The 288,358-nt window shown below is 42.7% G+C and overlaps 3 protein-coding genes across 3 annotated transcripts; all 3 read right to left on the bottom strand.

Annotated features, from left to right (window-relative positions):
- Positions 1-29,184: 29,184 nt before the first annotated feature.
- OVCH1 (ovochymase 1) lies at positions 29,185-119,994 on the bottom strand. Its single transcript, XM_063446207.1, has 32 exons — positions 119,928-119,994; positions 106,365-106,462; positions 106,120-106,292; positions 105,733-105,828; positions 104,318-104,469; positions 103,349-103,541; positions 99,023-99,113; positions 98,574-98,704; positions 97,893-98,033; positions 97,683-97,813; positions 95,969-96,062; positions 80,112-80,240; positions 77,925-77,999; positions 77,333-77,510; positions 75,136-75,208; positions 74,824-75,019; positions 68,313-68,458; positions 67,820-67,976; positions 67,648-67,734; positions 66,954-67,178; positions 64,747-64,887; positions 63,423-63,564; positions 62,330-62,469; positions 61,671-61,805; positions 61,234-61,269; positions 60,777-61,001; positions 58,766-58,939; positions 55,056-55,299; positions 48,640-48,803; positions 34,033-34,125; positions 30,717-30,850; positions 29,185-29,343 (listed from the first exon to the last, which is right to left on the bottom strand). The coding sequence occupies exons 1-32, from the start codon at positions 119,976-119,978 to the stop codon at positions 29,185-29,187; spliced, it is 4,404 nt and encodes a 1,467-aa protein (XP_063302277.1). The 5' UTR covers positions 119,979-119,994.
- A 12,749-nt stretch (positions 119,995-132,743) lies between these two features.
- Positions 132,744-220,135, bottom strand: TMTC1 (transmembrane O-mannosyltransferase targeting cadherins 1). The gene is made up of 20 exons (XM_063447751.1): positions 219,589-220,135; positions 217,941-219,554; positions 212,789-212,966; positions 210,133-210,206; positions 205,368-205,544; positions 204,179-204,260; positions 202,591-202,694; positions 199,390-199,579; positions 169,279-169,400; positions 165,082-165,249; positions 164,884-164,997; positions 161,275-161,418; positions 156,828-156,936; positions 155,911-156,013; positions 155,033-155,168; positions 149,250-149,394; positions 140,607-140,744; positions 140,214-140,336; positions 134,500-134,577; positions 132,744-133,800 (listed from the first exon to the last, which is right to left on the bottom strand). Exons 2-20 carry the CDS (start codon positions 218,837-218,839, stop codon positions 133,570-133,572), a joined length of 3,315 nt encoding a protein of 1,104 aa, XP_063303821.1. The 5' UTR covers positions 218,840-219,554; positions 219,589-220,135; the 3' UTR covers positions 132,744-133,569.
- Positions 220,136-253,735: 33,600 nt separating this feature from the next.
- LOC134602649 (poly(3-hydroxybutyrate) depolymerase-like) lies at positions 253,736-265,376 on the bottom strand. Its single transcript, XM_063447753.1, has 11 exons — positions 265,269-265,376; positions 263,847-263,966; positions 262,449-262,646; positions 261,878-261,969; positions 261,211-261,321; positions 261,085-261,117; positions 260,341-260,449; positions 259,759-259,801; positions 256,802-256,927; positions 255,338-255,363; positions 253,736-253,928 (listed from the first exon to the last, which is right to left on the bottom strand). The coding sequence occupies exons 1-11, from the start codon at positions 265,327-265,329 to the stop codon at positions 253,861-253,863; spliced, it is 987 nt and encodes a 328-aa protein (XP_063303823.1). The 5' UTR covers positions 265,330-265,376; the 3' UTR covers positions 253,736-253,860.
- Positions 265,377-288,358: the final 22,982 nt, after the last annotated feature.

Raw genomic sequence — 288,358 nt, forward strand, 5'->3', positions numbered from 1 at the left:
ATAATTTACCTCACATTAAAGGGACACTATAGCTTAATGAAGTGGTTCTGGTGTCTATAGCTGGTCCCTGCAGGCTTTTTAATGTAAACACACACTGTGTGCAGCACTGGCGTTAGTTCATATGGCAGATCATATGGGTGGGGCATTGTAATGTCACATGGGTGGGCGGCAAATTTATATTTTGTCTAGGGCGGCAAAAATCCTTGCACCGGCTCTGATCCTGGGCAGGTGCACCAGTCTACTGGTGACCCACAGGAGGGGAATGCACTGATTGCACTGCACTCTCCTCCTGCCCAGACCCGTCTTGACCGCAGTGCAAGTGCCCTCTGCCCCTAATTTACAGTGGCTCACACTCACAACAAGCAGTGCCTGGAGCCCTGTGCAGAGACGGAAACAAAGAGGTTCTGCGGCAGCTGGCCGTCCTGCAAGCATTACATTAAACAGCTGTTCCCCATGCAGCCACAGGTGGCGTTGTGCTGGGAGACTGTGATTACTCTTCACTTCCTCCCAGCCTACAGAGCAGCGCATGGGGGAGAGAGAGGAGGAGGCATGATTTAATCTTACAATAAATCCTCTAAGCAAACTTTTATAAATTTGGGGGGATCAGCTCTGTTTCCACAGTTTATTGGTGTTTACTCTGATGTCTGTATTAATATTGAGGGATGTCTAAGTAGTAACGTCAGTGTGTGTCAGCAGGGCCAGCCGTTGGGGTGGGCAAGCTGTGCGGTCACGCAGGGTGCCATGACAACAGAGGCACCCGGCGGCCAACACAGCTCACAAGTTGGGTACACCAGCATATTTAATTGAAACGATTCGCTGGTGGTCCACTGGTGCGCACCAGCAGTAGGTGCAGTCAGATCATATCCTCTCCCTCGTGGTTCCGGCGCTCAGTTAGTGAGTCAGAGCACAGGCTCAGAGATTCTCAGCCTGTGCTCTGACAACATTGAAAGTCAGAGCCGTGAAGGAGCGGGTATGACAAAGAGCTACTGATTAGCATAACATCAATATCCGTTATAAAACCAGGAAAAGGTGGGCATGGATGGTGAACTGATTTGGTGGCGCAATGAGCCACTTGACTGGTTTTGCCCCCCAGGCCTAAGGCTGCCAGACATCCCCTGGTGACAGAGAAGGTTAAATAATTTAAAATTACTTTCGATATTGTATAACGTCCCATTGTAAGTTTAGGGGTCATATTTAGTTATAACTGTCATATTAGAAATTATAGCAGAATTGCCAGACACATAGTCTGAAGAAAGCCCAAAGAAACTCTTTGAACTGACAGAAAACTTAAATTATAAGTAACCATAAAGATAAGCTAAATGACGTCAAAATAGCCAACAGGAAAAGTTAACTCTTTCCTGGATATGAATGTTTAGCGGGATGAGACTGCCCTCTATAGACCAAATACTTAAATTGCTATCTGGAAGATAACCACACCTCCAGTTTTCTATTGGTCTATCACCTAGTGAATTTTCCCTTTAAAAAAGTTAAGACAAAGGGAAGAGAGGGAATGCAAAAGAAGCAAAGAAGCAAAGAGGTGAGCAGTCGGGGGGCAATGTAGAGAAATCCATGACAGATATCCACTCCAGGGCACTCAGAGTTCTTACACACCATCACACATCCATTCAGTTCCTGAGACTACCTACTGTTATCTGATGAAAATATCTACTCAACTGGTAATTATACTGGTTTCATTTAATTAATCTAAATTAATTAAAATGTTCTAATAGCATGATATATGACTGGATAAATCACGATCAGATTTCGATATTTAGAAATCTTAGTTACTAAAGAATATATAGTTATAATATTCTATTCTGCAGATAGAAAGGAATAATTATATATATATTAATGTGACATATCACATGTTAGCATATCGTGATATTTATCCAGGTGTATTGATTTGCTCTAAAATAAGATAAATTATCTGTTTAGGCAAGTTAAAATTCTGCTTATAGAACATGGTAGATTACTCTTATTGGATGGTTCCAGGAAATGACTAATGAGCTGGTTTAAATGCTATTTTATTTAAAATTACATGAGAATAGATCTTAATTACCTAGGAGGTCTAGCCAGCATTGAAAGGGTTATTCTAACTGTAAGCTAAAGTTTTATGGCCTTAAGCTGCAAGCTCTGTGTCTGTGTGTAAGTTTCACTTTCGTTTCTCTGTGAAACACCATCATAAATCATTGTTTGACAATTAAGACTGTATTAGCCATTGGAATATGTATTGCCATTTGTATTGCATACTCATGTTATACTGAATATTCATTGATTATTATCACGCATGTTACATATTATTATTATTTAATTTGTCACAATAAATTGTATCTATTTTTATAACAAATTGTGATTTTATTTATATGGAATACATTTCACTTACACGATAACGATCTTTGCGATCTGAGAATTGAAATAGTGGGCAATTCTCAACTGTTTACTATTATTATCACATAAATATCCCCACAGTACACCCCCTGCACCAACACACTTTGTACTACCTTAGATGCACACAGTAAACCCCCTTCACCACATTACATACACATAATACACCCCCTGCATCTACACACTCTGTACCCTTTTACATACACACAGTACAGCCTGTGCACCTACACACTCTCTACCCCTTTACATACACACAGTACACACCTACACTCTGTACCCCCTTACATACAAACATTACACCCACTGCACCTACACACTCTGTACTCCCTTACATACACACAGTACACCCCTTGCACCTACACAATCTGCACCTGCTTTCATACACATAGTGTACCCCCTTACATACACACAGTTCACCCCCGGTTTCCGCACGCTCTATAACCCCTTTACATACACATAGGATGCCCCCTGCACCTACATGCTCTATAATCCCCTTACATACACACCTACATGCTCTATACCCACTTATATACACACAGTACACAAAATCTATACACTCTAAACAAAAACTACAATCCTTGCACTCACACTCTCTATACCCCCTATAAACACACACACTACACCTCCTGCACTGACCTACACACTATACCCCTTGCACACACCACACCCCCTATGCATTCTCACACACTACTCTATGAACACACATTCTATACCCCTATGCACACTCTACATACACACACACTAAACCACCTATGCACACACTAAACCCCTATACACCCACTATACCCCCATGCACACACTGCCACACTTATACACACACATGTGCACTACAACCTCTATACGCATACGCACACTAAAGCTCCTAGATACACACAATGCAGCCATCTGCATCCCATAGAAACATGCAGTACAGCCCTCATGCACACCCCCTAGGCCCACACACTCTACAGGCCCTATAAACACACACACACTACAGCCCATAGCCACATATAGTATGCCAAAGACAGACCACTTTATACACAAACTACAAATAGTCTCCTATACACACATGCAATCGCACAAGCAACCTCCAAACACATACACCACAGGGAACACAACAAACTTTACCAGTCCTGTTCCACTTTTGTTCTCTCTGGTATCCCACTATTGAGGACACCAGAGATAAATCACTGTAAAATGCAGTGCATGTTTACATTACAAAAAAAACAGGACATTTACATCCAGAGCACTGGATGCTATGAAGGGGCATCACACTAAGAAACACACCAACTTTCTGGCTCCGCCCCTCAGATTGGGCTGCTCTGCCTTTAATTGCCCGGGCTGAATTTTTGTACCAGTCCAGCTCTGGACTTAACAGCTTCTCCCATGCAGGCAGAGCTTGCAAGAGAGAAACTCTTGCCTCCCCTACCATGCACACTAAGAGCAGCCCTAACCATGCCCTCCTCTATATTTTTAATTTCGCTCCCTCCTGCATTTGCGTAAAATGACGTAATCAGAGGATTCTTTATGACAAGACTTTGATTAGACCTTGGCTCAAATCCCAAGACTTCCGATTGGGGTGTGGCAGGACATTTGCCTGGCGCTGGCCAATGGTAAGTAAAAACTTGTTTTAGAAGTTTTTGGAAGTGACCTATAGAATAATGTCAATAGGACAGTATTCAATTCAGAACAAAAAACGGTTGGAGTAACCCCTTTTAAGAAACCCTCCAAGCACCCTAACAACTAGAATCAAGAGAGTGAGTAAGCGCTAAAAAACAATAAGGCTGCAACCCTTAAAGGGAATCCCTCAAAAACCCTTCCAATACAACAAAGATAAAAACAAATATAAAGGTTGCGCCAAAATAGACCAATAAAATATAATATAAAATATAATAGGATGGGATTTAAATATAAAAGTCTTAGCAGGACAGATCTTCTTTAGATCAGATAGTCTTTAAAGTGCTTGTATGGGAATAAAAAAAATGTATTACTCCCTGGAGAGGAGGTGATATAAAAAACATTCTTGGGAGAACTGAAATGGAATGGGTGTATAAGCTTCAGACCCTCATACCCCATGGTTTAAATGCTGACTTTGATTTATTAATTTTTTTGTAATTCAACTGTACTCTTCTTTATGTGCTTTATATGGTGTTACAAATCGCTATTTGTAACTGGCCCTTTAAATGAGAAATTGCCCTGCTTCCCGGGATTGTGGAGAAGCATGTTTGCCAGCCTCCTGCCTCATGACTATGGCCCCTGGAAGATTGTGCCCCTGAAAACTTATTGTGGCGAAACCAGCTTCGCCACTGTGAACTGGAGAGGCCTGGTTGCTAGCCTCCTGCCCGCTGACTATGGCCCCTGGACATGTTGCACTTTAAAAACTATATTTGGGCATGTAATAATTTATATTGCTGCTACTGGCCCTTTGAAATCAGCAATGGACATTTTGGGACTACTGTCCCTTTAAGACTGTGAAGCATATTCTATTGTACTGCCTGTATATTGTATATGTATTCATGTGTTAAGTTTAACCTGGGTGATATGTATGCAGCATTCATCTGATTGTTCGGTAGAATCACTCCATTCATTATATTGAGTGAAACTACCGAACAACCAGACCACCCAGGAATAAGTGTGCCTCCAATTACCGTTTGCAACAATGTTGCAAACAGGTAATTGGCAATCCATGTAATGTATTCTTTGTCCTCTGGGTGGCCGCCATTCGGGAAACAAACACGTGGCGGCGGCCATCTTAAACTACCGAACAGCGGTGTTTTGCCGTCGAGTGTCTGGAACTGAAATCGGACACTTGACTAGGCAAACACCGCTGAGACCTCCATACTCCCAGAAATTCGTATAGAAACTACCGAATGACCCGCCGTTCGGTAGAAAGAAACATACGAACTAGGGGATTCATGCGAATCCCCCTTAGTCTCTATAACCCAAGTAATTCGTCTGTTTCATTCACTTGTTTGTGACCGACCGCAGGGCCAAAATGCATGGAACTGTTTTCGGATACTTTACCCATGCGGTCGGTCAAATCTTTGGAACCTCATATCTCCCGAACCATTCATCCGAATGACCTGATTCTTGAATATGTTGTCCCCCTGAATAAGGGCTATCAGGGGATACCTGTTTTGGAGGTGTAGCATATGTATTTGGGGTACATCCAGGAATTGGGGAAAAAGGTGTACGGTATAATTATGTTAAGTGCTAATCTAAGGGGAGGAAATGTGTGGGAGGTACATCCATGTGATTGGTTAAATTCATCCTCCCCCTGGGAGTGTCCTGTATGTACTTGGTTGTAATAAAAGCCAGACTGGGTGTCCCAGTCCAGAGTTCTTGCTTAACCCTCAAAGCGATGTGTCGTCTCGGTCTTTGGGGGAATGGGATTGTATGCTGACTGCCAAGAGTGTAAGCCGATGTCGGCTTTTCTTGTTCAGCTGTTCCAGTGTTCGTGTGGTTCCAGTCGGGAGAATGGTGTTTGCAGTAGCTGCCTGTGCATCTGGAAAGGGGATTATCGCCTAAACTGGGTTTTATCCTCTTGTAAGTGAAACGGTCCGTTACAATTGGTGGCAAGCGGCGGGATCGTTCCTACAACCAGAGGGACAGCTACAGACAACACCATTTCTGGATTACAAATTGAGGGCAACGCTAGTATCCGTACAGCGACCCTATCTACAAAGGAAATCAGGAAAATGGAAGGAGACAGAGTCGCAGCTGCTGCAGCACCTCCGAGGGAGGAGGAGGAATCCGAGTTTGCCAGGGAATATAGGAGCAGGATGGCTCTATTCTCACCAGGCCGAGCGGAGCGGATGGCAGACCGGGTCTACAACGATGTACAGGCGTACCTCATGCTGCGAACGACGCAGAGGAACCAACAAGCTGCGGGATTGTTCCCACAGCCAGAAGGACAGCTACAGAACACCAATTCCTTGGAGTTACAAATTGAGGGCAACGTTAGCACTCGTGCAGCGCCCCTGGCAGCAGAGGTATCCAGCGACTTGGAGCAGACAAGTATGGAAGGCTCTGACGCTGAAGATGATTTTATGGCCAAGGTGAGGCAGCAAGTGGCCCAGTATGGGGGTTATATATCCATGGACACATTCCAGGGGATCTGGAACCAGGTCATGGCTGAGCAAAACTCAAAGATGGACGAAGAGTATGATGAGCAGGAAGAGTGGTACAGCAGCAGAGTAGAGGCTGCATCCGAGGAGGTTAGCCGCCCCCCCCTGAGGCGGCAAGAAGAACCCGAAGTAGGGGTCCTCATAGATTGGTCCTGTGAGGAACCACAACAGGCAGGTGGAGATGGGACCGAGGTCTCTCTACCAGCCCTACAGGGATGCTGGGCAGTCGGCCCAGATCCCCAGCGGCAGTGTGTAACCCAGGGAGCTGATGGTGTCGTCCATCCTCCCCAGCGGCAGAGTAAGTCCCAGGGAGCTAAAGGTGTCGTCCTTCCTCCCCAGCGGCAGATTGTATCACAGGGAGCTGAAGGTGTCGTCCTTCCTCCCCAGCGGCAGATTGTATCTCAGGGAGCTGAAGGTGCCGTCCTTCCTCCCCAGCGGCAGTGTGTGTCCCAGGGAGATGAAGGTGTCGTCCTTCCTCCCCAGCGGCAGGCTGAGTTACAGGGGGCAGAGGTTGTTGTTCCTGCCCCCCAGCAGAAAAGTGATATGCCAGGAAGGCAGTGTGAAGTAAAGGGAGAGGAGAGCAGTGTCCTCCCTCCCCAGCGGCAGGGTGTGGCTCAGGGAGCTGATGGTGTCGTCCTTCCTCCCCAGCGGCAGTGTGTACCCCAGGGAGCAGAAGGTGCCATCCTTTCTCCCCAGCGGCAGTTTGCCATCCAGAGAGAGGAACTTGTTACACCCTCTCTCCCACGGCAACCTAACCCACCAAGGGGAGATGTTAAGCCCCACAACTGTGCAGATGGGACCGTAGTCTCTGCACTTACAGCACAAGGGATAGGGACGGTCGGTCCTGTTCCCCAGCCTCAGTGTGATGGATCCAAAGGGGAGACAGTCGGTCTCCCCCTCCGGCAGTCGAGCTGTGCACCTAAAGGGGAGACAGCCAGTCTCCAGCAACCAGGCGCCCACCAGACTACTCCCGTGGTAGTGCTGGCAACCGGACAGAGTACCGCTGGTCTCTGCCCCCTCAGCAACCCACCAAGGCAGCCTACCCGTCTCCCACCCAGGAGTGGTGAAACACCAGAACTTGGACAAAATTCTTCCTCACCCAGATGTAGTAACCGGTTAGTGTGGGTGGGCTGCTCTGTTATTTCTGTTTTGTGGGTGGGTTGCTGGACTAACCAGGGCACTGACCGGCAGAAAGTCAGGTACCCTGTTAGTCTAATTGGCAAAGGGGAGAAATGTGGCGAAACCAGCTTCGCCACTGTGAACTGGAGAGGCCTGGTTGCTAGCCTCCTGCCCGCTGACTATGACCCCTGGACATGTTGCACTTTAAAAACTATATTTGGGCATGTAATAATTTATATTGCTGCTACTGGCCCTTTGAAATCAGCAATGGACATTTTGGGACTACTGTCCCTTTAAGACTGTGAAGCATATTCTATTGTACTGCCTGTATATTGTATATGTATTCATGTGTTAAGTTTAACCTGGGTGATATGTATGCAGCATTCATCTGATTGTTCGGTAGAATCACTCCATTCATTATATTGAGTGAAACTACCGAACAACCAGACCACCCAGGAATAAGTGTGCCTCCAATTACCGTTTGCAACAATGTTGCAAACAGGTAATTGGCAATCCATGTAATGTATTCTTTGTCCTCTGGGTGGCCGCCATTCGGGAAACAAACACGTGGCGGCGGCCATCTTAAACTACCGAACAGCGGTGTTTTGCCGTCGAGTGTCTGGAACTGAAATCGGACACTTGACTAGGCAAACACCGCTGAGACCTCCATACTCCCAGAAATTCGTATAGAAACTACCGAATGACCCGCCGTTCGGTAGAAAGAAACATACGAACTAGGGGATTCATGCGAATCCCCCTTAGTCTCTATAACCCAAGTAATTCGTCTGTTTCATTCACTTGTTTGTGACCGACCGCAGGGCCAAAATGCATGGAACTGTTTTCGGATACTTTACCCATGCGGTCGGTCAAATCTTTGGAACCTCATATCTCCCGAACCATTCATCCGAATGACCTGATTCTTGAATATGTTGTCCCCCTGAATAAGGGCTATCAGGGGATACCTGTTTTGGAGGTGTAGCATATGTATTTGGGGTACATCCAGGAATTGGGGAAAAAGGTGTACGGTATAATTATGTTAAGTGCTAATCTAAGGGGAGGAAATGTGTGGGAGGTACATCCATGTGATTGGTTAAATTCATCCTCCCCCTGGGAGTGTCCTGTATGTACTTGGTTGTAATAAAAGCCAGACTGGGTGTCCCAGTCCAGAGTTCTTGCTTAACCCTCAAAGCGATGTGTCGTCTCGGTCTTTGGGGGAATGGGATTGTATGCTGACTGCCAAGAGTGTAAGCCGATGTCGGCTTTTCTTGTTCAGCTGTTCCAGTGTTCGTGTGGTTCCAGTCGGGAGAATGGTGTTTGCAGTAGCTGCCTGTGCATCTGGAAAGGGGATTATCGCCTAAACTGGGTTTTATCCTCTTGTAAGTGAAACGGTCCGTTACACTTATTAACATTTATTGGGTGTGTATGGCCCTTTAAGAACCGTCTGGGGACATATTGTGACTTTGCTGAACAATGTCCCTTTAAGACTATGTCCCCAGACCTGTAAAATAACTTGCCCCTGGCTTTCTCCCACTTGGTTCAGTAAATAGGGCTTACTGAACCAAGTACCACACAGGCGGACCACCCAGAAGTTAAAGTATGCAGGCAATTTACCTCCCAGGCTGTGAGGTTACTGCAGGTTAATTGCCGAGCGCTGGGTGGCCGCCATTCGGCAGCCGAACACGTGGCGGCGGCCATTTTAGTCATTCGAATGCGGTCAGCGGTGTATGCTAAAGATTCTGTGGAACTAAAATCGGCTACACATTCTGCCGAACACCGCTGACCCTTACCTTCTTCCATACTGAACTTGCAGCTCCAGAGACTAAGTCCCGTTCGAAATGGGACTTAGTCGTTTTTTCGCATGAAATTGACCGACCGCACAGCCCAAATCTATGGAACTGTTTTGGGCAGGAAATTGTGCTTGCGGTCGGTCATAAAGGGACTTCCAGCTAACTTTTGATCCACTGGAGGGATTTGGCTGATTTTTGGAAGTGTTTATGTTTGATGTATGCTGAGTCTGAATATGTAACTTATATTGAAATTGAATGTATGGTTTTAAAGTTACAGTGTGTATGTGAAAACTGTATTTTTATTTTATGTAATAATTGGTTTAACTGTTTATCTGAGGGGAGGGAACCTGTGGGCTGTACTATGCTGTTATTGGTTAATTTCATCCTCCCCCTGGGAGTGTCCTGTGTGTACCTTATCCTAATAAAAAGCAGGCTGGGTGTTCCAGTCCTCAGACCTCTTCTGACCCTCAATACGTAGCCTTGTCTCGTTATTGGAGGGAACTGCTATATCACACTGGGGATTGCTATGCGCTGCATATTCCCCTGAGCTCTTAATCACTTAGCTCTTGTAAGAGCTTGTTCCGGATACGCTCTCCTGGAGGAGAGGTCTTCCCCACACGGTCCTGGAGGACAGAAGCCGATCCAGGGTGGAAGGAAGACGGCGCGGCTCCAGTTAAGCTACGGCGGTTGTGGAGCCTGCAGTGGTTGTGGTGTCGTCTGCAGTGCTTGGAGTCCTCTGAGAGCGCTAGGAGCATCCATCAACGGAGGGTACTCGGTCGGAGTACACGGAGCTCCATTACATTGGTGGCAGCGGTGGGATGGCGTCCTAGTGCGAGGAGAAGCAGCTCAGAGACACTGGTAACGTTTGGAGTTACAATTGAGGGCAACGCTAGCCATTGGCCAGCGCCCCTGGCTACAACAGGATGGAATCAGCTGGTTTGCGGACAGCGTTCCATGATGAGGAGGAGAAGGAGGCCGCAGATTACAGGGATGCAGCCAGAAGGGAACTCTGGTACGATGCCCTGAAAGATGCCCAGTGGCGGCGAGGTGAGAGGCTCCCCAGTGATGAGCAGCGGCTACAGAAGCGTGTGGCAATGCGAATGGGTCTATTGGGAGAGCAACCCCTAGATGAGTGGGTGGCAAGACTGGAGACCCTGGTATGGCGAGAGATCGGGCTAGACAACACATACCAGGCCCTCTGGTGGCATACCATCCGACTTACCCCCTGGACAGCCGAGCACGACTTACCGGAGGGGGATGATTACGATGGTCCTGGCCTACTTCAGGATGCCATGGCGGAGGAGCTTGATTTCGGCAGCACAGAGGAGTTTAGGTTTTGGGACATCTACGATTACCGGATGGGCATGTATGTCTGGGCTGACGAACGCGAGGTGAGAGAAGACATGACCCACCTGGTAACAAGGGAGTGGGAGCTGGAGCAAGACTACCTACACCTGCTCAGCTCCGTGCAGCCCCAACCTACCCGACAAGCAGAACCAGGTCTAGAGCCCTTCAGCTGGAAGGATATCGTAGAGGTTTACTGGGAAGATCCCCAACCCCAGAGTGAGTGTCAGGGAGCCGAAGGTGCCGTCCTTCCCCCCCAGCAGCAGTGTGTCCTACAGAGAGCAGAGACAGTTGGTCCCTCTCTACAGCAACAGGACAATGGTAAGGGAGTGGAGACAGGCGGTCTCCCTCTCCAGCGGCAGTGTGTACCCCAGGGGGCCAAAGGTGCCGTCCTTCCCCCCCAGCAGCAGTGTGTCCTACAGAGAGCAGAGACAGTTGGTCCCTCTCTACAGCAACAGGACAATGGTAAGGGAGTGGAGACAGGCGGTCTCCCTCTCCAGCGGCAGTGTGTACCCCAGGGGGCCGAAGGTGCCGACCTTCCCCCCCAGCAGCAGTGTGTCCTACAGAGAGCAGAGACAGTTGGTCCCTCTCTACAGCAACAGGACAATGTTACGGGAGTGGAGACAGGCGGTCTCCCTCTCCAGCGGCAGCCTGTGTTTCCGGGAAAGGAGCACAGCACCCCCTCTCCCCAGCGGCAGCTTACCCTAACAAGGGGAGACACCAATCCCCCAGACGGCGCAGATGGGACCGTGGTCTCTGTGCCTGACCTCCAGGGATGCTGGACAACCTGTCCAGATCCCCAACTGCTCTCACCTGGACAACAGGAGGAGGGGGTAAGTACAAATTCCCCTCCCCAGCTAACTCCTAGCGTGGCACCAGGGTTAACAGAGGCGATGTTAACCCCTACTGACGTCCATGTTCCCTTGGCTACTGAGCCGGACTATGGTCTCAGTACCCCAGCAGACGAGCTGGCAGCTGGGCAGAGTGCAGTCGGCCTCTGCCCTACCTTTGTCCCTGGTCCAGAGCCTGATGTCCCGCAGGCTACCCCAGCAGAAGAGCTGGCAGCTGGGCAGAGTGCAGTCGGCCTCTGCCCTACCTTTGTCCCTGGTCCAGAGCCTGATGTCCTGCAGGCTACCCCAGCAGAAGAGCTGGCAGCTGGGCAGAGTGCAGTCGGCCTCTGCCCTACCTTTGTCCCTGGTCCAGAGCCTGATGTCCTGCAGGCTATCCCAGCAGAAGAGCTGGCAGCAGGGCAGAGTACAGTCGGCCTCTGCCCTCCCGCAAGTCCCCACAGCATGTTACCACATCACCACAGCAAAATACCCAGGTGCAGTAATTGTGTCTTGTGGGTGGGTCACCCTTGTACCTGTTTGTTGTGGGTGGGCTACTCTGGCATTTGGTTATTGTGGGTTGGTGGATCGACTAACGGAGGCACTGACCGACAGAAGGTCAGGTGCCTGGTTAGTCTTCCCCCCAAAGGGGAGATGTGTTACAAATCGCTATTTGTAACTGGCCCTTTAAATGAGAAATTGCCCTGCTTCCCGGGATTGTGGAGAAGCATGTTTGCCAGCCTCCTGCCTCATGACTATGGCCCCTGGAAGATTGTGCCCCTGAAAACTTATTAACATTTATTGGGTGTGTATGGCCCTTTAAGAACCGTCTGGGGACATATTGTGACTTTGCTGAACAATGTCCCTTTAAGACTATGTCCCCAGACCTGTAAAATAACTTGCCCCTGGCTTTCTCCCACTTGGTTCAGTAAATAGGGCTTACTGAACCAAGTACCACACAGGCGGACCACCCAGAAGTTAAAGTATGCAGGCAATTTACCTCCCAGGCTGTGAGGTTACTGCAGGTTAATTGCCGAGCGCTGGGTGGCCGCCATTCGGCAGCCGAACACGTGGCGGCAGCCATTTTAGTCATTCGAATGCGGTCAGCGGTGTATGCTAAAGATTCTGTGGAACTAAAATCGGCTACACATTCTGCCGAACACCGCTGACCCTTACCTTCTTCCATACTGAACTTGCAGCTCCAGAGACTAAGTCCCGTTCGAAATGGGACTTAGTCGTTTTTTCGCATGAAATTGACCGACCGCACAGCCCAAATCTATGGAACTGTTTTGGGCAGGAAATTGTGCTTGCGGTCGGTCATAAAGGGACTTCCAGCTAACTTTTGATCCACTGGAGGGATTTGGCTGATTTTTGGAAGTGTTTATGTTTGATGTATGCTGAGTCTGAATATGTAACTTTTATTGAAATTGAATGTATGGTTTTAAAGTTACAGTGTGTATGTGAAAACTGTATTTTTATTGTATGTAATAATTGGTTTAACTGTTTATCTGAGGGGAGGGAACCTGTGGGCTGTACTATGCTGTTATTGGTTAATTTCATCCTCCCCCTGGGAGTGTCCTGTGTGTACTTTATCCTAATAAAAAGCAGGCTGGGTGTTCCAGTCCTCAGACCTCTTCTGACCCTCAATACGTAGCCTTGTCTCGTTATTGGAGGGAACTGCTATATCACACTGGGGATTGCTATGCGCTGCATATTCCCCTGAGCTCTTAATCACTTAGCTCTTGTAAGAGCTTGTTCCGGATACGCTCTCCTGGAGGAGAGGTCTTCCCCACATGTTCCTGAATGCTGGAAGGAAGACGGCGCGGCTCCAGTTAAGCTACGGCGGTTGTGGAGCCTGCGGTGGTTGTGGTGTCGTCTGCAGTGCTTGGAGTCCTCTGAGAGCGCTAGGAGCATCCATCAACGGAGGGTACTCGGTCGGAGTACACGGAGCTCCGTTACATATGGTATCTATGTTTTATTATCTATGTTTTATATAAAGTTATGACTTTAATAAGTCATTGTAAGTTCAACTTTTAAATACCACCATTATTAATTTTCCACTATTTATCTCTCCTTCCCCCTTAATATATGTGCCTCTTTCTATTAGGCATGTGCCTCACTATACAAGTGTCCAAACGTCGGCACCCTAATCTGTACCTCCGCTAATTTTATTCCCCTGCCGTCAGCCACGGCTCACTCACCGCCCCTTACCCGCCCATCCATTCATTCACTGGCCGCATCTACTTGTTAGGCACGCCCCCTTTCATACGTCGGGCGCAGTACCGTGCGTGCCGACGCACACAACCTTCCGTGGAGGGACGCACGCGTCACATATATCTACATTTCCCATATCCCAATGCGGTGTCACGAAAGTCACGTGACCGCATAAAACTACCAAAATCTAACAAAAAAAATGCTTGTTTTTAAAATCTAATCTCAGCATTAAGTTATATTCAATGTATATTTATCAGATTCAATATATAAAATGTTTTCTTTTCTTTTATCTATTACTGTATTTCCATTGGCTGCCCTTAGTTTTCGCAGCAATTTTAAACAACTGTACCTTTATTATAACTTACCTTGCCAGGTATCATGTCTTATTCCATATTGAAGAAGCCTTGTTGGCAGAACACATTTGAGGATATTTATACTGTGTATTTTATTTCATTAAAGATTTTTTGGTCACCTTTTATTGTGCCAATTATCTTTTAATACACTTTAGATATTTTTATCATTTTTACTTGCCATTTTATCATTCTGGACTCCAAGTAATACTGAGGTGGGGATCATACCACCAACGCTGTTGTCAAGGAGCAGTTTGTCTGCTCCACTCTTGTGAGTACCATTTTATGTATTTTATTTACACTGTTTTACCCAGTGAGCACTATTGGTCGTCTCTCTCTGTTTTCTTTGAGTGTTGAACATACCTTTGCAAGAAGAAGCCTGCACCATATCCCATAAGCGGGGATTATACCGCAGTACACTTTTCATACTGGAGCTAGCTATAGCTCTAATACATGTGAGTGCATTACCATCTTTTTTATTATCTGTTGTACCATATCGGACATACTACACTATTTGGCTTTTTATCTGTTTTATCTTTTCATAATACCGGATCCCCTTGGGGAAGGACAGCGAGGACATTGTTCCTGAACAAGCACTTTAAAGACTATCTGATCTAAAGAAGATCTGTCTAGCTAAGATTTTTATATTTAAATCCCATCCTATTATATTTTATATTATATTTTATTGGTCTATTTTGGCGCAACCTTTCTTTGTTTTTAAGCTTAACAACTAGAGCCGCTGTAGTGGTTATGAGGCCAGGAGTGCCATGGTGCTCTCACAGAGAAATCTGTCAAACATTAGTATCGGTTGACACTTATCTGTGTCCCCCTACGAGTCCACACCTCATTGGTCTCCTCTTAGCAAGAGAAGACAGATGTCTGTTTGGGCAATAGATCCACCCACTCTTACATCCACACAGATAATGTGGAAGTTCACTTCTATGTGATCAAATGCAATTCTGTCCATCCTGCATGACAATGATAGGGTGGGAGAGCTGTGATAACCCAGAGGAATTTCCAAGGACTGGCCTAATATTGTTTGTGAGCTTTAGGCTCCACTAATACTTTGACAAAGCCTGTATCTAATTTTTGTTAATTCACAAATGTAATTACAAATGTCTTGTATTGTTTAAACCCAATGTCATATTATATGCCATACTGGAATTCTTTGCATTTGTTTTAACATGCATTAATAAAATTAAATGGGTTAAAAAAAAATATTTGGTTTTAAAACAAACAAGCCTAAATTCAATATTTATTGCTCCCATTCACACCTATAGAGTAAAGGGAGAGTAATATATACATTTGGACTAATGTATTTCCAAAACCTTCGACGCAAGCTGCTATAAAAAGAAACCAAAGGTTATCCAGTCTCCCTGTAAAATGGGTGTATCACCCTATGTGGTAAGCACATCAAGGTGAAAGAAAGCTCACCAGTACTGCCCACACAGAGAGAACTGTTGAAGGTTTTTCATAGAGCACAATTGCCTGGATCAGCATAGTGCAGCCTCAAGAGACATTTTCTTGGTGTCCCTAGAGGTGGATCTTCACTGAGGAAGAAACATTGGATGGCAGGAAACTGGCCCAAAATTTGGACTAACTTGTAAAATTTGGCACAGTTGACAGGTTAAACTTTCACCCTTAAACCTATGTCTAGCTCGCTCTCGTCTTATTGTTGGGTTCTGTAATACAGTCATGCAGTTCACACATTACTTTAAATATCTATTATTGTAAAGCTCTGATACACAGACAGTACTTTGCTGTGTATTATTAAATTCAGAGCCATTTGGTGCAGAGTATTTAAATAAACTGCGCACAATATATTAAATCCCAAAAAAGTTGGGAGCTTTTGATTTAGGTATTTGCATATCTCTACTTTTATACATAACGGGGAACATTTTCTTAGAGAACTGAAACGTCGACCACTTTATATTGTGACAGAGTGTTGGGGATGGTGGTCAGGGGTATATGTCTGGCACCCAGACTTTTGCGCAGCCACTATCCTGACATGTGGTTAAAGGACCACTATAGTGCCAGGAAAACATACTAGTTTTCCTGGCACTATAGTGCCCTGAGGATGCCCCCACCCTCAGGGACTCCCTCCCGCCGGGCTGGATGGTGAGGAAGGGGTTAAAACGTACCTTTACTCCAGCGCCGGGCGGGGAGCTCTCCTCTTCCTCTCCGCCTCCGATCCTCCCTTTCGGCTGAATGCGCATGCGCGGCAAGAGCTGCGCGCACATTCAGCCGGTCTCATAGGAAAGCATTTACAATGCTTTCCTATGGACGCTTGCGTGCTCTCACTGTGATTTTCACAGTGAGAATCACGCAAGCGCCTCTAGCGGCTGTCAGTGAGACAGCCACTAGAGGATTTGAGGGCTGGATTAACCCATTTATAAACATAGCAGTTTCGCTGAAACTGCTATGTTTATAAAAAAAAAAAAGGGTTAATCCTAGAGGGACCTGGCACCCAGACCACTTCATTAAGCTGAAGTGGTCTGGGTGCCTAGAGTGGTCCTTTAAGCACATGCAGCCCCAGTGAAAGTCAAGTTTAACCCCTTAAGGACCGGACTGTTTTTGCGATGTTGTACATTTGCGACCAGGCAACTTTTTACACTTTTGTGGTGTTTGTGTTTAGCTGTAATTTTCCGCTCTCTCATTTACTGTTCCCATACAAATTATATATTGTTTTTTTCAGGACAAAAGGGGCTTTCTTTACATACCATTATTTATATAATCTCATGTAATTTAATTTAAAAATGAAAAAATATGATGAAAAATTGAAAAAAATACATGTTTTTTGACTTTTATGTGAAAAATCTTTTACTCATCTACAAAAGCGAATGAAAAAAACGGCTAAATAGATTCAAAATTTTGTCCTGAGTTTAAAAATACCCAGTGTTTACATGCTTTTTGCTATTTTTTTGCATGTTATAGGGCAGTGATGGCGAACCTATGGCACGCGTGCCACAGGTGGCACGCCGGGCCCTCTCTGTGGGCACGCGGCCACAGGTCCGCCATCACTGCAGAGTAGGCACCTGCCTGCCCGAAACGGCAGGCGCCTACTCTGCTTCCGGTTCGGGAGGCAGGGGGAGGGATCTGTGATGCTGATCCCCTGTCCTCCCGCGCGATGCTGTGTGGAGCGTTGCCGAGCGTTACCATGGCAACGCTCCACACAGCATCGCGCGGGAGGACAGGGGATCAGCATCAGAGATCCCTCCCCTGCCTCCCGAACCGGAAGCACTGCCTGCCACCACCGGACCACCAGGGATGACGGTACCACCACCGGACCACCAGGGATGGCTGTGTCCCCCCCCCCCCCACTTCATTAAAGGTAAGAAGTAGGGAGGGGGGGATACTGACACACAGCACCCCTACCCCCCCAGAAGTACCCTTACACCCCAGCACCACCCCTAGCCCCCACAGCACCCCCCCCCAGAAGTACCCTTACCCCCCACAGCACCCCCCCAGAAGTACCCTTACCCCCCACAGCACCACCCCTACCCCCCCAGCAATACCCCTACCCCCCCTCAGCAGTACCCCTACCCCCCCTCAGCAGTACCCCTACCCCCCCTCAGCAGTACCCCTACCCCCTCTCAGCAGTACCCCTACCCCCCTCAGCAGTACCCCTACCCCCATCAGCAGTACCCCTACCCCCATCAGCAGTACCCCTACCACCCCCAGCACCACCTCTACCCCCCACAGCACCCCCCCAGCAGCACCCTACCCCCCCAGAAGTACCCTTACCCCCCACAGCACCACCCCTATCTCCCCAGCACCACCCCTACCCCCCACAGCACCACCCCCCCCCAGCAGCACCCTACCCCCCACAGCACCACCCCTACCCCCCAGCAGCACCCCCCCCCAGCAGCACCCTACCCCCCACAGCACCACCCCCCAGCAGCACCCTACCCCCCACAGCACCACCCCTATCTCCCCAGCACCACCCCTACCCCCCACAGCACCACCCCACCCCCCCCAGCAGCACCCTACCCCCCAGAAGTACCCTTACCCCCCACAGCACCCCCCCAGCAGCACCCTACCCCCCAGAAGTACCCTTACCCCCCACAGCACCACCCCTATCTCCCCAGCACCACCCCTACCCCCCACAGCACCACCCCACCCCCCAGCAGTACCCCTACCACCCCAGCAGTACCCCTACACCCCCCCACACAGTACCCCTACCCACACACAGTACCCCTATACCCCCCAGCAGTACCCCTACCCCCCCACGCAGTACCCCTACCCCTCAGCAGTACCCCTACCCCCCACGCAGAACCCCTACCCCCCACGCAGAACCCCTACCCCCCACGCAGTATCCCTACCCCCCACAGCACCCCTACCCCCCACACACAGTATCCCTACCCCCCACACACAGTATCCCTACCCCCCACAGCAGTACCCCTACCCCCCAGCAGTACCCCTCTCACACACACATACAGCACCCCTACCCCACGCACAGCACCCGTCTCACACACACATACAGCACCCCTCTCACACACACACAGCACCCCCCTCACACACACACACAGCACCCCCCAAACACACACACAGCACCCCCCCAAACACACACACAGCACCCCCCCAAACACACACACAGCAACCCCCCAAACACACACACAGCAACCCCCCAAACACACACACAGCAACCTACCCCCCAGAAGTACCCTTACCCCCCACAGCACCACCCCTACCCCCCACAGCACCCCCCCAGCAGCACCCTACCCCCCAGAAGTACCCTTACCCCCCACAGCACCACCCCTATCTCCCCAGCACCACCCCTACCCCCCACAGCACTACCCCACCCCCCCAGCAGTACCCCTACCACCCCAGCAGTACCCCTACCCACACACAGTACCCCTATACCCCCCCAGCAGTACCCCTACCCCCCACGCAGTACCCCTACCCCTCAGCAGTACCCCTACCCCCCCACGCAGTACCCCTACCCCCCACGCAGTACCCCTACTTCCCAGCAGTACCACTACCCCCCACACACAGTACCCCTACCCCCCCACAGTACCCCTACCCCCCACAGTATCCCTACCTCCCACAGCAGTACCCATACCCCGCCAGCAGTATCCCTACCCCCCACACAGTACCCCTACCCCCCACACAGCACAGCACCCCCCTCACACACACATACAGCACCCCTACCCCACGCACAGCACCCGTCTCACACACACACACAGCACCCCCCTCACACACACACACACAGCACCCCCCTCACACACACACACACAGCACCACCCCAAACACACACACACAGCACCCCCCCAAACACACACACAGCACCCCCCCAAACACACACAGCACCCCCCAAACACACACACAGCACCCCCCAAACACACACACAGCACCCCCCCAAACACACACACAGCAACCCCCCAAACACACACACAGCACCCCCCCAAACACACACACAGCACCCCCCCAAACACACACACAGCAACCCCCCAAACACACACACAGCACCCCCCCAAACACACACACAGCAACCCCCCAAACACACACACAACAACCCCCCAAACACACACACAACAACCCCCCAAACACACACACACAACAACCCCCCAAACACACACACAGCACCCCCCCACTTACACAGCACCCCCACACACTTACACAGCACCCCTCATACACTTACACAGCACCCCTCATACACTTACACAGCACCCCTCATACACTTACACAGCACCCCTCATACACACACACAGCACCCCTCATACACACACACAGCACCCCTCATACACACACACAGCACCCCTCATACACACACACAGCACCCCTCATACACACACACAGCACCCCTCATACACACACACAGCACCCCTCATACACTTACACAGCACCCCTCATACACACACAGCACCCCTCATACACACACAGCACCCCTCATACACACACAACACACACAGCACCCCTCACATACAACACACACACACGCACCCCCACACACACACACACACACACACACGCACCCCCCCCCCACACACACACGCACCCCCCCCCCACACGCACCCCCCCCCCACACACACACGCACCCCCCCCCCCCACACACACGCACCCCCCCCCCCACACACACACACACGCACCCCCCCTCCACACACACGCAATTGCCGTGTTGGCACTTTAAGGAAAAAAAAGTTGGCATGTATTGCGGTTTGGGCACTCGGGCTCAAAAAGGTTCGCCATCACTGTTATAGGGCTATAAGTACAAGTAGGATATTGCGGTTTCAAAACATACATTTTTAAAATGTATCAATAGTGACATTGTAACACTATTATCTGTCATAAATCGCTGAATAACACCCCACATGTACATATTTTTTTTTAAAGTAGACAACCCAGGGTATTCAATATGGGGTATTTCTAGACTTTTTTAGTAGCCAGTTAGTCGCAAACACTGGCCAAAGTTAGCGTTCATATTTGTTTGTGTGTGAAAAAAGTAAAAAACTAAATTGAACGCTAATTTTGGCCAGTGTTTGTGACTAAGTGGTTACTAAAAAAGACTGGACATACCCCATTTGCAATACCTTGGGTTGTATTCTTTTGCAAATGGTATGCCATCATGGGGGTAATTCTCATTCCTGGGCTACCATACGCTCTCAAAGACAACCTAACCAACCTGGCCATTTTCAATGTAAAAATATTTGACCCATATATTTGACCCTGTAACTTTCAAAAACGCTATAAAACCTGTACATGGGAGGGTACTGTTATACTCAGGAGACTTTGCTGAATACAAATTACGGAAAATTTTATCATGCTTACCGTAATTTTCTTTTCCTGGCTATTATTCATGGCAGCATCACTTATGGGTAGCTCCGCCCCAATCAGGAACAGGACAGGATAAAATCAATTAATCAGACCAGGCTGGGTATAAAAGGTCCCTCCTCCTTCCATCCCACAGTCTAGTCCTAAAGCAAAAAACAAAAACAAGGGGGGGTTCGTTGATGCTGCCATGAATAATAGCCAGGAAAAGAAAATTACGGTAAGCATGATAAAATTTTCCGTATTCCTGGCTAATCATGGCAGCATCACTTATGGGTAATACCCAAGCTTCACCATAGGGTGGGAAAAAACAAGACAAACACATTCACCAGATGATGCTGAAATTTTTTTTTAATCTATATAGATTCAACAGAGGACAGAACACCTCTACCAAAGGCCGTAGAGGAAGAAGCCAAATCCAGTTTATAGTGTTTGATGAAAGTGAGAGGAGAAGACCACGTAGCTGCCTTACAGATGTCTTCAGATGGAACCTCTGCCCAGTTAGCCCATGATGTTGCTAAGGCCCTCGTAGAGTGTGATTTGATCCTACTAGGAGGAACCAGGTCTTTTAACTGGTAAGCCTTGACTATGGTATTGGAAATCCAACGTCTCAAGGTGGAAGTAGAGGCTGCCTCCCCTCTCCTGGATCCAATCGGTAGAACAAAAAGCTGTTGAGACCTCCGAAACTGACTAGAAGCTTCTATGTATTTAAGCAGGCACTGCCTGACATCCAATTCATGAAGTTTCACTTCCTCTGGCGTAGAAGGAGAAGGATAAAAGGAAGGAATAACAATTTCCTGTAGGATGTGGAAATTCGAGACGACTTTAGGTAGAAACTCTTGTCTAGGTCTCAAGATCACCCTGTCGTGAAACACTTGAAAGTGATTTTCATCGCAGGAAAATGCATGAATTTCAGACATGCGCTTTGCCGTAGTGACAGCTACCAGAAACAATGTCTTATATGTTAATAAGACCAGACCCAGCTCATCTAATGGAGAAAAGGGTTTTTCAGCCAATGCCTCCAGAACCATAGGTAAATTCCACGGAGGAGAGTAGTTCCTATTTGGAGGCCTTATGCGGATGGTAGCTTTAAAGAATCTGGCAATTAGAGGATCAGATGCCCAGGACTTGTAGCAGAGAGCAGATAAAGCCGAAGCTTGGACTTTAAGAGTGCTAAGACTCAGTCCTTTATCCAGACCTGTATGGAGAAAGTTTAGAATATCAATGTTAGACGGCTGAAGAAAATCCACACTATTTAGTTGAGACCAGGAACGGAATACTTCCCATATCCTATGGTAGCAGGAAGAGGTTGATACCTTTCTGGATTTTAGGAGCGTAGATGCCACAGCTTCAGAGATCCCTTGAGCTAGAAGTCTCTCCTTTTCAAGAGCCATGCCCCCAATTTCAGCTGGCTGGGGTTGGGATGAACTGCTGGTCCCTGAGTCAGGATGTTTGGGCTGAGAGGGAGAGGCCAAGGAGGTTCCAGGCTCATCTTGTTTAGAAGGGGAAACCAAGGTCTGCGAGGCCAGATAGGGATAATGGCAATGACCTTGAGGCCTTCCTTCAATACTTTCCTCAGTAGCCGGTAAATCATAGGTAGTGGAGGGAACGCGTACCCCAGATCGAATTCCCATGGAAGAGACAGGGCATCCTGTCCTACAGCTCGGTGATCTGCATGAAGGGAGTAATACCTCCTCACCTGAGTATTACGGTATGAAGCCATCAGGTCGATCTGGGGTACACCCCACCTTAGGGTGATTAAGTGAAACAAATCCGGGTGCAGTTTCCATTCTCCTTGGAGAATCCTCGTTCTGCTGAGGTAATCCGCCAAAAGATTCTCTGGTCCTGGAAGATATACCGCTTTTAGGCCTTGTAACCGTAGTTGGGCAAACTTCATTATCGGGGATAATTCCATCAGAAGAGAATAGCTTCGAGTGCCTCCCTGATGATTTATGTAGGATGCCACAGCTCTGTTGTCTGTATGTATCCTTACCCAGGCATGCCTTATAAGAGGACGGAACCCTATTAATGCCTTGAGAACAGCTCTCATTTCTCTTAAGTTTGAGTGAAGTTTTGACTCCTTCCATGACCAAGCTCCTTGAATCCAAGAGTCGTTCAAGTGTGCTCCCCATCCCAGGAGGCTGGCGTCTGTAGTTATGGTCATCCAGACCGGCTCTTCCAGGGGAAACCCATGGAGAAGGTGTTCTTCTCTTGTCCACCAGTGTAGTTCTTTTGAAATCCTCGGGAGAGAATGAATCTTCTGATCCCAATTCTCGGAGCTTTTCTTGAACTGTAGGAGGAAGTGTCTTTGAATGGGTCGCATCCTCCATTGGGCCCATTTTACTAGACCAATCGTGGACGTAAGGGACCCTAAGAGGCTCATGAATTCCCTTGCTGTGACAAAGGACTTGTGGCGCATGCTTCTGATCTTTTTTATTATACGATCTTTCCTGTCTGAAGACAGAGATACCAGGCCATTCACTGAGTCTATATTTGCTCCCAGGAATATCATCTTCTGAGAAGGCACCAACGAGCTCTTCTTGGGGTTTATCAGCCAGCCATGATCTTGAAGGCATTTGATGGTCATTTCCGTATGGACCTCTACTATCTGGCTGGAAGGACCTACGATTAAGAAATCGTCTAGATAATGAAAAATCTCGATGTTCTTCGTTCTTATAAAGGCCACCAGAGAGACTAGAATTTTTGTGAACGTTCTGGGAGCCAGGCTTAATCCGAAAGGAAGACCCTTGAACTGGAAATGATTGCCCGATATCCAAAACCTCAGAAACCGGCGATGACTGATGTGAATCGGAATCTGATAGTAGGCGTCCTTGAGATCGATGGAAGTCATCCAGGTCCCTATCTTGATGTTGGGCAGGATCGTGGAAATGGACTCCATCTTGAACGTTCTTGGAACTAAATAAGTGTTCAGAACTTTTAGGTCCAAGATCAGCCGCCACTTCCCTTGAGGTTTTGGGGCCAAGAATATAGTAGAGTAGAGGCCTCTGTAAAGTTCTTCGTAAGGTACTTCCTCTATGACCTGATTCCGCAGTAGTTGTAAGATGATGTCGTTCAGAGCAACTTCTTTTCTTCCTTTTGCCACTCTTGAACGGACAAAGGAGGTTAGAGATGGGAATTCTTTGAATTCTATCTTGTATCCTTCTTTGAGGATAGAAAGAACCCAAGAATCTTGAATACTTCTGGCCCAAACCGGATAAAAGAAGCGAAGTCTGCCTCCTATAACATCTGGCTGGGCCAGCAAACGTTCAGAAGCTTTTATTAGCTGGTCTAGATCCTCTTCCTCTGACCGGTTTAGATGAAGTTGACTGATAGTTTCTCCAATTAGAGTTCCTGGAGTATTCTCTTCCGGGCCTGTATGCTCTGACGTCTCGAAAGGATCGGTCTCTGAATTTTTTATCCTTCCCGTAGGAAGCCCCATATCTTCTTTTCCCTTGAGGTAGAAAAGCTTTTCGTCCATCTGCTGCTTTATGGATAGCATCTTCCAGTACTTTGCCAAAAAGAAGGTCGCCTTGAAAAGGGAGCGCACATAGAGAGGCCTTAGAGGCGTAATCTGCCCCCCAAGAGTGAAGCCATAATGCTCTCCTGGAGGCTACAGTCCGCGCCATACTTTTAGCTACCATTTTGGTGAGATCCAGGGAAGCTTCCGAACAGAATTCTGTGGCCAGTTTAAAATCATTAAGACCTTCCAATAGGCGTTCTCTACGCACTCCCCCAGAGATGTCTTCTTCTAGATTATTCACCCATATCTTAAGAGCTCTGGACAAGGTGGTAAGGGCAATTGCTGGGTGTACAGCTGATCCCAATGCCAGGTATGCCTTATTCAGGTCGGCGTCTAATCGCTTTTCCATTGGCTCCCTTAAATATGCCATTGAGTCTATAGGAAGAGTCGTTCTTTTTGCCATGTGAATGACCGCTGCGTCAATTTTCGGAATCGACATCCATGGCTTGCAATCCTCAGGAGCATACGGGTATAGTCTAGGAATTTTGTTCTTTAGAGTTACCTTCCTCTCGGGTCTATTCCATTCTTCAGCAATGACTTCCTTGATGGCCGAATGCACTGGAAAAGAGGGTCTGTTAGGCTTCAGATCTTCAAAGTATCTGTCGGACTCCTTCTTCTCCTTGCTCTCTTCAGGGATTCTTAACGTGTCTCTGATAAGACAAACCAGTTTATCTACCGACCTTGAATCCAGTGATTTTGAGTCATATTCATCCTCCTCTTCCTCAGAATAGTCTTCCATCATATCAGACTCTTCTTCAGATTCCACATAATTCTCTACTCTGGGACGTTTAGAGATAGACATCTTATTAGAGGCTTTAAACCCTTCAGCAATAGCTTCCGATATCCATTTCTTTAAGTCCGTCTGAGGGGAACTGTCTTTCGCTGCTTCCGTCAGGCAAGATCTGCACAAATTATTCCCTGGAGGAGCCACTTGGTTGCAGTTTGTACATCGGTTAGATTTTTCTCGATATTTTCTGGGAGATAATTCTTGAGATTTTTCTGGGCTGAAATAGAGGCCAATATGAAACATATTATAGGCCTGTAGTGGCACTCTTTTCCCCCCTATTATAGAAGAATATATGTGGCTCACCTATGTCTTCTAGAGCGAGATCTTGAGGCAGAGGGAGAAGCCATCTAGAAAATAAAACACTTATTGCAGAACCAAATTAAAATAAACTGAAAAATGTAAAGATTAAACAAAAAATTTAAAGTAGGATTTTACCTTAAAAACCGGATTCTGGAGGAAAAGGGCAGCTTTCCTTGTTACCAGATGCTCAGGGAAGATACAAGGATCAATTTTGAGCGATTTCAGAATTTTCGTTTTTTTGGCGCGATATACCTTTAAGCGCACAACTATCCCGCGCATGCGCAGTACCGTCGGCGGCCGCTTTGCGCATGCGCCGGCAATCCAAACACAGAAGAGCAGGATCGGAGGATACACAGACCCTGCCAGTCAGTCAGAATGAAGGTAAGGATCAACTGACCGAGGAAACAGATAGGTGATCCGATTTTAGAGCAAGAGATATCTTGTTCTCTCCATAAGAATACAAGAAAGAATATACAGGTAAAAGAAAAGAAAACTTACCCTGGCTTCTCCAAAACACTGACCTCAGATCGGGGGGGGGGGGGGGGGGGGGGTGGATGTCATAAGGGGAAATTTTTAAGGCAACAGCCGACCCCACATCATAATCTCCTAATATAGATCTCTCCCATATAGTACAGATACTAATCTGTACTAAACTCAGTTAGTCCTGCCCGTGCAGGCTGTTTACTGAGTTCTTCAGATGAAGAGAGGCTGAACTTCATCTGGAGGCCCATGGTACACATGGGAAGGTGGCCCAAAATAAAATATCCTGTGTGTCCTGAAAGGACAGGAAAAAAGACTGTGGGATGGAAGGAGGAGGGACCTTTTATACCCAGCCTGGTCTGATTAATTGATTTTATCCTGTCCTGTTCCTGATTGGGGCGGAGCTACCCATAAGTGATGCTGCCATGATTAGCCAGGAAATTAGTGTTTCAAAACTGGGAAATGTATCACAACAATTATATCATCAGTAAAAGTGCTGTGTGTGTGTGAAAAATGCAAAAAAAGTCACTTTAACTGACAATATCATCGCTGTGATATGTTTTACTGTTTTGAATCACTAATATTTGTGTTCAGCGAAGTCTCCCGAGTAAAACAGTACCCTCCATGTACAGGTTTTAGGGTGTCGTAGAACGTTACAGGGTAAAATACAGTGATGGCAAATTAAATTCTCTGGACTTTCGGCCTGGGTTGGCAGGCAGGTCGCTTGAATTGCAATCAATAAAATAACTTAATTATGTAAAAAATATTACATAAATACGCACGTGGAATTTAAATATATATGCATATTTAGATATTTGAAGTCTACGTGTATATTTATATAATTATTTATGTAATTTTGTATATGACATATGAATAGTTCGTATTCTTTTTATTTATTTATATATACATAGATATATATACAATTTCATTCTAAGTGTATTTTGATATAAATATATATATATTAATATCAAAATACAGTTAGAATAAAATTTCGTATAGATATATAATTTTTTTTTAAATTTTTATTATTATTTTTACATGTTTAATTTAATTTAAATTACTTATTTGTATTTTATAATAATATATATATATACAATATATATAGTTATTATATATATTATATATATATACGTGTGTAATTTAATTATAAGTGTATTTTTATATTAATATATGTACATATTAATATAAAAATACACTTAGCATGACATTATATATATATATGATATATAGACATATATTATATAGGTATAATATATGTCTATATATCATATATACACATATATAATAATATATTTTTTTTATTAACTAGAACTTTAATTTTTTTTTTTTATTTTACACTAGCAGGGAGACTGCCTGTCAGCACAGGCAGTCCCCCTGCAGGCAGACATATGGACACCTATTGTGACCATGTGGTCGCCCTGTTGGGCGATCACATGGCCACAGGGGTCCTAATTCGCCATGGGGAGACTGTCTGGGCTGCAGGCAGTCTCCCCACAACGGGAGCACCGCCGATCGCCGCCGGGGGAACGACGACGATCGGGTAAGTACATTTTAAATTTAGGACGGTTCAGGACCGTCGTCGGTCGGCAATGGAAAAATGCCGATGACGGTCCTGAACCGTCCTACGTCCTTAAGGGGTTAAATGTAGTTTTTTTTGTTTTTTTTCTATGTTGTTATTTGGGACCCTGGGGTGGAGTATTCGGAAGAGCAGGGTGGGCCAATTCTCCACCCCACTGTCAGAGTGGCTGTGCATGAAAAAGCCCAGGTTTTCTGTGGAGTTCTGGCTGCCTAACAAGGTCATTAGCCTCACCTGTAGGGGCTGTGAGCAGCTTTATAACTGCTGTTAAAGCAGGGTGGAGTGGGAGACGTGTTTTGTGAAGAAAGAAGGTGGTCTGCCATTTGTAAGCATTGCTGCTTTGTATATCCTGTTGTACCTGGCTACTTTTTAACAACAGAAAATAAACAGGCCAGAGGCCTTTGAAACTGGACTTTGTCTTGACCTGGCTTCCTTACCCTAGAGGGCTGTGCAGTTGCTAAAAGATCCTGGACAAACACACACAGGGAAGTAAGTTTGTCACAATGTGTAAATACTTTTGGAGTTCAATAAAGAAGATATCAAAGAAAACCTTGGAGTGGTGGCTTGTATTACAACTGTATTGGAAGTGTGGCTGAGCACCGGTAAATTAATCACGAAAGATTGTAGTGCAAGGTTAATATACATATATATATATACACACACACACACACACACACACTTTTTTTTATTTTATAAAGATCTAATTTTAATGAAAATTCTAAAGTAATAGTGCAACTTTCTGCAAATAATATTTGTAGGAATTCTGGAAAATAAGTTTGGAGTTGAAGATCCCACACATCCTATCCATATTGAATTATGACTCCTATTTTCTTCAAATGTATGTATATTACTGTACATTCAAATTCAAAATGTATTGTTTTAACGATTGTGGATTAGCCAGGTCTAAGCAGGGGGATTAGTTTTGTGAGGGATCCAGACAGACCTTTTTAGGAGTCAACAGAGCAATGTGTGCGGCTTGTTATGTATTCCCTCAGCAGTTTGGAATGGTGCTTACACACAGCAGGAGTCCCAAAAGTTTCAGAAGCCAATAAGGTAAAGTAGTATTACAAAATTCTTCAAGATTGTTTTTCCCCAAAATATAAACAGGTGACGCGAGAGTAATAGACTTGACTTTTCATCCACTAGAGAGCTATAGTCCCTTCAGATCCAGGATATTTATAAATATATGAAATACTTCACTGATTTTACATGGCATCTATAACATTTATTTGAAATTGTATATAAAAATAATATATAGTTTAAATGGTATATAAAAAATATTTCATATAATGTGTTGGTGATGACAGATATTATCAATTGATATTTTAGAATATTTCTAATTTTGAGAAATATTCTGTCTCTTTACTGATCCAATTTTAGTACGGGAGATCCCAGCATCCATTCAGTTTGAGCTTGCTAGTTTAGTGTAAAATACTGTGATCTTGTTTAGCCGTGTACAAGATGTTATAACACATTAAAGTTATATTGTTCAATCTCTACATATTTAAAAAGAAAAAAAATTGTTAGTATAATATGTGTGCTAACACATCTTTACTATAAGGCAATCAATTTGTAGTTTTCGGATGACCATACAACATTAGGAAAGGTTCAATATATTTTATTAACATCCAATATATTGACATATCCATTCTCTATAGGCAAATACATTGTTGTATACAGTCGGTGCATTAAAGTCACATTCATCGCTGCCCCAGCTCACCACACCAACAAGCATGTATTGGTTTTCCACCTTACAAATCAATGGTCCCCCAGAATCTCCCTGCAAAGAACAAGAAAGTGATGGATTGATTATCTAGTCACATAGAATTGGTTTTAAAACAAACAAGCCTAAATTATGGCCCAATTATGGGTCCAAACATCAAAGGTTCGAAGACACACAGAATAGTATTTCACAAATTTGATGATGGGATACATAAATTGGTAGTACACAACATAACTGTTATTAGCATTTCAATATACCAATAAACAATCTATTTATGAAATGTTTTTCTGTCCAGGGGCTCCACATTAGTTGTCTAACTTGGTGGTACTAATTGTAGCCACACTTGGGATGAAAACATGAGATCTACTAACAATCAAGGCTACACATTTGAGGTTTGAATTATCTGAGGCGTGTTCTGAGAACATTTACGGTCTTTGGTATTTCTAAGCTTACAAACTACAATGTACTGTGTGCTGAACTTCAAACAGAGGTCACTGTGGGCAGATATGGAAACATCTACTTACACAGTGAGAGAAGCTTTATTATCTATACCTATATTTTAACATGTAGATTTTCTGATAATCTGTCAACTTTATGTAGAGATTTAAATGTGCAAACTTACCTGAAGCATGTCTTGCCATGCACATGTTTTGTGTATGACAGGAGTTTAAATGTTTATTTACATTTAGACTAAAATACCCAAAATAGAAGTTACTCAATAGCAAATAATCAGCAATACACACTCTGCCCCAATCGAATGCTTTTTATAAAAAAAGCATGAAATTCTGTGCTTCTATATGGGTAGTCCACAATTCAGCTTTGAGCAAGCACTTAAAGCGAGTGAGTAAAAGAACACTCAAAGCTGGCTGAAAGAGTGGACATACAGCACTTCAGCAAACTTTGGGCTTTGGGGTGTTTCTTTAATAAAGAGGTAGGGATGTTAAGGACTGAGAAAGGATGAAGGATTTTGTTCTATAATAGGATTAGGTCTGGAGCCATGCAACCATGAGTTTTTTCATATGTATACTTTGAAGATCCATAATCCATTATATATCCTTTACTATCTTCTCCTGCAACCAATGGACAATCATATCATGCTAACTTTCAAGACCCTTCCCAGTCCCTTTCCTCCACCCCCAATAGATGGGGTGGAGAAACAGGGCTAAGCTGAGCACACAGCCCTTTGGTTAAAAGGACATGCTATGCACCATAACCACAACATCACAATGTAGTGCACATGGTGCAAATAGTCTGTGGAAGTTCTCTAGTTTTCTTTCAAACTATTTTAAAGAGATTTGAAGGGGGAAAAAATAAATCAGGATTCTCTCCAAAACAGGCCAGCAGAAAAAAAACTGAACTGATACACAGAGTACCAATGGTAGCTTTCCCCCAAAATTGTGATAGCACCAGTGATGTGTGGGAGTCAATACCATGCAAGATGTAGCTCCCATTCCTCCTGTACACACATTGCCATCGGTTACATCCGAACCCCAGTAACCAAGACACGATTCTATAGATAACAGGGATAGCTTGGCTTGCTGTAGCATCTTTGGGAAATGGTAATCTAGGAAGAGCAGAGAGGTGAGGGGTTAGAGGAAAGAAGTTAAGCATGCTAAAATCACTGAAAAAACTTGAAGCAATGCACACTGGGACTCGTGTTAGAAACTCCACAGCACTTCCTCCAGCCCCAGCACTACTAAGGAAGATATTTTCCTTCGGCATAGGTGATAAGCTGAGTGTCCGCTGATACCAAGGACAGAGCAGACATGCTCTGGGAGGACAATTTAGGGGTTTAAATATTTGAAACTGGTTTAATCCCCTAAGGTAATATGACAACCATGACATCCTGACCCCATAATTACTTCAATGAGTTGACAATGAGTGTCACTTTAATGTCTTGGTGCCTAGATGCTGTCCCTGCACCATTACAAATGTAAATATAGATTTTTTTTTTTTTTTATTTCAAACGGCAATGCTAACATTTCTCAGTCAGTGTCTCCCTAGTTGTTAAACAGGAGAGAGAACCCAGGCACGCCAAGGAGTCTCCCACAAAAGCAGTCTTATTGGTGTACAAGGTACAGCAAAGTTTAGGCTCATATATTGAGTCTTTATCAAGCCTAAAAACACAGTGTTTCACTTATACATTTATAGTGCATTAAATTCGCAAAAAAGTATCAGGTAAAAGGTGCTTCTTGCAGAAGGGAGGCCCAGGTTTGCAACAGTTTGTTTGAACAAAAGTGACGTCGAACGGCACCAAACCACGTCATGTGTCTTGGCACCACCATCAGGGGAGGAAAAAAAAGTTCTTATTTAACTCCTTAAAGACCTGCCCTCCCTTTCTGGATCACCCTTGGGCAAATACTCACAACCCTGAATGTGTAAACATAAAACTGGTTTTCATTGTCTTTAGTGGTTGTTAGACATCTACTAGAAGCATTTTCTAGTGAAGACTGTAAAAAATTTACAGTCTTTACGTTCAGCGCCATGACAACACAGATCTCACACGAGGAGCCAGTTGTGGGAAGATTAGGATGGCGCTGGTTGAGAGGGGAGTTTATTTTAATTTGTAAACTTGTCATTTTTAGCTATATATACACAGTGTAGACATATTGTTACATAGGCTGAAAAGAGAGATGTATCCATCAAGTTCAGCATCACATCTTTTTTTTTTTTATCCAAAATAAGGCAAAAACAAGTTTGAAGCCCTTACAATTTTGAAACAAACAAGGAAAAAAAATCCTTCTTGACCCCAGAATGGCAGTTATTTGTATCCTTGGATCAAGATGATGTTACCCCACAATTTAAAAATGATATCCTTGTATATTGTATTTTTGGAAGTATGCATACAGTTGCTGTTTCAACACCTGTACAGACTCTGATAAAACCACTTCTTTAGGCAGAGAATTTCAAATCCTTATTATTCTTACTGTTAAAAAAAAAATGATTTCCTTGCCTTAGACTAAATCTCCTTTCTTCCAGTCTAAACATGTAGCCTCGTGTCCTATGTATAGTCCTGTTTGGGAATAGATTTCCAGACAATGGTTTCTATGGGCCCCAGATATATTTGTACAATGCTACCATATCCCCTCTGTGGGGTCGTTTTTCTAAACTAAAGAGGTTTAGTTTAGAAATACATAGGTAAGAAACGTATTTACAGTGAGGGGAATAAGTATTTGATCCCCTGCTGATTTTGAATGTTTGCCCACTGACAAAAATGATCAGTCTATAATTTTAGTGATAGGTGTATTTTAACAGTGAGAGACAGAATAACAAAAAAAAAAATCAAAAAAACGCTGGTCAAAAAAATTATAAATTGATTTACAAGCAATAGTGTAGTCGTTACTAAGCAATGATATACAACAAAAAGTTTGTGATTCACTAGTGCTATTACATGGCAGCGGAGTGCTAGGAATATAGAAACAAGATATGTAAGGAAATCTAGGGCAGATGATTAGATAGATAAACCACTGGTATTACTAGGTATATAAATAAAGGAGCCAATAGAGTGAAAACACGTATATGAACAGTTAGATGTGTTGGAAAAAATAAAACATGATAAACGTGATAACAAAAACTGTAAGGAAAATTTGAAAAAAATATATACGTCATAGACCTACTACATCAGACTTCTAACAAAATAAAGCACTGCATGTGTGTATTATGCGTGCATGTAGTTAACAGAGTTGATACACACATGCAGTGCTTTATTTTGTATGGGGTCTGATGTAGTATGTCTATCACGTTTGTTTATCACATTTTTTTTTTCAACACACCTAATGTTCATATACTTGTTTTCACTCTATTGGCTCCTTTATTTATATACCTAGTAATACCAGTGGTTTATCTATCTAATCCTCTGCCCTAGTTTTTCTTACATCTCTTGTTTCTATATTCCTAGCACTCCACTGCTATGTAATAACACTGGTGAATAACAAACTTTTTGTTATATATCGTTGCTTTGCAACGACGATGCTATTGCTTGCGTCATCACGTTTGATCACGTGTCCCGCCTGTGCACATCCTGGCTCGGTCGGGTGACTGATCTCTCCACACTTCACTGGTAAGTGATTCTTTTCCTAAAAATGCGAACACTTTGCAATATACCGTTGATCTTAAAAAAGACCCGGGTCAAAACGTTGATCGGGACAATGTATATGTAATCTTCAATAAACACTTTTAAAAAAAAAAGAAAAAAAGACCTGTGAGTGCACCTACTATTTTGTGAATATATTTATACGCTGAGGTTGCACCAAGACAAGATTTCTAACAAGCATCAGTAAAGAGGTGAGTGCCAAGGATATATATATATATATATATATAGATATATATATATAGATATATATATATATATATATATATATATATATATATATATGTATATATTTGTGCTCGGAGTTTCAATAGGTTATGGATTGTAGAAGAAGCAAAGTTGGTTGAGGTGGGCCGAAACCAACATACGAGTAGGCCTGTAATAAAAAGAGGGCCCTCCAAGGTGAAATGTAATATGTAGATGGGTGTAGGTGGGTAGGGTCAATCAGCTTGAACAGCAAAGGTGAGTAGGGGCTAGGGGTTTAAGTAGGGCCTTAACTCCTCCCACAAATTCAGGCCTAATAACATTTTAACTTTTGCTCAGTGTTTCAATATGTTATGGATTGTAGAAGAAGCAAAGTTGGTTGAGGTGTGCCGAAACACACACACACTTTCATAACTTTTGCAGGAACAATTGCTTGTTTGTGTCATACTTACTCAGAATATTGGCAACTCCCCATCCTGCTGTCATACAGCTTGCATATAAAGGGACAGCTTTCTCTGGCAAGGATACACAGGCAACATCATTTTCTGAAACACATTAAGTCATTATATTCCTACCCAAGAAAGAAAGAAAAGAAAAAAAACACGAACATTTTGTTTTCACACAGATTACTTGCTTAGACTTATTACAATAAATAATACACATGTTCAGTAACAACATTAAAAATTGATAATATTGTTACAATGGCATCCATCAAGGGGTGGGATACATTGGGCAGCAAGTGAACAGTCAGTTCTTGATTTTCATGTGTTGAATGCAGGAAAAATGGGCAAGCAAAAGATCTGAGTGACTTTGACAAGGGCCAAATAGTGATGGCTAGATGACTGGGTCAGAGCATCTCCAAAACGGCAAGTCTTGTGGGGTGTTCCTGGTTTGCAGTGGTTAGCCCCTACCAAATGTGATGCAAGGATGACTGATGACCATTAGCAAGAGACGTATTGTAGTCCACTCAGATAATGCAGCATAGAAGCAAGGAGGAGAGTGATCTGAAGAAGCAGATTTCAGGCAAAACGCGTCATCACCTATGATGTCACAGACAAAGCTCTGCCTCCAGTAAGTGCTCTGCAAAGCTTATAGCCAGAGATTACACTACAGCTAGCGGCGAACAGGAAGGACTTTATCGGAGCAAATGGAAAGGAGTCTCAGTCAGGAGGTGATGGGTTACCAGTGATTTTATGGAAGTGTTTTCAATAAAGAAGTTTAATCTACTTGCTGCTACAATCCCTTTATTCGCTGCTGCTCTCTATTGGTTTGGATTGGAAAATATCCTAATGTACTGACAGAGTAGACTTCTCTGCTGTTCACTTGTGAGTGGGACTTCATTACCAGCCAATGAGTGTATATCATTTATACTGTATTACATAATATATTCTCTCCTGTTATTGAGAGTCTGGGAAGATATATATCCTTATTTTAAGCTGAGTAAGTGAATTACACAGTGTAAGTGTTTTTTCCCCCTGATATTTACTACAAGCACTTAAGGTTTTCATTGCACTTTAAATTGCACTGATTTGCTGTTTTTTGCGCATATTTTTTTTTAACACTGAAAAATAACATAGCACAGTGCACTTATTCAACTTTGGCACTTTAAGGTTGCTAGACTGCCATCACTATAGGATATAAACTAATTTCTAATGTTGTCTACACAGCACGCCTTTTTGATTGTTTATTGTAAGTGTTTGTGAGCTATAGCACTATAGCAAAAAAAGCTGCTTTTAACAAATTTTTGCACAAATTGAAATCAGTTTAGACATTGGTCTAGCGCTTTTCTACTTGTTTTGTTTTTGAAGAATTATATTGTATTATATGTATATGGTGCACAGACTGTACCTTTAATGCCTTAATGACATTGGGATGTTCCGTGCTGCTCGTCCTGAAACTAATGGGGATTAACGCCTTTAGGACGGTATTGAACATCCTTGGCATTTGGTACAATCATGGTTAAGTCTTAGTTCAATTGATACCTCAGTAAGCTATATTTAGTGGCCCCAGACTGAGAAATGAGCTGTATTTAGTGTCAAATTTAGCTCTACATACGGACGTTTAAATCCATCCAAATCACCACAATTGAACATCTGCGCCAAGGGTGGGCTGTACCAGCGGTTCAGTACAGATAAATGTGTGATTGGTAGGGACACCATGCAGGAATTTAAGCATGAAAGGGAGATCAGGCTGAGATGTATTTAGCAGCACTAACACCCACTGAGGCGTCCCCAGTCATGGGGGGGGGGGGTGCAAGAGCTGACCAGCTAATAGAGACCCTCCCTCTGGCGGGCGGCTTACCACCCGAGGTGGCAAGGGAGCTGTGAGCGCTCTACTCCCTCGCGTGCCTTTTACTGATGCTGTGGGAGCCGGAATATGACGTTATTCTGGCTCCCTGCATCAATAGACCGCCTGCGCGGCGCAAGAGAGCAGAGCAGAGAGATCACAGCTCCCTCGCCGCATCGGATAGTAAGCCGCCTGCCTCACAGCAGCCCCACTGGACCCTGGGGACGGATCCACGCCAGGTAGGTTGTGAGTGTGTGTGTGTGTGTGCGTGTATGTTTGTGAGTGTGTGTCTGAGTGTATATCTGTGTGTATGTAATAGAAAACACAACTGCTGACTGTAATAGAAAAACAGAAAAGAGGGAGTCAGCCTGTTAGACAAAAGCTCTGAAACTGGAAAGGTATAGGTATTCACCAAAAAACCTAGGAGAGAATATAGACAAATAATGGCTACTATACAAGATAGTAACCGTTTATCCAGGAGCTTACTTAGTCGTGGGAGTGAAATAAAATAAATAAAAAATAAATATAAAATTAGTCAAATTGAACTGAAGAGTGAGAAAAGTAGGTTACGTGACTTCCTTTGATATACTTAATGTGGATTAATCGTCTGATATAGTTATATAATTAGACCCAGTTATGTGGGACCCAGATGGGTAGGGAAGGTATACAAAGAAAATAAGATAAAATGTAACTTCAATACTTAGTTATAGAGAAAAATAAGAATAGGTATCTATTTAGAGGACACAGTAACCAAATGGTTAAAATGTGTCACTAAGTATCCAATATCTTCTATTTCAACAAATGATTTCTTAGAGTGAATAGGCTTAGTATAATAAAACTATTCTGTATTAGGCAATATAGATATATATCGCTAAAGACAACTGTAGGTATAAAAGTATTATTTATTAAAAATATAAAAAAATCCAAATATTCAAAAATAAAGTTAATAGCACATCCACAATATTATTGCCAGTCTATTATGGGTAAAAAATGCAAGACCACCTTGTTAGAAAGTATGGATGGATCCGGATGCTGTATGTGATCCTCTTGCCCAGATCCTAGTTGCCGGTGAGGACGGCGTGCGTTCCACAGAGCGTTCCACCTCGAGCCTCACTTTGGGGGAACAGCACTGCTCTCGCGGCGGTGTCAGTAATGTGCCTGGGATCCGGGACAGGTGAGTTATTCTGCAGAAATACCTTGGCTGGATAGAACTTGTGTGGATGTTCCTTCTTGCTGTTCTAGCTGTCTAACGCGTTTCGTGGAGAATAGCTCTACTTCATCAGAGACGGATAAAACACCCTCTACATGGGGGTGTTTAAATACCTTACAGTTGCTGTAAGGTATATTACTATATTTTTTTTTTAAATAGTTGGTGCATTATATGATGTCTCCCAATCAACTAATTTTAAACTCATTACATAACTATGATTATCGTTCTCTGTATTAACAATTGTGTCTCGTTCCAGGCTACCAGACCTCGTCTAAATGTTCACACTGTGTATATATAATGTAGACGAATGATAGGTTTCCTGTCCACGTTACCAGAAATATCTAATGGAAATATTTAATGTAATTATTTAATGAAAAGGTCCTTTGATTTCTAATGTATATCTCGTTGACCCAAAATCACCCTTTTGTTTATAAGATTATCACACTGATTTATGTATAAACACCTAAACAGATACTTATGTATCTATTTCCGAAAATAAGATTATTTGATAACGAACCGAACTTATACATAAGTTGATTCATGCAATACATTTAATTCTATTTATACGACAACTTTGGAATTATGGAAGATTTCCTTTGTCTATTGTATTTTCATCTTAAGTGGTATTCCGTTTTTAAACTTTTATCTACATTCATTTTTAGTTCAATCTATTACTTTTGCCTTGTATAATGATTCTCTTAAATTTATTTATGTTTATTTTAATTTATTATGTATAAAAAAACATGACACAAGAAGTGAAAGAATGTTATTAATGTATGCCTTTTATTCTGGTTTTTCTTGTAATGCCAACCATATTCATGCCAATTATATATAAGAAATAAGACACAACAAACGAAAGAATGTTTCACATCATTTGTTTTATTTTATTTTATTAAATAAATTTACAATGAATAATCTTGTCTCTGGACATCTATGTATTATACTGAACAAGTATTGTAAGAAAAAGTATCTTGATCTTTCAATTTTTCAATTATTAAATCAGCAACTGTAAGGTATTTAAACACCCCCATGTAGAGGGTGTTTTATCCGTCTGATGAAGTAGAGCTATTCTCTACGAAACGCGTTAGACAGCTAGAACAGCAAGAAGGAACATCCACACAAGTTCTATCCAGCCAGGGTATTTCTGCAGAATAACTCACCTGTCCCGGATCCCAGGCACATTACTGACACCGCCGCGAGAGCAGTGCTGTTCCCCCAAAGTGAGGCTCGAGGTGGAACGCTCTGTGGAACGCACGCCGTCCTCACCGGCAACTAGGATCTGGGCAAGAGGATCACATACAGCATCCGGATCCATCCATACTTTCTAACAAGGTGGTCTTGCATTTTTTACCCATAATAGACTGGCAATAATATTGTGGATGTGCTATTAACTTTATTTTTGAATATTTGGATTTTTTTTATATTTTTAATAAATAATACTTTTATACCTACAGTTGTCTTTAGCGATATATATATATATTGCCTAATACAGAATAGTTTTATTATACTAAGCCTATTCACTCTAAGAAATCATTTGTTGAAATAGAAGATATTGGATACTGAGTGACACATTTTAACCATTTGGTTACTGTATCGTCTAAATAGATACCTATTCTTATTTTTCTCTATAACTAAGTATTGAAGTTACATTTTATCTTATTTTCTTTGTATACCTTCCCTACCCATCTGGGTCCCACATAACTGGGTCTAATTATATAACTATATCAGACGATTAAGGGTTAATCCACATTAAGTATATCAAAGGAAGTCACGTAACCTACTTTTCTCACTCTTCAGTTCAATTTGACTAATTTTATATTTATTTTTTATTTATTTTATTTCACTCCCACGACTAAGTAAGCTCCTGGATAAACGGTTACTATCTTGTATAGTAGCCATTATTTGTCTGTGTGTATGTGTCTGAGTGTCTGTTAGTGCATGCGTGTGAAATCAGTGAGAGTCTCTGATTGTGTGACTATCAGTGTATCGGACAATGAGTGTCAGTGTGTGTCTGTCAGTGTGCGTCTGTCAGTGAATGTGTGTGTGTCAAATCAGTGAGTCTGTGTTTGTATGACAAAGTGTGCATCTGCCAATCTGTGTCTGTCAATAAATGTGTCATATCAGTGTGTCTGACTGTCAGTGACTTCTGTGTGTCTGTCATTGTGTGTGTATCTGCCAGTGTGTGCGTGTTTCAGAGTGTGTGCTTAAAGGGACACTATAGGAGCCCAGACCACTCCCAATCTCTTTAACCCTGCAAGTGTAATTATTGCAGTTTCACAGAAACTGCAATAATTACCTTGAGGGGTTTACTCCACCTCTAGTGACTGTCTACCAGACAGCAACTAGAGGGACTTCAGGGTGGCTAGGCAACCAAAAGTCGCCTAACTGATGCTGGACATCCTCACACTGTGCATGAGAAAATCAGGCGTCTGCTAAATCCCCATATGAACAAATGATAAAATGCTTTCCTATGGGGAAACCTATTGCAAGCGTAGAGGAGGAGCTTGAACCAGCGCCAAGGGACATCGGCGCTGTATTCAGGTAAGTGACCGAAGGGTTTTAACCGTTTCATTGCCGAGGGGGGCACTATAGAGAACTATAGTGCCAGAAAAACTGTTTTGCTTCCCTGGCACTATAGTTTCCCTTTAAAATTAATAGGAAAAGGTGTAGTTTAAAGAGGAAGAGGCGTGGCCTTGACAGGAAGGGGTGGGGCAAATTTAGATTAGGGAAGCACAAAACTAAAATACACCACTGCACTCAGGACAGAGTGCTCTGTACTGTGCAAGCTGGGAAATCCCTCTGACATCAGTATTGATGTCAGCAGAGGGAATCCTTCTCAAGGTTGATGCAGGGGTAGGGTTAGGGTAGGGTCAGCAGAGGGAATCCTTCTCAAGGTTGATGCAGGGGTAGGGTTAGGGTAGGTGTAGGTTAAGGATTAATGCTTAATTATAGTTAGGAATAGTGTAGGATTAAGGTTTGGGGTAAGTAAGATTAGGGTAGTTGTACTGTTAGGGTTAGTGTAAGCATCATGGTAGGGTTTGTATAGGATTAGGGCTAACTACCAAAAATTTTTTAGATCCTAGACATATGAGGCATTTAATAATTAGGAATCATACGCGAGTATATTTTAAGTTATTCTTCTTTAGTTGCACTTGATGTGTGAAAACTATTAAATGAAAAACTATGAAAAAAGGGTTCCAATTTTTGTTCTATTAGGTAAACATATAGGATATATGTATCCCAAGTATTTTCTGTCCTTTAAAAACATTATACAATATGTTTGGGTGCCCTTAAATTGAACACCTTAAATTATGGTGGAACAAACACAGAACAAAAATTATAGGCTACGTTTTGGTACAGAAGGTGGACAAATGCTTCTATATTTAAGAGAAACTGCCACTTTTCTGAATATTACACCAGTGAATAAAAGCAAGCATCACATATAATTTGTATTCATATTCGTATTCTCGTATTCTTTAGTTTCCTTTAAATATTACAAATGTGCAATGAGCAAAGCAAACAGTTTATCTTTTTCCAATAACTATGCTGACCAGTAGAAAAGGGCAATATTTACATGAATAATTAACAGGTAGCCAAGATGGAGGTGTCCAGGTTTGCCAAGTACAGGATATTAATAAACACAGGGAAACTATAAGCAACATAATCACTGTATCTTAATGTACTGTATTTGATGCAAATATGCTCTTCTTCTACAAATAATAAAAATATACCATACCACAGTACAATATAAAAATATATACAAAATCTAAATGCAAACATAAAGTACTCAGGATATCAAAATAATAGTCTATAGAAGATACTTTAGTTGTGTATAGCAGCAAATAGTCCAAAATGTCAATGCATAAGTCCAAACATAGAATTGGATAAATAGTGCACAGTAGTGTATCATAAAAATAGCATTATCAGCTGAGGTAATTATGAATTAATATACTTTCATGACAAAGGAAAGACAAAAAAATAATAATAAATAAATAAAAATAAATGTATTTATTTATAATTTTTTGTCTTTCCTTTGTCATGAAAGTATATTAATTGCATGATTTTGCTATTACATGACGAAAAGTCATGATTTTATTAAAGACACGGAGGCGAGTATTGCATAACCCTTTCTTTACTGTCCACCAATAGCAGCAAAGAATACAAATATAATGAAAAAATGAAGAACATACATTAACTTAGGCCCCTCCCCGCTCAGGTCCCGGTATATTAGGCAGCACTTCCCTTCCATATCCCTCTTTCTGAAGATGCGACCTAGTAACAATGTCCGAACAAGAACAAAAAACAGAGTCCAATAGTCCAAATAAGAGATTCTCGCAACAGGGAAGCACGACCAGATGAGCTGTAGTACCAGAGATTATCAGCGGGAGGAGTCCATTCAACTTGGATAACAGCATGCCATCTTATTGGATGAGGCTGTGAAAACATAAAGGAACAGGAGCCGAGAGGTTAAGATCAATAATCAAACTATTGTCAGGTACCAACTGAGGAGAAAAAATTCCAAACAAATACAAAACCCACATCCTAGGGTGATTAGTAAGCCTATCATAACATAAACCTATCCTTGAGACATGGCCCCACTTACCGTACCCAAATATTCCATGTGACTCATTGCAACCTATGAAATAAGGGGTGGGAGACATGAATAATAAACGTGGGTGGGACAATACTCGCCTCCGTGTCTTTAATAAAATCATGACTTTTCGTCATGTAATAGCAAAATCATGCAATTTTATAACAAGACACGGAGGCTCATATTGCAAGTTTAAAGCTGATTAACTACGGCCGTAAAAGAATGTGGGGCCGGGCGAAAGTAAAATTCACGGAAGGTAGATTCCCTAGACCAGTCGGCTGTCCTCATAATATCTTCCAGACGAGCCCCTGCAGTCATCATCGAGGATGCTGAGGCCCCCCGGACCGAATGGGCGCCGAAGATCGTGGTATCGATGCCTGCCTGATCCAATAACCATCGCACCCATCGGGACAATGTGGTGCTAGAGACCGGTCGGAAAGGTGGCCGAAAGGATAGGAACAGCTGTGGGGATACCTGTGAACGATGACATCTGGTACGATCTTCGTATTCGCGAAGGCAAGTCACAGGACATAATGCTGGAGAGGTAGGAAAGGCGGGGTAGGACACCTACTTGATAGAGGTTTTTGTCCGGCGACTGATGTTGAACGTGACCCCGTCCGGGGTGTATGACTTGGCATCGAAGTCCAGGGCTCTAACGTCCGAAACTCTCTTGCAGGATACGAGGCAGAGCAGGCCGACCAATTTGGCAGAAAGTTGTTTCAGGGAGAGCGCTGAGTTAGCGGGCCACGACGAGATAAAGGATAGTACAATGGACACATCCCATGACGTGGAGTAGCGAGGTCTGGGTGGTCGGGAGAATCGTGAGCCCCGGAGGAGCCGGCACACCAAGTGATGTTGACCCGCCGGGCACCCATCGAAACCTTGATGAATTGCCGAGATGGCTGACCTGTAAAGGTTGATAGTCCTGTAAGCCTTCCCCGCCTCGAAGAGGGAAGTCAAAAATTGCAGAACCATGGTTACAGGGGCCGAAACGGGATCCACGTCCCTAGCCATGCACCAGCCAGTCCAAGCTCGCCAAGCTGACCCATAGGCTCGTCTAGTTCCTGGGGCCCATGCTTCCGCCAACAGGCGTCTAGTTGTGTCCGAAAGTCCTTGGATTTCCCAGGGTCCCCGGAGATCCGCCATGCCAGGAGCGGGAGGGAGCCGTCCAACCGGAGCGGATGACACCGTCCCATCGGGTCTAGCAGCAGATTGTGGCGTGGCGGTAGCAACCGTGGGTAGTCCATCGTCATCTCGAGAATCTGGGGGAACCAAGACTGGGTTTCCCAGAATGGGGTTATCATGACTAATTCCGCCCGGTGTCTGCGGGTCTGAAGGAGGGAGCGTGGAATCATGGAAAACGGTGGAAAGGCATATAGGAGGTCCCCGCTCCAGTCTTGCAGGAAGGCGTCTACTGCCTCCGCCATCGGGTCTGGCCTCCAGCTGAAGAATCGAGATAGCTGGGTGTTGAGTCGGGAAGCGAAGAGGTCGATAGAAAAGGGACCCCAGAGAAATGATAAACTGGAGAACACCTCCGTGTCCAATTTCCAGTCGCTGGAGTCTGAGAGATAACGTGACCCCCAGTCTGCTTGGACGTTGTGCAGACCAGGTAGATACTCCGCGTGAACCATCAGGTTCTGTTCCAGGCAGAATTCCCAAAAGTCCTTCGCCAGGGTGGCTAACACTGCTGATTGTGTACCCCCCAGATGGTTGACATATCTCACCGCCGAGACGTTGTCCATTCGTAGGCGGATGCATGTTAGGGCACTGTCCCTCGCGAAGCTGCGGATGGCGAAGGAGCCTGCCAAAAGTTCCAGTGCGTTGATGTGTAGCCGTGACTCGGCTGCCGACCAACGACCCCCTGTAGATATCCCGTCGCAATGGGCCCCCCCATACGTGGAGGCTTGCATCGGAATCGATTGTGAATTCCGGTTGTGGGCCGAAGATCGCCTTGCCGTTCCATGCAGAGAGGTTGAGAATCCACCAACGCAGTTCGTCTTTCGTTTCGGTGTCCTGTGATACTTGGTCTGCGTAAGACGCACCGGTTCTCAGGTGTGCGATCTTCAGGCGCTGCAGTGCCCGGTAGTGGAGTGGGCCCGGGAACACCGCCTGTATAGATGAGGCCAGTAGGCCAATGAGCCGTGCCAGTTGTCGCAGGGTGAGTTGGGGCCGAACTAGGGCTCTGCGTAACTCCTTGCGTATGGTGAGAATCTTGGACCTTGGCAGGCTCAGAGTCGCCTCCTTTGAGTCCACGAGGAATCCTAGGAATTCCATTCGCGTGGCGGGGGTTAGGCATGACTTTTCCCAATTGATAACGAAGCCCAAGCGGGAAAGGAGGTCTATGGCCAGCCGTAGGTGGGCAAGGAGAGTGGAGCGATCTTGAGCCATAAGGAGTATGTCGTCTAAGTAGACGATTAGACGAACTCCCCGGCTGCGTAGCCATGCCATGACAGGACGTAGTAGCTTTGTGAAGCACCACGGTGCTGAGGCCGAAGGTCAGGCATGTAAACCGCCAAGTCTCGCATTGCCATTGGAAGCGTAGGATGTCTCGGGAGTCCGAGGCAATTGGCACTGTCAAGTATGCATCCTTGAGGTCTAGCTTTGCTAGCCAGTCCCCGTGAAGGAGAAGGTCCTGTAATAGGTGAATACCTTCCATTTTGAAATGGCGGTATCGGACCATGGCATTGAGGGGGCGTAGATTTATGACAGGCCTCATTTGTCCGCCTTTCTTTTCCACTAGGAAAATATTGCTTATGACCCCTGTGGGTTCGGGAGGTGCTCTTTCTATAGCCCCTTTGGTAAGAAGGGTGGAAAGCTCCATGTCGATCCGTCTGCGATCCTGGAGTGAAAAGCAGATCGGTCGAGGAGGGAGAATGTGTACGATGTTGTCTATCAGTTCTATGTGAAACCCTCGAATGGTAGTCAGTACCCAGGGGTCTGAGGTAATTTGTGACCAAGCTGGCAAAAAATGTCGGAGTCTGCCCCCTACACAAACAAGAGAAAAAACATGAGGCTTGAGGTAACTCACCGTAGGGTCGTCTCGAACCAGGTTGTCCTCGGAAGCCTCTAGATCACCACGGGCGTCCTCGAGATGGGAAGAAGGAGGGGCGGGTGTTAGCCTCCTGGTATTGGGAACGTTGGTGAAAGGAGCCTCGTCCCGTGCCACGGGATTGGAAATAGTTCCGGCCGGACAGACGGCTCCTGGATCTGCCGACCCTGGTAGAGACCCGTCCCTGGAAAACTCGCCTCATAGAGGATTGAGCCTTATCCAGTGCAGTAAATGCCCCAACCAAACGCCCCAGGTCTTTTATAAAGGAATCGCCGAAGAGGAGGCCTTGGGCGTCCTTACCGGCTTCTGTTAGGGCGAGGTTAGCCAATTTGGGCTCTATCTTAAATAAGATAGCCTTACGTATCTCAATAGATAATGAGGTGTTAACATTCCCTGCAATACAGATTGCTCTCTGGACCCAACCACGTAGGTCTTCAGGGTCAACCATGCGGTTTTCCGCTCTGGCGTCTTCCGCCAAATCAAAAAGTTTAGCCAATGGGCCAAATATGTCCAGGTGCTTATCCTGGCAGGATTTTAAGGCGGATTCGAGCCCTTTACGGGGGTTCCAGCCTAGCTTGGTAAGGAATTGGGTCATCTTGGGGTCTACCTCTGGAGTGTCGCAAACTTTGTTAGGCACAACAGGCCTTGGACACTCTGCCCTCAATTTGTTGCGTGCCGCTTTAGTAAGTGGGTGTCGCACCCACTTCTCTAAATATGTGGCAACATGGTCGGCCGGGAGCCACTCTGCCAATCTCGGATGGTGTAAATCATCCGGGTCGAAGAGTGGAACGCCCGACGGGTCCACAAGGGCGGACTCCGCGGTCACGGAGTGTCTAGTCCCTGGTTCGCCTCAGGACGTCTCTGCCTGGGCAGACGGAAGGAGGTCAAAACCTGAATGAGCGGCATCCGCTTCGGAGTCGCTGTCAGACTCAATCCTAGCCTCCTCACTTGACCCAATTTCTGAGTCGGAGTCGCTCTCTACCTGTGCTCTGGCACATTTCCATAGCCGCGCCCGTTCTGCCTGGCGCGGAAAGGCTCTCTTGCGTGGTTGTGACACGCTTTCAGGGGCGACCGAAGGTACGCCAGTCATGGTGTTTCTGGAGGCAGAGGGACCTTTAGATTTGTGGGTAGCCTTCCTGGGTAAATCTCCCGGTGGGTCCACAGGAGGACGCGGCTGATGCGTCGTGGAGCCCGAGTAGCGCTCGTCCAAAGGACGTGGCTGGAGGGCCTGGGAAATGGTGTGGGAGAGAGTAGAGGACATGGACCCCATGGCTGCCATAATGGCGTCTGTCACTGAGCGCTGTAGCGCTAAGAACTGAGTCCCATCTGAGTGGGTAGTTCTGTCGGAGCGAGCAGGTGAATTACCTGAGGTGACAGGGCCTTCTCCCCTGCTGAGTGGGGTATAAGACTCCCCAGAGGGAGGTGAACCAGAATTTAGTCTGGGTTTAGGCATTTTAAATAGAGTGGGTATAATAGTGAATCAATAAATCTAAGGAAAAAACTGACAAGGAACAGTTTTTGGGTTAGTCACCCAAAGTACTAACAAGCAAAACAAAAGCGATCTCACCAGGGCCCAGACCAGTGCACACTCTGACAGGGAATAGGGAAGAAGACAGGAGGTTAGAAAATGGCCGCCGAGAATCTCGCGAGATTCGCGGTAAAATGAAGTAAGGTGAATAAAAGAAAACCAAACATTCGGTAAAAAGAGGTGAATTAAGTGAATACAATGGTGAGTATAGGACAAAATGCAAAACTGCCGAATGGGCCGTTTGCAAGAAACAGGCGAACGCGGCAAAACAGCCGAATGGCCTTAACTGCCGAACGGTGATAGCGATGTGAGTGCACTATGAAAAGACAGCTAGAGAAAAAATGTGCGCAAGATGGCGCCGATGTGGGAAAAACAATGAAGAAAGCGAAAAACGGGGAGTAAGAGAAGATAGAGGGGTCTGGACCCTGGGCACAAAAAGCAACTACCAAGTATAGTAGAGAGGAAATACCATAAAAGCAAGAATCAATAAGGTAATCAGGATAGCAAAAATGATAATACAAAATTAATAAAATATATAAAATACCAATAAAAAAGAATAATAACAATAATAACAATAACGATAGCTAACGGTTATACAGAAAAAACAACTAATACTGATAATATAAATATCAATAAATGTAGAACAGTATTGAAAGAAGTGACATGTACTTATCTTTGATCGGAGCAGCAAAGAAAGAGGGATATGGAAGGGAAGTGCTGCCTAATATACCGGGACCTGAGCGGGGAGGGGCCTATGTTAATGTATGTTCTTCATTTTTTCATTATATTTGTATTCTTTGCTGCTATTGGTGGACAGTAAAGAAAGGGTTATGCAATATGAGCCTCCGTGTCTTGTTATAAAATTCATAATTACCTCAGTTGATTCTGCTATTTTTATGATACATATTTAAAAAGACTACTGTGCACTATTTATCCAATTCTATGTTTGGACTTATGCATTGACATTTTGGACTATTTGCTGCTATACACAACTAAAGTATCTTATATAGACTATTATTTTGATATCCTGAGTACTTTATGTTTGCATTATTTCAGATAAGGCTACAAGTTTTGTGATTCATACAATTTAGATTTTGTATATATTTTTATATTGTACTGTGGTATGGTATATTTTTATCTACATTCTGCAAGCTCCTGGATATTTGTATTTTCCTACTTGTGATAACCCTTGGGATTTGGTGAAACCCCATTTTTTCCAGTTTTTGAGCTTTCACTTATTTCTGTATCTTGTTCCCTCTTATCTATTTTCTGATAGCCATTTTCTTTGACTATTAGGATTTATTTATTTTATTTTCAATGATTTAATGTTTGACATTGTCAAATGGACTCATTGCTTCTCTATGAGAAACATTCAAATGGCAGAAAGCAGTGCATATACTGGTGGGCCCAATCCATCAGAATGATTTCGGAAAAGGAGGAGTGGCTGCCATGGCGAGACCAGGTCAAAGCTGGATAAAAGTGATTTTATTTTAAATTTTTAAAAAAAAAACTTTAAATAGGGGGCCCAATATTCTAAAAATGCAAAGGAACATGCTAATGTTCTAAATAAATACAATATATAATGCAGGTATATATTTTGCAACTGCAATTAATGTACTGTTTACCTGATTGACTCAAGATTGTTATTACATTAAAATGCTAGTGTGAGAATTAGATTTTCTTGGAAATTGTAGCTCCAAAAAAGTATGATTTCCTTTTTTATAAATTTGAAAGTAGCAAACTGATCATAGAACACAGCTAAAGTGAAAAGTCTGGGGTCAAGATTAAAGGGATGAAAAATGTGTTCTTTTTTTACCTGTATTAATTTTAACTATATATTGTGCAAAGGTAATGGCTAACAAATGTATCAAAATTATTTTGTGTAACTCCAATAAGAAATATTGAGTCATTGATAGTTGACAAAGCAATTACAAAGATGGTTATCAGATAAGAATGCAGACAGGTGCTTAATAGGGTATCTGCCATGAAACGACATGTACACCATACAGTGAGGCATGCTATGTGTGTAATTTAGCAGCCACTTCATTTAAAACAACAATCTCCGAAGAGACAAATTATTTCCAGGCATATATAGATTTTGTCTATACAATTTCACTAGCACACTTTATGATGATGCAAATAACTACTTGAAGCCAACCTTGTCATCCATATATCTCTTAGATGACAGAGTCCCTTTAAAATGGGAGCAGTCAAAATAATGAAGGTACCAGGTGCCTGCAGGGAAATATGTGACTAATACAGATAGGCAACAGTTAGATTATTAGATTGTTTTTACAAAACAAACCACTTCAATTACATTTCCTTCATTCATTTTATAGTGCTGGTATATATGTAATGTCAAATCTGATTTCGTTATTTTTGCACTATTTCTTACCCAACAAAAGTGGCGGGTACACTTCGAGTAGAGTAATATCATTGTTTGGCGGCAAGACATCTGGGTCATAAGAAGGGTGCACATAGGAATTAATCACAAATGCTTCAACACCATTTCCTAGTGACAGGTCTGTTTGCCCTACAAATAACCTGTCTGTCCCAACTCTAAGTAGGGATTGAGGAAAAAAACAAAAAGCACACTGATTAGTTTTTGTAACCATACAATACAAGTAATTATTGGATAAAATTGTATAATGTGCTGTTCACGGATTAAGGAATGTGCCAACGTAATAAATATTGTTTATAACAAATGTATTAGTTTGTTTCAAGTTCAGAATAAGATGTAATGCTCAGGTGCTCCATCTATTATATATTCTGTCAATCTTGAAAATGCAGCCATATTTTAGATGAAAAGAAAAAAATATATATATTTTGTTTAATCTATGTGCATTTAGTGAAATTGAAAAATAATTCAATAGACCCTGAGGAGGCAGACCAAAGGGCTAGTTGGGAACAGGGACATGTGTGAGTAAGGGAGAGTGTGATAAGTTCAAAGAAAGGAGGTCCTGTAGGTAAGGGGGGAGGCCTAAGTTAAGGGGAGTGGATATAGATATATATATATATATATATATACACATATACATATACATATATATAGACATTTTCTGTTACCCTCAGCCATCTTAATTATCCGGCTTGTGAACAGCTTCCATTGGTGTTCCCTAGCTACATTCGGCCAGGGCCTATGGATGTGTAAGATATTTTGGCGGCCCTCAGGGCTGAGGCCTTGTAGGATGGTGTTCACTGATTAAGGAACTGGCGCTGCTGCAGGCTGCTTCTGGGTCGGCCAACCCGCGCCTGGATGGCCTGCGTCGGCGGGCGCGTCCACAGGCCCGTTTCAGCCCCTCCACTGGAGACCGGGCTTCTCCGTGGCGCAGGAGCACCAGCCCTGCCTTACGGCCCATGCAATCTGCGACCGTGAGGAATAGGAGCTCCCCCTGCTTCCCAAGTGCTGCCTGCATTACTGGCCCGTGCCCACCGGACGGCTGAGCATACTAGGAGCCGCAGTCCCACCTTGCGGGCGTCCTGGTCCTGGCCAAGTCACATGGGACCCAGTGTTAGACGGGTGGGCGGGGCTTTCAACGCGGGCCACGAGACCCGGTCAAAGCTGGATAAAAGTGATTTTATTTTTAATTTTTAAAAAAAAACTTTAAATAGGGGGCCTCCAGTGCCTCAGAGAGTCCCCTTCCATCACCCCCGGTCTCCCCTTAGCCAGCTGGGTACTCTCTGCCCCTGCTCCCCCATTGGAGTGGGCCTGTGGATGCTGGGCTGGGTGGGAGGGATGTTCTCTCACCTGTATGGTCTTTGCAGACCGTTATGGACCGGGCCTCAGTTCAGGAGTCCATGGCTCCTGCTCTTGGAAACGGCAACCTGGATGCTGCCGTTTCGGCCCAGCTGGCTTCTCCTAGTTTGGCTCCGCTTCTCCAGTCCATGTAGGCGCCATCTGGTGAGTGCTTCAACTCTTCTGGGTTGGGGGGGCGCTAGCGAAGCTGGGCAGCGGGATTGGCATAGGTTAGTTAGTAGTATGCGCAGGTTTTTGTTGCAGTGGGAGCGCAGCGCGGGGATGGCAATGGTGCAATCCGTGTCCATTGATATGCAGACATAGGCCGGTTGGGATCCTTCCCCTATAGGAAGTTCTGTTCAAGGGGAGGATGAGTCGCCACAGGTTAGTGGGTCGCCCCGGTACCGGGGACAATGGTCGCGGCAGCCTATATGTGCTTGTCCTGTCCATTGGGCCTTTATTTGAGGCAAGAAGTTAAGGAGAAAATCTGGATAGGGGACTTTGTGGATCTGCCCCCTCCCAAAAAAAAGCGTCTAAGGACTCTGACAAGAACCGGGAGAAGTTCTGGTTCCGGAAGATCCTGAAAACATTCGGGAATTGTATCTTAGCTTTTTTGATCTTAGTTAGCGTGATTGGGGAAAAAGGACAGAAAAATGTTCTGGCCTTTTCTGTTACGAGGACTTAGTGTGGAAGGCTTGCCGCGTGTAGGGGGCCTTAGATAGTGGTGCTATAATGAGCAATTCCATTAGTGCCTGGCAGTTTGCATGGTGACGGGCTGGGACCAGATGGACATTGGGCTCTGGTTGGTTATCATGACCCGGCCGGCGTCTCACCAGGACAGACTGTCATCCTTTCTTGGGGTGGGCCTCTGATGCTGTTGGCTATATAATGACAGCCAGTGAAAATGGGGGACAAGCTGTAAATTCAAGCACAAGTGTTCGGTGTGCGGAGGCAGTCACTCCACGGCCAGGTGCTTCAAGTGCGGAAAATCGAGGGACAAGGGTGAAGATGCCAGTGGACATCGCCGCGATGGCCCCTTGGCTAAGCCACTATAAGAACCAGAAAGCGGCGGAGGTGCTCCTGGGGGGTTTTGCAGAATGGGCTTTGGATCCCTCATCGGGAGTGGGGAGCGACAAGGGTGTGTCAGAATTTGCGTTCCGTACGGGAGCATTCGGAGATAGTGAGGGACAAGTTGGACAAGGAGGTGACCTTGGGGCGCGTGGCGGGCCCCTTTGTTTCCCCGCCGTACCCGCACCTGAGGGTTTTGTCCCTGGTGCCCAAGAAGGAGCCGTGTAATTACCGACTTATTCACCATTTGTGAATGGGGATATAGATGAGGAACTTTGCTGGGTCTCTTATGCCTCATTTGACGCTGCAGTGTCTATGGTTCACGTGGTGGGGCCCTCATGGCCAATGCCGACGTGGATTCAGTGTACCGTTTGCTCCTGGTGCATCTGGGGGGGTCATCACCTCCGGGGGTGCGTCTTCGAAAGAAAAGTATTATGTGGACTTGTGCCTCCCTATGGGGTGTTCAATATCATGCTTTTATTTTGAATGTTTTAGCACTTTCTTTGAGTGGGTTGTGCGGATGGAGTCGGGTTTGCCCTCGATCCTACACTACTTGGATGACTTTCTGTGTGTGGGACTGGTGGTCTTGCTAGTCTACTCACGGCTGCTGAGATCCCTGGAGTCAGTGTTGCAGTACTTTGGGGTTCTGCTGGCGCTGGATAAGACGGTGGGTCCGGCTACCTGTCTCAGCTTTATAGGGATCAAGATCGATTCCATGGCCAGGGAACACCGCCTGCCTATGGACAAGGTGGTGAAGTTGCATAGGTTGGTGGCGACTGCGAGGGAGCAGCGGAAGCGGTCATTGCAACTGCTCCAATCGCTCTTGGGGAAATTGCAGCTTGCTTGTCGCATAATGCCGATGGGGTGTTCAATAGGAGGTTGGTGGCTACGGCTGGGGTGTCGAAGCCACACCATTTCATGCGACTTACGCGTCCACTGCGGGAGAACCGAGCAGTGTGGGATATATTTTTGAAGGGTTCCAACGGGAGGGCCTACTGGAAGGTCACATGGGTTCGGTATGGTAAGGCATGGCAGGAATGGTTAGCGTTTGAGGAAACCTACAGGGGTTTCATTTGGTCCAGGCGCGGCTCCAGGGTCTGCTGCATCTGCTATGGTCGTGGGAAGTGTCGGGGTGCTCGCCTTCGGCTGTTTCGGCCAAGCTTTCGGGCCTTAGCTTCTTGTTTCAGCTGGCTAAGGTCCCGGACGTTACAAAGGATTTCCTGGTAGTACAGGTGATGAAGGGTTGGCTTAAGGGCCCTAGGGTCCCAGATTCTCGTAAGCCCGTCTCTGGGAATTTGCTGTTGGGTATCTTTGAAGTCTTACCTCAGGTGTGTTCTTCGGAGTTTGAGTCTTGTTTAGGTTCGAGTTTGCATTCACGTTTTTTGGGGCACTGAGGGTGAGGGAACTAGCTAGCCCCAGCAAACTGATCCCTGGGGGTATCCTGGCAGGGGATGTCGTGTGGGGTGGTACAAATTCTTGTCCAAGACAGAGGTGTGCCAGCCGGTTTCCTGTGGTAGAGTGTCTTGCGTCCGCCTGGGGAGGGCCTCTTGTTGGTTCATCGTGATGGGGGACACCTGTCCCGATTTCAATTCAAGTTTTTTGCAAGTCGGTGGAGGCTTTGGGCATCGCGAGCAGTGAGTTTGGGTGCCACCATTTTTTTAATCCGGGCGGCGACTGAGGGGGCCAGATTGGGATTCTTGGAAGTGGCTATTTGGAGGATCGGTAGGTGGGAATGGGGAAGATTCCGGTCCTACATTCGCCCCTCTGGGCTGATTTTCTTCCCTGCTCTGTTTTTTCCGAAGGTCCGGTTGCGCACTCCTACGTATACTGAGCCAGGCAGCGAGCCTGTATTCATTCCCGGGGGCTTCTTCTCGGACAGTCACCTATGGCAGTGGAAGTTCGATGGTTTACGTCCAGTGGATGCGCTGGGTACATCTGCTCCCGGAGCTGGTTCATTTATCCCGTTTACTGGGAGTGTCGGATGTCTTGGTGAATTATCTTGGGGGTAATGACTTGGGAGCAGTCCCAGTTGGGGGTTTGAGGATATGATGCCCAGGGACCTGGCGCAACTTATGATTTTGCTCCCGGACGTTTACTTGATATGGTCAGAGGTTGTTTCACCGAACTACTGTAGGTGCACGAGGGACCAGTGGGCAATGGAGTGCAGTTAAATAAAAGGGTATCAAAGTTTGTGCGTGGTATTGGGGATTGTACAGTGCGGCACCGCATTTTCGAACAAAATGCGGCCATGAATTTTCACAGTGATGAGGTACACCTCACGGATGTGGGGTTGAATCTTTTCAATCTGGTGCTGCAAGACACTTTGCAGGAGGCCATGGTGGTGTTGGTGGGACGGCCCCGGTGCGTTTAGGGGTAAAACAGCGGGGGCTTGTGGTGGATGAAGGTCCTTGCCAATCAGGGTTGGACCAGCGGTTCAGTGGAAATGGTTCAGGGCTGATCCATCCCCTAGCCTCGGGATAAAGTTATGATGAAGGACGTGCCCACTGAGCCAAAGCCAGTGGTTAGCATGGATGGTATTTGAAGGCCGATTGTGGTGTATGGACGAGGGGGGAGGCAAGCGCCCAGGTTATATTAAATAGTTGGCAAGGATCTGGTAATGGAAGTTGCAGTTATTGAATGCCATGTTAATGTGCTATGTTAATAATGGCATTGTTTTAAATAAAGCTGTGGCCTGCTTGTCGCCATTTATGTCTTGCGTCAAGTTATTCTGGGTAAATTGTTATAAGTAAAAGGGGTTTCTTCCTACACTATCCCAACTACCTTCACACCTGAGGGGTTCCAAAGATAATATAATTAAAAGAACAAATGGATAGTGTTAAATGAGACATGTACCCACCATCAAAATTACAAATATTAAACCTGACACTGGTTAATTAAAACATAAAAACAATAGTAACCTAACAAAAAAAAAAAAGTGTTTTTTTTCCCTGTGTATTGTGAGATATCTGAAATTTCTAGTTATTACAGTTATGTAGGTTTAATATGGACAGGTTTCCTTTTTCTTGTATGCACTAATTATTAGTAGTGGTGAGCACTGGTTTTCATGTGGGTTGCAACATTTACATATCAGTATGAAACAAAATGTCAAGTTTAGCATATTTTATTTCTTGTCTGCCCTATTTTGGATCTACTTGGCAGTTGTGTGAAACAGTTCCTAACAAAGACCAAGAACTTACATCTAGCATATTTGTGAATGCAGGTGATTGAAATATGTCTGCAGCGTAGCACTATTGTGTTTTAACCCTAGCAAGCACAAATGTATATTGTGATATCTATCTGTACTTATATCAAGTGGTGTGATTACCACGGCCACAGGGATCGCAGCTGCAACCAGGCAGGTCATTCCAGGGGACACAAAGGGGCTGGGGGAGGAAATGAGACACATGGAGGGGCTGAGGGGAGGGAATGAAACACATGGAGGGGCTGAGGGGAGGGAATGAAACACATGGAGGGGCTGAGGGGAAGGAATGAGACACATGGAGGGGTTGGGGGTGAGGGCTAGGGCAATTTTTGTACCAGGGCACGGTGGTTTCTAGTTATGCCTCGCTTATATATAAATATATAGTAGAGTGTGTCCATTCCAATAAGCTGTAGAAACTCATTAATTTAGTGTAAAGAACTACTTGCCTAAACAAGATAGCTGTAATTCAATATAACGGGTAGCTCCCAGGACTTTAATGATCAGTTACAGCTGGTTCATCTCAAGAGGGCTGTTTTGACTATAGAATTAAACATCAAGTATAATAAAGTTCATTCTGTTTATCAGAATGACGCTACGGTTGAGTATTGTTTCAGTGAATTTGAAGTTATTGAACCAAAACGGAGTGAGGCTAAATTTAGAAAGTCAAGTGCAGATTTGGCATTTAGTCACCGTATGATACATCCAGATAATGGCAAAAACCAGGCTGAAAATTTTAATGAAATTGAAATGATTGGAAATATATGGAAATATTCTCTGATTAGGTTTAATCTGCTTACAGTTTTACCTGAACTCGCAATGAGCTGCAGTCAGGATCCACTTCTCACCGAGCACTGTCCCTCCACAGTAATGTTGCCTAGATCTAGTCTGAAGGCTAGCAATCCAAGGCCAAGACTTTGAGGGTGCAGTTTGTCCTCCAACCACTCGGAATTTCACTTTTTCATTCATGGTAACTTTGTGTTGGAGGTTCACATTGTTGGAGTTTGCCACCACGTTGGATGTTTTAATTAAGAAGGGATCTACAAGGTATGCTAAAGTAAAAATAAAGTTATGCAATTATAAATTCCCCCAGATATTATTTATGTTTCTTTCTGAAGTATGCGTTTAAGATATTGTGGTATTAAATTTTAACAAAAATCTAACAAAAAAACTCTTGTAATGCAATTTAAGATGCTAGTTAAGGAGTGCATTAATCTAGTCATATCTTATTAAGCTGTTTAATTGCAAAATGATCACACAAGCATGTCTAGTTTGGGATAGCACTGAAAAAGTTAGGTTTAGGTTTTGCACATAAAGAACATAATTCTGTATGCTAGGAAGCCGGAATCAAAGGAAATCACAAAAATGGGAGAGTGATTGCATTGTATATGTTATTGATGTGTGTGGGGTCGTCACTGGCCTGCATATCTGGTTTTGCCCTGTAAATGTATTTTATTGGTAGAGGATTCACTGTGCGTTTGTTGGGATCATGAAAATTGACCTCCCCTTTCAGTCTCTACCTATGCTTTTACACCACACTTTTATCCCACTGTAAATTTACCAAACATCTCTTACAAAGCATTTATTAACACATGTAAATTCCTTAATTCCGGCCATGTAGAGGCAATTATCTGCTACCCCTCTCCAGCATTGAATGGCAGGGGTAGAGGAACTATATGTGATGGAAGGCTTTCCTTGCTACACTAGAATGAACTTCTGATAAATGTGCCCAGAAATGCACACCATGGCTTAATATATTTTCACGGGCATGCAAATTGTCACAATACCCGTTTTCTGTAGTTGACAACTTGGCACCACATCATCTTCTCCTCCTCTGCTAGCATTTCCAATGATAGACGCTGCATCACAGACTATTCATGATGCCGCGTCCTATCCCTTGAGTCAATCATCCACAAGGTGCCATACCTTGAGGGATTTTAAATATATGAGAGATTTTGCATACCTCTCTTGAAATTGCTTTTGTGTTTAATAAAGGTTATATTCCGAAGCTGCTGCTGTAGAGCGGTGTCTATTGAAGGAGCACTGGCAGTAATCACTTTTGAAAACCTGTAGCCTCAGCATCCATGGGGGGGGCGCAAAAGGGCAATTGCCCCCCTCTCCCCCCAAGAGCCGATGCTCTCCCCTGCAAGGCCAGTGCTATCCAAGCGCCGGCCCCGTTATGTGCCTTCACGGAACGGAGGGGAGATCAGAGACCTCCCCCACCAGTCCGCAGGCACTTTGCTGGGAGCCAGCAGGGGAGGGAGAGAGGATCCGGGAGCTCAGCCTGCAGCCCCTCCGGATCCCCCTCTCGCAAGCTCGGAGCATTGCCGCGCTTACCATGGCAATGCTCAAGATCTCGCAAGAGTGATCTCTAGACCAGAAGCTGCAGGCTAGAGTTCACGCTCACCACTAGGACCTCCAAGGATTCTCCACCAGACCACCAGGGCTTGAGAAAGATCCCCCTCCCTGAGCAAAGGTAAGAAGGGAGTGGGGGATCTAAAGATTATTTTAATAATATATATATATATATATATTTTTTTTTTTTTTTTAATTGCCCCCCTACACCTACACAAAATAACTTTCACATTCAAACACTATCCCTCCCCACACACACTGTACCCCTACCACAATGTGCACTCCTCACACACATACTGTACCCCGTCACATACACACAATGCACCCCTCACACATACTGTATCTCTCACACACATTGCACCCCTCCATGCATCCCCCACACCCTGCATTCATCACACACACACACCACTGCCCCTAGTATACCCTACTAGAGCCCCTATCCCTCCAGACTCCAGGTAAGTTGTCAAACTGTTCTAAAACGGTTTGACTACTTATTCTGGGAGGGCACCACGGCACTCCTGACATCAAAACCACTAAATAGTGGTTATTGTATCTTGATTGTTCCTTTAAATAATCTATCAGTGCCCCTCCCGAGATTAGGTTCCGGATCTGTCATTGAGCCTGAGCAACCTTTACCTGCTTTCAGTTTGTGAGTGAATTTAATTTTTAATTATATAAGAATCATTGTATCAGCAGTACTACACTATGTTTTGTCTTTTTTTCCCCCTTTTTTGCATCCATTAAATAGGAGTTGCCCTGCATTTTTTCCTGCATTGTAAGTGTTATTGAGCACGTTACACAGAATATGCACTTATTGTTGGAAGGAACTTTTATGTAACCTATTCAGAATATTAGGTTTACATTGTTTTAATGCACTTTATTGAAGTATTTAGTATTTATGAAATAACTGTGAAAAACATATTTTGGAACTATTTGGTATTGCACTTTTACATATTTAGTCTTATTAAGTTCACTTTTGTACCATTGCACTTTAGATGGTGGAATTACATTAGTTGTTACAAACACTTGAAGTGTAGATCTAAAGACACAGCCCACCTTATATTTATTTTTAAATTTGGGGAAGGGCAGACAAAGCTGGAGGGGTAACTCCAACCACAACCACTTTTTCATAACATTAATTTTGTGTTCATTCAAATACACGCATCTTCTGTTGGATAGTGGAATATACGCATAACCTAGCCCAGCTTAAAATAAGAGAATTTAAATGGTTAATCTTCACTTAGTGGTACCTATTTCAAATCTCTTATGTTTGTGAATCAAAGGAAGGTTTATAACAATCATACCAGTAGAGAGTAACCCCGTCTGACATCTTGAGTTACTGATTCCGAATATTGAATAAATGCTTTGAAACCTTTTATACTACAGGCCTTGGAAGCTGCCAGGACCATGTCTTTGTTGGTTTTTAAGAATCACTCTCAGACATTTTCGGACATCCTATTGTTAATCTTCTATGCATCAAAACACAGTGAATATTCTACATGTTTAACGATTTTGTTTTGAACAGTTGAATTACGTAACTGTTTATACTGTGACCATTACAGTGAATCTTCGGCCATTCTTAGTTTAATTCTGGTAAAACAGATTACAGGATATTTATGTTAAACTCTACTGGACATTTGTGCTAAAATTATCTTAACTTCCGAGCCTTTGAGGCTCATATGTTTCTTCCAACTTTGCCAATCAGTTAAGTTCTGCATTGATTAACAAGAGGGGAACCAGTATACAAAAGGAAGTGACATCCACTCTGTTTAACAATGTCAAGAGTAACAAAAGGGATTGATTTAGGGATTTATTCCCAAATCAACAGGTGACGTTTATGTTTGAGAAAAACTCAATGTGAGCTGAAATGTCTCCTTTTTGGTGCAGCAATAAATCCCCAGAAGCATCGCCTCTGTACCTGTTTTCTTTCCTTCTACTCCTTTTGTCAGTCTTCTTCTTCAGGCCTTAATTAGACTTCAAAGCCCACCCTTAAATTTTTTTTACATATTTGATCGTTTAGGAATGATAAAATTCACCAGGTGTTAGGATTCTCATTGATCTCAGTTATTTGATCTCAGTTATCTCATAAGGCCACGTTCCCTAGTCAGACCCACTAAAAGTCTTCAAGAGAAATAATCCATTACAATGTCTTACCAAACATACCATTATTGCAAGTGTTTTCCAGTATCCTAGATGTCAGAATTGAAGGTTCGGATATTTCCCAATAATTAATTCTGAATCCTCTGTAGCCTAATGACTTATCAGTGTAGAAGTGTAGCAATAAATAGCTTCCAGTAGATTCCACGTTGAGGTCAGTCTTAAGACCACATAGACTAACTGGGAAAGAAGGAATGTGTTAAGCGATAAGGTATCTCCAAACATAAGGCAAATACAATGACAGTGAATCAAACCAGACTGATGATTAACTCTGCCTAATCTCCTGTAACAGTGATTCCGAACCTTTTTCCACTTGAGTTCCCCATGGGAGTCTATTTCTATAAATTGTACCCCTCATATTGGCAAAATGTTTGTTATTAATATAGTTGCTGTTTTTTCAAATGTATGTTTTTCACTGCTCCATCTTGGACATGGGTGTATAGGTTAAGTCCAAAATGAGGGACCAAATTGGAGCTTCTCATCCAGTGTGCGCAGACAGACACCACCACCAGGCGACACTTTCCCTTTATGTATTTTCTTTGCACTCTTAATGCATTATGTCTATAATATGGGGTAATTTTTCATTAACTACACAATCCCTAATAATACACAATATGGGGGAGGGGGGGTGGAAAGCAGTTACAGTAACAAATCTATAGTATATAAATAAGATGGTACACTACTCCAGTAACACTTTGGAGGATTGGGCGCACCCCACAAACATGGATCCACATGTGGCAGACAAGATCCAAGGTGGTTCCCCAATGAAAATAAGTTATGGTATCCTATGCTATTCCATAGACCTATATACGTGGACAACTGGACCTTTTTTATGGCCAAACCTATCAAGAGTTCTGCTCTCACCAACAAAACCTTATATTCGCAGCATGTAGGGCCTTGGCAGCTGCCTGGCTCCAAGACAACAATTCCCCCCAGCTATAGTCATAGCATATATTAAGGATAAGTTAATGGATGAATTAAATGCCATGGTCCACCCACTATTTCTTCATTTCATACAGTGTGGGATATCTGGTCTGGTTATATCAGAGCTCATGATTTGGGTTTACATCAGAAATCTCAAGCTTGCGCAATGGATCCTTTGTATTTTCATTGTTTTACTTTATTTTGACTTTCTTGAGCTGTTTTTAGCTGATTTTCTCACAGTAAAATTTATAAAATCTTACTCATGACTGGAAACATTCTGTTACAAATGTACACTAATAAGTACACTAAATCTTAGTCACTGAAACTTCTTTGTATGCCTTCACTGAGCATTTAGTCATGAAGAAAAAAATTAAATATGAACATCATTTTTACAACCATTAGACTTAAAATTCATGTAAATGCAGCTAAACAGAATGCAAAATGAAAATAGAAGAGTCTATGAAAGTAGTATGAATCAATCCCATCCTGTGACTACTTCCTCTGGACTGCAAGAGCCACATTAAGGTAGTTCATGGCACGACCCAAAAACTGTAAAATCTGATCTGCTTCTGATGCATTGAGGAAGCTTTATGTAATCTATAGCTCATTACAACAAATCATCTAGATAAGATTAATTTGAATCCAGTATTCTGGGTCTGAAAAATACTAGTCAAAGATTGTTGCAGTAAAGGTGTAACAAGGCAAGTCACCAGAAAAGCCCAGATTCAGACAGATAGATAGGAACCGGTCACCAACATCTTGAACATATCCATTTATGTCATTTACGAATTGTACTGTTTAAAGCCTCACTGCTGTGTAATTGACATCAGCATATAACCATGGATATTCGAGTATTCAAAATAAGCCACGTAGAAATTAAGGTTCAGGCAGTTTGCAGTGGCCAGTTAAGAGTCCAAAAGAAGAGGGGAGCTTTTTACTTTACTTTTATTAGTGATATGAAAAGTTATCATACATATCCTAGTCTAGATGGTTACGATCAAATAAAGAACATATGAATTATAAGAATCTTCTGATTACATTTACTGTAGAGTATATGGAGGTAACTATTCTATATTCTGCTGTATGAACATACCGATCAATTGTGAGACATTATTGGAGCCATCAAAAACCTTTAGGTAGTCCCAGGTGCAGTTTGCAGACTCCTCTAAGTACAAGTCAATGATCAAAAGCCGTAATCGCAACCCTGAAGTGGAATAAATAAGCCACTGGCAGTCTACTCCATTTGGATATATGTCTGGATAATGAGGAGACATTATCTCCGCTGATCCAGCTGGGAGGAGGTCCAGAATTTGACAAGCTAAACACAAAACAACAGATAAATGCAATATCATGCAAAATGAATGCTTTAAAACATGTTCAGCCATCATACAGTAATTTAAAAAGTGTGTAGTGCATGCAGTTTCCTGGCATTTGTGGGATGCACTGACTACATTCACTCATTGTGTATATTGTAGACATCAATGACACTTTTCTAATTGAGATTTACTTTCATTCATGTTAGTGGTTGGTTTACTATAGGTTATGGATACCTGTAACTGCAGCTTTCCTTTGTGCATCCAAGGAACCTAAAAAATAATAAAAAATTAAAAAAGGTTTCAAGTCCTGCAAGGTATTTAACTTTCTAGATTTTCAGTGTTCTTGTTAAAGTGTTGATAACTCCTCTTCAGCAAGCTGTTATCACTGAAACTTTATAACTTACAGTAATTTATAGGACACATTTTCAGCAATCCAGTAATGGCAAAGTGATGTTGAAAAGTACTGTAATGATGAAATTGGGATTTTTTTTTTTTTTTTGCATCAGTCAATAAATATTTAATATGAGATTGCCAATTCTCTAAATGCTTAAAATAGGATGTGATTTTGTCACTGAAATTTAAAATATGTTACCACCAGATTTTTATGTGTTTTTCAAGAATTTATCAAGATATATACTTTTAATTATACCCCGTTTTTAAGTTGGTGATACCTGGCTGTAGCTCCCAGAAGGAATATTTTAGGGTGAATCCACTCATAGTCACTATGGAATTAGTAGTGAAGACTAAAGTTAGCTCTGGTCCATCCGACTTTAAAGAAAAAAGCTGCATCTGTCCACAGTAGGAACCTGCCAAGACAATTCTCAAATCAATAAAAGACTAATAAGTGTACAAAACCTGCTACCTTGTGGGTAGGTGGGTTCCTAATCCAGCTCGTGGTAACTCACAAAAATGCTAGCACTGTACTTGGGATAGATGAGTTTCAGCCATTAATTTAAGCAGCCCTAGCCACACCTTCCCTGCCTGTGACTCATACAGCCTATCTGAAAATAAATCAATAAAATAATCAAAAACGATCTACAGTGAAATTGATATCTCCTGCTCTAATGGAACTTTAAATTACACCCAGGGGTTGGGATGGAGAGGGGGTGGCAGGGGGGAGAATTCTACATGCTCTAGCAGGCTAAAGTAAGCACAATGTGTGATAAAGGAATATAATTTTTTTTTTACATGGTTGCCAAGAACTGAAGAGGAAAAGAGGTACTCCGTGTACATGCGAGATACCATACAGATAGGGTAACCTAGTACAAAGCAAAATGGTCTCCGTATGTAACTCTGTTTTAATTGCTGTTTAAAAACCTTGAATACTCACCCAATAAAGTTTTATTCTTTCCAGTTCCTTCATATATTAGAAGTTGATCCAGACAACCAGAATCATTCTTCTCAGTCTTTAATTTCAGTAAATCCAGCCTAATAATGTTTCGTAGTGGAGCGACTATTCTCCAGTGGCAGCTAACAGGACAGAAAATATAAACACATTTTTTTAAAGAATAATTTAGAAATATTGCTGCAGAGAATGAGAAATATTCTTCAAAAACTAAAAGTCATAATCATCTGGAAGTATTAATATTTAATGACTTCTCTGAATTTCTAACATACAAAAATAAGCTCTGCGCACCAACTCCCACTACTCCTGTGCGGCAGCAATAACTATAGTACACATAAGCCTCAATATATACACGATAAAACTAGAAAGAAAAAAAAAGTTACCTGCGCACTATCCCAAATCCCTATGCACATCTAAATAACTGGAGTTTTTTTTAGTATTACTTCAATGGCAATTAAAGTGTAAGCTCACCTGCCAAGTCAAGGCAAAACCTCTTAGGTGAGTCCTACACTAACAATTCACCTTGCGGTCTTCACTACAAATCTCTAATCAGACAGAGTGGCATTTTTCTTAACCCCCTACACACTTATTAATCCTTAATAGGGAACACACCTATAATTACATCAGTGACAATAATTTGACCAATGCCGCCATAGTGAAGATAAATTATAGAAATTAAATGTTGTTGCTATCCACAGTACCACAATTTATATACTGTTTCTTCTGAAGTATACACTATTTTGCCTGATTTGTTTGCTAGTTCTTCTACTAATTATCAGTTGATAAGGAAATAAAACATGTTTTGGGGTGGGAGTGCCACATTATTATTATTATATTTTTTTGTTAATTTAATAAACAGGACTATGGTTCTCTTTGTGCCAGAAGAAAATGGAGGGCCAACAGGACACGTGTGCCCTCTAAAAAACAGTCTTCAATCTTGTTAGTTACCATAGTGTTGAATGTAACAATGACTAAATAATCTTAAAACATCAGATCACAAAACTGAATTTAAAGCTAGAGAAAATATTTTTATGATTTAAATAAAATACAGGATTACTTTTTATTTACGGATGCTTACCCAAGATCATTGGGGTAGTCATATGGATACCCAGGAGAAGATATTGCTCCATTATTTGATGTGAGGATCTCATCACTACAAATTTTCATGGGATTAGAGTTGGCACGGTTTAATTTTCCACGATATTGCTTTAACACCGAAACTGCAAAGGATGGGAAACCTTTCAACAGTCTTGCAATACATATGAATGGCTTCTAATTTGTTGGCAAGCTAAACATTTTACCATAATAAATAGATTTCTTTAAAAGGCCATAAATTGACTGTTAAACTTTTATAATCTTGATTTTAAATGCTTTTATTTCAGTGTCTCAATAATATTACAAGAGCATGTCTTTTGCAAGTAACATATACTCCACATATTTAAAAATTGTGCAAGAATCATTAACCATTCACTTGCATCAATGGGTCATACAAGTACCCACTTCTGTCAAAATCTCTCTTATGCTGCATTTACTCGAATCTAATGTGCACCTTTTTTGGAAAATAAAGTTTCCAAAATTTTAATGCACATTAGATTCGATGGCGTATTACATTCGGGGCAAAATCAAAATTTTCCGGCAAACTACATTCCGGCGATTCACCATGCGAATTCTAGTGATATCAAACAGACAAATTCAAACTGGTGAATTGGAACAGGGAAATTATGTTCCTGAAAGAGGGCTTAAGAGAGCATAGACGTAACATGTAACACTAACATTGAAATACCATCAATGTTACAATATATATATATAGCAACAAACAAACATTTTCATTTGAATTTGAACACAATTTTGTGTAGTAGTATCTACTTGTATAAATTAGCATTACATGTGCAAATTGCATGCGCTAGCAAAAACATTTTTCAGCTTCCAGGTTTCATAAATTGAGGTGCGCATTAGCTTCAATGGCACATTAGATTCTAGCAAATACTGTATTTATTAAAGATGTTGTGCATGGCTGTGCATGTGCTCTATTCTTTAAAAAAAATAAAAATTAAAAATTAAAAAATGTAATTCACAGAAACTAATCTAGAGCTGCAAGCCCTGTAGATTTGAAACATATTTAACCATATGTATTCAAATGCATTATCTAAATAATGCATAACAAATATGGCTTGAATCTATTCTGGTGTATTCCTTTAAATTTCTGTTTTTGGATAAGCAGAGACTTAACCTTTAATAGAAGATTGCCTCACCATGCACCCTCACCATGCTGTGGCCATGCCAGATAGGTCACTTTTCTCTTTGGTCAATATATATCTCTATTACTTTTTTTAATTTTACCAGAAACTACTAGTACATAAAATAACTTCCACATTGGTAAAGAATATATACCATCAGTTTACCTTGGCCTCCGTATTTTCTGAATATCATGGCAAAACCGCCTTTGCCATATGATCCTTTGGCGCTTGTGTGAAAAGACACTCTGACCACAGACCCATGGCTTACATATACTTCTGGAGAAATCAAAGAGCCACATCTTTTTGCTGAAAGAACAATAGCATCATGATTTAAACCTATTTCTTCTATAGAAAAACCTTTCATTCTTTAAAATCTCCTTTTTTTCAAAACTGTAAAAGTAAAAATTACAACAATTATAACGGCTTGCATACTACCATCACCATGGAGCAAAGATTTTTTTATTACCATTTGTAACTTACTCTTCCTGATAGAAACACAGGGTGCAATGCTAAAGTGATCTATTATTTGAAGTATTAAGGTAGGTACTATTGGTTAGAGAGCCAGTGTGCCTATGATCATGGTTCTCTAGTTTGAGTTTATTAATGATCATTGTATAGGCATTTTCAGTTTGACTACAAAGGTTGTGGTCAAGGAGGCTCTCAATCAAAGATGAGTATTTGCTATTCTACCTGCAAATACAAGCTTTAGAAATGGTTTGTTCTTGTGCATTCATGGCATGCAATCTGGAAACATCATGAGGTGTATTTGCAATGCCAGACCTAAAAGACAATAATAAAAACACAAAAAAACAATTACATTATTACAATGGGACCTGTCCTGGAGTGTTGGTTGCCATTTGCCTGACTGGAGAGTGATTAATGTAGTTGAGAAGACAAGAATCTTGGGGCTGTCACTCAAATTATTTTATGAATTTCTTTATTACATACAAAAATACAAAACAAAATAGCATTTTGCTAGCCACCATCATTCTATACAGGAAAAATCAAATCTAAAATAGAAATAAAAAGCAAGATGGCTGATCCCATGGGAGGAAGATTAAAGAAATCAGGTGAAGAAAAAGGGTGGGGGGTAGAGGGATCGTTTTTCGTTCCAGTGGAATTGATTTAAGCCTCCACTTGCATATTACAGAAGGTTTATCAGTTACAATAAGACAGTGAAGCTGTCAATCCATGGGGACCAGTCCAGAATAATAGGGATCATGCCATGCAAATAAACTCTCAATGTCTCCATTTTAGGGAGATATTAAGTGTGCAATGTGAAGAAGTTTCCCTTTAAGGTATGCGCAAGACACATTCAAACTGCAGCTCAGGTGCAAAACATTTCTTCACTGGCTGGAATAGGAAGCTAAATGCATTAACATGTTCTGCTAAGTTCTGCTAACTAATGTAGCCCAGGGCCTAGGGAATTATCAAGTTGAAGACAAGCACAGATCGCAACTGGCAAATAGGTTGAATCAGGTCACTATCTAACCATGTGTAGAGAAAAGTCCCCTCCGTATTTCTTAGTGTACCAGGTTTAAAGGACCACTATAGTGCCAGGAAAACACTCGTTATAGTGCCCTCAGGGTCCCCCTCCCGCCGGGCTCTGGGGAGAGGAAAGGGGTTAAAACTTACCTTTTTCCAGCGCCGGGCGGGGAGCGCTTCTCCTCCTATCCTCCTCCTCTCCTCCCATTCGGCTGAATGCGCATGCGCGGCAAGAGCTGCGCACGCATTCAGCCGGTCTCATAGGAAAGCATTATCAATGCTTTCCTATGGACGCTTGCGTGCTCTCACTGTGATTTTCACAGTGAGAATCACGCAAGCGCCTCTAGCGGCTGTCAGTGAGACAGCCACTAGAGGCTTTGAGGGCTGGATTAACCCATTTATAAACATAGCCGTTTCTCTGAAACGGCTATGTTTATAAAAAAAAAAAAAATGGGTTAACCCTAGCTGGACCTGGCACCCAGACCACTTCATTAAGCTGAAGTGGTCTGGGTGCCTAGAGTGGTCCTTTAAGGCCATCAATTGTTTGAGAACTCCAGAACATAACTCCTACATTTTGAACAGACAATCTATGGAACTGTAAGAGATATGAAATAAGGATGCTCCTTTTCACGTGTACATAGTGCACATTAAAAGGTACCTTAACCCCTTAAGGACCAAACTTCTGAAATAAAATGGAATCATGACATGTCACACATGTCGTGTGTCCTTAAGGGGTTAAGTTACTTATATTATTATTTTTTTTTAAATGCTGTTTTGGCATTGAGTGGTAAGAGTGTTTTGTTGGATTAAATTTGGAACAGGGATTCTGCAATTCACATGTACTCCATAAAGTATTTTGTACTATTGCTGCAAAGTCCAACACTTACTCAATAGTGTTCTGCCATTGCTGTTCTCTTCAAAGATTGACAGAGATTCTGATGTACAATTTGATGATTCTGCTATGGACAGATGATCCAGCACCATTTTAATTATTCCAGTAGAGGAAATTCTAATCAACCAAGAGCAATTAAGGCCCCCAGCATATCCATGTGGAAAACCCGGAGATACAATAGAGCCAAAAGCACCTTTCAAAAGCACCTCAGATTTACATCCTGCAAAACAACATGTATTAGCAATATGTAGTGACTTTATTTTTGCGGATTTACGGTGAAACGTTTAACAATGAGACTGGCAATACATAGAGACAGACACCGCCATACAGTCTATGGTTTCACTTTCATCAATGAAACCTGCAGATATTTTCTGCACACCACAAGAAGATTCCACTCTACCCATTATAATGTCTAAGACAAATATACTGCCCAATCAGGATAAGCAATGATTTGGTCTACTCCTGAGTTTTGGTTTTCACAGCATAGAAACTAATATTATAAACCCAGCGTGCCAACATTGTCAATGAATCAATTACTGTAGCTAATTTTGCACCAGGTTACATTTGGTATGTTTAACAACATGGACAGCGGAAAAATCTAGATTATACTTTAAGTATTCAAATGGCATTAGCCAATTTGCACTTAATAAAGGGTCAGTACATGGGCTGTTTACTAGAGCAATACTCACCATGGTTGACGGTCACCTTATCCTCACTGGCCAATGACTTCAATGTTTGTTTCTTCGGTTTGCTCATTTGGTTCCCTTCTCCTTCGACTAATACATAATGAGGATATCACGATCACTGATATATAAAGAGGCATTTCTCAAACCTTATTCCAACTGGTGCACCTGATAATACCTTGTTGTGCAGTTTGTATCCAACTCAAGAACTCTCGGACCTTGGTATATACAAAAGGCTTCAGGTCCGTTGCACAACCCACACCCCAGCTGGCAAGGCCATAAAGAACAAAGGACTTATTCATACTTGGGCAAACCAAAGGCCCTCCTGAATCACCCTGAAATAGAAAATATTTGTTTAACTAAAAAAAAAAAAAAAAAAAAAAAAGGCTGTATTTGCAATCAGTATTTTCCTAATGTTTAAGCTAAATTATTGAGATTTTTTTTAATTATTTTTTTTGGATTGCCTAGTTTCTTCATTATTACCTCTATGCTGCCAGCTACAGTTTACAAATCATTTTTAAAAACTACAACTCTCAACATACACATACACCTTGTTATATATTACATGTAATTTTCATTGAGGTCAAAAGCTGAAATGCTAAATATGTCATGCCTGTTTAAGATTCACAATATTTCATTACGATGCATCTCTAAATGTCAATCCCACTGACCTGACATGAATTTTTTCCTATAGTGGATGGAAACCCTGCACAAACCATGCGTTCTGTGAGTACCCCTTCGTAGTAGGTTTTGTTGCACACATTGATATCCACAATCGGGACCTGCAACTGCTGCAAACGGATGGAAAGTTGCTCATCTATGTAAAAAAACAACAACAAAAAAACAACACAAATACAAATACAAAGAATAAGGGGGCTGAAAGGGTGAACACCAGCACACAGTGAGTGTATACATAATTCCAATAAATGCTAACATAGCGTAATATTGTTTACATATATCCTAATCTATTACAGAGGTAATGGGTCACTCACACAAAAAAAACAACAACTTTGCAGAGTCAGTATTATGCTATGAACACAATAAAATCATATATCCTTAATATAAAGCTCAATACAGCAGTAAACCAAAATGTGTCCTGTCGAGTTCTGCCTTTATGACAATGACACTAATGTATACAGATCTAAATAAACCTAACTGAACTACAGTAGCTACAATGTTCAAATCTAAAATAATATTTTGGACCAGAAAATTCAGTTTTCACCACCTATTGACAGTAAAATGCACATTGATATGCTTTATAATATAGTGAGTTTAAAGGACCCCTCTAAGCACCATAGCCACTACAGCCCTGGTTCCCTCTCACAGTAAGTAGTCAAACCATTTAAATGGGCTGTAGTGGTAATGATCCTTGGAGTTTTCCTTTAAGCAGTCTACAGTTTAACCAAGAGTAATCAGGTCCTTATATACTTTTATTTTTAGGTAAACCTTTAGTAGTAATGACGTACGTCGAAATGAAGAAGAACAATAAAATAAGGAAAAAAAAGTAAAGCCAATGTTTATATGAAACTTTAGACTATTAGATAATAAATAATGCTATACATAATATCTAAAATTGTTTTGGCTTCATTTTTTTCAATTACTAATTGGTAAAGCATAGTATTGAAATTTCAGATGTGGGATGTCCAACTGCTGACTGACCAGGATCACAAATCTCCAGACATTTTTTATATTATTTCCAATATACTAAAAGAAAATATTCTCCATTAGTGATGTCGCGAACATAAAATTTTCGGTTCGCGAACGGCGAATGCGAACCTCCGCAAATGTTCGCGAACGGGCGAACCACCATAGACTTCAATGGGCAGGCAGATTTTAAAACCCACAGGGACTCTTTCTGGCCACAATAGTGATGGAAAAGTTGTTTCAAGGGGACTAACACCTGGACTGTGGCATGCCGGAGGGGGATCCATGGCAAAACTCCCATGGAAAATTACATGGTTGATGCAGAGTCTGGTTTTAATCCATAAATCACCTAACATTCCTACATTGTTTGGAATAACGTGCTTTAAAACATCAGGTATGATGTTGTATCGATCAGGTAGTGTAAGGGTTACGCCCGCTTCAATAGCTACAAATTTTTTGAACGCCTCAGACTCCACCAGCTTGTATGGTAAAAGCTGGCGGGCTAAGAGTTCAGACAAGTCAGCTGTCAGATGCAGGGCAAGGGGGTGACTTTGTGACATTGGCTTCTTACGCTCAAACATGTCCTTGACAGACACCTGACTGTGGGCAGATGAGCAGGAACTGCTCAAGGTGAGAGACGGAGGGGCGGATGGTTGAGAGGGGGCAAGGAGGACAGCAGTGGTTAATGTGGCTGAAGATGCTGGACCAGGAGGAGGATGGCGGCTTTGAGTTTGTGTGCTGCTTGTACTCATGTGTTGATCCCATAGGCGTTTGTGATGTGCGATCATGTGCCTACGCAAAGCAGTTGTACCTAGGTGGGTGTTGGACTTCCCACGACTCAGTTTCTTTTTGGCACAGGTTGCAAATGGCATCGCTGTTGTCAGAGGCAGACACACAAAAAAAAAATGCCACACTGCTGAACTCTGCAATTACGGCATTCTGGTGGTGGCAACAGCATGCGTTGATTGGCGTGCTGTCTGGCTGACCCCGGGTGCCGATGCATGCTGTGACTGTGCCACTAGCTCCTTGCGACGACCTCCCCCTGCTTCCAACTCGTCTCCTCCTCCTCCTCTCTGTCTCCCCATCTGAACTTTACCCCTGTTCCTCTTCTCTTCTAGTGGGCACCCACGTGACATCCACGGACGCATCATCATCATCAACAGCTTCACTTGTATCTGACAACTCAGCAAAGGAAGCAGCAGCGGGTACAACATCATCATCATCACACCGTACGTGTGTAATGGTGCCTGACTGAGACATATCCCTGTTATCTACATCCTCTGGCAATAATGGTTGCGCATCACTCATTTCTCCCAACTGATGTGTAAATAACTCCTCTGACATACCAAGTGAAGCGGCTGTGGTGCTAGTGTTGGTGGTGGCGGTAGGCGGGCGAGTGGTAACTTGAGAGGTGCCCGAAGCTAAGCTGGAGGAGGATGGTGCGTCGAGGTTCTGAGCGGAAGCTGTAGAAGATTGGGTGTCCTGTATTAGCCAGTCAACTATGTCCTCAGAACTTTTCAAGTTCAGGGTACGTGGCCTCTGAACACTGGGCATTATTCTAGGGCCAAAGGGAATCACAGCACCACGACCACGACGGCCCCTGTGGGGTGTCCTGCCTCTGCCTGTCATTTTTTTTTCGATTAGTGGTACTATGCGTGCAAGCTACTGTGACAACAGATATGAGTGGCACTGTGCAGTGTCAGAAGTTGGCAGAGTAGACGCTGTAGGCCTGACACACACGCTTGCAGCAACTAACTGCTATTCAATCTATTACAGTCAAAATTGAATTTTTTTTTTTTAAATGTACACTAATGTTACACCAGATATGAGTTGCACTGGTGTGACACTGTGCCCTGGCAGGCCCTGAAACGCACATGCGTGAAGGAAACTGACTGCTATTATATTACAGTCAAAAAAGTTTTGTTTTTTTCAATGCAAGCTATTGTGACACCAGTGAGTGAGTGGTGGCACTGGGCAAGTGGGCACAGTATATGCTGTGAGCCTGACACACAGGCTGACAGGCAGGCAACTGCAATTACATTACACAGAAAAAAAAAGCAGACTGATGTTCTAGCCCTAAAAAGGGCTTTTTGGGGTGTTGTCCTTACAGCAGAGATCAGATGAGTCCTTCAGGACTGTAGTGGACACTGAATACACTAGCCTAGCTATCAATTTCCCTATCAAATCAGCAGCAGCTACACTGTCCCTCCTCTCACTAACAATGCAGCTTCACAATGAATGTAAAATGGATGCTGTACAGGAGGTGGGAGGGTCTAGGAGGGAGGGTCTGCTGCTGATTGACTGGAATGTGTCTGCTGACTGTGAGGTACAGGGTCAAAGTTTACTCAATGATGACGAATAGGGGGCGGACCGAACAGCGCATATGTTCGCCATCCGTGGCAAACGCGAACAAGCGATGTTCGCCAGGAACTATTCGCCAGCGAACCGTTCGGGACATCACTATTCTCAATACTTACTAAATGTTTTCCCCTGGCTATTCCAGGGCAACATTATATTTGGGTAGCTATTCCCTTCTTAGCTGAATGGAAACGAAAAATGCTATAAATAGAAATACAGAAATACCCCAATTTCGGTTTCTGATTAGCACAAGGACTTAGGATATACTATATATGAAGATAAATGGTTGAGTGCCTTCCACAAAGGGCTAACATCCTGTGCATATAGAAACACTACGTAAGATAGCATTTAGATGACATATTGCCACAGCTAGTTGTACCCCTACCTCCAGTATTGAAAATGGAAAATACTGGAGATGTCCATTAGAAAGAAACTATGCTACATACTGGTCAAGAGTATGTACTGTTATGGGCCAATGCAAATATTACAAGTTTTAGAATGAAAGTTGTATTCTTAAACGGTTACTTTGTCTTTAAAATATATTGCAAAGTGACAAGGTGTTAGAAATGGAACATATTGTTTTTCATACAGGTTTCTTTAAGCAATAACCTCTAACCTACTTTCAGTGCATAATATGATTACGCCAATTTGTCTTAGCTTAATACAAAATCAAGTGATGCATAGCATCTTCAAGGCTAAACTACGTCATCCTGACTTACGCCATTTTGTCCTAGAAATATGTCTATGGCTTAATACAAATAATAATGCAATAACTTCAAGGCTATGCTACGTTATCCTGACCTATGCCATTGTTTCCTAGATTAATGGAAATTCCCCAAGTCAGGGAATTTCCCATGCTGTGTGCCCCCTTACGTTTTAGTTATGGCCTTGTATCTTTGCCAAGTTAAGGGAGGTCCTAAAATGAATAAAAGTAAAAGATGTTCATATATGAACTGTGGTAACCCTAAAATGAAAAACATCTAAGGTATTGTAGCGGTACTTACCCTCTCCAGGGGCTGGCCGGGGTCCTCTGTTCTCACCGCGCGCGGTCCTGCTTCTGCACGAGCCTCCAGTATCTGGTACATTGGAAGGTCTATCGGCTTGTGCGTTCTTTCCATTCTCGTTTTCCTGCCAGGCCTGGTCCTCCCCGCCCGGTGGGCGTGTCTTCAGGGGGTGTACTGTAGCGATACTTACCCTCTCCAGGGGCCAGCCGGGGTCCTCTATTCACGCTCCTCGCCTTGTGCGTTCTTTCCATTCTTGTTTTCCTGCCAGGCCTGGTCCTCCCCGCCCGGTGGGCGTGTCTTCAGGGGGTGTACTGTAGCGATACTTACCCTCTCCAGGGGCCAGCCGGGGTCCTCTGTTCTCGCCGCGCGCGGTCCTGTTCTCTGCTATAAATTATTGTAATGGATTTTATATGCCTATATTTATATAATTTTATTTAATAAAAATATAAAAAGACAAAACTGTATTGGTTCCAAGACAATCCTTATTTTATATTGTATTCTCAATTATTTACATATTTTAAATAGGGGATCTCTTACGGACTATATAATATTATGGCTAAGATTACTGCATGGTTAACCCAGCTAAGTTCTATGGTTTAAGATGTTATAGTGGTAAATAGGGGAACCAGCTGCGGTAACAGTACAATGACATATAAAGTAACTGCAATCCATAAAACCTGTGAGACTTAATCCTGTCTGCTATTTAAGCTACCTGAACACATCTCCAGGCATGTATTTAAAATTCTATTCCTTATCCTGATAATGTTGAAAAAATTTTATCAACATGAATTGGAAATCTAACACAGTAAATAAAGCCACAGGCATCTTTAAACTGCTTGTACAAACAGATAATGTTTAGATATGGGTGGAGATGTAGTAAAATACTGTGGGTCTGTGCATTGTGGGACGTCTTCCTCCAATCCAAATAGATGTGCTAAATTGAATCCATGGTGTAATGCGTAGGTATAGGAAGAAGTTCAAACAAACTATTTATATCAATGGTTATTCTAGGCTAAACTTGGAATCCGTGGCGTACACACAATCCATGGGGCCCCGGTGCGAAACAGATCCGTGGGACCCCCCAGACACATACATACAGATACAGACACCGGCACACACACACATCCCCTTGACAGACAGACACACACACACACACAAAAAAAACACACACATACAAACACATACATATACAAAATGTTTAAGTCACCCTCCTGTTTCCTTCCTCTTGCAGGAGGGTGAATTCCCTGGGGTCCAGTGGGGGCTCAGCCTGATGGGAGTCAGAGTTCCCATTCTGACTCCCTCCTCCTTTCTCCCGCGTGGCTCTGATATCTGGGATGAGTGACCGGGGCAGTCTCTTCCTCCCAGCTCTGTCTGATGTCATCACAGGGGGCCCGGTCGCGCTGTTAAAGCACCGGGCCTCCTGGAAATCCATACCCATCGGGTGGCCTTAACAGCATGGGCCACCCGATGGGCCCCTTCATGTCGCAAATCATGTCGGTGGGTACCCGGTCGCAGGGGTCCGTAGGGCGGCCGGGCCCAGTCTCACCTGTGACCACAGTATGTATGCCAGTGCTTGGAATGTACTCCTGTGTCTATGTATACATATTTAGACATATGTAGAAGCATGCTAATAATATCAAAACACAAAAAATATCGCTCATCAGGCATAGAAACAAAGTAGATGCTTCATGTACCACTCCCAACTAATCCCTACAACGTGGTCCCTGTTTACCAAATTATATATATTTATATTTTGTTACCCACACGTTGGTTTAATTTGTAGTTTTGTATGATTTGTATCCTTTTGATTTCTGTTATACATAAATTTGTCAACAGCAGTATATTTTCGACTTATTTGTGAACGCATTGCTATTTATTCTACTGTGGTGTATTCTATATGTTGTACTCGCTTACATGTCAAAACAATAACATTTCATATTAAAGTAATAAAAAAATTAAGAAAGAAACACCCCAGGTTTGTGACTAGCCAGAGTTGGCAGCACGATAGCTGTGAAAGGAAAATCCCAATAAGTATGGAGGATTGTTTTTCTATTCATGACTACTATGTAATAGCCAAACAATTGTTAATTTTAAGGGGAAGGAATAAGCACTCCAATAAAGATCCACATCAGTGAAATTGGTCAATATGTAAATGCTGTTTAAGAAATAGAGTTACCTTCTTGAATGTTCCCCCAACCTGTGACTACACATATGGAAGATGGGGCAAGAGGTTCATCCACACTGGGCATACATATAGGGCGCACAAAGTCATTAAACTCTAGTGGCTTCTCCAACCAAATAAAGACCATGTCATAATCAAAGGTTTTCAGATTAAACTTTTCATGGACATGGACCATTCTGACTGCTCTCATCTGTCAAAAAAGAAAAGCTGCATTTTAGAGGCATCACCATGAAGCTTGAAATTCTTCAAGTAAAGTTTATTAAAAATGTATAAGGACCATGGCAGATCCATTTCACTTTACCCTACCTGCTCTGTGGGCTCATTCAAGGACCGATCATGTTTTCCAGCAATTACAAACCAATGAGAAGCATCAAGAGATCTGTAAATATAAAGCAACATATTTTTTTCATTTTTTTTTATTCTTTATTTTTGTGTGCATTGATAATACTTTACAACTCATCTCACAATGCCACAACAGCTGTTGTCAGAGCTTCCATAACTATATAAAGACAAAATGGCATGAATATCGTTGCACATTTTCTATTAAATGAAGAAATAGTGACAGTGAGTGCGGTCAGCTACGTCGGCCTAGGGATTAAACGTTTCACTAGGATCGTCAAGGCTATAATTTGCGTGTACACTAATAAGACAAAAACAAAATGAATATTTAACCATGGAAACATATTAGAGTAATAAAAGTTAAATTGTTATACTGTGTGGGGGTGGATCGGTCAGGGTATGGCGGCTACGTCTTTTTAAGGGAGAGGAGCAAAGGTTTTGCATTCCCCTTGCAGACTAAGGTTGTCATAGTTTGGTGTGAACCTGAATTACCCTGAGGCACAGAGGGGGGGGGGGGGAGAGAGGGTTGGTCAGCTGATAGTCAGGTAGATCTGTGCAAGAGCTTGGGGCCTACATGTCAGTGGTTTAATGCATAGGCAGTCAAAGTAAAGTTCAACGTTTAAAAGATAGGTAAATAATAAACTTTATTTAGTGGGAGAATGTCCTGGAAAACTTTCCGTTTAACCCGGTCTGGGTTCAGGTTGTGGCTGCGGCATAAGATTCTGTGGTTGGCCGTCGGGGATAGAGTCCCAACTTGGGGGGCTTCGCTGACGGTTCGGATGGGCCAAGTGAATCCAGGGGGATGTCCAACAGCCTCAGAATTTTCGTGGTCTCTTGGTCTCATGTATGGTGTGCGTGGTGTCGCCTTTGGTAACTAGCAGAGCGTGAGGCTAGGCCCAGCGGTACCTGATGCATTGAGCTCGCAGGAGGGAGGCAAATTGTCACAGGGATCTCCTCCATGCTAGTGTTCCACCTGAGAGATCTGAGTAGAAGGTGAGGGCCATCTCTTCGAAGAGGTATGTTGGCTGGCCCCTGGTGGCATGTAAGACTGCGGATTTGTCTCTGGAACTGAAATATTAAGTCCCTTGTAGCTGTGAGTGGCGCCTTGGCTGGCCTTGCGGAATATTCCATCCAGTGCTACCGCTTTGGCCATTTTCGGCGTTAGCAATGCTGTGAGGAGCTGTCTTGCAAAGTGTGGTAGCTCAGCTTCTGGTATGTTGTCGGCGACACCTCTGATCTTCAAGTGTTTTAGGTGATGTTTGTCTTCCTGTGTGGCAAATCATTGTTCATGAAGCCTATTCTGCTGTCTGAGGTCTTGCACTGCCTATTGTAGCTCTGTAATCTGGTGTTCATGGGTGCTAGTGGTGCCTTTCACAGTCCAAAGTCGTCCAATTAAGCCCTGCAGGTTTTCCCGTATTGAGGCAACGTCGGATGAGATTTTCTTGTGGTGATCCGCCATAAGCTCTCCAATTGTCTCCATAGTTACTGGTGTGGGGGTTGCCGCAGGTGGCGGGAGCTGCGTCTGAGCTGGTGGTGGTATCGTCTGGGCAGGTGAGGGTGCCCCCTCCGCTTTGTCCGACGATTCTTCGTAAAAGTCTGAACAGCCCCCGTGGATGTACGCCATCATGGAACCAGAGGCGTCTTGGGCCTGCCGCCATAGCTCGCCGATATGCATGCCCAACCAGGGTCTTTCAGGCTTAAGCTTTTTAGTTTTCTGACCCATGGGGCTCGTGTGAGTTTTGGGGTCTTCCTGGGATGGGTTTGGCCCGTACCTGGGCGGTGAGAGCAGGTATATTTTGTTTTTGTGGTCTGGTGCTCAGCGGCCATGCGACCATTCGCTTCAGCAGTTAGGCACCGCTTTCCCACATATTCTTTTTTTATACGTTCTTCACAATGTATTTAGATTGTATTTTGTCCTTCCTGTGTAATTCTAGAAAACTAGAATATATGTTTAGGTTTTTTTCTGTATATATTAAATGTTAATGGCTGGTTTAGGAGTAAACATTATTTGAATTGGATTTTGTTGGTTTCATTTATTTGTACAAATTAGGCAGAATTGTAACACACTTTAAATAACTTTTTTTTATGTTTAAGCGGTTTAATGGAACAGCTCTTAATTAAGCATTTCCAAGGCGTGACTTTTCTCGAATAGAATTCTTCTTACTGTATGCAGTGAGCAGCAGACAGGACTGCTTGGGGTGAGATAATCACTCCTCCACACTGGAATGTATCAAGGAACAGTAAGGCCACCTGCCAAGGCCAACAGTTTGGGCAAGCTTCTTCTCCCCCAACAATACGTGGCAACATCCACTGGGGAGACAATGGTGCAATACCACAGACATCTGTAAGGCACAAATAAAGTCATCAAAAAAAAGAGGTCAAACTGTAAAGAATACAGAGTATGAAATCCACATCCAAAATGACCCAAAGCAGACATCTTTAATACAGCTTATTACATTATAATAATATGAGTATCAAACCATGATATTTTATAAACATGGTTTAATAATTATTGAAACAATACAGTAATAAAAAAAATGACTGAAAACATGCACGCAGCAACTAAAATACAGTATCTGTTCAAACTGGAGTGATCACGAAGACATTTATCAAGATATATTGCATCTATGTTTTCTAAACATCAAGACACAGAATATTGGTTTATGAGAGCATAACATACTTTTATAAACTCCCTTTCTAAACCCAGAATATAAAGTTTGCTCACTGACTACCGATGCCAAGTTCTGTGAACCTACCTTGAGAAAGAGACTTTTGTCTGGACGTATTTATAGTAGTAGTAGAATTTCCAGCCATATCAGATGGCACACTATCTGAGGATATAAATCAACACTCATTAATACTACACAGAGTGTATACAATGCAATTAAAATAATAATGCTTTAGCTCATTGATGGTAAATCAGAAAAACTCAAAGACAGTGCCCAAGGATATTGCCCCTCCCATCAAAAGAACAATCTTTAATTAATATATTGTAGAACTGGTTAATATATTAAATAAAATATTTATACTCTGGTTTAGTACATGATTTGACCCTGATCTCCCTTGGGATTCAAGCCCTCAATGAGGAAGTAGGAACATTGGGATCCAGCCGCTGGGATTCCAGCCTGTTCTCTGTCTTTCTCACTGAGCGCCAAACTGTGAGGTTTGATTAATATGGTCTGCCGCAGGCAGAGATAAAGACCATGCACTCTACCACTGGACCACCAGAGAGTCAATATTAAAACCACTGAACCATCAGGGATTTACTATTAACCCCACTGTAGCTTTAGGAATGTATTAACTAATACCACAGAACCACATTTATTTCACTTACTCCCAGTGGACAACCAAGTATTAATTATTAACCCCCACTGGACCATCAGGAAAGATAGCCTCCTCCATGCAAAAGGAGAATAGGGTGAAAGGGCAACATTTTATCTATTTTGTATTTTATTAAAGGGACACTCTAGGCACCCAAACCACTTCTGCCAATTGGAGTGGTCTGGGTGCCAACTCCCACTACCCTTAACCCTGCAACTGTAATTATTGCAGTTTTCATAAACTGCAATAATTACATTGCAGGGTTAACTCCTCCTCTAGTGGCTGTCTACTAGACAGCCACTAGAGGGCATTTCTGGGATTCTAGCACAGGTTTTCTGTGCTGGAGCGTCGCTGGACGTCCTCACGCTATGTGAGGACCTCCAGAGTCGCTAAAATCCCCATAGGAAAGCACTGAAAAGCATTTGCAATGTTTTCCTATGGAGAGGTCTAATGCGCGTGCGCGGCATTGCCGCACATGCGCATTAGGTCTCCCCAGCCTGCGGGCGTGATCAGTCTCCCACGCCGGCTGACGTGATGAAGGGGAGGAGCAGCGGCGGAGGAAGAAGCAGCGACGATAGACATCGTCGCTGCCTTTGGTAAGTGACTGAAGGGGTTTTCATCTCTTCAGCAACCGGGTATGGGAGGTGGGAGGGAGAGGGGAGCTGCAGTGCCAGGAAAACGGATTGTTTTCCTGGCACTGGAGAGTCTCTTTAATGCAGATAATTTAAAATAACCACCCAGTCATAAACGTGACTACCACTTTTACATTTAACTGCAGTGTTGGCACTTTGAGATAAATAAGTTGGTTTTGAGTTGCAGTTTGGGCTCTCAGGATCAAAAAGGTTTATCATCACTGATGTATTTTAGAATGAGCATTATACTTGTGCACGGCAACAAAATATAGTATGGACGAATCATTCAAAAAAAAAAAATATATATATAGATGCCTCAAATTTGGCCATAATTTTGATTTGGCAGAAGTTCTGTACCAAAAAACTGATTCGGAAAGCGAACTGAAAGGGTGCGAAAATAGTATTATAAATATATATTTTGCAGTACACGGACAGGAACATTTTTCGCACCATTTTGGGCACGGATCTATTTGGAAAAAGTAACCAATAGAGGGAAAAATGAGGAACAGAAAAAAAAATTAAAACATCTTTATTTATATATTGTATATTTATTAAATATATAGATTATTTTTTACTGCTCCTTCTGCTTCTCTCTAATCACATTTTTTCCATCAGTCAATCTTTTGTTTGGAGCTATAGGCTTCATTTCAGCTCAGAGTTTAGGAATTCGAAAAATTATCTGATCGGTATAAATTTAGAAAAAAATTGCAGTTCACAAGAATAGATGTGCAACATTTTATTTGCTATTACAGAGAATTTGTAAATGTTCTACATTATATTCCACCCATATTGCTTTTTTGAAATGATGATGAAAACTAAACTCTAAAGAGCAGGATTCCCTTTTCCTTTTGGAAATTTATTGTTACCCATTTTGTCAATTGCATTGATTATGAGTTGTATTTATTAATGAATATAATAGCAGGATGGTTAGGAGCAAAGTATAATAAATACTAAAAAAATCTTTTTTATAAAAAAAACAAAACAACTTACTTTGTTGGATAAAGTCAAAACGGGCTTTGAAACCTGGGTAATTGTTCTCTTGGTCGGTGATGAAATGAATGAACATGGTGTTATTTGGACTGAAGACAGGTGGTGGAGATGTAAATCCGCACAACCTGGCTAAGACAAAGATGCATAAAAAAATTAATGAAAAATAAAAACAACAAACCACAAATCTATGTTTTATCTAACCCCAGACTCTCTTTTACAGCCTGTACCTAAACAACATTTATACCAGTGTTAATTTTAGTTGACTAAAAAACTCGTCTAAAACTAAAATGGCATTTTAGTCAAAAGAATATGACTGAAACTAAATTGATATTTGCCACCAAATATACCACTGCAGAGAGGAAGGGGCTAAAGAGACAGACCAGGGCTTGAGAGAAGACACCTAGAGCGGCTGGGACGACACAAAGACACAGAGGCTGGGGAAGGCTGGCGATTTAGTCAACAAATCTACTAGAGATTTAGTTGACTAAAACAAACAATTCAATAGACTAAAATTAAATGTACTTTTTAGTCAAAAGACTATGACTAAGACTAAATTGAAATTTGCCGCCAAAATTAAGACTTTGCACTCAGGACTCAAAGCCAGCTACCTAAGCCTTCTGTAGATCTAGCATTTCCGCAATAAGAAGGCATCTTATTTTATTAATCAATTTCTCATTTTTGTATTGTATTCCTATCAGTTTACATCCTCTACAGCAGGGGGTCCAAACCCAGTCCTCAAGTACCCCTTACCAGTCCAGGATTTAGGGATTACCCTGTGGTGCCTAAAGTGTTTTTTCCCCTTAAAACACCTTAGACACAACTGGGTAATCCCTAAATCCTGGACTGGTAGGAGGTACTTGAGGACTGGGTTGGGAACCACTGCTCTATTATATTACTGTTTAATTAATTATTTCCATGCTCGGCTCTTGCTTTGTTAAATGTATGTTTAATTTTGTTCATGTCAGAGTGTGATGGAGCCGGCTCCGATCAGGTTTCAACTGGTGCAAAACTCAAAGTCTAATTCCGCCTAAAAAGAAGCAGCTGCCTGGTACAAATTACACCTATTGCCATTCAGTCCTCCAGGAGAGCACTAGTTGGAGGGGAGATGGGAAATATGAAGAACAATAAAAGCACACAGAGCCAGGGAGAACCCTCTTTTCCGGAGGAATGTTCATATTTGCACATGTGATTTGTCATTAATTATATTCAGCATATATTCATCATTGTATTTTTCCTTCTGGCTGGATCTTATGGTTCTGTTTCTTTAGATAAGTTGGAACATCATGATTTCTTTATTCATTAAGTCCTCTCATAATTGATTATTTGAAGGAGGTCTTATCTTCCTTTATGCTTTATTTTTCATGCATATTGTACTTTCAATCCAATTATTGAATTTTGCCAATAGTTAATAAGCTATTGAGATTTATGTCAATATTTGTTGTATATTTTCCATGAGTCACTTTATCCACTAGAATTTATATTAAACTTGAAGCTTGCTTCATGTATTATTATATGCCAGTTTATCTTGATGTATTAAGGGGGACATTTGATTCTCATTTTATGGAACACTAAACTATAGATCGTTAAGTGATAAAATAATGGCTTACTGTACCTTTAACTTCCTGACACTCTGCTCGAGCAGACTACATGTCTTGTTTTATATGTTACTTATGCATATGTTTGTTTTAACATGTGATGATACTCTTCAATTCACTTAATTTGGCTTAATTTAGGCTACAACACTTTGTAATGTTGTATCCCTTATGCATGAATAAGGCTCTGCTGAGCCAAAACGTTGCACTTATTTTTTGGTGAGGTGGTGAACCCATGAATAAAACTTATCTTCATTATCCTAGAGTGCTGCCTGTGTTCTTCTACTTTTGTCTCGGTTGGATGTCAGGTCCCGCCCCCGAAATCAACAAGGAATTCACGGAATTCCTGAGCCAAGTCTAAAATTACTCCCATACCCTAAACAGTACGAATCCTGATTATGTAGAGGCAGTCGCAAGGTTCCTCGACAGGGTTCATCTCCCTAAACCTAAAGAGGGGGCGCTTATCGACCTAAGCTCACGTATAACAGCAGATGAAGTAAACAGGGCCATAACGATGTTCAAGGGTAACAAGGCACCGGGCCCAGACGAGTTCAATGGATCATACTACAAAAACCTTGAAACCTGATACCACACCTGACTGTCATGTACACGGAATGGATGGAAGGGGGACACCCAAACCCAGACCTTCCCACAGCTAATGTGACCCTTATCCAGAAACCGGGTCGTGATGACACGAAAGTGTGGCCAATTACCGCCCCATCTCCCCAATTAACTTTGACTCTAAAATATTCGCCAAAATCCTCGCGACCAGACTGAATTCCTTGTTGACCACACTTATATGCGCAGACCAGGTTGGTTTTGTTCCTTGTTCCTTTGACCTTGTATGGTGGGCTGATAAGACCCGAATGCCTTCGCCTTCGTCCTATCCCTCGACGCAGAGAAAGTTTTCGACACGGTACAATAACACTACAATGAATAGGACTACCTCAGGACTATATAACTGCCATTAGAGTCCTCTACCCCACCCCACAGGCTCAACAGCATTGAGTGGCACACCCAACCTCATTCAAACTTAGCAACGGAACCAGACAGGGATGCCCACTCTCACCCCTCCTCTTCATTATTGCCCTGGAGCCCCTCCTCAACCTAATAAGACAACATCTGGATATCGCAGGTATGAAAATAGCAACAGAAGAATTTTAAGTGCTGGCATGCTCTGACGACATTCTGCTCACGATTACCGACTCGATGTCATCGCTCCCAAGTTTTAGTTTTGGTTGGTATCGGGATATAAAATTAATTTGGAAAAGTCAGTGGCCAAGCCGCTGGGGCTAACAGCTGGAGACGCTGCACTTCTGGGGGAGAAAGTAAACATAAAATTGACCCACCGCCATATTAAATACCTGGGAGTCAAATTAACGTCTGACATAACGAGACTATACACAGAGAACTACACTCCACTGCTAAAATTCCTAACTAAAGACTTAGACAGCTGGCATGAAAAACCTATCTCCTGGATAGGTCGACTTCATGCAATCAAAATGAACTTACTGCCGATATTGTTGTTTCTCTTTCAGGCACTGCCAATAAAAGTGACTAAAGGGGACCTACAACAACTACAAACCACGATAGACAACTTCATATGGGCACACAAAGACACAGGGTATCCCGACACACACTTTATTGACCAAAAGGGCTGCGAGGCCTGTTACTACTCAATCTCCACCTATATTACCTCTCTGCACAATTAACGAACAAATGAAATAATCCCAAGAGGAAAAAAAAAAAACAGGGGTCATAGGTTAGGGAGTCCCGTGGAGTATCACATGTATGTGTACTAAAACGTAACTTTTATTGATCACTCTTAAAATAGACTTATGGTACCCATATAAGTGATAGTGAAGCTTTTGAAATAAAAAATAAAATAAAAAAAAGAACAGGCTGACTGGACAAATGTATATAACAATCCTATATCAAACGGCTGCCAAGTGGTGCAGCTATAACATAATCTGAGGTGTACCACAGGGGCATACCTATTGTCTCGAGTCCATAGCCTTACTAGAGGAGGATAAGAGCGAAGTGTCCTATTGTTATGCCAGACGCTATGAACACTTGAAAAACTGAGAAAGTGTTTTACTAGTTAAACACCCTTCTGCTTTTTTCCATATAAAAAGCCTAAATAACGTGCTAAATAAGATTGTGATGACAAGAGGCCTTGCAAGGTTCAGCTACCTCGCTAATAAATTGCTTAAAATAGAGGCTGTCAAAGCACAATCTGCAACAGTCTCCAGTGAGAAACTAATAATTCTAGTGGCTACTTGCTATATACACTGTAGCACAATTCATCCTCCTCTTAATATAGACACAGAATTGCCAGGTCCTGCATTGCAGTAGGGGTGACACCGAGGTGTAACCTTAAGAGAACAAACCCTGGATGAGTTGGCTGTGATGCGTGACTAACAGGCACGATCTATGATAAGGTAGGTTACAGCAAACAATAGCCTCTGCAGTGAGCCGCTCTCGGGATAAACAGACACCCGTACCTGCAACTGTGGGGGGCCAAGCCTGTTCCTATGATCGATAGGGAGCACACACAAATCTCCTATACAACCGGAGACAAAATGCCCACATAACGATTACAATATACTAGGTACAGAGGCGTGGGTACGAGCGACAAAGCCTTGTATATCTGGGCCATCTATTTAAAATAGCCCTCGCCCTAATAACCCAAAGTCCCCCTGGAACCTCGAGGCTGCTACATGGCTACTGAACTCTCAAAAGTCATCTAAGCCTGTCCTGAAGCCTGACGTGCGTTTCGGTGCTGCTACAGTGCCTTCGTCTGAGGCATAGTGGAGTGCCGACCAACCTGGAGACAAATTTAAAAGATTTTTCATCCAATCCAGAGTGGGGGCATATAGACCCGGTTCCCGCCAGCATCCAGACGTGGGACTTGGCCCCGCCCCTTGAAGACGTGTCTTGCACTCATTGGCAGAGAAGGGATGAATGGAACCTTATGTGAGTGTTAACCCCCTCTCTGCCATAGGGGCAGACCAATGGGTGCTCGTTTCATTGTAAGCCATGCCAACCCAACTCTGTTCGTATCCGCCCTCAGTCAGGGTGGTAACTCTCACCTTCAAGTGTGAGACGTTATTATAGATAACGGATCCTTCACCAATATTTAATCGCAATTGCGATTATGATCCCTAGACTCAATATAATGATATTGCCGTATCATTGCTCTTGCTGTAAGCAGAGGAAATGATTATTAGACAGAGTGGCCCAAAATCTCACCACATATTAGTATGCCAGTGTCGACAGTAGGATAACCCCCATACAGAGGGAAGCTAGCTAAACTGGTACACGGATAAAGGCATCTTAGCCTAAATTCAGATTACTGTGCTCATGAAAACCTACCAGCCAACATGCTGCCCCTTACTATGTGTGTCGAATAAGGCTCCTATATCCGACGCACACTGATTAACCCCTTAAGGACAGGTGACATGTGTGACATGTCATGATTCCCTTTTATTCCAGAAGTATGGTCCTTAAGGGGTTAAAGGGCCTCTCTGAGTTAAGTCATGATACCTCCCTCATCATGACTCAGTTAAAATGGCAATGCCTGGTTGTGAGTGATATCTACCCGTAGGGAAAAAGAGTATGTTGTACTGGTGTATAAATTAAATCTCTGTAAACCCGGATACTCCGTTCATTAAATGGATGAAGCATAAGTCTCCTGGGTGGAAAGAATGTGGCACTTCATGACAACAAAGCAAAACAAAAATATGGGACAAAGTGCAATGTGAAAAAAAGAAAGTATATACACTATTATGTATACATAGACATATAGTCTGAAGAAATGGAATAAAATAAGATGAAGCACTCCTATTAAACCTCATTGATCTATGAAGGGAGTAAAGGTAAACCCTTAATTGAGTCCATTGGGGGCCAGAGTATTACATTTATATATCCAGAAGCACTCTCCACGGAGGAGGGTTTGGTTCAGGTCACCAACCCTCCGGCTCAGATGTACCCTCTCAATCCCTGTGAACCTCATACCGCTTGACAAGCTGTGGTGGTGTTAGTTTCTCACTGGAGACTGTTGCAGATTGTGCTTTGACAGCCTCTATTTTAAGCAATTTATTAGCGAGGTAGCTGAACCTTGCAAGGGCTCTTGTCATCACAATCTTATTTAGCACGTTATTTAGGCTTTTTATATGGAAAAAAGCAGAAGGGTGTTTAACTAGTAAAACACTTTCTCAGTTTTTCAAGTGTTCATAGCGTCTGGCATAACAATAGGACACTTCGCTCTTATCCTCCTCTAGTAAGGTGACCATGGACTCGAGACAATAGGTATGCCCCTGTGGTACACCTCAGATTATGTTATAGCTGCACCACTTGGCAGCCGTTTGATATAGGATTGTTATATACATTTGTCCAGTCAGCTTTTTCCTTTTTATTTATTTTTGTTATTTCACAAGCTTCACTATCACTTTTATAGGTACCATAAGTTTTTTTTAAGAGTGATCAATAAAAGTTACGTTTTAGTACACATACATGTGATACTCCACGGGACTCCCTAACCTATGACCCCAGCGTTTTTTTTTCCTCTTGGGATCATTTAATTTGTTAATTAATACACAATTGTGAGGGTTATCCCCTATCAGGGCGTCGCAGACACACTCTCGCTAGCTCCCTTTGGGAATACTAGCCTTTCTAAGCTCTCTGCACAATTAGCACAAGTCATTGAATGGCACTTGTCACATGACACGTCGGTGGGCGGACCTGGAATCCTTAATAATGGGATCGGATCTCCCACAGTACTGGATATGGGTGCCAAAACAGGACCGGCCTCCCCTCCAAACAACCTGCCCAGCAATATTAATCTCTGTTAAGATATGGGACACAACAGCAAGCAAGTACTCATTAACCCGCAATCCCTCACCCCTTACACCTTATCTAAGGAACAGAGCATTTGAACAGGGACTGAGGGCAAGGGACTTTAGGGGACTGGAATACAGAGGGATGCAGCGGTATTGTCAAATGTACGATACAGACGCGTTTAGGACCTTTGACAAACTCAAGCTACACGCAGCATTAGCCACGAAAGACCATTTCAGATATATCCAACTGAGAGATTTTGCTAGGAACCAAAACATACGAGCAGCAGCTAGGGCCCCAATCACATTTTACAAAAGTCTTTGCATGATGGAGACAGTACGCAAAAAGGCTTGATCCCATCCCTATACGGCTAACTCAGCGCTCCTGAGGGCAATGCAGAATCCCTCTCATACATCACACAATTGGAAACAGACCTGCAACAGACGTCAGAGGGAGGAGAATGGCAGGACATCTGGGAAGCAGCGACCAAGGTCTCCATTTGCGTGGCGCTCCAAGAGCAGTCATACAAAACTCTCATGAGGTGGTACACCACTCCAGTTAAATTATGCAAATGGTAAAAAACCTTACGGATGATTGCTGGAGGGGCTGCGGCGCAAAGGGTACCTACATTCACATGTGGTGCTTCATCTAAGTGTTGCTTCTAAGTGTGTGTGGTTGGAGATATTCTGGAGAGTTTTACAGAAGCTTCAACTGTCTAAGAGTTGTGCTAAGAGTTTTCTTTTTTACTGTTACAGGTAAGATTCATCTATAGGAAAAGGTTACTGATTGATAAAGGTTTGATTTCCTGTTGGTAATTATAAGGCATTTGATTAGATTAGTTAGCTACTTGCTATTGATTGCTGTTTAAATTAGCTATTGTTTGCATATAAGCAGAGGCCTACCCAGGTGTTAAACATTCCTAGTGGGTGGTGATTTTAGGAGTATATAAGGGTTGTTGTCATTAGCTTGGCTAATATAGCTTGGTTGCTTCATCTCAAGTGTTGCTTCTAAGTGTGTGTGGTTGGAGATATTCTGGAGAGTGTTGCTTCTAAGTGTGTGTGGTTGGAGATATTCTGGAGAGTGTTGCTTCTAAGTGTGTGTGGTTGGAGATATTCTGGAGAGTGTTGCTTCTAAGTGTGTGTGGTTGGAGATATTCTGGAGATAAACTGGAGGTAATCTGAGGTATTCAGGAGGATAAATAAAAAGTTAAAATTAGTTTCATTTAAATTATTCACCTCATTGGAATGGCAGACTTAGTTCAGTGTAATAGTTGCTATGCATTTGTTTCACGTTCCACTTTTTGGAGGTTTGGTTGCTGTCTAATCTGTAGACAGTTCTCTATCTTGCGGCAGGAGATTGTATTTTTGAAGTCTGAGATTTGTAAATTACCTGGTAAACAAACTCAGGCTGGAACTGCTGCAAAGCCACTGCCGCAGAGACATAATAGGAATGGCAGATGGATCACTGTAGGATCTGGTAGACTTAGAGTTGTGGATAAAAGGCATAATGCACAGTCTGTTGCTCTACATAATTCATTTTCTGCACTTTCAGAGTGTAATGGTGTTATGGAGACAGGCACTGAGGCTAGTGGTGTTGGGGAGAGAGGCACTGTGGCTAGTGGTGTTGGGGAGAGAGGCACTGTGGCTAGTGGTGTTGGGGAGAGAGGCACTGTGGCTAGTGGTGTTGGGGAGAGAGGCACTGTGGCTAGTGGTGTTGGGGAGAGAGGCACTGTGGCTAGTGGTGTTGGGGAGAGAGGCACTGTGGCTAGTGGTGTTGGGGAGAGAGGCACTGTGGCTAGTGGTGTTGGGGAGAGAGGCACTGTGGCTAGTGGTGTTGGGGAGAGAGGCACTGTGGCTAGTGGTGTTGGGGAGAGAGGCACTGTGGCTAGTGGTGTTGGGGAGAGAGGCACTGTGGCTAGTGGTGTTGGGGAGAGAGGCACTGTGGCTAGTGGTGTTGGGGAGAGAGGCACTGTGGCTAGTGGTGTTGGGGAGAGAGGCACTGTGGCTAGTGGTGTTGGGGAGAGAGGCACTGTGGCTAGTGGTGTTGGGGAGAGAGGCACTGTGGCTAGTGGTGTTGGGGAGAGAGGCACTGTGGCTAGTGGTGTTGGGGAGAGAGGCACTGTGGCTAGTGGTGTTGGGGAGAGAGGCACTGTGGCTAGTGGTGTTGGGGAGAGAGGCACTGTGGCTAGTGGTGTTGGGGAGAGAGGCACTGTGGCTAGTGGTGTTGGGGAGAGAGGCACTGTGGCTAGTGGTGTTGGGGAGAGAGGCACTGTGGCTAGTGGTGTTGGGGAGAGAGGCACTGTGGCTAGTGGTGTTGGGGAGAGAGGCACTGTAACTAGTGGTGTTGGGGAGAGAGGCACTGTGGCTAGTGGTGTTGGGGAGAGAGGCACTGTGGCTAGTGGTGTTGGGGAGAGAGGCACTGTGGCTAGTGGTGTTGGGGAGAGAGGCACTGTGGCTAGTGGTGTTGGGGAGAGAGGCACTGTGGCTAGTGGTGTTGGGGAGAGAGGCACTGTGGCTAGTGGTGTTGGGGAGAGAGGCACTGTGGCTAGTGGTGTTGGGGAGAGAGGCACTGTGGCTAGTGGTGTTGGGGAGAGAGGCACTGTGGCTAGTGGTGTTGGGGAGAGAGGCACTGTGGCTAGTGGTGTTGGGGAGAGAGGCACTGTGGCTAGTGGTGTTGGGGAGAGAGGCACTGTGGCTAGTGGTGTTGGGGAGAGAGGCACTGTGGCTAGTGGTGTTGGGGAGAGAGGCACTGTGGCTAGTGGTGTTGGGGAGAGAGGCACTGTGGCTAGTGGTGTTGGGGAGAGAGGCACTGTGGCTAGTGGTGTTGGGGAGAGAGGCACTGTGGCTAGTGGTGTTGGGGAGAGAGGCACTGTGGCTAGTGGTGTTGGGGAGAGAGGCACTGTGGCTAGTGGTGTTGGGGAGAGAGGCACTGTGGCTAGTGGTGTTGGGGAGAGAGGCACTGTGGCTAGTGGTGTTGGGGAGAGAGGCACTGTGGCTAGTGGTGTTGGGGAGAGAGGCACTGTGGCTAGTGGTGTTGGGGAGAGAGGCACTGTGGCTAGTGGTGTTGGGGAGAGAGGCACTGTGGCTAGTGGTGTTGGGGAGAGAGGCACTGTGGCTAGTGGTGTTGGGGAGAGAGGCACTGTGGCTAGTGGTGTTGGGGAGAGAGGCACTGTGGCTAGTGGTGTTGGGGAGAGAGGCACTGTGGCTAGTGGTGTTGGGGAGAGAGGCACTGTGGCTAGTGGTGTTGGGGAGAGAGGCACTGTGGCTAGTGGTGTTGGGGAGAGAGGCACTGTGGCTAGTGGTGTTGGGGAGAGAGGCACTGTGGCTAGTGGTGTTGGGGAGAGAGGCACTGTGGCTAGTGGTGTTGGGGAGAGAGGCACTGTGGCTAGTGGTGTTGGGGAGAGAGGCACTGTGGCTAGTGGTGTTGGGGAGAGAGGCACTGTGGCTAGTGGTGTTGGGGAGAGAGGCACTGTGGCTAGTGGTGTTGGGGAGAGAGGCACTGTGGCTAGTGGTGTTGGGGAGAGAGGCACTGTGGCTAGTGGTGTTGGGGAGAGAGGCACTGTGGCTAGTGGTGTTGGGGAGAGAGGCACTGTGGCTAGTGGTGTTGGGGAGAGAGGCACTGTGGCTAGTGGTGTTGGGGAGAGAGGCACTGTGGCTAGTGGTGTTGGGGAGAGAGGCACTGTGGCTAGTGGTGTTGGGGAGAGAGGCACTGTGGCTAGTGGTGTTGGGGAGAGAGGCACTGTGGCTAGTGGTGTTGGGGAGAGAGGCACTGTGGCTAGTGGTGTTGGGGAGAGAGGCACTGTGGCTAGTGGTGTTGGGGAGAGAGGCACTGTGGCTAGTGGTGTTGGGGAGAGAGGCACTGTGGCTAGTGGTGTTGGGGAGAGAGGCACTGTGGCTAGTGGTGTTGGGGAGAGAGGCACTGTGGCTAGTGGTGTTGTGGAGAGAGGCACTGTGGCTAGTGGTGTTGTGGAGAGAGGCACTGTGGCTAGTGGTGTTGTGGAGAGAGGCACTGTGGCTAGTGGTGTTGGGGAGAGAGGCACTGTGGCTAGTGGTGTTGGGGAGAGAGGCACTGTGGCTAGTGGTGTTGGGGAGAGAGGCACTGTGGCTAGTGGTGTTGTGGAGAGAGGCACTGTGGCTAGTGGTGTTGTGGAGAGAGGCACTGTGGCTAGTGGTGTTGTGGAGAGAGGCACTGTGGCTAGTGGTGTTGTGGAGAGAGGCACTGTGGCTAGTGGTGTTGTGGAGAGAGGCACTGTGGCTAGTGGTGTTGTGGAGAGAGGCACTGTGGCTAGTGGTGTTGTGGAGAGAGGCACTGTGGCTAGGGGTGTTGTGGAGAGAGGCACTGTGGCTAGGGGTGTTGTGGAGAGAGGCACTGTGGCTAGGGGTGTTGTGGAGAGAGGCACTGTGGCTAGGGGTGTTGTGGAGAGAGGCACTGAGGCTAGTGGTGTTGTGGAGAGAGGCACTGAGGCTAGTGGTGTTGTGGAGAGAGGCACTGAGGCTAGTGGTGTTGTGGAGAGAGGCACTGAGGCTAGTGGTGTTGTGGAGAGAGGCACTGAGGCTAGTGGTGTTGTGGAGAGAGGCACTGAGGCTAGTGGTGTTGTGGAGAGAGGCACTGAGGCTAGTGGTGTTGTGGAGAGAGGCACTGAGGCTAGTGGTGTTGTGGAGAGAGGCACTGAGGCTAGTGGTGTTGTGGAGAGAGGCACTGAGGCTAGTGGTGTTGTGGAGAGAGGCACTGAGGCTAGTGGTGTTGTGGAGAGAGGCACTGAGGCTAGTGGTGTTGTGGAGAGAGGCACTGAGGCTAGTGGTGTTGTGGAGAGAGGCACTGAGGCTAGTGGTGTTGTGGAGAGAGGCACTGAGGCTAGTGGTGTTGTGGAGAGAGGCACTGTGGCTAGTGGTGTTGTGGAGAGAGGCACTGTGGCTAGTGGTGTTGTGGAGAGAGGCACTGAGGCTAGTGGTGTTGTGGAGAGAGGCACTGAGGCTAGTGATGTTGTGGAGAGAGGTTTGGAGACTATGGTGAGGCCTAATAGAAAGCAGGTGTTGTTGGGGGATTCCATCATAAGAGGTGTGGAGATGGACAGTGGTGGTCTTGTGAGGTGTCTTCCCGGAGCTACTGCTCACAGAGACAGGAGACGTATCTGTAATATTGTTAAGCGAGCAAAGCAGGAAGGGGAATTGGATGTACTTGTCCATCTAGGGACAAATGACTTGGCTTGCAATGAGGTTTCAGAGGTTAAGGAAGTTTTTAGTGTTTTTTCCAATGATATACGGCAGGTTGCTTCCACACGGTCATCCTCAGAAGTTCTGCCTGTGCATAACACTCAGAACGACAGGCGGATGCGTATTATGGACTTTAACTTGTGGCTTGGTGAATGGTGTCGGGAGCAAGGATTTGGCTTTATTTCTCATGGTAGCTCTGTTTGGAATGGAAATAAACTGTACAAAAAAGATGGTTTGCATCTTTCTCAAAAGGAAACAAATGTTCTCAGTGAGCAGTTCAGAGGTTTTGCTAGGATGTATTTAAACTAGGAGGGGGGGGGGGCAAAAGGGTGATAAAACATCAATTCAATTGTCCCCCAAAACAAGGACAGAAGGTGCCTGTAGCAAGTGTGTTAAAAAATGATAAGCTTAGAGTCATGTCTACAAATGCTCGCAGTTTAGGGAATAAGATCCATGAACTTGTGGCAATAATGGCAACTGATAATGTAGATTTACTCGCTGTAACTGAGACATGGTATAATGAGAAAAATGACTGGGACATAGCAATACCAGGGTACTCTTTATATAGAAAAGACAGTGAAGGCAGGAAAGGGGGAGGGGTGGCCCTGTATGTGAAGGATAGCATAAAATCTAGCCTAATAAAGGTTAGTGAGGTGAACATAGAGTCCATTTGTGTTACGTTAGAATTTGGTAATCATACAGTAATTCGTGTAGGTGTGATTTATAGGCCCCCAGGACAAATTGAAGAGTTAGATAATCTACTAGTTGAGGAAATAGCTAAAATGACAATGAAGGGGGAAGTTATCATCATGGGTGACTTTAATCTTCCTGATGTGAATTGGAAAACAAAAATAGCTGCTTGTGCCAGGAGCACACATATTCTAAACTCCCTACTGGGATTGTCTCTAAAACAAGTCGTTGAGGAGCCAACTCGTAAAGTGGCCATACTAGATTTAGTGTTAACAAATGGAGATTTGGTATCCGATATTACTGTAGGTGAAAGTTTAGGATCCAGTGATCATCAATCAGTGTGGTTTAATATAAGAACAGTGACTGAGTCACACCACACAGAAACAAAAGTTTTAGACTTTAGAAAAACAGACTTTTCTAAAATTAGAATATGTGTAAAGGAGTCATTATCAGACTGGAGCAATTTAAATGGAGTCCAAGAGAAATGGGATTATTTAAAAGTTGCACTACTGAAGGCAACAGAAAATTGCATTAGGCTTGTCAGTAAAAGCAAAAAATCAAGAAACCACTCCGGTTTGAGTGCAGTGTGTGTGCGTATGAGTGCAGTGTGTGTGTATGAGTGCAGTGTGTGTGTATTTTAAAAAACAAAAAGTTAGCATTTAGTAATTATAAAAAAAAAACAGAGTGAGGAAGACAGAATGATCTATAAGATTAGGTAGAAAGAGGCTAAGCAAGTTATAAGCGCTTCCAAATCACACACAGAAGAGAAAATAGCACAGTCAGTAAAAAAGGGGGACAAAACTTTTTTTAGATACATAAATGAGAAAAGAAAAGTAAAACAAGGATTAGTTAGATTAAAAACAAAAGAAGGAAGGTATGTAGAAGAGGATAAAGGTCTAGCTGACTGCCTCAATTAATATTTTTGTTCGGTGTTTACAGATGAAAATGAAGGAGAGGGACCTCAGTTAAGAAAAAGGACAAATTAGTTATTTATTACACGTGAGTTTACAGAGGAAGAGGTTCTATTTCAACTGTCAAAAGTAAAGACAAATAAGTCAATGGGACCTGATGGAATACACCCAAAGCTATTAAAAGAGCTTAGTGGTGTACTAGCAAAACCATTAACAGATTTATTTAACCAATCATTGTTAACAGGAGTAGTCCCAGAAGATTGGAAGTTGGCGAATGTTGTGCCCATTCACAAGAAAGGTAATAGGGAGGAGTCGGGCAACTATAGGCCAGTAAGCCTTACTTCAGTAGTGGGGAAAGTGATGGAAACCATGTTAAAGGATAGGATTGTTGAACATCTAAAAACACATGGATTTCAAGATCAGAGACAACATGGGTTTACTTCAGGGAGATCATGCCAAACTAATCTTGTTGATTTTTTTGATTGGGTAACTAAAATTATAGATCAGGGTGGTGCAGTAGACATTGCTTACCTAGATTTCAGTAAGGCTTTTGACACTGTTGCACATAGAAGGCTTATCAATAAACTGCAATCTTTAAGTTTGAATTCCAATATTGTTGAATGGGCGAGGCAGTGGCTGAGTGACAGGCAACAGAGGGTTGTAGTCAATGGAGTATATTCAAAACTTGGGCTTGTCACCAGTGGGGTACCTCAGGGATATGTACTTGGACCCATTCTCTTTAATATTTTTATTAGTGATATTGCAGAAGTTCTTGATGGTAAGGTATGCCTTTTTGCTGATGATACTAAGATATGTAACAGGGTTGATGTTCCAGGAGGGATAAGCCAAATGGCTAATAATGTAGGTAAACTAGAAAAATGGTCAGAGTTGTGGCAACTGACATTTAATGTGGATAAGTGCAAGATAATGCATCTTGGACGTAAAAACCCAAGGGCAGAGTACAGAATATTTGATAGAGTCCTAACCTCAACATCCGAGGAAAGGGATTTAGGGGTGATTATTTCTGATGACTTAAAGGTAGGCAGACAATGTAATAGAGCAGCAGGAAATGCTAGCAGAATGCTTGGTTGTATAGGGAGAGGTATTAGCAGTAGAAAGAGGGAAGTGCTCATGCCATTGTACAGAACACTGGTGAGACCTCACTTGGAGTATTGTACGCAGTACTGGAGACCGTATCTTCAGAAGGATATTGATACCTTAGAGAGAGTTCAGAGAAGGGCTACTAAACTGGTTCATGGACTGCAGGATAAAACTTACCAGGAAAGGTTAAAGGATCTTAATATTCACATGTGGTGGACATGTCCTAAGGCAGAAAGCTACTGGACAGCAATAGAAAAATTGATGACTGAAGTACTGAGGAGACCGTTGGTAAGGATCCTTGGACCTATCTGCTGGCCAACCACTAGATGGACTTACAGCATGAGAACAGAAACTAGTAAACAACATAACACTAGTGGGGTATTAGCCCAAACATGGCTTAACACCAACACGCCCCCTCTTGACAAAGTCATCCCTAAAATAAAAGAGTACTTTCTCATGGATAAGCTGACAGCACAGGTGCGGAATGCTTACACCTACTTTACCAAGGTGTGTCAGCCATGGGAGGAATTCACGGAAAGGGGCAACAGCGCATAATAACTAGCAGGGGGGGGGGGCGCCCGAGTTGCCCATGCTAATACATAGCACTCACAGCATTACTTTACACTAGAAGCACCTAGTCGTCTCCCCTCTCCCCTTTAGCCCCCACCCCCTCTCTTTCAACCCCCTATACACTATACCCTCCATAAAGGTTCAAGATGGAGCAAACAATTTGACAGGCAAACTATGGAAACCACTCCTTACTCACCCTTGTCCTCTCCCACGAGAGCCCAGCAAACTGTAGTTTACATGGAAACAACTCAACATGATGTATTGTAATATGCCATGGCTATTATATACTGTTATGACTACATCCACTAATACAAGATGTTAACTATATTATGGCATTTTATTTCTACACCAAAAATGCAATGATACATTTTAAACATATAAGTGAAATAAATAAATAAATACATTAAAAATGGAGACAAATACCAGCTGGGCACACCATGTTATATGCTCCTGACTAACCTCAATATACCACAATGAAAACCAGCTAAACGGGGTCTTATATGTCAGCGGCTTAACAGTTTGTAAAGCATTATACACTGGCAAATGTCAAACTGTACGATTACATCCCAATGCATAAATTGTAAACTTGTCTGTAAACCTTTACTATGTATGACATGTATGCAATGCTACATCTTTGAACTTATAAATAAAGAATAAAAAAAAAATTAAAAAAAAAAATGAAATATTGATTAATGTCCACATTAAGGCCAGCACATTAAAAACAAGTCACTAAAATAGCTAGGATGGCTTGCTAGCTAGATTAGTTTGCTGGGTATATATTAGATTATTAGCTATCTAAGCTAGCAATATATTAATACTAATGTTTTCCTTTAATGGAAAATACTGTACAATTATTTAAAAGAGATTTGGTCAATGTATATTAAATTAATTTTCTGTCCAGTAATGTATAGTTAAATTGTGTAGAAAGAGGTTTTCATTACCAAGTAGCTGAGATTCTGAACTGTCATTGTAAACTGAAACTTGGTCATAGGCACAGTCTTTTTGAAACTCCACAGCAAAATCTTCAAAAGTAAGCTAGGGAAAAAGAAAAAGGTTTATCTGATTTAATATAACTAGAAATGCTAAATGTTCAAAAATTACACAGTGACATCATTGTAACCTCTGACCAATGTCTTGCTTTTCTTGTCTTTACCACTTCTGACAACATAATCGCACAATAACAATACAGGGTTACAGTCTCCTAGCCATTCTAACTCCAGAAAAAAATTCAAAATGCATATTTCAGAAACCATTCATTCAAATCAATCTGTGATAGTACAAACACAGTTCAGTAAATAGAGTAACTGTTTAACATTGTTATTGTGATGATCTGACTCATAAAAGTCTATGATCTATTGAGCTCCTACCTCCCTGTCCAGTTTCCTACTCTTTCTACCCCTCACTGGGAGCCAGGATGTCCAGATGCTATTAGTGGGACCAACCTGAAGCCACCCTGGAACTCCGGCTTCGCTACACACTTCAAGATTTCACTGTCACATTGGCCCTCAATTTTCTCACCTTCCCAGCGACTCGGAAAAGTGCTTTTTGGAGGGAAGCTTATGTCCATGGAAGTGAAGAGAGAGCTCCCATTTTCCATCAAGATACGGTGCCCGATAAATCAGAGATTTAAATTTGACTGTGTCGCATTTAGCCAATTATGCATGGATCAGAGCACTATTTTCCCAGAACGGGCACTCTGATCTCCCCTTTAAAATGATGTATAATATGTGAGGGTACATTAATGTTTAATAGATGTTTTGGGGGTATTTCTGTGTTAGGCTCTCTGTATCTGGGGAACAATTTGTTTACCGGTTATCAACTCAATTATCTCCCAGACATAGAGATGCCTGGGCGGGCTTAAAGGACCACTCTAGTGCCAGGAAAGCATACTCGTTTTCCTGGCACTAGAGTGCCCTGAGGGTGCCCCCACCCTCAGGGACCCACTCCCGCCTGGCTCTGGAAAGGGGAAAGGGGTAAAAACTTACCTTTTTCCAGCGCTGGGCGGGGAGCTCTCCTCCTCATCTCCGCCTCCGTTCCTCCCCGTCGGCTGAATGCGCACGCGCGGCAAGAGCTGCGTGCGCATTCAGCCGGTCGCATAGGAAAGCATTCATAATGCTTTCCTATGGACGCTTGCGTGCTCTCACTGTGATTTTCACAGTGAGAATCACGCAAGCGCCTCTAGCGGCTGTCAGTGAGACAGCCACTAGAGGATTAGGGGGAAGGCTTAACTAATTGATAAACATAGCAGTTTCTCTGAAACTGCTATGTTTATAAAACAATTAGTTAACCCTAGCTGGACCTGGCACCCAGACCACTTCATTAAGCTGAAGTGGTCTGGGTGCCTAGAGTGGTCCTTTAAGTGTTCATGTATAGAGACCCCATGCTGGGGGTCTGTGTATGAATATGTGTGCTTTTGGATGAATAAACCAGTTCTTGTACCCTTCATTAAGTGTCGACTGATGTTTGGGTATGCAGAAGTTATAATCACTGCTTCACTACGAGACCTAGGAGAATCTGCAGCGGAGGTACCACTCTGGGTACAGGCGCTCCGTTACAGTTATCGTGCCATTAGTTAGGTAAACCTAATGAGGAATGGTGAAACTGACTTGTCCACAAGGCATGCCTATGGATTATCCAAATTGCAATTTTACTTACTTTAATTATATTTCCCTTGGGAGCTTCAATGAGCCAGTGACATGTTGCAAGACTTGGGTATAAACCTGGATAATTGGAAGTATAGATCTTGCCTTCCTCCTTCAAAACAGCAATGCTACCACAGCCAGAGCCTATAACAGGGTAAATAAAATATTTGTAAGCTTTCTATAACCAATAGCATAATCAATGTTGCTGCAACTCAGTACAGACCTGCAACAGTTATGTCTTGTAATGCAAAAAAGTTCAGCTCAAAACCATAGCCCGTAATGTAGTCATCAGAGAAGAAGGAGATGGACAACTGATTGGATGGAATCAAGAGAGGAGATGGTGCAACCGATCCACATATCTTATCTAAAAATACAAATAAAAACCCACATTCATTTATAAAATGTCAATACCTTCTGGCATTATGTAAAATATACAAAATGTATAAAGCCACTTATTTAAAATAATCATTCTCCTCCGTCCCTGTTCTTTTGTGCTGGAGGAATTATTACCCAAGTAAGTGGATTAATCTCATAAGAGCAAGCATTAGGTTGTCAAAGTTGGACTTGCCAAGAATTGGATACTTTGACATTGTGGCAGGCTTATGCAATGTATGATCATATACAGTAACTAAACCCCCCTAATAATAATAAATATATATATATATATATATATATATATATATATATATATATACACACACACACACACACACACACACATACACACACACAAATTACTGTTTACACACTTGCGCAACACATGTTTATTATAATCCTGTTTTTCTTGGTATTGCATTGCTCACAACAGTAAATTTTTTGCACATTCTTTGACAAAGCAAAATTATTTTGAATGATTATCCTCAACCTTATGAACCAAAGTGACTACACAGGTGTATATACTCACTGATAACTTTGTCTTCAACATCAAACGACAGATAGTCGTAAATACAGTTAGCATGATACTCAATGTCCAGCAGTAATATTTTGATTTGGATAATTTTATTTTCTTCCACTGTAATTTTCCAGCTGCATAGGCTGCGTACAAGTCAGGAAAGTTAGTAACTTAAAAAAACGTGGAATGTTATCAAGATTGTGAGGATTGTCAGCACACATTTGTAGAAGGTACTGCCATCACATTGGCCAAGGCTAGGCCAGGTTACCCAGGTACATGGGATTTCAAAGAATTGAGGAACAAGAAGTGAACATGCCAAAGATGATATTTTGCTTAAAACAAGTAGAATAAATGGAAATGCACAAAACTCTTGACAGAAATAGCCACCGCCCCAAAAATGAAAAACAGTTTTTTGTAAAATAAATGATTTCAAATAATTTTAATTATTAAATGGTACCCACCTGTTATCAGAATAGTTTGTGTTTGCATTTGATGGGTATTTAATTGTTCCATTTTCACCACTAAAGCTCAGAACTTTTGAAGTACATTTTCCTAAAATAAATGTTCTCATTAATTCACCCAATGCATTAAGGCACAGCTCATGTTTAAGTGAAATACTTGTGAAAACAATCTACAGGACAATACTGATATCATTATTGCATTGTAGCATTATTTTGTGTGTTTTTTTTTATAGAAACTATCTGGAAAAAAAAAGTGATCGCAACCAGGAATTTCAACTAGATAGAGTCTGGCCAATTCCAGTTATGTTAACTTGTTTTTACTTTTAATGCTTTGCAAAACAAATTTAGTCCATCAAGTCTGACTTTTATTTGTACTCCAGATATAATTACCAGCTTATAAAGAAATTAATTTCTCTGCCAGGAACCCACCCCACCCATTTAATGTCTGCAAAGGTTTATAGATGGCAGCCCCCTCTTCCCAAAAAGTAAAGGAAGTGTAAATATTATACCATTTCTACAGAATGACATATCAATGTTAGCAGAAATCGAGACAGATCAAGCTATAGATGCCATTGGGTCCAGTCTGTATTAAAATTGGCTAACTTGGATCATGATATGCTTTTTGTGTAAATGAACTCTGTCCTACATAAAGTTCTCTTTCTTACAAAAACTAGCCCCCACCGGAGTACTTCTGTAAACTGCTTTTCTTTGGACATTTAGAAATATGTCTCTTCTTACATTCCTTTCCTTGAACAAAAGCACATATCCTCTACTGTATAAAGCTGATCTTCCCCAATAAAGCTAGAAGCAATTCTTCTGGATATACAACTACCACGTGTTGTGTGCCTTATTGCTTCTCCAAGCGCTTGGATAGATTTCCGTTCCTCTGAACATAATTAAAGGATGATTTATCCTCGACAAAAGCGAATAAAGATAGAATAGCCAGGACAAGCCAAAATATCAAGGGAACCAGAAGAGAGGAGAGCCATAAATAGCCAGGTCAAGGGTACCAGAAAGCAGAATAGTCAGTATACAAGGAGAAATTGAAGCGTTTGGTGTTTGAATCACCGAAGGCATGAAGAAAAGAGTGATCTCCTTCCTCCTCCTCATATGACCTGCCAGAAAAGAGGCAAAGAACCAGAACAATAAAACTTTTTTAAATATTCTTTTTTTTTCTGGAATATATGATTTAACCATACTTATTGTATGCGAGAATTATTGTGTTGTTATTTTGAGGGGAGAGCAAATTTACATTGTTATACAGGCTGTACACTTACTACTTTACATTGTAGCAGAGTGTCATTTCTCAGTGTTGTCATATGAAAATTATTTTTTTTCTCAAATTTTTGATACTGTGTGTATATATATATATATATATATATATATATATATATATATATATATATATATATGTTGATTGTTATTATTTGACCTTTTAGCTATAGGTTTGTGGGCCTCCTGTTCTGCATTACTTCCCCTTGCCTTCCATTGTTCCTTGCTATTTCATTGTGTTTCATTTTTCATGGTTAGGCTATCATTCTTTCTAGCATTCTTTCTATAGCCCCCTCTCCCAGAGTGCCCCCCCCCCCTACTCCTGGACATCTAGTAGTGGTGGATGATGCCTCTGGGGTGCCCTCATGCTACGGGTTGCGCTTACGGTCATCCGGTGCATCAGGGGCCTGCTCTCCTGGTCCCCTCATCCCCCTTGTCTGGCTGTGAAGCTTTCACCGCTCCAGCATTCTGTTATTCGTTGCGTCGACCGATGGTGGCCGTTGGCTGCAATCCCTGTGCCTTGCCTCATTTGGCAGCGAAAAGCAGGGTTTCCTTTTAGCTATTTGCAGTGCTGAACATCAGTCCTGTCCGGTGCTGCCTCCTCTCTTGCCCACGTGGTTGCCACCTGTTCTGATGCAAACAGCCAAATGCTTGTATTTGCTCCTGCCTTAAGCCCACGCCTAATCGTGCAAATTTGCAGCCAAATGCCTTCATTACGGCCCCAAATCATAGTTCTGCCGGCCATTTTGAGTTGTGAAAATCGTGAGACCTGTGCAACCATCTCCTCTGGTTAAATTCATTGAGTCCTCTGGTTAAAATCTTGTTTACCACCTGCTTTAAGCTACTGTCACACCAATTTCAGGTTGGTACTTATTGCCCCCCAGGGAGGTTGTGTGCCAGTGGATTTACCCTGTCATACTGGCTGGGGTGAGCCCCTTTGGTTAATAGTGCTGCTGAGCAAGGTCGGGCACGCACATGACCCCTCCACCTACGAGGAGTGTGGACTACCACACTTACTGTCAATTGTAGATGAGTGGCAGGCTGACGTATCCATTTCAAGAGCTGGGGCTTCAGGCTCCAGAGATGCAAAAGATCTTCATTAACCCCTTAAGGACCAAACTTCTGGAATAAAAGGGAATCATGACGTGTCAGACACGTCATGTGTCCTTAAGGGGTTAAAGAGACTTTCCTGGGTGAGCATCAGGGGACTGAAGGCTCCGATGGCATGGAAGCCCTTAAAGATACTAAGGTTTTTCTAGATGCTACCAGGCAGAGAATGTTTGACCCATGGAACATTCACCATCGCCACTCTGACCACTTGGCAAAGCTCATGCATTTCTGAAAGCCGAAAATCATTGGATAAGGGAGGTCCTCAAGAGACTGTTGCTGGCTTATATGGCCTGCGGAGGAAGAAACCTGCACAAATGAGTTGAAAAGGGATTCAAATAGGCTCAGGACAAGCTCCTGTATGCCATTGGGTTCCAGAACTGAATCCTTTGATGTGGATATGGTGCATGAGTGGGCGCAACATGCTTCTTCTCCTGGGCAATACCAACGTGACCCTCTCTTTGGAGATACGCCGAGCAGCACGGTTTAGGATTTATGGCAAATTGGCTGATTTAGGGGTCAAAGAACTGCGCCCACAGGCACAAGGCAAATTATTTGAAGAGAGCTTTATGAAAGAACTCAAACATGTCAGAGTTTCATGTCCCTAAACAAGGCACAGTCCGCGATGAGGAAGGTCTTCCGTGGTAATACCTCTTTTTGGCAGGGCTGGTCGACAGCGGGGGTGTGTTGCCAGCTGCTCCTGGCCTACAGGCCCCCCACACTACACGTCCGCCGATGCTTATCTCATTGAACTGGACTTAAACTGCATGTGAAAGGTGCTATTCAACCGGCCTCAGGGGCCAGCATCTACTTCAGCAATGTAGTCCTGGCCAAGAAGAACACTGGGGAATTCTGCCCGGTCATCAACCTGAAGGATCTAAACACTCATGTTGTCTATCAACACTTCAAATTGGAGGGTATCCACTTCCCCTGGGGTATACAATGTATAATTTACTTTGACGACATTCTGCTTTTCTGTGGCAACAGGGCACTGCTGTAAGACCACACTCATTACACCAAATTCCTGGGCTTTGTAGTCAGATCAAATCAGCCTTGGATCCAGGAGAGAAGGTCCAATTCCTGGGTTTCTAGGTAGACTCTGCACACCAACTGTCTGGATTTTCTAGCAGGCTCATTCGCCATGAGCAGCCTAATGGAAGGGAAATCCCTGAATGATGATTGCAAGGCTTCTGTACATGGCCAGAATTGATCCATCAGTTGGGGCATACTCTGTCCATGGCGGAAGGTGCCTCTCTCTCTGATAATTTACAGGTGGTGGCCTGGTCGCATGAGTCTACATTCTGGTCATTCTATTTTCTTCCGTCGTCTAATGCTGTTTTTTTTCGGTTATCCTGCAGCTTACTTATAATAATGACAGGAGGGCAAATATCCCTCCCCCTACACTCCCCACCCCCCTTTTCATTTACACAAACCTTATTTTAGTGTGGTATTGGCAAGTTTGGGGGGTTATGTTCAGGTTATTTGTTTAATTCACTTTGAAAGTTTAGTTTAATTGCGTAGAACCGAATATTTTTACCCACTTGGAAATTTATAAATTATTTATCACATTCATTATTTTCTGCCTTGTCTTTTGGCTTCAAGTGTTCACTTTCATTTGGCTAAACTTTTTCTTGATATCTTTCAGCCTAAATCACTTCTGATGTTCACACTTTTGGGATTTTCTTGTTTGATTACTTGATATACTGGTTGTTTATTGGATTCCTTATAGATTGACATTTAATTTGTTTACTATGGACTTGTGATGTCGCAAGATAAAGCGGAGGAGCTTTGGTTCCATGTACCTCTTATTACCCATGCTGGTTTATGATTGCTTCTCAGTTTTTCTATTCTACTTTGCTTCTATGAAGTTGAGAAAAAAAGTAAGTAAACTAAATGTAGCATAATCTTCAATTGCTCTTTACACATAGTTACCAATATGCCACTTACCATTTATATTGGAGTTTCTCAAAAAGTCCAAAAGTGCTGAGACCTTGGAGAAGATTGCTGGTGTTCCCCTTTCATTTTCTGATGGCTTTGAATTGCCCCAAGCTCTTCCACACCCAAGACCCCAAGATGAACACCCAGCCAAAAACCAACTCCCTGTGCGCCGTCTGCAAACCAAGGGGCCCCCAGAATCACCCTGAATTATTAAACACATAACACAGAAAACAGTCTGTAAAAAATGTAGCAAACTAAACATTTCAAGAGAAGAGATGAGAGACTATTGATGTGAGATTATAGGAGATCGTCACTAAACACTAACTAAAACACTAAAAAGGAGAACATTTCTGAATAGGGATTGTAATCCTTGGGAATATATTCAAACCAAGCAATTTTGGAAAATTGAAAAACTGGAAAAATGTACATTATTACTGGGAGACTACAAGATTCAATCCAAGATCCAGATCTTATTTTCTTGTGTTTGAGTGCGCCAAGTATGAGTTGAGTTTTTCTCATTTTAAATTTTAGAGTGCAAAATTCAGGCCATATATTTTTCTCACAATATACTTAACTGAACAGTTTATTGCAAAGAAAATTCAGAAGTAGATCTCATTGAAGAAAAAAAAAAAGAAAAGAGTAGAACAATTTTAAAACAAAAGGTATGCCATGTAGTTCAGCATTTTCACTAAAATTATCTTGCATTTTAAACTCAAATTGGCAATGTTTCAAATGCATTGGGGAAAAAGAAGCAACCACTCTTACTCTGTTGCTTGAATGGTAAGCGATAAGTCTATACACAGTAGCTGGAAAACTATGAACCTTGCTGAGTAGCCTCAAGATGGTCCAAGACCTCTTGTTGCCCTGGTAACCCTCATTTTAGGTTAAATTTCCAGGACTAAATCTGTGGGGTTTATGATAGATTTATACCAGTTTGGGAGAAATATTCTTCTTACAACACAGCTCTTTGGGTGTTACCTGGCAGGCATCTTTTCCTCCATCTGGAAAGCCAGCACACAGCATGGTCTCATGGAGAGTTGGAAGCCCCATAGAGGTCAGCACAGAGCTGCAGGTGAAATGATCAATGATTGGAAGCTCCACCTCCTGAATAATGGTAGATAGCTCCCCATCTAAAGAACATAAGGAACAGCTTTATCAGAACAGGTGTTGTCTTACTCCAACCCCCATGACTATGTCTGCTTTGTTCACGGAGAAAGGAATCTGTTTGTGCAGCATTTATGCTTAAAACATTGCCTATACAAAGACAGCTGCACTTTTGTAGCAGGGTCTAATTGCACCCCTGTTTCAGACTGCCTAATGTTATTTATGTGCAAACATTACGCCTGTTATCAGCATGCACTGCGCACTTGTTTCGGAGTTAGTGTCTTCATTTGCAGGCAAGCGTACCTGCAAGTATGAGGCCCTAAAAATGTGCTCTTCTCGTTCCCTCTATCCGCAATGACAGCCTTCTTCTCTCTCCCTCCATCTGCAGTGACAGCCCTCTTCCTCTCTCCCTTCCTTTATCCGCAATGACAGCCCTCTTCCTCTCTCCCTTCCTTTATCCGCAATGACAGCCCTCTTCCTCCCTCCTTCCATCCGCAATAACAGCCCTCTTCGCCCTCCCTCCATCTGCAATGACAGCCTTCTTTCTCTTCTCTCTCTCTGCAATGACAGCCGTCCTCTCACTGCATAATGACAGACGTTCCTAATTCCGGCTTCCTACATTCTATGTCTCCTTTCTACTTCCCCTCTCATTGACCACTCCCCTGTCAATACATCTTGCAGCTTATTGGGGCATTCCAAGTTTGCTACAGTTTCCTTAGTTGGCAGCAAGCATCTCTCGCTCTCCTGGTCTTCTAATCTCTTATAAAAGCGGTTAGAAGCCTTAGCTGCATGATCCAGTGACAGGCCTCCAATTTACCATTTTATCTTCACCTTCGCATTAGCAGTTTAATTTCTAGATATTTTATCTCTTTAATTTCCATCACTCGCTACACATGCATAATACATGTTACAGTTAGCTAGCGTTATTAAAGGAATAAAGGCACTGGTGATATTATTTTATCAAACATAACTATGTATCCCTCACTTTAGGTTATATATCTGGTTCTCACTATGGTCTTCTGCCTTTTTATTTTTTAATAAATATGCTCTAAAAGGCGATACCATATTCATAAAGTATTTATTACCAATACTTTTATATACAAGGTTATGCACTAAACTCAGAATTTCCACAAAGTATATAGTTAATCTGGAAAAGGTTTCCACCACAGACATAGTCACAATGTTACTATTTTTGCATCCATTTTCATTTGGACTTAATTGACAAAAACTCAGGGTTTGGTCAGCAACCATAATCGTGCATAAATTAACACATGCAAAAACACTCTTACACTCATTAACTTTTCCCCAGCCACTGGAGATGCACAAGGTCCCAGGCTCGACTTCCTCCCCTGCTTGTGGAAGGCAGATTGGCTGAACTTGTGTACCTGAAACAGCACATCAGGATAGAGGTCTCATACAGGTAGAGTGCAAGATGTCCTTTAAGAACTATACATGAGGTCACTGTGCACCTTTCCAGGAAAGACTCAAACAACAACTGGCAGACAGAAGCCTTTAGCCTTAATATATTTCTGGTGCAGTTCCCTAAAATGAACCTTAAAAAAATTGCCCAATATATCTTTTGGGGAACTCTGCCCTAGCAACTAGTAATGTTCCATAGGTAGGTATTAGCGTTGCCAATACACTATTTAGATCTCACATTTCTGCAAGTTACTAACCAAAGTCAATTTTTTTAGAAAGGTACAGTAGTGCAATATCGTAGCTCAAGCTACCATCATTTTTGTATTTGGGGTGTATCTTAACATTTGACACTGGGATGGTTTGTTCTTGAAGATCAACGATGCTGTGATCATAATCTCCGGCAATCACTGTCATGTGGCTCACTTTGCTTCTAAAAGAGATCAGAAAAGGTGCTGAAAGTTGTTTGACAGTGAAGATGGCAATGTGACAGAGTGATACATACTTATCTCCAGGATACACACAATGTGCAGCAGTTACCACCAATGTTCTCTGTACAATACTGCCCCCACAGATGTGATTACCATACAACTGTAAGGACACCTGAAAAATACAGAAAGATAAAACAAGTTTAGATAATACTGTAAAACAATTCAAACATTTTACTGATTCATGACATAATCACGATTTTATTAAGACACAGAGCCGAGTACTATACTTATCTTTTTCTTTACTTTGAAAAGCAGCAAAGAAAAAAAATTACAAACAAAATGAAAGAAAAATGAAATATGCAATTACATCATAACTATTAAATCAGTGGCAGGTTATAAAAGGAGTTGTGAACATTCCATAATTCTCTTTCTTTGCAAGAGACGCAATCAAATTTATTTTTTTTACAATTCTTTATTTTAGTTGTGCAGGTAGGTACATTGCATGGATAAACACCACAACAGCATACACGTTACATGCATAGGCGTGCGCACGGGGTGTGCCGGGTGTGCCTGGGCACACCCTAATCACACCTCCGTGCTGCACTGCCTCTGGGCAGACTGACATGTCGGGTCCTCGGTCTATGACCGAGGACCCGACACAGGAGGGGGCCGGCGGCGTGCACACAATGCCGCTGGGTGAGAGGCCCCTCCTGGCCCTCTGCCCTGATCCTCAGTCTGCAGCTCCGCTGGGAGTGAGCTGCAGACTGAAGTATCTCGCGATCTCCAGCCTGTCAGAGCGTTGCCACGGCAACGCTCTGCCTGGAGATCGCGAGACTCACCATGTGGTCTGCAGCTCACTCCCGGCGGAGCTGCAGACTGAAGAGAGAGGGCGCCCACTGGACCACCAGGGCAGGTATTTAAACCCCCCTCTGCCCCCTGTCACTCACTGCCCCCCCACCCTGCCTCTGCACCCATACCCCCCCTAACCCCTGTCCCTAGCCCTCTAACCCCCTAACCCCTGTCACTCACTGCCCCCCACCCCCCTAACCCCTGTCCCTACCCCTCTAACCCCTGTCACTACCCCTCTAACCCCTGCCACTACCCCTCTAACCCCTGCCACTACCCCTCTAACCCCCGTCCCTAACCCCTGTCACTACCCCCAACCCCTGTCACTACCCCTCTAACCCCCTAACCCCTGTCACTACCCCTCTAACCCCTGTCACTACCCCTCTAACCCCTGTCACTACCCCTCTAACCCCTGTCACTACCCCTCTAACCCCTGTCACTACCCCTCTAACCCCTGTCACTACCCCTCTAACCCCTGTCACTACCCCTCTAACCCCTGTCACTACCCCTCTAACCCCTGTCACTACCCCTCTAACCCCTGTCACTACCCCTCTACCTCCCTAACCCCTGTCACTACCCCCCTAACCCCTGTCACTACCCCTCTAACCCCCTAACCCCTGTCACTACCCCTCTACCCCCTAACCCCCGTCACTACCCCCCTAACCCCGTCACTACCCCCCTAACCCCGTCACTACCCCCCTAACCCCGTCACTACCCCCTAACCCCGTCACTACCCCCCTAACCCCGTCACTACCCCCCTAACCCCGTCACTACCCCCCTAACCCCGTCACTACCCCCCTAACCCCGTCACTACCCCCCAACCCCTGTCACTACCCCTCTACCCCCCCAACCCCTGTCACTACCCCTCTACCCCCCTAACCCCTGTCACTACCCCCCTAACTCCTGTCACTACCCCCCTAACTCCTGTCACTACCCCCCTAACTCCTGTCACTACCCCCCTAACTCCTGTCACTACCCCCTAACCCCTGTCACTCACTGCCCCCCACCCCCCTAACCCCTGTCCCTACCCCTCTAACCCCTGTCACTACCCCTCTAACCCCTGCCACTACCCCTCTAACCCCTGCCACTACCCCTCTAACCATGTCCCTAACCCCTGTCACTACCCCCCTAACCCCTGTCACTACCCCCTTAACCCCTGTCACTACCCCCTTAACCCCTGTCACTACCCCCTTAACCCCTGTCACTACCCCCTTAACCCCTGTCACTACCCCCTTAACCCCTGTCACTACCCCTCTAACCCCTGTCACTACCCCTCTAACCCCTGTCACTACCCCTCTAACCCCTGTCACTACCCCTCTACCTCCCTAACCCCTGTCACTACCCCCTAACCCCTGTCACTACCCCTCTAACCCCTGTCACTACCCCTCTACCCCCTAACCCCCGTCACTACCCCCCTAACCCCGTCACTACCCCCCAACCCCTGTCACTACCCCTCTACCCCCCTAACCCCTGTCACTACCCCCCTAACTCCTGTCACTACCCCCTAACCCCTGTCACTCACTGCCCCCCACCCCCCTAACCCCTGTCCCTACCCCTCTAACCCCTGTCACTACCCCTCTAACCCCTGCCACTACCCCTCTAACCATGTCCCTAACCCCTGTCACTACCCCCTAACCCCTGTCACTACCCCTCTAACCCCCTAACCCCTGTCACTACCCCCTTAACCCCTGTCACTACCCCCTTAACCCCTGTCACTACCCCTCTAACCCCTTTCACTACCCCTAACCCCTTTCACTACCCCTCTAACCCCTGTCACTATCCCTCTACCTCCCTAACCCCTGTCACTACCCCTCTAAACCCCTAACCCCTGCCACTACCCCTCTACCCCCTAACCCCCGTCACTACCCCCCCAACCCCTGTCACTACCCCTCTACCCCCCAACCCCTGTCACTACCCCCCTAACTCCTGTCACTACCCCCCTAACTCCTGTCACTACCCCCCTAACCCCTGTCACTTTCCCTCTACTCCCCTAACCCATGTCACTGCCCCTCTACCCCCCTAACTCCTGTCTCTACCCCCCCAACCCTTGTCACTACCCCTCTACCCCAACCCCGTTCACTGCCCCTCTACCCCCTAACCCCTGTCACTACCCCAACCCCTGTCACTACCCCTATACCCCCCAACCCCTGTCACACCACTCTACCCCCTAACCCCTGTCACTGCCCCTTTACCCCCCTAACCCATGTCACTGCCTCTCCAACCCCCTTAACCCCTGTTACTGCCCATCCACTCCCCCACCCCCTGTCACTGCCCCTCTACCCCAACCCCTGTCATTACCCCTCTATCCCCAACCCCTGTCATTACCCCTCTATCCCCCTAACCCGTCACTACCCCTCTACCACCCCTAACCCCTGTTACTACCCCCTAACCCCTGTCACTAACCGTCTACCCCCGCTACCTCCTGTCACTGCCCCTCCACCCCTCCACCCCCCCACCTCCTGTCCCTCTACCCCCCAACCCCTGTTGCTGCCCCTCCACCCTCCTAACCCCTGTCGCCCACACAGTGCACCCCTCACAATCATACACACTGTACCCAACACACACTTAATCCCTCACAATTACACAAACTGTACCCCTTACAATCACACACACTGCACCCTTCACAATCACACCACACTGTACCCCTCGCAATCACACACACTGCACCCCTTACACGCTGCACCGCTCACAATCACACACACTGCACAGCTCAGCTCACAATCACACATACACTGCACCTACGTATACTTGTATTTGTGTGTGTGTATGTGTGTATATATATATATATATATATATATATATATATATATATATATATATATATATATATGTGTGTGTGTGTGTGTGTGTGTGTGTGTGTGTGTGTGTGTGTATATAAAAATACATATATACGCGGCGTGTGTGTTTGTGCTTTAGGGTGCACACCCTAATGCAACAGGCTGCGCACGCCTATGGTTACATGCAGGCAAAACAGTGGTATGAGTATATGCACAATGTTTTTGTTATTTAAACAGGCTTAACATGAGTTTACATGGCAACTTGCAGTATACATTTAGGGTTAAACACAAAAGACACAATGGTTATGCAAGGTAAGACTAGCTAGAGTCAGGGCCGGTGCAAGGATTTTTGCCGCCCTAGGCAAAAGTAAAGTTTACCGCTCCCCCACCCCCCATGTGACATCACAATGCCCCACCCATATGATCTGCCATGTTAACTAACGCCAGTGCTGCAGTGCTGCCGTGTTTACATTAAAAAGCCTGCAGGGACAGGCTATAGACACCAGAACCACTACATTAAGCTGCAGTGGTTCTGGGGACCAGGGCCGGCGCGTCCATAAGGCGGCACAGGCGGCCGCCTTAGGGCGCACCGGCTCTGGGGGCGCAAAATTCCAGTGACCGGCAGGAGGGAAGTGCTCCCTCCTGCCTGGTCACCTCCTGGATCCCCGGAGCTGCTGGGAGGCGTGCGGCACAAGTTGATTAGGAGGCGGCGAGGGAGCTCTCTGATCTCTCTGACCGGCTCCCTCGCGCGCCTTTTGCTGATGCCGCGGGAGCCGGAATATGACGTCATATTCCGGCTCCCGCGGCAACAGAAAACAGCCTGCGAGGGAGCCGGTCAGAGAGATCAGAGAGCTCCCTCGCCGCCTCCTAATCAACTTGTGCCGCACGCCTCCCAGCAGCCCCACTGGACCACCAATGAGAAACCCACGCCAGCTCTCCAGGTAGGGAGGCTGGGTGGGACATTTAAATGTAATGTATTGTTAATTACTTTATTAATTACTGTGTGAGTGTGTATGTCAGTGTGTATGTGTGTGAGTGAGTGTGTGTGTCTGTCAGTTTGTGTGTGAGTGAGTGTGTCTGTCGGTGTGTGTGTGTGAGTGAGAGTGTGTGTGTCTGTCAGTATGTGTGTCTGTCAGTGTGTGTGTAAGTGTGTCTATGAGTTTGTGTGTGAGTGTGTGTCGGTGTGTGTGAGTATGTCAGTGTGTGTGTGCGCATGTGAGTATGTGTGTCTGTCAGTGTGTGTGTGTGTGTTCGAGTATGTGTCTGTGAGTTTGTGTGTGTGTGTGTGTATGTATTTTTCTGCATGCATGTATCTGTATGACGGTATGCCTCTGTATGCATGTATGTGTCCGTGTGCCTGTATGTCTTGTACGTATGTTTCTGTATGTCTGTATGCATGTATGTAACTGGATGTATGTTTGTCTCTGAATGTCTGTATATATGTCTCTGTATGCATGTATGTAACTGTATGCCTTTATGTCTCTGTATGTGTGTGTCTGTGTGTCTCTGTATGCATGTTTCTGTATGTATGTATGTATGTGTCTGTATGACGGTATGCCTCTGTATGTATGTATGTGTCTGTATGCCTGTCTATATGTATGTGTCTGTATGACGTTATGTCTCTGTATGCATGCATGTATCTGTATGTGTATCTGTACTATTGCCAGTTGATAAAGCCCTGTGTGGCGAAACGCGTTTTGGCTGTTTTTTATATATTTATTATCTTAAAGGAATATTGGTTTAACCTAGAATTACTTTGCCATATATCCTTTATTTATTTATTTATTTATTTTACCTGGTCATATACTACTGTGAAGCTGATACCTGCTAAAGAATCCTAGGTGGGGACTATACCACCCAAACGAATAGATTGAGCAGTATATCCTGCTCATCCAAATGTGAGTACCTGCATTTCTACTGTTCATACTCATTTTTATCATATCTACAGTGAGCACTATATTTGGTTGTTCTTTTTCCCCTTTTTTTATACCGAGGAATTACCTTCACCTTATCCCGCCAGTGGGGGGCAGACGCCACTGAATGCTTATTATACTTGAGCTAGTTTATGCTCAATAATAGGTGAGTAATATACCTCCCCTATATTCATCCTGCTCTTATTGGTCCTCAGTTTGCACTATTGGAGTTTCTTTGTTTTGTCTTTCCATGTATACCACGGAGTCAAGACACCCCATGAATTAGAAGATTCATTCTCTTCATTGGAAATCCCTATATACCAAGCCTTCCACTTATTTATTGGAATATACAAGCAGACTACTAAGTATTGGGACTATTTATTATAACTGTTCCGTTCCTTACTGTAAGAGTGTATGCAAGTGATATTAATATTAATAATTTTATTCCTATTCATTTTGTCTTTCTGATCTTGTTATATTTTATATTTTTATTTATTTATTTTTCATTGTTATTACACATCCATTTGTATCTAGCGCGACCTATTATTGTGTATCTGTATGTGTGTATGTCTTTGTATGCCTGTATGTATGTATGTGTCTGCATGCCTGTATGTCTCTGTATGTATGTTTCTTTATGCCTGTATGTCTGTATGTATGTGCCTGAATGTCTTTGTATGTATGTTTCTGTATGCCTGTCTGTATGTAATGGTCTGTATGACGGTATGCCTCTGTATGCATGTATGTCTTTATATGCCTGCATGTCTCTGTATGCATGTATGTCTCTGCTTGTATGTCTCTGACTGTATGTGTCTGTATGTCTCTGTATGATTATTGCTGTCTTTGTATGACAGTGTACCTGTATGACTTTGACTGTGTGACTGAAAAATGATGCCTGTGGCTTGGGAGGAAAGACACACAGGTGAAGATGCATTTTTTTTTTTTTTTTTTAATGAGGGTTGGGGGCGCCAAAATGCATCTTCGCCTGTGTAACTAAAAATCCTAGCACCGGCCCTGCTGGGGACTATAGTGTTTCTTTAATGTGAGGTAAATTAGAGATTAGTGCCACAAATAATGTACTACATAGCCTACTTACAACCAGATGAGGATGATGATGGGCAGATGAGGCTGTTTGTAACTGTGGTAAAAAAAAATCAATGTTCTGGGAGAACGGGAAGCAGCTCCCTTTTTTGGGGGCCCTTTACACAGGGTCCACCTTCATGTTCCACCAATGAGTTTGTTCACAGGGGGTGGAGTGTGTAGGGGATGTCCTGATATGTGTGTAAGGAATGCATTGTGTGAATCTGTGCTTGTATGTGTAAGGGCTGCAAGGTGTGATTCTGTGTATGTACAGGATGTAGTGTGTGCGTCTGTAAGGGGTGCATTGAGTGTGTGTAAGGAATGCATTGTGTGTTTCTGTGTGTGTAAGGGTTGCATGATTGTGTGTGTGTGATGGATGTCAATCTCTTTCTCCCCCCCCCCACTCTCTTTCTCCCCCCTGAGCACTTCCCTCCTGTCATCCCCTCTCCTCATGCTGCGCCCGGGCGGTGTGCCCTCATGGACGCACCAGCCCGAGCAAAGCTGCAGCTGCCTGAGGCTCTCTGCAGAGCGCTCGGGCGGCTGCAGCATGAGGGGGACCGGCGCTCCTGGGCGGCTGCCTAGTCCGCTAACAGGTAGCGCCAGCCCTGGCTAGAGAGCATAACGATGAGTCGATCGTTAGATATGTTGTGTTAAGAAGATGTGTTTAAGTATGCTTAGTCAAAGTATATACCTTTTCTATTACATCAACGAAACAAGGAGTAAACATGCATTTGATAGCTCAGTAGATCACTGATAACTATAGGTAGGTTGAGTAAACTGACAGGATGAGTGCTCAGGCTATCTATATTCTGTATTTTTTTGTTGTGCATAAGAAAAAAAATTCGGTCTTACGGTGCCACAACAGCAGGTGCAAGAGCATAATCGCATATTGTATAACTGTGACAATAGATATATCTGCACATTTTATGTTTGTAGGTAAGAGATCAGCTTCGGTAGGCAGCAATTTAAGCATCAACATTTTTCTTTGGCTGGTAATTAGTGTGAGATTCGTAGCAGATGGTAGTTGTGCAGTTAAACTTGTGTAGTCGCGTGTATGAGTGTGCGCAAGTGGTGTAAGGTTTCGTCCCTGAATGGTAGTCTATTCGTAGTCTTGTGGTTAGTGAGTGTGTGTAGGAGGTGCGGTTGATGGGAGTGCCTGGTTTATGGTTAGATTAGGGTGCTAAGGTAGAGTCTTTCTAGCCAGGTGTATGTTAGTAGATCCTGCATGGCATACAGTATTAGAGGTCAACATCGATAATATAAAATTAATCAAATTAAATGAATGTAGTTAAATGAAAGTAGTAACAAAGGGTAGGTAGCAACAGTAGCCAATTAGCAAGAGGGGTAATAGTGATTAGGCATATCATCAACATTTGTAAGCATTAAACACAGTTCGGTCAGTTATTATTAGGCTTTGTACTGACTGTCCTGACCGCGTCTGGGTGACACTTGGAGAGCAGTTTGCAGCATGTTTGGTGTACTTGTTCTTGCTGTCCTGTCAGGTATCCCGTGCTGCAACAGCAACTTATGGGTCGGGTGTGAGGCCTTGTGGCACGAACGGGACAGTTCTGGTCGGGTCCCATCTGTGCTGCAGGGATACTGGGCTCTTCTGGCCTTTTGGGTTGAGCGAGTCCATAGGTAGGCCCAATGATTGTAGTAGCGGTGCTGCGTCGCACAAGTGAGTACCTTATGCGAGTCCGGTCCCTGCTGGACTGTTAGGGTGTGGGATGGTCGCCAGCGGTATCTGAGGCCCTTTTGGTGGAGAAGGTTGGTAAGTGGCTGGATGGATAGTCTCCATGCTAAGGTACCGTTGGAGAGGTCGGCTTAGAAACTCAGTGCCCTGTTATCAAATTGTAAGGGTGTCCTGCCCCGCAGGGTATCCAGTACTGCCGTCTTGTCAATTCCGTTCCGGAAAGCAACTATGGTGGTCCCGGTAGGTGCCTTTGATGATTTGGGGACCCTGAAGAGGTAGTCTGGGTGTATGTGATCTGCTTGTGCGGGTGGCAGTATCATCGCGAGCAGGCGTTTGATGACCTGTGGTAGCTCTGCATCTGTAATTTCCTCCGGGAGCCCTCTAACTTTCAGGTTTTTACGCCGTCTGGCGTCTTCGTGCTCGGCCAGGCGGTATTCGTGGGAACATTGCTGTAGCTGCAGATCCTGCACAGTACGTTTGAGTTCCCCTATGTCCCTAGTATTTGTTTCGGTTCGGTGCTCCATTGTATTTAGGCGGGTGGTCACCCCCTTTAGGTCTCCCCTCAGTGCAGTGATGTCTTTATGGATTTCGTCATGGTGGTCCGCTAATAATTGCTTAAGGATCGACACTGTCCCTGGTGTGGAGTCCGGTGTGGCGTTGGTCGGTGGTGAGGGCCGTCCCGCCATGTGGGCTGGTAAGTATTCCTCGCCCGAGAGCGCAATCAAAATTAATGTGGGATGAGACTTTATAAAGAAATAGGCCAATCTTCAATTTTAAATTTAAACTTCTTCAAATGGAAATGATAGATAATGTTGTTGGAAAACAGAACCAATGAAACTGATGTATGAATCACAGTCATCATAGAATAAAACTAGAAAAGAAACAAAATGAGAATTAATTTAATTATTTTTAAATTACATTTTTACATTCGCCATGTTCTTTTTCAAACTTTTCAGAGCAAAAGAACCAGCAAGTTCCAAGTAATTGATGTGTAGCTGAACTTCATCTTCCACCTGCTGTAGTGTTAACACATCTCACTCCACAACTATAGTTGCTGGTGTCCGATTCTATGATTAAGTTGGGTTCTGAACTGAAAATGGGTCTTCCATTCCAAACTTCCGTATGGTTCAACCACCACTGAAGTTCTTCTTTTACAGTCCAATCTATTGGAATGGGATCAGAGTAAGAAAGATCTTCCATATCTTCAAGTGGTTGAAAAGTGGGCCTGGAACAATGGACTGAATAAATGAAGAAAGGAAATCTATGACTCTTGATGTTTGATAGTAGTAATAGGGCAAGAGAGTGCATCCAAGTTATTTTATATTATGAAGTTTTGAATTTGGAAGGCTTAAGGTTTCTAGAAAAGAATTAAGAAGCCTAGAAACTTAATCTTTTAAGAGTTTTTTTAAGAAATACAAATTGGTGAGAAGATCCAGAGTCCAATGAATATGGGATATTAAAGTGGACTTTTGAGACAACACCTATGCTGTGCAGAAATGAGACTATGGGCTTCATCAGTTTTGTGAAACACCAAGGGGCAGAAAAGAGACTGAAAGGAAGATATGTAAAGTTATTTTTTTCCTTTTCAATGAAAATCAAAATCTACCAATTTTGGTTATATCGTAATATGGCTTTCCGCCTCTAAATTGCCAGCCATGCTAATAACTTTGTATCCAAGGATGGAAAGGACTAAAGATCTGTCACCAGAAATAACACATTCAAGTAATTCCAAAAATGTTTAGATGTTTTTACTGGCAAGATCTTAAATGCCATTATATCAATCCGGGGTTATCTATCAATCTGGGTCAACCAGTTTGAAAATGTTTAGTTTGAGACAGAAGGCATGGAAGTGAGCCAATTTCCCTTATTAGAATAAGAATAATCTGACATTGTGATGCAGTCAGAGAAAAAAAACCCCATCTACCATACAATTGCCAGAATCTGTACAACTCTCAATCTGCTTTTTTAGCAGTTTTCCATTACCTTGTATGATCTGACCAATGGGCATGGGTTCTCTTGCCTTTCTTTGAAACTCCATCCTTGATGAGATTTTAGTAATCAATCTTTTTTTTTTTAGTAGGTTATAGATTCAGTATGTTTATTTTTTTGGCTGTCTTTGTTCAAAAAGGTCTGGATATAATAAATGATCTCAAAATTGGTCAGTACTAGCCATGGGGGTCTTAAAATCCTATTTAGCAGAAGAATGAGCTTGGATACTATTTATTGATTTATATAATGTCATAGACCTCAGACCCATAGCACTAAAAATAGCTTTTTGAACAGAAACGTTCATAGCTGTATCTATATTAATCAAAGAAGTAGATTTAGTAGAAATAAAATCATCCTAAAACACTTAAAAAAATAAAATGTAAATAAATCACTAAAATATTAGCTAGTCTGAAAAGAAACTAACCGAGGGGAAACTGTAGTGCTGAGCCTGATCGATGTCTAGCAACAGGGAAACAAAAAAACAAACAAACAAAAAAACAGTCCATGCGCTCAGGTGATCATTGTGAGCTCGTGGATTAAAATAAGGAGAATTGCCAATTCGTGACCTATAAACAGTAAGAGGTCCACGAATTTGCCAAAGGGGAAACTAGTGATTTAGAGGCCAAACCGTGTAAAAGAAAAAAGAAAAAAATGTTTTGGCTCTAAAATGTATATTAAATGCGTAAGTGTGCAGGTGAAAATGGTAAACAGCTGGGCGCAGATCTGGCTGTTGGGTAGAAAATAGGTGTAATTCTTGCAGAAACCAGAGGAAAGGGATAAATAAAAAGGAATTATATGAGAGTGAAAATAAACAAATAACCAAAATATAACTTATAGAGCCACAATAAATATATGAATTGGGACAATAAAAATGCAATTATAAATAACTGCAAATGAATACAAATTGTGTAAATGAGGATTATGGAATGTTCACGTCTCCTGATTTCCAAGGGAAATTTGTACCTTTCACTAGTCCCCAAATCTAATGGCAATTCCCAATCTCTTGTCAGCTGCTTAAGAGTATTGGTTGTGGGCAGGTAAGCTCTAGGACAGAAATTCAGCCCGGGCAGCTCACGAGGAGTTGAAGAGCCAGAAAGAAAATATCCCCCCCAAAAATTAATATTTTAGTGTGATGCCCCTCCAGAGCATCCAGTGGTCTCGGATGGAGAATATGTCCTGTTTTTGTTTCTGCACAAATACAAGTATGCACTGTTTTTGCTAATGACTTGTTTCCAGTATCCCAATAGTGAGATACCAGAGAACAAAAGGGAACAAGACTGCTAAAGTATGTTGTGGATGTATAGGGATGCTCTCTTAGTGTTGTATTTGTTTGGAGGTTGCTTGTGGGATTCATGCATGTAGAACAGATTGTGTTGTACCCTGTGCATGTCTGGGCTGTAAATTATGGGTGGATGTGTACATATTTATAGGGCTGGTAGAGTGTGCTCGCCTAGGGAAGTGTGAATATCTAGGTGCTGCCGGGGATTGCATTGTGTGTGTGTGTGTGTGTATGTATGTATGTATGTGTATAAGGGTTGTAGTGCACCTGTGTACAGGTTCGGTAATGTGCATGTGTGTATAGGAGGTGTTCAATAAATATTTACTGAATTTATTTCTATAAATAAATACAGGATTATTTAAATTTAAGGTTAAAAGAGCTGAGCTTAGAAAATTGCGGATTTTTTCCATTCCAGCTATTTTGACAGGGTTATTCACTAAAATGAGAACAGTCGGGAATTCAAGGGGAATTTCAAATTTAAGGCCAAAATAGCAAAACTGGAAATATTCTCCAAGTCAGTAAAGCTTCCAGTTTGGCTGCATTGGCCTTACATTTTAAATTCACCTAGAAATCACTATTAATTCCCAATAATTCTCTCTTTAATGAATAACCCTTTGAATGCAGGGTTTCCAGACCATGTTTTCCTGGATACACATCACTTGAATCCCTCATTAGTTAATTTCTTGATTTTCTAGTTGAAGCAATAAAGTACAACAAACTGTGCCTGCTGTTGGTTCCATTGGTTTCCATGGTGACTACTTCACCGTTAGTACTTTAGACTGTTTTTCATAACATGACACTTTTTATACATAACCTTGTTCATGTTCTGCCCATCAGTATATATATATATCATTTGCATCAATAAAAATATGGTGGATCTAGCAACCTTCGCTTTTGTGTTACAGAGAACAAATGGAGTAAAGCATACAACTACTGGTAGGGCTACTAAATGTACTTCTTATAATCTACCAGTTTGCGTGTGGCTCCATTGTATTATGCCATTGACACATTTTATTGTATGATTGTGTATTTATTATAAAGGTTGTTTTTACCAGACTGACAGTTTCATATAATTTTGGTTTAGAGGCCACGTTGAACACTGCATAAATGGAAACCCCATAGAAAGGAAGACTCAGTGCTTCACCACCTATAATATTTATTGCCTTGCAAATAAACTTTAGTGGTCAATGTTATTTTTATAAATATTCCTACTGGTTTTTATTTCTTATTTTGCATTGTATACCTGGCTGTCCCGGCATAGGAGAAATCAATATATCTATGTGGTGACTGTAATGGTTGGAAAATGACTAGAAATGAAGGGATTTTACTTACTAAGGTATGTGGAAAGCTAAAATAAGTTCAGGCACCACACTGGTATCCAGGAAAGCCATCCTCCAGCATAAGGTAGGAAACTGGGGGATGGGTTTACAATGTAAATTTTACATGTGTGTCAGTATGTCTGTCAGTAAGTCTATATCTGTGTGTGTGTGTCAGTATGTCTGTCAGTGTATGTGTCTGTATCTGTATGTAGTCAGTGTCTGTATCTGCATGTGGTTATATACCAAAACACACAATGTATATTGCCAATTATATAAAACTCTTGGCCAGCATCAATCAGAGCATACATGCTGTATATGCAAATATATACTACCACCAGGACTACTCTAACCCTTGTAAATAGTCAATCTCTTTTAGTACAGTTCAAGCACTGCTTTCCTCCTCCACTACAGCTACACGAAAGCCAGAGGTACCTGCATAGAAGATTCTGTTAAGCCCCGCAGTGCAAGGCTGGCTCATTAGATGAGAGCACCAGCTGATTGCTAGTTGAAGCTCCTAAGTAGGCAGGATGCAGCATTCAGCAGATCCATGGTAAGAGACTAAAACAGTTTGACTATTTACAAGGGGTGACATGCCAGATCCCACTCCTGGCAGATTAACCACCACAGCACGCTATAATAGTTATGGTGTTTATTAAAGTAGCACTAGGCTGTCAAGCATAAATTAAAGGTTTACTTTTTAATAAAATGCATAATATATACCACAAGTGTATATTTTCCACTCACAGTCCATGGTTGCCCTCCGACTTCAGAATTCCTCCCGCCAACAATCCGCATCAAAAATTCAAGTGGGTTTGTGGTGGTTTTCTTTAGGGGTACGAAGCCACATTTTGATGCTGACCAGCACATATCAAGATATCAAAATATCCAAGGCAATGAGAAAAAAAATGGCACAGAAAAGCAGTACAAAATGATCAACTCTAGATATGCTAAAGTGACACTCAAAACACATACAGAAGAGTATCCTCTTTTTTTCATTTAATAAAAGAGTTTACTTTTATAAATGAACCTTAATACACCTCCCAGCTGGCAGACAGGTAGTCCTTACTGTTACTTCCTGGCAGTTTAGCTCTATGAAACTAAACAGAAGTGCCAGTTGCACAGAGCACCTGCCTTGCAAAGACATCTCAAGTTGTAACACAGATCATTTAAAAGTCTGTGATTAGACAGCCACAGAAATGCTGGGATGGGGAAGAAGGTAAGGGATTGCATTAACTGCAGATACTAGATCTGCAGCTATTGCAAACCAAGATTTCTTATACCCCACTCCACCAATAGGAACATCGCTGCTGGGGGTCCAGTAGCAGGCAGTTAAACATGAAGTTACTTACCTGAACCTGTCCCTCGCAGGCGCTGCCATCATAAACTGATGCAGTCGTAATCGGCGCTGACATGCGCGAGTGTACAGCATTGAGGTCTATGGGGGATCCTGTGAGACCTCCATAGACACTGGTGACGCCCGTCAGGATTGACTCTGTGATTCCATACGGAGTCTGAGAAAGTCATGAAAAGGAGAAATGCAGAGACAAAATAATCTCTACTTTGCCCTGAATATCTCTTGACTGGCTTAGAATTTATGTGAGATTCCAACACAATTAAAATTGGGTATTTCATAGTCTCACAGTTTCTGCTTGGACCTGGACTTAATTTATTTTATCAACGAAACTGGATTTTGCCAGCCTTAGCCCTGATAATCACCTGGGTTCCCAAGTGTGAGTGTGGTATGCTCAGTTTGTTTAATACTTGTTAATTAGGCAGTCTTTTCACACGTGAATGTATATATGTGTATGTATAATATATAAGTTGTATCTCAAAGCTATAACCCCTACAAGCATCATGATATTCTAAAAATGCTTTATTTCCAATTTTATGAAAAGGATATTAATCAGATTATTCTCCCCCTCCCCCCTGCTCTAAACATGTTCTAGCCATTGTTTTATATATCAGAATGGACATGGCATGTCCAAACAATAGACATTTGCTGTAATCAATTAACTGAATAACATTTGTTTATTGAGTTTACAACTACTTTAAGCAAGCTTTAGTTTGTGAGGAATAATGCCTACAAGGAATCCAAATTTAAACCGTGACTACTTTGACTGTAGTTTGGATTTGTTTCCCATATTCAGACTAGCTCTGGGAAGATAAAATATTTTCAAGCCACATGTTCCTCATTCATCACATCGGAAATGCCTAAAAACCTCACCTCTTGAGGTATTAATGGAACCGCCTCCTTCTGACTCTTGGGAATGAGTAACGCTTTCATGCAGTTGACCACCTGAAATGGCTGCATGCAGTGGAAACAGTTTAGTTACATTAACACTACAAATGTTACAAATAACTATTACAGAACAGTCATGCACATCCATGCAACATTATTAATAAGAAATACTTGTAATTTAGCATAACTTGTTAAACTGCTTCATGAATAGAGCAATTCTTTTTACGGTTATGTAGGTTGTTTTATTAATGAAACCCTACATAATCACAACAGAGCAGCTACAAGATTACATGAAAAAGTGAAATAGAAACCCAAATAATTAATGTTATGGCCATTTGAAAGCCACATACTTTATGGTGGAAGTGTATGAATTATGGGAGTTAACTTTAAGGTGAAGAGGGGGAATATATTTTCTGCTTGAAATAGGGACAAGTCAAAGACAAAAATCCAATGAAACATAAAAATGCATGGGTAGGGACTAGCCATAGTTCATTCATGTGGCGCTTAAAGGTTTAAAACTTTGTGAGAATGTATTCAGTCAATTGTAGTAAATGGGAAATACAAATGGCAAAAGTTAGGCTGAAATAGCAGAGTTAAAAAACATGCTCTATTTGAGCCATTTCAGTCATGGGCTAGTTGAGCCTGGTTTCAATTCACTACAGTTCACAGTTCAGTGGATAAAGGTTAGTATTAAAGGGACACTATAGTCACCTGAACAACTTTAGCTTAATGAAGCAGTTTTGGTGTATAGAACATGCCCCTGCAGCCTCACTGCTCAATCCTCTGCCATTTAGGAATTAAATCCCTTTGTTTATGAACCCTAGTCACACCTCCCTGCATGTGACTTGCACAGCCTTCCTTAAACACTTCCTGTAAAGAGAGCCCTATTTAGGCTTTCTTTATTGCAAGTTCTGTTTAAGATTGTCTTATCTCCTGCTATGTTAATAGCTTGCTAGACCCTGCAAGAGCCTCCTGTGTGTGATTAAAGTTCAATTTAGAGATTGAGATACAATTATTTAGGGTAAATTACATCTGTTTGAAAGTTAAACCAGTTTTTTTTTCATGCAGGCTCTGTCAATCATAGCCAGGGGAGGTGTGGCTAGGGCTGCATAAACAGAAACAAAGTGATTTAACTCCTATATGACAGTGAATTGTGCGGTGAAATTGCAGGGGAATGATCTATACACTAAAACTGCTTTATTTAGCTAAAGTAATTTAGGTGACTATAGTGTTCCTTAACCCCTTAAGGACCAAACTTATGGAACAAAAGGGAATCATGACATGTCACACATGTCATGTGTCCTTAAGGGGTTAAAATATTTAGTGTTTTGAGCAATCAGCATCGTTCAGATTGCAGCTATATCCACTGATGTGAAAATATGAATATCCAGAAAAAGGACTGAAATTAAAGGCTAAACAAGGTTAACCTCATAAATAATTGATTGCAATAACATTAAAAATATATGTTTAATCTGATCTTCTCTCACCCCATGACAGGAACAAGCTATAGACCAAGAGTACCAAGACAGCCATTCTGTCAGGGTGGATATCATCCAGGTAATGTGATTGCTGCCTCCTTATGTCAACTCTGGATTTTGTGGGAATGGAAATCAGGTGTGCTAGGAAGAAGGTGATTCAAGAAATATTTACTGAGTTTATTTCTATAAATAAATACAGGATTATTCAAATTTAAGGTTAAAAGAGCTGAGTTTAGACAATTGCAGATTTTTTCCATTTCAGCTATTTTGACAGGGTTATTCACTAAAATTAGAACAGTCGGGAATTCAAAGTGAATTTCAAATTTAAGGTCAAAATAGCCGAACTGGAAATATTCTCCAGGTCAGTAATGCTTCCAGTTTGGCTGCATTGGCCTTACATTTCAAATTTACTTAGAAATCACTGTTAATTCCACATAATTCCCTCTTTAACGAATAACCCTTTGCATGCAGGGTTTCCAGACCATGACACCATGACACCTCACTTGGATCCCTCATTAGTTAATTTCTTGATTTTCTACTTGAAGCAATAAAGTACAACAAACTGCAGAACAGAACAAAGTATTTGTTCTGAATGCAATGTGCCTGCTGTTGGTTCCATTGGTTTCCATGGTGACTACTTCACCGTTAGTACTTTAGACTGTTTTTCAGAACATGACACTTTTTATACATAACCTTGTTCATGTTCTGCCCATCAGTATATATATATCATTTGCATCAATAAAAATATGGTGGATCTAGCAACCTTCTCTGATTGTGTTAGAGAGAACAAATGGAGTAAAGCATACAGCAGGGCTACTAAATGTACTTCTTAAAATCTACCAGTTTGCATGTGGCTCCATTTTATTATGTCATTATTGACACATTTTATTGTATGATTGTGTATTTATTATAAAGGTTGTTTTTACCAGACTGACAGTTTGGTATAATTTTAGTTTAGAGGCCACATTGTACACTGCATAAATGGAAACCCCATAGAAAGGAAGACTCAGTGCTTCACCACCTATATGCTTTATTGCCTTGTAACTAAACTTTAGCGGTCAATGTTCTTTTTATAAAAATTCATACTGGATTTTATTTATTTTGCATTGTTTCCCTTGTTGTCCCAGCAGAGGATAAATCAATATATGTATGTGGTGACTGTAATGGATGGAAAATGACTGGCAGGTCAACCTAGCTAACTGTTTAGTAGAAAAAACTGAAAGGGACAATATGACTAAAGAAATGGCAGTCTTATTAAACTCACCTACACCAATCCCAAAAAAGTCCAAATAAAAACCCATAACATTCACAAGGACATCATGTATACCCACTTTCCAGACTTGTAAAGTGTATTGAATATGTACATTGACTAAGCAACTACTATGGTTTTAGGCAACACTGTTTTTTATACCAAGGTTAATGAATGCATTTGAGTTTTCCCCCAAATATTTATTATTGCTTTCCGAGAGTAGTGGGAGTTTGAGCACAATGTTGACATCTGCATTTACATATGTTTAAAGGGACACTATAGCCACCCAGACCACTTTAGCTCATTGAAGTGGTATGGGTGTGGTGCCTCTGTCAGGTTAACCCTGCAATTGTAATGATTACAGTTATTGATAAACTGCAATAATTACATTGCAGGGTTAACTCCACCTCTAGTGGCTATCTACCAGACAGACACTAGAGGCACTTCCTTGAGCGTCAGCATCCATTCAATGCTTTCTTATGGGGTAGACGTAATGTGATTGCGGCACTTGCTTCGCATGCACATTAGGCCTCCCTGCTGGCTGACGTCGGCAAAGAAGTAGCGGAGGCCAAGCCTGACCCAACACCGAGCGGTATCGACACTGGAATCAGGTAAGTAAACAAAAGCGTCACCCCTTCAATGCTGCAGTGGTGTGGGAGGCACGAGGGAGGGGGGCACTAAAGGGTACTATAGTGCTAGGAATACAACTTTGCATTCCTAGCACTATAGTTTCCCTTTAAACAAATATATTTATGCAATTTTGAAACTATGTTGTGGAGGCCTACTCGCAGGGGACTTGCAGGGGACTCCAAGGATTAATTTTCCCTCAGTGATTATAGCTCCCAGAGTATTTACAGTGTTTATAGCAGTGTAGCAGATTCTCCCCAAGCTCTAGCCGAGACTTATTGTAGGGTGAAGTTGAACTGATTTTATTATCACACAGGTCACAACAGGAGGACCCCAGGAGAACAATAGTATTGTTACATCCCCAGCGCCTTGGTATCTGTGCCTGAGCAAGTAATTTAATTAGCAGCCAGACACCTTGGCACCCGGTTAACAAAACCACATAAAAGTTAGGGTTCCTCTGCCCACATCCCCAAACAAATGTCCACCAAAAGCTCTTTTCTGGGCACCTACTATGTCCAAAAAGTGTCTGGATCGGAGTTGGCTGGCCCACGTTATCTGGAAGTAAAGTTTTAACCGGGCCGCGACCATCCTCCAATCCGGCGCAGAGTTCCATGACACTGGATAGAAAATCCTGTTCACCCAAAACAATGGCACTTTCCACGATTACATGGAGCTACGGCTACCTCAAGTCCAGGGTACTGTTGGATGCCTCACCATTTCCTCTATCTCCCCTCTAAAATTAGCCCTGCTAGGTGATTCTAGGGCAGAGAGCGCTCGTGATCAATAGTTCCAGGGGGTTTGGTGTTTACTCCCGATCAGGCGCGGTGTACCTCTGTAGCCTTCATGTGGGTCTCTGATGCTCCTGAAGGCCACTAGGATGGTCGCTGGGTTAAAAGGTTGTCTGTCACATATATCCATTAATATTTAGCTGATATTTTCCCCCTAATAATTTGCAATCAATGGCTGGAATTTGCAGTCTGATTGCCACCATAAGGAATAAAATGGTTTTGCTCTATTTAGTATGTGATTTGATCTTGAGTGAATAATCCTGGAAGATCGTTGCCTGAGCTTTGCATATTTTGATATTTTAGGAGGACTAATATATTAGGCTTTACACCTGCTTAAAAGCAATAGGAATAGAAAATATTACAGTAAACTTGCTTTGTAGAATGTAGTTGAGTGGCTTATTTGATAATTAAGAGTTCCAGGCTGCCCAAGTCACCTGTCCTGTGGGTGTAACTAGCACCCGACTCACAATTGCAAATAACTCTGGATGCACATCCAGACTCCGACCACAATGACCACTTCTTAAAGCAGAAGTAGTAATGGTAGTTTGACTAATCCTTTAATTTATTTTATTATTTAAACCAAGGTACTAATCCACCACTTTTATAATTTTTGTAAGGTATTATTTTATACTAGTTCAGTTGCTTCTTCGTCTTATTTTTACACATCTTTATGGCAACATTAATTTTTTTAACTTAAAAGAACACTATAGGGTCAGGAACACCCTATAGTGTTAAAACCACCATGTAGCCTCCCCTTGCCTACCTAAATATAATAAAATCTTACTTGTATTCAAGTCTGCAGCTGCAGCTGCGGCCTTTGCTACCTGCTTGTCTGACATCATCAGAAGTGAGTCTCTGAGCCAATCACAATGCTTTCCCATAGGATTGGCTGAGCCTCTCAAGGAGGCAAATAAGGGGCAATCACATGGCCGGGTTAGCTGGCTGAGGCATTGCCAGCAGGGGGACTAACTGTAATGACAGTTAGTCCCCCTGCTGGCTGGAAATAAATTGTGCTCCCAAGGTTACACTCACAGTGTGTTTGTGTAGACTGCGCCTTGGGGTGCCTTCCCTATTAGGCTGTTTTACACTTTGTGTTATTGCTTGTTATTTATGTGTCATTATTGTCTGTGAAGAAGTCCACAGTAAGTAGAGGAAACACGTTGGACGAGATTTTATATTATATTTTACTAATTTTGCACCAAATAAATCGATCTGAAGCTTGGAAAGAAAAGTATCCTAGTCTTCTAATTTATCCTGGTACCTATCCGCAGCAGGAGGAAGTGAAAGAAGGTGTTAGCCCCCCAGCCTATACCAGGGGAAGCACCACAAAGCGGAGTCTATACGAACACACTGTGAGTGTAACCTGTAAACTGCAATTCTTGTTGTAACAAACTGTATTTCACCATGTTTTTTTTTTTTTTGTGCTTTTTTTTTAGATGCTTAGCCGATTCCCAACTATTGTTTGTTTCATGCAGGACAATCCCGAGGCAGGGCCAGCCAAACAAAGGTCAAAGCAAGGCAGCAAAGATTCAGGATCAGGAAACAGGCTTAAAGTCTTTGGCAGGACAATACAGAGGCAGGGTCAAGCAAGCAAAGGTCAAAGCCAGGCAACAAAACTTCAGGATCAGGAAACCAGTTTAAAATCTTTAGACAGTACAGACTGACAATAGAGACTTGTAACCTCTAGGGAGCTCACATGACGTGAGCAATGAGCCTTGGATGGACATGGTTTAAATAGTGGAGTGAGAGAAGGAACCCTCCCATGAAGAGCTGTCTGGGGGCCTATATATGTAGGAATGGCCTCCCCTTGATTTGTAGGCATCCATGCCCCCTTCATGGGTGGCATGGATCTCTCTCCCATCCTGTTGTTTCACACACTGTTCCTCCAAGGTCTGAGCTGAGCCTGCTAGGGATCTGACACTCAGAAGGGGACCTGGAGCAGCGTGGGCAGGGCCTTATGGGGAGCAGCTGCTGGAGAGGAGGTTGGCCGAAGGATGAACATGGTCCCACATGTAACTGCTGTTGGGGTCAGTGGGGGGGGGGGGGGGGAGCTGCAACCCACATGGTGCTCCTGTTATAGTTGGCGGCCGGTGAGTTAGTGTGGCGCACCGGGCTCACCCAGTGTGCCGTGAAATCCATTTGCATTCCAAGCTCTAAAAGACAATAAAATCGAACTGAACACTACTGACTGAGGAAGCCATACAGTGGCGAAACATGTATCAGACCTGTTTTTATTTTATTTTGCCATAGCACTTTTTTAAATATTTTGTTTGATTAATGGCTCAAATTAGTTTTTTTCTGTGGAATTAAGTATTTTCATTTCTCATCATTAAAACATCTGGCAATTCATTGGAGAAGGAAGCAGAAACACTAGGCAGAACACTATCTTTCAAGGATGTTTAAAGTGCAATATATGGGCATAAAAGAATTAAGGCTCGACCATTGGTGAGAGGACCTTGTTTGTATAGAATGTATTGGTGTATCTATACATACTGCCCTGTGTCTTTGTCAAATGTTATCTCTTTGAAGGGAAATGGTCTCATTATATTTAGAAGGAAGCTGTAGCGATGCATATTGGATATTACACTACCACAATTACGCAATTCAATAACACTTTAATGGAGAAGGAGATTTCATTAGCTCTCCTAATTTGGCAGAGAATGTCAATTGCACTGAAGGGTTTAGCTCAGATAGAGAGCTTCCAGTACTCCACAGGAAGTAGTAGAGGCGAGGAGCAGTGATCAGAACTCCTGACTATATAACCACTATAGCATGTTGAAGTAGTTATTTGGATTGTTGCTTTAAGATTTGTAACACAGCTGTTGTCCTTGGATTTTCCTTGGCTTTCAAAACATGCTTATTATTGGGCATTCAAACAAAAAGTATTTACTGTGAAACTAAGAAAAAAACTGAACCAAACAAAATGTGACTCATATTGTCACAGCAGTATTCCCATGCTATGGCACGATAACTCGAACTGAAGCCCAAACAAAGGAATACATTATTTACCTTCATAAAGAAGAAGCTAACAAAGACAATGCAAAATAGCTCACGACACATAATGATTTTATTTCCAATACATTAATCATAACAAATACAACACAAGTATTTGGATCAACCATACTTTTTAACAACACAACTTAACTGATAGTCCAAAACAACTAGCATTAAATACAAAGCTTGATGGCTTGGTTCATCTAGTCTTCCTTATACTAATTATTGTAAGATGCCAATATCTTTTTTGATCTTGTTTTATGATCAGGATATATATTTCCATGACCCTATCATAAATGTGTAAAGTTTATTACCATTTCAAATAGTACACTGTAGCCACTTTCAATAGCATAGGTATAAAAGATAAAATTAAACAAATAATCGGAAGACTTTCTGAAACAAAATACATAAGCAGTAGTAGAGTTTACCTGACAGAACTCTAACTCCCTGTATGGCTCTGCGGACACTACGATAAAAACTATGATCTTTCCCTATATTACTTAGGTTTTGTAATGAACATAGGGCACGGAGAGAATTCTGGCTATGATGTAGGCTCCCCAAGTAATCACACTTTGATTTCCAAACAAATAGACTGTATGACTGCATCAGGTAGGGAGCATAGAAGGTGTGATAATTGGAGTATGCGCCCAGTATATGTAGGTTTGTTGTGTATTTACCGAGAATATGATGACAATATTCAAATTTAAGATATGATCCATGATATGGCCATTACACAAGCTAAATAGTTATATTATTATGATTAATGTTATTGCAGTTAATGTAATGATTGCATAGCAGCATACGGTCCATCAGCCCAGTGCAGGTCAATGAAACAATTGTCAATACGCATTTAAATATTGAATTCTTTGCCAGCCCAGTTTAGCACTACATATACGTGCAATTCATAGCTAGGAGGGGGGAGAGGAGTAAAGGAATGTCCTGTATGAGCTATTTGATGGGTTTCTTTACATTGCCAACATTCCAAGGGTGGCAGAGAGGCGTTTTCATTTTAAAAACTGGACATACTGCCTTGGGCCTCATTTGAATCCACAATCTACTTTATCCTTGTTACTAGCTATAGACTGTAACCTCGTTGGAGCAGGGTCCTCTTCAACCTATCGTTCCTGTAAGTTTTGTTGTAATTGTCCTATGTATAGTTAAATCCCCCCTCTCATAATATTGTAAAGCGCTACGGAATCTGTTGGCGCTACATAAATGTCAATAATAATAATAATAGTGGTTGTGCAGATGGATGGGAATAGTGATTCTTTTATCAATCGTGAAGAATCCAAAGGTTGCTTCCACTCTCCTCAACACATTTATAAATCAGAATCTTACAATAAAGCTTAATAATCAATAAAGACTCTTTTAGAGATACCAATGAAGTTGAAATTGCTACAGGCTAAAAGTCTATGCGCTTGCCACCTAGTTATCATCTTTCCAGATTTGGAACATACGGACGAGTTTCTGCCCAAGTGGTGATGCTCTGTTTGAAAGGCAAGTGCCACCATTCACACAGTGTCCCATTAGACCTGCTGGCATTCTCATCTGGATGGCTGTCTAAGAAGATCTATCGGACAATAGTACAATACAGGTCCCAACCTGTGCTTTGATCATTTCCTATTGGTGTACTAGAGGGATGTATAAGAACCTGAATGCTAAGCATGGCTACCAATTCAACTACATGCCATCAGAGATTATAATGGATTTCCAAAATCATTTGCTATTCTGACATCCTTAAAAAAATAGTTGCAATTATTCTGTATAAATAATGCTTATGCCCTAATATAAATAGATATAGAAATATATATTATATTTAATACAAATTAGAATATATAGATATGAAGCTGTGCTTTGTTACCATGAAATAAACAGCATCTTTCATTACTGCAGAACAAAACTTCTATTGAGCTTAGTAAATATTTGTGATTGCCATTATCCATAAAAGAAAAATCTTTAACATGTATTCTATTCCTTAACATGCTGAAAATAAACATCACATTTATCCCTCCAGACATTTCATTGCACAAACATTTAATTACACTGATAACCATAGACCCTCCATTTCATTATATTTGCAAAGGCATACTTAATCATATATCATATATACTTGCCCTAAAATGTGTGTGTGTGTGTATATATATATATATACTCTCACACACATATTAGAGGGAAACAATAAATGTATATATGCATATTTATATATAGATCTACATAAACACACATATTAGGTAACAAATATATATAAAAATAAATATATACACACACACACACTCCCTCTCTCTTAAAGGTTAGAGAAACCCTTTCTATCGTACCCCCCCCCTCCAATAAATATAGTCTCCAAGCAATATGATTACTTCAAATCACTGAAGTGGTCATGGGTCTTGGAATAAGCTTTCAATAGCCATCAGGGCCGTCTATAGTATGAATAGGACCCAGGGCAAATACATTTCTTGGGCCCACTGGGGTGAAACAAACATCTAAGATTGATGAACCCTTCTGCAGAGGCTACTTCTTCAGTCGTGGCTCATTCTTACTTAAAGGACAACTGTCATCAAATGTTCACTTCTCACTGTTTAAAAAAAAAAAAAAATATATATATATAATAATGATTTTTAATATATATAATAAATGGTGTATTTTTTTTTTGCGAAAAATTCACATTTTAAAAATAGTTTATTTTTTAACTTAATAGGTAGCCTTGTTGGTTCACATTCTATTTTTTTTTTTTGAACAACTGCTGCTCAACTTACCCACTCCTGCAGTCTCACGCAGAACAATCACATCAGCAGGTAACTTAAGTTTGCAGCACTTGGTCCGATAAAAGTAGAATCTAGTCCAACATGGCTGCTCAGCCAGAAAACAAAATAACATTTTTCTTTACAAAAAAAATCTCAATTTAAGAAAAATATAATTAGTATTAAATGTAATAAACCTTTAACAACTAAAAGTGAATTGTCACATTATTTTGCATCACTCTCAACATATCAGATGCTCTGTTTGCAACTTTTCATGCTTTACATAATCTTGTTGAAATCTTTCTGTGCTTGTTTATTTTATTTTGCACTGCAAAAACAAAGAATATAAAAAACAAAGCAAAAAAAAAACAAAACTAGAAGTGAAAATGTATTGACAGTTGTCTTTTATGCAATGAAAGGTGGTGCAATACAGCTTTATGTATGTGCATGTTGTGACGAGGATGCTAATGGATTTGTTAAAGTGGTGCAACATGGATTTCTCTAAACAGAGTATTTTTCTGATGAGGTATCTCAAAAATGTTTATATGCAGCATGGCAAACAATGCTTGAAATATATAAGGTGTACATCATGCAGCTGTGAACACATGGTAGGCTGCTACCAAGTCTCAGTCTTTTACAAGTACAGACAGAGATTCAGTTGTTCATAAACAACAAAATCTAAACAAAATTCCTTATTGTCTCTTATAGACAACCTTGTAGCCCCATGTAGCTAGAGCGCAGCTAAGCGGAAAAAGGCCTTGACAGGGGTTAGGAGGCGGGCTTAGGAGGAAGTAAGCAAGGGTTGGATTATGGGTAAGTAGGATTGGCTATTTAAATGAGCAGCCATTTTAGGTGAGTCATTCTAACTTTCTACCTGGTTGAGTTTGTCCCACCCACCCTCCCTTTGTTTGTTATGTGTTTATTTAACCCGTTTCTTTCACAGCGGCGGGACGGGGAGCCGAAGGAGAGGAAATAGGCTCCCCTGGATGAACGTGAGGTGGAATAACAGATTGTGGTCATCGGTGGTTGAGAGGTTTCGAGTCCTGGAGGTGACTCAGAACCTGGTGGGGCAGGGGTATCCGGGTATACCCCTGCCGTGGTTAATGGTTGGTTGGCACTTTGGAATGTTGGTGTATGTTATAAATATGTTATAAATATGTATAGGTGTTATTATATGGGGGTCATTGCCTTTTGTATGGTAGCCGAAGGAACAGGATGCGAGGGGGCGGAGTATGGGGGGCAATGACCCATGTTAAAATATGTTAATTTATTATTGTTATTATTATTATTATTATTATTATTATTATTATTATAATTATTGGTTAATAAAGCTGTGGACAAATTTCCCCATAATACTTAGTGTCCGTGTGTTATTGGGTTAGGTTATGGGGGTGGTTTGTCCTGGATTCCGACTGCCCAAATGGCGACTATACACCTGTCAAGTGTTGGCTGACAGAGAATAGTGGAATTTGTAGTGTACCGGAAGGGCCAAAGTTGGACATCTGTTGTGGTTTGAAGAAAAGTGTTTGATTGTAAAAATAATGCCTTAAGTGACAGACTGGAATTTGGTCCCTACCTTCTTTGGCATTTTAAAATTGAAACTTGTAGGTTTATTCAGGAAATATAAGAACACTTGCTAGTTTGTTATACAGACTTCTTGTCACTGGATTCGTAGCCAAAATCCTTATCAACATTACCATCATCAATGTAAGCGTTTGGTTACAGGTAGACTGCTGGTTACATGAAAATTTGGCAATACGGTACCATGCCATAACCCTTTTCGTTTGATTTTTTTTGTTTTTGTTTTGCTATTTATACAGCAAGATGGCTTCTGTGGGCTCTTTGTGATCTGGTGATATTTTGAAACATTCTTCTGATGCATATAAACGCCAATAAAGAGAAACTAACATTTTATGTACAAAAAGATGTTTTACCAATGATCGTACTCTCACACCACCACCAACAAGGTTCTCTACCTGTGTTTCCTGTAGGTGCCAGTATGGGATCTTGGCTTTATTCTACAGATCTGCTCTCTCTTAAAGTCTTAGTCTATGCTCCTTGTGGTTCTGTCTGCAGGTGATACTCCACATTACATGCTGAGGTAAGACAAGTTATCTGTGTTTCTCAGCAGGTCTGCACACCATGCATCTTTGAGACTCAAACAGATGCTAGTCTGGTTTTGCTTTGTTTCTGGCAAATGGCAGTCTACTCACTGCATTCCCAGTAGGTGGCATACTATGTCCACTGTGTCTACACTAACTACTCTCTTTTTCTCAAAGGTCTACATTTGATCTGGGATGCCCCTTTCTTCCTCTTTTCTCATCACTCTCGATCCTTTCTGAACCTTTAGTTTGGTCCATCTGCAAATCTGGATCTCTTGCTTTTGTTGCTTGTAACCGGTTTTCCAGACGCTGTAGTTTGGCAAGGTTTTCTTTAAGTAATTTACTTTCAGGGTCCAACAGTAAAGCTTTTTGATAGAAAGTGCGAGCAGATACATAATCACCCTGTATAGAGAAACAAATGTTTTATGTAACAATGCATTAATTGTTTGTAACACCCCCTGTTTTATTTCTCAATAAAATAAAATCTATGCAGCTCCATGTTATCTCTTCACATGATCCCTGTTTAGCTCGATGTAATCCCAGTAATAGCTGTGGCTAACTATGGCACTACATATGCATACTTAGTTTCTTGCCAATGGCATCAGTTTGACTTTGCTGAATTTTCTCAAACTCTAACCCTGCTTTAATCTCTATTATCTCAGCAGGGATGCCCATTTTGTGCAGCTACAGTAATGTACTTCAGTTTCTTCTGGAGCTCTAGGTTACTCTTTCCTGCTTCATCACTGTCACATGTATATCATATTCTCAATTAACTCCACCTTTAATTTTTATATAGCAGTTTTAATTGGACACTATAGGGACCCATAACACTTAATCTCATTGAAGTGGTCTGGGTGGAGTGACCCTGTTGAGGAGCTGCGGCGGAGCCTGAGATTTTAATTACTTCTGCATCACAGGGATGGGGGAGATTGACATAGTGGGCACTATAGGAATCTATAGTGCCAGGAAAAGAACTTTGTTTCCCTGGCACTATAGTCTCCCTTTAACTGAACTTTCACATCAGTTAGATCTCACTTTTCTCAAGCTTTTCTTTATCTCTCTACTGTATTTGCTGCAACGTTGACTGATCCCCATTCCTACCTGGATATGTTTGATGCCTCCCATATTCATCCAGGCCTGCGCTTGACTGGGGTTCACATCAGCCACTATCCTGTAACTCTGTAGAGAAACATACTCCATGTTATAGAAAGATATCACCCAAGTATAAGATCCTAAACGGAAGTCATAGTATCAGTCCCTCTTTCGATAATCAAAAACATTTTTTAAAGGTTGCTTCACTGGTTACAGGCATTAAAAGGACACAATAGGTACAATAGGTACCAAAACACAACTTAAAGAAACAATTAAAGAACTTAAAGAAACACTATAATGTTAGGAATACAAAACTGGCGCTCTGCAGCACCTCCCCTCCCTCGTGTCTCCCTCCTTCAAATAAAGGGTTTAATAACCCATTAAACACTTACTTGATTCCAGTGTCCTTCGGTGATAGGTCGAGCTCCTCCAATGTCAGCCAATTGGTGGAACCTAATGTGCATGTGCAGCAAGCATCGTGAGCATTAGGCCTTCCTCATAGTAAACCATAGAATTAATGCTTTTCTATCGGGATTTAGAAGACGCTGAACGTCCTCATGCAAGTGGACTACGTCCACTAGAGGTAGGCTTAACTTTGCAAAACCACTGTAGTTTCTCTAAAATTGCAATGTTTTACATTACATGGTTAAGGGGACAGGTCGGGGATACTGCAGATAGGCTACTTCAATGAGATGAAGTTGTCTGGGTGTCTATAGTGTTCCTTTAATGAAACCGTTTTGGCGTAAAGATAATGCCTCTGCAGCCTCACTGCTTAATTCACTGACATTTAGGAGTTAAATCACTGTGTTTATACAGCCCTAGGCATATCTCCATGCATGTAACTTACACAGCCTTCCTAAACACTTTGTGCACAGAGGAACCTAATGATTAAACTTTCTTTATTGCGCGCCCTGTTTGATTTACAATGTATTTTCTACTGCTCTGTTAATAACCTGCTACAGCCTGCAGAAGCCTTTTGTGTGTGATTAAAGTTCAATTTACAGAGTAGGAGATCCAAACTTCTAAAGCAAGTTAACCTGTGATTGGAAATGAAACCATTTTTTTCATGCAGCTGTGTCTAGGGGTGTATAAACACAGTGATTTAACTACTAAATGGCAGAGAATTGAGCAGTGAGACTGCAGGGGCATGGTCTATACACCAAAACCGCTTCATTAAGCTAAAGTTGCTTATAGTGTCCTTTTAACCCCTTTAGGACGGAGCAGTGGCGGCTTTAGACTTTGTGAGGCCTTAGGCGAAACTCAAACATGAGGCCCCCCACTAACACCTAAAGTTAAAAATAGGGGTTGCATTGTGTGTATAAGGTGCTGTCGTTGTATTTAAGGACAAGCTTGCAGCGCTGGATACAGAGAGCTAGTGTCTGTATTCATTGTTCAGAGGCTTGCTGTGTTGCGGCTCCCTGTGCCGCTGCATTGTGATCTCTCTGACTATAGTTATGGCATAATATTAATTTGCAATGATGCCAATCGTTTATACATGACTGAGGGGTATGGTTATATAGCCTTGCAGTCGTGTATACATAAGTGCCGGAATATGTATATCTGAGTGTATCTGGCATTGTCTACCTATGTGTGACAGGGTTTGGGGTGAGTGTTGCACAGTTGGAGTACAGGATTGTAATGGTTTATGTAATAAGTTGAGTGTGGCAGGGTGAAGGGGGTGAGTGGGACAGACTGATAGAGGATGAGTGACAGGGTTGGGAGGTGAGTGTGACAGACTGACAGTGCAAGAGAAGGTGAGTCTGACAGGGTTGATGGGGGGTTAATGCGATAGGGTAGGTGTGGCAAAGCAAGGATTTTGGTATGGTTGCAGTGGGTGAGAGTCATAGGATTAGGAGGAGTTACGTGAGTTTGGCTGGGTTTAGGGGCGACAGTGTGTGGGGACTGAAAGTGTTTGGGAATGGTGATAGTGTATGTGGTGACTGTGTATGTGAAGGGGGTGTAAGTGTGTGTGGTAATGATAGGGTATGGGTGGGGAATGACAAGGTGTGCGGTGGAACGCTGTGACAGCGTGTGTGTGGGGGAAGGCTTTTATTGGGTGGGTGTGGGGTGACAGGGTAGAGAAGCTGTGACATAGGGGAGCTGTGACAGGGTGGGGGGCTTTGACAGGGTAGAGGGTAGTAGGGGGGCTTTGACTGGGTAGGGTGTGGTAAGGGGGCTTTGACAGGGCAGGGAGCTGTGACGTGGCAGGGTTGGTGGGGGAGGTGTGACAGGACAAGGAGTGGAGGGAAGGCTGGAGCAGGGGGTGGTGGGGCAGGTGGTGGTAGGGGGGCTGTGACAGGGTAGTGAGGTGGTAGGATGGCAGAGGGTGGTAGGGTGGCTGGGGCAGGGGGTCTATGACAGGGCAGGGGGTCGTATGGGGCAGAGGGTGGTAGGGTGGCTGTGACAGGGGGTGGCAGGAGGGCAGTGACAGGGTACGGGGTGGTAGGGAGCAGAAGGTGGTAGGGTGGCTGTGACAGGGCAGGGGATGGGGCAGTAGGCTGGGGCTGGGGCAGTAGGGCATAGGATGGTAGGAGGGCAGAGGGTGGCTGAGCAGAGGGTGGCTGGGGCAGTAAGGTTGAAGGGTGGCTGGGGCAGTAGGGTGGTAGGGTGGCTGGGGCAGTAGTGTGGTAGGGTGGCTGGGGCAGTAGGGTGGTGGGGTGGCTGGAGCAGGAAGGTGGTGGGGTGGCTGGGGCAGTAGGGTGGTAGGGTGGCTGGGGCAGTAGGGTGGCAGGGTGGCTGAGGCAGAGGGTGGTAGGAGGACAGTGACAGGGTAGTGGGGTGGAAGGAGGGCAGAGGGTGGTAGGGTGGCTGTGGCAGAGGGTGGTAGCGTGGCTGTGGCAAAGGTGGTAGGGTGGCTGGGACAGAGGGTGGCAGGAGGACAGTGACAGGGTAGTGGGGTGGAAGGAGGGCAGAGGGTGGCTGGGGCAGAGGGTGGTGGGGTGGCTGGGGTAGTAGGGAGGTGGGGTGGCTGGGGCAGTAGGGTGGAAGGGTGGCTGGGGCAGTAGGGTGGAAGGGTGGCTGGGGCAGTAGGGTGGTAGGGTGGCTGGGGCAGTAGTGTGGTAGGGTGGCTGGGGCAGTAGGGTGGTGGGGTGGCTGAGGCAGTAGGGTGGCTGGGGCAGGAGGGTGGTGGGGTGGCTGGGGCAGTAGTGTGGTAGGGTGGCTGGGGCAGTAGGGTGGTAGGGTGGCTGGGGCAGTAGGGTGGCTGGGGCAGAGGGTGGTGGGGTGGCTGGGGCAGTGGGGTGGTAGGGTGGCTGGGGCAGTGGGGTGGCTGGGGCAGTAGGGTGGCTGGGGCAGAGGGTGGTGGGGTGGCTGGGGCAGTGGGGTGGTAGGGTGACTGGGGCAGAGGGTGGCTGGGGCAGAGGGTGGTAGGAGGACAGTGACAGGGTAGTGGGGTGGAAAGAGGCAGAGGGTGGTAGGGTGGCTGTAGCAGAGGGTGGTAGCATGGCTGTGGCAAAGGTGGTAGGGTGGCTGGGACAGAGGGTGGCAGGAGGACAGTGACAGGGTAGTGGGGTGGATAGAGGGCAGAGGGTGACTGGGGCAGAGGGTCCCCCTGCTGGCAGATCCACAGCCAGTTATAGGGGGGCCATGTGATCGCTCTTTGAGAGCGATCACATGGCCCCCGAGGGCCTCATTTGCCGGGGGACAGCCCAGGCAGCCCTCCAGAAGAGGATCGCGGCGGAGGTAAGTACCTCCGATCTCCAGGGGCTCAAAGCCGTTACGGCGTTAAATCCCACTTAATGCGGGACGGCATAGAACGCCATAACGGCGTTAACGGGTTAAACCATCAAGAATAAGTCAACTCAATTTCATTAACCCAAAAATTGTTTATGCTTTACTTTGCTTAAATCACATTTTTCTTTATTACTGTGGATCTTGGTGATATGCTTACACACTAACAATTCCAAGTGCCTATAACCTTTGAAGAGTTGATGGCAAAAGACACCTTTATCTTTAGAACAACAAAACTAAAAAGTGTGCCTGCTTTAAAGCGGCACTGTCATGGCCGAATCTGTAATTTTTTTTAAACCTCCTCCCGACTCCACTAAGTCTAATTCCCCTCCTAGTCACCCCCATATGCCCCTAGGCCCCCCATATTACCTATTTTAAAAACTTTATTTTGTGCCCCGACCTAGGTCCTGGTCACCGCCATCTTTGTGTGGGCAGATGAAGGCCCTATGGGACACGTCATCTGCCCACACTCTATAGCACTGTAAAATACTGAGACATTCGCTATTGTCCGAAATTTGGATGGGAATTTCGTCTATTCATTCATCAGAAAGACGAATAAATTAATTGAAATGTCAGACGAACAAACAAACACTGAATATTGGTGTTCGTTTGTTCAGTTGTTTATTTTATTACAAGGAGGGAGCTACCAGCGCGCAGCTCCCTCCTTGTAATATATAAAGTTAGAAGCAGCAGGGAACTTTGCTTCAAGCCACTTCCTAAGCCCCCCATGTCCTTATAAAGCCTTTCCATGCCCTGCAATTTGACTCAAAGCGCTCTGATTGGTAAATGGTGAGCGTAACCTGATTGGTTACCTGTAAGGCTTACTATTTAGCTATCAGAGCACTCTTATTGGTTGGCCTAAAACCAACCAGTCAGAGCGCTCTGAGTCAAATTGCAGGGCATGGGAAGGCTTTATAAGGTCATGGGTGGGGGCCCTATGTCCCCCGTTTAGTTGAATAGCCCCCACTCGCAGCCACAGGCTACCCATTGTTTACTAGACATGCCCATACTCGCAATGTAACGAGAAGGGGCAGATTATTTACTAATACTAAGTAATCTTTACTTAGTATTAGTAAAGTTGGTAGATAGCTCCCTAATACCGTGGAAATTAGAAAGCTATCTACTAAGCAGCTGCCAGATGCAGTCGCAGCACGGATTGGATCGGAATTTCATTCATTCGAATTACATTTCAAACCGACCTAAAAGTACCGAATGTCGTCCTAACACGAATGAGCAAACTGTTTCATTCTGTTAGGGCGATATTCGGTAGTTTCGCTGGCGTTCTGTCTAAATGACAGGACATTCGGGAATAGTGAAAGGAGGCATCGCGAGATCACGGAGGAAAGGTGAGAATTCGGGGAAATTGCTATGATCACAAGAAATGGAGCACACTTTGCTTCTCTGCTGGTAGGCTTAGGAAATATAACATTTCCATAAATAAGTCTTATGTTTTAAAGAAAACTAGAGCAGACAGGAAGAAATGAAGAACAGATCCTGAGAGAGGAAGCGTTTAGGGAAAGGTAAGTTCGGCATGACGGTGCCGCTTTAACACCCCACTGATTTCTCAGGAGTAGAGGGACCAAATGGAAGCATGGATTTGAAAACTATAAGACGTGGAGGAGATAAATAGGATTGACGTCTGATGCAAAATAGAAGAAGGAATAAAAAATCCTGACCACTTATAAAATACAATAATGTGTAAGCTGATAACTGTGTCCCACACCGCACTCCTACAAAATTTATCCTCTGTAATTTAATCCTATAATCCTGAGGAGGGATGCAAAAGTCATATGAGGCAGGGGAAAAATACAATATATGTTGATGTAACAATTTATGACCCTGGCAGAATGTGGACAAAAATGTGTACATGATATCACTGGAACAAACCTTGCTGTCACACACATCAAATTGTTTATATCTTTCCATTTTTACACAACAATTAATATTGGAAAAGTCGTTCTACAACGGTTAACTTTTTGTAGTTTCTGACATACTTGAAAAGAATCTTCCAAACGGTTCAGTTCTCTCAGCTGGTTGCCTTTTGTGAAATGAAGTTCAGCCATTATTTTTGGGTCTGTTGGTTTCATCTGCAGTGCAATGTCAACTATCTCCAGAGCCTAGATGAGAAGGAAGAAAGATATTGTAATAGTAATAATTAAGTTGATCTTCAATAAGGCCATAAGATTTAAGAGTGATGCACTTCAATCAAGGTATAAGAAGGGTGTTTATGTTAACTGAGGGAAGGTCTAATACAGTACATAGTGTTAAAGGGCCATACAATGGTAAGTATTAAATGAGTAAAAGGGGCACACTCTGATGAAATTAGATGTAGATGGTCAATTTTGAGTAAGAAGTTATAAGGATAACCAGTCATGACAAACCGTCACCTTGAGATAGTTTTCTTTTTTGCTGTAGATGGCTGATAGTAGCCGGAAACATTCAAAACAGTCAGGAACGTCTTCTACAATACGTTGAATGAGCATTTCAGCCTCCATTGTTTGATCTATCATAGCTAAGACTTGAGCCTATTAGAAAAACCCGGAAAATATAAAGATATATAAAACATTAAAGGGACAATATAGGGACCAAAATAACTTTAGCTTAATAAAGCTTCCTTTATTTCACATTTTGTTTAATTTAGAATTTCAGGTCTTGCATTCTGTGCAATCAATGCATATTAACTTGTGCATTTTTGAGTTTTAATAACATAAACAATAACAATTAACTTGTGGTTAAGGGAGGGGGCTGAAGAGGGGGAAAGGATGGGGTTGAGGGGGAGTCATCGCTGGTGCTCTTGAAGGTGTTATATGGATGTAAAGCACAAGGTATTCAAGTATCTTAATTTCGTATTAACCTGTAAGGTATTCTGAAGCTATCACTGATGGACACAGCTGTGGGAGGGAGTCAAAGGCCCTGGTGGTTGCCAGGATGTTGCAGTAAGGAGCTGCGTGTGTTTTTCCTGACTGGGTGTGATTTTAGGTAGAGATACCATAGTTGGCAGGAAAGTTTGCTATTTTTCGCTGGGTATTGTGCTCTGCAGGCCATGGTTTTGTAGGTTTGTGTTAGTGTTACTTGGTTTATACACTCTTGAACAGTCTGGGCATACTTTTTTAGCCAGTTCCTGCTGAGGACAGTAAGGGCAACAATCAGCACCTGATATATTAAGTATTGTTTCTGTTTAGGTAATGGCTTAGAGAGGAGGAGCAGTAGAAATGTTTCTAGGGTATTTAGTAAGTCGACTTCTGTGCTATCTCGGAATAAATTGTGTATATTTATCCAGTATTGTAGTAACATTGGGCACCACCACCATATGTGAAGCATCGAGCCAGTTCCCGCCATGCACCTCCAGCAGATATCCGAGTTTTGGGGATTGTATTGTTTTAGTTTAGTGGGCACCATATACCATCTGTAGAGAACCTTTTTGGATAGTTCCATTTGGGAGCTGCAGAAGGTAAATTGCTTTTGTGCTTGGAATAGAGACTTCTTTTGGGAGTCTGTAAAGGTAATTTTGAATTCATGTTCCCACTTAGTTAGGAAAGAGGCTTTTGTGTCAGCCAATCAGCCAAGTGGGCAAAAAGTTCTGCATATAATGTGGAGATTAGCTTTTAAAGGGACACTATAGTCACCTGAACAACTTTAGCTTAATGAAGCAGTTTTGGTGTATAGAACATACCCCTGCAGCCTCACTGCTCAACCCTCTGCCATTTAGGAGTTAAATCCCTTTGTTTATGAACCCTAGTCACACCTCCCTGCATGTGACTTGCACAGCCTTCCATAAACACTTCCTGTAAAGAGAGCCCTATTTAGGCTTTCTTTATTGCAAGTTCTGTTTAATTAAGATTTTCTTATCCCCTGCTATGTTAATAGCTTGCTAGACCCTGCAAGAGCCTCCTGTATGTGATTAAAGTTCAATTTAGAGATTGAGATACAATTATTTAAGGTAAATTACATCTGTTTAAAAGTGAAACCAGTTTTTTTTTTCATGCAGGCTCTGTCAATCATAGCCAGGGGAGGTGTGGCTATGGCTGCATAAACAGAAACAAAGTGATTTAACTCCTAAATGACAGTGAATTGAGCAGTGAAATTGCAGGGGAATGGTCTATACACTAAAACTGCTTTATTTAGCTAAAGTAATTTAGGGGACTATGGTGTTCCTGGGTTTGGATTGCAGGCACAGCCTCTCTATCTCCGACAGCTGTTGTCCATTTACATTGGAGTTGTCCCTCAGTTGTGTTGGCGTATCTAAGAGTTGATTTGCAAATAGGAAAACTTTGCTATATTGGAGATATTTAATCGGTTTGTAGAGTGGCAAAGTTGTGCATTTTGCCATTCTGTAGTAATTTGGAAAGTTATTTGATCCAATGTCTATGCCAGATCTTGTAATTAAAGTCCGGTATAAGAGTGGACAGTGCTTCAATGGGGAGTGCTGTAGATATTTTTGTGGGTGTTTTACAGTTTCGCCTATATCCATCCCAATGGTGGAGTGTTAGCGTGGTAATGGGAAGCGCATTTTTGTGTTTATGGCGTAAGCTTTTTTGGGTCCATGCTAGGGAGGGTAGGGAATGTCCACCTGTGTAGTGTGCTTCTATGCGCATCCAAGGGGTCTGATTGGCAGTTGTGTGTGCTTGTATCAGGGACAGTGGTGGATCTTCAGCCAGGCAAGCAAGGCACTCGCCTTGGGTGGCACATTCCAAGGGGGCAGCAAAAAAAACAGGGTTTGGGTTGACAAGCTGTCATCCCAGACTGGTATTTTTATTCCCAAGCAGAGTTTGAAAAGCGAAAAGGGAGTGAGATTGGGAGCATTTGCAGCAGGATAAGCTGTCTCTCTCCTAGAAGGCAGCAGTCAGTAAGCATGATAAGCACTTCAGTAACTGCTGCACACCCCTCCAGCTAGTGGAGTCTTCCAGTTCCTCTCCCAATATCAGCTTGACAGCTGACACGCCCCCTGACAGACTATGTGGTTGCTCTCTACGGCAGTCTCTCCTCCTGAGTCATGCTAAGTAATCTTTTGGAAGAAGTCTGGGAAGGCATGATCATAATAGGTGAGCACAATTATATTGGTGACAGATGTAAAGAGCTGTGCTGCATGTGCATGTAACATATTGTCCCAATCCTGAAACTGTCAGTTTTAAAAAATATATAAATATTTGTTAGTTCTCTTCCATTCTATTATTCTGTTTAATTGATTTGCTCATTTTAAATTTAATTTATTTCTCATTTTTTTTATTTAATTGGTTTGATTTGTCTTTCACTGTATGTTTCTTGACTGTTGTTTTTTTTTTTTTTGGTTCCAATTCTTTATTTTATTTAATTACAAGGGAGTTAATTAATAAATGATTAAAATAAAATGTAAAAGTTTTTTCTGCCTCTAACTCTCTGTCCCAAAACTGCTCTCATTAATAATTAGTAATTATGTTTTTCCTTTATCATGTTAGTGCTATTTCTGCTTTACATCCTGAGGAAGCTTCGGCGAAACGCGTAGACGACGCAGTGACGCACGCCACGTACGCCTGTTACGTATCGACGCAAAGGGGGTGGAGCACCCGGGAAGCTCGGAGAACCCTAACTGATGCCCAGGATTTTTCAGCGGTCTGCTTTCCCAGAAACATCCGTGGAGGAAAAAGGAGAAGCCGGCTGCCACTTAACATCGTACCTGGGCTCAGGCAATTACAAAGCGTTTGTGAGTAGCAGTTGGGACTGCATATACTCACTTATTTCTATCTTGTAAGAGGCTTAAGATTTAGTTTGTTTATTATTTTTTTCATATTTATTTGTATTGTCCGATTTATGTATTGTACTTGAAATTTACTTTGATCTATTTCTCTTCAGTGCTAGGAGTGTTTTATGTCTAGTGTACTATAAATAAATAGTGTAATTTTATATAACTGTGCTTCACTATCATATGCACTTTATTTTTTCCATATACTCATCTGAGCTGAAGCCACTTAAAGGACCCTATGGGAATGTGGATCTGACTTTGCGCTCCACCTTTATAAGTATTTTGTCTGAGTGTTGGTGTGGGTTTTGGGTACACACAGGTGTGCAGCAGCTTTTGGAGATTTAATTGTATATTGACAGTATACATTTTTTGAGGTATATTAGGGACTTTTTTATAGATATTTCTTCCCTTTTTACCTCATTTGTGCTCATAGAGCCATATACGTAATTAGCGCTTTTATATTTTGAATTATTTTGATGTTAGTGCTATTTGTTTGTTAAAATAAGGAGAATGGTGTAAAAGTATCCCAGTTTATCCTGTAACAGAGAAACCAGGTTCAACAAAAAGTTGGGAGCCTTTTATTTATAGAAAAAGCTCATATGTATATACGCACAGATTATAATGCTGTTTTCTATAAATAAAAGGCTCCCATCTATATATACACTGCTCCAAAAAAATAAAGGGAACATTTAAACAACACAATGTAACTCCAAGTCAATCATACTTCTGTGAAATCAAACTGTCCACTTAGGAAGCAACACTGAGTGACAATCAATTTCACATGCTGTTGTGCAAATGGGATATACAACAGGTGGAAATTATAGGCAATTAGCAAGACACCCCCAATAAAGGAGAGGTTCTGCAGGTGGTGACCACAGACCACTTCTCAGTTCCTATGCTTCCTGGCTGATGTTTTGGTCACTTTTGAATGCTGGCGGTGCTTTCACTCTAGTGGAAGCATGAGACGGAATCTACAACCCACACAAGTGGTTTAGGTAGTGCAGCTCATCCAGGATGGCACATCAATGCGAGCTGTGGCAAGAAGGTTTGCTGTGTCTGTCAGCGTAGTGTCCAGAGCATGGAGACGCTACCAGGAGACAGGCCAGTACATCAGGAGACGTGGAGGAGGCTGTAGGAGGGCAACAACCCAGCAGCAGGACCGCTACCTCCGCCTTTGTGCAAGGAGGAACAGGAGGAGCACTACCAGAGCCTTGCAAAATGACCTCCAGCAGGCCACAAATGTGCATGTGTCTGCTCAAACGGTCAGAAACAGACTCCATGAGGGTGGTATGAGGGCCGACGTCCACAGGTGGGGGTTGTGCTTACAGCCCAACATCGTGCAGGACGTTTGGCATTTGCCAGAGAACACCAAGATTGGCAAATTTGCCGCTGGCGCCCTGTGCTCTTCACAGATGAAAGCAGGTTCACACTGAGCACATGTGACAGACATGGCAGAGTCTGGAGACGCCGTGGAGAACGTTTTGCTGCCTGCAACATCCTCCAGCATGACCGGTTTGGCAGTGGGTCAGTAATGGTGTGGGGTGGCATTTCTTTGGGCGGCCGCACAGCCCTCCATGTGCTCGCCAGAGGTAGCCTGACTGCCATTAGGTACTGAGATGAGATCCTCAGACCCCTTGTGAGACCATATGCTGGTGCGGTTGGCCCTGGGTTCCTCCTAATGCAAGATAATGCTAGACCTCATGTGGCTGGAGTGTGTCAGCAGTTCCTGCAAGACGAAGGCATTGATGCTATGGACTGGCCCGCCCGTTCTCCAGACCTGAATCCAATTGAGCACATCTGTGACATCATGTCTCGCTCCATCCACCGTCACGTTGCACCACAGACTGTCCAGGAGTTGGCAGATGCTTTAGTCCAGGTCTGGGAGGAGATCCCTCAGGAGACCATCCGCCACCTCATCAGGAGCATGTACAGGCGAGGTAGGGAGGTCATACAGGCACGTGGAGGACACACACTACTGAGCCTCATTTTGACTTGTTTTAAGGACATTACATCAAAGTTGGATCAGCCTGTAGTGTGTTTTTCCACTTTCATTTTAAGTGTGACTCCAAATCCAGACCTCCATGGGTTGAAAAATTTGATTTCCATTTTTTAATTTTTAAGTGATTTTGTTGTCAGCACATTCAACTATGTAAAGAACAAAGTATTTCAGAAGAATATTTCATTCATTCAGATCTAGGATGTGTTATTTTTGTGTTCCCTTTATTTTTTTGAGAAGTGTACATAGACTATACTGAGTGAATAATGTCACACTCAATAAGTAAAATGCTCATATTTATATACATGCAGTCTATATGGCTGTATAATGTCACACTCCAACGTATATACGCACAGACTATATGTCAGACTATATGTCTATATATACGCACAGACTATATTTATAAGGCTCCCATCTATATATACATAGTCAATATGGCTTTTATTGCCTATGGCTGAATTATGTAAATCAGTTAGGCAACAAAGCTTGCACTTTAATGTATTTCAGTCATAGTGCAATCATTATTGGTAATCGTACTTACATTAGAGTGCAAGCTTTATTAGCTATCTAAATTACATTAGAATGTGAGCTTTACTATGCAAAATAGGTGCGATCTCTCCTAAAGAGGGATACTTGAGAAATCTGTCATTTTGTGTCAGTAAGATTGCTCCTGGAAACTGATGTGTTCTGAGAGCTAGACCTAACATTTCTACTTTTACATGTCCAGCCTGAATAACTTGTTAGTTGCTTAATACACCTTCGTTTGTAAAATTATCGAAATGTGTAGCGTTTTCCTTTCTTCTAACTGTTGGTTTGTGCTAACCATATCCTATCCTGGAATTATAAATACATTAAATAATTGCATTATTGCACTAAGGATTCTGTGACACCACTGACCCCCATCTGCCTCAACAACTTCAATGCACTTTGGACCCCCTGGACCTGAGCGCCAGGTGTGACGTCACATCTTGGTGCTCGCTTAGAGGCAGTGGCCTTAGTGTGAGGCACTCTCCAGGTCATTGACAAAATATACCAAGTTTATGCATTTATAGCTAATTGCCATGATATACCTAGTTTATGCATTTGTAACTAATTGCCACGCTATACTTGGTTTATGCATTTGTAACTGATTGCTATGATATACCTATTTTATGCATTGAAAGCTCAGAGGCCTGATATACCAGATGGCACTGGCAAGCTGTTTGTGGACAAAGATGGCACTGGCAAGTTGTTTGTGTTTAAATATGGCATGGATAAGCTGGTTGGGGACAAAGCTGGCACTGTAAAGTTGTTTTGCGAGAAATATGGTATTGGAAAATAGTTTGATGGCACAGTTTGCTTTGGTAATCTGTTTGAAGACAGAGATGAAGAGGTGAAGCTTAAAGGGGAAGAGATGTGGCCTTGACTGGAAGATTCAGATCGAGGGGGGTGAATACGTTTAGTCATGCCTAGGGCAGCACAAAACCAAAATACACCATTGATCAGGGGGCTCAGTATTGGCAGCTTGATAATAGTACTTTAGATTGGGGAGTCCCATGCTGCCTAAATTGAATGGTTTGTATAGAACTGAAGCTGCTATTCTAGGCCTTTTTCCCACCCCAGATATAATTGTTGAGAAGCCCCTGTACTTCTTGCAGATATGTTCTGAGTAACGAAATCGGTAGAGTCCTAAACAGATACTGAAATTTTTGCAAAATCATTATTGGATGGCTGCAATTTTGCCCGACAAAGAGATTTATTTCCCTTTCCAAGTTTGTAGAAGTTTTTTTTTTTTTCATTAATTTTCCATAATTATCTTTATAAAATATTATAAAAACTTTGTGTAAATGTTTTAATGAGTCTCTTGGACCTTCTAGCGTGAGGAAGACGTCGTCAGGAAAAGCGTAAGTTTGTGTTCTTTGGTCCCTATTTTGAGGCCGTGAATGTTATCTTCGTGGATTATAGAGGGGATGATGGAGGTTAGTCTAATGGTATATATTTTCGCTAGAATTTTTATGTCTGTGTCTAATTATGAGATTGGTCTCAAGTTCTGGCATCTATTTGGTGGCCTTCCTGGTTTTGGTAGAGTGGCTATGTGCGCTAATAGCATTTCGGGCGAGATTTGACCATTGTGGAAGATATGGTTGAATGAGTATTCCATTTTAAGGGCTAAGAGGTGCGCAAAGCATTTATAGTAAGAATTTGTTAAGTCATGCGGGCCTGGTAATTTCCCAGAGGGTAGAGATTTAATAACCTCTAGTATTTCTTGGGCTGAAATTGGGTTTGACAATGAGGTTTGTTGTGTTTCCAATAGGAAGAGTAATGTGGTTTTGGATCTCTTGTGGGGTTTGTTGATGTAGTGTACGTTCAGCTCACAGATTGTATAAGGCAGAGTAGTAGTCTGCCATGGTGTTGTTTATGTCTTGAGGTTTGTATAGTTTTGTTCCCTGTGTTTATGATAATGCGCGGAATTTTAGATTGGGACTATTTTTGACGTAGCATATTGGCGAGCAGCTTCCCAGGTTTGTTGCCCTGTATATTTGTCCTTATTTTCAGTTGTTTTTGTAGTAGATATGTAGATTTAGCTAGCAGGAGTTTAACCCCTTAAGGACCAAACTTCTGGAATAAAAGGGAATCAAGAGATGTCACACATGTCTTGTGTCCTTAAGGGGTTAATAAGGCTTTGCGTGGTCTGGGTTATCAATTTAATGTGTTGTTCGGAAGGATTCAAGTAGTTCGCATTAGTGGCGTCTCTCAAGGTTCAAAGTAGAGAGATATACTCTGTGTTCTTAAGGAATGAGGCTCGGCTTAGTGCTAGACCCCTGATGACTGGTTTGTCTGCTTGCTATAGGGTGGTTGGGTTGACCTCTGGTGTGTCATTTAAAGCAAAGTAGGATATGATGGCTTCCTCCAGTTTGTTTGCAAAGTCCGGGTCATGTAATAGTGTGTCATTAAGTCGCCATGGAGTCTGTCCCCTAAATTGAAATTGGTTTAACAGGGTTAGTGTTACTGGGGCATGGGAGATAACTTCTAAAGCAAGTTAACATGTAATTGGAAATTAAACCATTTTTTTCATCCAGGCTGTATCAGTCACAGCCAGGAGAGGTGTGGCTATGTCTGCATAAACAGAAACAAACCTGATTTGACTCCTAAATCACAGTGAATTGAGCAGTGAGACTGAAGGGGCATGATCTATACACTAAAACTGCTTCATTAAGCTAAAGTTTTGAGGTTTATAATGTCCTTTTAAGGTGACTGAAAAAAAAAAACTAGGTAGGAAGTATCAACTGGATGAACTAGAGGATTCAGAGGCATGAGCCAGGATAGATTTCTCACCAGTGATAAACTTATCTGTACATTGTCTGGATGCAATCTCACTGCCTCTTGGTAAAGTTGAAGAGCCTCCTTGTATTTCCCAGTATTGTAATAAAGAGCTCCAAGTGGGGTAATAACATCTATATCCCGAGAGATCTGCAGAGCCCTAACAAAGTAATAAAGAAATTAAATATCATGGCTTTGGTTTTGATGTCAGAGTAATCTAAAAGTGGCTGAACTACAATTCTCATGTTTCCCAGGTGTATTTTAACCAACAACAAACTAAGTTTGGATTATAACACAGCTGATAGGTCTAACCCACTAAAATGGGGATCTATAATAACAACACAAACCTAATATCAATGCTTCTATAATGACTATAAAAAAAGGACCAGGCCTGGCTGTTAAGGCATCCTGTGCAAAACGTGAAAAAATAACACCATCAATATCCAGCCATCCATCATTATTATTTTCACTTAAAGGTATATTTGGGATTTTGGTGCCTATATGCTGTCCCTGCACTGAGACAATTTTAAGCACTGCCATTTGTAAGAAACAGCAATGTTTACATTTGTCAGTTAATATGTCTCTAGCATTTGTCAAATAGCTTATTTTTATTGAAGATTTCAAAAGTTTTACAATCACAATGATGGCAAACACAGCTAAGTCTACCCATAGAGAAGCATCAAAGGCGAACCCTATTAGTACAACAAGTATTGCCGTCCATGTACAATATGGCCCTCTTTTTTTCTCTATGTTCTGATCAGTCTGTGATCATCTGTTCAGCTGATCTAAGAATGAGGTGGAGCAGTGGCTGCAGTGATACCCGGAGGCAGCTGGATTAAAAGTGTGTTAATAGCTCTGTTTTGCCATTTAAAGTGGTCCCAATAATCTAAATGCACCAGAAACACTTTAACATTAAAAAACAAACATATACAATTTCCTCCACTTATATTGGCACCATTTGTAAATATAAGCAAAGAAGGCTGTGGAAAATTGTCTTTTTGTTTAACCTTTTGATCTTTTGCTCAAAAAAATCCACAAAAATACTCTGCTCTCATGGATATCAAACACATAACAGGTGTGGCACAATTATTGGCACCCTATGAATATATCTGAAGTAGATTTCCATTGATATTTTTTACTATGCCTTGGTGAGTGGGAAGAGGAAATTGTTCAATCATGGCCTCTTGTTTCACAGGGATATAAATGTGAGATAATAAAGACCAAATTCCCTTAGTCATTCATCACAAACTCAAGCATCTTCAGTTGGCCAAAACACTACTAGCTACGAATGGGACTGGGTTCTATGGTCAGATGAAATCAAAATAGAGCCTTTTGGCAATAAATCTGAGAGGTGGGTTTGGTGCACACAGAGAGGTAGCCATATTGAAAAGTACCTAATTCCTACGGTTAAATATGATGGTTGCGCTTTTATGTTTTGGGGTTGTTTTTTTGCCAGAGCATCTGAAGATTTGGTTAGGATCAGAGATCGAGTCCTGCAGGAACGCATGGGAACGGCATTCCTGCACTTTTTCCACAGCAGGAACTAGGGATCGACCGATATTGTTTTTGTAGAGCAGATACCGATAATCTGTGAACTTTCAGGCCGATAGCCGATAACGTGCCGATTTCAGACAGGGGAGCTGTGTGTGTGTGTGTGTGTGTGTGTGTGGTGGATGCAGTGTGTGTGTTTGTGTAGTGTGTATAGTGAATGCAGTGAGTGTTTGTGTAGTGTGTATATATAGTGAATGCAGAGTATGTGTGTAGTGTGTGTATAGTGAATGTAGTGTTTAATGTGTGTGCGTAAAGTGAATGCAGTGTGTGTAAAGTGAATGCAGTGTGTATAGTGAATGCAGTGTGTTTCTGTAGTCTGTGTATATAATGAATGCAGAGTGTGTGTTTGTATAGTGTGTGCTTATAATGAATGCATATTGTGTGTGTTTGTGTAGTGTGTATATAATGAATGCAGAGTGTGTGTTTGTATAGTGTGTGCTTATAATGAATGCATAGTGTGTGTGTTTGTGTAGTGTGTGTATATAATGCAATGTGTGTATATAATACAGAGTGTGTGTGTGTGTATATATAATGCAGAGTGTGTGTGTTTGTGTAGTGTGTGTGTGTATATAATGCAGTGTGTGTGTGTGTGTGTGTGTAGTGTGTGTATATAATGAATGCAGAGTGTGTGTTTGCGTAGTGTGTGTGTGTATAATGCAGAGTGCGTGTGTGCTTGTGAAGGGATGTTATTTGTGTAAAATGGGCCGGAGGGGAGGCATTTTTTATTTTTAATATTTACATGTTTTATTTTATTTTTGTCCCCCCTCCCTGCTTGTTACCTGGCCAGGGAGAGGGGCTATGGCATTCCCTGGTGGTCTAGTGGCATGTACTGAGCAGTGGGGGGCCGGCAGCAAGCTGTTACTTACCTTTCCAGGAGCTCCTCCAGCTCCCTGTGTAAATCTTGCGGTCTGCGTGCTGCGCGAAGCGTTGCCATGGTAACCCGTGGCAACGCTCTGCGGCCGCGGGACTCGCGAGATTTACACAGGGAGCTGGAGGAGCTGATGGAAAGGTAAGTAACAGCTTGCTGCTGGCCCCCTCAGGCAGTCCTGGTATGTATTATCGGCAATATCGGTATCTCTATTGGCCGATACCGATATTGCTGAAAATATCAAATATCGGCCGATAATATCGGTAAAACCGATAATCGGTCGATCCCTAGCAGGAACGCTGTTCCCGTTTGTGGTCCTGCAGGACTTGTTTGTCTGCGAGGCAAACAAAGCATTTGCCTTGTTAGCCTAGGGGCAGGTGGGCGGCCAGGAAGCGCTGATCTGTGAGCTCTCCCTGCTGACGTCATATTCCGGCTCCCTGCATCACTCTGTGGCAAACGAGGGACCTGAGCAGGAAGAGTTCACAGGTCAGCGCTCCCTCACCGCCCGCCTGGAGTTTAACCGCCACCTGTATTCCTGCCTGCGTAGACTGGCCAGCAGCCCCACTGGACCCCAGGTAAAAAATTCCACCTCTCTCAAATGTAGGTAGGCTGGGTGGATTTAAAAAAATAATCTGTGAGTGTTTGGGGGAAATGTGTGTGTGTGTGTGTGTGTGTGTATGTGTGATGTGTGTGTCTGGTTGTCAGTGAGTCTGTGTGTGTATATCTGTCAGTGTGTCTGTCTCTCAGTGAGCCCCCTACCCACTGCCAATCCCCCTACCCAATCACAGTCCCCCTACCCACTTCACTACCTTCCTACCCACCTTACAGCCCCCCTAGCCATTCACAGTTCCCCTACCCACCTTACAGCCCCCCTACCCAGGGCTCGAGTCCTGCATGGGAATGGTATTCCTGCACTTTTTCCACAGCAGGAACGCTATTCCCGTTTGTGGTCCTGCAGGACTTGTTTGCTCGCGAGGCAAACAAGGCATTTGCCTTGTTAGCTTCGGGGCCGGCGGGCGGCGAGGGAGCACTCATCTGTGAGCTCTCCCTGCTCAGCTCCCTCGCGCACCGCAGAGTGATACCGGGAGCCGGAATATGACGTCATATTCCGGCTCCCTGCATCACTCTGCGGCGCGCGAGGGAGCTGAGAAGGGAGAGCTCACAGATCAGCGCTCCCTCACCGCCCGCACAGACTGGCCAGCAGCCCCACTGCACCCCATGTAAAAAATCCACCCAGCTCTCCCAAATGTAGGTAGGCTGGGTGGATTTTAAAAAATAATCTGAGTGTTTGGGGGAAATTAGTGTGTGTGTGTCTGGCTGTCAGTTAGTCTGTGTGTGTATATCTGTCAGTGTGTGTGTGTGTGTGTATGTGAATGAGTGTGTGTGTGTCTGTCAGTGAGCCCTCCTACCCACCTTACAGCCCCATACCCACCTCACAGCCCCCCTACCCACTCACAGCCCCCCTACCCACTCACAGCCCCCCTACCCACCTCACAGTCCCCCTACCCACCTCACAGTCCCCCTACCCACCTCACAGTCCCCCTACCCACCTCACAGACCTCCTACCCACTAACAGACCCTCCTACCCACTAACAGACCCCCCTACCCACCTCACAGTCCCCCTACCCACGGTCCCCCTACCCACCTCACGGTCCCCCTACCCACCTCACAGTCCTCCTACCCACCTCACAGTCCCCCTACCCACCCTACAACCCCTTACCCACTTCACAACCCCCAACCCACTAACAGACGCCCCTACCCTCTCACAGCCCCCCTCACACACCCTGTCACCTCTCCACATACACGCACCCTGTCACCCTCCCACACACACATACTCTATCATCCCCATACACACACTGACACCCCCTCCATACAATATAACCATCCCCAATTACTTTCAGCCTCCACACACTGTCACCCCTTCACCCAACCATATATATGCATATATATGCATACGAGCGTATAATATTTTTTTTTGGGGGGGGGGGGGGGGAGGGGGGTTGATCCCACACTTTTTTCCCCGGGTTAGGATACATTACATCATGGACTCTATCAAATCTTAACAGCTATTAAATGAACACCTGACTGCCTGTGCCAGAATGCTTAAAATAGGCAGTAGTTGGATCTTCCAGCAGGACAATGATTCAAAACATACATCAAAATCAACACAAAAATTGTTTAGTGACCACAAAATCAAGGTCCTGTCATGGCCATCCAAGTCCCATGACTTGAACCAGATAGACAACCTGTGGAGTAAACTAAAGAGGAGAGTCCACCAGGGTCGACCTTGATATCTGAAGGATCTGTAGACATATTGTATTGATGAATGGTCTCAGATCCCTTGCCATGTCTTCTTCAACCTCATTAGGCTTTACAGGAGAAGACTCAAAACTTATTAGACCTGACCAAAAATGTTCTGACTTAAGCATGACAAATATATTTGCTTTACATTTTGTTAAATTCAAATACAAACCTGCAAATATCAAATAAGCCAAAAATATTTATGGCAGATTTCATAAATATGTTTTAATTAATGTTTCATGGAAAAAAGGTGAATGTAACCTTTTTTTTTTTAATTCTTTATTTTTGTTGTGCGGGAGGTTACAGACCTATCAACAGACGCCACAACAGCGTATCTCAGGAGTCACATAGGTTAGACAGTGGCGTGATAATTTGCACAACTTTTTTATATTTGTAAGCTTAGCTAAACATTTAATCCAACAAAGTGAGATTTAGCTAAAATAACTAGTGTAAAGAGAAAACATATTCGTTATTGACACACTTTTAGTTAAGGACCCAGAATCTGCTCGCGTTTGCAGCCACGGTTAGCTATATATTAAATGGCGTCCAAAGACATCCGTGCGGCTAGGCTAACTAGCTCTGCATCAGGATTGGGAGCAACAAGACAATCCTGCATCGCCTTTATGCCATGCTGTTCAATAGAGGGCTTGTGTGGGTCCGCTCGACTAATGCCCTTTGAATGTAACCTTTTTATATATACATTTGATGTTACTTCTTTTGTACTCCATTTTATTTGGGTATTTTGTTTGCTGTTTTTATATTTGACAGAAGTATGGCATTCACAATAAAAATGCATTTGTCACATTATAGCCATTCAACCATGCTATACACAAAGACCCTACTACTGATAATAAAACTTCAGTAACAGCTTCAATTACAGGCTGTTGGGTTAACCTTTTCAAAGGCAATGCAATGTGCTTTCATTTTACTGAACACTACTGACACAGATATATAGAGAAATACTTGTTTTAACCCTTTCCTAGTCTCCAACATTGCAAATGGTCTCTTGATTGCAGGTGCTTAGCAAACTCTCTCTGACACATTTCTTCAGAGCCCTCTCATTGAAAAGAAAACTTACTTTTTATACCATGTCTCTGCCTCTGTGTTCTGTCCCAGAGAGCGATAGAGACGTCCTAGGTTCAGCATGGCCACATGGTGATCAGGGCGCAGTTGTAGAGCCAAAAGGTAATGAGACATGGCTTTCTGTGAAGAACCTTCAAAAGAGAGATTGTATTTTTAGTCATGAGAACCAATACAGCTTAATGTAGTGGTTCTGGTATCTATAACTTGTACCTGCAGGCTTTTCAATGTAAAAGCTACCTTTCCAGAGAAAAAACTGTGTTTACATTGGTGCCCAGTAACACCTTTAGTGGCAGTCACTCAGATGGCCACTAGAGGTGCTTCCCATGTCAGTGCTGCACTTTGAGCGTCATAGAGGCACTGAACATTCCCCATAGAATGCATTGGATTGGCTGAGATCTTTAAAATTGATGGGACCACAAGGGATCAGGCGGGGCAAGACCAGCACGGCATGGAAATAAAGTTGAGTAAAATCATCTTATCAGAGCGAAACAGTCACACAGGCACTATAGTGTCAGGAATGCATGTTGTACTGCTGACACTATAGTGTTCCGTTGACAAAATCAAAACCACCATGCTTATTCTGCCTGAGAAGGATTATCTACCCTTCTTTAGTAATGGAACAAAATGCAAGTAGTGTTTGATAGGTTGTATTTCCTAAAAACATAGTAAAGAAAATCTATATATACACAAGATATATAGTGGTGATGCACACATCATAAATGTCAATTAGTGATGGCAATTGTGAATAGTTGCTGATTAAAAAAATGGAACTGCATGTATGCAACATTTTATTATCTGTTGTCCTAGATACTATGGTTTTAGGTGACAAATCCCTCATAATTGGGATTTAAAGGTCAGCTTCTTGTCACTCACCCACATCCACCAGGAACACCCCATAGTTATTCTGAAGGTCTGAACTGTCAGGGCAGTTTATGATTCCTGTCTGGTAAACCTCATCAGCTTCCTGGTGTCGCTTCTATAATGTAAACATAATAAACCCAATTTAGAGGAGAGAGAGTTTGTAAGAGAATTACAAACTTTCAGATAGCAAGTGACAATGAAGCAGTACTAAGAATGTGTGATTAAAGAAGAAAGAAGTGATACGGTTCAGGAACATATTTCAGCAGAGGGTGCTGAACCAAGTCTTTCAACACAGAAAATCGGAGCAAAAATGCAGGTATTATGCAAAGGATATAAGACGTTGCAGAACCAATAAATCCAAATTAATAGTCCAACAACTGAGCAACTCTGAGGAACTCGGCTTAGCATTACAATGTTTTTTTGTTTTTTTTTCTAATATAATCTGATCTGATCAGATGTTTAACCTCAGTGGGAGTTGAAGTGTAAGCCAAGCCAACTGCATGAACTGATGCTACTTTAACCTATAGATTGTGTGAACAAAGTTGTCCGTAAGACATGTATAGTTGAAAAGTTGTTTATTTTTTATGATCATCTTGGTCACACACCACCTGCAAAGTGGTAAAGTTTAATGTCTATGGAAGAGGAGCTATATATTATGTCACAATGTCAAAATGTGACACTGACTCCCCACGTTAAAAATTGTGAGATGTAACGTGTGATATTTGAAGGAGGTGGGGTTGTACAAGAGTCCATGTTGGAAAACAAGAAAACAAAAGTCAGGTAAGTCCCTTAATATCTATTAATTTGCTAGCAAAGAGACCATAGTAAAATTTACCTGAGGGTGCTCTTGTCATCCTGCAATCCTCTAATTGGAGGTAGGCAATTTCAGTTTAAATAGACTCAGCAGTAAGATTATTTTTGAAACTCACCTGGTCAGCCAGCAGTGACCCAAGGCTAGAATATGCATCAGCAAAGTATGGTCCATAACGAAGAGATTCACTTAGCAGTAGCTCGGCCTCATCATCACGACCCTGGGTTCTAGATTCAGTGTATCAAGATGCATAGAAGAGTAAGGTCATTAACACAGCAATATTCATTCTTCAAGATGCAATACTCTCTTGCATGACTATATATATATATATATTAGTGTATACAGACATATTTCTAGTAGATTCCATATCCTTACAAGGAAATGTCTTGTACCTCTTAATTTACCACCAAACATCTGAACTGACCGTGACTCTGGAGAACCGCAATAACAGTTTGAGCAGATATCAGGGAAAATAAAACATGGTGTGTAAAGCCATATATATTTAACCAGGTAAAAGAATATTTTCATGTGCATAACCAAAACAAGTGCTTTGTATGGCAGAAACCCCCAAATTAGACAACAATTCATGCCAATTGGGTCAACAGATAACGTGCTTATTCTCTCTTGCTATTAGGATTTCTGGCTTCATACTCTATTCTTGTCTAGTACTCCGATATTAAATTAAGTGGCTGGACTATCAATTTGATTAATGCTGTGTTAAGAAGCCATATGCATGACATATCTTTTTATGCCTGTGTGTGATTGCATGTTTATGTGTTTTAGGCTTGCAGTGTTTTTAATGTTTCATCATGTATAGTATAGTATATGTATATATGTATATATATATATATATATATATATATATATATATATATATATATATATAGAATATACTGAAAAAAGGCTTGCACTCACGGTCTGCTTCTTTGTTTTAACAAGCTTTGGAATAAAGAAGAAAGTTTTATCAAAGAAACAGACCGTGAGTGCAAGCCTTTTTTCAGTATATTCTGTATTTTTTGGCTATGGCTGTAATGCACCCGGCATTTTGCTAAAATCTAAAAGTGTGTGTGCAGGGAACCAATGAAAAAAAATATATATAAAAAATATATATATATATACAGGGAGTGCAGAATTATTAGGCAAATGAGTATTTTGACCACATCATCCTCTTTATGCATGTTGTCTTACTCCAAGCTGTATAGGCTCGAAAGCCTACTACCAATTAAGCATATTAGGTGATGTGCATCTCTGTAATGAGAAGGGGTGTGGTCTAATGACATCAACACCCTATATCAGGTGTGCATAATTATTAGGCAACTTCCTTTCCTTTGGCAAAATGGGTCAAAAGAAGGACTTGACAGGCCCAGAAAAGTCAAAAATAGTGAGATATCTTGCAGAGGGATGCAGCACTCTTAAAATTGCAAAGCTTCTGAAGCGTGATCATCGAACAATCAAGCGTTTCATTCAAAATAGTCAACAGGGTCGCAAGAAGCGTGTGGAGAAACCAAGGCGCAAAATAACTGCCCATGAACTAAGAAAAGTCAAGCGTGCAGCGGCCAAGATGCCACTTGCCACCAGTTTGGCCATATTTCAGAGCTGCAACATCACTGGAGTGCCCAAAAGCACAAGGTGTGCAATACTCAGAGACATGGCCAAGGTAAGAAAGGCTGAAAGACGACCACCACTGAACAAGACACACAAGCTGAAACGTCAAGACTGGGCCAAGAAATATCTCAAGACTGATTTTTCTAAGGTTTTATGGACTGGTGAAATGAGAGTGAGTCTTGATGGGCCAGATGGATGGGCCCGTGGCTGGATTGGTAAAGGGCAGAGAGCTCCAGTCCGACTCAGACGCCAGCAAGGAGGAGGTGGAGTACTGGTTTGGGCTGGTATCATCAAAGATGAGCTTGTGGGGCCTTTTCGGGTTGAGGATGGAGTCAAGCTCAACTCCCAGTCCTACTGCCAGTTTCTGGAAGACACCTTCTTCAAGCAGTGGTACAGGAAGAAGTCTGCATCCTTCAAGAAAAACATGATATTCATGCAGGACAATGCTCCATCACACGCGTCCAAGTACTCCACAGCGTGGCTGGCAAGAAAGGGTATAAAAGAAGAAAATCTAATGACATGGCCTCCTTGTTCACCTGATCTGAACCCCATTGAGAACCTGTGGTCCATCATCAAATGTGAGATTTACAAGGAGGGAAAACAGTACACCTCTCTGAACAGTGTCTGGGAGGCTGTGGTTGCTGCTGCACGCAATGTTGATGGTGAACAGATCAAAACACTGACAGAATCCATGGATGGCAGGCTTTTGAGTGTCCTTGCAAAGAAAGGTGGCTATATTGGTCACTGATTTGTTTTTGTTATGTTTTTGAATGTCAGAAATGTATATTTGTGAATGTTGAGATGAATATTAGTTTCACTGGTAAAAATAAATAATTGAAATGGGTATATATTTGTTTTTTGTTAAGTTGCCTAATAATTATGCACAGTAATAAACTAATAAAGTAACTAAAAACAAACTAAAAACTACTTCCAAAAATATTCAGCTTTGATATTAATGAGTTTTTTGGGTTCATTGAGAACATGGTTGTTGTTCAATAATAAAATGAATCCTCAAAAATACAACTTGCCTAATAATTCTGCACTCCCTGTATATATACAGATCCAAGAGATGTGGGAAAGATTTAGAGAACGAGGATATCAACCGGGTACACTTAAGGTGGCACAGGCTAAAGCAATTGATATTTGGAATCGTGAGAAAACTATCTCCAAGGTTAAGACAACACCTAAGACACCGAGGATTTATCTCCCCATCACCTTTCATACAGGAACCTCGACCATCAGAAACTCCATTCATAAAAACTGGGGGATGCTTAGATCGGACAAATCCTTACCTAGAACATTCTTGGAAACACCCATATTAAGCTATAAAAGAAACAAGAATTTGAAAGACCTCCTGGTCAAGAATGATCCTATAGCCAGCTACCGCAAGCCCCCTTTGATCTCCAAGAAGGGGTGCTTCAAATGCAGTGGGTGTGTGACATGTGGGCACATGATCAGTGGTGCAACTTTTGCCCATCCCCATAGTGGCCTCAAAATCAAAATACCACATTATATTACGTGCACCACTGATCATGTCATATACATGATCACATGCCCCTGTGGACTCTCATATGTGGGGAAAACCGACCTGACCCTACGGGATCGCATAAGAGGACATAGGTCTACGATTATGACCGCATTCAGGGATCAACACAGCGATAAGCCAGTGGCCAAACATTTTTTAAACCTGGAACATAGACTCCCGACTCTCAGATTCGTGGCCATAGATCATGTTCCTCCCATGTCGAGAGGAGGGGACAGATCGAAGATCCTGCTTCAACGAGAGGCCCAATGGATATATCGGTTGGACACTGTTGCCCCGAAAGGGCTAAATGAAAATATTGTTTTTTCTATGTTTTTATAACTAGGAATTATACACTGTTAGATGTGATATCTACAGATTTGAGTCTCTATCTCTTTCTAGCTGTCTCCTTGGCTCCGCTTTCCTTATATGACATTCTTTGTCTTTCTCCTTCTCTTCTTTGGTGTTGCTCCCGGCTCGGGGTTTCTCTAGGTGGCTCCTATTGGGTAGAACAGGCCTGGAATTGTACTTACTCCGGAAGAATTTGAAATGTATTCTCAAGCTGTTCACTCTATTATTCATAGAGTTTCTATTGTTATCTGTGCCAGTTATGTCAGAACTGCCCTGGTGTGCCTCTGTACACAGATGTTTGAGTATGCTTAGCCAGTCCTTCATTGTTATGTTATGTTTGTTACGATATGGTGGATATCACCTTTACATGTATTCGTTTTGTCCTATGTATTTATGAGATTAGGCGATATAGCTCTCTGGGGAGATCTATATTATATCTATGCACAATTTTTCCACTGCATGCAAGCTGGCACTATTTTTTTTATGCGATCCCGTATTCGGATTCACTACTAGTTTTTCTTATTTATTTGCCTTATATAAGAGCTGGATACATAGCTCTTCGTACATTTCTCTTTATACACATCTAATTTTATAGATGCATATCCACATATCTAGACGAAGCTCGGGATAGACAACCCTGTTAATGTTTTGTATTCGGGTTTCCTAGCAACACATACTCACGTCATTACGCACGTAGCACTACGGGTCACGCTGTCACGTGATCGGCAATTCACTTCCGGGTTGTCACGGAGGAGGGGAGGTGATTCATTCACGATTGGTGAGTACTTTATTGATTATGGTATATATTTGATATATGTTTATTGATACATTGATCTTGAGGAAGACCCTGAGGGGTCGAAACGTCGATCAGTATTTGAAAATTTGAAAATAAAATACTATAGGACTTTTTATGAAGACCGGTGAGTGCTTCCCTTATTGCTGCATCTATATTCTCTACACGTGGGATAGCACCAAGGCATCTATTATTTGATTTTTGAGATAGGGTGAGTGCCAAGCATTTCTGTTTTCTGTTTTTTGTATATATATATATATATATGTTCAAGCCTTTCCAGCACTTCTCACTCACCTGAGTAAGTTCCCCAGGTTGAAGAGTGCTCTGCTATGCTGGGGACTGATTGCTAGAGCCTTACGGTAATATTCTTCGGCTGCAGTTGCATTAGCGGTCAGAGTGCCCAAGTTGTTAAGAGCACTGGGATGTTGTGGGTACAACCTGTATATAAAAAAACAAATTAACAATACAGTGTACTTTCTTTAAACGTACATAAATATGTCTATGAGAAATCTATATCTGTGAATCACTCTATCTACATATATCCCCCAATATACTGCAGCTTCCATGAGGAGATAGGCTAAACTTCCCCTGGAAAAAAAACAAAAGATCCCCAGTAAGCCATAAAACAAAGAGTTACATATATATCAAGGAGAGGAGAACCAACATATTGCCTCTAGGAGGTGGACAGCAAAAACGACTGAAGGAAAAAAGACTAACCTTTATGAGATAGATTCTTGTCCAACAAGAGCAGTGTAATGAGCTAATCATTCATATGGCTATGACATTAATAAACATACATATAATATGTGATCCCCATGTTCCTGGTAGGTATACCACTTCGTACAGTGAGGGAAAAAAGTATTTGATCCCCTGCTGATTTTGAACGTTTGCCCACTGACAAAGAAATGATCAGTCTATAATTTTAATGGTAGGTGTATTTTAACAGTGAGAGACAGAATAACAACAAAAACAAAATTCTATAAAAAGACGTAAAAAAAAGTTATGAATTGCTTTGCATGTCAATGAGTGAAATAAGTATTTGACCCCTTCGACTTAGTACTTGGTGGCAAAACCCTTGTTGGCAATCAGAGAGGTCAGAAGTTTCTTGTAGTTGGCCACCAGGTTTGCACACATCACAGGATGGATCTTGTCCCACTCCTCTTTGCAGATCCTCTCCAAGCCATTAAGGTTTCGAAGGCTGACATTTGGCAACTCGAACCTTCAGCTCCCTACACAGATTTTCTATGGGATAAAGTTCTGGAGACTGGCTAGGCCTCTTCTTCTTCTTCTTGAGCCACTCATTTTTGCCTTGGCTGCGTGTTTTGGGTAATTGTCATGCTGGAATGCCCATCCACGACCCATTTTCAATGCCCTGGCTGATGGAAGGAGGTTCTCACCCACGATTTGACGGTCAGTCAGTTACAAGGTTTCATTTGCATAATTGCTGCTCAGCATTAACCCTTCTGTGGATTAGGTTGCTGCTCGGCACAACTTTTCCTGTGTGGACAGTAAATGTCATTAACCACATTTCTATAAGCGGATGAATACCTGACACTTGGTACTGTGCAATTGTCCTGTCCCCCTATCAGAAAAACACCTCCAAAGCATAATGTTTCCACCTCCATGTTTGATGGTGGTGATGGTGTTTTTGGGTCACGGGCAGCATTCCTCCTCCTCCAAACATGGTGAGTTGAGTTGATGCCAAAGAGCTCAATTTTGGTCTCATCTGACCACAACACGTTCACCCACTTCTCCCCTGATTAATTCAGATGTTCATTGGCAAACTTCAGACGGGCTTGTACATGTGCTTTCTAAAGCAGGGGGACCTTGCGGGTGCTGCAGGATTTCAGTCCTTCACGGCATAGTATGTTACCAATTGTTTCCTTGGCGACTATGGTCCCAGCTGCCTTGAGACCATTAACAAGATCCTCCCGAGTAGTTCTGGGCTAATTCTTCACTGTTCTCATGATCATTGAAACTCCATGAGGTGAGATCTTGCATGGAGCACCAGACCAAGGGAGACTGACAGTTATTTTGTGTTTCTTCCATTTGTGAATAATTGCACCAACTGTTGTCACCTTCTCACCAAGCTGCTTGGCGATGGTCTTGTAGCCCATTCCAGCCTTGTGTAGGTCTACAATCTTGTCCCTGACATCCTTGTACAGCTCTTTGGTCTTGGCCATGGTGGAGAGTTTGGAATCTGATTAAGTGATTGCTTCTGTGGACAGGTGTCTTACACAGGTAACAAGCTGAGATTAGGAGCACTCCCATAAAAGACACCTGGGAGCCAGAAATCTTGCTGATTGATAGGGGATCAAATACTTATTTCACTCATTGACATGCAAATCAATTTATAACTTTTTTGACATGCGTTTTTCTGGATTTTTTTTTTGTTATTCTGTCTCTTACTATTAAAATACACCTACCATTAAAAATTAGACTGGTAATTTCTTTGTCAATGGAAAAACGTTCAAAATCAGCAGGGGATCAAATACTTTTTCCATCACCGTATATATGTGAAATGCAAGCTGGAGGAAGAAATCCATTTATATTCTACTGCTCCTGTCCATATCCACACAAAACAAAGATGGATATTCCACACCGTTGAGTATATTTCCAATAACACTACTGCTGAAAGGAAGATAAGAAACATCCTTTGATACGTTTCACAGTGCTTTGTAGTTAATTAAAACTGTATATAGATTGAATTAAACAGGAGCCCGTGTCTCGTGTCATTAATCTGACCTTCAATTAACTTACAAGCAATAACATTTCAGATTTGTAAAAAAAATTTATTGAGAATTTGCAAACATACAACAAGTTTTTCAAATAGATGCTACATAGAAAAGGGGGATAACAGTGAATATAGATCTTCATATTTATACAGATTTTCATATGGTTACAGCAAGTTTATAGGTCTTGGGTCTTGCCATTTAGTTCAGGGTTATGTGTGTCGACCCTGTATAATTCTAGTGCTATTATAAGTACCTGTTAGGAGGTAGTTGGTGCAAATCATTGTATTGGTGTTGGAGGAGCTTTCTAGGTTGCTGGAGTGGAGGTGAGAGGTGGGGGGGGGGGGGATGCGGGGGCTTTAAGCAGGAAAAAGTGGTTATGCGTTAGCAAGTAAGGCTGTAGAGACCTAAGGTCTTGTTATCTATGATGTGGAGGTTTTGAGGTAATCACACCAGGGTTGCCATGTATCAATGTAAACTTGGTATTTCACTGTTGTGGAATAACATATTTCTTCTAGGCCTCGTATTGTTTCGACTCTATGGATCCATTCACCGATTGACGGTGGGTTTGGTTGCTTCCATAGTGTGGGGATGAGTTGATTGGCAGCAGATATTAAGTGTAGTAGGAGGACCGCTGTGGGTTTGGGTGTTGTTTGGGGTGGGATAAGAAAAATGAAAGTTTCTGGTGTAAATGGAATGTGTATGTTTAACACTGTCTGTATTAAACCATGAATACGTTTCCAGTAGTTGTTGATAACTGGGCACGTCCACCAGATATGTGTGGTGTTGCCCTCGGGGGCGTGGCATCTCCAGCAGTGGTTGGTGAGTGTGGGGAAGAGTGATTTTAGTTTTGCTGGCGTGTAGTGCCACCTTGCTATGCTTTTGTAGTTACCCTCTTGAGTTATTGTGTTTCGGGACGGTCCATGTATTTGTTTGAATATGAAGTGCCAGGTGTCTAGTGGAATGCTTGTATTAAGTTCTTCAGATTTATTTTTAACACGACTCATAGACAGTTGTTAATTACCTATAAGAGGCTGAAAAATGGCCTTGATGGTTCTGTCTTATGGTCATGTTAAATAATAAATATTTTATTATATATCATAAAATGAGATTTTATTTTCTCTATACAAAAATACATCTCACTTTTGAGGCAGTTATAAAATGGTCCTACCTTAGGACAGTACGATAATGGTCTCTAGCTTCGTCTTTACGATTTTGGTCCTTCAGGAAATTGGCATAGTTGTAATGGACTTTGGCATTATGTGGCAGAGTCTGGACACCTGATCTGTGAGAGGCAAAACACATTCTTTATCAAAAATCCAAAGAAACAAGATGAAGCTTTATGTAACCATCTGTGAAAGACATATACCTGAAAAGAGCTTCTCTTGATCTCCAGCACTCACTCTGAGACACTGACTTACAGGAGAAGAAGATCAGCAGGAGCAGGAAGGAGAGCGTGAGGAAGTTGGATCCACGAGGTCCAGTACGGGAAAATAGAACCTTCAACCCATGAATACAAAGAATGCAGAATCCCATGCTAAAAACAATAGGTAACAATGTTACAAAAAAGCAATTCAGGTAACTTTGCAAAAATCTATACGCATGTTATAAATTAGTGGTTTCATCAGTGCAATGTGACATACTGATGGACAAGGCTGTACAAGTACAATTATTTATATAGCACCAACATATTCACAGATGAAATAAGAAAAACAATTCTAACAAAATATGTTTGACATACAAAGTAGATCGGAGACAGGAAAGGATGGTTACAAAGATGAGGAGTTTATTGCTTCTCTAAAGAATTGTGTTTTTATAGATATTTGAAGGAGTGCGGAGACTGGCATAGGCATGTTTTCATTGTAGGTATATCTACTAAATAGTATTATTTTTTTTGTGAGTGGAGTATCCCTTTCAAAAGCAAAATATAAATGAGAAAAACATGTCTTACTGACAGCCCCTAGACCTAGAGGCTCTTCTGCTGCTTTCACAGAGTTAAACTTGGTTGTAGATCTAATAACTCTAATAAAGAGCATTTGATTGGTGCATGGAGGCATTTTACTGCACATGCACACTAGCCTTCAGATGCTTACCTATGATGATCAATCTTGATAATCTCATTTAGGGAAGTGGGGAAGCAGCACAGAGACCAGCATGCTGTGGGATGTAAGGTAAGTAAATCCTACCTTTTTAACACTTGCAGGGGGGACACCTACATGGGTAACATTTTAAAGTAAGAATGACCTGTTTTTATTTCCAATGCTATAGTGTTCCTTTGATGTGTGAACTTGATAGATTGGAGTCTTCTTTTTCAATCTACATTACTATTTTATTCCATGAAACTATGATCAACACAATAAAATTTCCTAAACAAAGTGCAGCTAAATTAAAAGTGGTGAGAAATTACTGACAGATAAAAAGACACTTTGTCCAAAAATATCACTTATACACTAGGAATTACAAATATTTTAAATAGAAGGTTCCCCCCACCCCCCCAAAAAAACACTCTACGTAGGAAAACCATGTAGAGTTCCTGGAGCTGAAACACGGCTTTATTTCCTGCCTATAAATTACTCTGCCTGCTGAATATCTTCCATTTTATTCCTGAGATCTGGCATTGGAATCAGTACACACCCTAGTAACAACAGCACACAGATTCTCAGCTGAATAGTATCCAAAAAAAGCATATCAGCCATCTTAAAGGAAGTTTGGTTTGGCCACACTCAAGGAGAAAAACTCTCAATTGTGGAGCCTGGAGACATGTTGTTTTATTTGCATTACTTATAAAGATAGAAGATCTTAACTCTTAAGCATTAAAAATCGGACATTTAATAGGAACACTGTGGGGAACGTGTAAGGAGGCAGACACAATGTCACTGGAAACTTCACAAAAGGAAATCCAAAGTTCATAGCTCCCTGCAGACAACCAGAATGGACTGTAAAGAATAATGATAAGTATCCTTTTGTATGTAATAAACTACATCTTACTTTTAGACTTGTAAAATAACACTTTACAGCAGTGGTAGTCAACCTTTTTCTACCTACCGCCCACTAATGCATCTTTCTTGATGGAAACATTTCCTTACCGTCCACCAGTTTTCGTGCAAGTGCAGAATATTTTTTAGAAAGGAGGGTGTTTTAAAAAAAAAAAAATTGTACGTACATTTATCTTTTTATTTCTACTTAATGCATGTTTATAATGTTTTTAACTTTATAAAGTTTAATGAGAAAACAATAAAGTAAATTGAAATTACCTTTACTAGTGATTAATGAGATCCTTGAGGTTGATGCTGCAAGACTAAATATTTGATATCTGGTTCGATTTTCGTAAGGAACAAACGAAGGTCTCCTCTTTCGGTGATATTCAGACCACTTCTCTGTTTGCTCATAATATGATTTCTCATCTGTGTGTCAGCTCCTCTCTTCTCCCTCCTCAATTCCCCTCCCCACCTTTTTTTTTCTTCCTTTTTTCTATTTTTTAACCTTCCTTATAGCAATGCCCAGTAGGAAGGCTGAGCTAGGTAGCCCACTTACTATTACTTACTATAGCCCACTATAACAGACAGGCACACATACATACATACATACAGACACACTCACAAGATACACATACAAACACCCACACAAGACACACATACAAAGACACATACATACAAGCAGACAGGAACACATACATACAGACAGACACACATACAGGCACACATACACACATACAGACACACACATACACACAAGACACATACATACAAACAGACAGGCACACATACAGACACACACACACAGACATGCACACATACATACAGACACACACATACAAAGACACACACATAAGCCATACATACAAAGACACATACACACATACATACAAAGACACATACATACAAACAAACACATACCTACAAAGACACATACATAAGACACACATACATACAAAGACACATACACACATACATACAGACACACACAAGACATACATACAAAGACACATACACACAAACAAACACACACAAAATATTTTAGTCACCCTCCTGTTTCCTACCTTTTAGGTGCAGGAGGGTGACATTCCCTGGGGTCCAATGGTGGCTCAGGTGGATGGGAGTCAGAGTTCCTACTCTGACTCCCTGGTCTTCCTCCCGCGCGGTCTGTGTGTTAGCTGGGAGGAGTGACGTGCAGTCACTTCCTCCCAGCTCTGTGATATAATCACCGGGGGCCCGGTCGCGCTGTTAAAGCGCCCAGCGCTGACCGGAATCCCTTACAATCCACATCCATCGGGTAGCCCTGACAGCATGGGCCACCCGATGGACCCCTTGAACGGTGGCCCGGCGGTTTGCCGCTCGTGCCGGGTTCGCAAATGGTATAGGCGGCACCTGGTCGCACAGGTACCGCAGGCTTGCACCCGCCCGTCTCTCAAAATAAGGAAATCCCTACCGCCCACCTGGAATCCTGAAACGCCCACTGGAATCCTGGACCAAGTTGACGACCCATGCTTTAAAGGGACATGTGCACATACTTCATAGGGCGGCATTCATGCCGCCCTATGAAGTCCTGAGCACGCTACCGCGAATGCGCGCAACCGCGAGCTAAGCTGACAGACAGCTCAGCTCGCGGTCTTTGCCCGCCCCCTCTCCTCTGCTGACAGGCAGGAGAGAGAAGGCGCGCACACAGTGCCTTCTCTCTCCTGCACACATCAGACGTATTTTAACACGTCTGACGTGTACATGGCCTTTTTAGGGCCATACATGATAGGAAGTCCCTCTGGTGGCCGTCTGAGTGACAGCCACTGGAGGTATTCCTATCAATCAATGTAAACACTGTATTTTCTCTGAAAATACAGTGTTTACATTAGATTGCCTGCAGGGAGCTATAGATATGTCCTGAATAACTACATTAAGCTGTAGTTGTTCAGGTGACTATAGTGTTCCTTTAAGTAACACTCCATAACATAACCACTGCAGCAGAAGGCAGCACCTGTGGAACCAGATTCAGAATTCATAGTGAGGCTGCAGGATGAACTAGAGCCTGTACAACGTTTTGAATATTAAAAAGATGAGCCAGGTGCTTATGATAAAGATCCAAAGGGGTGGAGATGTGATCCTCTAAGTTACTGTCATACAGGCTCTTGTCAAGGCCATCCTGCAGAAAATCCATGGCTCAATAGCAAAAAGCACCAAGACAAGTATATCTTGATCATATCGCATACCACACTCAGTGATACCCCACAAGGCCAATTAGTATCAAAGGTAGAGATAGCTAACTGATTCTAGCTACAATCTTAAGCTTAGAAATCAGGACTGGACAAGTAGATTATGCAGTAAGCCCGCTGGACCAACAGCTCATTTATCAAGCAGCCTTTGAGTTCTAGGGCTAGGCACAATATCTGGGAAGCTTTGTGTTCAGCTTAAAAGTGATCATACTGATGTCTGGGACTCGGATTTTTTGTTTGTTTTTGTATTCAAATTTTACAACACAGCAGAATATGTTTTAGCTACATAAATGAAAATGATTAAACAATGTACCATTTCCAACAGCATGCAAATTCCAATGTAGAAGGATGGAGCATAAGTACCTGGGCATATAGAGGACACGTTCCGCCACCACAAAGCCCACTCTGAAGAAGAGATTACTAGCTGGTATGAACGGAAAAACCAAGAAGAGTAATCCAACCATGACCTCTCGATGTTCATTTCTCTGCAACACAAAGCAAGGTGAAGATGAAGGATGGGTCATCGTTGGGAGAGTCATTATCATGTGTACAAAGTTTACAATTAAAATTTTAAATTACAATTTAGTGTACTGTTTGTGAGTGTATGTCACTTGTAAAGCTAACAGGTAGAGTTCTAAGAGTTCTTAGTTGCTGAAAAAAATACAAAACAAAAACAAACATGGTTGTTAGTGCCACTGTTAACTTTTTATATTTGATTTAACCCCTTAGTGACCAGGCCACTTTTCAATTTTACTGTTTAGGACCAGGGCTGTTTTTACATTTCTGTGTTTAGCTGTAATTTTCCTCTTACTCATTTACTGTACCGACACATATTATATACCGTTTTTCTCGCCATTAAATGGTCTTTCTAAAGATACCATTATTTTCATCATATCATACAATTTACTATAAAAATAAATTAAAATATGATGAAAAAATGTAAAAAAAAAACACACTTTTTCGAACTTTGACCCTCAAAATCTGTTAGGCATCTACAACCGCCAACCCATGCTAAATAGTTTCTAAATTTTGTTTTCCAACTTGGAATTTTCACAGCTGATCATCATGCACCCATGTCCTATTTGGAACATTTTTGAAGCAAGCCAATGTAATTTACCCCCATCAAACCATATATTTTTGAAACATAAATACCATAGGGTATTTCAAATGGTGGTATTTTAACACTTTCCATGCACTAATTCTACCACCAGTCTTTGTCAAACTTTTGGGTAGTCATTTAATTGAAATTTGCCAGATTGGTTTGCTGGGCCTATGTTGCCTTTGAGACCGTATACCTGACGAGCGCCACGTGTGGCAACCCGGAAGTGATCGCTCTGGGAGGAGCGATCACTCAGGTGCCCGGTAGTGAGGGAGGGTATTGTACGATGCCTCAACATCGAGGCATTGTGCAATACCCATAGAGTGGCTGGAAGTGATCACGATCTCTTCCAGAGCTCAAATTAGCTCAATTAACGTATGAGGTACATCCGCGGCCCTTAAGGACCGTTTTTTGTTGGACTACCTCATACGTCCGCGGTCCTTAAAGGATTAATGCTATTAACATAATCATTACTTAAAGGAATACGTCACTGCAAAAATACAAAAAAAACTATTAAAATAGAATCACTATTAAAAAGATAGAACACAATGAAAATATGCAAGCATTCAATTATGCATTTTTGTCATTGGGGGTATATCTAAAACAGCTTGAAAAGTTCTCTTGCCTGCAGCCTTTGTAAGCCCTCCCAGACTTTCTGTGACTGTCCAATCACAGATTTTTCAATGCAGCTCAATGAGAAGTCTTTGCAAGGCAGGTGCTCTGGGCAATTGCTCCCTCTTGAGTTTAGCTCCTCTAAACAAGCTGTAACAGGACCAGTTGTCTGATTGACAGTCAGGGGGATGTAGCAAGGTTATTGTATAAAAATAAAAGTGGCAATTTCTGTTGACATCTGACAGCATCACACATAAAGCAATTCTGCAAGCAGGGATTTTTTAAATAAGTAGTTTAGCCCCCAAGAGAATTTCCCATAATCCAACTCACAAGTTTCACATTCATATGGCATTGTTTCTGCAATACTACAGCTGCTATAGGTTTACACAAAAGTACAGTTCATTGTAAACTATGCTGCATGCAATGATCAGCAGAGCAGCAGTCCCCGATGTGGAGTCTGCAGCCTGTCTCTCTTCAGGGAGTGTGCATGTCATAAACACAAGTTGGCCAAAATTGATAACAGCCGAGAATGGACTAGAACAGCATCTGCAGTTATGAACAAGTGGGGATTAAACACTGTGGCGTTTAGATTTAAGAAGGTACATATGAACCAACTATTTCACAGAAAGAGCTGATGGGGAAAAATTGAGGGAGATTGGAGGTTCACCCCTATTAATAATCCCCCAATTAATGAGAGAAAGGGTTAATGGAACTTGCTGGGGAAGACCAACTAAACAACGTTTTAGTCCTTTTTATTAATCCTTATATTTGGAGTATTTGTTCATCAAATATTGTTGTGGCAGATTCTTAAAGGAGTCTTTCAGTATTACGCCTAATAATCTATTTTTGTACATCTAGTCTTATATCGGGTAAGATTTACTTCAAACAACTTTGGGGGCATATTATCTAAATACATCTATTGTAACCTGGTTTCTATTTCTCTAATGGAGAATCTGCTATTCTAATATTATTGTAGTTACACATTGTAAACAAGTGGGTTGTTATTTTATATTTTTTCACTCCACCATTTCCACCTGGTATATCACCCGAAAGAGCGGTCTTTAGTGGTTGTTTTTTTTTTTTCAAATAAGTTTCAAATCTATTTTTGTGATACCTTTTGTCTGGCTCTTTGTGGCATCAGGGGTTATCCTTGTCTAAGAACCCGGTGAATTGCTCCTTCTGTGAAATATTTGGTTCATATGTACCTTTTAAAATTTAAACCCACATTGTTTATCCCCCATCATGCACCACATCCTCATGGTTTTTTAATGTGCATATGTATTGTCTCTTACTCTAATTGTTCCATATTCTAATAAAGTTATTCTACCATTATCTAATCTATTGGAAGGATCTCCATATTTGGACTCATATGCCCTTTTTGGGCCTATTTGTCTATTTTGTAATCTAATACAATTCTTGTGGGTTAACCCCACTTGGAGCATCTTAGGCACGGTTATTTGGTTTACCAGTGATACCTTTTTGTTATTTTCTCCTTTATTGCTCTGTTTAATCTAGAATTTCTTATCTCCTGCTCTGTTAATAACCATCTAGAGCCTGTAGGAGCCTCCTGTGTGTGATTAAAGTTCAATTCACAGAGTAGGAAATGTAAGCTTCTAACGCAAGTTAACATGTGATTGGAAATAAAACCATTTTTTTCATGCAGGCTTTATGAGTCACAACAAGGGAAAGTGTGGCTAGGGCTGCATGGACAGAAACAAAAGTAATTTACCTCCTAACTGGCAGAGAATTACAAAGAGACTCTGTACGAGCATGATATATACATCAAAACGGCTTCATTACGCTAACGTTGTTTTGATGCCTACAGTATCCCTTTAAGTTCATGGTGGAGCAGATATAAACATTTATTCTTTTACTCCGCCACAAGAAAAGGTAGGCATAGGTGAGTCACAAATGCATCCTTAGAATAAACTTTATAAAAAGTAACTGATCTCTTAAAAGCAAACAAAATGCTATCAAAAGAACACATAAGTAAACACTTCAGAAACATGTTGGTACAAAAAAATGTGAAGATATATGTTACAGTAAGACATACACTATAACTAATGCTATGCCTTGGCGACAAGAGCTGAAGAGATCATTTCCATTCCATGGAAACAGTTTAATGAGAAATACAATCTGCGTGGTACAGAGAAAGGCTACACTTTACAAACATGAATTGTGTTCCAATTAAATATCCTTCCTGCAGGAGCTGATACAGATCAGTTGCGGGGGAACAGCAGGGCGTGTCTCTGAATAGAAATTTCTACTTAAGAGGAAGTTTATAATGAAAAGGAAACAGGTCAATACTTATTTCTGTCCTTAGGCTTTATTTTCTGGCTCACTGTTTGCGTGGGTAAGCGGTTTATGATACAAAGCAGATACCAAAAATCCTCCATTGCTTTCCAAATAAATTTAAGATTTTAGGAATAACATACAAACACAGTTATCACTGGCACGCAATATTTTGTGGTGTTATATTATGGTATAATATTGTGTAAATGTACACCTTATTAACCTCCAAGGCAAAATGTTCATCAAGTCTTTTGTTAAACATTTTTAAACGTGAATGTCCCTTTTATTAGTCACCAAGGGGGCTTATAGCTTGTATACTTGCAAACTCTCCCAATTTTCATTGGACAGTACCAGGTTTTGGCCTCCTGTCCTGTTAAAAAATGTCCTGGAAAATCAGTTTTTTTTTTTAAATGTGTTCTTCATAACTGTTTGGTAGGTGGGGTTATAACTAGCAGAGCCACTCAGTGTGTGTATCAAGGTCTCACTACATGACTCATACCTCTCCTGTCCTGCGAAATACTGTATGAATTGTAAATCTTTTTCCTGGCTAATCATGGCAGCATCACTTATGGGTAACTCCTCCCCTAGCAGTCACAGGACATGAATTAATTAATAAGACTGATAGGTATCAAGAGTCCCTCCTCCCCTTACACCACAGTCTTTTTTCCTGTCCTTAGCTGGTTCTACAGTACTTTTTTTTTTGTGGCCACTTTCCTGCGTTTGTCGTGGGTTCTTTCCAATGAAGTTCAGCCTCTCTTCATTTGATGAACCCAGTAAACAGGCTAACTGGGTTAGGTTCAGTGTAAGTACTGAACTGCTACGTGGGATATGTATGGTGTTCTCAGGAAGACACGTCTGCAAGGTAAATGGTGGGGTTGGACCGCCTTAAAAATTCCACTTGTGCATTACCTCTATAAATTGGACCCAAAAATTCCCCTTCTAAGGCAGCTCTTTGGGGTCCATACTTGTATAGGGAGTCTTCCCTTGGAGTGAGCCCTTGGGGGACTCTGTTTCCTCTGTTAGGTTACCTGAGCAGTAGCTTTGTGTTGTCTTCCCCTGAAAGGGGGTTGGTTTAGACCGCTAGGGTCTTTTGCTCTTTTCAGCCACAGGTTCCTCATTTCGAGCGCTTGAAAGCGGTATGCATTCCAATGGGCAGAAGTGCCGTGTGAAGCTACCCCCACGTGACCGGAAATGACGCGCGCGTGGGGGGTAACGTGGGTATGACGCAAACGCCGTTTGGCGCATGCACGGAACCAGCGTTTCCCCGGCTCTATTTAAATTCAGTGTGGGCTGGGGTTTGCTGTGTGCCTGCTAGAGCATCTGATGGTGTCCTCAGTACACTACTTTAATCACCTTATTTGAGAGCATTGAAGCTGGTGATCTCCTGTTCTTCTGGCTGCTTGGATTTGTTTTCCTTGCCTGAAGGTATGCTTTTATTATTCCTACAGTTTTTTCTTTGCCTTTCAGTGTTTGCTTATACATTTGATAGATTATGGTTTTTAGTCTTTTACATACATAGATTCCCCTCCAAGAAAAGCAAGGGATAAAACCAACAGTTGCTTGAATTGTTCGTCTTCTGCACCTCAGGGAAAGAACCTTTCCAGAGAGTGCATATTGCAAATAGCGGATGCTTCCAATAGAAGTTCCCAAGAGCATGACCTTAAACTCTGGATTTCCCAAGCTATTGCTGAGGGCTTTGTCTACAAATATAAAATATGCAGAGCAGAACCTCAGTCTTCATGCTCTGAAGAAGACCTTGATATGTGGGAGGTCTCAGATGATGGTGAGGAGGAAGTGGAATATACCTCCAGGTCTCTTGACTCGAAGTCTATTGATTATCAGGGACACTCTTAGTCTCACGGAAGAGAAGTCTGAGTTGAGAGAGGCTGACAGGTTCTTTGAGGATCTAAAGCCTAATAGGCCAACATTCCCGGTAGCGATCGACCGATATTGATTTTTTAGAGCCGATACCGATAATCTGTGAACTTTCAGGCCAATAGCCGATAACTTACCGATATTCTGTACATTTACCATTTTGAAAAAATAAACTATTTCTAAAAGGTAAATGCACAAAATATACATGCCACATGTAGTGGATGCAGTGTGTTTAGACAGGGGAGCTGTGTGTAGTGTGTAGTGGATGCAGTGTGTATTTGTGTAGTGTGTATAATGAATGCAGAGTGTGTTTGTGTAGTGTGTGTGTATATATATCATAAATGCAGAGTGTGTGTGTTTGTGTATAGTGAATGCAGTGTGTGTGTGGTGTGTGTGTGTATAGTGAATGCAGTGTGTTTGTGTAGTGTGTGTGTATATATATCATAAATGCAGAGTGTGTGTGTTTGTGTAGTGTGTATAGTGAATGCAGTGTGTATATAATGAATAAAGAGTCTCTGTGTGTTTGTGTAGTGTGTATAGTGAATGCAGTGTGTGCATATATTGAATGCAGATTGTGTGTGTTTGTGTAGTGTGTGTATATAATGAATGCAGAGTGTGTGTGTTTGTGTAGTGTGTGTGTATAGTGAATGCAGTGTATTTGTGTAGTGTGTATATAATGAATGCAGTGTGTGTGTGTATAATGAATGGAGTGTATTTGTGCAGTGTGTATATAATGCAGAGTGTGTGTGTTTTTGTAGGTATGTAATTTGTGTAAAATGGGGGGGGTGGCATGGACTGTGCAGTGGGGGACAGCAGCAAGCTCTTACTTACCTTCCCAGCAGCTCCCTTCAGCTCCCCTGTGTAAATCTTGCGGCCAGTGTGCCGCGCGGAGTGTTGCCATGGTAACCCGTGACAACACTCTGACGGCCGTGAGATTTACGCAGGGGAGCTGAAGGGAACTGCTGGGAAGGTAAGGAAGAGCTTGCTGTGGGCCATCCAGGACCGACGGGCTTGTCATGGGCCCGGCGGTCCTGGTATGTATTATCGGCAATATAGGTATCGCTATAGGCCGATACCGATATTGCAGAAAATATCGAATATCGGCCAGACCGATAATCGGTCGATCCCTAATTCCCAGTGCATTTTTCAATCAGGGACACGATCCTTTAAGAATGGAACGTACCGGAAAGAAAATCGACCTTAAAGAATAAGTTCACAAGGATATATCCTTACTCTGCCATTGACTGTAAAGTATAGAACTAAGTTCCCAAAGATAGATGCTGTCGTGGTTCATATGGCTAAGAAAACTACTCTCCCCATTGACTCCATTGCCTACCTTAGAGAGCCTATGGAAAAACGTATGGATGGCCTCCAAGGCATCTTTGTGTGGCTTCCGTTCCAGGGGGATTGATTATTCGGTAAGATTTTTGAGGACGCCATACAAAAGGCTGCAGATGAAAAGAAAGAAGGAAGACTTTTTCCTCTTCCTTGAAAACTAAACGCTTCAAGGATCGGTTTTTTCGGCACAGCAGAAGCTATAAACCAGGAAGGGAGTATTCTAAATATTCCTCTTTGAAAAGCTTCTCCCATTCATCAACCAATAAGGTTTCCAGAGGGAGAGGATCTAGAACCTCTGGGAAGAACTTCTGAAGATCTTCAGGCCCATTCGGGATTATGGGAGGAGGACTAAGGTTCTTCTACCCGGTGTGCGCCGCAAATATCACAGACGTCTGTGTCAATTCCGTCATGTTCAAAATGGAATCCTTACAGACCATCTTGAAAAGCATCAAGGGAGGGGACTATAGACTTGAGGGACGCCTACTACCAAATCCCTATAAAATGTGATCATGTAAAATTTCTCAGATTCTGGGCTCTAGGAAGACACTTTCAATTCCAGGGACTCCTGTTTGGCCTCAGCTTGGCACCAAGAACGTTCTCAAAAGTTCTTGTCACTTTAATAGCCTTCATAAGAGTAAGAGATATCGAAATCTTCCATTACTTGGGCGATATCCTCACCATAGGTCCATCCCAAAGGATAGTGGTTCATCATACTCTAATGACGACCAACATTCTTTGAGATTACAGTTGGCTTCTGAACGTAGAGAAGAGTTCTCTAATTCCTTCTCAAAAAATCGTATTCCTTGGAGCAGTGACAGACACGATCTCAGCCCATGTGTTCCTCTCTCCAGAAAGGGCCCTAAAAATTGGAAAACTACAATATCTCAAAACAGTCTCAACGAGAGAACTCATGAGTCTCCTAGGTTCTTTGACATCAACAATTGGGCTGGTAAAATGGGCCCAATGGAAGTTTTGTCCTATTCAGAATTGCTTCTGTTAGAGGAACCTCCTTGGAACGTTATTACAACAGATGATTGTTCTTTTGGATGGGGTGCCCACTTCAATTCCACATGGAAACAAGGGATATGGACCCCAGAATAGAGTTGTCTACACTCAAATTTAAGGGAGCTAAGGGCCATTTCCAGAGCCATCTTGGAATTCCTTTCGATGATCGAAAAATCTTGGGTCTTGATCAAAACGGACAACGGAGCGGTTGCTTCGTATGTGAACAACCAAGGAGGCACAAAAAGCAGATTGCTCTTGAAGGAACAAGCTCCATTGATGAAAGTGGCTATAAACAGTCTCCAAGGTCTGAAGGCAATCTATCTTCCGGGTTCAGAGAACGTTACTGCGGACTTCCTCAGCAGAACAGAAATTCTTCCAGGAGAATGGAGGCTTCACCCGGCAGTCTTCTCATGGATTGCCCATCGGTGGGGCATACCCCAGATCGACCTAATGGCGACTTACCAGAATTGTCAGGTATAGAATTACTACTCTCTGTCTAGACAATCGGGCGATGGGCCAGGATGCTCTCTCACGTCCTTCGATCTGGGGTATGCGTTTCCTCCCCTACCCATGATACCCAGATTCCTGTGGAAGGTTTGGACGGAAGGCAAAAAAGTAATTGCCATAATCCTGATCTGGCCTCAAAGGCCATGGTTTCCTCTCTTAACCATGATGAGTCAGGAACAGCCTTTGCCTCTTCTGATATTGAAGGATCTGCTGACTCAGGGCCCAATCTCCCATCCTCATCCAGAACACCGCAAGTTGGGGGTGTGGGTTTTGAAAAGGAAAGACTTTGACAATTAGGAATTTCGGAAGCAGTGGTCAATACCCTTTTGCAGTCTAGGAAGGGTTCTACTTCCTCGTGCTACCATAGAATCTGCGATATATTCAGACAATGGGCATCGGCCAAGAACATTGACTTCTTGCAACCTCGCAATCAATACTCAGATCCTGGATTTCCTCCAAGAAGGTCTAGACAAAGACAAATTTCCTCTCAAGCCTGGTCCTGCCCGCCCGGTGGGCGTTCTTCAGGTGGCGGGTAATGTCACGTATTTATCCGCTTATAAAAATGTGGTTAATGACATTTACTGTCCACACAGGAAAAGTTGTGCCGAGCAGCAACCAAATCCACAGAAGGGTTAATGCTGAGCAGCAATATGCAAATGATAACCTGGTAACTGTCTTTGGGGTCAAAGGCTGGTTAAAACCTATCAGATCTAGAGGAGGGGTATTAAGGCCCAGTTCTCATCCTGCTCAGTGCCTTGTCGTGGTTGTCCGAGAGCGCGTTATTGATTCTGGTTATTCTGGTTATTTGACGTTGGCATTGTTTTTGACTTCCCTGTTTTCTGGCATCCCTGACTCCTGACTTTTCCTTATCGTTGTGTCTCTTTCTGTATCCCTTGAACGCGGCTATTCCTGACTATTCTTTGGTACGTTAGTCCGGCCGTTCTAAGGTCCGGTATACGTTACCTATCAGTCCTCTGTGTTACACAATTCTACGTGCTGGATCATTCTGTAATCCTGACATTACGACATGGCCATAGATCCTGTAGAATTGTGTAAGCACATAGCTGCTTGTGAAAGGAAACTGGAGGATAATGATCACCGCATGGATCAATTTGTCCAGGCCTTCAGTACGCTTCTTACCCGAACAGCGCATCTGCAACCTGCGGCCTCACCTCCACCTTGTGTACCTCCAGCTATTGACACAAGGCACCTACTATCTCCCTATCTCCTCCCCTGCATTTTGATGGTAATATTCAAGAATGCGGGGGATTTATTAACCAAATGGAGTATCATTTTGAGGCTTCACCGGGATCTTTTCCCACAGACAGAGCTAAAAGTGGTTACCTAATGAATCAATTAAAAGGTAAAGCTTTAGCTTGGGCCAATCCATTATGGGAGAGTAATAGGAGTGTGGCACACAATTACCAGGAGTTCCTTACGGAATTCAAACTTACGTTTGAACCTTTAGGCAGAGAGGATGATGCCTCTACTGCCCTGATGCACATCAGACAAGGGAACAGGTCTATCTCGGAATATACCATAGAATTTCGTACCCTAGCTTCCGAGGTAGACTGGACTAATAGTGGGTTAATCTCTGCATTTAAAAAGGGATTATCTGAAACTATGCTAGATGAGATTGCCGCCAAAGACTTACCCAAAAAGCTTAATGAATTTATCACTTTTGTCATGCAGATTGATAATAGATTAAGAACCAGAGAAGCTACTAGAAACAAGACCAGACGTATGAGTATGCATTTGTCACCTTGTTTTCCAGACCTATTGTCCCTGAAATTCCTGTACAGTCCAACCCCGAACCCATGCAGTTGAGGGTCACTAGACTGTCGGAAGCAGAAAGACAATATAGGAGAAAAGAAGGCCTATGTCTATACTGCGGTAGCAAGGGACATATGAGAAACAATTGTCCCATACGTCTGGAAAACTACCGCACCTAAGCACCTTAAGGGGACAGGTCTTAGGTGTAATGGAAACGTCCTCTGAAAAGAATAAAAATAGGTTTCTCCTTGACATTTCTATCGCCTTTGACAAAAATAACTTTTCATGCAAAGCCCTGATGGATTCAGGTGCTGCTGGAAACTTCATCGATGTTCAATTTGTCAAGAGTAATACATACCTATCAAGGAGAGACTATCACCTCTAGCTGTTGAAGCTATTGATAGGAGACCACTCTCACAACTATTGATAACGCATGAAACCTTACCCATTAATATTTACATTGGTGCATTACATAAGGAAGAGATTACATTTCAGGTGATTGCATCTCCTTCTTGTCCTATTATATTAGGATTCCCGTGGCTTAGCAAGCATAACCCTCATATTGACTGGGCTAATGGGGAAATATTAGAATGGGGTAAGGATTGTAATGAAAGGTGCATATTGCATGTCACCAAAAGAATGGGCACTATTGAATTACCCACTAGTACACCTCAAAATCCTGAGATCCCTATACAATACCAAGACATTAAAAAAGTATTCAGCAAGACTCAGTCTAATACTCTACCTCCTCACAGACCATATGACTGTTCCATTAAGTTACTACCAGGTGCTATGCCACCTAAGGGAGCAGTCTATGCTCTATCTAGTGTAATGGAGGAATATATTAAAGATTCATTGAATAAAGGTCATATACGAAAAAATCCTCGCCTGCTGGTGCAGGATTCTTTTTTGTATCTAAAAAGGATGGTGAGTTGCGCCCATGTATCGATTACAGGGCATTGAAAAAAATCACCATTAAGAACGCCTACCCCATTCCTCTTATTGCTGAATTATTTGACAGACTCCAGGGCGCTAAAGTGTTTACTAAGCTTGACCTTAGAAGCGCTTACAATTTAGTGAGAATCAAGGAAAACCACAAGTGGAAGATTGCATTTAATACCAGAAGTGGACACTATGAATATCTAGTGATGCCATTCGGGTTGTGCAATGCTCCAGCGGTTTTCCAAGATTTCATTAATGATGTACTCAGGGATTACATTTACTCGTTTGTCTTGGTCTATCTGGATGATATCCTTATTTATTCTCCTGACCTCCAGTCTCACCACGATCACGTTAAACAAGTTCTGCAAACCTTGTTAAAAAAACAACTATATTGTAAATTGGAAAAATGTATCTTTGACCAGTCTGAAGTACAGTTTTTAGGATATAATATTTCTGCCTCGGGGTTTCAAATTTTAAATTGAGGTGTGTATGCTGCTGTATTCTGCTTGTGTTATTTATACTGTAATTGCTTTGTATTGTATTTGTGCGTATATGAGCTATTATATTGTATATAATAATAATAACAAAATATTTAACCAGGAAAGGTACATTCAGATTACTCTGGTTTCCAAGTACGTCCTAATATGTTCATTAGTAGTTTATGGTATCGTGTATGATACATATGAATGTATGAATGTGGGCTGTGTATGAGGGCTGCTTGTGGACTTGTGTGTGGATGGATTTGTCACATTGTGTATTTGGTAGTGTGTGTATGTGTAGGGCTGTTTGGGGTATTGCATGTCAGAGGCTGCATGTGGGGTTGTGTGCATATGTATGTGGATTGCTAGTGGTGTTGCGTTTGTGGGGATTGTGTGTTGTGTGTGTGTGGGCTGTTCATATTATTTGTATGAGGGGAGGGTTATTCTGCAGCTCCGTATATATCTAGCAGTGTGGGTGGGTTCCAGTGGGGAATATAAGAATAAAAAGGTATAAACAATATACCAGCAAGTGGAGCGCTATAATGAATATTAATATAAATAATGAGGGGGTATACTCACCCCTCCAACATAGTGATACAATGTGTCCAAATGTACATACAAAGTAAAACAACAAAAAGAGAGAATATAGTGCAGATGGTTTACAAAAATAAAAAATGAATAATAGTAGCAATTGGTTGAAACCACTCACGTGGGTTGGAGCCTATAAGCTATTGGCTCCGTAAGTGACTCCTTTTTGCTCTTGAGGCAGCAACACACCCCTTTATCCCAAACGATGTTCTCCCGAAGATATGGAACAAGCAGAGAGAGAGAACCTCATAGGTGGTATTGTACAGATAGTGTATACAAAATAGTGAGATAGTAATTGTTATGCTCACCTTAGACAGAGCCTTGAATTCCTGGCTCTGAGGTTTGTTGGCAATATGCTAATTTATTGGGATAGCATTCCCCACATAGTGACTGTCACAGCTACTGAGGAAGCTCATACAAGAGTGAAACGCGTGACTGTCACAGCTACTGAGGAAGCTCATACAAGAGTGAAACGCGTTTAGCTGGAGTTTTGGACTTTTATACTTGGACTTTCTACCTTTTAGCTTATATGCTTTTGAGAAGTCTTAATATTGTTTTTATTATTTTTTATCTCTACAATAAATCGATATTTTTTTATATCAGTCCATATAGTCCTTTCTAGCCTCCAGGAACACTATGTGGGGAATGCTATCCCAATAAATTAGCATATTGCCAACAAACCTCAGAGCCAGGAATTCAAGGCTCTGTCTAAGGTGAGCATAACAATTACTATCTCACTATTTTGTATACACTATCTGTACAATACCACCTATGAGGTTCTCTCTCTCTGCTTGTTCCATATCTTCGGGAGAACATCGTTTGGGATAAAGGGGTGTGTTGCTGCCTCAAGAGCAAAAAGGAGTCACTTACGGAGCCAATAGCTTATAGGCTCCAACCCACGTGAGTGGTTTCAACCAATTGCTACTATTATTCATTTTTTATTTTTGTAAACCATCTGCACTATATTCTCTCTTTTTGTTGTTTTACTTTGTATGTACATTTGGACACATTGTATCACTATGTTGGAGGGGTGAGTATACCCCCTCATTATTTATATTAATATTCATTATAGCGCTCCACTTGCTGGTATATTGTTTATACCTTTTTATTCTTATATTTTGCACTTTATTGTGGATTAAGGTATTCCACTTTTTGTGTTGAGCTGCTTTTATTCAGGCACTTTAGTATATCACTCACTATCTCAGTAAGGGATAGTTATTGTTTTCTCTGTGGGTTCCAGTGGGGACCAGGCTGGCCAGGTACAGGTCAAGGACAGGAGCTGCGATAGCTGTCGAGGGCTGCTCTACTACAGTGTGGATTCCCATTCACAAGTGCTGGGAGGAAGTGATCTGAGATCACTTCCTCTATGTGCTGCAATGCATAAATTGAGAATTGTCCTTCACCACCTCTTCGTATTAGCAGATATCTGAAGTTTTACTGGGACTCCTGATAGGCCAGAGTGCATTTGGCTCTAGCAGCCTTGAGTGCCGTGCAAAGACACCTCGAGTGCCGTGCATGGCACTAGTGCCGTAGGTTGCCTACCCCTGTTCTAGAGGGTTCCAAGGACCCCCTTTTGATCATTACTGATCACAAAAACCTGGCTTACATAGGAGATGCTAAGTGATTATCTTCTAGACAAGCTAGGTGGTCTCTATTTCTTTCTCGCTTTAATTTTCTTATCACCTACAGACCTAGTTCTAAAAATGTCAAAGCCGACGCCTTGTCCAGGCAATTTGATACTAAGGCTATACTAGAGCAAGAAATGTCCCATATCATTCCCCCGGAATGTATCATTGCGTCCACTGTCCTTTCATTGTCCTCTCCACTGCTTGGCTTCATCATGGAGGCTCAGTCTCAGGCGCCCTGCGGTAAACCTCAGGACAAACTGTTCGTTTCATTGGGGGAAAGGTTTAATATCATGAAGGTGTTTCACGACAATGTGTCTGCTGGTCACCCAGGTATCAATAAATCCACTTCTGCTATCATGAGGCCATTCTGGTGGGATTCCCTCAGGAAGGATGTTAAGGAATATGTGCAGGCTTGTTCTGTTTGTGCGGTTTCCAAAGTGCCTCATAAACTCCCTTGTGGCTTGTTACAACCTCTTCCTATTCCTGAGGTCCCATGGTCCCACTTGTCCATGGACTTCATTGTTGAACTTCCTAGTTCTAACGGTTATACCACCATTTTCATGGTTGTGGACCGTTTTTCTAAAATGGCTTATTTTATTCCTCTCAAGAAATTGCCGTCATCTCAAGACCTGGTACTAATCTTTATACGAGAAATTGTCCGTCTGCATGGCATTCCTCACAATATAGTATCTGACAGAGGTTCTCAGTTTGTGTCTCGGTTTTGGAGGGCCTTCAATAAACAATTAGGGATTGAATTGTCTTTTTTATCCTCTTACCACCCCCAGTCCAATGGTACAGCTGAGAGGGCTAACCAGTCCTTGGAATTATATTTGCGTTGTTTCGTTAATAGCACTCAAGACAATTGGTCCGAATTACTATCATGGGCCGAGTTTGCTAGGAACAATGCTGACCATGACTGCTCTGGGCATAGTCCATTTTTTGTTAATGATGGCCGGCATCCTACTGACCTACCGGCTGTTTTTTCTGATACGGCTATTCCTGGTTTGGATGACCGTCTGGCTTCCATCCGTGATACCTGGGTTAAAGTTCAATCTGCTCTGGGTACTGCTGCTGACCGTTTCAAGCATTATGCTGATACACGTCGAGGTGGGAACCCTGTTTACCAAGTGGGTGAGAGGGTTTGGTTATCTTCTCGTAACATCAGGCACAAAGTCCCTAGCATGAAATTTGCTCCTAGGTTCCTTAGACCTTTTTGTGTCCTTCGTAGGATTAATCCTTGAAAATTCCTAATACCTTTCATGTGTCCTTGCTCAAACCTCTTGTTTGCAATAAATATACTGTCTCAAGTGTCCCTCCCCCTCCCTTAGTTGTTTCTGGACAGGAAGAGTATAAGGTCTCCTCCATAATTGATTCCAGGTTTTCTCAGGGCACTTTACAGTACTTGGTGGATTGGAAAGGTTATGGACCAGCCGATCATTCTTGGGTTCCGGCATCTGATATACATGCTGGCCGCAAGATTCGCTATTTTCACGCCAAATTTCCTCTCAAGCCTGGTCCTGCCCGCCCGGTGGGCATTCTTCAGGTGGCGGGTAATGGCACATATTCATCCGCTTATAAAAATGTGGTTAATGGCATTTACTGTCCACACAGGAAAAGTTGTGCCGAGCAGCAACCAAATCCACAGAAGGGTTAATGCTGAGCAGCAATTATGCAAATGAGAACCTGGTAACTGCCTTTGGGGTCAAAGGCCAGTTACAGCCTATCAGATCTAGAGGAGGGGTATTTAGGCCCAGTTCTCATCCTGCTCAGTGCCCTGTCGTGGTTTCCCTTGTGGTTGTCCGAGAGCGCGTTATTGATTCTGGTTATTCTGGTTATTTGACTTTGGCATTGCTTTTGACTTCCCTGTTTTCTGGCATCCCTGACTCCTGACTTTTCCTTATCGTTGTGTCTCTTCCTGTATCCCTTGACCTCGGCTATTCCTGACTATTCTTTGGTACGTTAGTCCGGCCATTCTAAGGTCCAGTATACGTTACCTATCAGTCCTCTGTGTTACACAATTCTACGTGCTGGATCATTCTGTAATCCTGACACCTCAGCACTCTTACAGTTCAGTCCTCGGCTCTTTCAGCACTATGCAATATGTCATGGGCTTCGGATCCTTTGATCTCAAGATTCTTCAAGGCAGCTTTCAGGTTAAGACCTCCTTCCAGATGCGGTACCCCTCCGTGGGACCTTCTCAAGTACCTGACTGATGATCTGTTCGTCCCCCTTGAACATTTGGATACTACCTTTCTGACTTACAAGACTTTGTTTTTGGTGGCTTTTACTTCTGTAAGAAGAATTTCAGAGATTAAAGTATTTTCTACCATGTCTTCCTGCCTACAGATCTATCAGGATAGGGTGTGTCTGAGACCAAAACCTGAGTTTCTTCCTAAGGTGGTCTCTCAGTTTTATCTCTCTCAAGAAGTAGTCCTTCCATCATTCTATCCCAATCCAACTTCTAGTGAAGAAGTTAGGTGGCAACGTTTGGATGTTAAGAATTGTCATACAGAAAGACTGACCAACTCTTCGTTCTACCTTCAGGAGCTAGGAGAGGTGAGGCAGCTTCTTTATCTACGTTGAAACGTTGGATTTCGCTAATATTCAGGAAAGCGTACGTCTTTAAATGTCAGTCTCCTCCAATAAAGATAAGGACACATTCTACCAGAGCATTGTCGACTTCATGAGCTAATTGGGCAAAGGTTCCATATGATGATATTTGCAGAGCAGCCACCTGGTCTTCCCTGATGACGCTCATTAAACACTACAAACTGGACGTGGCCTCTCCTTCCACTTTGGGAACAGTGTTCTGTCTACAGTTTCTTTATCCCATTGATATTAAATTTCTTTGCAGCATGAGTGTCTGTATAGTGTTTTTTTGTCGGTTTCTTTATTCCCACCCTATATTTCTGTGAGCTTGGGTATTACCCATAAGTGATGCTGCCACTTTCTTTTCCTGGCTATTTCTCATGGCAGCATCAGGGTTCCCGCCCATTCTTTTATTTTTTCAGCTTTATATTTAGGACGGTGATGTATGGGGAAGAGGGACTCTTTATACCTATCAGTCTAATTAATTAATTAATTAATCTAATTAATTCCTGTCCTGTGACTGCTAAGGGATGAGCAACCCATAAGTGATGCTGCCATGAGAAATAGCCAGGAAAAGAAAATTACGGTAAGTTTGTCATAAATTTTCTCTATTTTGTTCATTTTTTTTATTGGCAGGCAGAGAATAGTGTGAACAGGGGCTGAAACTGAGACGGTGCCCTCATAGTATTTCCAAACCCTCTCCATCCTACAAGCAAACAACTACTTAAAGGACACTACATTAACTTAATGAAGCAGTTTTAGTGTATATATCATGCTATCGTGTTAAAGTGCTCTGACAGCAGCTGCAACTTAGCGGTTAATACATTTTACCAACAGATATTTTCAGCATTCATGAGAGTATTTTTGAAGGTGTAATTGTATGTGTGTGTCTGTCCTTGAGGGACTAATGATATGTGTGTGTTTAGGGTGTCTGTCAGTGCAGTAGCTGTATGTGATGGTTGCAAGATGTGGTTTGGTTATATGTGATTTGTGTATTTTAGCTGTGTGATATTTTAGCTGGGTGTTTGTGTGTGTGTAAGGTGGTTGTGTGTGACGTTTGCGCAGTCAGATGGGGGAGGTGGGCCTTGGGTCACTTGCATGTCAAACCCCGCCCAATATGATTCGGCTGGTGGGCTATCCACAGAATGTGGCTTGTCAGTTTTTTATGAAGCCCCAAAATTGGTAGATCAAAGCATTCTCTGCATTGTCCTTTTAACCACATCACAAGTGTGTCTAATGAAGTTGTTTTTCTGGCTGTGGACAGTTACTTGGTGCCCTTGAATGTGGGATACCAGGGAACAAACTTGGGATGGCAGGATATGACTCATAAATTGGTACAGTTGGGAGGCCTGTATTATTAAATATTGGTCAGGTTATGAATTATATGACACCTGTCATATAGTGGATGTGACTTTGGAACCTGGTGGACATGGGCAGCACTCTTACTTAGTTGCTCTGGTGAAAATTGTTCTTGGATACTTATTTCAAATGTTTTAGACCCTTGCAGTTGATGCTTTGCCCTCCTAATGTGCTCCCTCTCTGCTTCCCTCATCTCTGCATTCATCACATGCACTTTACTCATATTTATCCAGCCTTTCTCCACAAACCCCTCCTAAATCTCCTAAAAACAAGCTCTCATCCCCAACATTTAAATCTTACTCTCACCTTTTCTTCCTTTCCATCCTACTGCTCCTAGCAGCTGGTGATATCTCTCCAAACCCTGGTCCCTCCTCTACCAAGTCACCTGGTATCAACACCAGAAACCACAACAATCTAATATCCATTCCATGTAACTCTCGCTATAATTCCTCCTTTAAAGCTGCCCTCTGGAATGCACGCTCTGTGTTTAGCACCATTAAATCAACTTCCATCCATTACCTACTTATCTCACACTCCCTAAACCTACTTGAACAACAGAAACATGGCTCTCTCCATCTGATACTGCTACCCCTGCCTCACTATCCTTTGGTGCTATCCTTTCACCCCACTGCTCTTTTAACCCCTTAAGGACACATGACATGTCTGACACGTCATGATTCCATTTTATTCCAGAAGTTTGGTCCTTAAGGGGTTAAAACTCTGTCTGTCCCCCCCCCCCCTCTCTTGTATTGTGTCTGTGTATGTATAAGAGTGCTATTGGGGGTCTATTCTCTAAACAGCGTCATTTGAAATTCATTTAATTCGCCTTTTCAAACCCTTCTTTGCTAACATTGCTGTTATTTATTGTTCCCCTCTTCTCTTCCTTGACCACTTTGCTGCCTGGCCACCCTACTTCCTCTCTTCTAATATTCCATCCCTAATTCTTGGGGACTTCAATATTCCCATTAACCCACCTTTTACCTCAGTAGCCTCTAAACTACTTTCAATTACTTTCTACCTGGGCTATTGCAGTGGGCTAATTCTCCCACCCATGTAGTTGGCAACACCCTTGATCTCATTTTCTCTTATGCAAGTACAGTATCTAATATCTGGAACACTCCATTTCCTTTCTCTGATCACGACCTCTTATCATTTGCTCTTGAGTACCCCCTCACCAAACAACCTCAGCCTAACCCCCCTCAACTCAGGAGGAACCTTAATTCTATTGACCTCCAGCAGCTGTCAGCTGATACTCTCCTGTCCCTCACTGGCCATCTCCACATATAACACTACCCTCACCTCTGCCTTGAATGCTGCAGCCCCACTCTAAACATGCACCTCGAGGAGGTCACACCCCCCCCCAACCGTGGTGCTGAAGCTCCTGGAGGAAGTCTCGCACCGAGTAAGACTTTCTCCATTATAGAATAATATTGTGTTCATACAGTGCAGCCCTTGCCCTCGCCAAACAGTCATATTTTTCCTCTCTCGTTAGGTCATTCTCCCGCAATCCCAGGCGTCTCTTTGACACATTTAACTCTCTTCTTCGCCCTGCTGTGACCACCCCCCAAACTAACCTTACAGCCAATAGCTTTGCATGCTACTTTGCCGAGACAATTGAACAGCTAAGGAAAGAATTCTCCCCACCTTGCCATTCTCTTTCTCAACCACACGTAGACCATGCCTTTCCTACCCTTCAGACATTCTCCCCAGCTACTGAACAAGAGGTGGCTGCGCTTCTCCTTTCCTATCGCCCCACCACTTGCCTGCTTGATCCCGTCTCGTCTCACCTCATCAGATTTCTCTCCCCTTGTCTTGTGCCTTTCTTAACACGCATCTTCAACTGTTCTCTCTCTTCTGGCGTTGTCCCTGCAGACCTTAAACATGCCACTGTAGTACCTATCCTGGAAAAAACATATCTTGACCCATCCTCCCCCTCTAACTATCGTCCCATAACCATGCTCCCTTTTTCCTCAAAGCTTCTGGAAAGACTTGTCTTTGACCGTGTGTCTCGCTTCCTCAATTCCAACTCTCTCCTTGACCCTCTTCAGTTTGGCTTCCGCCCTCTCCACTCTACTGAGACTGCTCTTATCAAAGTTACTAACAACCTAATTGCAGCTAAATCCAAAGGCCATTACTCCATACTAATTCTTCTTGACCTCTCTGCTGCCTTTGACACAGTTGATCATGCTCTCCTTCTTCAAACTCTTCAATCACTCGGTCTCTGTGACTCTGTCCTCTGTGGTTTTCCTCTTATCTCTCCCAATGCTTATTCAGTGTCTCCTTTTCTAATGATACCTCCTCCCCTTGTCCTGTCTCAGCTGGAGTCCCCCAAGGCTCTGTCCTTGGTCCCCTTCTATTTTCTCTTTACACTGCCTCTCTTGGTAAACTTATAGCCTCTTTTGGATTCCACTACCACCTGTACGCTGATGACACCCAGACATATCTCTCCTCCCCGTACCTCTCCCCTGCCATCCTGCAACGTGTCACTGCTTGCCTTTCTTCCATCTCTGACTGGATGTCCTCCCACTTTCTAAAACTCAATCTCTCTAAAACTGAACTCCTTATCTTTCCTCCTCCTAATACTGATCCTCCTCTCTCGCTCCACCTTCAAGATAGTGGTATCCACATAAGTCAATCCTTGCAAGCACGCTGTCTTGGCATCATACTTGACTCTGGCCTCACCTCTGAGCCTCACATCCAGTATGTTGCCAAATCCTGTAGATTTCAACTTAAAAACATATAAAGCACTGAACAATTCTAGCCCCTCTTATCTCTTCACAGTTCCATAGGTATGCCCCTTCTCGGTCCCTTCGCTCTACCCATGACCTTCTCCTGTCTGCTGCTCGCACCCGTACGGCCAACTCACGGTTGCAGATGGTTTCCTTCCCTGCCTACCCCAATCAGACTTTCCCCTAGTCTTCAATCATTTAAGAAGTGCGTTAAAGCCCATTTCTTTAGGAAAGCTTATGGCCTCCCAGAGTAACCTCTACCTTACGTGCCTGTCGCTTGCTCTCTCCTAAACGGCAGCACTCTACACTCTGCTTCACTCCCACCTTATTTGATTGATATTTCCTGTCCTAATGTGTTGTATACCCCACCTCCTATAGACTGTAAGCTCGTTGAGCGGGTCCTCTTTAACCTATTGTTCCTGTAAGTTTTCTTGTAATTGTCCTATTTATAGTCAAATACCCTTCTCATAATATTGTAAATGCGGTACTAAATCTGTTGGCGCTATATAAATGGCAATAATATTAATAATAATAATAATAATATTAATAATAATAATAATGTCGATCTCTCAGAGACATGCTATTTCAGTCTTGGGTGTGTGAGTGTTGTAATTAGGTCACTGGCTCGTTTCACAGTTATAGTGCTACCACATTAAAGGGGCACTATAGTCACCTGAACAACTTTAGCTTAATGAAGCAGTTTTGGTGTATAGAACATGGCCCTGCAGCCTCACTGCTTAATCCTCTGCCATTTAGGAGTTAAATCCCTTTGTTTATGAACCCTAGTCACACCTTCCTGCATGTGACTTGCACAGCCTTCCATAAACACTTCCTGTAAAGAGAGCCCTATTTAGGCTCTCTTTATTGCAAGTTCTGTTTAATTAAGATTTTCTTATCCCCTGTTATGTTAATAGCTTGCTAGACCCTGCAAGAGCCTCCTGTATGTGATTAAAGTTCAATGTAGAGATTGAGATACAATTATTTAAGGTAAATTACATCTGTTTTTTCTTCATGCAGGCTCTGTCAATCATAGCCAAGGGAGGTGTGGCTAGGGCTGCATAAACAGAAACAAAGTTATTTAACTCCTAAATGACAGAGAATTGAGCAGTGAAATTGCAGGGGAATGATCTATACACTAAAACTGCTTTATTTAGCTAAAGTAATTTAGGTGACTATAGTGTTCCTTTAAGAGGTTGATCAGGGGCTCTGTCCAAGTTTCCACAACAGGGCTTATTTTTTATGTTCTTGTTTTTTTTTTTTACAATTATTTATAAAAAAAATATTAAATTGCTGTGTTCTGTATCCAACTTCTAACATTGTGTTTCATATAGTATAATAAAGACACAGCAAATTAATTAGTAGAAGAAATCAAACTAGAAACTAGAAAACTAGGGGGGAGAAAGATAATAAAATAAATTGTAAATATAAGGCAAAAATGTAAATATCTGCACAGTGCAAAGATCAGGGACGTTTTAGCTGCGAGGCAAACAAGGCATTTGCCTTGGGCGGCATTTTCCAGGGGGCGGCAAGAAAAGCCTCCCCCAAATGCCCAGGGCAAATGTCTTGTTAGCCTTGCGGCTAACTGACAAGCCAGGCGGGTGGGCGGTCGGTAGGGCGGGCGGCGCTGGCGAGGGAGCACTTTCCCCTAAGCTGTCTGCTCAGCTCCCTCGCGCGCCGCAGAGTGATGCTGGGAGCTGGAATATGACGTCATATTCCGGCTCCCAGCATGACTCTGCGGCGCGCAAGGGAGCTGAGCAGAGCAATCAGTGCTCCCTCACCAGCATTGCCCGTCCAGCAGCCCCACTAGACCCCAGGGAGAAGGATAACCCCCCACCCCCCAGCATTCCCAAAGGTATGGAGGCTGGGGGGGGGGGTAAATTAAAAAAAAAGTGAGTGTGTTAATGTGAGTGACTGTGTGTGTGTATGTCTGTTAGTGTGTGTGTGTCTGTTAGTGTGTGTGTCTGTTAGTGTGTTTGTTAGTGAGTGTGTGTTTGTCTGTTACTGTGTGTGTGTGTCTGTTAGTGAGTGTGTGTGTGTTAGTGAGTGAGTGTGTGTTTGCATGTTAGTGTGTGTGCGTGTGTGTGTCTGTTAGTGTGTGTCTGTGTGTGTTTGTCTGTTAGTGAGTGTGTGTGTCTGTTAGTGAGTGTGTGTGTGTGTGTGTGTGTATCTGTTAGTGAGTGAGTGTGTGTCTGTTAGTGAGTGTGTGTCTGTTAGTGAGTGAGTGTGTGTTTGTCTGTTAGTGAGTGTGTGTCTGTTAGTGAGTGTGAGTGCGTTTGTCTGTTAGTGAGTGAGTGTGTGTTTGTCTGTTAGTGAGTGTGTGTATGTCTGTTAGTGAGTGTGTGTCTGTTACTGAATGTGAGTGTGTTGTCTGTTAGTGTGTGTGTGTGTCTGTTAGTGAGTGTGTGTTTTTTTTGTTAGCTAGTGTATGCTTATCTGTCAGTGAATGTGTGTGTGTGTATTTAGAAGGCGGGGCAGGGGGGAAAGGTTGGGTGGGGGTGGCGCGGGGGGGGGGGGGGGAGAGCGGAGGCGCCTGAGTTTTGGCAGCACAAAACCAGGATACTGGCAAAGATGTTAAGCTAAGAATTTTAAAAAGGAAATCTGCTCAGATTGCTGGGAGGCCTGAACGAGTTTCAGATGTCAGGATTTCAAAATGATTTAGTTTAATTTACCATGCTTCACTGTTCTGCAATGTTTGAATATTTATGTTGTGTTTATTTAGCCATCTTCTTATATAGCCAGAGACTTTCCTGTGAATCTTTTCATTATATCTGTTGGCAAGTAACAAAAGTTTGGATTCTTCGCATCAATAGATATATCATCTAGCTGTACACTCCAAACATACTGCAATTCCATAACTCATTTTGCATGCTTCACTGCTTATTATTGCCTATTCCCACCATGTAATTCCTACTCTAGAGCAAGCTGTGCAATTTTGTCATGTTGTCAACAATGTGCAAAGTCGGGGTGATTTGCAAGGGACTGTAAAACAGCAGATTAATTCATTGTACGTAACCATATGTATCTGAAGGAGAGGTAAAAATATTGCAACCAAAGCTATAACAAGCATGGTAGGAAACATTTGGCCAGGGATGGCCCAATACAATACGTTGTCTGGGTCCATGGAATAAAATGGTGCCCTGTGCCCTCTTCCCAGGAAATGTTATGAAACACCATCATCCTTTACAACACCATAGAAATACGTGTCAGTAAATTGTTAATCCGTTTATTTAATAAATCAGTCAATATTAATATATTAAGCCATTCTTCTTTCCTTAGTTTATATAATCTCTCCTATTGCCTATCTAGTTTAGTTTCTCAAACCTTTGCCCTCTAAATGATATCCCCTTCTGCTCCTCCAAGTTGATACCATCCTTGTTCCATCCACACTCAGTTTGTTTTTTAATTTCCTTTGGATTTTTCCTGATATCCCCTGTGACGAAAGCCACTTCGTCACTAGGGTTTAGAGGGGACTACTTACCAGCCTTTTACCCTGTGACTATGGCCCCTTTAATTTATTGTGGTTGAGAGACCCTATTTGTGGCTATTGGGACTTTAAACAATGGTTCTTTGAACTCCCGAACAGTCGAAGTGGCCGCCATTCGACAATCGAACACGTGTTGGCGACCATCTTGTTGGCATGAATCAAAACCGCGAATAGACTTCAGGGAAACTTAGCCGTGAATGCCCTGGAACAATTTTCAGAATGAAAACCTCGTGGTTCCTGGTCGGTCCTCCAGCGGCACTTAGCCGCGATTCTATGGAACTGTTTTGGTCATGAGACCATGCCTGCGCCTGGGCAAAAATATGACTTCCATAAAATTTCTGAACCCCTAATCTGATCTGGGTGATTTTTGGATATGTTGTTCACCCAGATCAGAGCTATCAGGGGATGTAACATTTATGGGAATATGTTGTGTTTTGGCTTTTACTGTAAGTGGGAGTGTCATTCATTGTCACATTGGTTTTATTGGCGTGTACACTTTGTGTCCCAGTGCCCAACAAGATCCACCTGAGCGTCACCCTTTTTGGGAAACTTGTATAAAAGTCCAGTGTGCCTCCATTAAAATTGAGTTCCTGTTTAACCCTCAACACGTAGCCTTGTCTAGTGATTTGAGGGGGAACTGCTATATTCACACTGGGGATTGCTATACTCTTTATACTCCCCTGGGTTCTTATCAGTAGCTCTTTCAAGAGCTGTTCCTGCTACGCTCTCTGGAGTAGGAGAGGGCTTTCCCACACGTTCCTGGATGTCAGAGGTTGGTCCATGGTGGAAGGAAGACGCAGAGATTCGAGTTAAGCTACGGCGGTTGTGGAGTCTGCGGTGCTTGTGGTGTCCGGTGCGGTGCTTATGGTCCTCTGCGTCAGCTAGGAAGCATCTGTTGGCGGAGGTGCCCAGTCGGGGTGCCAGGTGATCAGTCACATCCCCCTTTATTCTTCCCTCCTGATATTTCCTCCTACCTCTTTCCTGAAAGTATTGCCATTTCCTTTGCTGCTCTGTTTATTATTTATTTTGCATGCCCTCCATTTATCTTCCCACTACCTTCTCGCGACTGATATCCCCTCTGCCGAAGTAGATACCCTCCTACCTTAGTTCAGACTTGTCGAATCATGTTGTGATTTCATGATGAGACACATGATTTTTAAACAGTCTTACCACTCTATCACTCCATGCCAAAAGAACTTGAGGAAGTGCAATGCTAATTCATGTTTAAATGTGCCTCCACTGCACTTAAAAGTGAAATTCAGGACTTTTTAGCCTATATGCAAGCACTACAGCAGAATTCAGTGTTTGGGCAGCCTTGATTTGCATCCTCTTTATGGGCCATTGCCTCTGACACCAATTGCATCATTATCAATCCCACTTGCCGGTCATACCTTGTCCAACCCTACCTACCCTGATCTTTGACCTGCCAAATGTCACTTAATTTTCCAAAATCTTTGTCTCCAACTTAACTACTCATCTTTTGTACCCAATCTATATCACAAAAAGCTGTCCTCGGTTGGGATCAGGGCCGGCCTTAGGGGTGTGCGAGCTGTGCGGCCGCACAGGGCGCCATGGAGCAGGGGGCGCCGTGCGGCCGCACAGCCGGCCGGGATTTAAAAAAAATATATATATATATATTTTAAATTTCCGGCGGGGGCGGAGCTTACCGTGCGGCGGGGGCGGGGCTAAAAGCGCCGGAAAACTGATGCAGGGGAAGCAGGAAGGAGTCCCTGCTTCCCTACCAAACAGTCACCAGGAGCTGCACTGCCTCCACAATGAACTCCACAGGTAACTGTGTGATTGTCAGGTGAGTGTGACTCTCTGTCTGTGTGTATTACTGTCTGTGTGTGTGTGTATGACTGTCTGCCTCTGTGTGTCTGTGTGTATGACTGTCTGCCTCTGTGTGTGTGTGTGTATTGCTGTCTGTGTGTGTGTTTGACTGTCTGCCTCTGTGTGTGTGTGTGTGTGTGTGTGTATGACTGTCCGCCTCTGTGTGTGTGTGTGTGTGTATGACTGTCTGCCTGTGTGTGTGTATGTGTATGACTGTCTGCCTGTGTGTGTGTGTGTGTGTGTGTGTATGTGTGTATGACTGTCTCCCTGTGTGTGTGTGTGTGTGTATTACTGTCTGTGTGTGTGTATGATTGTCTGCCTCTGTGTGTGTGTGTGTATGACTGTCTGCCTGTGTGTGTGTGTGTGTGTGTGTGTATGACTGTCTGCCTGTGTGTGTGTGTGTGTGTATTACTGTCTGTGTTTGTGTGTATGACTGTCTGCCTCTGTGTGTCTGTGTGTATGACTATCTGCCTGTGTGTGTCTGTGTGTGTGTGTGTGTGACTGTCTGCCACTGTGTGTCTGTGTGTATTACTGTCTGCCTCTGTGTGTGTGTCTGTGTGTATTACTGTCTGCCTCTGTGTGTGTGATTGTGTGTATGACTGCCTCTGTGTGTATGACTGCCTCTGTGTGTATGGCTGTCTGCCTCTGTGTGTCTGTGTGTATGACTGTCTGCCTGTGTGTGTCTGTGTGTATGACTGTCTGCGTGTTTGTGTGTATGACTGTCTGCCTCTGTGTGTGTCTGTGTGTATGACTGTGTGTGTGTATGTGTGTATTACTGTCTGCCTCTGTGTGTGTCTGTGTGTATTACTGTCTGTGTCTGTGTGTATGACTGTCTGCCTGTGTGTGTGTGTCTGTGTGTGTGTGTGAGACTGTCTGCCTTTGTGTGTCTGTGTGTGTATGACTGTCTGCCTGTGTGTGTGTGGATGTCTTCCTGTGTGTGTGTATGGCCGTCTGACTCTGTGTGTGTGTGTGTGTGTCACATACAACCAATACACGCATATCACACACTGTTAATACACCCATTACAAATATCACACATAGCATACATATCACACACAGAGGGTTTCACCAAATTGGCTTCCTCAGCTGGAAAAAATGTTCAATTTTTTCCAGCTGAGGAAGCCAATTTGGTGAAACGCGTCCTGGATGAACAGTGAGCAGACAGAATTGTCTTTTGGACTATAGCCACAAGTGTTATTTTATTGATATATTATTTTTATATTAATGTTATATTAAAAATATTTTTTATACAATAAATTATATATTATATATTTTTTTTACACTTACGGCTTTTATTTCTACCTGCTATTACAAAGAAGGAATGTGGTCCTTAACCACATACGTCTGATGAAGCGAGCCGATATATTGGCTCAGGGTTTGTGAGTATATTGGTATTACCTACTACATACACCCTAGATACGCAAACTGTACTACGCTATATTTTTCCCTCCTATACCTATTACCTAGGAAACTGCACCTGGAGAACATTTGGACGAGAAGGAGGGTGAGGGTCGCCTTTACGGACCCTAAGGCGCATATACCTGAGCTAGTACATTAGCTCAGAAAAGTGTGAGTTAGTTACCTATGCACTTTATTTTCAATTTATATTCTGTATACAGGTTACACTATGTTTTGTATATTTGTGTTCTCTGTTTAAGGTCAGTCTGAAAACATTGGGACTATTCATAAGTGTATATATATCCATTAAGGTACAGCAAGGATTCCCTTCAATTTTTTTCCTATATATCTACCACTATAGAGCGCTACACCGATATTTCTTCCTGTTCCACTATTTTTTGATAGAAAGATAAGCACGGTGACACAGCAGCTCACATCAATCTGCTTGGTATAACCTAGAGTTAAAACTATACATATAAGCGCTTGTACTTTCCATTTTCTTGTTTTACTTAGTTTACCCTCTATTTCTATTTATTTACATATTAAACACGTAATCTGTTAATCTGTTACTGCAAGTAAGAAGTCAAATAAGATTTGAATCAATTAAGAGTAAAACAAATAAATGTGTCTGCAAAAAATCTATTGTGTACAGAAAGTACCAGTGAGAGTAGTTCAACTTTTATAAAATCTGCCATGTCTATTGAACTAAAAGAACTTTACTATAATTTAGTTTGTGCTCAATGTCACATATAAATATGTATTTAATTTTATGCAGACATTATTTTGCTATTTTTACACAAATGTTCTGCTCTTATTTATTACTTATTGCAGCCTCCTGGATCTGGCAAAATGACTAAGATGGGTGGCACTATGGCATGGGGACCTGTATGGGGAATGTCACAGGATAAATATTGCTTAGGTTGCATTATAGTATATGCAAGGATTACAGTGTATGGGGGATGTGTCACAAAAAGAGTACTGCAGCCTACGTTGAGATAAAAGGAATAGTGATATTTTAAAATAGATAGTGCATGGCTCTAGACCAGTGGTAGTCAACCTTTTTCTACCTATCGCCCACTAATGCATCTTTCTTGATGGAAAAATGTCCTTACCGCCCACCAGTTTTCGCGCAAGTGCAGAGTATTTTTTAGAAAGGAGGGCGTTTTAAAAAAATAAATGTACGTACATTTATCTTTTTATTTCTACTTAATGCATGTTTATAATGTTTTTATCTTTATAAAGTTTAATGAGAAAACAATAAAGTAAATTGAAATTACCTTTACTAGTGATTAATGAGATCCTTGAGGTTGATGCTGCGAGACTAAATATTTGATATCTGGTTCGATTTTCGTAAGGAACATACAAAGGTCTCCTATTTCGGTGATATTCAGACCACTTCTCTGTTTGCTCATAATATGATTTCTCATCTGTGTGTCAGCTCCCCTCTTCTCCCTCCTTAATTCCCCTCCCCACCTTTTTTTTTCCTTTTTTCTATTTTTTAACCTTCCTTATAGCAATGCCCAGTAGGAAGGCTGAGCTAGGTAGCCCACTTACTATTACTTACTATAGCCCACTATAACAGACAGGCACACATACATACATACATTCAGACACACTCACAAGACACACATACAAACACACGACACACATACAAAGACACATACATACAGACAGGCACACATACATACAGACACACACACATACAAAGACACACACAAAAGACATACATACAAAGACATACATACAAAGACACATACACACATACAGACAGACAAGACACACATACATACAAAGACACATACATACAAACAAACAAACACATACATACAAAGACAAGACACACACACATACATACACACATATATACAGACACACACAAGACATACATACAAAGACACATACATAAGACACACACACATACAAAGACACATACACACACACAAGACATACATACAGACACACACACACAACACATACATACAAAGACACACACACAAGACATACATACAAAGACACATACACACAAAGAAACACACACAAAATATTTTCCCTCCTGTTTCCTACCTTTTAGGTGCAGGAGGGTGACATTCCGTGGGGTCCAGTGGTGGCTCAGGTGGATGGGAGTTCCTACTCTGACTCCCTGGTCTTCCTCCCGCGCGGTCTGTGTGTTAGCTGGGAGGAGTGACGTGCAGTCACTTCCTCCCAGCTCTGGGATGTAAGGACAGGGGGCCCGGTCGCGATGTTAAAGCGCCCAGCGCTGACCGGAATCCCTTACAATCCACATCCATTGGGTAGCCCTGACAGCATGGGCCACCTGATGGATCCCTTGGACGGTGGCCCCGGCGGTTTGCCACGCGGGCCGGGGTCGCAAATGGTGATGGCGGCACCCGGTCGCACAGGTACCGCAGGCTTGCACCCGCCCAATCTCTCAAAATGAGGAAATCCCTACCACCCACCTGGAATCCTGAAACGCCCACTAGTGGGCGGTAGGGACCAGGTTGACGACCCATGCTCTAGTCTAGACCAAGGTAAACTAGGCTTTAAAGTTTTGTACAGGCCTTTAATGTAATTTTTGTTGATGGAAAAATCTCATGTTTTTGGTCTTTTATTATTCTGCTTAGTTTTTTTTTGTTTTTTGTTTTTTTTTTAATATAGACAAATCCAGCAATATATTAAATAAAAAGTACCTTGCACTTATCGTGCGGAGCAGCAGAATCCTCACCTGAGCTGGCTCGGATGCCAAGCTTCTGTGGCAGGGACTAAATGGAGTGGTAGTCCATAACAACATTATATTATTTCCCTGGTTCACTGGGGTCCTTCAATACTGTTATGCTATATCCCTCATCATCCCCATCCCTCTCCATTAGCAGTAAATTGGCACGCTTAAGTTGTCCATTCCTTCAAAGAAAAGCCCATTTTCTGAGTTCTTTAAACATAAAGGAAATACCTTGAAAGAAGTCAAGCAGCAGAATCCTACAGACAGGAAAATTCCCAGCAGGAGCAGAGTAGCTAAATTTCTCTCATCCCATATGGAATGTATCAGTGGGATGCTTCCAACCTGCCAATCATAGCATAGCGTGATGGGAGCCAGCAGGAGCCATGCGTTGAAAGCCAGTAGATAGGAATAGGTCAGAAACCTGAAATTTACAGATAGAAAATTCAACCTGGCAAGAACTACAAATCTGTCATGAGAAAAAATAAACAGGGACATGTACAGAACTATTTTTAGCTAGAATAATAAAACAAAACACACTTCTAGGCGTACAGCACTTTTAACAATATTTTTAGTAATAGATTTTGAAAGTACCCATTGGTCCCTCGTCTCTCATGATTATCATACAGAATGCAAACATGTAAAATGATACAAAATGAGCAGTGTAATGTGATTTACTTAAAGGATCACTATAGGGTCAGGAACACAAACATGTATTCCTGACCATATAGTGTTAAAACCACCATCTAGCCCCCCTGGGCCCCTCATGCCTCCATAAATATAGTAAAAATCTTACTGTATTCAAGCCTGAAGCTGTAACTCTGCACGCTGTTTGACTCAGAAAAACTAGCCGTCTGCTGACATCATCAGAAGTGGTAGCCTGATCCAATCACAGTGCTTCCCCATAGGACTAGCTGAGACTGACAAAGAGGCAGATCAGGTGCAGAGCCAGCATGATTCAAACACAGCCCTGGCCAATCAGCATCTCCTCATAGAGATTAATTGAATCAATGAATCTCTATGAGGAAAGTTCAGTGTCTGCATGCAGAGGGAGGAGACACTGAATGTTTGGATGCATTTTAGGCACCCATGACAAAGGAAGGATCTCTAGCAGCTATCTGAGGAGTGGCCAGTGAAGTTATCACTAGGCTGTAATGTAAACACTGCATTTTCTCTGAAAAGACAGTGTTTACAGCAAAAAGCCTGAAGGGAATGATCCTACTCACCAGAACAAATTCAATAAGCTGTAGTTGTTCTGGTGACTACAGTGTCCCTTTAAAGTGCATTTGACAGGTGATATTGCTGTCCAGAATTTCCGAATTCTGTGCAAACCTTATTTTGATATGTTTTTTGAGAAACATATCAAAATAAGGTTTGCACAGAATTCGGAAATTGGGATACTTACAAATTGCTAATTTTGTTTGAATTTGGGTTAAATTTGATTCGATCAAGAGCAAACAAATTGCACATGTCTAATAAACAATAAACTGAGCAGCAAAGTAATACAAAAAACAAAATAAAATACACCCTTTCATTATATCTCTATATCCCTCTAAAATTCCAAGACACACTCCGATACTTCCTCTTTCTTTGATGCACCCATGAAATTCCAGAATTTACCATATGGAACATCTCCTATATATACCTGTACATGTATAAGTATTACTATTTCTTATTGATACACAGGGACTGGTGTGTGTATTTGGCACTTGTTGCTTTCAAGTACCTTTTTTATTACTTTAACTTCCAAATATACTCAGATGTTTTTCTTCTGTTTACTGTCCTTGAACATTGTGATCCTCAATATTATATGAAACAGAAGAATACAAAACAGGTGAATCCCAATAGTGTAGTATGTTAGAGTCCCAAGACTAAATACTTAAAGGTACACTATAGACACCCAGACCATTTCATCTCACTGAAGTGCTCTGGGTGCACTGTCCCAGTCCAGTTTCAGAGGAATTGCAATGTTTACATTACAGGGTTAACACTGCCTCTAGTGGCTGTCTTTATTGCTGCAGACATTGTAAGTCGTATTCTTGTTTATTCATTTTAAAAGTGAGTACTATATATTGAAAGAGACTGAACAACTACATATCTTAAGCTGGGGATTGTACTGCTATATGCTGAAATACCGGAGCTTACAAGCAGCTCCACATTTGTGAGTGGACTTTGTCTTTATTATCTGTACACAAGTATCCCTTCAAATACTGCACTTAGATTCTAGGCATTCATCTCTTCACGTAACCTATCTGTGCATATTGAGGATACATGGCTGCTGTATATCCATAAGCATGGTTTGTACTGATGTTATATTATATGTTGTTATGTTAAGCTCCATTAAATGTGAGTGGACACTTTTTTTATAGGTATATTTCCAAAATGCATGATTACATGCATGCGTGATTTAATTCGGGGTAAATCTACTACATTGTGATTTTTTTTTGTATTTGGGCCGTGAAGTGTCCCTTTAAGTGTCTGGCGATTCTACTCCATTACAGATGTTTAGTGCTCAATCCATTGTCTTATTTATACTCACCTCTGAATGTCTCCTATGCAGGAAATCTCTAGGCACTGACCCATCTCCAGAACCTTAAATAGATTTGGTAGGACAGTCACAATTTGGGTCTCCTGTCCTGCTGTACCAGGTCTGATCTACATGTCTCACTACTGGGGGGTCCTCAAAATATACAGCGCCAATACATCATTAGCTTTGCTAGTGGTGCACACAGTAAACTGTAGGCAATAAAAGCGTTATGAATGTTCAGCCCAGAGTGCAGTGAGTGCATGCATATCAGGCTGACGAGTCCCATTTTCAAGAAGGACTGATCCTTTTCCATGCGGGTCTATCTCTTGACATCATTCCTTTGTGTCTATCCTTTATGTTTCTAGGTCAAAATTATGAGCAAACTAGTGACTATACAATTTTTTTTATCCACACTTTAATTTTAGGATCTTTTCACCCTTAGAACGTATTTTGAAATGCTGTTATCCATTTACCACAACTTACTGTTGTGGTCCCCATGATTACTCACTGAATAAGTACTACTTAAATCATGTTTTAGTTTTTACTCTTACAATGTCTAAGCAGTATACGTGGAAGTGAATTCAAAGAGAATTACAAACTCATTATGAGAATTTTTCCAGTTTTGATATTAAATTTAAAATCCTCTTTGAATTCACATTGAATTCTGACTTCAGTGAATAACCCTTTTTATTTAACATGGAGAAATGTATTATTTTCTCTATCTCAGCATCACTATTCACTGATTTTATTATTAGATACAGCAAGGTGGATGGATATCTTGGCGCTCAATAAGTTCTAAGTTCCGAACATCATTGTATCACAACAAGCAGTAACAGGATCCTGTCTTCTCCCAGCAGAATGCAGAATGCTAAGTAGTTGGCTGCCTGCCACAGTCCTATTTATTGTACCTGGTGAGGATGTAAGGTGAGAAGGACGCTGGGTTATCTTGTTCAGAGAACAATGGCATTGAACCTCCCATGATACGGACACGGAAATATAAAACCAGAGCCACCTGTAGAAGACAAAAAATACTTTACAAATATTTTCTTAAGCAGGTCAGAATCTTTAGAAATATATCTATAAATGACTCTTACATACTAAGATGTGACCTATTTATTGCTTGTACCTTGTCTGCACTGGTTGACATTCAGAGTTTGCAGACTACATACTCTTGGGTAGATTTACTAGCTGTCAAAAAAACTTGTGTTGCACTTAAATTCTTACCTCCCTGCAGAGTTATTCACCGAGTTTTATAAAGTCATAAATGCAATGCTAGCTCGATGGAAGGAAAACACATGGTGGAAATAACGAGTTATCGTTGCAAATATAGATGTTGTTTGTGGCCATAATGCCACACATAAATTACACACAGAGAATCCAGTATTAACCCAGGAGCGCTGAGTCCTGGTGGGTTGAGGAAAAATATATTCAAAATAAACCCGATAAACCCTGGTAACATTCTTTCTGCCACACCAAGTGCAGGGTGTGGAAGTAATGTTACACAATGTGAGGCCTAGCAAACTGCCCTTACCTGTTCTTCACCTAGTATATGGTGGGGTGACGAGTATAATAAACTGAATAGTTGCCCCAGGAATGGCCCCTAACTATTACTTCACCACTGTTGTGTGTAGGGTAACGATATCTCCAAACTTTGGCATCCTGTGAAGTGGGGGACCAGAGAGAGGGGTAATGAGGGGGAAGCAGTGATGCGACTTGTGTCACTGGCTCCTTTTAAAGCGGTAGAACTGCCCAGAAAAGGGATTTGTCCTTTTGAATAATTTCCTGGCTTGAATGTTTGACAGGCTGTCTACCTATCAAGTATGGAGCCCACCAAGGGCAGACCATGCACTGTTCCATTGCTCTCACAAGAGTCCTCATATCCTAAGCCTAGTGAAAGCGTGCCTAATGATGCAGTCTCTCTATGCTTGATGGAGACAATTCCCTGGTGTCACCAAAAGTGGGACACCTGAGAAAAAAGTCAGGACAGGACATGGAAATCGAGACAGTCCTGACAGAAACAGGATGCTTAGGAGTCCTGTAATACAATGACCATGCTATGGGGTCCCTATGCTCCCACGTCCAAACATAACTGCACCCAGAGATACCAAATCCCCAGATCTATATACTTAGAGGGCCAGAAGGTGTTCACTGTTTATGCCAAAAAAACTCATTTGGATAAACTATCACAGCTAAAATCACAGCATGGCTATCTAAAGTTTGTAATTTGGTTTTCAATTCACTCAAATTCAGTGTTTAGTGAATAAACCCCTATCTGCTTATGAGGTTCTCTTAATTAAAACATGTCCATCATAAAAATATTAAGCCATGTTCTTCCTTCTTCCTGGCTTTAAAAATATTTTACCAGTTGGAATCCCTTCAAGCTTCAGGAAAGCAGACCCATTGGGACCCCACAGTCTTTTTTAGTTTGTACAAGATTAACGGCTCTGCTAAACAAAACGTCTCTCAATTCAAACCAATATTCCACATTCTACTTACATGGCAAGAAACCAAAGCAGCTCTTTTTAGGAAGGGACCAGCCACATACCACATATTCAGAGGGTGGTCTGAAGATGGGGACCTAAAGGTCAAATAAAGGGAAGGTAATAGTAAAATATACTTTTATTATCTCTTCTACTGACAGGCAAAACAAGTATAAAAGGACAGAAGTTAAATGTCCCAATATTTTGCAAATAGGAAAATGAATGTATAATCAATTCATTAAATGCACCAATTGCAGTACTTTGAGATGAAAGTTTTTGCATTCATTTTGCTGTCATACACATGTTCTTCTTTAAAGCAGGGCAATTACAATTGGTTTAGGGGACAGCCCAAGCTGATCACTACAGCTTATGGTAGGAGTATAGTACCACTTTTTTTTTGTGTGTGTATAGACAAAAATTAAGAATTCTAAGGCACTTTACGTTTGCTCCAGAGAGCATGAAGATGCTTCACTTCTTTATTATTCATGCAAAAAAAATTGTATCATTGTTAACCCTTTTAGTGCTACAAAATGGATATGGGCTATATTCAATACATGATAACCATCATAACTACTACAAAATGTAATATGTAAAGGTTATGGTGTTTGGAGTGTCCCTTTTACCCATGTATTCACAGGTATTTGCACATAAACAAAGAGTCTTCAACCAGATTCTAAATGTTTAGTAAAAACAGTTGTGTTTTAAACAAATTCCAACTTGACTGAATGAGATATTTCTACATCCCAAATTGTGTACTTTGGCCTAAATTTTGCAATGTTGTCGCCAACCCCACACTAACCAACATTGCAAAGTATGAAACAGGAAGGGGTGGAGGTGGAGAGTGGGGGACCTGCAGTGAGTCAATAGGGACGCGCACTATTATAAAGGTTGTTATGTGTGTCAGTTTGGAGCACATGAGAGCTTGTTTGACAGCCCACAAGGGCTTCCTATTCACTAAGTGCTGCTGAAGTATTATTGTATGAGCATAAATATCTTACAATAGCAATAGCATTGCACTTAAGTTTAGCACTTTTTCTCACCAGAGACCAGTGAAAAAAAAAACATTATCTTGGGACTGTCGTTCTAAAATAAGTGTTCCAAAATGTGACTAATCCAGGATAGTTTGGAAGTATACAGACTCCTGAATATAAGAATATACGAATAATCATCACATGGAAACAATTTTTCTCAATCACATGACTAACCTTTTGATTCTCTGTGGGCACAGAAACAGGAGATCGTATATTAAACAAACTCCAAACACAGTGACGCCTGTCTCTTTCACCAACATTGCACAGGTCCCCAGAACCAAACACAGTATCAAGAAGAAAGGAGATGACGTAGAAGGAAAACTGTTTTGAACCGGATCCAACTCCACGCTCCTTAACAAAATAAACATGGCAATTCTACATTTAACATGAATTTTATTTTTTAGTTGTCAAACATTTGTCATCCATCATCATAAGTAATACATGTTTCCATACTATAGATGAGAAAATAAATTCTATAAAGTACTCAATAAGTCATGCCATCATCTGATTTAGACCATAATTATTAAAAACAGCCAAATAATAGAACATTTTTTTTCTTTAGATTTTCTGTCTTTGTATTGTTAGCTCTTTAAATGTAAACAATTTTAAATTATATTTTTTGTACATACTTTGTGTATTTTTCCAATACAGAAAATTAACTATACAATTTGTAAAGCAATTTGTCTATGATACCTCTACCCCCACACAAGTCCTGATGCTCCCCCCAATTCTTCTGTCCACCCCCAATTTACATAATTTTTTTTTAAGCTATAATCCTTAAAGAAGCACTATAGGGTCAGGAATACATTCCTGACCCTGACCCTACAGTGTTTAAAGCACCATCTAGCACCCCCACCCCTGACCCCCTCTGGCCTTCCTAAATATAGTAAAATCGTACTTGTATTCAAGTCTGAAGCTGCTGCCTCTGCCCCTGAACTTCCTCTGTCTGCTGACATCATCAGAAGTGGTGGTCTGAGCCAACTACAATGCTTCCCCATAGGATTGGCTGAGACTGTCAAGGAGACAGATCCAGGGCCGGCGCTACCTGTTAGGCGGACAAGGCAGCCGCCTAGGGCGCCCCTTGGGAAGGGACACCGCCAGGAGCGCCGGCCCCCCTGATGCTGCCGCCGCCCGAGCGCTCTGCAGAGAGTCTCAGGCGGCTGCAGCTTTGCCCGGGCTGGTGCGTCCATGACGGCGCACCGCCCGGGCGCAGCCAGAGGAGAGGGACTGACAAGAGGGAAGCGCTCAGCGCTCCCTCCTGTCACTCCCTCACTGTAGCGTGGCCGAGCGCTGTATGGTCCGCGGGTACAGGGAGCATCTGTCTCCTGTACCCGGCCGGACTAACAGGAAGTGCACACTGAGTGTTCACTTCCTTTTAGTCCGGCCGGGTACAGGAAACAAAAGCTCCCTGTACCCGCGGACCATACAGGGCTCGGCCACGCTACAATAGAGGTAGGGGAGGGTGGGGGGATAAATTGTAAGGGAGGGGGGGATTAATTGACAGGGAGGGGGGAATTGAAAGGGGGGGAAATAAAGTGACAGGGAGGAGGGGGGGATAAATTGTAAGGGGGGGTTAATTGACAGGGAGGGGGGAATTGAAATGGGGGGGAATAAAGTGACAGGGAGGAGGGGGGATAAATTGTAAGGGGGGATTAATTGACAGGGAGGGGGGAATTGAAAGGGGGGAATAAAGTGACAGGGAGGAGGGGGGGGCAAATTGTAAGGGAGGGGGGATTAATTGACAGGGAGGGGGGAATTGAAGGGGGGGATACATTGTAAGGGAGGGGGGATTAATTGACAGGGATGGGGGAATTGAAAGAGGGGGAATAAAGTGACAGGGAGGAGGGGGGGATAAATTGTAAGGGAGGGGGGGAATTAAAAGGGGGGCGGGATAAAGTGACAGGGAGGGTGGGGGGATAAATTGAAAGGGTGGGGGGGATAAATTGAAAGGGAGGGGGAGATAAATTGAAAGGGAGGGGGAATAAATTGACAGGGAAGGTGGGGGGGATAAATTGAAAGGGAGGGGGGATACATTGAAAGGGAGCGGGGAATTGAAAGGGAGGGGGGAATAAATTGACAGGGATGGTGGGGGGATAAATTGAAAGGAAGGGGGGATAAATTGAAAGGGGAAGGGGATTGAAAGGGAGGGGGGGAATAAATTGACAGGGAGGATGGGGGGATAAATTGAAAGGGATGGGGGGATAAATTGAAAGGGAGGGGGGATGAAATTAAAAGGGGGGGAAAGAAATTGACAGGGAGGGGAATTGATGGGGGAGGAAGGGAGAATAAGAGTGGGGAGGGGAGAAGAGAATGACAACGGGGGAGAAGAGAGTGACAAGAGAGGGGGGAGAAGAGAGGGACAAGGGGGGGGGGAGAAGAGAGTGACAAAGGAGGGGGAGAAGAGAGGGACAAGGGAGGGGGGAGAAGAGAGTGACAAAGGAGGGGGGAGAAGAGAGTGACAAGGGAGGGAGAGGGGGGAGAAGAGAGTGACAAGGGAGGGGGGAGAGATTGACACCCATCACACACACACACACAATGCATTACACACACAGACACACACACACACACAAGCAATGCATCCCTTACACACACAGAAACACACAATGCATTCCTTACACACACTCAATGCACCCCTTACACAGACTCAATGCACCCCTTACAGACGCACACACTGCATCCCGTACATACACAGAAACACACCTTGCAGCCCTTACACATACAAACACAGATTCACGCAATGCATTCCTTACACATATCAGGACATCCCCTACACACTCCACCCCCTGTGAACAAACTCATTGGTGGAACATGAAGGTGGACCCTGGGACACAGACCTTGAGCGGTGTAAAGGGCCCCCAAAAAATGGAGCTGCTTCCTGTTCTCCCAGAACATTGATTTTTGTGACCACAGTTACAAACAGCCTCCAGAGAGCCTGTTCTACACCAGACCAGTGGAGCCAGACTGCAGCCAGAGCCCATCACCATCCTCATCTGATTGTAAGTAGGCAATCTAGCATATTATTCGTGGCACTAATCTCTAATTTACCTCACATTAAAGGGACACTATAGTCCCCAGAACCACTGCAGCTTAATGTAGTGGTTCTGGTGTCTATAGCCTGTCCCTGCAGGCCTTTTAATGTAAACACGGCGGCACTGCAGCACTGGCGTTAGTTAACATGGCAGATCATATGGGTGGGGCATTGTGATGTCACATGGGGAGGGGGGGGGGGGGGGCGGCACACTTTACTTTTTCCTAGGGCGGCAAAAATCCTTGCACCGGCCCTGGACAGATCAGGGGCAGAGCCAGCACAAGTCAAACACAGCCTTGGACAATCAGCATCCCTTCATAGAGATGAATTGAATCAATGCATCTCTATGAGGAAAGTTCAGTGTCTGCATGCAGAGGGTGGAGACACTGAATGGCAGTGCTGCTCACTCTAAAGCACTGCCCAATGAAGCAGCTTTAGCAGCCATCTAAGGAGTGACGAGTGGAGTTATTACTAGGCTGTAATGTAAACCCTTCATTTTCTCTGAAAAGCCAGTGTTTACAGCAAAAAGCCTGAAGGGAATGATTCTACTCACCAGAACAAATGCAATAGGCTTCAGTTGTTCTGGTGACTACATTGTCCCTTTAAGTAACCCATTCTTTATATTTAGCTATAGACTCTTTTTATCTCTACCCTTGCTGTATCAAACTGCAGAGTGCGCAATCTAAAAGTTAGGATGCCTACCTGACATACTGCAACATCCCACATTGTGAGGAAGACATAGGTCTTCCCCTTTTAAAAAGACATCCTACAATAATAATAATATACCCCCACAGGTCTTCCCATAACAGAACACCCCCCTTGCATCTAAAATGCCCAAATACATTTCCACGATTTGGCCAAGCCTGAGGTGATACATTTATATACACACAAAACATTCTAAACTCATAAATTGATAGAGAGAATGAAAGAGGGATTCAGCTTTAAAGAGGGACTGTTTATTCAAATGAGCAGAAGTTAGTGTATATGCTATCTTAACATTCAGGGTATTGGTTCCTCGAGTATTGTAGAGAGAGGAGAAGGAAGATTATGTACAAACCAGCAGTAAAACATGCTTTAGTTATGGCAATATAATTTTATGATAGTACGGTATATTGTTCAATCTGACCATAAAATAAACAAACAGCCTGGGATAATGTGAGACAACTACTCGACAGAAAGGTAATTAAACAATAATACAACAATATATAAAATAAAAATAAAAACTGTTGTGATGTGCATATGACTTTCCTAAAGAATAAATAACTGATGTGGAATCTATGCAATACGCCATAGTATGCAGGCTACACTGGCCAAGTGGCACTAATTAGCCAGTGTGCATTCTATGGTCTCCGTTTTCAGCTCTGTGGACTGTGGCCACATGTTAAGTGCCCAATTATCAGCTCGAGATTGTGTTGCAGAAAACACAGGCTCTGTAAGCATCAGCGCATAAGGCCTTCCCAAATTTGGTAAACTGAAAGACATTTGGGTACCCAGAATTGACCCATGCTTAAATGTAACAGCTGACAAAACATATGCCCTTTTATGCCACTCAGCATAAATATGTGTAGCATTAACTTGAATTGCCTTTCCACAAAATGTACATGAACATTGCTATAACAGTGCCACATAGAACATTCCTTCCTTAATCTTTTGAAGATCAAAATAGCAAGAAATGTATGCTTCAAGGATAGCTAGATTTCAGATATAGAGTTGTAATAGAGAATGCCATACATATGACACAGGGCACATTTTCTCACTAGATCTTATACTAATTAAAGAAATATAATTTTAATTATTTACACATGCTTAACAGCTGCTATAAATTTACTGCATAAGAAGTGTACATTGTACTGATTCATACATATTATACGGAGGTATATGAATTTGCATGTCTAGGTCAGAGAGTCTTACCTTGTGTAGGAGAGAAAGGCCAAGAGAAACAGCAAACATGACATCACATCAGCTCTTCCAACAATACCGGCAACCTGAAGAGCACATCAAAATGCAAAGACTGCCATGAAAAAGAGTCCTGCTCATGATCTAAGCGATGCCTGGGAACCCGAATATATTTTTCCTACACTAGGAGGTCTTTCCGTTCCCCTTCTTTAGATGTAGGGAGGGTGCCAAAGCCATACAAGATTGTGGGCTGCCCAGAATGGTTGTTTTTCTAAAGCTGGAGGTATTTTTTTTGAAGATGAGTCACGTGTGTTTATTTATTTATTACTGTTTTTTTTTTTTTTTAAAACACCAACATATTCCGCAGCGCTGTAAAATTATGTGAGAACGTATAAAATACATAGACAATTACAAAAAGTAGAGATGGCCCTGCCCGTAGGCTGAGATCTTATACAAAGTGCTTAGCTAGATAGCCCGTGAGCTTACAATCTTTTCTAGACTATGCTGCATATTATCCCCCCTCCATACGAAAATAGAATAGTTTATTTTGGCTGTAGTGAATAGCACTACAAACTCATAAATACCAGGTAAAAGCCAGCAAGTTACCAGTTATGACAATCACCTGCCAAAGTGACTACTTCTCACGACACTCTATGAAAAACAGAGGTGTCCTGGTCATTTTATTCTATGAGCATGGCGTGGAATAAGATAAACAAGGCACAATGGCCTGGATACATGTCAGAAGAAGTGCATTACGTCATTCCACCACCATCTCTGTACATTTTAAAAGGAGATAAAAAATAACTCAGGGCACCAAAGACACCCTTCTAACTATGGTATGGAATCGATAAAGATAGCATTGGCGAAAGACAGGAAAAAGCAGACCCATGTGAAAACAAAGCTATATTCTGATATTCTGATCACCATGTGTCCATCCAGACAATGAATTTAGCTACACTTTGTGGTCTGTAACAAAAAACTTTTCACAGAGTAGATTGCTGGCTGTTCCCAGGGTTGGCTCTAAATGGCCATGAATTAGTTGCCTTAATAGTGAGGCAACATGAAATGGTCCAGTTCTGGTAGCTCTTCTAACGTATGCTCTACACAGTGTATCACAAATTGCATCCTGTATAGCAGTGGTCATGAAGGGGTTAATCGAACTAACAGAGTATGAAAACGGCTATATATTTATATAAAACACTGTTATTGTGTAAAGTTCCTTCCTACTGACAGAGACAGTGAAGAAAAGAAAAATAAATAAATACAACAAAATATTTAAAAGTCGATCATAGCCATTTAACCACAAGAGCATTAAAAAACTACATCAAGAGCTAGATTCCCTTGCAATTAGTAATTTTAGCTGTTCTTTTTGAAATTGATAAATATTTACACATTTTGTAATTTTAATTCTTGTGAGAATATTACTTGCTTTATACTCTATAGTATAGTTTTACATTTTAAAGGGACACTATAGTCACCTGAACAACTTTAGTTTAATGAAGCAGTTTTGGTGTATAGAACTTGCCCCTGCAGCCTCACTGCTCAATCCTCTGCCATTTAGGAGTTAAATCCCTTTGTTTATGAACCCTAGTCACACCTCCCAGCATGTGACTTGCACAGCCTTCCATAAACACTTCCTGTAAAGAGACCCCTATTTAGGCTTTCTTTATTGCAAGTTCTGTTTAATTAAGATTTTCTTATCCCCTGCTATGTTAATAGCTTGCTAGACCCTGCAAGAGCTTCCCGTATGTGATTAAAGTTCAATTTAGAGATTGAGATACAATTATTTAAGGTAAATTACATCTGCTTCAAAGTGAAACAAGTTTCTTTTTCATGCAGGCTCTGTTAATCATAGCCAGGGGAGGTGTGGCTAAGGCTGCATAAACAGAAACAAAGTGATTTAACTCCTAAATGACAGTGAATTGAGCAGTGAAATTGCAGGGGAATGATCTATACACTAAAACTGCTTTATTTAGCTAAAGTAATTTAGGTGACTATAGTGTTCCTTTAATATCACAAATAATACGTTTTAACATAGCATTTGGTGAAACAAGTAAAACATTTGAGGTAAAATATAATTATTCTGATTATTTACTCCCCTATATCTGCCAAATACGTAATTGCCTCAAAAATATAAAATGACCAAAAAGGGACAGTTTTGTACAACTGGGTGGGTAGTATACAATTTAGACAAACTAATTTATGAAATAGGTACAAGTAAAGGATGGTCCAGGCATCCTTTATTTGTATCTATTATGTGACTGACTTGCTCACCTCAGGTCCACTAAGCACACGAGTTTAAGCGAGTGCGGTTTTCCTATCCCCATTTCAGCCAAACTAATTTATAAAGATGTTTAGATTCTCAAAGACAAGCTATATTTCCTAAGGTGGAATACTTGAGAGAGAAATATTAATTTCCAGCAACACAACCATGAAATAAGCAGCCTCTATCCTCCTTTTAATAAAAAAAATTGTGCATATGTAGTGTTTTAGGTAGCTAGCATTAATTTGTGGCTTGTTTTCAAAATACATTTCTAAACCAGAACAGCACAATACACCTGTTACAGCATCCTAACTGCCTTAAAATATTGACATAAAGGAATGGAATGATGCAATTGTATGCACATGTGATAGAAGCAACAATGGGATAAACAAATATCAAAGTTCTTACTGCCTCTGTGTGAATCGGATGACAAGCGAATAGCAGAGCAGTGGCTAGAGCTTGCCTTTGGTCGTCAAACACTGCTCTACTGCATGTGAATGCCAGCAGGCTGCTTACAAAACAATGCAATGCCACATTCACTGCATGGAAAAAAAATGGGTCCAAACCACCCAACAAGACATTGATCCTGAAAAGACAAGAAATCAGGGAGAAACTAAATTAAAACTCTTAAATAAATGAAAATATTATAGGCTGGTGGGATTGAAAATTAAAAACATTTTTAAAATATGTTATTTCATTAAATACAATATTGACTCTTTCTCCTACATTGGGATTGTTTAAAGGGACACTCCAGGCACCCAGACGACTTCTGCCCATTGGAGTGGTCTGGTTGCCAACTCCCATCACCCATTTCCGTGCAAGTGTAATTATCGCAGTTTTTATAACCTGCAATAATTACCTTGCAGGGTTAAGTCCTCCTCTGGTGGCTGTCTATCAGACAGCCACTAGAGGGACTTCCGGCTTCTTAAAACAGCGCAAGCGCGGAGCCTGACCCAGTGCCGAGGGACATCGGCACTGGATTCAGGTAAGTCACTGAAGGGGCTTTAACCCCCTTCATCAACGTGGGATGGAGGGTGGGAGGGAGAGGGGAACTGCAGGATCCTGCAGTGTCAGGAAAACAGATTTGTTTTCCTGGTACTGGAGAGTCCCTTTAAGTTAATTCCTATTCTAGTTCCTGGTAAATCTGAAAAGATTGTTATTTCTCATATACTTATAGCAGCAACCTCAGCCACTCGAGGGCACTTCCTGCTTCATCGCACATGTTTTCTATGCTAGAGCGTCGCTGGACGTCACGCTGTGTGAGGACCTCCAGCGTCGCTTAATTCCCCATAGGAAAGCATTGAAAAGCATTTTCAATGCTTTCCCATGGAGAGCTCTAATGCGCATGCACGGCATTGTCCGCATGCGCATTAGGTCTCCTCAGCCGGCGGGCGGGATCAGCCTCCCCCGCCGGCTGATGTGATGAAGGGGGGAGCGGCGGCGACCTGAAACCACCACTGAGGGACATCGGCGGGGGTCTCAGGTAAGTCACTAAAGGGGTTTACACCCCTTCAGCAACCGGGTATGGGTGGTGGGAGGGAGAGGGGACCTGCAGTGCCAGAAAAACAGATTGTTTTCCTGGCACTGGAGAGTCCCTTTGATGACTTGAAGAGGATCTGCAAAGAGGAGTGGGACAAAATCCCTCCTGAGATGTGTGCAAACTTGGGTGCCAACTACAAGAAATGCCTGGCCTCTGTGATTGCCAACAAGGGTTTTGCCACCAAGTACTAAGTCAAAAGGGTCAAATACTTATTTCACTCATTGACATGCAAATCAATTTATAACATTTTTGACATGCGTTTTTCTGTATTTTTTTTTTTTTTATTCTGTCTCTCACTGTTAAAATATACCTACCATTAAAATCATAGACTTATCATTTCTTTGTCAGTGGGCAAACGTTCAAAATCAGCAGGGGATCAAATACTTTTTCTCCTCACTGTAGTAGTTAAATGTGGTCAACTGGCATACAATATAATTTATATTTCTGTTATATGGTTAAACTACACTGGTTATAGTAATATTTTGTAAAATTTAATTTTGTTTGTAACTTGCACATATAACTCATTGTAGGTGAAAATGGGGGAGGGTGTTCATGTGAAGTGTTGATAGTGGGACAGGAAACCCAAATCAATATTTAGTCCTCTATTCTTGCTTATAACAATTTGATAATTCTGGCTTCAAAAGTTTTTCTTGCTTGGGTATCTTAAAACCCCCTTTCTCTTTCTCCCCACTCATTCTGTGATCTTCGCATAAGATATTTACGACCTTCTGCAAGAATGGTGTCTATGTTCTATCAAACCTGTCTTATCTGCACTCATGTCGCTTTAACCCCTATATCACAACTCAACTTTGAATTCTATGTGTCGTCTTGCTCAGAAATGCTTCAGACTTGAGAAAGGGAGGTTCTCCCGAAAGCTTGTCACTAAAAAAATTATGTTACTCCAATAAAAAAGGTATTAGAAGATACAAATTATATCTGTTTTTTTACAACTACATCACTGGACTAATACGGCTACAATCTCTACTTGAACAATATATATACATTCTATGTTTTTTATTTACACTTGTTAAAATCTGTTAAAAATGAAATTAAAGAATTTGAAAGAAACAGGGACCTGTTGGCCACCCTAGCTTAGAGTGAACTTATATGCTTGAAAAAAAAAAGTGCTGTAATACAAAGAAAGTTTGCTGATAAATATTGTTGTCCTGCTTAAAGTGGATCTGTCACTTTTGGAGGCATTGGAATATTTTGCAAAGATCCATAAAAGTGACAGATGTTAGTCCAGTGGCCGTGGTATGTGTGGGAGATCATTTTAACTTACCACAGGCTGTCCCTTGCAGCTGCCAACTTCATTCTGCTGCACTTTTTGGCACAAGGCGTTTTAGTTGCCTAGAGCAATGTCAGTGTTATACTCTCGCGCATGCTTGATAGTAAAAAAACTGAGGTCTATGGAGGATCTTGCAAGACCACTGGATCCTACACAGACAGAGTCTTAATCACACAGCTGTCATTTGTGACGGCTGCTGGGATTGAACAAAAGTTTATGGCGGAGCTCTGCCTTTGGTCATCATTTATTAATCTCAGGTTTTACCATAAGACAAAGTAGTCCCTAGTTTGCATTTTAGCAAATTCGGAGGTAGAAAAAACAAAGTATTCACTACTTTGTCTTACAATGAGGTCAATGTAGATATATTTTTTTAAATATGTATTGTTATTAAAATGTTTATTATTTAATTTATAGTTTTTGGCAGGCAACACCAGATTAAGCAGGGCTTCACAAATTTGCTTGGATCTAGGAGACAGCTAGGTTTTTCAACTTCAAAAATACAATTCTTAAGGGGAAACTATAGTCAACAGAACCACCACAGCTTTGCGTAGTTGTTATGGAGTCTATAGCCTGTCCCTGCATGCTTTTCAATGTAAACACTGCCTTTTCAGTGGGCACCTGTTCAGTAGTAATACATCATGTGGCCCTCAAATCATATACAATATAATGAAAATAACACACATAATCTGACATACGTACATTCGGTGTCAAATTGTGTGTGATTTCTGGGATATTATATATGATTTGCGCATATCATGGAGCCACTAAGAAAAAGCGGGAGACTCCCAGATCGTCCGGGACTTGGAATGTCTGCTATTTTGCCATGTACATGAGCGATGAGATATTTGCTGGCAGTTTTGGAAACAAAAAACAAAAATAAAGTGCGCTGTGCCTTTAAGACCATCAACAATATTAGTGAATAATTTTCACACAAATATTAAATAACAGTAATAAATTTTCAAAAGATTATATAAAGTGCACTGTGCTTAAACACTACAGATCAAATTAAGTGATATGAATATCACATACATATGTGATATCTTAAAAGTGCATTAGTGTCAAAACACATAAGTGCTAAATGAAAAATAAACTCACTTTTAAAAGTTTTGTGGTTGCTTCTGTTAGCACTTCAGTGATACACTCAAAGAAAACAGAAAAAAACTCATAGGGCAATATGCATAGAATTAAAATACTGAAATTATAAATCAAAACACTCACAAGAGTAGAGCAATTTAGTCTGCTCTGAACTGTATTGGCATCTCGATATATAGAGGCTTGAGGCTGTGATGGTAGTTAAAATCCTTTATTAGACACTCAAATCATTAAAAGTAGTTGTCTGGCTGTAAGTCCTTCTCCTCACCGATTTGGTATAGTCTCAAACACTTCCGTCGGTCCTTTTCAGGCTCTCAGGGCTGCTATCTCACACACTTGTTCTGGGAGGCGGGGCTTACGGCCGTTGGACGTAATGACGTCAGAGCGTGATGACGCGTTCCTTCTCAGAATCAATAACGTGCTCTCGGACAACCACAAGGGAGATCCATCAATAGGGCCCTATTGATGGTTTCCCTTGTGGTTGTCCGAGAGCACGTTATTGACACTATATGTTTTGACACTAATGCACTTTTAAGATATCACATATGTATGTGATATTCATATCACTTAATTTGATCTGTAGTGTTTAAGCACAGTGCACTTTATATAATCTTTTGAAAATTTATTACTGTTATTTAATATTTGTGTGAAAATTATTCACTAATATTGTTGATGGTCTTAAAGGCACAGCGCACTTTATTTTTGTTTTTTGCAATTTATGTGAGAGGAGCTTTTTCACTATATATAGTGCTGCTTTATATTTATATTGTACTGTACACATTAGTTTTAGCGCCATTTTTACTTGTCTTTTGGTACCTTTGAGTTTTGGAAACAAACCAAACCTAAAAAAGTGTTGCGCGCAGAATAAATACTTATCAGATATTGTTACAAAAAATCTGTAAATAAATAGATTATTTTGTGTTATTTTTGACAGTTTTTTTGCAAAGAAATCTGATAAGTGTTTATTCTGAGCGTGCCAATTTTTTTTAGTTTGTTTATATAATGCAAAATTATTTCACGTGTGTAACAAAGTTTTCTTCTCTAATCAGCTATATTCCGTTGGGGCTGCCAGATTTAGAACATTTAGAAATAAGAATGCCTCTTGCATTTGAACTGTGCAATAAAAGTGCTCCTGGTAGTATGTAGCAATCAAAGAAAGAGCTGTGATTCTTTTCACATTCATAAAGGTCCTGTAATGACAATATGGCAATCCTATATTAAATGACTGTAAAAAGGATTCATATAATGCTGGCCCAAACAAATGATAAACCTTGCTCACAACACCTACAATGCTGACATTACTAATACAGTCTTGGATTTAACTACCTATACCTCATATATTATTAAATTGGAATCCTTTTAAACAAGAAATCTATTGACGGCATTTATAAGATGTGTTTTAAGAGAAAAATAGTGCAACTATGTGGCACAGTTCTAACAGTGGGCTAATCACCATTAAAACAAAAGGAAAAGTTGCAACATTCCATTGGTTTTCAAGGTGGTTGCTCCACTCTTTGAAGCTTTGCCACACTGATACTTTTTACCCATATCACCGAATGCAGACCAAAACATTATTTAGATAAGTAAGTATAGAAAAAAAAAAGTTAAAAAATAACCCCTCCCTCTTCAGTTCTCCATACCTGAAACTCAGCACACACAGAGGGCGATAGGACTTGTGGCTTGTATTGTCACTTATTGCTTTGCCCCAGAAGTCATTGATAAAGAGGCTTCTCAAAGGAGTGTCCCCTCGGCTGTCAGGATTATTGAGGATTGCCCATACATCATCATGAACAAATTCTCCAGTAAGAGATTGGGCAAAGCACAGGGCAGCTAAGAGTGCTGGAGCAACAACTACCCAGAGACCAGGCCTCATCCTACTAAGAGACAAGTTTTTATGGGAAGATCCAAGTTTTTTGCATCCCATTTTTTGACTTCCATTCTGCATCTTGCCAGAGAATATATGTGGCCCTGCACCAATTGACGTGTCCCTTGAGGTCCCTCTAGCAGTTCTGTCACCTGAATCATTAGAGGTTTCCCTTGTTGCCCCTCCATAAATGCTATCTCCTCCCCTCTTACATGTGTCACCAGATGTTCTGCTAGAGATGATCTCTCCTGAAATGTTAGATGCATCCCTTGATATCCCTTTGGCAATTCCCAACTTCTCACTGTCACATTTGTCCCTTGGTGTCCCTCTAATGATGTTCTGTTCCACATCATTTGAGGTGTCCTTTGGTAAGTTGCTGAGGATGCTCTGTTTTGGACCTTTAGATGTGCAATTCGGTATCTCTTGGATATTACTGTATACCACATGATTAATAGCGAGGTTTGGTTTTTCTCTGACAAAGCCTTGTACAACATCAATAGTTGTGTCTCTTGGTACCCCTCTGATGATGCTTTGTCTTGCACCATTCACTCTACTGATTCCATCCCCAGCACTTAATTCAGTCCTTTCAGGCACAACTTCAATGATGCCATGTCCCACAGCATTGGTTGAGTCTTTAGGTATCTGTTTGATAGAAGGATGTCCTTTAGAGCTCATGCTCTCAGCTACGGTTTCACATGTTGTAATTAAAGGCCTAGGTCTTCATTTAGATGTCCCTTATATCCTTATATATATATCCTCATAAAACTCTAACATTTGCTACCATGGTATTCAGTCTCGGGCCAATGTTGCATTACACAACAGTAATTTTTTTCCTATATTTTTTTTACTCCCATTTCCCAGTTTAAAAGCATATTGCCAATCATTTTACATCACATGCACAGTCCATATAGTTGTACATATCGATACATCAGCATATTAGCAGAACAGCCACACTCTCAATGCATTCGCACTGCTTAGCAGATGACTATGCTGTATACCAGCTACGGCATGGTTTCTATGAAGATCAGTAGACTAATTGTATCCTCTCTGTATATTAGAACGTTTACAGAGCAGCAGCAGTCTCCCTTTACATCAGTAAATCCTTTAAGCACAGATTCTCTCAGTACTGGCAGCACGTTTTCTGTATGATATGTAATGGCAATATTTTGCCATAAATAATGAAATCACTGCACTCTCTTTTCACCAATAGCAGGTGTCTCTGAATTCCAGCAGATCCTGGATCCTCACAGTCTCTGCACCAGCTGAGGCAGTCAGCACACTCCAGCTGAATATTGGTTATGTGGCAGTGTAGTCTCTTTATAAAGAAGCAGTGTCAATGCAGTCTCTGTCTACTAAATAATCCTACTAGTGCAGTCTATCTATGCACCAGCTGACCATAACAGTGCAGTCTCTCTGTGTACTACATGATTCTGTCAGTGCAGTCTCTCTGTGCACCAGCTAACCCTGCAAGGGCAGTCTCTCTAAACACCAGCTGACCCTGTCAGTGCAGTCTCTCAGTGTACCAGCTAACCCTATCGGTTCAGTCTGTCTGTGTACTATATGATTCTGTCAGTTCAGTCTCTGTGTACTATATGATTCTGTCAGTTCAGTCTCTGTGTACTATATGATTCTGTCAGTTCAGTCTCTGTGTACTATATGATTCTGTCAGTGCAGTCTCTCTGTGCACTATATAAATTCTGTCAGTGCAGTCTCTCTGTATACCACATGATTCTGTCAGTGCAGTCTCTCTGTATACCACATGATTCTGTCAGTGCAGTCTCTCTGTGCACTATATGATTCTGTGAGTGTAGTCTCTCTCTGTACCAGCTGGACAGTCTCTCGGGAGCCCCGGTGACGCTGTCAGAGCAGTCTCAATGTGTACAAGCTGAAGTCTCCGTCGTCTCTTTCTCCTGCAATGCCTGATGCTCTCAGTCTCCTGGATGGCGAATCCCTCACTCCGCACAGCTGCAAATAAACAGCAGCCGCCCCCTCTCCGCGCATCCTCAGTGAGGACACAGTGTGTGCAGGACCTCACCGGGTCATACAGACTGAATGTATACAAACATGTACACATACAGTCTGCTGATATAAAAACATAGATATACACTGATTATATAGAAATATATAGACATACAGACTGATTATATAGGAACATATGCACATACAAGCGGATTATATTGGCATTTACAAGCCTAGCACTGTGTGGGTTTATGTATGGACTACTAGCCTACAATCTCCACGTTCCCCCGCCTTGGATTGGACTGTTTGGATATTTCTGTGAACTACAGTATCTGGAAACGATCAGGCTGGCAGACAAGGACTAGTGTGTATACAGGCATACCCCACTTTTAACTACACAATGGGACCAGAGCATTTATGTAAAACGAAAATGTACTTAAAGTGAAGCAATACCTCTTTTCACTTCCCAATGCATGTACTGCATTGCAATAGTCATTTACAGGCATAACTGATACTGCAACTGCACATTTCCAGTGATTTTATTCCCAGTGATTTGTTTAGTGCATGGGTCACCTGGTCCCTACGGCCCACTAGTGGGCGTTTTAGGATTCCAGGTGGGCGGTAGGGATTTCCAGGTTTTGACGACTGGGCGGGTGCGAGCCGGCGGTACCCCTGCGACTGGGTACCGCCGTGACCATTTGCAGCCCCGGCCCGCGCGGCAAACCGCCGGGGCCGCATATGGAGGGGTCCATCGGGTGGCCCATGCTGTCGGGGCCACCCGATGGATGTGGATTGTGAGGGGGCCCGGTCAGCGCTGGGCCCTTTAACAGCGCAACCGGGCCCCCTGTGATGACATCACAGAGCTGGGAGGAAGTGACTGCACATCACTCCTCCCAGCTAACACTGAGAGCCGCGCGGGAGGAAGACCATGGAGTCAGAGTGGGAACTCTGACTCCCATCCACCTGAGCCACCACTGGACCCCAGGGAAAGTCACCCTCCTGCATCTAAAAGGTAGGAAACAGGAGGGTGACTTAAATATAATGTGTGTGTGTCTTTGTATGTATGTCTTGTGTGTGTGTATGTGTCTGTATATATGTGTGTCTGCATGTGTGTGTGTCTATGTATGTCTTATGTGTGTGTGTGCATGTCTGTGTGTGTGTGTCTGTATGTATGTGTGACTGTCTGTTGGTATGTGTGTCTGTATGTATGTGTCTTGTGTGTATGTGTGTCTGTCTGTGTTCCTGTATGTGTCTTTGTGTGTGTCTGTATGTGTGTCATGTGTGTGTGTATGTATGTGTCGTGTGTGTGTGTGTATGTGTGTCGTGTGTGTGTGTGTGTGTCTGCATGTGTGTGTCTATGTATGTCTTATGTGTGTGTGTGTGTGTGCATGTCTGTGTGTGTCTGTATGTATGACTGTCTGTTGGTATGTGTGTCTTGTGTGTGTCTGTATGTATGTGTCTTGTGTGTATGTGTGTCTGTCTGTGTTCCTGTATGTGTCTTTGTGTGTGTCTGTATGTGTGTTGTGTGTGTATGTATGTGTCGTGTGTGTGTGTATGTATGTGTCGTGTGTGTGTATGTATGTCTTGTGTATGTGTGTCTGTATGTGTGTGTATGTATGTGTGTCGTGTGTGTGTGTCTGTATGTGTGTCTTGTGTGTGGGTCTGTATGTGTGTCTTGTGTGTGTGTCTGTATGTGTGTGTGTCTGTATGTGTCGTGTGTGTGTGTGTGTGTATGTGTCTGTATTTGTGTATGTGTGTCTGTATGTGTGTGTGTCTGTGTCTTGTATGTGTGTCGTGTGTGTGTGTGTGTCTGTATGTGTGCCTGTCTGTTATTGTGGACTATAGTAAGTGGGCTACCTAGCTCAGCCTTCCTACTGGGCATTGCTACAAGGAAGGTTAAAAAATAGAAAAACGGGAAAAAAAGGTGGGGAGGGGAATTGAGGAGGGAGAGGAGATGAGCTGACCCACAAATGAGAAATCATATTATGCGCAAACAGAGAAGTCGTCTGTGAATATCAGTGAATATCACTGAAAAAGACCTTCGTTTGTTCCTTACGAAAATCGAACCAGATATCAAATATTTAGTCTCGCAGCATCAACCTCAAGGATCTCATTAATCACTAGTAAAGGTAATTTCAATTTACTTTATTGTTTTCTCATTAAACTTTATAAAGTTAAAAACCTTATAAACCTGCATTAAGTAGAAATAAAAAGATAAATGTACGTACATTTATTTTTTTTAAAAACCCCTCCTTTCTAAAAAATATTCCGCATTTGCGCGAAAACTGGTGGGCGGTAAGGACATTTTTTCAACCAAAAAGATGCATTAGTGGGCGGTAGGTAGAAAAAGTTTGACTACCACTGGTTTAGTGATTTCCAGTGGCAGAGTAAACCCTTTCACTGGATGGCAGCTGATTGCAGAATATGGACAATGTATTCCATATGCCGATTGCAGAATATGGACAATGTGGGGTCAGAAATATATATATATATATATATGTTCAGCTAGGAGTAGAAATTATAAATTTGAGATGATTAACCTGTGCCATGTCAGAAGGTGTGAAAAGTTCTTGCCCCAAAGACACTGAACTGAGTTACTTTGGGCGAGAATATAACATTCCATTTCCTATTCACTCGCGGACAGAAGAGGCACGGGAATGTCTGTACTCACGAGTGTACTTAAAGTGAGTGTATTTAAAGCGGGGTATGCCTGTAATGTGGTGAATGCAGATGCTGAGATGACACAGAGCTCATTTCACATCCTGTTTTAACACTGGTGGCAATGGGCAGGACATAGTCCAGTGGCGTACATACCAGGGTCGCAGGGGTCGCGGCTGCGACCGGGCCCGGCCCACCAGGGGGCCCGGCCGCCCTGCGACCCAGGTATGTACCCACAGGGCCAGCCTCTTCTGCTGGGGGGCCCAGGAGCTGGCCACCTCCGGGCCCCCCGAGGCTGGCCCTGCTGTCACCCGGCTGGCTGGCGGGCGCGCGAGGGAGCACTGTCCCCTGGGTGCTCCCTCTTCAGCTCCCTCGCGCACCGCACTGAAACCGGAGCCGGAATATGACGTCATCTTCCGGCTCTGACATCAGTACGCGGCGCGCGAGGGAGCTGAAGAGGGAGCACCCAGGGGACAGTGCTCCCTCGCGCGCCCGCCAGCCAGCCGGGTGACAGCAGGGCCAGCAACACCACTGGACCCCAGGGAATCCCCCCAGCTCTCCCACAGGTAACGAGGCTGGGGGGGATTAAATAAAAAAAAACAAAAAAAAACTTTGAGTGTGTTAGTGTTAGTGAGTGTGTTAGTGTTAGTGAGTGTGTTAGTGTTAGTGAGTGTGTGTGTTAGTGTTAGTGAGTGTGTTAGTGAGTGTGTGTGTTAGTGAGTGTGTTAGTGAGTGTGTGTGTTAGTGAGTGTGTGTGTTAGTGAGTGTGTGTGTTAGTGTTAGTGAGTGTGTTAGTGTTAGTGAGTGTGTGTGTTAGTGAGTGTGTGTGTTAGTGAGTGTGTGTGTTAGTGTTAGTGAGTGTGTTAGTGTTAGTGAGTGTGTGTGTTAGTGAGTGTGTGTGTTAGTGTTAGTGAGTGTGTGTGTTAGTGAGTGTGTTAGTGTTAGTGAGTGTGTGTGTTAGTGTTAGTGAGTGTTAGTGAGTGTGTGTGTTAGTGAGTGTGTGTGTGTTAGTGAGTGTGTTAGTGTTAGTGAGTGTGTGTGTTAGTGTTAGTGAGTGTGTGTGTTAGTGTTAGTGAGTGTGTGTGTTAGTGAGTGTGTTAGTGTTAGTGAGTGTGTTAGTGTTAGTGAGTGTGTGTTAGTGTTAGTGAGTGTGTGTTAGTGTTAGTGAGTGTGTGTGTTAGTGTTAGTGAGTGTGTGTTAGTGTTAGAGTGTGTGTGTGTTAGTGTGTGTGTCTGTTACTGAGTATGTTTGTGTGCGTCTGTCACTGAGTGTGTGTCTGTCAGTAAATGTGTGCGTCTGTTCATGAGAGTGTGTGTGTGTGTGTGTGTCTTAAGCACTTACCTTTCTCCAGCGCCGGACTCCCTTAACGCTGGGGATCTCTCCGTCCCCATCCGCCTCTCAGCTCCGAATGCACATGCGTGGCAAGAGCCACACGTGCATTCAAACCGCCCATAGGAAAGCATTACTCAATGCTTTCCTATGGACGTTCAGCGTCTTCTCACTGTGATTTTCACAGTGAGAATCGCAGAAAATCCTATAGCGGCTGTCAATGAGACAGCCACTAGAGGCTGGATTAACCCTCAGTGAAACATAGCAGTTTCTCTGAAACTGCTATGTTTTCAGCTGCAGGGTTAAAACTAGAGAGACCTGGCACCCAGACCACTTCATTGAGCTGATGTGATCTGGGTGTCTGTAGTGGTCCTTTAAGTGTATGTGTTTATGCATGCACTGGCATACATACCGCGGTCGCACGGGTCGCAGCCCTGCGACCAGGTGCCCGCCGCCATGTGTTGCGGCCCCAGCCTGCGCAGAGTAAGCGCTCGCGCGGGGGGAGGGGGGGGCCCCGGGTCAGTTTTCGCACCGGGCCCCATGGGTTGTGTGTACGCCACTGACATAGTCTGTGCCTCTGTAATGCTGGTGGGCCTTCCAACTTTCTCACCCGCCAGCCACTGAACCCGCTCTGTGTGGGTTTTGGCTTACAGTGGATGGGAGGCGCTCCATGTCTGTCATCTGGCCTGCCTCCCCTCTAGAGGCCATTCAGTTAGAGTCTTTTTTTTTTTTTTGCATATGGGAGCAGCGTGTGGAACAGCAAGATGAGCTGGAAATCCAGCATAGCATTCCACCACAAAGGGGGCATGGACGCCTACTCTCTTATATAGGCCAATAGAACCCTCCCCATGGGAGGGTTTCCTCTAGTTCTCCCCTACATTCCACATTTATAAATTAATAACCGGCACAGGTCTTGTTAGGCTGCAACTTTTACAGAGTCTCAAACTCTTTTCTAATGCGGGTACAGCCTATACATGAAACACAGTTTTCATGTGGGTGTTTTTAACAGAAGACAAAATCAAAAAATCATAGACGTCCAGTGCAAAAAGTATAATTTTCTCATATAACATTATGTATTACAGAAAATCTACTGCGCATGTCTAGCACATCTTCTCTAAACTATGCGAAGGTTATCTTCTCTGTGTCAGCTTGCCCTGAGAAAAATAGGGAGTACCGATTGCAGCCAAGAGAGAAAATTCTTGCTTTTAACCCCTGCAGACGCGGAAAGACTTAACTAAGAAAAAAAGGCTTTCAACCCATTATGTACCTTTATCTATGATAATTACCTTTTTCTGGCACCCCAGGTGAGAGTTTTTTTTAGACAAGGTATATCCAGGTATACTAATTATACCTGTGGGACTTTTGATTAATTCTTCACCTCAATTTCCTTGCCATTTCTCACCAAAGGAGCCATCACGGGATGCTTGTCCAGATATCTGTTGCTACAGGATAATATATGTGTTTAAATCCACGTCTCAGTGTGCAATACCTCCATAGGTTACTGTATATATTTCTTTATAGCTCTGTATGTCTAGGGGAATATTCACTAAGCATTGCATAGGTAAAACAATTAATTTCCCATCAACCCCTCCTGTTGTTTACAATACCCATGTAACAAATTGTTAATACCCATTGGGAATAATACCTATCCCTCCTCTGTCAACCAGGATTGCCTTGTCTGCCCGGTGATCTGGTCCAGGAAAAACTCACAATGGAGAAAACTTGACCGTACAGACACGTCATTGCCAAAGCGGGTTAAGGTATAGTTTAATGATGTTGTGGTCTAACGTCTTAAGTGGGTAACTATGCCCAAAACTCCAGCTACAATCACCCCACCCTAAATGCATATACCTTGAAATAGGGCGGGGCCGAACAGGGAGCCCTGGACGCCAAGGTACCAGCGTAAAAAGTAATATAAGTGTAAAGGGTTGCCGTAAGCACTTAACTAAAAAATAATTACCAAATGTGCAACAATTCTTTCAATGTTGCCTAGTTAATCCTCCATATCATTATTTGAGGGATTTCATTAATAGAAAGATAATAATTTTGTTAATTTTACAAAGGCAAAAATAGCGACAAAAAGTAGAATAACAGGAAGAATTCTCCATAGTCCCTTCTTTGCTATTCCTTCCAAATAACCTACTGATTTTAATGTCCAATCAAATTATCAAAATGATGCAAGCCAATGGAGGCTAAAGCAATATCGAGGCTGCATAGTAAATGTTGTCTGTCTACTCTTAGGGGAGGTACACTTCTCTATGCAAGTAAGTAAAAAACTTGTGGAATCTATCCTTAACACACTCAACATACATCAAAAACATACATTCTACATCTGTCTCTAGACCAGCTAACTCTTCCTCTCTCCGGCTAACTCTACAAAATTAAAAAAAATAGCAAAATAGTTCAGTCTCCGTAGTTCAGCATGGTTAAGAAAATGAAAAAAAATAAGTATTTTAAGAATATAAGGAAATCATTTTGGACACCATAAATAGTTTCATAAGAATGGCTAATAGCAGCAAGATGACCGACAACATGGCAATGTCATCTTTCACATAATTCTTTTTCAGTACTAGCTTCTAGTTTCTGGATTTTCACCACAATGCTCTGTGCAACACCCCAATTGTTGAAAGGGTTATTAGAGAACTTGCGGCATTAGACAGCCCTTTCCTGATACTTGTGTGCAAAGTTTGTGTTCTCATAAGTAAGCATCTTCCATTTTTTCGGCCTGCATGAGTTTTTTTGCCAAGCAGACGCAATTACAAAATAGTTAGTGTACGGTCAGCCAGAGGAGAGAGATAGGTGAACAGGTCCCAAGAATCTGGCGGCACAAGCACTTCAGGACGGTCTCTACAATCATACAGACACAAGGATCAATACGACATGAATAATTCTTAACCGGATACATTTATCATTATCAATTAATCAATTACCTAGTCAAATCAAAACTTAAAGTTAAACCCTTTACTGGTGTAACATGTACCTCTCTCAGATTTCCAGAACATTGTTGTATTAATTAGAGAAGCATTCACTTTACATAAAGGTTTGATTGGACAGTATGATTACTAAAACGCTTTCTCTAGCAAGTGACTGACAGAGTAATTCTGTACATAATTTTAACATATACTTATGGAGATAATTCCCAATAAAACTTGGTTCCTAAACGTAAACCTCGATGTAATAATCCCTATTAATTAAAGGGACACTATAGTCACCAGCACAACTACAGCTTATTGAATTTGTTCTGATGAGTAGAATCATTACCTTCAGGCTTTTTGCTGTAAACACTGTCTTTTCAGAGAAAATGCAGTGTTTACATTACAGCCTAGTGATAACTTCACTGGCCACTCCTCAGATGGCTGTTAGAGATCCTTCCTGGGTCATGGCTGCCTAAAATGCATCCAAACATTCAGTATCTCCTCCCTCTGCATGCAGACACTGAACTTTCTTCATAGGGATTCATTGATTCATTGTATCTCTATGAGTAGATGCTGATTGGCCAGGGCTGTGTTTGAATTATGCTGGCTCTGCCCCTGATCTGCCTCTTTGTCAGTCTCAGCCAATCCTATAGGGAAGCACTGTGATTGGATCAGGCTACCACTTCTGCTGATGTCAACAGACAGGTTGCTATTCTGAGTCAAACACCATGCAGAGCTACAGCTTCAGGCTTGAATACAAATAAGATTTTGCTATTTTTAAGGAGGCATGAGGGGCCATGGGGAGCTAGATGGTGGTTTTAACACTATAGGGTTGGATTAACGTCTAAATTATAGCTTTTCAAAAACACTCATATATCAAATGTTAAAAACATAAAAAACATCTAAATATAAAAAAAAAACATGAAGATATTGTCTGCATTATTAAACCGCATAAAAATCCAGGAATTCTTCAACAATTGATTAATCTCTTACTATAAACTCCTAACTTTAGGCCTTTAATGGTTAGAGCTAGGGCATGATTACCTAAACAACACACTCTTCTGGGTCAGTTTGCTGAAATATCTTCTAATAAGGTCATCCAGCAAAAATGCTTTCAATTTACCAATTTACCAGACTGATCTATAAGATTAGGCAGAAAGAGGCTAAGCAAGTTATAAGAGCTTCCAAATCACACACAGAAGAGAAAATAGCACAGTCAGTAAAAAGGGGACAAAACATTTTTTAGATACATTAATGAGAAAAGGAAAGTAAAACAAGGATTAGTTTGATTAAAAACAATATAAGGAAGATATGTAGAAGAGGAAAAAGGTCTAGCTGACCTGAAAATGAAGGAAATGGGCCTCAGTTAGGAAAAAGGACAAATTAGTCATTTGTTACATGTGAGTTTACAGAGAAAGAGGTTCTATTTCAACCGTCAAAAGTAAAGACAAATAAGTCAATGGGAGCTGATAGAATACACCCAAAGTTATTAAAAGAGCTTAGTGGTGTACTAGCAAAACCATTTAACCAATCAATGTTTACAGGAGTAGTCCCAGAAGATTGGAAGTTAGCAAATGTTGCTCAATAAGGATAAAATATCCAATATATATAAGTGGATACTCAAAATAATGAATAATAATAAAATACCAATGTGCTGTTACTGGCTATTATGTATAGGTAGGTCTCATATAAATTGTTTAGAATCTTTTCAAATAGGTCAAGAAAGTACATCGAATTTATTCTTAGAACTCTGAACTTCCTTGTGCAAAGAATTGAGCATTAAACAGAATAAGATTCTCTTAAACTAGTGAATTAAATAGCCATAGATTTGCCTTGTGCAATAAATTAAGCACTAGATAAAATATAATTTTCTTAAATTAGTGAATTAAATAGCCATAAATTCGATCTAAGGATATGAAAAATAACAAAAAGGATTAGTAAGAAAGAGGGGAAAAGGTTCTGTACAGAAGTTTTCAGAAACCTATTTCCCAGGTATTTGGAGCAAAATATAATTTGCAATCCGCCGTTACCAAATTATGAGATGATAATTGCTAAATAGTTCATTTTGGTATAGTCACAATTTTTGCACTCTTACACATTTAGTAGATCAAAGCAGAGAGACTATTCTTGCAGTTATCAGATTATAAGATGTTAACTACTAAATGGTTCATTTTGAATAGTCTCCACTCTTGCACTCTCACACATTAGTAAATCAAAGCAAAAAGACTATTCATTTATCTTCTAAATAATAATTATATCTCTTATTTCTTGTATCCAAATAGAAATGTAATGAATAGTATCAAAGTGCACTGAAAAGTTAGCATCCGTTCGTAATTGTATCTATTTGCGATGTATAAAAAATGTTTCCAAGTGCACTATGAATTTTATAACATGACAGGAGGCTTCGTATTTGCTTAAGTCTCTCTTTACTAGAACTCCACAGCAGCACAGAAAAACAACCAATCAGAAAAAAGTTAGGTACTATAAAACTCCCCTCCCCATGCATCATTCCCTCTTTCTTTGCTGCTCTGCAGACAGTACAGGTCAGAGTACCACTGCCTCCTGCTTCTAGTGGGTGGCTTTGGGATTTATTTTGACTTATTTATGATTTATATTTATATTATTCAGTTATCATATTGTGTATTTATTTTTATATATTTTATATGTATATACTGTATTTAGTTATATATTATATTATTTTCCTTTTATATATTTTATGTTTATTTCTGTATTTAGTTATTTATTATTTATTTTTATAATTATTTTCCTTTTATATATTTAAGGTTTTTAGATTTAGTCATATGTTTCTTGTTTATATATGTATATATACTGTATTTTTATATTTATTATGTATATATTTTACAGTTTGTTTTTTAGTGGCTTTGGGCTTCTGCCCGTTTTTTTCCTCATTGCTCCCCCTGTTTTTGGGGATGTTTCCTTTAGGGGGGTTTCCTGGGGATCCTTTTGGTTTTGCCCCTCTTCCCTTCCCCCCCCCCACTCCCTAGCGCCCTCCTATCAGCCCCCGTGGGCTACGGGCGCTCTGCCCGGGGAGGCATGAGACTAGCCGTTTGGCTGCCTTTTCTGTCTCCCCGAGCTCCAGTGTGAGCATGCCGGCGCCCGGGGTTACTCGCGGTCAGATGCGAGTACCCGGCGGCCGGGTCAGCTCACACACGTGGCCGCCTCGCCGCGGCCGGCTTCTTTGGAGCCACGTGCAGCCGACCGGCGAGAGGGGGGTGCACCTACTCACATCCCCCCCTCCAGCCGGACCGCAGTGTTCTCCTCTCTGGCATTCTGGCTCTGTAACATTATGCATACAGAGCCAGTCTGCCAGTGAGCTCAAGGATAAGCAGAATTAGTTTTTCTGCTAACCAGTTGGTTTTTGTTTCTATTACAAATAGGGGATACCTGCTTATTGCCGAGTAACAAGTGTTATTTGGTGAATAGGCTTATAGTCAGTAGATAAGTGCCTATCCATCTCTGGAGTCAGAGAGGAGACTCCTCTAGCATGCTATGCTCTGTACATGGCATATCTACAAAGCTAAGCAGACCTGGCTATGGCTCAAACTGGTATGGGAGACCAGTCTATGCTGACACTGATTCAATTCCATCAGATTCTGTGACTTGTAGAATTGGACTATTATTTTTGCCCTATTCCTGATGTTATACCATGGGTAATATAACCTTCTGGCAGCATGCTGATGATGCATACTATGGATGTAGAAATCTGACTGGTCTGCATGCCCATGCGCATACCCTATTCCCAGTTACGTATTGCTCACTACGTCACGTTTCTATGGACGCAGTTTTCACTGGAACATTTTCAGTTTATACCTATTACAATTGTGATACCGCTATTGCCTGCTGGGCATTTAGGGACTACTAGTCCCAGTTATATGTTATTAACACAGTATTATGCTGTCTAAAGGGTTGGAGTCTGGGGGCCCTATGTCACAGGATGCTCTGAGGATCTACGATTTGTTGGGAACTCTACCCAACTCAGAGGTCCCCATTACTCATTCAATACCCATTGTAAAGCGCTGCGGAATTGGATTGCGCTATATAAATAACATATTAATAATAATGTCATAATAATAATACACAACCCAGGATTGGCCTGCTATGTCTGTGCCCCATTGATTGGCCTGCTATGTCTGTGCCCATTAGAACGGCCTGCTATGTCTGTGCCCATTAGAACGGCCTGCTGTGTCTGTGCCCATAAGAACGGCCTGCTATGTCTGTGCCCATAAGAACGGCCTGCTATGTCTGTGCCCATAAGAACGGCCTGCTATGTCTGTGCCCATAAGAACGGCCTGCTGTGTCTGTGCCCATAAGAACGGCCTGCTGTGTCTGTGCCCATAAGAACGGCCTGCTATGTCTGTGCCCATAAGAACGGCCTGCTATGTCTGTGCCCATAAGAACGGCCTGCTATGTCTGTGCCCATAAGAACGGCCTGCTATGTCTGTGCCCATAAGAACGGCCTGCTATGTCTGTGCCCATAAGAACGGCCTGCTATGTCTGTGCTCATAAGAACGGCCTGCTATGTCTGTGCCCATAAGAACGGCCTGCTATGTCTGTGCCCATTTAAAGGCCTGCTGTGTCTGTGCCCATTTAAACGGCTTGCTATGTCGGTGCCTATCTGCATGGCCTGCTATGTCGGTGCCTATCTGCATGGCCTGCTATGTCGGTGCCTATCTGCATGGCCTGGTATGTCGGTGCCTATCTGCATGGCCTGCTATGTCGGTGCCTATCCGTATGGCCTGCTATGTCGGTGCCTATCCGTATGGCCTGCTATGTCGGTGCCTATCCGTATGGCCTGCTATGTCGGTGCCTATCCGTATGGCCTGCTATGTCGGTGCCTATCCGTATGGCCTGCTATGTCGGTGCCTATCCGTATGGCCTGCTATGTCGGTGCCTATCCGTATGGCCTGCTATGTCGGTGCCTATCTGTATGGCCTGCTATGTCGGTGCTTATCTGTATGGCCTGCTATGTCGGTGCCTATCTGTATGGCCTGCTATGTCCGTGCCAATTTGCTTGGCCAACTATCCCGTGTCCATTCGTTTGGCCTGCTGGGCCTGTGCCCTTCTGACGGGCCTACTCTATTGGTGCCGAACCCCTTTTAGGCCGCAGACCTGGGGGAATGTCACTGAGGAAATGCCAGTGCCCACCAGTGACAGGGATATTGGCAGGTGTCCAGACAAGCACCTTCGCCATACTACCCAAGAGGACACCTGTGTACGGCCATCTGAATATGGTGGGTAGGGTGAAGGCCCTAAACCTCATGCCTGAAGGACAGGGTTTCTTATCAGGACCCGGTCATACATCTCCAAGGAGGACTTCGCACAGGCAAGGATCGATGCTCAGACACCTACAGGAGAACGCAGTGTTTTCCTTGTCTTTTACATCTACCTCCGTATCTGCTTCCCGGTATCCTTAGAGGTATCGGTAGTTTTTTCCTGCGTTAGGTTAGCTCCTGGCTCTGTTCAGTGGGGCTTACCTGTCTTACCTTCCGGCCTGCTATTTACCTTCTATCTGAGATAGAATTTACGTATTTTTCTCTTATCTACGTTATTTTTTCGTTTTTCGGGACTTCTTTTTCCTTTCGCTCGGGTCGTCGAGAGGCCTGACTTGACCTCTTCCGACCTCCCGGGCGCTTGTGGATTGCGGAGAACGTCTCCAGCTTTCCTCAGGCTACCAACGGTTATCCTGGACCCCGCGCGCGCGCACGGGATCCGGGCGGTCAGTTGGTAGTTTTCTTTCTCATTGTTGTTTTTCCCCTAGATTGCCATCAGCCTTATGCTCTTGGGACTCTAGTTTGGACCACAGGAGGGTGCGGCCCTCCGTCATCTCGATCCAGGGATACTTTATTTTCAGGTACAGAGAGCGAACCACTCTCAGATACAGGACCGGACACTGATTTGTTATTAGAGGGCGCAGCCCTCCCTCAACCTCGGCCAGATATTGTGCTGGATACAGAGGACATGTTTGGAGGACACATTCTCATAGTGAGAACCGGTCACGGAGGTAGACTGGACCGTTTGGTTATTAATGGGCGCGGCCCGCTCAGGCTATCAGCCGGACGCTATCACGTTAATCGATCACATATGTAGAGAGCGCGGCTCTCTCATACACTCGACACTCTACAGTGCCGACCATTTGCTCATCACACAAGACATCGATGACTACATAGAGGGGCGTCCCTCCTGCATTCAATTAGATCTGACGTAGGTGCTACTGATTTCGTTATGGAGGACGGCCTGGTCATGCAAGATATACATATTTAGACTGGATCCCTCTATTTTATCTCCGGTAATGGATCGACTAGATCCGGACCTCTGTACCACACGCGAGAAATACCCACAGAGGTATACAGGGGGAGACTCCCACTTATTTACACACACTCCTGGAGATGGTATGGCTAATGGATGAGCCTCAGGTAGTACGAGAGTACAGGGTTTGGTATATTCTGTACCACATAAGACTGAGAAGTGCTTTCAGTTTTGGATACCCAGACCATTACGAACAAACTGCGCAGACAGTTTCTCTCATATCAAGATGACAGATACGGACACCTTCATGGAGCAGACGGGCACTGCCTTGCTCGGGTAACAAGACTAGAGAAGGCCTACTACCCGGTCTGAAGGTAAACCGTATGCATGGTTCGCATGGCATGACCGGAAACCCCGGTTGTCTTGAGTTCCCCGGTCATTACGATCTTGGGATAAGATGGCAGTACTGCCCCATCTCCTCGGAGCACATACCTGGTGAACAGGGTTCGCAGATGGTGGGCCTTCCATCCATACTCTATATATTCCTCACGGGAGCCGTCTTGTTTTGGATTCGCACTAACCCACTTTTTCAACTACCGTCAAGGAGACCTACGAGTCTCTATGGAGGTACCTGGTGTGCCCCAACTCCTACACAGACACCAAAGTCGGGTCACGTCCTACCGCTGGAGTACGGCTCAGGATGGTAGCAGACTCAGACAGAGCTGCCGACATTCTCTAACAGGACGACACATGTTTCGGACGGCTGAAGCTGGACCCTTCTTCTTTTTTCACTATATCTGCTCTCTGGAGTCGCCTGTCATGAGCGAAGGGACTTTACGCCTTGCCTGCGCAGTGGAGAACGCGGGAATCCAAGCAAAGAAGGGAGGTACCCCTCTATAGGGAGACTTTGACTTCAATTTCAAACTCACATTCCTTGTCCTAGGGTCTACTCCATCCCTTTGAATATCTCTGGGATTCTCTATTCCCAGAATAGTCGACCACCGTTCATCCACACAAGTTCTGTTCGGAACCCTGAATGGACATTCTTTGGGAGTCTTTTCTCTACCGCAGCCGAGGATTACACAGTCCATTTGGAATATTGGAATCACTTAGGATACGGCTGGTTTGACCACACCCTTGCCTGCATACTAACTTATTCTCGGATGAAACATCTCACCGGATAGGTCAGGAGGGAATGAAAGATCCTACTCGGTTCTATTGTGATATTGGTGGTGGACTTAGGCGCATTCCTTGAGATTGGAGATCTACCTGCAAGGCCACATTGCCGGATGACCCTGGCACGATCGGAGGAGCCACCTTACAGATCAAGAGTTGAGACGTGGTGGCAGTTTTGCTTCTTGCGACCCTAAGTCCGCAAATGACCTTTGACTTTTTACAACTACAGGAAAATGGCTGATAGGTCAGATTGCCAGCCCTTGGACCGACTGCTAGGAAACAGGTCGCAACACCACTTACAATGGATCTATCGGCGTAGGGTGTTTTTTTCCACGTTTGAGATACTTCGTCGGCTGGCATCTTCATTGATCCGTCTTCTGTCGTTTATCGCAGTTGTTAAGTCCAATTGGGATTGCTCTGATATCTCCTGGAATAGGTACCAGCGACACAAACAGCGTTGGATTGGTGAATTGAGCGTTGAAACAGCAAATACGAAGCCTCCTGTCATGTTATAAAATTGTAGATTATGCTAGCTTTAGTGTACCTATAATCTTAATTTTATTAATGACAGGAGGCGAGTATTTCCCACCCATTCTTATCCCTCCCTTGTTCAATGTTAATAGTTTAGATTATCAGGTACGTATGCAACTCTGCTTGTTGTCTCTGCTACCTGTCACTTGTTTCTTATGTCTGTTTTTCATATGTAGGGTTGGGATATCTCATATTAAGGTAAATTTGGTTGTTACACTGGGTGCCTACATGTTTGGTTCGGAGTACATTTCATTGGCTAACCAACCCTTTCGATTCTGTTTTTCTCTCGTTTCAGTTTACAGTCCATCAATACTATCTGGTTTGACAGCTCTTCTCGGATGGCGGACATTGTCATATTCATTGTATCTAGGACTTCGTTTCTTCCCCATTATTTTTTCTGTTTTTTGTTCTGTTTTATCGCAGCTTGAAAGAGGAAATGATGCATGGGGAGGGGAGTTTTATAGTACCTAACTTTTTTCTGATTGGTTGTTTTTCTGTGCTGCTGTGGAGTTCTAGTAAAGAGAGACTTAAGCAAATACTCGCCTCCTGTCATTAATAAAATTAAGATTATAGGTACACTAAAGCTAGCATAATCTACAATTATCCACCTAGAGGTTCTATTATATTTCCTCCATGGATAAAAAACAAAAACAAAACGTTATTGCTGTGGGAACAGAGAAAAGGGGGTTTCTATTAGAAGTGCATATTGACAATGGCAAAAATAGCCAGACATAATAAAGAAAAAAAGCCCTAATCCTCCAAAATTAGCAATAGCAATAAAGAGAAAGTATACTCAAGGCACGAGCTGCGTTCAAATGAAAAATACAAATATTAGATGTCAGATGCTCTAAGTCCCTGAGTGCCCCTGACGCGCGTTTCGCCCACTACTCATCGCCCAGGTTCCCCTCTGATGAGTAGTGGGCGAAACGCGCGTCAGGGGCACTCAGGGACTTAGAGCATCTGACATCTAATATTTGTATTTTTCATTTGAACGCAGCTCGTGCCCTGAGTATACTTTCTCTTTATTGCTATTGCTAATTTTGGAGGATTAGGGCTTTTTTTCTTTATTATGTCTGGCTATTTTTGCCATTGTCAATATCCACTTCTAATAGAAACCCCCTTTTCTCTGTTCCCACAGCAATAACGTTTTGTTTTTGTTTTTTTATCCACGGAGGAAATATAATAGAACCTCTAGGTGGATAATTCATAGTGCACTTGGAAACATTTTTTATACATCGCAAATAGATACAATTAAGAACGGATGCTAACTTTTCAGTGCACTTTGATACTATTCATTAAATTTCTATCTGGATACAAGAAATAAGACATATAATTATTATTTAGAAGATAAATGAATAGTCTTTTTGCTTTGATTTACTAATGTGTGAGAGTGCAAGAGTGGAGACTATTCAAAATGAACTATTTAGTAGTTAACATTTTATAATCTGATAACTGCAAGAATAGTCTCTCTGCTTTGATCTACTAAATGTGTAAGAGTGCAAAAATTGTGACTATACCAAAATGAACTATTTAGCAATTATCATCTCATAATTTGGTAACGGCGGATTGCAAATTATATTTTGCTCCAAATACCTGGGAAATAGGTTTCTGAAAACTTCTGTACAGAACCTTTTCCCCTCTTTCTTACTAATCCTTTTTGTTATTTTTCATATCCTTAGATCGAATTTATGGCTATTTAATTCACTAATTTAAGAAAATTATATTTTATCTAGTGCTTAATTTATTGCACAAGGCGAATCTATGGCTATTTAATTCACTAGTTTAAGAGAATCTTATTCTGTTTAATGCTCAATTCTTTGCACAAGGAAGTTCAGAGAATAAATTCGATGTACTTTCTTGACCTATTTGAAAAGATTCTAAAACAATTTATATGAGACCTACCTATACATAATAGTCAGTAACAGCACATTGGTATTTTATTATTATTCATTATTTTGAATATCCACTTATATATATTGGATATTTTATCCTTATTGAGTTACTAAAAACATTTTAATAGAATCATTAAAAGTAAATTTTTATTGTTAGGACACTCATTTCTTGTTTATTCACTTTGGTCTATGGGTTAACCCCTTAAAGAGTGTTCCTTCAGCTTCCCTTTTTTCTGTTAGCAAATGTTGTGCCCATTCACAAGAAAGGTAGTAGGGAAGAGTCGGGCAACTATGGGCCAGTAAGCCTTACTTCAGTAGTGGCGAAAGTAATAAAAACCATGTTAAAGGATAGGATTGTTGAACATCTAAAATCACATGGATTTCAAGATCAGAGACAACATGGGTTTACTTCAGGGAGATCATGCCAAACTAATCTTATAGATTTTTTTTGATTGGGTAACTAAAATAATAGATCAGAGTGGTGCAGTATACATTGCTTACCAAGATTTCAGTAAGGCTTTTGACACTGTTGCACATAGAAGGCTGATCAATAAACTGCAATCTTTGAGTTTGGATTCCAATATTGTTGAATGGGTAAGGCAGTGGCTGAGTGACAGGCAACAGAGGGTTGTAGTTAATGGAGTATATTCGAAGCATCGGCTTGTCACCAATGGGGTACCGCAGGGATCTGTACTTGGACCCATTCTATTTAATATTTTTATTAGTGAAACTGCAGAAGGTCTTGATGGTAAGGAATGTCTTTTTGCTGATGATACTAAGATATGTAACAGGGTTGATGTTCCAGGAGGGATAAGCCAAATGGCTAATGATTTAGGTAAACTAGAAAAATGGTCAGAGTTGTGGCAACTGACATTTAATGTGGATAAGTGCAAGATAATGCATCTTGGGCAAGGTACAGAATATTTGATAGAGTCCTTTAAGATGACTTTAAGGAGGCAGACAATGTAATCAGGGGTGGACTGACCACCTTACAGGGCCCGGGCGGTGGGTGATCAAGGGCCACCCTCCTGGTCTTAGTACAAGGTTTTTTGGCCCCCTACTGCTCTTCTCCCCCTTTTTTCTGCTTTCACAAATATATTATGTGTAGGCTGCCCAGTGCACAGAATGGCTGTGTGAGAGCCACACAGCCATGACTCCCACACTCGCGGAGCACCCAAAAATGGCCAGATTTACTTTTAAGGGTTTATTCCAACCAAAAACAGTGTTTTAATAAACCCTGTTTTTAGATGGAGTAACCCTTGATGGCATGCCTCCCCAGCAATTAAAATAAAGAAATACAGCAAATGTAATTACACACTTCCACTAATTTTGCTGAGGACATCACAAGCAGCATCCCCCACATGTGCAACCATACAAGTAGCCACATGTGTTTGGAGTCTACTTGTGGGGTTGCGTGTGTGGGGATGCTGCTAGTGATGTTGTGTTCCTGTATGTCAAAGTGTTGTGTTCGATTAACCGTTTCTCTTGTTTTACCTATTGTACAGCGCTGCAGACTATGTTGGCGCTATATAAGTGATTGTAATAATTGTGTGTGTGGAGGCTGTGTGCAGTATTGCAATAGTGAGTATGTTGTTTGTGATGTGTATGTGTAGGGAGGCTGCATGTTGTTTTGTATGTGTGGGGATGTTGCTTGTGGGATTGTGTCTATACAGTGAGGCTTCTAGTGGGTTTTTGCGTGCATGAATGGGGCTATTTGCAGTGCAGTATGTGAGTGGACAGGGCTGGTTGTGTTGCAGTGTATGTGGGATAGAATCTGTATTATGCCTCTGGTGGTTATTGGGGCTGTAGTGTGTGCATGTTTGGATAATAGAGGCTCTACTGTGTATAAGTAGGATAGTGGCTGTAGTGTGTGCATGGGGGGATAGATGCTGAAGTAGGTGCGGGGAGGCATTGGGGCTGTGGTGGGCGTAGGGGCTGAGGTGGGTGCAAGGCTGTACAGAGTATTAGGTGGGACATAGAGGTTGTGGTGAGCGCAGGAGGGGACATATGGACTGTGGTGTGTACTGAAAGGGATAGGGGCTGTAGTAGTTGGAGGTGGCATAAGGGCTGTGGTGGGAGCATAGGGGCTTGGGCGGGAACAGGTATAGGTAGATCCTGGAGTGGGTGTTGGGAGAAATGGTGGCTGAAGTGAGTACAGGTGAACTGAGGTGGGTTCAGGGGGGACTGAGGTGGGTGCAGAGAAACAGGAGCCTAAGGTGGATAAAGGGGGGCTGAGGTGGGTGCAGAAGGAGCTGTGGTGGGTGCGGGTAGACAAGGGGCTGTGGTGGGCACAGGGAGGGACATAGGAGCTGTGGTAGGTACTGGAAGGCATAAGAGCTATGGTAGGTGTAGGTGGCATAGGGGCTGTGGTGGGTGCATAGGAGCTTATGTGGGTACAGGAATAGGTAGATCCTGGGGTGAGTGTAGGGAGGAATGGTGGCTGTTGTGAGTGCAGGGGAACTAAGGTAGTTGCAGGGGGAGCTGTGGTGAGTACAGGGGGTTGAGGTGGGTGCAAGGGGAGATGTGAATGGAGGAGGAGCTGAGGTGAGTACAGGGAGGGCTGAGGTGGGTACAGAGGGGGGCTGAGGTGGGTACAGGGGGGGCTGAGGCTGGTTACGTGGGGGCTGACATGGGTACAGGGGGGCTGAGATGGGAGCAGAGGGGGCTGAGGTTGGAGCAGAGGGGGCTGAGGTTGGAGCAGAGGAAATTTAGGTTGGAACAAGGGGGGATGAGGTTGGAGCAAAGGGGGGCTGATGTGGGTACAAGGGGGCTGAGGTGGGTACAAGGGGTACTGAGGTGGAAACAGGGGGGCTGAGGTGGAAACACGGGGGGCTGAGGTGGGTACAGGGGGCTGTGGTGGGAGCAAGGAGAGATGTGGTGTGTGGAGGAGGAGCTGAGGTGGGTAAAGAGAGGGGCTGAAGTCGGTAGAAGTGGGTACAGAGGGGGGCTGAGGTGGGTACAGGGGGTGCTGAGGTGGGTACAAGGCAGCTGAGGTGGGTGCAAGGGTGTAGCGGATTATGTTTGGCTGTCCATAATTTTTCCTTTTGCAACATTATTTCCTATGGTTTTGTCACTTGTATGTACTGTATTTCATAAGCATTCATCTGGTTGTTCGGTAAAAACGCAATAGATACAGAATTGAATACCTCCGTTCGACATACAGGGAGTGCAGAATTATTAGGCAAGTTGTATTTTTGAGGATTAATTTTATTATTGAACAACAACCATGTTCTCAATGAACCCAAAAAAACTCATTAATATCAAAGCTGAATATTTTTGGAAGTAGTTTTTAGTTTGTTTTTAGTTATAGCTATTTTAGGGGGATATCTGTGTGTGCAGGTGACTATTACTGTGCATAATTATTAGGCAACTTAACAAAAAACAAATATATACCCATTTCAATTATTTATTTTTACCAGTGAAACCAATATAACATCTCAACATTCACAAATATACATTTCTGACATTCAAAAACATAACAAAAACAAATCAGTGACCAATATAGCCACCTTTCTTTGCAAGGACACTCAAAAGCCTGCCATCCATGGATTCTGTCAGTGTTTTGATCTGTTCACCATCAACATTGCGTGCAGCAGCAACCACAGCCTCCCAGACACTGTTCAGAGAGGTGTACTGTTTTCCCTCCTTGTAAATCTCACATTTGATGATGGACCACAGGTTCTCAATGGGGTTCAGATCAGGTGAACAAGGAGGCCATGTCATTAGATTTTCTTCTTTTATACCCTTTCTTGCCAGCCACGCTGTGGAGTACTTGGACGCGTGTGATGGAGCATTGTCCTGCACGAAAATCATGTTTTTCTTGAAGGATGCAGACTTCTTCCTGTACCACTGCTTGAAGAAGGTGTCTTCCAGAAACTGGCAGTAGGACTGGGAGTTGAGCTTGACTCCATCCTCAACCCGAAAAGGCCCCACAACCTCATCTTTGATGATACCAGCCCAAACCAGTACTCCACCTCCACCTTGCTGGCGTCTGAGTCGGACTGGAGCTCTCTGCCCTTTACCAATCCAGCCACGGGCCCATCCATCTGGCCCATCAAGACTCACTCTCATTTCATCAGTCCATAAAACCTTAGAAAAATCAGTCTTGAGATATTTCTTGGCCCAGTCTTGACGTTTCAGCTTGTGTGTCTTGTTCAGTGGTGGTCGTCTTTCAGCCTTTCTTACCTTGGCCATGTCTCTGAGTATTGCACTCCAGTGATGTTGCAGCTCTGAAATATGGCCAAACTGGTGGCAAGTGGCATCTTGGCCGCTGCACGCTTGACTTTTCTCAGTTCATGGGCAGTTATTTTGCGCCTTGGTTTCTCCACACGCTTCTTGCGACCCTGTTGACTATTTTGAATGAAACGCTTGATTATTCGATGATCACGCTTCAGAAGCTTTGCAATTTTAAGAGTGCTGCATCCCTCTGCAAGATATCTCACTATTTTTGACTTTTCTGAGCCTGTCAAGTCCTTCTTTTGACCCATTTTGCCAAAGGAAAGGAAGTTGCCTAATAATTATGCACACCTGATATAGGGTGTTGATGTCATTAGACCACACCCCTTCTCATTACAGAGATGCACATCACCTAATATGCTTAATTGGTAGTAGGCTTTCGAGCCTATACAGCTTGGAGTAAGACAACATGCATAAAGAGGATGATGTGGTCAAAATACTCATTTGCCTAATAATTCTGCACTCCCTGTATGAACAAACTACCGAACAACCAGGCCATCCCTGAGAGAAGTGTGGCTCCAATTTACCTCCCCATCGTTCTTCACACCTGTCTAATTACAAATCATACGAATGTACTGGGTATTTCCTGGGTGGGCACCGTTCGACATTCGAACACGTGGCGGTGGCCATCTTGCCATACGAACGCCCAGCGGTGTTTGATCGTCGAGTGTCTCGAACCCAAATCAGAACACCGCAGAGACCTTCATACCTCCACCCGTTCGTGGAAACACACGAACAGCCCGGTGTTCGGTAGAAAGATGCCCACGAACAAGAGGATTCATACAAACCCAGAAAAGTCTATTATGTTCAGTGTTTTCGTGTCTTTTACCCCGCGAACGGAGAGCGACCACAAGGCCAAGTCGCCTCTGACCAACCCGGGGCGGAGGGGGAGAGATTTGTATGGGAGAAGAAGTTACTGTACAGGGAGTCTGAGAAAAAGGTAGACGGGTCAGACCCGATTATTATTAGACAGCTAGTGGTACCACAGCAGTACCGATCTGAGTTGCTCCGGATAGCGCATGATATTCCGCTATCCGGACATTTAGGGAGACCGCCGGAAAGCTAAGTTACACCCCTTACCGATAGTCGAGGAACTGTTCAGCCAAATAGCGGTGGACACAGTAGGTCCTTTAAAGAAGCCTAACCCCTCTGGCAAGAAATATATCTTGACAGTGGTGGACTGCGCTACAAGATATTCAGAGGTGGTGGCGCTGACTAATATACACGCTGAAACGGTAGCCGAGGCCCTCATGCAGATTTTCTCCAGGAGGCGGTTACCCAGGGAGATAATCTCGGATCAGGGTACTCAGTTCACCGCGGAGGTTACCCAGCACCTCTTGAAATTCTGTGGCATTAGGCCCATAGCTAGTGCACCCTACCATCCCCAGACCAATGGGCTCTGCGAACGGTTCAATGGAACATTGAAACAGTTGCTCCGAAGCTTTGCTGAGACCCACCGGGACTGGGAGCGATTCCTGCTTCACCACCTCTTTGCATACAGAGAGGTGTCGCAGGAATCCACAGGGTTCATCCCGTTTGAGTTATTATTTGGGAGACGGGTACGAGGTCCTCTAGATCTTATTAAGGAACACTGGGAGGGAGACCGTAGCACAGATGGTACCCCCATCATACAATATGTACTGAGGTTCCGAGACCGTCTGGAGGAGTTAACCAGGTCGGTACGGGAAAACCTTCAGGCGGCTCAGACTCGTCAGCGTACATGGTATGATCGGGGCGCCAGGGACCGTAGCTTTCAGGTCGGGCAGAAGGTTTTAATTTTAAAACCTCTCCGACATGATAAGTTACAGGCTGCCTGGCAAGGGCCTTATAAAATGTTGGAACAGAGATGTGACACCACGTATAAAATTGGTCCATGTGCAGGGGCAGGGGGGCGACGCATGCTCCATGTGAACATAATAAAGCCCTACCGAGGAGGTGACTGCCATATGCGCACCCACATCTGAAGAGTTTGATAGTCTTCCCCTCCCAGACCTCCTGGGGGACGGAAAGATGTCTAGTGATATAGAGGAGGTTAAGTTCGGAGATCGGTTGAGCCCACAGGAGCGTACAGAAGTACAACAACTGTTAAGAGAGAAGCAAGACACCTTCTCTATTGTACCTGGGTACACTCCTCTGGCCACTCACTGAGTGGCGACACCAGGTTAACTCCCACTGCGCCAGACCCCATACCGCATTCCTGAGGTGGTATGGAAGAACATGCGCAAGGAGATTAATGAGATGCTCCAACTGGTGGTGATTGAGCCATCTGACAGCCCCCGGGCCTCCCCAGTAGTCCTCGTACCCATGTGGGACGGTACGACCCGCTTCTGCGTGGACTACCGGAGGTTGAACGAAAAGACAGTGTCCAACGCCTATCCTATGCCGAGGATAGACGAACTACTATGTTTGCAGCATATTTACTGAAATCAAAAGCTTTTTCAATCAAATTTATAACAACATTTTAACTGTTTAAACATTTTAACAGGTCACGTTACATTTTAACATAGGACCCCTTATTTGATAGCACCTTCACAAGTCTTGCATCCATTGAACTTGAGTTTTTGGACAGTTTCTGCTTGAATTTGTTTGCAAGATGTCAGAATAGCCTCCCAGAGCTGCTGTTTGGATGTAAACTGACTCCCACCCTCATAGATCTTTTGCTTGAAGATGCTTCAAAGGTTCTCAATAGGATTGAGGTCAGGGGAGGATGGAGGCCACACCATGACTTTCTCTCCTTTTATCCCCATAGCAGCCATTGATGCAGAGGTATTCTTTGCAGCATGAGATGGTGCATTGTCATGCATGAAGATGATTTTATTATGGAAAGCATAGTTCTTCCTTCTGTACAAGGGAAGAAAGTGGTCAGTCAGAAACTCCACATACTTTGCAGAGGTCATCTTTACACCTTCGGGGACCCTAAAGGGGCCGACCAGCTCTCTTCCCATGGTTCTGGCCCAAAATATGACTCCACCACCGCCTTGCTGACATTGCAGCCTTGTTGGAACCAACCATCCACTAGTCCATCCATCTGGACCATCCATGGTTGCACGGCACTCATCAGTGATCAGGAGACATGTGCAATTCGTTTCGGTCCGAATATGTATTCGGACGAATTTCGGGCAATTCGGACATTCGGGTACTTCCGAATGTCCGAATTGCCGAAGTCCCGAGTTGCCGAAGTTCCGAAATTACCGAAATTCCGAAGTGTCGAAGTGCCGAAGTTCCGAAGTGCTGAAGTGACGAAGTTCGGAAGTTGCCAAAGTTCCAAAGTGTCAAAGTGCCGAAGTTCCGAAGCACAGTATTGCCTAAGTACTAATATACTTACCCAGTGAAAGAAGAAGAATGTTACACTGTATACAATTTTAAATAAAAAGTATACAAACATAGCCAGGATTCAGCTGTAAGCATTTGCAACACTTACAACAACCAAGTAACATACATTCATATAAAATGTAAGTTACTTGGCCAGTCAATGTAATGACAGGAATGAATAAGTATTTGTCATGATCTGCTCTGCTCTGTTCTGATGTCTGGACTTGGCTTCTGGTATCCAGTACTCTTGTTTCAATTCTTGTTTGTTTTTTCTTGGTTTTTGGTTTTCTATTCTATGTCTGGTTTTCTTTATGCTGGGATTTCTGGGTTCATTCCTGTAATCCATCCCTGGGATTCCCAGTCTCCAGGTTTCATTTAAATGTTTGTTTTATGTTGCCACACCCGTTTGTTTTCCATCATTCACTCTGTTTCAGTGTTCCTGCAGGCAGCTCCTCAAGGCTTCTGCCCTTTCTTGCAGGTCAGTGCTATATATGTCTTTTGGTTGTTTTAGCATACTTTAGGCAGTGTAGGACCGGCCAGATATGGGGTACATTGGCGTTGTTGGCAGGCTTATGCAATGTATGATCATATAGTGTGACTAAATCTCCATGATTTCCATATGTAGTACTTAGTTATTTCTCCTCTTGTTTTGCCTATGTTATCTTGTCTTGTTTTAGTTTGTATACCCAGTCCATGTACAGTCCTGTCCAGTCATGCCCATGTTATGTTCATGTTTTCCTCATGTCTTGTGTATATGTTCTGGGTTTAGCTTACTATCCTTCTCTGGTTCTGGGTTCTCCTAGTCTTGTCTTGTTTCCTTGTTTGTTGCCTTGTTTCTAGTACTGGATACAATCTTGCTGTAGAGCCTTCCTATTCAGACTCCTGGGAGGTCTGCTTAATTTCCAAGCATCTAGTTCCTTATATCCGCTGAAGCTGATTCAGGCTCTTGGTATATGGCTGCACAAACGCTGGTGCTCAACACCAGGGGGCGTGCGGTTACCCTGTGTAATGAGATTATACCCCAACACGCAGGATCCACCAAAACAGAAGACAACACAGAGGGAAGATACGTCTACCGGTCCTTAGAGTGGCCGGACTGGACGTATATTGGAGAAGTACAGAGTCAGGAACGATCCGAGGTCAAGGGCACAAAGAGACATCGTAAACTAGGACTAGCCGGGGTCTGGTACACAGTAAACAGCAAGCCGGCAAACAGAACAGATAAGGATAAAGCGAAAACGAAGTCAGAATACAAAGCCAAGGTCAAAACGAAGAAACACAACTGAACACCACAAGCGCTAAAGGGAACTGTAGCAGAAACCACGATAGGGCAAGGAACAAAGGGAAAGAGGTAAGTATAAATAGCCAAACCTCTGTTATGATTGGTCCCTGTCATATCCACACCCCCAACAGGTAATTGTATGGGGAGTGTGGCATGACAGGGACCAATGGGAGACCTTTTCTAATTAGGCTCCCACTGTCCCTTTAAGAGCGCGCCTGAGACTCGCGGCGTGCTCTTAGTGTCAGGCGGGACACGTTACCGCTTCTCGCGGTCACTGCCCGCCTCTCGCAGTCACTGCCCGCCTTCCATCTCCAGCCATCGGATGAGCCGCGCGCGGCTCGTGCAGCAGCTGAGCCGCGCACGGCTTGAATTGAGGACCCCGGCCAGCACCCAGAAGGGTAAGTACCGCTACACCCTGCACCAGACCCTGCTAATCCACCTCCACGCTGAAGACTCCCACTTAACATCAGGCATATTGGGTCCCGGTCCACGCGCCGCCGCCTGCACACTGTGTCTGGGTTCCGGGCACCGGACTACCACCCTGACATATGGCCATAGGCACAATGGAGTTCGTGGAGTGGACTTTGCAGCTTTCCTGATCTGTTCTGTCTGTATCCTGTTCAGTCTGGATTATGCAGCATTCAAGGGTACCTGTATCTGCAGGTTTCATCTTGCCCTGCTTTTCTGGACTATGCAGCTTTCAAGGGTACCTGTATCTGCAGGTTCCATCTTGTTCTGCTTTTGTTCCTGTTTTCCCGGCATGCAAGAAATTCTGTATCTGGACCAGTCTGCTGGAGATGGCTTCCTCATTCCTGTTCAGTCTTTCTGATTTTCTGTTTTGGAGTGGGTCGATCTGCTAAGCTGTACGGTGGTCGCTTCGGGTGTTCTCTTGTGATGCCTAGTTCCTGGTTGGTGACATGCTCCTTTTCTAGTGGTGATCTCCATTCGTTCCTGCTGGTTCCTTGCAGGAGGCCTTTAGGTTGGGGGATCCTTGCCTTCGTGGAAGTCATGAGGACTTCGTTGCAGGATACGCTTTTGTTCTTGGTCTCTGCCTGGAAGCTGTTTGGAGCGTTCGGAGTCCGCTCCTTAAGAGGGGGGGTTATGTCATGATCTGCTCTGCTCTGTTCTGATGTCTGGACTTGGCTTCTGGTATCCAGTACTCTTGTTTCAATTCTTGTTTGTTTTTTCTTGGTTTTTGGTTTTCTATTCTATGTCTGGTTTTCTTTATGCTGGGATTTCTGGGTTCATTCCTGTAATCCATCCCTGGGATTCCCAGTCTCCAGGTTTCATTTAAATGTTTGTTTTATGTTGCCACACCCGTTTGTTTTCCATCATTCACTCTGTTTCAGTGTTCCTGCAGGCAGCTCCTCAAGGCTTCTGCCCTTTCTTGCATGTAAGTGCTATATATGTATTTTGGTTGTTTTAGCATACTTTAGGCAGTGTAGGACCTGCCAGATATGGGGTACATTGGCGTTATTGGCAGGCTTATGCAATGTATGATCATATAGTGTGACTAAATCCCCATGATTTCCATATGTAGTACTTAGTTATTTCTCCTCTTGTTTTGCCTATGTTATCTTGTCTTGTTTTAGTTTGTATACCCAGTCCATGTACAGTCCTGTCCAGTCATGCCCATGTTATGTTCATGTTTTCCTCATTTTTCTTGCTGGAGCAGGCGGTCGAACATTAGGAGTGTTGAATTCCAACGTGTCGGGCTGTCGCAAATCAAGCGCCTCACTGGCATGTTGTTTCGCCGCTGGATATCGGAAAAGTGCACCATGGCTGTGTAGGAACGCCTGAAATGGCCACACACCTTCCTGGCCTGCTTAAGGACGTCCTGTAATCCTGGGTACTTATGCACAAAGCGTTGTACGATCAGATTACACACATGTGCCATGCACAGCACATGTGTCAACTTGCCCAAATGCAATGCCGCCAACAAATTTCTTCCGTTGTCACAAACCACTTTGCCGATCTCCAGTTGGTGCGGAGTCAGCCACTGATCCACCTGTGCGTTCAGGGCGGACAGGAGTGCTGGTCCGGTGTGACTCTCTGCTTTCAGGCAAGTCAACCCCAAGACGGCGTGACACTGCCGTATCCGGGATTTGGAACAGTACCTGGGGAGCTGGGGGGGTGCCGTTGATGTGGAGCAAGGCGCAGCAGCAGTAGAGGACTCAACTGAGGAGGTTATGGAAGAGGATGGAGTAGGAGGAGTAGAGGAGGTGGCAGCAGGCCTGCCTGCAAGTCGTGGCGGTGTCACCAACTCCTCTGCAGAGCCACGCATTCCATGCTTGGCAGCTGTCAGCAGGTTTACCCAATGCGCAGTGTAGGTGATATACCTGCCCTGACCATGCTTTGCAGACCAGGTATCAGTGGTCAGATGGACCCTTGCCCCAACACTGTGTGCCAGACATGCCATTACTTCCTTTTGCACAATCGAGTACAGGTTGGGGATTGCCTTTTGTGCAAAGAAATTTCGTCCAGGTACCTTCCACTGCGGTGTCCCAATAGCAAAACATATTTTGAACGCCTCAGACTCCACCAGCTTGTATGGTAAAAGCTGGTGGGCTAAGATGTCAGTGAAGCCAGCTCTCAGACGCCGGGCAAGGGGGTGACTTTGTGACATTGGCTTCTTACGCTCAAACATGTCCTTGACAGACACCTGACTGTGGGCAGATGAGCAGGAACTGCTCAAGGGGAGAGACGGAGGGGCGGATGGTTGAGAGGGGGCAAGGAGGACAGCAGTGGTTAACGTGGCTGAATATGCTGGACCAGGAGGAGGATGGTGGCTTTGAGTTTGTGTGCTGCTTGTACTCATATGTTGATCCCATAGGCGTTTGTGATGTGCGATCATGTGCCTTCGCAAAGCAGTTGTACCTAGGCGGGTGTTGGACTTCCCACGACTCAGTTTCTTTTAGCACAGGTTGCAAATGGCATCGCTGTTGTCAGAGGCAGACACACAAAAAAAATGCCACACTGCTAATCTCTGCAATGACGGCATTCTCGTGGTGGCAACAGCATGCCTTGATTTGCGTGCTGTCTGGCTGACCCCGGGTGCCGATGCATGCTGTCTGACTGTGCCACTAGCTCCTTGCGACGACCTCCCCCTGCTTCCAACTCATCTCCTCCTCTCTGTCTCCCAATCTGAACGTTCCCCCTGTTCTTCTTCTCTTCTAGCGGGCACCCACGTGACATCCACGGATGCATCGTCATCATCAACCGCTTCACTTGTATCTGACAACTCAGCAAAGGAAGCAGCATTGGGTACAACATCATCATCATCACACCGTACGTGTGTAATGCTGCCTGACTGAGACATATCCCTGTTATCTACATCCTCTGGCAATAATGGTTGCGCATCACTCATTTCTTCCATCGGATGTGTAAATAACTCCTCTGACATACCAAGTGAAGCGGCTTTGGTGCTAGTGTTGGTGGTGGCGGCAGGCGGGCGAGTGGTAACTTGAGAGGTGCCCGTAGCTAAGCTGGAGGAGGATGGTGCGTTGAGGTTCCGAGCGGAAGCTGAAGATGATTGGATGTCCTGTGTTAGCCAGTCAACTATGTCCTCAGAACTTTTCAAGTTCAGGGTACGTTGCCTCTGAACACTGGGCATTATTCTAGGGCCAAAGGGAATCACAGAACCATGACAACGACGGCCCCTGCGGGGTGGCCTGCCTCTGCCTGTCATTTTTTTTTTCGATTAGTGGTACTATGCGTGCAAGCTACTGTGACAACAGATATGAGTGGCACTGGTGTGACACTGTGCCCTGGCAGGCCCTGAAATGCACACTCGTGAAGGAAACTGACTGCTATTATATTACAGTCCAAAAAGTTTATTTTTTCTTAAATGCAAGCTATTGGGACACCAGATATGAGTGAGTGGTGGCACTGGGCAGGCCCTGAAACGCACACTAGTGAAGGAAACTGACTGCTATTATATTACAGTACAAAAAGTTTTTTTTTTTGTTAAATGCAAGCTAATGTGACACCAGTGAGTGACTGGTGGCACTGGGCAAGTGGGCACAGTATACGCTGTGAGCCTGACACACACGCTGGCAGACAACTAACTGCTATCCAATCTATTACAGTCAAAATTGTATTTTTTTTTTTAAAATGTACACTACTGTTACACCAGATATGAGTTGCACTGGTGTGACACTGTGCCCTGGCAGGCCCTGAAACGCACACTTGTGAAGGAAACTGACTGCTATTATATTACAGTCCAAAAAGTTTTTTTTTGTTAAATGCAAGCTATTGTGACACCAGTGAGTGAGTGGTGACACCGGGCAGGCCCTGAAACGCACACTCGTGAAGGAAACTGACTGCTATTATATTACAGTCCAAAAAGTTTTTTTTTGTTAAATGCAAGCTAATGTGACACCAGTGAGTGAATGGTGGCACTGGAAAAGTGGGCACAGTATACGCTGTGAGCCTGACACACACGTTGGCAGACAACTAACTGCTATTCAATCTATTACAGTCAAATTTTTTTTATTTTTTTAAATTTACACTACTGTTACACCAGATGTGAGTTGCACTGGTGTGACACCGTGCCCCTGCAGGCCCTGAAACGCACACTAGTGAAGGAAACTGACTGCTATTATATTACAGTCCAAAAAGGTTTTTTTTGTTAAATGCAAGCTATTGTGACACCAGATATGAGTGGTGGCACTGGGCAAGTGGGCACAGTATACGCTGTGAGCCTGACACACACGCTGGCAGACAACTAACTGCTATTCAATCTATTACAGTCAAAATTGTATTTTTTTTTTTTTAAATGTACACTACTGTTACACCAGATATGAGTTGCACTGGTGTGACACTGTGCCCTGGCAGACCCTGAAACGCACACTAGTGAAGGAACCTGACTGCTATTATATTACAGTCCAAAGAGTTTTTTTTTTGTTTAAATGCAAGCTATTGTGACACCAGTGAGTGAGTGGTGGCACTGGGCAAGTGGGCACAGTATATGCTGTGAGCCTGACACACAGGCTGGCTGGCAGGCAGGCAACTGGAATTACATTACACAGAAAAAAAAAAGCAGACTGATGTTCTAGCCCTAAAAAGGGCTTTTTGGGGTGCTGTCCTTACAGCAGAGATCAGATGAGTCCTTCAGGACTGTAGTGGACACTGAATACACTAGCCTAGCTATCAATTTCCCTATCAAATCAGCAGCAGCTACACTGTCCCTACTCTCACTAAGAATGCAGCTTCACAATGAATGTAAAATGGATGCTGTCCAGGAGGTGGGAGGGTCTGCTGCTGAATGGCTGGAATGTGTCTGCTGACTGTGAGGTACAGGCCAGGGTCAAAGTTTACTCAATGATGATGAATAGGGGGCGGACTGAACAGCGCATGTGTTCGCCATCCGTGGCGAACGCGAACAAGCGATGTTCGCCACGAACTATTCGCTGGCGAACAGTTCGGGACATCACTAGTGCCAATGCTAAAATTATGACCGAAAAACCAGACGCTCTGGCTTGTTGAAAACCAACCAAAGCCTTTGAAGATGACAGCTTCTGTGATGCATAGTAGCCATAAGAGATAACCAAGATGACATCAAACGCATCACGAAATACAGTTAACCCATTATACAAAAAGGTAAATGGACCCCCTGACAAGAATTTTCGGTGATGTAATTGCACCATCTACTGACCAAAATCTAGATGATAGTCTGTAGGGAAGACACGCCCACAGTTCCCTATTGGTCCTATCAACTAGTGACATGCAGAGAATTTTCTCCTTTAACCCCTTAAGGACACATGACCGATATATTCCGTCATGATTCCATTTTATTTCAAAAGTTGTGTCCTTAAGGGGTTAAAAAGTAAGGACAAAGGAGAGAGAGAAGAACTGGACTCAAGACTCTAACTCTCAAGAATTACACTCTTACACTTAAAATCACTCTTTGACTCTGACTCTTAGACATAAACTCAAAACTCACACTTAACATCTAAGATACGACATCTGGAGCCAAAGCTGGACACACCTAATTCTTTATATTATCTTTTCCAACTAACACAACTTCAGAACTGAAAAACATTTATCTATTTTCATACAATTCTCTCATCATACTTGCATTCAAAATTCCTGGGACATATCTACACATCTGATAGAAAATCTACAACCTAACTGGTAATTATGGTGGTTTTATTTAATTTTATTGTATTAAGTTTTACTAATAGCAGGAATATTTATCTGGATAAATGTTGGTCAGATTTCAATTATTAGAAATCACAATTAGCTAAGCAATATATGGTTTTAAAAATTCAATTCCTGCAGGTGGAATAAAGATAATATATTAATGGTAAATTTGCCAAGTGTAGCATACCAAATCTTTATCCAGAGGTATTGACTTGTTCTGAAATTGAAGATCGTGAATCCTAATTAGGAAAGTTAAAATTCTGCAAATGTAAAATCTGGTTGGAATTATTCTTATTGGATGGACATATGAATGGTAAATGATCTGGTATGAGAATTATTGTAATTGTAAAATCGCAATATTATAGGATATCTTGCCTATGAGGATTGTAGCTAGCAGTGATAGAGTTAATTCAGTGTGATTTGCCTGTCAGCCAAAGCTTTTATTGCTTTACGCTGTGCTGCTGTGTTCTGTGTTAATTTCAAAGTAAGTTCCTGTCGTAAATCTTAAACTGCATACAACTGTTACATATAACTTGCGTTTAGCTGTCTATATTGTGTTAAAACCACTTCCATATTGTACACTTTTGTTATATCTAAATATTCACTGAATATTGTCACACATGTTATTTATTATTATTATCACAATAAATTATATTTTTATAATTAATTTGTGATTAATGTGTGAAGTAAAATCTTCTAATGAAACTTACTCTAGGATCTAGGAGAATTAAAATAGTGGGTAATTCTCAGCTTTAAATCATTAATTGGGAAACAGTGCCAAGATATCAATTTTTAATATAATAAAAAATAAGTTAGATAATTTTTATGAAAATATTACTTTTAATATTTATCACCCCATAAATATCCTCACAATGTCTTCTCTAAACTATGCGAAGGTTATCTTCTCTGTGTCAGCTTGCCCTGAGAAAAAAGGTAGTACCGATTGCAGCCAAGAGAAAATTCTTGCTTTTAACCCCTGCAGATGTGGAAAGGCACCCCAGGTGAGAGTTTTTTTAGACAAGTTATATCCAGGTATACTAATTATACCTGTGGGACTTTTGATTAATTCTACACCTCAATTTCCTTGCCCTTTCTAACCAAAGGAGCCATCAAATAAATGCTTGTCCAGATATCTGTTGCTACAGGATAATATGTGTTTAAATCCACGTCTCAGTATGCAATACCTCCATAGGTTACTGTATATATTTCTTTATAGCTCTGTATGTCTAGGGGAATATTCACTAAGCATTGCATAGGTAAAACAATTTCCCATCAGGTCTAAAATTTGATTTCTTTATATGAGTATTTTGCAGATTTAGCAGGGCTTGATCTTTATTTGTGGTCTGAAAATGAGTGTCATTCATTATCTTAGCAATCATGGTAGTAGCACATCCAACAAAATAACTATTAAATGCCTCCATCTACTCTTCTTCCCCCCTCTAACTCTACCCCCAAAAGACACTCAATCATACATACAGACACACACACAAAGACAGACACACACACATAAAGACAGACACACACACACACACATAAAGACAGACACACACACACACACATAAAGACAGACACACACACACACACACACACACACATAGACAGACACACACACACACACACACAAAGACACACACACACAAAGACACACACACAAAGACACACAACAAACATACATAGACACATACATACATACATACAAGACACACATACATACATACATACAGACAGGCACACATACATACAGACAGACAGACACACACACACACACACCCACTGGTAATATCTTTAATTATTATTTTATTGGTGCAAACTTCCTCTCATTTTGCTATATTATTCTAAAATAATATACGGGCTTCATGAATGTTAAATGTTTTAATTTTGCAAGTAGTCACTATATTTACAAAGCAAATGGCAAAAAAAAAATTAAACACTTCTTCACTAGCAGCAGATTCTGCCCACGTCATCTCCAATTTGATGTATTTGTTGATGGTGATTTTAATATTGACCCATAGTTCTCAGCATCATTCTTTCAACGCCAGTCATTTGGTAACCATTCTTATTAGCTAAAATAAATACAAAGGTTTAAATTATTTGAATTTGATGTAAGAGAACTGGTGTATAATATATTTTTTATTATGTATTATATACGACTTGTGATGGTTAAAAAAATAACACATTGTGTTACATCATAGAGTTCATTTCATTTGGAATTTTCCTAGTAGGGTAATTATCTTTTTTATAATTATGATGGCAAAACGGATAGGGTGAAATATGAAACATCATGCAAACTTGAAATGCATTAGTGTAGGGCTATTCATTAAAGTTGAAATATTCCTAGTCAGCTATGTTTTCAGTTTGGCTATTTTCGTCTAAAATGTGAATTCCACTTTGAATTAATTTTAAATGTCCAACAATTCACACTTTAGTAAATTACCCTGTAATAGAAGTGACATCTTAAGGGAACCACCACTTTCCAGAATTTTTTGTATGTTTACTGATTCCCTATATTTACCTAATACAGGGATAGGCAACCTTTTAGCAGCACTGTGCCGATATAGGATTGTGATGTCCCGTAGCATGCCAGTCCTATTTTTTTTAAATTGAGGTGTGTATGCTGCCGTATTCTGCTTGTGTTATTTTTACTGTAATTGCTTTATATCATTGTATTTGTGTGTATATGAGCTATTACATTGTATATGTTCAGGAGTAGTTTGTGGTATCGTGTATGATACATATGAATGTGGGCTGTATATGGGGGCTGCTTGTGGAATTGTGTGTGTGGATGGATATGCCACATTGTGTGTTTGGTAGTGTGTGTATGTGTGGGCGCTGTTTGGGGTATTGCATGTGAGAAGCTGCAGGGTTGTGTGCATGTATGTGGATTGTTAGCGGGTTACGTTTGTGCGGATTGTATGTATGTTTGTTTGTGGGCTGTTCGTATTATTTGTATGAGGGAAGGGTTATTAGGCATTTCTGTGTATATCTAGCAGTGTGGGTGGCTTCCCTGGCTTCCAGTGGGGACCAGGCTGGCCAGGTACAGGTGAAGGGCAGGAGCTGCAATATCCGCTGTGGGCTGCTCTACCACAGTGTGGATTTCCATTCACAAGTGCTGGGAGGAAGTGATCTGAGATCACTTACTCTATATCCTGCAATGCATAAATTGAGGATTGACCTTCACCACCTTTTCATATTAGCAGATATCTGAAGTTTCACTGGGACTCCTGATAGGCCAGAGCCTGTTTGGCTGTAGCAGCCTTGAGTGCCGTGCAAAGACACAGAGTGCCGTGCATGGCACTAGTGCCGTAGGTTGCCTACCCCTGACCTAATATGTGTTTGTGATGTCTTGAAAATAAAATTTCATGTAGAAATCCACACCACTGTGTTTATCTATATACTGAACTGAGTTTGTTCATGGTCAATAATTGTTCTAAGCTCTGTGCTTAATCAATTTAAGGCTACAATAATCTCTTACCGTATGCATAACTTGAGAATCCCCACCTAATAGAGAGAAGGAAAATAATATTGTAAGTATGGGTTGTGAAATACATTGCCTCATACATCAAGTGCCATTAGACAAATCATCTGTGATTTATTATGGACATATAACCAATTTTATAGTCATATCAGAATATTCAATGACCAAAATATGTATTTTTATGCAAAAATGAATTGCTGCAAGGATATGCATTCACTAAAATTTGAACACATATTTGCTAAGCTGCAGAACTTTCCTCTGTAGTTAATGAAGATCCATCCCTTATTGCCCAACACTTACTTACTGCTAGGTATTGTACATTGAAAGGATTCTCATAGATAAGCTTTAAGGGCAGATCTCTAGGGCAAAAGTGCTCATACCGAAGGGTGACTGTATTGATATCCATATTAAAAAATAAATAAAATCATACTTTGGAGATGTATGAGTTTAAGTGCTGCTTATGTGTCCATTAAAATAGTGACCTACTATGAAAAACTGTGTACTAAAGTTCTTATCAGTGCCAGCCAAACACTGGATAAGGTTGATAGAAGTTATATTCCACATAAGCGGTTTAGCAAGTAGTTGCCTCACTGTCCCATTGTTTCAGATTTATATTTTGTCTCCAACCGGTCTTAGCCAGGATCTGTCACAGCACCTACCCGATCGACCCACAAGTTATGACCTCTCTATGCATACTGCGCACTTTGATCAGGAGGACTTGACGCCTGGAGTTGGTGTGGAAAGTATAGCTGCACCTTTCTGATAGACGCAGAAATCTGGGCTCTCTGAGCACTACAGTAAAGTTGATCTGTGCAGCAAATGGTGGCTTCACACCAAAGAAACGATAAATAAGCATTGCATAATTTCCTGCTACAGTAGCTCCACGTCATACCTGCACCTTTTGGGGTCGCAGGAGTAATGTAGACCAATCAGAGTGCACCTAGGTATGTAAACAAAATTTTTGCCCCATAGTCATTGCCTGGTCGTGGTTTCCATATTGGTTTCCTGGCATTGATCTTGGCACATTTAGTGATCTGTGTATTTTTGTATTTCTGACCTTAGCTAGTTTATTCGATTTTCATTACTTATGTTACTCTGACCCTGGCTTGTTACGGTTTATGATTATTCTCTCAATCAAGCTTTCATCCAGGCTATTTTAACCCCTTAAGGACCAAACTTCTGGAATAAAAGGGAATTATGACGTGTCAGACATGTCATGTGTCCTTAAGGGGTTAAGGACCGGTATTGAACTTTATCCTTTCTATAGACCCTGATCTAAGTTCTGCGTGTTCATAGCTTAATATGAAATCGTATTTGAGATAGAGAAATATCAGGGAACAACTGATATTGTAAAATCTGTTATTTTCGAGTTTATTATTATTTTAGGTATGATAAGTTGGTAATAGTGAGTTAAAATATGGAATGTATTAGACAGTAATATACATATTCAAGTGTATTTACCAGTCCCAGCATCCATTGGGATTAGAAAAGTTGGATTTTGCTTGTGGATACAGGATAATTAAATTATTCAAATCTGCAACCTGATTGTAACCAGCATTTCTGGCATAACGGTCACCAATCTTCTCTCTGTAAAAAAAAAAAAAAAGTAAAAAGGCTTAGTTATGTACACCATATATATATTTTTTTTATCATTTATTAAAGGGACACATCACTTTGAGACATCTATCCCATTCAAAATATTTAACTTTAAGTGAGAAAGTTGCCTCACTCTGAAAACTGAAAAAAAAAGGGTAAAAAATAATTTTGTTTGCATATTTACCTGCTTTTTCTTTCTTATGCTTTTCACACTCACTCCAGGAGGGACACTGATCTAACCAATCAGTGTCCTATTCCTAGGAATGCTGGAAAAGTGCATTAGGCATGTCTGTCACACATGTGCAGTTGAGAGATCCCTTTACCTTACAACATTCTGACAGGAGGAGAAGAGAGTGAGTCTGATCAATGTGATGATGCAGAACATGTTCTAGTATTAGGTTTCTCTCTCCCTGCTGTGTTAATCAGTGCAGGGGCTCAGTGTGAGGAGCCTGCTACATAATGATATCCTGTATCTGTCATTAGTGGACTGGTTTGGACTGAAATAGAAGGGGTCTAAAGAAACTCCCGAAGCTAACAGGTGTTCCCACCAATGCAATCTGACCAAGTTTAGATTAAGTCTGTAAATGTTTTTCTTGCTTTATTATGGTTTGTATATATATTTAAAAGTGTTTGCTTGCTGATTTAAAAAAAAAAAAAAAAAAAAAAGTCAAGTGATGCATGTTCCTTTGAAATAGAACATTTGTTACGTTGGTTAAATGTAAACTTTTTTCTCCCTGCATGTGGAACCAATCACCAGGGCACTATAGTGTTAAGAATACACATTTGTGTTTCTAATGCTATAGTCTTCCTTTAATAGCAAAAGTCTCAATTACAGATAAAACAAATGATACCATAGGTTTTGAGAGTCCTGCTTAGAATCTTACAATTTAAAGGGGAATGTGTTCTCTTTAACCCCTTAAGGACACACGACATGTGTGACATGTCATGATTCCCTTTTATTCCAGAAGTTTGGTCCTTAAGGGGTTAAGATACAATGCACTATAATTTCGATATCCGATTTACATCTACATCTACAACAGGTATCCCTTATCTCTGGTATTCTGCCATGTAATTACAAAGAAGCACACTACATTATTATTGTAATCTATAAAAACTATTTTTTAACATGGATATTTCTCAGTGATCTTTATTTGAGAATGTTCCCAACTTAGTTTCCTACTTATCCATGAAAAGGCCATGGTGACATGTGATAAGTACTTGAAACAATACAGATATACATTTAAAGAAGGATATTTAACTCCAACCAATGGCTCAAAAGCAGTGAATATATTCTGGGAAATGAGAGCAAATAATCTGAGACTTGATGCTAGGTGAAGTGTTCCATCAGAAGAGGAGACCTGTCCTGTATGAGACCATTGTGTTGAGACCAGTTAAAAAAAAAAATGGCATATGGAAAAGTCATAACTGGTAGAAGAATGAGAAGTTGTTCATCACAGAGAAATAGCGGGGTAATACACTTGTGAGAATAGTGGTTAGGGTAATGTATGATCCTCTTAATCCCAAAGTCTACAAATATCATTAGAAAGTTGTTAGTTGAAATAAAACACCTCAGTCCTTTTCTACATTATCTTTTCAGTTAAAAACAAACTTATTAGAAAAGTGTAAAATCACTAAAATAACTTCATCATGGCCATACCTCCAGTCTCACCTTTTGAAATAAACAATATCCCTAATAATATTATTAATTAACATTATTTTCAATGCAAATTACAATTATGAAGTATATGTTTAACATTCTAAATATAACCGCCTAGAAAACTGACACTTGATACTTTCCTGAGTATCCTGATCAGATCTGGACTGCTGGCTACTATGCACTATGTAAATTTCCCCATTCTGTTTTACAACTTTCAGAACAAAATATGCAGGTAACATTACACTTTAAAGGTGTGGTATTGCTTACTCTACAAAATATTGTACTTTTATACCTTAAAGGACCACTATAGTGCCCTGAGGGTGCCCCCACCCTCAGGGACCCCTCCCGCCGGGCTCTGGGGAGAGGAAAGGGGTTAAAACTTTCCTTTCTCCAGCGCCGGGCGGGGAGCTCTTCTCCTCCGATCCTCCTCCTCTCCTCCCATTCGGCTGAATGCGCACGCGCGGCAAGAGCTGCGCTCGCATTCAGCCGGTCTCATATGAAAGCATTATCAATGCTTTCTTATGGACGCTTGCGCGCTCTCACTGTGATTTTCACAGTGAGAATCACGCAAGCGCCTCTAGCGGCTGTCAGTGAGACAGCCACTAGAGGATTTGAGGGCTGGATTAACCCATTTATAAACATAGCAGTTTCTCTGAAACTGCTATGTTTATAAATAAATGGGTTAACCCTAGCTGGACCTGGCACCCAGACCACTTAATTAAGCTGAAGTGGTCTGGGAGCCTAGAGTGGTCCTTTAATGCAGAATTAAGAAAACCATATCTTATATTTTTGAATTTCCAAAGGCTTGGCATAAAATACATTTTAAATCTTTTGCATTATTTTGTGGGTACATTAATAATATATTCATAATGACTAAATTTAGTAACTACTAAATATCATATTTAGAATCATTGAATTTTTTTTATTAAAATGTATTCAATAAAACAGTAGAATAATATTTATTGGGAGAATGACAATTGAGTTATCCATCAATAATCAGTTTCCTATTCTAGTAGCTGGGTAAATCCCCTTAGCCACAGGATCCTAGCAGTGGGGGTAAAAATACCAGCTGGTTTTCCAGCTTTGGGGCAAAGACCTAATTTTTATGGGACAGTTTTAAAATGAATAAATGTCCATAACATTCAAAATATTTTAAAGATCTTACCTTCCCTGAAGGCAGCCATGGAAAGCAATGTGTAGTCTGCATCCTAAAAAAAAATATATAATTTTTATATTAAAACAGCTTAATGTCAGCATTTTACCTAGAACTTTTACAAACAAAAATATTCAAATGTCTATATGTATAGTAACATCATTTTTGTAGGATCACATGTACTAAAACATAGAACAGAGACAATAATTGAGTTTGTATTTGCTAATTAGTATTTTTTTTCTGCATTTATTTTGGGAAAATACCGTAATAACTAGCAGGGTTTCTTAATTAGTAAACTGCGAACTGTCAGAAATTCACGATGGAACTTTAAATTAAAAGTATAATCGCTGTGCTTGAAATGTAGTTGACTTGGAGAATTGTTTACAGCTTGGTAGTTAAGCAAACAATTTGAAATTCCATGGTGAATTCCCAGTTCACAGTTTAATATTCTGAGAGCTTCCAAAATTTTATTGAGTAGAAAAAGATCGGCATACAGTAATAATTAATCAAATATCTTCATGTGGGCAACTATGGCAAGGAGGGGTGGGGACACATGTCCTGAAAATGTTTTAATACAATTAAGTTTGTACTTACTTGTGCCACTCTGGCAGGAGGAAGGAATGTACACATACCCAGCTGTATCCATCCCATAAGTCCCTGCAGAAGCCAGTTTAAAATATTCCGACTGATCGTACAGGATCAACTGCGGACATGAAATAAGTATGTTAGTTTTGTAGAAGAACATTGTCAGTTAGCAATGCTCAGATCAGCTTTTGATGAACTCTTAAGTAAGTTCTAATAATATCTTCTCGAATGCCCCTCCCCAAGGCCCAACTCTTGGTGAGACCCTAAAACCTCTGCAATCTGCTGTGAAACTGCAGTAAATGACACAGCACTGGAATGGTTTTAGTTAAGATAATTGTATCTTTTTAGAACAGCTATTGCATTTTGCTAATGGGTTCATGAAAAATTCCACTTCCTGGTCATAAACAAACACAGGTCCTGTCAGTTTCTCCAAAGAAAAAAAAAAAAATATCCAGAGAAAACAAACACTGACAGAAAAATGGTCACAAAAAAGTTAATATTTATTGCTTATGAAACATAGAAAAAGGGGCTAGAACTGAAAACCTGAAAAAAGTGATTGAGCGTGTAACACAATTCATCTTGGGAATGTGAATGCATGCAATAAAAATCGTTCTCTAAGTTATAAGTAATATGCTGTGCGTTTAACACATTCTGTTACAATATACATTGTGGGTTTCTTTACAAAAGACATAAATAATAAATAAACAGACCCCCACCTACACCTTCCCCTTTTATCATCATGAGTTTCCATACCTGTCCAGTTAGTCCAGCAGAACTGCTTGGCTTCTAAAAATAATGAAATAACAATAATATAAGACATGTATTTTATTAATTTTCATTTCTCTATATAATATATTGATTCTGTAATGTTCTGCTTACTCTGAGTCCTCCATAGATCTGATTCAGAGCCTCATAAGCCCCATTGTAGCCACAATTGTTGATATATTCGCTATTGGTTGATCCACATGCACCTCCATAGCTATCAGTGGGCTGAAACATATAATAAAATAAAGGTTCAGCACATTGAAACAGTAATTAACCTAAGATGAAACACTCTCCATTTCAATGTGGCTAGAGTAAATCAGAAATTTTTGAACGATGGCCAGTCAAAGCCTACTACTAAATGGATTGAACTGGAGTTAGACGAAAGTTGCGAATGAAGTGACCAAAGATGTGAAGAATGGCTTGCTCTCGGATATACTTTATGAAAGCACCACAAAATGTATATATTGTTCCTCTTTGCTACGTGACTTAAACCACTTGCAGAGTAAAAGTTTTTATTACTTTAGCAAATTAGACATTTGGTAGACATGTAAAGCAACGTGTAATTAAAATGTTCTGGGCTCCGTCTTGTTAAGTGTGAAAGAGTATTTAAAAAAAAAAAAAGCTGTGACAACTATTTAACTTGAGGAAATTCTACAAGGGTTTTTTATGTAGATTTCTTATAAAGTTTCTGGATTAAGGGGAGGTCTGATTACCAATGTCCAGGGCTATTTTAAAATGTCTCTCTTCATTATGGTCATTTTACCTGTTAACCTGCACTCACCATTCCATGCTCAACTGGGATATCATACACAGCCCGAATGTTTCCAGAGTTCACATAGGATAAGTAATATTCCTCCAGTTTTTTCACCACCCCTAGGGAAGAATGGAAATTATAAAACGACCTTCCTATTTAGTCACTTATATATTGACGATACGCTGCTCAAATGTTGTGTTTGTCTATCACCAGTGTTTGATTATATTCATATTTATATTTTGATTTATATTATTAAAAAGAGCACTAAATAAATTCACAAGAAATAAATTCACAAGTTATTTGTGACGTGTTCACTTGTTTATTTATATTTGGGTTTGCTCTCCCCACCCTCCGTTCCTGTAAAAATGAAGGAAAAAGCATTACTTAAATGTAATCCAGTGCATTTGACACACATTCTTCTGGTGTTGTCATGCTTTACATGTGATAAAAATCAAGTACGAATCTAGGGTGCAACCTTAAAGTTTTATAAGGTGATGATTTCTCTTGAAATCAGTACTTTTAGAAGTATGGCATATGGGACACTGTTAATCCCTAAAACATTTCTGAAAATAATTCTTTATAAATATTTTTTACTTACCTGGAACTACAACTGTATCTCTACTGCCTGAAAAGATGAACACCTTAGAATTTGCAAGGTTTGATACAGGATCAATCAGGCCACTGTTGGCATAACTCTGGGTTTGTGATTTAAGAGAGTTAACATTGATGCTTGAAGGTAATTTCATGCATGCATTTGTTGCTGTCAACATGCTTCCAGATGCACAATAATAGGGTCCTGCAACAAAGTAGAACAAATTAAACAGTGTACATCATTTGGACATCGTAATCTTGCACTATTATTAGTAAGTATGATTCAAACATGCTTAAAAGAACACTATAGGGTCAGGAACACAAAGGTGTATTCCAACCCCTATAGTGTTAAAAACACTATTTAGGTGGCCGTCCTCCCTTAATACGATAAAAATGTACCATTATTCTAAGCTGTGCCAGTCTGCCGGCGCTGGTCCCACACCCGATCCGCTCCTTGGCTGAGATAATCAGAACTAATGATTTCAGCCAATACAATGCTTTCCCATGGCATTTAAGAAAGCATTGAATTGGCTGAGATAATCAATTTTGATGATCTCAGCCAAGGAGGAGGGGGACAGAGCCAAATGCTGTGCTGGCCAACCAGCATCTCCTCATAGAAATGCACTGAATCAATGCATCTCTATCAGGAAAGTTAAGCATGGAGATGAGGAATGTCAGTGCTGCACTTTCTGCAGAATTGACCCAGTAAGCATCTCTAGTGGCAGTCTGAGTGGAGGTTTCCCTTAGGAGATATGTTTAATTTTGCACATTAAAATGCCTGCAGGGACTGACTGTACTCACCAGAACAACAACATTAAGCTGTAGTTGTTCTTGCTACTATAGTGCCCCTTTAAATGAACACTCTAGGCATCATCATAACTTCTTAATGAAGTTTTTATGGTGCCTCATAGTTGCGACGGATATTCCAGTTTTCTTTCCACGATGACCTGAGGCTTCAATGAGTACGCCAGGAGGACGCACTTATGGGTACTGTCTTCACAAACTGTTCATATATGGTTTGGCTTATTAAGGTAAGGTGCCTCACGATCTCTTGGAAGTGGAGCCATAACAGCGTAATTCAGATGAATTTTAAGTCTCGTACTATTTCTCAGAAATCACCGTATGTAACTTGAGTTTACATATAGCGAAGGCATTAAAAAAAAGGGTGTCACAGAAAGCTATTTAATATTCTGATATTTCTGTTTAGATGTAAAGTCAAAAGTCTTTTCATATGCACTATAATAACTTTGCAAAGCTGTACTTTAGAAAAAGAACAAATTGCAGTACAAATACATAAAATTCCCAGAAGCATTTACTATTTAAAATGCTTCAAAATACTCTGGGCTAATATACTATAATCCACTTAGAATAAACAACAGTTATGCATGCATTAAATTATTAATACCTCCAGCAAACAAGGCGGCTCCAATAACTTTCTTGGATTGTGCAACATGGAATTGGTTTGCCATGTATGCTCCAGAGGAAATACCAGACACTGATATTGTGCTGTCAATATTGTATGAGCCTGTAGGGATGACATTATTAACATGTTTTTTTTTTTCCATTTTTTTCTTGAACTAAATTAAGACATACATCAAATGCATTGGTTTATTTCTTGCTTATATTGTTATCATTGGTACAATCACTTTATTCTAAAATTAGATGACTGAAGTTGTGATTATTGTGTTATTGTATTTTATCACCATCCCATTTCGGCCGGTCAAATTTGCCGAATGTAAAATTTTTATTTTTTATTTTTGTAGTTCTTAGTTGAATAGACATGCTTGCATTGACAATTCAGATGATTATATATCACAATGAAATAGAGTTATGATAACATGAAATGTCAAGAATACTGCACTTGGGACAGGGAGGGGGGGAGAACACTGTGGGACAGGGTCGGGGGGAAAGAACACTATGGGACAGAGGAGGGGGAGAAAGAACACTATGGTATAGGGGAGGAGGAAAGAACACTATGGGACAGGGGAGGGGGAAAGAACACTATGGGACAGGGGAGGGGGGAGAACACTATGGGACTGGGGAGGAGGGGGGAGAACACTATGGGACTGGGGAGGAGGGGGGGAAAGAACATTAAAAAAAAGGGAGGCAAGAGGAACACTAGAGGGGGAGGGAGGAACATTAAGGGGGTGGGGACTAAGATACAGGGAAGGGAAAAGGAACACTGGGCTAGGCGGGACCATTAAAAGAGAAGGGAGAAGGGAACATTTTCACATTAGATTAATTAAATTCATTAAAATGGCTAATATTAATACAATTATAGAATAAAACTATTTTGAAATCATTTTGGGAAAAATAAAACATTTTCAGTTAAGGGCTTCCTCAATTTCAGCCCAGAATTTTCATTTTGGTGCATCCCTACACTATAGTGTTAAACTTACTGATTAGGTCCTCAGTCTAGAGCAGCTATACTGTGTGCAGGGCAAACTTCCCTCCAAGTGATGCTAAGAATTGTGGGATCGGTAACATGTTGCCTGACTGCTGCATCCATCATTTCCATTTCTGGAAATTATGCCCCACCATCTTTCATCACCAGCCGCCCCTGGGCTGGATATATGCCAAACTGAAGCTCAACTTGGTAACCACAGGATCTGTTAGTGTCAAGTTCAACGCTTGACACGGACCTTTTTGTTTTTTACAAGTTTCAAACACTGTGGAAAGTTAGTTATCTATTGCATTACTAAGAGTATCTTGCTCACGCATTAACGAACTGCCTACTTCTAAAAGGTTTGAGTTAAACAGGAAAAGTAAGTCATTTTTTTTCCTTTGGAGAGGGTAAAAATACTCATTGACATATTATTTTTCTTACCTAGTCGGGACTGTGCATTGCAGATGCCGAAAAGAGCAAGGAGAAGAAGAAACCCCTTCATTCTTTACAAAGATGTTTTGTTCTATGAGGAGTATGTCCTAATGAACCCTGGCAAGATCACATATATATAGGTGTGTAAATTGTTGTGGCACGCTTATAACCTTGTTAGGTTGATAAGCAGGTGGCTAAAAAACCATGTGAAAATCAAATGTTAAACAGCTTTAACAGCACCTGTTATTTCCAGTGATATTTAACGTTAAATAAATATAGAATGATTTAAATAAACAACACACATACACTTTTGTAACCCTATGAGTCCCGTATTTTTTTTTTTAATACCGTAAACCATGGAGAAAAAAATATTAGATATTATTACAGTATACAACCACTTGCATAAATCTAAATAGTTTTATATATTTCTACACTTTATCATTCATAATGAATGATATGCAGAGAGATGCTTCTTTAGTGATGCTAATATTTAAGTAGAACTTTAAGCTTTCACTTTCAGGTTACAAACTCAACATATACATATATATATATATATTTGTGTAAGGGGCAAAGTACTTGTATAAGAAGTGAGACTTCAGTAAGAAATGGGAATAGTATAAAAGAGCAAGTCGGTTGTGGTGTGCCGATACCGACGATACGGTAGGCCTGTAAATAAAGAGGGCCCACCAAGTAGTATGGGAGTAAAGGAAAAATGGAAAGAAAAGAAAGAGAAAAGTGTTGAAATGAGGAGTGGGTGGGAGGGGCATTCAGACGCTGACCTTGATCGGTAAGGAGTCAGGTAAGGGGTGTAGCTTATATAGGGGGTTGAGTTAACTTAAGCCCCTCCCACAAATACAGGCCAAATGGCCTTACTACTTGTGTAAGGGGCAAAGTACTTGTATAAGAAGTGAGACTTCAGTAAGAAATGGGAATAGTATAAAAGAGCAAGTCGGTTGTGGTGTGCCGATACCGACGATACGGTAGGCCTGTAAATAAAGAGGGCAAAAATGAATAACAAAAGATTTATTACAGTCAACAATATATACAATTTATCCAGATATGGCTTTAAAAGCATTTCTTAATTCTTGTGTTGGCTTGGGGATATATGTAGTATAGGCAGATGATTTCCAACGTCCCAATGCCTTGATGACGTGTACTGGTACGTTTGCGCTGGATGCGGTGGAGGCTGCTCCTATGCGAAATGAGTGACCAGAGTAGTGGGAAGGTTTGAGACCCAGCATTGTTAGCAGGGATCGTATATATCTCATGAATGCCGTGGTGGTGAGTACTGTGTGTTGTAGTTGGAATAATGGTTGTGAGGGTAGTGCTGTGGTGTTGAGAAGATAGGAGTCTAAGGCTGCTACTGGACACCATTTGTTTAGGGTAGGGTAATATGTGATTTCTACTGGGGGCGCATGTTGGCTTGTCTTTGATTGGGGTAAAGAGAGTATGTAGTGGTCGCCATGTTTTATAAGGTGTTTGTGTAGCAGGCACCTATCTTTTTGGTCAGTTGTGACAGTGGTGAACTCCCTTGGCCTGAGGAATCCGTAGAAGGCTGTATACATGGCTGTTTTAATGACTGTGTTTGCGGTAGTGTGGAAAGGTCTGGAATCTAATAGGTCGGATAATGACTGGAAAAGTTCTATGTCAATGGGTAAGCGTTGTGGTGGTCGTGGAGGTACGGATTTCTGTATACCTCTGAGTATAATTTTTACCTGGTATGATGACATGAAGCTCTGTGTGTTAGGTTTTATGGTTAGTATGTGGTGTTGTATGCCGGTAAGATATAGTTTAATTGTGTTATATGATAAGTGTAATTTGAGGTGGCAAAAGGAAGCGAAAGCTATGACAGATGACATGACAAAAGGTTGTGATATGTTGTGATCTGCCAGAAATCTATTATACAGTGTGAAGGCTCTGTTGTATGTCGCTTGAGTGTTGTGTGATAGTGCTAATGTGGCTAGATCCCTGCTATGCTCCATTATAATGTCTAGTCCATGGTTAGTTGTGAGAACGGGGGTGCTACTGTGGCTGCTTGAGCTGCTGACGGGTGTGCTTGACGAAAGTCCTGAAATTTAAAACGAGACAGGCTGTCAGCTGCTACATTACTAATACCTGGTACATGAAAGCAAACCAAGTAGAAGTTGTGACATGCTGCCAACCACGTGAGCCTTCTAAGAAACCTCATAATTGTAAGGGATGATGAACGGCCTTTGTTTATTATGTGACATGTGGCTTGGTTATCTGAGTGACAGCGAACAGACAAGCCTGACCATTGATGTCCCCATGCCACCGCAGCTGCCACGATAGGGTAGATCTCAAAGAGGGCTGAGGTTGTGAAAAACCCTTTAACGTCACGGACTTCTTCTGGCCATGCGCCCCAAAGCCATTTGGTACCGAAGATGGCTGAAAAACCTTTGTTAGATGCTGCGTCTGACCATACGGTTGGTGACGTCTCTGATAAGGCGGGGAGGAACAGACTTTTACCGTTCCAGCTGGTCAAGAACCTCCTCCACATCTGTAGGTCTGCTGTGGCTTGTGGGTCCATGGACAGTCTGTGGTTCTCGTGTTGAAAGTGGGGAAAAAGACAAAGTAGTCTGGATATGAAGGCCCTTCCTTGAGGGAGGATGCGCATGGCGAAGTTTAATGAACCTATAAGGGACTGGAGTTCCTTACGGTTGCATGTACCCAGAAAAATGTAGTGGTTTATGCTATTGATGATGTTGTCGACTTTGTCGGGTGGTAAGCTTGCTTGCATGGATGCCGAATCCAGTTGTATCCCCAGAAATGTTATGATGGTGTCAGGACCTTCGGTTTTCTTGAGGGATACCGGGACACCCAAGTGGTGAAATAGATTAAGGGCTTCTTTGAGGCTGCTGGGCGGAAGTTCGTTCCCTTCTATCATTAGGAAGTCGTCGAGGTAATGGATGACCATGGGGCATCTTGAGATGTTCAGAAGTAACCAGCAAAGGGTTTCAGCGAAAGTGTCAAAAATCTTTGGGCTGCTTTTTGACCCAAAGGTTAAGCGGGAGAAGAAATAGTACTTGTCTGCCCATTTAATACCATGTAGGTGCCAGAGTGTGGGGTGGATTGGTAGTAGTTTGAAGGCATTCGTAATGTCTGTTTTACTTAACCAAGCTCCAACCCCATTCTGTGTGATGGCTGTAATGGCGTGATCGATGGTGGCGTATTGAAGGGAAAATTCCTCGGAGGGAATGAGGGAGTTGAGACTTGGGGTAGGGGAGGTATGAGGGGCTGAAAGATCAATAATGAGTCTTTGCTTGAGGGAAGTTTTACCCGTGACGATCCCGATGGGGTTTGTACGCCATGATGTAAATGGTGGGGTTAAGAATGGACCGAACACGAACCCTTCTGCCAATTCTTGGGCTATTAGGGTATCTACTGCTGTTGGGTTCTGGTTTGCCGACTGTAAATTTGGGCATTCTAGTTGGCCAGTGGGCATGTGTAGGATGCCTGTGTGGAACCCTTCGTTGAATCCTGTAACAAGAAAATCTACCAGGTGTCTGGATGGGTGGTTGGCTAGTAGTGCTGCTAGAACATCAATGTTAACAGACGTTAGGTAGGGTTTAGGATACATTTTATTAGGGCACATGGATTTGGCATGTGCCCTGAAACATTGAGAACAAATGTGCAACAATCTACATGCACTGAAACTACATGTGCCACCATTAAAGTTATTGCAAATTTGTGATTTTCCGAAGAAAATTATAGGACGGCCCAGCTTGTCTCTGGCGTTCCTTCCTGTCTTTCCGGCGTAGCCAGTGTTGGGAGCTTGGCTGTGGTCGTCTGCAGTGCTGGAACAAAAATTTGTGGTGTGTGTCGTAGAAGAACATGATACACAAGCCGGTGTCTTGAGCCCTGCAAAGTGTCTGCAGAAGATTTCTGTGTCTAGCCTGCTCCAATTGATACGGGTACCATACTGGGAAAACGCGCCAGCCACTTTGGTGGAAAATGACCTGTGATAATCGTAAAAGGCTGACCCGCCGTATTTGTTACCAAGGTCCACCAGCTTGTGCATGTAACGGTCGAATTCTTCTCTTCTAGTAGGGTACACTTCACACATAACATCTCTGAAAATACCAAATGCTAATACAAATTCCGGGATGGTCAGTTTACGGTTCAACCTGGAGTCTTTAGATCTGACCACCACCGATACCTCATCATACATGTAGGTTTTGTTTTCTACCACATCCTGGGAGGCAATTAGTAAGGATGCTAAGTTGACATCTTTGCCCTCCAGGATGTCTTTCTTGATGTGGGCTGGGATAGTGTGTGCGGGATCAACGTCATGGGTATCTGAAGTGTTACCGTTTCCCGTGGTCACTGGTACGACTGGTGTCGTTTGAGCGGTGTCGGGAAGGCCTGCCGTGGTAAGGGCTGTGGTCACCGCCTCGAGGTTAGCCAGTCTGTCGTTGACCTTGCCCATGGAGCTCATGAGTGAGGTCAGCATAGCCTGGATGTCTCCCGATCTGGTGGTGCTGGGGCCTTCCCCTGCTTCCGTGTTATTCGTTGTTGTGTTAAGGAGTCGAAATAATTCCGCTTTCCTTGCCGTAGCAGGGTAGGGAATTTGCCGTCTCCTTAACTCGGTGGTGATGCGTGGTATAGTCCAGGATCTGATTGACGCTGGACTGGTCATATCTCCCCTGTGAGAAGGTGTCTCGCCCATAGCTGGGGAACTAGGGAGCGACAGCCCTTCACCACTGGCATGAGACATGATTAACTAAAAATAAAAGTGAAATTATTATTATTTGAACCAGGTGTTTTAGTACTGGCTTGCTAGCTATGCCGTGAGGCGAAACGATTATTCCTCAGTTGGTGGCTGGTGAGGCCCTGCTAGTGCCAAGTGGCTTGAGAGGCTCTATCTATGCGTTGGCGCGATGGAGTTTTTTAAGTGGCCACTGATCGTGGTGGCCAATTGATGGCCTCTCAGTGACATAATTCCAGAAAAAGGGGAAGGGAGTGACTGGTGAGGCCCTCTCTATAAAACATGCGAGGCGGCTAGCTCACGTGTGGCTCGAGGGATGTATGCCTCCGAGTATGAGGCGGGGTGTTGGCCTCGCGGGACCGCTAAACCGAAGCATAATGCCAAGAGGGAGATATAACGTTATTGGCCCCTATGACCCTATCTGCCAGTACTTTATCTATTTACGGGGGTAGTATTTGGATAATCTGTGAGCAGGTGTACGTACCTGGTGGTCTAGTTAAAGATTTCTAGACAATCCGTTTAGGTGGCAGTAGATACCTGCAACTAAATAGATGGAGACCGTATGAAAATAAATACAACGCATAAACCATTTATTTTTTTAATGTAAACCCAATCATCAATATTTATTCCAATGGTATGACGAACAATCGTGCCCTAAGGCGTGCCCGTATGTGGAATGTTTGAGAGATTGTTTCTTGACGTATGTAAAATACTTTAGTGTCAGGATGTGTATATGAATGTCTGTGAGTAATAATCATCATGTGAATAAGATGCTGTACTGTAAAATAACCTGTAGGTGGCGCTGTGGTTATGTGCAGCATGTATTGATTTTACAGAATGATTTGTGAAGTGGTAAAAGTGTGGCAGTGATTTAATCAGCGGTGCAATTGTAACGTGAAAAATGAATTGAAAGAGAAGTTAAATGATAACCAATATGAAGCTGTGTTATGTATAGCCCACGAAATTAGAGTTTTAAAATGTGGTTGGATCAAGGGAATCACGTGATTTGCGCTATGATTGTACTGTCAGCGTAATATTATAATTTTAATTTGAAAATAACCAGGGGGGGGGATGTGATTGGGCGTCTGTATGGAGGGATTATGGGAAATGTAGTTCCGGCGTGGAATTGTTGAGCCGCCTGCCATGTTCACTCCAACAGGTATGGGAGAAAATTTTTTACCGTTATGTGACTTTTAGTATGAGTTTTAGTGTAAGAATCAACGTGTTATGGTAATGGTGCCTGTAATTGCGTGTTCCGGCGTGCGACTTTAATGTAAATGCAAGGGGGCCTGTGATTGGCGGTTTGTGGGAGCATTTATGGGGAATGTAGTTCCGGCGTGTGAGTGACTTATATCGGTGTGACCGAGTGCTGGCCTGGTATGCTATCCAACCAGGTATGGGGGAAAAATCTATGTGCCTTAAGTTTTGGTATAACATAGCTGTATTAAAATAGGTCAGTGACAAGCTACTTCTATCGGTGAGGCTACTAATGGCGGCCCCCGTCTGTTGTAAAACAGACTGCCATGTGTGGTAATAGTAACAGTTGGACATGTGTATGTATATATATGTAACCTGGCGTTTTGATACTGCCCGGTCGGGCAACGGATTTTGCCAGGACGAGGTTAGTATATGTGACTGCCCGTGGTGCCGTGGTGACAAATGTAGTTTTAACCGATATGTGGCAACAGTACTTAATACCCCAGTGTAGCTGTGAGCCCGAAATGGAACAGATACGTGTGAGGGCAGGTATGCTGCAGTAGTTTATGTCTGAAGGACGCATTTCTTAACAGTTGTATGCCCGGACCGGGGATGGGGTTGTAAAACATTTCCCGCCGTAAAGTGTGGACCTGGCCCGTTACCGACGCCGTGGGACTGTAGCCTGGCGGAACGGGTAGGTCAACTTACGGTATGCGAGTGCCTGGGATGTAATCTGCGGCGATGAACAGGAGATTTAGAAGCTGGTCGGACGGAAACCTGTTGCTGGGTTCCAGGACACAGTTTCAGCGTGGAAGACCTCGTGGGAACACAGAAGAATCCAAAATGGCGACTGGATGAACCGGAAGTGCATTCAGACGCTGACCTTGATCGGTAAGGAGTCAGGTAAGGGGTGTAGCTTATATAGGGGGTTGAGTTAACTTAAGCCCCTCCCACAAATACAGGCCAAATGGCCTTACTACATATATATATATATATATATATATATATATATATATATAAAATAAACAATACACAAGATCCAGCGCACTCTCCTATCTACTAAACAGCAACTTCAATGTTGACAGATTTTATTAGTTTTTAAAAGTTTTTTTAAAAACACCTAATCTAAGCAAAAAAAATAATGGGGATTTAGTTACATTATATGATTATACATTGCATAAGCCTGCCACAACGTCAATGTACCCCATCTTTGGCAGATCCTACTCTCACAGTATAATGTCTGCTCTTATGAGATTAACCCACTTACTTGGGAAAAAATTCCATCTGAGGCTCTCTGCAGTACAAGGCTTAATAAGGACCTGAGATGATGCACCTGTAACAGGGAGGGGTGAAAAACCAAGGAGAGTGGAATTTTTTCCCAAGTAAGTTGGTTAATCTTATAAGAGCAGACATTAGACTGTGAGAGTAGGACCTGCCAAAGATGGGGTACATTGACGTTGTGGCAGGCTTATGCAATGTATGATCATATAATGTGACTAAATCCCCATTATTTTTTTTTTGCCTAGATTAGGTGTTTTTAAAAAAACTTTTAAAAACTAATAAAATCTGTCAACATTGAAGTTGCTGTTTAGTAGATAGGAGAGTGCGCTGGATCTTGTGTATTGTTTATTGTATAATATGGCCCCCAGCAGCACCCCATTTAAGCATGTTCAGGTGAGTGCAACCATCCCCCATGTTTCATATATGTATATATATATATATTTGAGAGTCTAGCCAACTCCTTGGTTTTGCACCCCTCCCTGTTACAGGTGCCTCATCTCAGGTCCCTATTTAGCCTTGTACTGCAGAGAGCCTCAGATGGAATTTTTCCCCAAGTAAGTGGGTTAATCTCATAAGAGCAGACATTAGACTGTGAGAGTAGGATCTGCCAAAGATGGAGTACATTGACGTTGTGGCAGGCTTATGCAATGTATGATCATATAATGTAACTAAATCCCCATTATTATTTTTTTTGCCTAGATTAGGTGTTTTTAAAAAAAACTTTTAAAAACTAATAAAATCTGTCAACATTGAAGTTGCTGTTTAGTAGATAGGAGAGTGCGCTGGATCTTGGGTATTGTTTATTGTATAATATGGCCACCAGCAGCACCCCATTTAAGCATGTTCAGGTGAGTGCAACCATCCCCTATGTTATATATATATATATATATATATATATCACAAATCTGGGAATTCATCTCTAAATAAAAGACAACATATATCATAGCATAATACCTTTTAGTGAATAAACCACCTATGCAACCAATTGCACTGTCAAGATGTAGAACTTAGCAGGCGTATTTTAGAGCCTTCCCTGTTAACATTAGGGGACTGAGGACTCCCTCCTCCAGTGTTCAAAGATGTTGTTCCAGGAAAGTTTCAATGCACTTTTTTCTTTAAAAACAAATTTATTACAGCATCAAAAGTAAAATATAACAAACTGTGGGTCCTGCGCGTTTCATCCACTGTGCAGACTTTTTCAGGTACTATAAAGCAAGTTTAATTATAAAACAATAAAGACAAAGCAGCGTTGAAACTTTCACATAACATGGCAGTTTAAATATCCTTCCCCCTGTGTCCATTGGTTCTCCCGGAGGTGACTCTTAATCCGTTTTTGATTGTTACTTCTGGCTCCTTTTGCAGACTTATGCTGGACAATTATGACGGGCCTAATTACAAAATCTTATTGACTAAAAACACTAAAACAGTCCTACCTGCTAAGCGTCATGTATCTGATGGAGATGGTGCTGGAGGGAAACCCATAGGATGCAGTTATGAGAAAACACATACTCTATGCTAATCTCACGCTTTCATCTTTCAAGTAAACCCATACCCCCTAACAGCAGTATCTTGTAAAGCAGGAAGTCTATGGATGGGGTAAAAGGGTGGGCCTCTGACACAAATCACATAACCAGAGCTGCTGAAAGGGGCGAACATACACAAAAAGGGGGCATGTCTGTGTCCCCATGTCTCCCAGTCCCTTAGTGTCTGTCTCCATGCTACTAGGACACTAGGGGACATTGAGAGACATTGGTGCACTGGGAGACATGGGGACACTGAGATACTAGGGAACACTGGGAGACCTGGGGACACAGACTCTTGGGGACACTGGGAGACATGGGGATACTGGGTGACTTTGAGACACGAGGGGACACTGGGAGACATGGGGCACTGATACACTGTGATACATAGGGGACACTGGAGACTTGATAAAGACCAGGGTACAGTTCAAAATGTTGCGGTGTCCAATAAACCTGCTTAAATGATCTATCACAGTGAGTGCCTGAGATTTTTTTCTTTTATACTATGGGACACTGAGACACTTGGGGGCACTGTGAGACTAGGGGATTCTGAGAGACTAGAGGAACATGAGACACTTGGGACACTGAGACACTATGTACACAGAGACACTACAGACACTGAGACACTACAGACACTGGGAGATGTCTAGTGATGTCACGAACATAAAATTTTCGGTTCGCGAACGGCGAATGCGAACTTCCTCAAACGTTCGCGAACAGGGCGAACCGTCATTGACTTCAATGGGCAGGCGAAATTTAAAACCCACAGGGACTCTTTCTGGCAACAATAGTGATGGAAAAGTTGTTTCAAGGGGACTAACACCTGGACTGTGGCATGCCGGAGGGGGATCCATGGCAAAACTCCCATGGAAAATTACACAGTTGATGCAGAGTCTGGTTTTAATCCATAAAGGGCATAAATCACCTAACATTCCTAAATCACAATGGATATGGATTGACACCTGACATATGACATATTGACACCTTGACATATGGATTGACACCTGTCCTCAGAGACCCTGATACACACTGACACAGAGCAGAATAGGGACTGTTCCCCCTACATAGGGTCACTTGGCAGATATGGATTGACACCTGTCCTCAGGGACCCTAATACACACTGACACAGAGCAGAATAGGGACTGTTCCTCCTACATAGGGTCACTTGGCAGATATGTATTGACACCTGTCCTCAGGGACCCCGATACACACTGACACAGAGCAGAATAGGGACTGTTCCCCCTACATATGGTCACTTGGCAGATATGGATTGACACCTGTCCTCAGAGACCCTGATACACACTGACACAGAGCAGAATAGGGACTGTTCCCCCTACATAGGGTCACTTGGTAGATATGGATTGACACCTGTCCTTAGGGACCCTGATACACAAAGCAGAGCAGAATAGGGACTGTTCCCCCTACATAGGGTCACTTGGCAGGTATGGATTGACACCTGTCCTCAGGGACCCTGATACACACTGACACAGAGCAGAATAGGGACTGTTCCCCCTACATAGGGTCACTTGGCAGATATGGATTGGCACCTGTCCTCAGGGACCCTGATACACACTGACACAGAGCAGAATAGGGATTGTTCCTCCTACATAAGGGTCACTTGGCAGATATGGATTGACACCTGTCCTCAGGGACCCTGATACACCCAGACACAGAGCAGAATAGGGACTGTTCCTCCTACATAGGGTCACCATTTTTAGCCCAAGGCAGCTCATCTCATCAGGCCTTTTTTAGTCAAATGTATCGCCCACTGTCAGTCCCTTCGGGATCCATCCCTCACTCATCTTAATAAAGGTGAGGTAATCTAGACTTTTTTGACCTAGGCGACTTCTCTTCTCAGTGACAATACCTCCTGCTGTACTGAAGGTCCTTTCTGACAGGACACTTGAAGCGGGGCAGGCCAGAAGTTCTATCGCAAATTGGGATAGCTCAGGCCACAGGTCAAGCCTGCACACCCAGTAGTCAAAGGGTTTATCGCTCCTCAGAGTGTCGATATCTGCAGTTAAGGCGAGGTAGTCTGCTACCTGTCGGTTGAGTCGTTCTCTGAGGGTGGATCCCGAAGGGCTGTGGCAATGCGTAGGACTTAAAAAGCTCCGCATGTCCTCCATCAACAACACGTCTTTAAAGCGTCCTGTCCTTGCCGGCGTGGTCGTGGGAGGAGGAGGATTACTTTCACCTCTTCCCCTGTTAGATTCCCGTTGTGCTGTGACATCACCCTTATATGCTGTGTGAAGCATACTTTTTAATTTATTTTGCAAATGCTGCATCCTTTCCGATTTGTTGTAATTTTGTAAAATTGCAGCCACTTTCTGCTTATACCGGGGGTCTAGTAGCGTGGACACCCATTACAGGTCGTTCTCCTTCAGCCTTTTTATACGAGGGTCCCTCAACAGGCACGACAGCATGAAAGACCCCATTTGCACAACGTTGGATGCCAAGCTACTCATTTCCCGTTCCTCCTCCTCAGTGATCTCAATGAAGGTATGTTTCCCCCCCCAGCCACGTACAATACCACGGGTACCAGATAGGTGACAACCAGCACCCTGGGATGCCTGTTGTGGTTGGTCTTCCTCCTCCTCCTCAAAGCCACATTCCTCCTCTGACTCCTCTTCCTCACAATCCTCTTCCAGCGTTGCCGTAGGTCCAGCAAGCGATGCTGATAAGGCTGTTTCTGGTGGTGATGGTGAAGACAACTCTTCCTCTTCCTCTTCATGCTCATCTATGGCCTGATCCAGCATTCTTCGCAGGGCACGCTCCAGGAAGAAAACAAATGGTATGATGTCGCTGATGGTGCCTTCGGTGCGACTAACTAGGTTTGTCACCTCCTCAAAAGGACGCATGAGCCTACAGGCATTGCACATGAGCGTCCAGTGACGTGGCAAAAAAATTCCCAGTTCCCTAGAGGCTGTCCTAGCACCCTGGTCATACAAATATTCATTAACGGCTTTTTCTTGTTGGAGCAGGCGGTCGAACATTAGGAGTGTTGAATTCCAACGCGTCGGGCTGTCGCAAATCAAGCGCCTCACTGGCATGTTGTTTCGCCGCTGGATATCTGCAAAGTGCGCCATGGCCGTGTAGGAACGCCTGAAATGGCCTGTTTCAGGACGTCCTGTAAGCCTGTGTACTTATGCACAAAGCGTTGTATGATCAGATTACACACATGTGCCATGCACGGCACATGTGTCAACTTGCCCAACTTCAATGCCGCCAACAAATTGGTTCCGTTGTCACAAACCACTTTGCTGATATCGAGTTGCTGCGGAGTCAGCCACTTTTCCACCTGTGCATTCAGGGCGGACAGGAGTGCTTGTCCGGTGTGACTCTCTGCTTTCAAGCAAGTCAACCCCAAGACGGCGTGACACTGACGTATCCGGGATGTGGAATAGTACCTGGGGAGCTGGGGGGGGGGGGGGGTGCCATTGATGTAGAGCAAGATGCAGCAGCAGAAGAGGACTCAGCCGAGTAGGTTATGGAAGAGGATGGAGTAGGAGGAGTAGAGGAGGTGGCAGTGTCACCAACTCCTCTGCAGAGCCTCGCATTCCATGCTTGGCAGCGGTCAGCAGGTTTACCCAATGCGCAGTGTAGGTGATATACCTCCCCTGACCATGCTTTGCAGACCAGGTATCAGTGGTCAGATGGACCCTTGCCCCAACACTGTGTGCCAGACATGCCATTACTTCCTTTTGCACAATCGAGTACAGGTTGGGGATTGCCTTTTGTGCAAAGAAATTTCGTCCGGGTACCTTCCACTGCGGTATCCCAATAGCCACAAATTTTTTGAACACCTTAGACTCCACCAGCTTGTATGGTACAAGCTGGCGGGCTAATAGTTCAGACAAGCCTGCTGTCAGACGCTTGGCAAGGGGGTGACTTTCTGACATTGGCTTCTTACGCTCAAACATGTCCTTGACAAACACCTGACTGTGGGCAGATGAGCGGGAACTGCTCAAGGCGAGAGACGGAGTGGCGGATGGTTGAGAGGGGGCAAGGAGGACAGCAGTGGTTGATGTGGCTGAAGATGCTGGACCAGGAGGAGGATGGCGGCTTTGAGTTTGTGTGCTGCTTGTACTCATGTGTTGATCCCATAGGCGTTTGTGATGTGCCTACCCAAAGCAGTTGTACCTAGATGGGTGTTGGACTTCCCACGACTCAGTTTCTTTTGGCACAGGTTGCAAATAGCATCGCTGTTGTCAGAGGCAGACACACAAAAAAATGCCACACTGCTGAGCTCTGCAATGACTGCATTCTGGTGGTGGACACAGCATGCGTTGATTGGCGTGCTGTCGGGCTGACCCCGGGTGCCGATGCATGCTGTCTGACTGTGCCACTAGCTCCTTGCGATGACCTCCCCCTGCTTCCAACTCGTCTCCTCCTCCTCCTCCTCTCTCGTCTCCCCATCTGAACTTTCGCCCTGTTCTTCTTCTTGCCGAGCGGGCACCCACGTGACATCCATGGACGCATCGTCATCATCAACCGCTTCACTTGTATCTGACAACTCAGCAAAGGAAGCAGCAGCGGGTACAACATCATCATCATCACACCGTACATCCATGTGTGTAATGCTGCCTGCCTGAGACATAGACAAGATATGAGTGGCACTGTGCAGTGGCAGAGGTTGGCAGAGTACACGCTGTAGGCCTGACACACCCGCTTGAAGACAACTAACTGCTATTCAATCTATAACAGTGAAAAAGGTTTTTTTGTTTTTAAAGGCACGCTATAGTCACACCAGATATGAGTGGCAAAGTGCACTTGCTGAGGTTGGCAGAGTACACGCTGAAGGCCTGACACCCGCTTGAAGACAACTAACTGCTATTCAATCTATAACAGTGAAAAAAGTTTTTGTTTTTAAATGTCAAGCTTATGCTATTGTGACACCAGATATGAGTGGTGGCACTGGGCAAGTGGGCACAGTATCCACTGTGAGCCTGACACAGAATCTGGCAGGCAGGCAACTGCAATTACATTACACAGAATAAAAAAAAAAAAAAAAAGCAGACTGATGTTCTAGCCCTAAAAAGGGCTTTTTGGGGTGCTGTTCTTACAGCAGAGATCAGATGAGTCCTTCAGGACTATAGTGGACACTGAATACCCTAGCCTAGCTATCAATTTCCCTATCAAATGAGCAGCAGCTACACTTTCCCTCCTCTATCTAAGAATGCAGCTTCAGAATGAATCTAAAATGGATGCTGTACAGGAGGTGGGAGGGTCTGGAAGGGAGGGTCTGCTGCTAATTTGCTGGAATGTGTCTGCTGACCATGAGGCCCAGGGTCAAAGTTTGCTCAATGATGACGAATAGGGGCGGAACGAATCGCGCATGTGTTCGCCCGCTGCGGCGAAAGCGAACATGCTATGTTCGCTGGGAACTATTCGACGGCGAACAGTTCGGTAGATCACTAGTAGTGATGTCGCGAACACAAATTTTTCGGTTCGCGAACGGCGAGCGGGAACTTCCGCAAACGTTCGTGAACCGGGCCCCCAAGCCCCTAGTCACCCACCCCCAAAAAAGTTACCCCCTACCTACCCCCCTCACCCTAAAAAATAGTGAAGGTGGAATAAAATAACTAACCTGTAAAGAAAAATTCAGCTTACCATTTTACCCTTTGTCTTCTTTTTTCTAAAATCTTCTTTTTCACCCCCAAAAAAGGCAAAATAAAAAGCCATAAGAACCGACGCAATAAAAAAAAAAAAACGAGCGCAAAAAATATTATCCATCTTCACCCATGGAGGGCTCCGCGCAGACTGAGCTCTGCAGGGCGGGGGAAGGCTTATAAAGCCTTGCCACGCCCTGTAATTAGGCTAAGAACACTCTGATTGGCTGGTTTAAGCCAATCAGAGTGCTCTTTGTCATTTTACACAGCGTGGGAAAATTCCAAAGAACTTTCCCACGCTGTGTAAAATGACACAGAGCACTCTGATTGGTTAGATTCTAAGCCCACCAATCACAGTGCTCTGTGTCATTTTACACAGCGTGGGAAAGTTCTTTGGAATTTTCACACGGTGTGTAAAATGATAAAGAGAACTCTGATTGGTGGGCATGGAATCTAACCAATCAGAGTGTTCTGTGTCATTTTACACTGCGTGGGAAAGTTCTTTCGAATGTTCCCATGCTGTGTAAAATGACACAGAGCACTCTGATTGGTTAGATTCCAAGCCCACCAATCAGAGTGCTCTTTGTCATTTTACACAACGTGGGAAAATTCCAAAGAACTTTCCCATGCTGTGTAAAATGACACAGAACACTCTGATTGGTTAGATTCAAAGCCCAACAATCAGAGTTCTCTTTGTCATTTTGCACAGCGTGGGAAAATTCCAAAGAACTTTCCCACGCAGTGTAAAATGACACAAAGCACTGTGATTGGTGGGCTTGGAATCTAACCAATCAGAGTGCTCTGTGTCATTTTACACAGCGTGGGAAAGTTCTTTGGAATGTTCCCACGCTATGTAAAATGACAAAGAGCACTCTGATTGGCTTAAACCAGCCAATCAGAGTGTTCTTAGCCTAATTGCAGGGCGTGGCAAGGCTTTATAAGCCTTCTCCCGCCCTGCAGAGCTCAGTCTGCGCGGAGCCCTCCATGGGTGAAGATGGATTATTTGTTTTGCGCGTTTTTTTTTTTTTTATTGCGTCGGTTCTTATGGCTTTTTATTTGGCCTTTTTTGGGGCTGAAAAAGAAGATTTTAGAAAAAAGAAGACGTCAAATGGTAAGCTGAATTTTTCTTTACAGGTTAGTTATTTTATTCCCCCTTCACTATTTTTTAGGGTGAGGGGGTAGGTAGGGGGTAACTTTTTTTGGGGTGGGGGGGTGGGTGACTAGGGTCTTGGGGACCCCTAGTCACCTTTGATTGGGGGGGAATTTTTATTTAGGGCCCCCACCCACCACTAAGGGGTGGAGGCTGGGAGGGGACAGTAGGTCCCCCCCTTTATTGTTTTTTTTAGGGCCCCCACCCACCGCTCAGGGGTGGGGGCCAGGGGGAGGACAGTAGGTCCCACCCCTCATTATTTTTATGGCCACCACCCACCGCGCAGGGGTGTGGGCCAGGGGGAGGACAGTAGGTCCCCCCCTCATTATTTTTATGGCCCCCACCCACCGTGCAGGGATGGGGGGAGGACAGTAGGCCCTCCCCCCATTTTGATTTATGGCCCCCACCCACCGCGCAGGTGTGGGGGCTGGGGGGGAGGACAGTAGGTCCCCCCTCATTATTTTTTTTACGGCCCCCACACACCGCGCAGGGGTGGGGGCGGGGGGAGGACAGTAGGTCCCCCCCCCAGTGTGTATCAGGGTCCCTGAGGACAGGTGTCAATCCATATCTGCCAAGTGACCCTATGTAGGGGGAACAGTCTCTATTCTGCTCTGTGTCAGTGTGTATCAGGGATCCTTAGAATAGGTGTCAATCCATATCTGCCAAGTCCCCTACACATGGGGAACAGTCCATATTCTGCTCTGTGTCACTGTCTGGGGGGAGTATCTGCAGTAATACAGAGTGTCTGGAGGGAGTATCTGCAGTAACACAGGGTGTCTGGAGGGAGTATCTGCAGTAATACAGAGTGTCTGGAGGGAGTATCTGCAGTAACACAGAGTGTCTGGAGGGAGTATCTGCAGTAACACAGGGTGTCTAGGGGGAGTATCTGCAGTAACACAGGGTGTCTGGAGGGAGTATCTGCAGTTACACAGAGTGTCTGGAGGGAATATCTGCAGTAACACAGAGTGTCTGGAGGGAATATCTGCAGTAACACAGAGTGTCTGGAGGGAGTATGTGCAGTAACAGAGTGTCTGGAGGGAGTATGTGCAGTAACAGAGTGTCTGGAGGGAGTATGTGCAGTAACACAGAGTGTCTGGAGGGAGTATCTGCAGTAACACAGGGTGTCTGGAGGGAGTATCTGCAGTAATACAGAGTGTCTGGAGGGAGTATCTGCAGTAACACAGAGTGTCTGGAGGGAGTATCTGCAGTAACACAGGGTGTCTAGGGGGAGTATCTGCAGTAACACAGGGTGTCTGGAGGGAGTATCTGCAGTTACACAGAGTGTCTGGAGGGAATATCTGCAGTAACACAGAGTGTCTGGAGGGAATATCTGCAGTAACACAGAGTGTCTGGAGGGAGTATGTGCAGTAACAGAGTGTCTGGAGGGAGTATGTGCAGTAACAGAGTGTCTGGAGGGAGTATGTGCAGTAACAGAGTGTCTGGAGGGAGTATGTGCAGTAACACAGAGTGTCTGGAGGGAATATCTGCAGTAACACAGAGTGTCTGGAGGGAGTATGTGCAGTAACAGAGTGTCTGGAGGGAGTATGTGCAGTAACACAGAGTGTCTGGAGGGAGTATGTGCAGTAACACAGAGTGTCTGGAGGGAGTATCTGCAGTAACACAGGGTGTCTGGAGGGAGTATCTGCAGTAATACAGAGTGTCTGGAGGGAGTATCTGCAGTAACACAGAGTGTCTGGAGGGAGTATCTGCAGTTACACAGAGTGTCTGGAGGGAATATCTGCAGTAACACAGAGTGTCTGGAGGGAATATCTGCAGTAACACGGAGTGTCTGGAGGGAGTATGTGCAGTAACAGAGTGTCTGGAGGGAGTATGTGCAGTAACAGAGTGTCTGGAGGGAGTATGTGCAGTAACACAGAGTGTCTGGAGGGAGTATCTGCAGTAACACGGAGTGTCTGGAGGGAGTATGTGCAGTAACACAGGGTGTCTGGAGGGAGTATGTGCAGTAACACAGAGTGTCTGGAGGGAGTATGTGCAGTAACACAGAGTGTCTGGAGGGAGTATGTGCAGTAATACAGAGTGTCTGGGGGGAGTATCTGCAGTAATACAGAGTGTCTGGGGGGAGTATCTGCTTGTAACATTTATATGCACTGAAAAAAATAATAATATTAAATTGAAAGAATAAAATAAAATGGTTGCAGCTTCCGAATGAATCTAAAATGGATGCTGTCCAGTAGGTGGGAGGGTCTGCTAGGGAGGGTGTGCTGCTGATTGGCTGGAATGTGTCTGTGACTGTGAGGTACAGGGTCAAAGTTTACTCAATATTAAAGAATAGGGAGGGACCGAACATCGCATGTGTTCGCCTGCGGTGGCGGACGCGAACATGCTATGTTCGCCAGGAACTATTCGCCAGCGAACCGTTCGGGACATCACTAATGGAGAGTAAAGGGGAGTAGATGAGAGTGATCTGCCCTATAAGTGTTCTGAAAACATGTCTTATTCCTTTTAGAATATGTAATAATAGGTATTTTGTTAGTTGTTCTATATTGGTTAATGTTATATTATATTATTTTATTTCTAAATGTAACGGAGCTCCGTGTACTCCGACTAAGTACCCTCCGTTGATGGATGCTCCTAGCGCTCTCAGAGGACTCCAAGCACTGCAGACACCACAACCACCGCAGGCTCCACAACCGCCGTAGCTTAACTGGAGCCGCGCCGTCTTCCTTCCACCCTGGATCGGCTTCTGTCCTCCAGGACCGTGTGGGGAAGACCTCTCCTCCAGGAGAGCGTATCCGGAACAAGCTCTTACAAGAGCTAAGTGATTAAGAGCTCAGGGGAATATGCAGCGCATAGCAATCCCCAGTGTGATATAGCAGTTCCCTCCAATAACGAGACAAGGCTACGTATTGAGGGTCAGAAGAGGTCTGAGGACTGGAACACCCAGCCTGCTTTTTATTAGGATAAGGTACACACAGGACACTCCCAGGGGGAGGATGAAATTAACCAATAACAGCATAGTACAGCCCACAGGTTCCCTCCCCTCAGATAAACAGTTAAACCAATTATTACATACAATAAAAATACAGTTTTTACACACACACTGTAACTTTAAAACCATACATTCAATTTCAATACAAGTTGCATATTCAGACTCAGCATACATCAAACATAAACCCTTCCAAAAATCAGCCAAATCCCTCCAGTGGATCAAAAGTTAGCTGGAAGTCCTTTATGACCGACCGCAAGCACAATTTCCTGCCCAAAACAGTTCCATAGATTTGGGCTGTGCGGTCGGTCAATTTCATGCGAAAAAACGACTAAGTCCCATTTCGAACGGGACTTAGTCTCTGGAGCTGCAAGTTCAGTATGGAAGAAGGTAAGGGTCAGCGGTGTTCGGCAGAATGTGTAGCCGATTTTAGTTCCACAGAATCTTTAGCATACACCGCTGACCGCATTCGAGGAAACCAAGATGGCCGCCGCCACGTGCAATTGACCGGCAGTAACCTCACAGCCTGGGAGGTAAATTGCCTGCACACTTTAACTTCTGGGTGGTCTGCCTGTGTGGTACTTGGTTCAGTAAGCCCTATTTACTGAACCAAGTGGGGGAAAGCCAGGAACAAGTTATTTTACCGGTCTGGGGACATAGTCTTAAAGGGGCATTGTTCAGCAAAGTCACAATATGTCCCCAGACGGTTCTTAAAGGGCCATACACACCCAATAAATGTTAATAAGTTTTCAGGGGCACAATCTTCCAGGGGCCATAGTCATGAGGCAGGAGGCTGGCAAACATGCTTCTCCACAATCCAGGGAAGCAGGGCAATTTCTCATTTAAAGGGCCAGTTACAAATAGCGATTTGTAACACTAAAGATATCAGTCTAATTATAAATTGGTTTAGAGTTGAAGTTTGTTGAGAAGTAGAGAGAGCTTGTTTTAAGAGTGGATAAACGGGGTATGATTAAATTCTTAATTTATCCCTTTTGGTGTCATGGTTTGGAATCTGTAAATTAATTTAGATTCTCTTTGAAGTAGTTTAAGGTTAAAATTGTCTTTGCGTGAAGTAGAGATTAATTTTTTAATGGCTTGAAATCGCAGGTAATTGGGATCTGCATGGTGGAAATTGATAGGATGTCTGGAAATAGGTGTAATGTTTCTGGAGCTATTAATTGAATTGACATGCTGGAGTATACAACATCTGAATTCTTGGTACGTTTTACTTATATATTGTTTTTTACAAGAACACGTGATATGGTATATCACTTTGGTAGTGCTGCAATTAATGAAGTCATTGGTATTGACTGTTATATTTGTTTGATTAGATATAGTGGATTTGCTCGGTAATATGTATCTGCATGCCTTGCAGTGACCACACTGGTAGGTGCCTTTTAGTAGGGGTAAGCCATAGTGGATCCATAGGTTTGTTTTTAAGGTGACTATGCACTAATACTTCATGGAGATTCTTGGAGAATCGTGCTGTGATAGCTGGATATGCTGTTAGAGATTCTTTGAGATCTTGATTGTGTGTGAGTATTGGCCAGTGTTTTTATTTTATTGTGTTGGTCATGGTTGGCCAGCCACCATCAAATGTGGCTGTACATTGGATTGTTTTGTTCACTGGAGGTCTTTTAGTTCTTAAACTGGAAGCTCTATCAGTTAGACATACTTTGTGGAACGCTTTTTTGAGTACCCTGTTGGGGGTAAACAAGGTACCGGAATCTATGTCTTAATTCGCAGCATTCTTCCAAGAAGTTGGTGTCTTCTGAGCAATTTCTGCGAGCCCTTAAGTACTGACCATACGGGATGGAGGATTTGAGTCTAGGAGGGTGATGGCTTTGCCAGTGTAGGAAACTGTTTGTGGAGGTCTCTTTTTGGTACAGTTGTGTCTGAAGGGTGCCATCTAAAGACAGTATAATTTTGACGCTTACAATTTCTTCTTGTAGTTTAGTGTTAATCTCTTTAAACTGTGTTGATTCAAGTTTTTTCAGGAAGTCCATCAGTCTAAAGGAGCAGTCTAACAATATACTGTTCCACTCATTAAGTTGGTCTTCTGTCTGGACTTTGTCTGGTAACAGTATATAAATGGCCTGAATGTACACTTGAAATGTGTCAACAGTAAGGCGGAATGAAAGCCGAATGAAGCAACTCCAATACATACAACTGAATATGAAGTTATGCAAATGTGCTATATGGCCAAAATGAGGGCTGAATATTCATAACAAACAAGATGTATGGTCAAATGAGGGGCAGCATATGCACTAAACAGAACATACCGTAAGACAGAATTAGGGCTGATTATACATAATCTCTACCATGCAATACGGCCGAATGCGGGCCGACTATGCCAAATGCCCAACTTGTTATGTGGTCAAATGTGCACAACACCAAACCTGTCATATGGCTGACTGGGGCTGATTATATACAATACAAACCTGCTATATGATCAAATGAGAGTGTAATTAATACGAGGAGAAAAAAAAACAAGTTGCAAGAGAGTACTGGTTTTAGCTCATCTTGTGCCAATACAAAAAGAACCAGGGCCATTTTCTTATCAGACTTATCCCACCCAAAAGGGTGAAACAGGGTGATCCGAAATGCAGGCCTACTCTTTCTGCATGAGAGATTCAGCAACCACAGACAATGGATTTAACCTTGTTAGGCATCGTTAGTGAGGTGTAGCCGATATCAATCTAGGCACCATGGGGAAGGAGTCTACGTCTAGATTACCCTTTGAACTTAGGGAGAGCAAAAAACAAGTTGCAAGAGAGTACTGAGAACAGGCAACAGCTCAGTTAACCTGCCCTTCAGTGGGTCCCTGCTCAGATCTCAAACTGGTTTTAGCTTATCTTGTGCCACTACAAAAAGAACCAGGGCCATTTGCTTATCAGACTGATCCCACCCAAAAGACCGGAGAAGACCCGAAATACAGACAGGATCTCTCTGCACGAGAGATACAGCAACCCCAGACGATCGTTTCAACCTCTGCCTGTTCCTCTGCAGCTTTCCTTCCAGGCAGGGAACCTCTGCCTACAATGTGATTGCTATTGCCTTTACAAAGGCACTTGTGGCTCTCGGGCCCAGCTCTTTTTATTATTTGTCCCTGGGCTAGCGGGATCTGCAGCCAGCCAACAGTTCCGAAGGCTCAGTTACTGAGATCCTTGAAAATCCACCCAGGACACACAGTAAGACATAAGAAACATACAAAACAACTATTTTGGCCTTTGCAGAGTAGTCCTTAAATATGTGGTGACAAACATTTAAAATACAAATACATAGAACATTAGCACATGAGCCATTAAAATGAATACCTGAACTATATAATACAAATAACATTTTCAAAAACAATAAAAGCAACAACATATGCATTTAATCACATATTTGGTTGCCCTAATTTGCCCAGCATTATGCAAATACACATACTTCCACACAGCCAGCAGATGGTGCTGCAGAGTTATCAAGTAACAATGAACAGTTTGTACATTGAATGCTGTTGACACACATCTATTCCAGGAACCCTTGGGACCAGGTATATAGTCTGTGGGTAAAAGACTGGCCTTTACGCCTCTCCAAAAGGCCATGGCATGGTAGCTTCTGTCACAGTTCCTTAGAAAGGCTATGAGGATGACCAGAATTTTTTAGATGGTTATGGGTACAAGGCTTTGGCCAAAAGGGAGACCTTAGAACTAAAATTGTCTTCAGTCATGATATATATCAAAATGTCTTCATTAACCTAAAGTTTTTCTAAGCCAATCAGTAGCACCCCTAATTCACAAAACGGCTTACATACATATTTTCTCAAGTCGTTTTATGAATGGGGGCTACTGATTGGCTTAGAGCATCAGCTGACACTCTCAGGCAAACAGCAGAACCCCTGTTCTTGTCAGTCAAAGTATATTTTAAAAATGTGTCCAGTGTTATTTAAAAAAAGACAAAATTACAAACCTCCCCACTAGCACCGTAGAGACCATAGAGCACACAGCAAGTCGTCAACCTGGTCCCTACCACCCACTAGTGGGCGTTTCGGGATTCCAGGTGAGCGTTAGGGATTTCGGAGGTTAAAACCTCCTTTTGAGCGAGTGGGCGGGTGGGTGCGAGCGCACACATCAATGAACCAACGCGCGCGAGAATGTGTGCGGTAGGGATTTCGGAGGTTAAAACCTCCTTTTGTGCGAGAGGGCAGGCAGGTGGGTGCGACCGCACACATCAATGAACCAACGTGCATGCAAACAAGCAAACACGTGGGAAGAGGAAGGGGAGGAGTGGAAACTGATAGCAGGGACAGGCAGAAGCAGACAGAAGCGGAGTTGCAAAATAGGAGAAAGAAAAGTTATAGGCAGGAGAATTGTTGTTGGCTAATAATAAGTGGGCTAACTAGCTCAGCCTTACTTTTGTACATTGCCCTAAGGAAGGTAAAAGAAAGGAGATAAAAAGGAAAAGATAAAAAAAAAATTAGCAAAAAAAGGGAAGAAAACTAGTGAAAAGGGGATAAAATAAAGGAGGAGAGTAAGCAGTGTTTAGTCTGGCTCATAAATTAAGTTTTGTTATCTTATAAAATAAAACTAGAAAAGCTACAATTTCTGGGGAAATTGTGTGAAGTGTTCTTGCCTCCACCAATAGTCTACAACTGGAGTGCGCGGAGTAACTGTTATTATTTATTTAT

This window comes from Pelobates fuscus, chromosome 3 (genome assembly GCF_036172605.1).
Source record: "Pelobates fuscus isolate aPelFus1 chromosome 3, aPelFus1.pri, whole genome shotgun sequence".
Classification (NCBI taxonomy): Eukaryota; Metazoa; Chordata; class Amphibia; order Anura; family Pelobatidae; genus Pelobates; species Pelobates fuscus.

Coding starts and splice junctions, on each gene's coding strand:
- OVCH1 (XM_063446207.1), bottom strand. CDS start 119,978: ATGCGGATTGTTGGCGGGAGGAATTCTGAAGTCGGAGGGCAACCATGG. Junction 61,002..61,233: donor AAGGAAAGCTGCAGTTACAG/GTATCCATAACC, acceptor TTTTGTGTTTAG/CTTGTCAAATTCTGGACCTC. Junction 34,126..48,639: donor GTACCCGCCACTTTTGTTGG/GTAAGAAATAGT, acceptor AATGTGTTTCAG/AAAATGATGTTGCCTGTGTA.
- TMTC1 (XM_063447751.1), bottom strand. CDS start 218,839: ATGAGCTCTAAAGGACATCCTTCTATCAAACAGATACCTAAAGACTCA. Junction 140,745..149,249: donor TACAGATAAGTTTATCACTG/GTGAGAAATCTA, acceptor TTTTTCTAATAG/GCTCAAGTCTTAGCTATGAT. Junction 134,578..140,213: donor GTTTGGAAGATTCTTTTCAA/GTATGTCAGAAA, acceptor GTTTCTCTACAG/AGTTACAGGATAGTGGCTGA.
- LOC134602649 (XM_063447753.1), bottom strand. CDS start 265,329: ATGAAGGGGTTTCTTCTTCTCCTTGCTCTTTTCGGCATCTGCAATGCA. Junction 262,647..263,846: donor AGCCGCCTTGTTTGCTGGAG/GTATTAATAATT, acceptor ACTTTGTTGCAG/GACCCTATTATTGTGCATCT. Junction 253,929..255,337: donor ATTCTCAAGTTATGCATACG/GTAAGAGATTAT, acceptor TATTTATTTTAG/CTAATAAGAATGGTTACCAA.